Source organism: Molothrus ater, chromosome Z, assembly GCF_012460135.2.
Source record: "Molothrus ater isolate BHLD 08-10-18 breed brown headed cowbird chromosome Z, BPBGC_Mater_1.1, whole genome shotgun sequence".
Taxonomy (NCBI): Eukaryota; Metazoa; Chordata; class Aves; order Passeriformes; family Icteridae; genus Molothrus; species Molothrus ater.
Window position 1 is genome coordinate 10,758,713 of NC_050511.2, and position 243,851 is coordinate 11,002,563.

Consider the following 243,851-nt stretch of genomic DNA (forward strand, 5'->3'; position numbering starts at 1 on the left):
CAAGGGTATATTTTACACTAAATAAAGATATTTATTTCTCTCACAGTTGAAACTGGGATAGAAATCCTTTGTAGAATGAATGTGTTCAACATTTGTCCAAAAATTAAGGCAAATGCAGTAAACTGGAAAAAAATAGAGACCATTCACATGCATTATATTATTTATTAGGAGATTGATTAATTCATCAAGCAGGAGTGGGTGAGTCCTCTACTAGCACAACTTACTAAATAAGAAAATAAGCAGAATGGTTTGAGAACAAAAAGCTATAAGCAGGAGCCACGTGGATTCAGTTCAGAAGTAGGATATAGATTTTTGAAGAGCAGGAGTGGTTGATCTGTGGAACAAATTCTGAGGACACCAGCAAGGCAGTCCCTGTCCTTTCAGTATCTCCAAACAAAAAATAAATGCCTGTTCCAGCATGAGCTTTAGTCACGTGTAGACTAGAGGGCTCCATAAAGGTTAAGAAACCTGCCTGTGTCTAATATAGCAGAGGTCAAACTAGGAAATTCACGTTCTCTTCTAGCTTTAAACTCTGCAAACAGACCTGGGAAAACAGCTCTGCCCAAACACCTATCCGTCTGTCACAGTTCAGCTGAGAAACATTCTCGGACACAGAAAAAAATTATCCAGATGAATAGAACAAGTTATCAAAGAAACAATTTTTTTATAGAGAGGCATGAAGGTAGAAATTATATGGCAGACAAAAAAGTAGTAAGTAATCATGAGTAAAATGTTAATTGCATGTATATTTATGTACCTAATAAAGTAGAGGGAAATTCCACAATAAGTTAAAAGAATAAATGGAGCATTTAAAAAAAAAAGGAATTTAAACTGCAAGTGAAAGAGCAACGGAAGGAATGGTGAGAGAGGGAAATTAAATTGAGAAATGAGATAAAAAGCTACTGGGCTGAACAAACAGAAGATACACAGATTGTTCACACCAAAGTTATCCCAACTATTTTGTACTCCTACTGCCCCAGGGAGTGTCTGCAGTTTACTGGTGTTGTTTTTCTATCACTTTTACACTTTCAAAGGGGCTCGTTGAATTTTTCTCCACTGCAGTACCAACAACAATGTAACTTCAGTGGACTCAAAACCACACATTGAAATGTCCAGCTCAGATTTTGCTACTTTTTGTTTGAGCTTGTTGAAATTAGGGACACCAGCAAAGCTGAGGCTGATGCTGATTTTGCAACTAACAAATGCATCCACTGCAGGTGGACTTAGGGCTGTGCATGTATTAATAAACTCAGCCCAGACATGCTACTCTGTGTGCAGCTGCTGCTGCTTCTCACAGACTTTTTCACAGTCCACCTCTTCCAATCCTTCTACATCCAGTGGAATAACCTATCTGGAATATGTGGAGCCATCTGATAAAAATGTTTCTTAAACACTGAAAAGAAGGCACTCAGAAATGTCTGCCTGACAAACAAGGCCAGGCAAAGTCTGCACTCCTGCTTGTGGCTGACCACAGCATAAGATTCAAATACCTGTACCTGCTGTGTTAACGCATCAAGACAGCTTGTCCATCACTGTTGCTGTAAGATTAATCTTTCTTCCCAACAATAAATAAAAAGTCTTGCTCATTTTTAAACAATAATTTATCATGTTCCAAATCAGCGATGCTTAGCCAGCTTGTGAGAATTCACTCTTTAGTTAAAGGCTAGCATCATGTGAAGTTCTATTGTTAAAGAAAAGAAGGAAGTTTAAAAAACTTGTTATAACTACTTCAAGATTGCTATTTTACAGAAAGGATTTTGTCTTTAGGTTGATAAGATTAAGGCACCAAGTAAAGAGATGATATCATGTTACTTTACTGAATAACTAATTCATCAGTGGCCAATTGCAATCGTGTTTGTTTCCTTACCTCCTGTGTGCCTGCCTCCGGGTCTGTCATTCCAATCACAGAGAAATCCCCATATCTGTCTCCATTGGCATCAATGGACACCTGCCCAGCAATGCCTAAAGAATGGCATGTGAGGAATCAGAAGATTAATTAGTTAAAATACTGAGCCTTTCCAAGCAAAACATGAAAACAGTGGACAGGTTTTTACAGACCGATATGACAGGAAATCTCATCAGTCTCCCTGCATTTTTGTTGGCATTCCAGAAGAAATTGTAATTTCATCTCAGTGTCTGCATTCCTGAATTCTTAACATTTCTCCTTTTTAAATATTTAACGTGTGAAACTGGAGAATACGTGAGAAAAATCTAATCCAAAAATGAGCATGTAAGACCAAAACACAAATATTTAACATGAATTATTTACAGAGAGCCTAATCCTGAAATATCTGATGATGCCTCATTGAAGAGAGTCCAGCTCATGTGCTGCAGAGGACACAGAGGCAGAGACATAGATCCCACAGGATGAAGGGGCTGCTGCACACATATAACCAATGTTGTGTCCAATGTTGATTGCACAAAATGGGATACTGGAGATGGCATGGACAAGGGGTACCCATGTGCACTAAATATGCATTAAGCCCAGCATTCATCTGCTTAAGATTAACTATATAATACACGCAGTTTGGTTTATATTTTTAGAGCCCCGTTCCACTTTCCTGTTTTACAATTTCTAGAAAACTTTGGGGAAACTGGGACTCATTGATTCATAGGATATGTCAAGTTTGAAGGGGCTTTGGAGATCTTGAGCCCAACCTCCAGCTCAGAGCAGAGACACCCAGGAGAATGCTCAAGGTGTTATCTGCTCTCCAAAATCTCCAAGGATTTCGGAGAGCAAAAGCTCCACAGCCTCAGTGGGACAACTTGTTTGATCTGTCACGGGAAATGAACACATCCTTGGATTCAATCTAAACCTCTTTTAAAACTCCCTTGTGTACAAAAAGCTTGGCTTCAAATTCTCAAGGTATAAGTCAAAACAGATTCTTAAAATCCATCAAACAATACTAATTAATTATGGTGAAGACATCTTAAGACCGCTGACACACTTTTTCATCTCAGGTACTCTCAAACGCGATCCTCCACTGCCTGACACCAAACACAGCCAATTACAGCCATGCAAGGCAAACATGTACATCCATGTTACACCAAACACATGCCTAGACCAGGCACAAAGCCAGGGAGATTCAGGCTCTCAGTGACAGTCAGTCAGAAAAGAGAGGTCAGTTACTCAGAGTATCAACTTCCCCCAATGTGCCCAGTGACAGTGAGTGTGCAACAGACTTAACACACCTCCATTTATTCTGTATCTGTTCAGATTTAGTGATGTCAGGAACATTTCGGCTTGCTGTGGTTTTCAAAATATGTAGTGGTAATCAAAATTATTGTCAAGCACCTATTTCATTATAACAACACAGTAACCAAGCCATTGTCAAGTCAATTACTGCAGGGAAATCAAATTGGTGTAACAAGCACTTGGCTGTGAGACACTGAAAGAAGAGGCCACTCTGAAGAACTGTGATGTCCCTGTTTACACATCAATTTGGATTCTGGATCTGACTGGAGGTACTAATTGGAACAGATACTTTTGTGATCTAAGAAAACCATAACTCTGTTTTTGCTAAGAGGTACTAAAATTGAAACTTGGAGTTTTTTTCAGTCAGAAAAGATTTATTTTTCAATTTTTCATCTGAATCAGAAATACGAATTTTAAAAGTTGCCATTTCCTGCGATTTCCTTAAGAAACAGAGGTAGCAAATTTTGAAACTACCTTAATGAAGAATTGCATTTGCATGAAGGTGGAATGATTTTATCTTAACTTTCTTTCTGTTTCTAACATATTTTTTTATGTTAGACAGACAAAAAATTTTGCTACTTTTTCAGAGAAAATGCCAATGAATAGCAAATACTGTCCACCAGATGTGCCCTTATGCCCAGATGCTGCCTTTAACAGTCCAATCACTAAGAAATCTTTTGATCACCTCAGCCTTATCCTTTTCTAAGCCCTTAATGTCTGTGCAGCTGTGGCAGGCAGATGAATTCTGCAGAAAGCACCATCTACATTCTGGTGGGAGTCCTGATAAATCAGAGCAGTCAGTAAAATGAGGTGCCAAGACAATCAGATATCTACATGTCAGAAGTTAAATTAATGTCATTAGTGAAACTGGAGTTCTCATTATCAAGGCCTGCCAAAGTCAAAGGGAATTACAAAGCTTCAGTCCTGCAGCAGAACCTGATGGGTGTGCATGAACCATACTCTGTGATGCTTCACCCACTGCAAAGAGGGGCTCACAAGCAAAATAAAGGGACATCATCTTCCTTAAGGGACTGGATTGCAAGACACTGAGTTAAAGGCTTCTTTCAACATCAATTTTATGTCCAGCAAAGTACTGCTACAGGGAGGAAAAGGCATATGGCTTACAAGAATTTTGACCAACTGCACCCTCAGCTGTAGCCCAACTCGGAAACATTTTCAGAATAGGTGGAGCAGGTCAGCCACCAACAACAATCTGGTTTTCACAAGTGGGGGAAGAGAATATTGTTCCCTCCTGTCAGGTTTTACAAGCAAGGTGTGAGAACCAACCATGTAGCCCAGGTGGAGCACATGGCACTACAAAGGAGGCATGGGCACACCATTTGGTGGCTTCCTGGAGCACAGGAACAGGAGCAAACACAGGCTGTGCTGGGGCATCTGCTCATGCACAGCACAAACAGAGAGGCAAATCCTTAGACACAAGATTCCCTGCCTTTTAAAGCAGAGTGTTTTGGGGAGCCACAGATATGAAGAGATATAGTGGACACCAAGCACAACCTATAGATGGTGCAGGGCTGCTTATGGGATGATTGCAACCAGCATAATTTAAAGCAACCCCTTGCTTTAAAGTGCTTAAGTGTTCCCTTAAGTGCCCTGAGTATTCTTTTTCCTCATATTCACACCACAATTTCAGAACAGAAAATTGGTTTGGAGCTGCTGCCCTTCTTGCCTTCTTACACAATGTCCAATGTGTTCTTAGAGCTGAGAACCTGGCCACTGGGGCTTTTCTTACACATTCAGATGAATCATTCACTTTTTATCTAGGGGAAATGTTTCCTTCTCTCCAGCATTTCCACAGGAAATCTTGCCAGTCCTACATCAAATGATTGGACTATCACATGAGATGGATGGAAATATTTTAAAGAGATGACGGATGAAAACAATAATCTTCAGTTTATTTTTTACAATTCTTACCTGGCAAAAGCATCTGCATTGCTTTGCATCAGCAAGGTGACACACAAGTGCCAGTTGCAGTGCAAAACTTGAGGATTAGGCACAGAAAGGCACAGGGGTGTTCAGCTGCTGCCTCTGAGACAACACACACAGCTCCTGAAAGGAGGCTGGGGAAAATCCTTCTAGGGCCCAAAGGAATCCCATTGAGAAACACAAAATAACCCCAACCCTGGCACCTGCTTGCTTCTATCCATTCCCAGGCTTTCAAGATAAAAAAGTGAAATGGAAAAAATGAGGCAATCTGAGAGCTAATAGATGAACATGAGCAAAGCGAGCAGCTGTAATCCTTTCAAAAACAAAAAAGGAGCCTGAGAAAATTATTGGTATTTCTTTACAACATCAGTGAGGGTCATTAAATTGTAAAGAGTTTTTTAAACTGAGTCAAGACCTCAACAGTTGATGCAAAAAAAAGACAGACTGGTGAGATATGTGAGCCAGCCTTAAAGATGCACATGGTTTCCTACGTTTGCTTTCCTCTCTCTTAGGAGTGGAATAGGCACGGGTCCTTACTTTGCACCGAATAAAGAAGAGTTTTTACTCTGAAAGCTGGAATTCCATATTAACTCTTACCTTCGTATGTTCTGTTCCGTGTTTGTTGAACAATTTTTTCCCCATCTTTCTTACTGAAGCCGATTTTCAGGACTTCCTGTAAAGCTAGAGCATAAAGAAGAACAGCATCATGGAATCCTTCCACAAACATGTTCACCTAAAAAAAAAGAAGAAAAAAGAAACCAATGGCAATTGACACATTACAAAATTATTCTTTCCTAGGTAATTGATTGACTAGAGAGAATCTACAAATTAACCAAAAGTGACTAATTTGGAGAGTGACTTTCTCAGCTGCTGGAACAGAAAGGAATGTATCGCAAAAAAACCTCAGGGGAACTTCTGACCCATTTTTAAAAACAGTCAACCACTATCTGCTATTCTGGACATTCATAATGTTGTGTCTGAATAGCTCTGCAGATAGGGGTGAAATTTGCAGATCCCAGTTCCCATGCCCAGAGGCACAAATTCTGCACTTGACCATGTGAGATTCTGTTAAGTGCTGAGCACCCTCATACCACAGCAGCAAGCATAACTCCCACCCTTTGCACAGGGGACTTAGCACCTCTCAGGACTGGGAAGTATGTTCTCTCATGATTTTTTTTTGGAGAGCACAGCTGGTGGATTTGCTTGTTTAATGATACCACTTCCACTTCTGGCCCTTGTTCAGCCAAGCATCTCTCCACTCGCAAATAAGCAATGGAGAAAACTACTTACCATCTTCAGTAATGTGTTCTCTTGAGCTGCCAGGAGAACTTCTTCCTGTCCTTTATAGTTTTCTCAGTAAGTTACATGAAACAAATGAAATAACCCTAATAACCCCAACCCTGCTTTATAACCCTAACACAAAAGAAGATTGCTGCCAATGGACCTTCATAGGCAGCCTACAGTTTTTGGTCCATGAGTTACATAAACAGTTAACACCTGAGTGCTGCATAAACATGACAATTTGCTCTCAGGAGCCTGACATGCTTCAGTGGTGAAGCAGTAATTATTCAGGAGTGGAGTTCAGATGGAGACCCATCAGCAGAAGCTGATGCAGAATGACCAGAGCAGCACAGGTATACCTCTTCTGTAGGCAGCAATGAACATTTCAGCAGTGCAATGTACTCACTAAATGCAGAGTAATTCAGAATTAATTATCTTTTCAGCTGCAAGAAAGATGTTCCCATCCACTCAGAGTTTCACTACAACAAAAAAACTCCTGACACCCTAGCAAAGGTGTAACCACATTATGGGGTCTCTTACTGCCACTTCCAGTGAATCACTCACCTCTACAAATACTCCCCTGGACAGAAGTAACATTTAGCTATCTCCCACTTCAGTGTATCTAAACAACTTAAAATGCCAGTAAATGAAGTGCTACACTAGCTCTGACAGGTTTAGCTGGAGGTTAAAAAAGTTACAAGACAAAACATATGGCCAGTTAACTAAATAACTGTTCCACAGATAAGAAGTATTACATAGTTGATTGGCTAAGCAGAACTAATCAAACCCTGATAGTATAATTACATCCAAGACATTCCTTCACTCTTAAAGCAGCTGCCAACAGTAAGGAGAATTTCGGAATTATTTACTGATAATATAAAAGTTTACATCGCTCTGACATTTAAAAGTGGAGTTTCACTAACTCCAACCTATGCTGCAGTTGAATGCACCACATTCATCACAGGGAAGAGCCTGTGGTGCTACAGAAGGGGCAGAACAGCTCAGCTGACTCTGACAGTCACTGACTAAAGGGCAGCTGCAGTTATTCTGAACTAAAGAGAAAGCCTGAAAGAAGACGTGAAAGTCAGGCTTTTGGTGGAATAAAAAGAGCTGATGGACAGAGTGCATACTAGGACAGGCTTTGCCAGCAGGGGCTTTAACTTTTCAGAATTTAAAAAAACCCAACAAAACCAAGAAACCACAAAGCTCGACAACTGCTTCATGTGCCAACGTTAGAGTCCAAGTGGCCTGTGGAAGATCAAACTTCAGCTTTGTTAATGTGGCATTCTTTCTCTCAGGAGAGAAATTAGACTCTCCAGTAGCTATACCTCCCTGCTGGCTGATTTACAGTTTGTGGCTGGCATTTGTTTCAAGGAAAGCTATTTGTCACTTCTTTTGTCCATGGCAGAGACCTCTCAGTGTAACACAGCAACCTCCAAAATCCATCTTGTCAGCTAATTTGCTCAACCTGAAATCTACTCATGCCACCAGCCTGAAAACCCTTCTGTAGACACTGCAGATTTGCCAGATAAGCCCTGTCAAAACTCACTTGGCAGTTTGGAAAATTACTGCCCCAGCATCTTGCCAAAGCTCCACTTGGCCAAAACCCCTTACATTACGTGAAAAATCACATTAAAAATTGTCAGAAAGTCATTTATGCCACTGCTCAGTTGCTCACACACAAACCCCAGCGTTTTACCTCATGTTGTCAAAGAAGTTGGATAATTTTTGGATAATTTATGCCATTCAAAATCTTCTGAAAGAATTGTAATTCTTCTTTGCAGATGGGATTGCACTTACACTTCCCAGCCAAACCATATGCTGGCCACACCTGAGACTTTTCACATTAACCAAGGAACACATTTAAGCAGCAGTTCTTGAAAGGTGATACAGGATTCCATGAAGGGAATAGGGTTTTCCTGCATATCATCTTGTTCAATCATTTGTAAGTTGCCACAATTCCACACAGACCACAGGTTGCATGATGTGTAGGACAGAGGAATATTAAAATGTGAAGTAACAGCTGCAAAAATTTTTGAAGGGTTTGCTCTTTGCTTCAGGAAAAGCATTAAAAAGGGCTAGACTAAAAACTTTATATTCCAGGAATACTTTCAATAGGAATGAGAGTAACTGTGAAGATGTCTTCACAGGCTGTTTGATGGTGTCCATGGTAATTAATAATGTGTTAGTTCAACCTTAGACACCTGCAGGATAAAAATCTATTAAAGGCCCACTCATCTTATAGGTAATTAAAAATTCTTTTAGTTGAGCTCTAATACAAATCAGAGTCTTTTTATTGTAGTCTTTTCCATTTTCATTTAAGCTGCCTTTTAATTATAGGTGTGAGCAGAGCTCTAAATGCTGCGATCACAATTTGCATGTCAGAGCTACTGAAATGTTGCTGTCTGGGCCCCCCCCCTCAACGTGGCAGCAATGCCACTGGCAGCAGAGCAGCTGCAAGGTTTGCTGAACACCTTTGAGGGCTGCAGTACAAATACGTGGAAACCTCTTTCTGAGCTATCTTCTGTACTACTTTCACATCCTGTTTTAATACCATACACCTAAAAAGCAAGTATGCCAACTGTATATGTAAATAAGACATATCTCTTAACTTCCTGCCTTTCTACTCTAATTAATCATCTTCTATCAGAAAAAAGAAAGCAACCAAAACCCAACAACCCGTCAGTGGAAATCACATGCATAAATTTTACCTAGTTCGAAGTTATAGTTCCCCAAGCAGCTATATTGTGACCACACTGTTCATATATACCAAGGTGTTAACAGCATACACAGCAATGCAAAATACTACTGAAGTGGAAGACAGCCAAGATACAGCTATGCAGGGCCCATAATTTTCCATATCCTGCCTACTGACTCTAAAATAAGATTATTCTCCTCCATCTGGAGCTGCCCAGCTCTGAATCACCGCAATTCGTACCACTTCCATGCTTGGTGGGAAGCATCAGCATCATCACTTTTTTTCTATTGAAAAGGCAAACATCTCCCACACTTGGTCTCTGCATCTACTTTCCAGTACATCTGTAGTGATATTCAAGCTGTCAAACCGTGGTTTCAGCCCCAATCAGCAAGGATCCCAGGGAACTGCAGAGGGCTGCACCCAAACATCTTGCAAAAAATCTTACCAATTTGTGTAGCTGAAGTAATGCTCCTACTTCTCACACTGTTACAATGTATCTCAAGAGAAGTATTTTTCTAAGCAGTTGCAAGTTATTTGTCAGTTATCCTCTTTTAATCCTCCTTCACCAAACCAATTATAATTATGGTCCCTTCTTTATGAGCTTTTCTAAGAAGGTCTGGCATAACTAACTTCTCTCACATGCATTCTTGACACATATATTTGGTTGTCTTCTGCTGACTCACTATCCAGCACTATTCACTTAACTCTACAGCAGGGATTTCTTTCTTCAATACCATTTGTTGATGCTGCATATTCCCATTGAGGACACTGCCACAGCCCATGCTGTTTTAAGTACTTATTTACAGTCCTGAGATGGTCAGGGGCCTTCAGCAGTTCTTTGATGAGTTGCCACAACCTTGCTCTGAGCAGCACAAATCGAGAACAAGGTGCTCATGATTCCCATACAATAGACAATAAAAATATAGAAATTATTCATGTTTCATTTTTTTAAAGATAAAATATCATTATTACACACTGATTTTGTGTTAAACTTCTAGTTTAGGTAATCCCAGTGAGAAACTCTGGGTGGAACTGACATGTAGATTGAGAACATGAAGCTGTGGGAAGAATATTCTTACACCTGATCATTTCCTGAGAAAAGGTGAAGTGCATTTCAAACCATGTGTAGTTCCAGCTCATGTCTAGTTCCAGCTTTGCAGTAATGTATTAGTCCTACTGCCATAACACGACCACATATCATTCTGCATGCTACCACCCCAACAGTATTATCAAAGTTTTCACTAACCCACCATCCATCTCTTCAGATCCTCACAGGATTTCTTCATTTGGTTATGCAACAGAAACTCACAGAGCTCCTGAATAACATCTATGGATAACAGCTGGGTAATGCTAACATGCACTGGGACTGGGATTTGAAGGACTCCTAAGCACACCAAATGCAAAGCCACGGGATACACCAATAGTCAGCTGCCATAAACAGCATATCCGGGGTGCCTGTAGACAGGGATGCATCCCTGGGGAAACAAAGCAGGAACTGGAAAGGAGAATAAAGCTAAAAGAAGTTAATCAAATCTGTATGTTTAGATGCCTAAGACTAAAAATACAGACTGTTTGCTTGGGCAACCATACTGCTCCCCTACTGGACCATAGTGCTTCAAACAAACAGTAAGAAAAAGGAAAAAATTAGAAGAAGAAGAAGAAACTAGAAGAAGAAAAATTAGAAGAAACACATGCTTTCTTCTGAGAAGGCCATTTCCACAATATTTAATTTAAAACTAAAAAAGAATATATGGCATTACACCAAATTCTGAGTAAGACAGCTGTAGCCAAAGAGAGCTTCACACTCTGTTCACTGATATCCAGTCTCTATAAATACATAAATGGGCACCTACTCAAGAACATGAGGCCAGGGCTCAGGACTTGGTTTTCTAAAGATATATCCAAATTCACTTTATTATTTGGGGCTGGAACTCACATCTCTCCCTAGAAAAAGAGGAAGAGCATAACAGTAAAACCTTGTGCATATCTAAGAGAGATTTATTAAAGTACTGTTGCATCCTTTTCATGTTTCACAGGGAGACAGTGTTTATGTGGAAACCCTGAAGACATTTTTCTTATAGGGGAGCACATGACTTTATTAGTGGGATTCTACAGGCTGAGGCTTATACTCCACTCTAAATTTATAGCTTAAAAATTCAGTACCACAGTCAAAAAAGACCTCAACTTCCCTTTAAGGAGGCTTCTTCCTTAACAAGGCTGCCTGCCTGTGTTCATCTCCTTGACACATACTATTCACCTTAATAATTTAGCATTCCCTGGAGCAGCAGTGATGCTGAGAGCAGAGGAGATGGGGTGTTTGCTCCACCCAAGCACTCTGCACACTAAGCAATGTGTCCCTGGCCTGAGGAATTTGCAACTGAGGCCACGTTTAGCAAGTCTTGGGCGCAAGCATTGCTTGCAGCTCATCAGCCACCCATCTCCACCATGAAAGAGCCTGCACACACCATTTGAGAGATAAAATGCGCAGCGAGACCCCTGCTTTTTTCTGCACTTCCTGTTTGATTTGGACACAAAGATGCTGTGCTGCAATTAAACTAATTTCTTTGAGGGTGAGACCATGCCTCTGCCTGCCTGCACTGTTCAGCTGGTACATGAGCTGATGTGCACTCCAGGCATGCCAAACCACTGCTGCCTTTGTTCCACTCAGACAAGAGGATGCTTATTCCAACAGGACTGAAGTACCACTAGGAACAAACTACAATCCACTTTAAAGCCAATTGTGGGCCAGAAGCCAGCCCTTTGTTCCAAGAAAAGGTCTGCTGAAATAAAATAAATTAACAAGAAGAAAATAAAAGTAAATTAACAAATTACAGCAGTATCTGTGATTTACTTAAAAAAGGCATCCACATCCAGGGAGTTAAGGGTATTTGTCAGTGAAAGTAATTTCCTTGCTATGGAAAGAAAACTAACGACAAAGCCAGCTTCTTTGCTATTGTATCTCATCTCATTCTTCAAGCCTTCTTCCTTGTTTTTCTTAATATCTCACTCTTGAACAACTAGTAGATTTACCCACAATCATCTAGCTGGGGCAGCCACAAGGTGCTCTATTGTCTCAGTGGTGAACTGGAGCAAAAATCTATTCAGTCCCAGACTACAGGGCAGCGGTACTGTGAAATATCAGATAAAACACATCAGGCTACAGGGGCAACTGAGATACAAAGGTGTGGAGAAAACCTTCCACCCCACTGCCTGCAAAAGCTGCCCATTCTTTGTTTATTGCTTGCAACACCCTCCTATGGTTATCTGAAAAATGGCTGTAAATCCCCAGTGCTTGCTGCTAACAGGCTGGGCAGAAATTTCCAGCTACAGCCAAAATGAGCTCCTTCCATTGAACACAGAAAGAGGAACTGTCAGCTCAGCAGAGTTAGAACCTTACCCACAGCCAGTTCACACCAGGGGCTCCAAGTGCTGCACTCATCCCACAGCCTGACAGCACTGGGGGCTCAGACTCTGACCCCCGCCCTCCACTGGCATGGCCAAAGCAGGGGCAGGCTGAGCTGAGAACTGCCCTGCTCCAGGAACAGGATGCTCTTCTAGACCAGATTTTCCCCCTGAAAACCCATGTGGGGTTTATTTCTGGTCTATCCATAGTGTGCACTGATTCCTTTTGCAAACTGCTACCAGCCACTTTACCCCTCTGTGGTTTTGGCTCCTGCAATACCTTTTAATGTTGCCCTTAAAGGGTGCAGCTGATGTATCTAAGGAGCAGAACTGTTTTGTTCCTGTTTTGTTTTGAACTCAACTACCTACAGAAAAATAATTTTAGAGGAATTTCTCCTTTATGTATGATTTACACAAATACTATTCACCTTAATAATTTAGCTCCAGGTCACCTATCAAGGAAAAGGATAGAATGACAGAACACATTCCTGTGTTCCAGCAGCTAAGGTGAAATATCCCATGTTTATACTACATCTCTAACATCAGATAAACAGCTAATGCAAAGGATCTCCAGCACATAGCGCTGTACTGTGACTGCCTGAATACTGAACAGATCTTAACCATAGAAGGTGCAGCTGTCATTTATAAAATTAACCTTCCTACTTTTTTAGGATTTCCTGCCTTCTTACAAACTATGTGGCCATTCACATGATGAGTTCCAAAACTATCTCCAGAAATTATATATCTAGTCATCGTGGTGAAACACAAGAGATACTAAAGAAATTATTCTTTTCAGCTGAAAACACACAGACACACAGAAACTAAAATATGCTTGTTTTAAATAGATTTTTCTAAGAATCCCCATTGGTAGTCTGATAATCTGTTACACAGTTGTAATGAATGCTAACATTTTAAGATGGCATTTAAATTGGAACATTTTAATTGCAGATAAACACTTAGAAGCAAAAAAAATACCACCCCCATCCTTTCATTAGATATTATTAAGTTTTTGATGTCAGCAGACAAGAATGTTTTACAAGCAGGATCATCTCTGTTTTCAGGGTGACAGTCACTCATCTGAAAAAAATCAGTTCCACTTGCTAAAGTAAGTTAAATTGGTTTAAATTAATGCAGACATAGGACAAACAGGAAGGACATTTTTTTGTTAAATGTTTATCCTTATGCAATGTGCCATTGTTTTGGGTTCTGGATTACTAAAATTATCACCAAATACAAAAATAAAATATGTCTGTGATTTTTGTGGTTAAAAATTCTCAAGGTCACATCAGTTCTTATGCAAAACTCAGAGAAATCACTGTATGACTTTGGAAACAACTCACGTGTTCAAACTGAATTTACCCGTGCCATACTAGCTGGTGGGCTGGTAAAATCTTGGATGGGGTAAAAAACACATCTGATGAAAAGGACCTTTGCAGCAGATTAGCAAAGATTACCCAGCAGAGCATGTGCTTTACAGTCTTAGGGGCTGGATAAACACAAGTGATTTAGACACAGCCAAAAGTGGTACTTAGCTCAAAAGTATGCTTGGAGCTGGGATTAGTAAACTAAGATCTTTATTCAGTACCAGGCAAAAATTAGGCACACAAAACCAGGATTCATAAGAACAGCATCCCACCTCATCTTTGCCAGCAGAGGAGGTAGAGAATGAGGGATGATGTGACCCTCTTATTCTCACACAAGCAGATAACTTTCCCCTGCATGAACTTGCAGTAAGGCCTTCACAAATCCTCACAGGGCACCAGTCCTTTTAAATTCCCTGCCCCTTTCATCTAAAAGCCCTGGGCCTCCTATTACTGCGTTAGCATAAGAGAACTTCAGGTCCAATCTCTGCTTTCCGGGAATCTGAATTCCACGTTTCCCCTGCCCTGTCTGCAGGGCATCCTGAGGCAGAGGCGCTCCTGGAACTGAAATCCAGGTGCTGGGGGAAAGGTATGACCTGCCAAAACCTCAGGGACCTCTGGGCTGGGAGTAAATAATTTGCTAAGAGAGCCCACCTGAGGCTGTGGTTGCCATGACAAATGATCCTTTTATTAAATACCAGGCTATATGGGCACATGAACTTGTAAACTTTAATGGCATGGAACTAATGCAAACCCTCAGGCTGCTATTAGTCATGCTTCCATTCCAAATAATTTAAAATTTAACTATTTGGTTTTGTTATTTTCTCTCAGATAGTGACTATCTGATGAAAGGTGTTCTGCTGGCTGATTAACCACCCCTTTGCTGGCATCCCTGTGAGGATCCCATTAGCACAGGAGGGGCACACCAGCTGTCTCAGCAGATATTTGTGTGTACCTGTCAGCAGGCAGTAAGGTTCCAGCTGCACACCTGAAACACATCCTTCCACTCTTCAGCAGCAGCATGGTAGTTAATACCTCTAAATATGAGGATTTGCAGCCACTCCAAGAAACTAAAAACTCACTCTTGTAGCTCCTTGCATCCATATTGACTGTCTGATCCCTGAGATCCTCCTTGGTTTTGCTCCCTTTTGTAGTCTGCAGGCTGATGGGCCAACTGGATGCATTGCACACATGCATTTCCCATCAAATGTCAATGTCCTGCTCAGTGAATGTCACCTTGTTCCCAGCCACAGAGCAAAAGGTGTCTTCACCTACCCTCTTCCCATTGCCTCATGCCCCTTCTCATGCCCCTCTTACTCATTTGCTCTGGGACAGAGGCACTCCTTGTCTTTTCAATATGCTTTGATATATTCATTCTTTTTAGAATGGGCTAGACCTTCTCATTTTTATTCCAGACTTCTCTTCCTAATGAAAAACGTATCTACTCAAGAGGAAAGTTTTAAGCATCTTCCTGAGACTTCCTCTGCCTCCTTGCATGCACAAGAACACCATTGCCTCAATTCACACAACCCATTCTCACAGGATGACTACATTACTCCCTCTGCACTAGCAAAATTACTAAATATCCCCTGAAAAAAAAAAAAAAATCAGAGCTGGCACATTGTACACTGACCTTTTCTTACAGCCCAACAGAGTGGAGCACACCCAAGCCCTGCTGCCTGTCATGGTTCTGCCAACATTCATGCACCAGGGTGACCTGACTCACCCACGGGACTGGCCTGCCCCTCTGTTAAAAGATTCTTTTCCCTCTGGAGAATGAGCCTTTCCCAGAGCTAGGTTCACCTTAACCTCAAGCACTCAGCCATAAGAAATGAATGTGCTGACACAGCAGCAGATCTCAGACTTGAGGTGTTAATGATTGCCACTTACACTGGTTTCTTAGAAGACTTGTCACTTGTGAATATCACAAAGTTAGACCCTGCCCTGTTGTCATTCACAATCACCTACACCATACCAATACCCCAGATGAGTGCAAGAAAGCTTTCCTGGACCACCTGAATCTGGAGACAACAACTCTTCTGCCCTGGTGCTCTCAAACAAGGAGTTCACATTTCTTGCCTTGAATAATTGTTCTTCCTTTACATCTGTAAAGGAAACAAAGCATGGCTCCTTCCCCACACCTCCTCCCACCCTCATAATCAAACCTTCTCATTAAACTGCTAGGCTCAGACAGAATTCAAACACTGGACTCTTAACCCAATCTGTGTAACCACAGTGTGAAGGTACCAGCACAGGTGAGGTGAACCCTCCACAGCATCCAAGCTGCTGAAGCTGGAGCATCACATCAGCCGTCCAGCAAGAGCAAAACAGCTCCCAGCTGCCTGCCCAGGACCCTGCTGCTGGCTGCAACACCATCCTGACGTGGGACAGATTCACCCAAACCTCCTCTTCATACCTTGTTGAGCTGAATATTCTTTCAGTAGAGAAGGAAATTTCCAGCTCAGTGATATTTTTATGAGATACCCAGAGAATAAGACTCACAGAAAGAAAAGGTGACTGCTAAAAAGTCTGTTAGGCAAAGGTATTTCATTTTTCAAGTGACATTTTATACAAAATGAGATAGTCTACCTTTTCCTTCACTCAAACATCTCAGAGCCCAGCCTGAAGATCATTCTACACCAATGTCAAAAAACTTTTAGAATTACATTAAAAAATACCTTAATGGGACAAATCAGCTTTTGGTTTGCTTGCAATGCAAACAGCATAGAGAAGCACTAAAACCAGAAGCAGCCTTTGAATTTTGCAGGAGGACATATTTTTCACACTTTATTAGTGAAAAATAAGGTATATTTCTAGCAAGTATTTCAAAGAGTGCCTTACCCATAAATTTCTGAGTGCCTGTTTAGTAAAGTGGAATGTGAATATCAGTGAAATTCAAGTTAAAAACATGTGGCTATGGAAAATATACAACATAACCATGAAGATCAACTCTAAACTTTTACATTACCAAAAAGTTCAGATGTTTCTATTTCTAGATATACATACAGTTTTACACTATCTCCTCTATGGTTTAAGATGGCTTCAAAAATATGCTTAGATAGGCTAGAAAACTAAACAAATCCACTGGAAGAGAGAAGAATAATTTCTTTCTTTTACTGTCTTTTATGACATCTGTTACTGGCAAATAACTTTCTATTACACTGTAGTTTTGCCTAAGACCCTGACGTGGATGACACTGGTCTTTCATACACTGAGAAAGCATTAACTTCAGGGGGAAAAAAGTGTGAAAGTGTCTGCTGTATTCACCAAATTTAGCAGTCCACAGGTCAGCACTCCTCTTTTCCTACAGAAAATAAGGACACTCTCATTAATTCCAAGGGGTGAAGGGTTGGTCATGAAAATCCTAAATATGTTTTACTAATAGAATTCATCTTGTTAATAAGCTAGCATGTGAAACCGTTTTTTCCGGCTGCTGAAAGCAGCTTGTGGTTTGCTTTTATTCTTTCGAACACAATTAGCAAAGCACTCCAGCAGCTGAATAGAACCATTCATTTGAACAAATTATTCCCTGGCAGGGTTTGGGGGTTCTTTCCCCCCCACCCTTAAATCTCCTCTAAACTCTCTCCCATCCTTATGCAGTCAGAAGACACAAAAGACTGCCTGACATTAATCTCGCCTGCCTGTGCCTGAAAAAGACAAGTGAGAAGGACATTGCTGAATAAGTTACATTTTCAGCATCATAGCTACAAGACTGAATTGCTCACTTCTCCCAGCCTTATCTTAGCTGGTGTGCAATCCTAATTAAAAGGCTGACGTAAGGAATACACACAGGGAAGAGTCTGGCATGGATATTATGGATGAGATGATAAACTTTATGAGCACAGCTACCTCCCATGAAGCTTTTGTAGTTAACTGTTGGACCTAAAAATGTTGCTCTAGAGTGTACCTTTTCTCCTTTCAGAGGGCTGAAAATGTTAAATAAAACAGAGCTCCCCTTTCTAATAGGGAGTAGCATCTTGCTGATCTAATTAATTTACACAGCTCATTCTTTCATTGAGATAACTTTACTGGCAAATCAGTCTCCAGTTCCCTTCTCCCACTGCTCATTTTCAGGGTGAAAAAGGCTGTGGGTAGGAAAAAAACCCATGCATCCACCTTGTGAACAATGCTGTCATGTAGTTAACACAGCAGAAATATTTGTTTAATTAGTTACATTTTCAGCTTTTAAATGAGAAGAAAAAACAAGCCATGGGTGGTCTGTAACCTCAGAAGAGCAAATATTCCTGGCTGTAAACTCATCTGAGCTCAGAATACTGGGCTGGACATAAAAAAAGCATTTATTGAATCCTAGGCCTGAGTCCGGAACAGAAGGTGCATTAAGAACTTCCAAACTGCACCCTACCACCAATTCATTAAGTGTTCAGCATTATTTAATAAAAATGGCTTATGCATATACTTCAACTAAAACACTGTTTATTCATAAACATTTTTAACTACAGTATGTGTTGGGAATTATTCACACACCCCTTTAGAGACAGTTTTAAATTCTTCCTTCAAGTAATTGCATGCAATTCCCACTGCTGTCTGCCTCAACTAGGGTATAGGTCTGCAAGCAGAGCTTGCCCTGTATTTTGCAATTAAACCAAGGATGTTAGTTGGTTCATAGAGAACAGGACTCCCTGCTGTTAATGTCTTGTTAAGGCATTAACATTACAAAAGTAAGAAAACTGCCACCATTTGTTATAAAAGCATTTAAGTAATTTTACTGCATGCTTGAAACCCAAATTTGATTGGATTTTTGAAAATATTCCTCCTTTTATCAATGAAGTCAATCTTCAGGTAGGCACAGAATAAAATTGTCAGACTTTCTACAAAACTACAGGATGTTTCTTGAGAAAACATGAGACACTTGAATGCTGAAATGATGGCTGAGCAGATTTATTGCTTCAGCCCACAGTTCTTTGGGTTACATTAACATAACAGTAACTGCTTTCACACTCAGACTGGTGAACAAGCAGCAATATTTGCTAATGGATTCAGGGGCTGCTGCAGTGGGACACTGCAGACAGGGAACATCACCATTGCCCCATGCTGTGCCATCCAAATATTTCCAAGATGCTTTCTCAGAACCTCTCTGCCACTCTTGCTTTCAATGCTGCCTAATTAAAAGGTGCTTAAGGAAGCTTCTTACTTCACAAGAGAGATTCCTGGAGAAGTTGGTTTTTTCCACACTTTCCTGCTCTCTCATAAGGCATAGGTTCTCCCACCTTCCCAATTTCCAAAGCCTAACACTCATGCAGAAACACTAGAAACTTCTGAGCTGGGAAAGACATACCCAAAACACGTTTTTCTCTTTTCTGTGTGATCTCACAGCTGGAGATGAAGACAGCCAACACTCTTTGACCTTACTCCTCCAAGGGCCATCTGTGTTCTGCATCTGGCAGTGGGACAGCTGCTGCTTTAGGACTTTGCCCTTTCTGTCTCCTTTATCTTTCCTTCTGTCATCTGCTTATTTTCCATTTTTATTATATTCTTTTTTGGTAGATAATAATGCCTTTAGGATTAGTGCTGGCAAGAGGCCAGGACAAAATGGCAGCACTAATGATTTTTGTTTGAGTTAGGGTCACTGTGAGATAATTTAGACCATGGGCCTGGGGCCCCATTTTCCCATGACATTGGAAAAATCCACACAGAAAAGCAGACACAGTGAATGCTTCAAATCCAAACCTCCCTAAGCGTCTCCTCTTGGGACACAGCTTGCAGAAAAGAATGAGGACTATATTTCAACACCCGTGGATATGATTTGAGATGGGCTGTACTATTGATTATCTTTCTACATAGTTTTTGTTTTCAGGAGCAGAATCCAGCAGAGCAACATCCATCTCTGTCGCTTCCCACCCACTCAGCTCAAGGACTTTTCCTTCCCAATCTTCCCTTGGAGGACACAGCTTTGCCTAATGAATACCCAGGACACTTTTTCCCCATGTTGCCAAAGAAAGCACATTAATGTGTGCCCACTACCCAGAAATTTTTCAGAGGGGAAGGAACTGGCCTTCAGTCTAGCTTTTTATTTTTCCCCACTAGTTTTCAGAATGCTTTTTCTTTCTTAATCCTGAAGGCTGCCCCAAAATGTTTCTGCTCTGAGTAGGGCAGCAGGACAATCAGTTAAGGGAATATGATGCATGTCTTTTCCACTGTCTAAAGTGGGGAAATGTATAATTCATCAAAAATGATGCAAAGCAAACCAGAAAGTTAAAGTTCACACACTGTTAATGAGGTTTTTTGCTATACTCAACCAGAAACTAACTCTCTTGGAGACATTTTATTTTACCATTGTTAGAAGGCTGTGAAAATGCAGGTAGGGGAGGCTCTGCTGAGGTCTATTTTATTTAAGCATCCAACTAATAGCAGGATACTCTGCATTTGAAACCAAACCTCCTTCCCCATAGCCATGACCTGTATTTCCTCTACAGAGAGCTGCAGATGCCAGTGGCCTCCACCTTGAAGGCTGCCTGTGAGCCAAGAGCTGATGTTTGTTTTAGATGGCAGGATCCTGTGGCAGGTGTACACAGATCACCTACCAACATGTTCTCTGTGTCCCATCAAGAACAGATAGGGAAGCAAGAAGAAAGCCAGATGGGAAAGGAAGAGCAGGAAGAGGAGTAGGGGAAGCAGCAGCAGGAGGAGGCCTATGCAGCTTGCCCGGCCCTAGCAAAGGCTCAAGGTTTTTTGTGAAGGAATGCTTGGAACAAGGTGAAGGACCCTGGATCACAGCTGGAAATGGGACACAGGGAGAGGCAGCCCTCAGAGCCAGGCAGAAGGTGCTCAAGGATGAGGCGGTAGGGAGCCAGCCCCTGTTGCTGGTCCAGCACAGCCAGGGGCAGTGACAGCAGACACAGGATCCGTGCGGCGAGGAATGACAACAGAGGACACTGCACACAGTGGGTGTGCAGCTGAGGGAGTCTCCCCAGCAAACACATCAGCCTGCAAAATCTCCCCCATGCTGCCAGAGGGGAATTTGCTCTCCCCTAGATCCAATTCTGGTTGACAGAATGAATGCGCAGAACAGGGCTTGTAACTATGCAGCCCCATTCAACACTGCCCAGGGTTTGCAGTGGGTCCCCACCCCAAAGAAGAGAAAAGTATCCTTTTGCCTGCCTCCAAACTGCCCACAGACAGCACCCTGAGCTCTCAGCAGTATAAGGCTTTTCTTATTTGGGGAGATATCGCACTGCCCAGACTAAAAGAAAACCACAACGCTGCAGATGAATGGATGTAAAGTATTTAAAACCACATTTCTCACCAACCACAACCAAAGGCACATAGCAGGTTTTCAAAGGACATAGCTTGCTAAGTGAAATCTGCAAAAGGACATATGGAGAGAAAAGGGAGCAACAGCACAAATTAAAGTCCCACAGCCTTCTTCAGAACTCATTTAGCAGGTTCTTCAGAGCAGCACCTTGAAACTGTGAGGTGGGGTTTCTCCCACTAACCCAAAACAAAACATGCCAACAGAAGACTAAGACTAGATTTTGAAAGTATCACAGGAATAATATAAACCACTGTTGTGATTCAAATTTAACATTTTAGGTAAAATATTTAAATCAAATGCATTATAGTTCTAAGAAGCCCACATTTTCTAAACGTAGCCAAAGTTATACAATAAACTGCAGGAAAGTTTATCGTTCCTTAAGATAACATTCAAGCACAAGGTGATGAACTAAAGATGGACACAATGCTTAAAGCAAAAGGGATGAGATGGAAGGCTAAGTGAAAGCTGGAAAATGAAGGATTTGGATTGCTTTCTTGGGTTTCAGGCTCTCATTTCCTGCAGCTAAAGGCTGACCAAACTCTCTTCAAGCCTCTCTTCTTTATAAGAGTATTTGGAAAGCTGAGACTGCACCATGGAGAAGGCTGACTGTCTGGGAAGTACTTGTATCAGCATGCAGAAATCCCTGCAGGTATGTGCCATACATTTTTGCTTCCACAGATGACTTTTCTATGAAAATGCCTAATGAACTAGTTTAGCATTAGCTCAGCACTAGCTCAAAAGCAATTTTCAAAGGTGTTTTCCTCCTACATTTTGAGAGGTTAAAAAAAGGCATAGCTTCCCATGTCCACCTCTGGAAGACACTGGCGTTCCCCAAGGCTTAAAGCAACTTGCAAGGACTGTCGATATTCTAGACAGTTCAAAATAAAAACAGCAACTACTTAAATATTCTTTTTTGAGAAATAATACTTTTCTCACATCAGGAATGACTTCATTGTATGCAATACAGATAGCATAACTTTCTGAGACTGGATTCTAAAAAGAAAATTAATTATTGGGAGAAAACAAAAAAGAAGGCTGTCTTTCTTTATCTGCTAAGAAGACTTATCAGTGGTAGAGTGAGAGACACCTGCCTTTGCCCTTTCTGCTGATGAACTAAGAGATGAGCACAGGACAATTGGTCATGGATGCTGGTGCAGATATAGTGCACCTAGACCAAGCCTATCCTTGTAATTTGCATTATCCACCAAAAAAAATTATATGTGCAACAGCACACTTTTGCAACTGAGCCCAGGTGTTTCTGTCCTGATAAGGTCTCTGTGCCACTTCTGCTTTAATTAGGACCATGTTTTTCAAGATGCTATGATCTGAAGACTGTCATCAAGTACTTACATAGTCATCTTCATGAAGACCTTGCTTCTGAACAGAACTTTTCACCTCCAGGGAAAACTTCTCAAACTCAGGCTTCACAGTCCTCAGCAGAGTGACAGTTTGGAGGTATGAATATGCTTTCTTGGCTTCAAGATCATGCTTGTCTCCTCTTCTCCAAGAGCCATTTCCTAAAGAGGGAAACAAGCACATTTCCAAACTAGGTATGATTATGGGATTCCTTTTTCCACCCAAAAGTCCCCTTTTCTGATTGTTGGAGAGATGGTAAAGTACAAAGGAGAACAGACCCTTCCTCAAGGTGTGCAAGAAATAACTAAGAAGTGAATGTGCACACCAAAGGACAACTTTACTCACATGCTGTTTTTGCATATTTTAAAAGGGTGGAATAAATCCTAAGTGTGAGATGGCATCTTGGAGCCAAACACATATGCCAGATCCCAAAGGCAGAGAGATTTAAGTGAGAAGAAGTGAGGGAGGATTCATGCACAAAGTTTTTGTTACATGTCACTCGTCTTGGACAGTCAGAAAGGCACCAGTAAAGTCAAGGGCATGATCATCACCCCAAATGGGAGGCAGATGGTGCAGCTCTCCCACTGTGGTCAAGGACAAAACCATGTGTGCCATGGCTGCCAGACCAGCCCTGTTTTTAATGGGAAAGGAATACATAGAAATAAAATGGAATCCTGCGCCTACGCTGTATTTACACGTGTTTTGTGTCACGGCAAGGGAACAATTTAACTCAGACCACCAGTAAAGAAACCACATTTTTAAAAAGCAGGATAGCTGATTGGTTTTTTATTAGGAAAGAAGTCCTTCTTACAAATATACCCTGGCCTTAGCAGGCCCTGAGATCCTGATCCAAAGCCTCAGGAGGTCAGTGGAAAGATTCATGTTGTTCTGGAGCAGGTTTTATACTATTTGATGTAAATGATAACTAAAAAAGGCTAGAGGGAACAATGGTAGCCCTAAGCAGTGAGCCTTTAAATGTTTACAAGTAATTAAAAGCTAGACAGTCTTTATTTTTTGAACAACAGCAACAAACCCCATTACGGCTAAATGAGCCAAGACAAAAGTAATGCTAAATTCCCAAGGTGACCTGGAGGCACAACTGAACCTGAAATCAGAGAGGATGTGGGTATTTTGCTTGTGTTGAGGACCATATTGTCATTGGACAAGGAGAAGCAAGTTGTAGGGATGTTAAGGGAGATGGAGTACAGGTAAAAAACCCATGGTGCTCCCTGCACAGTGCTTCCCAGCTGCATCACACAGCTGCAAGAACAAACTCTTGGACATGAAGCAGGTAAACAGAGCTTGCTTTTTGTCCTCCTAGCACTACTGCTGGGACTTAACTGGAGATTTGCTCTGCTTCCTCAGAGAGCACAAGGGAAGGAGTAGAGGCCCTGCACTTCTCTGGGGGATAAACCCTTTCTCCTGCAGTTTTTGGGTCCAGGACTGCTCCTGTCAGTCCCCGCACAAGGCAGGAGACACAGGAGCAGGAGACACAGGAGACAGGAGGAGGGAGGAGACACAGGAGCACCTTTCCCACACCTCTTGTCAACCCTAGGAAAGCCTTATTTACCACAGCCCAACACCACCTAGGACTGTAATCTTTAGACACAGCAGGAACTTTGCTATTTTTTAAAAGTGATTTAATTTTTTTTTTAGGAAGGAGATCTAGATACATATGCCTTGCTTGAGGGATTTATTTCCCAATACAAGGTCAAAATCACTTACACAGAACCATATTCATCACACCCAGTGGAGACACTGGATAGCAACTCACATCCCACTGTCTGGTTTGGCCACTCTCCCCTGCAGAGCCTGCACCTGACCTCTCCACTGCTTTCAAAGAGAAGGAAACACACATCTGGCAGTTGTAAGCAAGCACATCTTGCTACCTTCCCAAAAGAGAGTACAAGCCTTGCAGATGCCTCAAAGCTGAACAGCTTCTGCTCCAGCTGGGCACCTGCATTTTGGAGGTGCTGGATTCAAGAAGTGCATCAGAGACTACAGCACAGAGGGCTTAGTGATAGCTTTGCATTTGCAAATGGACATAGCTAAAAAGCATGAGATTAGAGACATTAAAAAAAATTTAAAAAAAAAGTGGTGGTGCTAGTAGAATGTAACTTTCTGTCCTGGACACTATAGGTGTTCCTTCTTTAAATCCCAACACTGGGACTGGGGAAGGTTCACTTGCATAACAGCGTTCCTAGAATAATTTACATATTTAAATTCCTTCACGGAGTATTTTGTGGGAGGTCATCTTGTTACAATACTTGTGTACAATTATTGCAGTCTTGGCATTTAATAAGCCTGGTCTTCTGAAAAATTAGAAATATTCAGAACAGAGGGCAACAACAAACTGCAATAAAGTCATCTGAACACAGAGACAGTGCCAATTGCCCAATCACACCCACTCTTAGGTTTTATGAAACACAAAACTTAGTATCTCCAGGCACTGGGAACAAGGATTTTTGGAAGAACTTCTCTACATTTCTCTTGTGTTTGCTTCTCATATGCAGTGACCATCTGTGCAAAAGTCAACTTCTGATGCACAATCATTTCCCACTACATAGGAAACACATCCACAAGCAGAAAATTGGTTTAAAACAAATGTCAGGAAATGCCACATTCTAACTACACTACATCAGAAGCCAGGCATTTTTCATCCCTCAGAAAAGCTACAAGAAGGCTGGACTACCTGTGATGCAAAGGAGGGTGGTAATGAGGCTCCCACATTGGCTTAGATCTTGATCTACAACTTCATGTTTTAGATATCTGAGTGATTAACTTCTTATCTGGAAAAATTTGGCATTCTTTAGCTAATCTTGATATACGTAGCAGAATCTGTACTTCTGTACATATCTAGACCTCTGAATTTATACAGTTTCATACCTTCATTACACAGGGTGTCACACAGTGCTGTTTACTGTGAAATAATTTCAGGGGTAGTAGATGAGCAACAGAAAGCTTATGCAGAAGAACTTCCAGTTAACAGATTAATTTTAAAAAATCATCCTTTTTTAAATTCAGTTGTTTCTGTTGTTCAGCCTTTGCAGCTTTAAGAAAGAAAACCCCCACACTTCACCTTTTTTCTCAGCTTCCACTTGGTTTTAACTTGAAATTAATTTCTTATTGTAGTGGGTTATTTAAAGAAGTCTGCACAGAGAAAATTATTTTCTCTACATCTGCAAAAGCATCTGCTCCTTATACTTCAACAAAACCTGCCCTGGCTTCAGCCACCTGATGTTTGATCTCAGCAAACACATAGCTCCAATATTACTTTGAATTTAGGTGAGACAGCTGCGCCAGCTGAGAGCAGGTATAGTCCCTGCCATGCACTGATGTAACATGCAGTTACAATTATATTTTGGCATTCAGGTATATTAGGTATATTTCAAAAAGAAAATACATTTAATTTACATTTTGAAGTAATATTTTAGTTTGACAAAAATGACTTCTTTTACTTATGGGTGTAAACCGCCACTTTTACTCACTCTGCTCTAGAAAATTTGGACTGCCTGTGTCCCATCCACAGCTTTCCCTTTAATGCAGCATGGCTGAATATTTTTGCAGACAGAGTCTGTGATCAAAAGATCACAGTGAAAGTCACCCAGACCTGAGCACACACACTGCAGAATGGGGTACCCACACCATAACCAATGTCTCTGCCTGGTGTGACTTCCCCAAAAAGTAATCCCTGTAGCATATTTGGCATCTTGTTACCCACCCAGTAGCAACTATAGCCACAAGGTCTGTTTTATTTCTTGCAACACCATAGCCCAAGTGGAAGACAACTGCAACAACAGGGAGAGACAGTGGTGTTTTCTGGGACTCAGTGCTGCATGTTTTGAGGCTAACAAATCTAAAAATACTACCACGTTACAAAAGACTTTGCAACACACTTGGGCAAGAAAAGCATTACCATATGATGAGCTGTTGAAGAGTTCAATATTGAAGAAAGCATAGTCCCCATTGGTCATTCCTTGTCGATGAGCAGCCAGCATGATGTTCCTGATAGTGTCACCGCTGGCACACATGATTACAACTGGAAAAAAAATAAGAAATATAGATAAGAAGCAGCTCAAGAACTTCAGAGAACAGCATGTGAAGCAAGAATGCTGCCAGAGACACTGACCCCAGCTGTCCTCACAGTTTTGCAACAAACATGAAAACACAGATTGCAAAAAAATGCTGATTTCCTAAAGAGCTGACAAGACAGGTAGTGAACACAGAAAGGCTTCCTCTTCCCTTGTCTCCTCTGAAGATAATTAAATAGGTCCTCTGTGTGATCTGGGTTTTTACCCCTGCAGAATTCTGGCTCCAACTTCCTTTACCTACATGTATTTGTAGACTAGACCACAATCACAAGCTTACGTTATTATTTCTAAGCAGACATAAGACAAAGATGGAAATACCATGACTTACCATTTCCATTCCATTGAACAGTTTGATGTAGACTGAACTTGCCTACACCTCAGGTACCTAATATAGGTACCTGACCTAGATTTTGCTGCCTCTCTGCACTTAAGGGAGAGCAGCACCTGTGCAGCAGGAACAGTGGTATGAATCTTTCCAGAACATGACTTCCTCTCCAAAGACCATGCAATAAGCCTAAGCAACCACCTCTGATGGGATGCCTAATGTTAATAAATGGAAAAACCAAGCACCATTTTATAAGCATGAAGATTAAAGGTGGGTACAAACACCACAGGGCCCCATTTATCATGGGCCAATAGCTAAGCAGAGCCTCTGCTGCTACGACGAGACCTACAAGCCCACAGGTGTGCCCCTGTGTGGGCACCATGACCCCCACTGTGATGATTATGGTTGCTAGGTCTCTTCCCAGATCTGCTGGGCAGGGGGACTACTGCCCTTGCTATTCTTTGCTTCTGCAAAAGGAAAGGAGAATCCCAACAGGTGAGGTCTTCAACATCGGGGACAAAACTCCCACACAGAGCAAATTACACTACAAGCTTTTACACCGGTTTGCAAGACTACAGGTATGAAGATCCTGATATCAGAGGGAGGAGCAAAGTATTTTATCAGAGTGTGCTTCAGGAGTGTATCCTAAAGCAGAGACATAAGAGATCCTGTCAGAAGGGTGATTCAAAACCATCTGCACACACGTTTCCAAGAACGCCATCACGCATGGCAGGACTCAAAAGCTGCAATAATGTACGCAAATATTTTCAACCCAACAATAAAAATGAATCAAAACCACATTCGGCTCTTCTGGGTGGAAGTGTTTTCTATTATAAGAAATGAAAACGCCAAACAGGCCAAATCTTTTCGCACACAATGAATCTTCTCCCATCGCCTTTCTGGTTGGATGCCATCACAGGCATAAGCCTCCAGATGTGCCGCTGGGATGAGTCATATTCAGTACAACCCCTCGCTTCAGGAGAATTATACCATGCATAGCTCTGTCCTACTGATGATGGCAGAGTAATATAATAATTTCCAGAGCAACAGAGCAAGACATATTTCATGATCATTGTGAAGAATATTAGCATGAAGGAAAACGAACAAGAAAAAAAGTTTCTTGCAATAAAATTTGGACCAAATATTTTCCAGATGCACATCAGGAATGAATTTGTCTTACTGTTCTTAATTTCAGTATAGGTGAGAGATTTCCTTTTGAAATGTTTCCTTGCTGCCCTCCCAATTCTTCCTTGACTCTGCCTTTGTAATTCACTTCTATCATAAAACTGTAATCTGTAGATGGAATCAAAGGGATTCCCACAACACCAATAAAAGACGTTGAGGCAAAAGGAATAAAAGAAAGAGAGTGTGTGGTGAACTACTTTAACATACATTAAATGGTATTTTGTAAGCCTCTAAAGGAATATAAGGGAAGTAATATTAACTGTTTGGAAGGGGTTTCTAACCCAGCAGGAAAGCAAAGATTACATATTTCAAGATTCTGAAGCAAATAAGCCAAGGGTATGTTTCTCACAATCTTCCAAAAATGTAAATTATGTATTTAATCTGCACCTGTACCTTACCATTGTGTATGTACAAACATGTATGTGCAAACCCATACAAAATATTCTCCCTCCACCATAATACACACAGACCACAGTAATTCTAATACTAAAATGCTGAATTTATTGACTAGGATTATTGACTCATCCTGAAAATACTTTAGAGTTTGATTCCAGTTTAAAGGAATAAGTGTTCCCTTTGCTACACATATCCCTTGGACTACATGCTTATAGATTAATCACAAGCCTGCATTTGTGAACCTTACAGTAAACCTGAGCCTACAACACGAACTCTGCAGCAGGCTTACCCAAGTCTGTAAGAAAGCCTGAACTACTAATCAAACAAATTGTAGACAAGCACAACTTTAGTTATCATATTTTCATCATTATTTTTTGTGGCTCCAAGACTTCAGTCATTTCACATTGAACACACAGTCCCTGGTACCTGGGGTGAATGGCTGAGTGTGCCTCTTCCTCCCAGACATCTGCGAGGTCAGTGCAAACCCTCAGCCAGCAACAACCTCACCCCCACGGCCAGCCTCTGTCCTGCTTCCCACAGGACAGCTGGCGGGGCAGTTCCTGTTCCAGCTCTGGGAGAGTTTCAAGCAAGAATCCTGTATCTGCTCAAAAGCCCACTTTCAGTCAGGGAGTTCAGTGAAGGCTGACCAATCAGGTGGGACCCCAAACAGCAGCAGTCTTTGAAAGCTAGAGAAGGTGAGGACTTAGAGCCAAGGACAGTATCACAGCAGGTGTGACACAGGAGTCATGAAAAACTGGAAACCAACCAAGCAAAAATATTTCTAGAAAGTGCTCTGGACAGTGTGCTGCTGCCCACAAGTCCTGCTGTCCTGCTGGGGGAATCTCCAGTGAGTACCCAGAGTAAATAAAGACTTTGACTGATCTTCAGACCTCATCTGGTGCACCCTCCACGTGGGGTAGAACTCTTAAAATATTGTGGTAACCTGAAAGATGCCATGAGCAGCAGGGCTAAAGGAATCTGCCAGGTGAGTCCTGCAGTCAGTCTTTAAGGTCAGAAAGGCACAAGTGGAAGCTGGAGGGACCCACCTGAGTGGCAGGAGTCAGAGAACAAATAAAGAGGTGAGATGGAAGGAGGGACCCCACAGGGCACAATGGGGAGAAAGAAGAGGGCTGCTTCTGTTCAGTCATTTGCAAGTTGCAAGAATTGTGAAAGATAAAATGTCTCAGCTCAGCATAGGATTTCAGACCAGGCTGAAAGCAAGCCCTCTTTCCTGACCGTCAGCATGGTGTGAAGAATGGGGCTGGGGTGAACACTTGTCTTTTCCTGCTGTAAGCATGCTGCAATGCTCTCGGCATCAGGAAAGCCACACACACACACTTGACAAGCATTTTTCCCCACACTGTGGTTTCCTCCAGCACTGACACATTTATTTCTCTCCATTCATTATATTTTCCCAAATGATACTTAAAAGAAAAGCTCTATTTAAAGCACCTGCTTTAGTGAACAGGGAATTAAAAGCCCTATGCTGGTAGACCTCAGTTATCTCACACACTCCTGCATGTTAATGATTTCACAGCAGCGTAACATCAGCAGTACAAGGCTGCTCCATCCACAGCCTACAGCACCATAATACCAGTTCTGCCTGCCACACACAGCATGATCTTTATCTATCCAATTCTGATGCTATTTTAACACTCTACAGCAAGATATGTAAGAATTGTACAAAGGGCTTTGTACATCCATGGCTTTCTTGGAAAATACCTAAAGACTTTAACTTCACCCTCCAGTTCACTCCTGGAACACATATTTTCTTTTTGCATGACTTACTGGGGAACCCTGTGGCTGTTAAAACCCTCTAACAGGAAAAGTGTTTCTGATAAGCCCATATATCCACCAATTGCCAGGCAATATCTCACTTTAAAGCACATCTAACTACAAAACTGCACGTTCCAAAGCACTTTGCTTTGCTGCTCCATGATGCAAAGTCAGTTTATCCAGCCCAGACCTGACTGTCACAGATGTTTCACAAGCCATTTATCTCCACGGTCTCTTCCTAACTGTTGGTGACAATATCACGGCATGCACTCAGGTGTTTCGCATGCACACATCCCCTGAAACTGCCATTTCCCCTAAATGCATCTATTATTTACGAGATACTTGACGGGGCTCCCAATGGCAGAAGTCGTGAAAAGGTCTCCCGCTGCCAGGCACAGCGGGGTGAGAGGAAAACATCTTTGTTTAGTCCCTGAACTTACACAGCGTCACTGCAAAAAATCTCAGAGAGTAAGCAACAGATTTGCTGCCCCGCAGACGTGGATAATGTCGGGTAAACCCGACCGCCAGCAGAAAGCTGATTTCTCACCACGGCACAAAGCCCCCCTTAGGTGGTCCCCTAGGGCAAACCGCTCTTTACGCCGTCGGGAGGCAAAACTCTACCTCTGTGGGCAGAGCTTTCACTCCGGGCTGCTGTTCCTATCCGTCGGAGGACGCCTGGCCCCGCGGCTGCCGTCGCAGCACCGCAGCGCTTTCCCCACGGGCGGGGACGAGCCGGGACTCTTCCCCTCGCGCAGCTCCTTCCCTCCGCCCCAGCCGCCACCGAACGCCACGGAGGAGCCCTGCCGGGCACTCCGCCGCCACTCACCCCTCTCTCCCGTCTGGAGGGCGCGGACGACGTCGTCGATGTCGAGGTGCCGGCTGGTCTCGTCGAAGCTGTGCACGGCCATGTGGAAAGCCTCCTCCTGGAAGACCACATGGACGCCCTCCATGGCGAAGTAGCAGCTGCGCTCGGGGTTGCTGTCGCTGTAGAGCAGCGTGGCCCGGTTCCACTGGTGGTGGCGGAAAAGGGCCAGCAGCATCTCTCCCATCTTGGCGTAGGCGGGCGCGACGCGGGTGAGGTGCGAGTACTCGCCGCCCTTGGCGCCGAAGCCGGCGGCCAGCGCGCCCGCCGACAGCATCGGCACGTCCCAGTGCGCGGCCAGCCGCGCCACCGGCGCCGCCGCGTACTCGCACACCGGCCCCAGCAGCAGGTCGGGGCGGCGGCGCTGCAGGGCCACCATGTCCACCAGGCTGAACAGGGCGCGGTTGCCGCACGCCGAGTCCTCGTAGGTGATCTGGAAGGCGTAGCCGGGCGGCAGACCCGTGCCGCTCTCCCGCAGGCTCCGCACCGCGTACTCGATGGCTGGCCGCACCCGCCCCAGCGAGAAGAGGTAGGCGTCGTCCTGCGGCAGCAGCACCAGCACCCGGATCAGCTTCTCCTCCTTCTCGCCCGCGGGGCCGCCGCCCAGCGCCGCCCGCGCCGCCAGCACGCAGCAGAGGCTGCCGAGCAGCCAGGGCGGCATCGCGCCCGCCCCCCCGGAGACGCCCGAGCTCCGGCAAACTTTTCGCCCCCCCCTTCCCCGCCCGCCTCGAAATTGTTCGGTCGTGCTTTATTTCTCAGGTGTTTGGCGGATTCACAACCTGCCCCTCCCCACCCCGCTGGCGGGTCACGGACGGAGCATCTCGGCTCTGCTTTTCTCGTTCTCTTATAGATGGACGACTATTACTATGATCACTTTCCCCCCCACGCCGGATTCCCCCCGCGGGGCTGCCGGGCTGCGCCCTCCCCGCTTAAGTAGCGCGGGAGCGGCGGCGGCGTCTCCGCACGCCCGGCGCGGCGCGGCCGGGTTTGTGCGCAGGGAGGAGCCGGCCCGGGCGCTCCCTCCCTGCGGCCCCTCCCTGCGGCCCCCCCGCCCCGCACACCTCCGCGGCCGCGCGGGGGGTGTCCTTATCGCACGCATCCAACGCTCATGTGTGTGTTTCGCCTACCTTCCTGCTCGGCTGCTGCGCTGCCTTGCCGAGCGAGTCCCCGCGGTCGGGCCCGGGGAGTAAAGGAGCCCATTGCACTACCGTTTTTTTCTTAAATATTCTTCGGGGGCTGTTACAGACCGCTTAAGCTGTCCTTTACTGCTTGAGGAAGGCTTTTGAGGCATCCCGAGGGCTCGGGGGTTCGGTGCTCGGCAGGGTTGGGGGATTTGGGGAAGGAGGGGTTGCAGCATCAGCACCAGGGCATGCAGGCGTCAGGGCACAAGCGGGGCTGCCCCGCTCCCATCTCCTCACCCGGAAAGGTGCCCGTGCACAGCATAAGCCAACGGGGAAGTTGACAGCGGATCTGTGGCCCCTGCCTGTGTCCCTTTGGGATCTTTCTGAGCCCCCCGTGCCTAGGAAGTCTGGATGCCGGGTTTTGCCATTTCCCACTGTGTGGAGAGACACAGTTTCATGCCCCAAGCAACACAGGTTAACATCAATGAAGGAGAGGTCTGAGATTATTTTACTGGGAAAAAGAGAACTTTTGGAATTACTGCGACAACACTGCCTAGTCCTAGGAGCATCCCTGTTGAGTTCTACTCACTGGCTTAAAACTGCTATGTTTCAGTTTTTGTTAGCCTTTTCTGAAATAAAGTGATGTGAAATGTGCAAGATGTTTTGTGAAAAAGGCCTTGGAGCACCTGATGCTTTTTGACTGCAACAGCCTAAAGGATGGTGCTCGGTGGAGCTCTGTGTGCCCTGTAGCAGCATGCATCCTGAAAGCCAGAGCAGGGCTGTACATTTTGATGTTTTATGGTTGCTAGAGAGTGCCAGGTTTGTGTTTGAAAGGGGAGAGAACTGCTCCTGGCTTTACAGAAGGGGTTTGTTTAGTTCAGCACAGAGGTCGTTGTCAGGGCAGTATGTGTAAACTTAACTTTTGTTGCTGCCTTCGCTGTGCAGGCTGTGAATGGGAAACCTGCACTCCTGTGGTGACCATCTGCTCACCTTTAAGATGCCTCAATTAAATAAAGCAAGCTCAAAGCGCTTGTGCAATTACAACGGAGAAGTGGAATGAAAACAGCAGATAACATGATGTACAGAAATAATCATCAACATTTATCTAACAAGGCTCGGTAAAATAAAGAAGCTCAGAAATTCAAAGATGGGTAGTGTCTCTGAGAAATGTGCCTCTCGTAGTTTTATTTGATTACTGAATCAAACTTCAGAGTGTTCTTGAAGACTACATAAACATCCACCCTGGTGAAGCTGGTTTTGTGTGTTCCTGTGCTGTAAGTTATGCCAGGCATTTTTTGTTGTAAATGACTCCATATAACATAGAGGAGATTAAGCAGAATGTTACAATATACAACACACCAGCCATCTTTACCACAAAGCTTGCAAAAACATTTTCTTAGGACACATTTTGAAATGCTGACCTTTGTAGTCATTGCTTTATGGTGACCCAACAGATGTGTTTACAGCACCAAAATCTGGTCGGATCTCTCTTGATTTCCTTCTTCCCCCAACAGAATATCTTTTTCATTTTACATGAAAAAGACATTTTACATGTGAGCTCCATACTCTCCTAGCTGTCTTTTTTGAGCATAAGCTGTGTAAACACAACAGAAGAGATAGTAATCCCATAAATCACAGGGCTGCTGCCCCTTTACATGGGCTGCTCCTTGTGAGGTAGAGTACTGCTGGGAATGAATCAGAGTGGGAGAAGCACGGCCAGCATGAGGCAAATCAAGAAACAAAAGGCATCTAGCCAGTAGCGTGTTGCAGTAGTAGTGTCAGAGTCCAATTTCAGTGTTTTCATAAAAACATTTGGCCCACAGAATGTGGCTCTTGCTCACCTGAGTAATTGCATTCATTGTTATGGGAATCGGTGTCTCTGTGGGCCTAGAGTGCTATAAACATTTTTGTTACTCTTTGCCTGAAGTGTTTTTGTAAAAAAGAATCCCAGCCTGTGATGGCCTTTTATTTTTCTGAGCCAAGAAGTTATGCATGAGAATTTACTTGTTAATCCCAATTCAAAATGTCACTTACTAAACCATCATCAGTTCACTCACAGTATTTTTCATAGCTATAAATTCAACATTTCTCCACAGACATTATTTTTTTCTGCTACATAACTGCTTTTTAATAGGAACAAATCCTGCAGTTGCAGATTTGTAGCAGGCAGAATGCCCACAGACTGCAGTGAGAAGAGAGATTTCAGAATAGCCCATTAAGGACTAAAGTAATTTCAGACACAGGCTATTTTCTCCCCAGAAATAACTCAAACACAAGTCAAGAATCACTTGACTCGCTCCAGCTAGCATTAGCAGCATTCTGAGCTGCCTGATGCCAGTTCAGAATTTTTTTCACAGATAAGTTCGCTGAAAACACAGTCCCACCTACAGGCTGAAAAGATGAAATGCTTTACCATTGCCTATACTGCAAATATACCCAGGCACTGAGACTTGCAAACTCTTTCCCTGTTTTGCAAGGTCTATTATCTTCTTATTTTAAGGAATCTATACTCTTTTGGAATGCACCTAAATGATTTCTAAATGCATCATGATGTATCTTGTGTATCTTTTTGTGTTCTGTGACCTTACCTTCATACATGTCTGTTATGTAAAAAACCAACATGGTTTTCAGGTGAAAATACGGCCGCATGAAAGATGAGCCAATCTGATGCTAAAAAACCAGAGGGAAATGTGAATTTATTTTTTCCTTGTGACACCAACTTCTGTGGAGATATAAGAACGACAAGGTCACAAAAATGCACACAAAACATAGATGTACATACATACAGATATATATATATATATCTATACACACATAGATATACATACATGCATAGTAATAACACTTTGTTACTGTTGCCATCTGAACAGATTCCACTTCACAGCAGAAAGAAAAGGCAGGCAGGTAGATGTCATTTTTATTTTATGAATGAGATGCTAGGATGCAAAAGACTGGCTCCCACTCTGTTCTTTTCCAGAAATAATAAAGGTTAAACTTCTTGTCATGAATGTTTAAGGAGGAACAATTCTTCTTTTCTGCTGCCTGCCACTCCAGACAACATGCAACATTGGCAAAATGCAATGTGCAACATGGCCAAAATGCAACATGCAACGTGGGCAAAATGCAACTTTTTACACAGCAAAGAATAGTTGCATTATTCATTAGTGTTTATAGAACACTTGTGTTTCCACTGAAGCCTATGAAAGAACATAATGGTGAGAAGTTGACATCACAACCCTCCAGATAACTTTAATTTCTAAGAAAGATGTTTTTGCAATTATTTTCACTTTTAAAAAGTCTACCTACGTTACCTATTTTGAAAGTACTTGTAGTCAGGATTGTAATATTAAAAATGCAACTATTGCATTCTTTTTAACAGTGTAACCTTATACACTACCTTAAGTCATACTGCCTCTCTGCTAAACTCACTTTCCTCTTCTGACTGGACTATATTAGAAAATAATTACTTTGTTCAGGCAACCAGTTTCTGTATTTAGAGGCACTATCTGGATATAGATAATGTCTGGGTATAGAACAGACTTTTTTTGCCAACTAAACTAAATTAGAAGGATCTAACTAAACTAAATTGGCTTGGATCCAAGTTGTTCCTGTGATTTTCATTTTTGTTTTCATTTCCACATGTCTTAGATAGGTCAGCACTGGATGGTCACTGGAGTGCACAGGATGGTGGCCACCTTGCTCCTCATGTGCATCTGCCTCCATCAAACAGCTGTATCATAGTGTGAGATAAAGAGTGAGTGGTGAAATACAAACACCAGCTGTACCTTACCAATATAATGGCATTTCTGTCCAGAGGATTTTAAAGGTTTTGGAGAGCAAAGATCTTTTCTGCTTGAGATCTAGTAACACTACAATATGTACCCATATTGCTTGTAAAAGAATAGTTAGAAATACTATCATGGTGTCCCTCAAAAAGAGAGTTGGGATCGGACATCCCAGACCACTGACAGCCAAGGAGCTGCATTGCTGTTATGTGTAATCTCAAGACAGAAACTAATCCAAGGTCTACTTTCACATGCATTCCCATATAAGAGAAACAGAAGTCTCACAACATAAAGAAACCAGACATCTATGCTTTGTCAGGATATTCAGCTCTGCAGAATGTGTCAGTTTACACAGTAATGTCGCCCCAGGAACTGATTGATCTTTAGAAGTACTCTGAGGCAAAATGTGGATTATTTTTTTAACTAAATCAACTCATTGATATGGTTTGTGGGTGTGTTGGCACAGCAGAGCAAGAGATCTGAAACAAGAGCAGCAAAATGCCAGAGATGAGAGACAGGAACTTCTTAGTGGAAATTAGTACTGAGATCTCTGTATGTCTTTTCTCTTGCATGTTAGTTAATGATTAAATTACAGGGAATGCATAGAAAAAACATTTTTAATCCTACTGACAGGTCTTATTCCACTGAGCTGATACAAAAATATTTAAAATATTTAATTAAATCAAAATAAATTATATTAAATAAACTTGTCCTTTATGGGTTCTTAATTTCCAGTTTATTAAAGTACTAATGCGGTTTAAAAAATTAATGTATGGACTTGGTGGAATGCACAGTTGTCATTTGTCATCACATCACAGGAATGGGAACAAATAAGATTACTGAGTGAGGACAAAAGCTCCAGGAACAGATGAGTTGATGGAGGAAGACAAAGTGCAGAGCAGAGTGGGATGCCAACAGTCAATAAAGAGACACAACAAAGCAAATAAAAAAAGGAGACCTTACAATTAATGGCAAACTGGCCATTTCACACATCAGTTAATGTAATTTAATCATAGCAAGTTGGATAAGGGCTCAAAAAATAAAGCAAACAGTACTTCACAGGTTCTAGTTCCTGCTAAAAGGCACAACTCAGCAGTGATCACTTCTGACAGAAGCAGAGCAGGAGGAAATGGAGGTGTCCTCATGTTCTGTGCAGAGAGAGAAAGGCCTTTTGGAAGTGTGGCTTCTATTCGCATACTGATAACAGAGACCTCTGGAAAGTGATTCCAGAAATATAAAGAAATATTCTTTATGTGCAGTTTGTCACGTATTTCTTAAGAGCCTGCTTGTTCTTTCCATTAGTTTTATATTTTGCTCTTTCTGACAGCATAAGTCTTTTTATCATACATACACAGACAAAAAACCTGCTTGAAAATATTTAATTCATTCTCCTGTATGTACGCTTGTAGACTAAGGTCAAAAGGACATAGGCACCCCTCGTGTTTGTGAAAAAAAAATTTCCTCATGTCTTTTGTTGCCAAAGCAGACAGAAAGAGCAAACGTATGCAGTGGTGGAAATGTTAGCAGGAGTTAGACATCTTTCTGAAGAAGTAAGCAATTCTTCACTTCCTTTTTCCTCCTAAATTTTCCCAACAGTTTTCACATTAAAAAAAGGACAGAAAATATTGGGGTTTAATTCTTTTTGCCTTCAACCTTAATTCTTATACTGTTCTTCTTTTAACACCAGACAGATCTTTTTAGGCAGATGTGTTTGGTCAATTTAATTTTCTCAAAGGCAGCTGGGAGCTGGTCCAACATAGGACAGAGAAGAGCAAGACCCCAAAGTAATTTGTAGCTGAAGCAGGACTATTGAGTTATTGTGTACAACTGCCACAATCAATAGGACTGCCATGAGTAAAAAAAAAGGCAAAAAAAAAGACTTAAGGTCATGCCCATTCTGGCAATAGTTGATGTGAAAAATGGGGCTTTCTGGCTGGTTTCTGCTGCCAGACTTTACTGCCCTTCCAGATATGTCAGGACAAGTGTGTGTAATTGCTATTTACCCTCATTCTGTCAGCCTGATTTGAGTGTAAAAGGTGTTTCTGCTAAACTAGGTCACTAAAACCAGACTAGGGAGCGGATCCATATGAAGAAATGCCAAAAGGCTAGAGGGGGTGATAATCTCTGGTGGAGGAAACAGCTCCAGGTGAGCTGCAATAACAAATTTCTTATCCCAAGGCAGCTGCACCTGAGATGGCATATTAGGCTCAGGTGATACAAAACACAAATAAAGGTAGAAAATACATATCTTTTACTGTATTTCTTTCTCTTGTGGTTAACCCTTGGTGTCAATATTAAGCCATGCCATTTTTTAAAGGAGTGATTGAACCTACGATGTGAAAGGAGAGCTTTATGTAGCAACATGGGCTGTGTTCAATGAATGATGCAGTGCTTTCCTTGTAAGGGAGAATCACAAGAAGACAGAGCCAGAATCATGCTAAACTAATGGAGAGACATCAGGGAGACATGAGAGCAATGACAAGTGCAGCTAGATGAATTTATTGAAACAAAAATAATTAAAATAGGCTGCATCAATTACTGAATACTTCCATGATTAAATGAAACTGTGCTAAACTAGAGGATATTTCAAGCTGGTTCTACCCTGATTTTACCCTGTGTTTAGTTCTTGCCCAGAAAGTCATAAGTCATTAATGAGGGAGGAAAGAGTACATGTTAAAAATCTATGACCAATGAACTGGAGAGGTAGTTTGAAATCAGAGAAACAATTTGCTACTGCCCAGTGCTTTTCTGTTCAGAGAATTGTAGAGAAGAACAGGACACAGTATGGAATGGAGCTGCTTATCCTAAAAAGCCACCAACTGAAGGCAAGTGAGTGATACTGAGCTGTCATATCAAATAAAGTGCTCTATGTCAGGTCTGAGCCATAGTTCTCTCTGCTCTACAGGAATATTGTGCTTGTCTTAAGCACCATGGTTTTGAGAAAATCACAGACTGAGAAGGGAAGAACCCTCTGGAAGCATGTTTCCTGAAACAGATTAAAATATTAAGTTTGCTTAGTCTAGGAAAGAAAAGACTGAAAAGATATATTGTGGTCCTTCCATATGGAGCAGATGTTTCAAACATAGTGATGAGCTGGTTTTTCTGTTCCATGCTATTGCCAAGACATCCCATCTTATTCTTCTAGGTGCATTGTGAATAATTTAAATTTTGTATGTCCCCTTGGAATATCTTTTTCCTCTAACCAGCAAGTAAGAATGGAGTCCCTTCTGCCCTCTATCCCTGTGGTTATAAAACTTTGAAATCATTTTCCAGTTTAGTATTATTTTTAGTAATGTTCCAAATACTTCCAAGTGAAAAGGACACAAAGAAAAAAGCTTTTATATAACTTGTCACAAGAGGTCTGACAAAATTCACAGTTATGATGTACCTCTTTTCATCAGCTTTCATGTGTTCCTTTATTTGAAGCAATGTTACTGGATTGTGTCCATGAAACATCACTAGAAAGGGATGTTAATGAGAACATCACCAGAACATTTGAGTCATAGCTAAAAAGAGAAACCAAGAACAGACTTTTCAAATAAAATAAGTTTTTCTGGAAGTGTGTGAAGTTAGGTCATTACTGCAATGAAAAATATGGTCAAAGAGAAAAAAAATCCTAGAATGCAATATCTGACTTCCCTGTCTTGTCTGCAATTTCCTCCCAAAATTGTGAGATGGAGCCTTAGCAGAAGATAATGCAAGCATTTTTCACATCTCGGTATCTGGAGATAATTTCTAGTGCTATGGAGTATGACAGATATTGCCTGGAGTAAGAAACTGAGTCTGGAAAATCAAAGGTTATGGACTGTACCCAGGAAATTACTGGAAACAGCATTTCCTGCTTCTAATGGCATTATGTAGAAAATTGCTCCATGTGCCATGTCATACCATGGCATAGAGGACTTTGCCCACAAAGAACATGGAGAAACACCTCAATCTCAGTAATGTGAAAATCAGTGTTTTTTCTGGTAAGAGTATCAGAAAGGGTTTTTTTGGTGTGGGGTTTTTGGGTTGTTCGTTGGGGTTTTTTGGTGCTAATTATTTCTTAAATTTTAGAAATTATAAAATTTATCTTCTAACTGTATAGGTACTACATAAACATATCCATGATCTGCCATTACAGAAAAATAAAATGTTATTCTGAGGGGAAAATTATCAGTGATATCTGTAAGAAAAAAAAGGAATTCCATTATTACAAATAATAATGTCAAACCCCACATTCTCAGACTCTGAATTCTGAAATGCACACTAAAATGAATAATACTATATACATATAATATATAATAGATAATGGATAATAGCTAATAGATAATACGATATATATTATATATTTTATAATAATTTGGGGGGGGTTAAGAACAAAAGTTTAATAATAAAGTAGTTTGTATTCTGAAAAATTACATATACAACCAAAAAAATTTTATGTAGTGCAATAACTTGGTGAAACACTCAGTTAAAGCAAAAGCTAGTTTTAATTTAGTTGCAAAAACCAAGGATGCTTCCAAGATCCAGAAGTTTGGCAAAAAATATACCAATGTGATTTTTAACATTTAAGGACAGTCATATTTAAGGACAGTAAAGGACACATGATTTTAATTTTTTTCTTAGTTTATCATCCGTCCTACTCACTACACAAAATAGCAAACATTTTATTTTCCTTGTAAAATGACTGATGCCTCACTGTTTGATAACTTACAAACAGGAAATGGAAGGCAGGAGCTCAGGATCCACATCTCACAGCCCACTCATAAGACAGAGTGGAGACCAGAGTGGGAGTCACATCTGCAGACAGCACATCTTTTTCTGAGAGCAGTATCCAAAAGCAAAGCTTTAAATGAAAACAACAAGAATTCTAAGTGCAAATCCTACTGGAAAATAGAATCATAGAGTAGGAGGAATCTGCTGTTATACTGTGAAGCAGGGGAAGTTCATATTAAAAGTAGGAGTTTGGAAAAGTATCTTAATCCTAGATATATCAATTAAAAATGGATTAACAATGCACCCTCCAAAATGACACGTCTGAGCTCTACAAAAAGAAAACAGGAAAGAGCTGAGTTTGTTTGGGTGCATGCACACCTACTACTTTTTATGATGTGAGACAAAATATTGCTGGCTCAGCTATACATGCTAAGTGCTAAAACATTTAACCAAGTGAACTAGGCGTAAAATTGAGATGCAAGGCAAATGAGACATGAGTTACAATTGGTATGTTTGTTATGAAGAAGCAGAAAGCCAAAACTTGTTTTATTGGAGGGAGAAAAATTCAGGGAGGGAGGGAAGAGAAAATAACCCAGCATCTCGCTCCTTTAAAAGGCCTAAGGATTCCTAGTAGAAGTCTGATGCCCATCTGATGTCATGGAGTGAACCCTGGTTTGAAGTTGCGCCTGGAATGTGTAACCTCTGGTCTCAGCACCTGTAACTATGAGCAATGAAACTGGTTGTCTCCTACATTTTACCAAATACACCCTTATTGTGGTCTTCTCAAAAAACCTGCCTGGCCTTAGAGAACAAAGTAATTTGAATGATTACAGAACAAAGTAATTTGAATGACTCTGAGTAATTTGAATGTATTATCTCCACTGCTGCAAGTATGAAGTGGGTAAGAGGGGAAAGTGGAGAGGAACTGCATCCTGGGGAACGGAGGTGGGATGAGGCTGTCTCTGTGCCTCTGTGTTTTCAGTTTACAAAAGGTCTGGGATTTCTGCTGTTAGTGAGGATTTTCTCCCTAGCATGCATGAGCGTGTATCTCTCCTGGAAAAGGCAGAAATAAGCCCAGTATTTGGGCAAACCTCTTGGTGAATGAAGATTACCAGACTACAAACGATAGTGTCTGTACACAAAGCCATCATGGACATAGAACCAAACCAAAATGGTCTCCTTTTTTTGTGTGTGAAATACCAGTTATTTTTCTTGCTGTCCTAAAAACATTAGTATTTTAATAATAAGTCACTAGAAGCTGAAGTAATATCAAAAGTCATGGCTTAGATTTAATTTTCCTAGCATGTTCCTGTTTGAATCAGAGCTTCAGTTATTTTCACAATATTTAAATATCATATTTATTTTTTTGTTTACATTCACACATTTTCCAATTTCTGAATATACATTTCTAAGACTGTTATACTAGACTTCTAAAAAGTTTACTGGTTTGTTGCATTAGCCCAGGGGAAATTAATACAAGAGAGAACTGCATGAAAGTATTTCATTTCTTAAACCTGAGATTCTCATATTTGTATGTTTTCTTAATTTTGAGATAATAACTCTTTGCTTGAAGTGGGCTTATGGAAATCCACTAGGCCTGGAATTCAAATTATATATTTTTAATCCTCAACATAAATGGGTGGTATTCATACAATTCTATTTTCAAATTAATTCAGAGTTTGTGAAATTACTGGATACAGTGAATATAGTTGATTTAATGTACACAAATATGAACAAACCCAGACATTTTACAGAAAGCCGAGTGAGTGCTATATTACAAGTCAGATGGCTTCCTTCGAGCAGCTGGTGCAAGTAAACGGTGTAAAGGTGTTACATTCATTGCTCTAAATCTTTACTTGCATTTTGATTTCATTTTGATCTTTAGTTTTCCTAAATGAAATATAAGCCAAGTAACCCTGCAATTCCACTAGAAATTTCTGACCATATTTTCCCTAACAAACTTCTCATGAAACAGAAACATCTATTCATTGCTGATAATCATTAAAGCACACTGAAATCAATTTAAACTATTGGAGTATGGCTGAATTTAGTCGCACATCATTAATTACACTGTTTAAGAGCGAAGTCAGTGAAGCATTAATTTAATTTTGTGCTTTTTGCCATAAAACCTACTTCCTAAAGCCAAGAGCAGAGCGGAATTTGTGTCTCAGCAGATCAGCGTGTTTCTCTGCTGCCATCTTCTGGCACAAGAGAAAGTTCTACAGTTTCCCAATTGCTTTTGAAATACTTAATTGTTTTTTCTCTTGAGCAGCATCAGTACACGTTTTTGTTCCATTTTGGCCTTACATAATTTATCTATAAGTTTTGCAGTGTCTCTTAGCCACTTGTAATTTGTCCACCCAAAAAAGATTTTAGGAGACCTGCAAATACAAAGATTAGTATTATAAAACAAATGCCCTTTGTATTACTAAACATTGTATTTCTACAAAAGAATGTAGCTATATTATTAAATTTATCTGTTTAGTAAATGTTTTTGCCAATATTTATGCTGTTCATACTTTACTTTCAGACCACAAAAGAACTATCTAGATCTAAGCCTGATTCTGTCTTTAAGTTATTTACTACACCTTACCATTTTCATATTTTAACAAATAGATTAAAATATTTGCATTATTTTCTACATTTGTGGTGAAATGGCCCAGTGACATTCTTTCAACCATCCTTCACCGCTACATAACCACATATTTGAAAGCTATATAAAACATCCTTTTTTTCCCTGAACCTTTGGCTCATAGCACTTAAGTCCATGGAGGATAAGGTGCCCTGATATCCATCTGGGAACACTTAAGACACTCTAAACTCCTCAATCACTGCTGCAGATGAAGAGAAGGCAGCTATTTCAGGAGGCAGAATGGTAGTTTTGGGTCCTCTGCAGGCAGCAGAAGTCCAAGGCAAGACCTGACCTGTGATTTACTCTCTTCAAAGTAAGGATGTTGTGCCACGATTTCCTGAAAACATGAAATCTGGCGATGAACATCTTGCTTAAACTGGATGAGTTCACTGGTATACTAGTATGCCTAAGGTTACCAAACACACGTAAGGCCTTGGGACTGGCCACTCTGGGAGTCCACAGCCATCATGAGATTGTGCTGCAAGACAGTAACTTTCCTAAATGAAAATATCATTATTAGAGGAAAAGCAGCAGGAGAGGAGGGAAAGATGGTTGCAGAGTAAAAGTCAAGCCTGAATATCTCATCTTTTTCTCAGAGGTGTCTGTAGCTTCCAAGCCACTGAGCTGGGAAGCCACCGGCTTTCCTTGGGACAGCTGCAGGTGATCTTGCGGTTCAAGTCTGACACAGCCATCTCAGAATCTCTTCTGCATTTTTTTTCCCCCTCTCCTATGAAATCAGACAGTGGTGAACCCGATTTTTATTTTATTTTAAAAAGTACTCCCAATCACTCATCCATCCTTAATCAAACATCTGTGTCAGGGAGAATGGTAGCGAGGTATCCCTGGGTTCTGCAGTGAGTCCAGAGAAAGGTCAAGGAGCTGGGGAAGAGTCTGGAGCACAAGTGTGATGAGGAGCAGCTGAGGGAGCTGGAGGTGTTTGGAGAAAAGGAGGCTCGGGGAGACCCGATCGCTCCGTACAAAAACTACCTGACAGGGGAGTGTAGCCAGGCGGGAATCCACCTCTTCTTCCAGGCAACAACTGATAGAACAAGAGGATCATCTTCAGCTGCGCCATGGAAGGTTTAGGCGGGACATTAGGAGGAATTTCTCCACAGAAAGGGTGATTCGACACTGGAACAAGCTGCCCAGGGGGTGGTGGAGTCACCGTCCCTGGAGGTGTTCAAGCAAAGACTGGACATGGCACTTAGCGCCGTGGTCTACTTGACAACGTGGCGTTCGGTGACAGGTCGGACTCGCTGATCTCGGGGATCTATTCCAATGAATCAATTCTCTGATTCTTCCCGCGACAGCGAGCGGAGCGCGGTTGTGCGAGCGCCGGGCCGCGCTCGCCGCCCTCATGGGCGCGGACAGAGCATGGGCTGTGTCCAGCCACCGCACCCCGTGACGGGCCGCCTTCACTCGCACCACCCCAGGGCGGCCCCGGACAGCCCCGCCGCCCCGCTGGGCTCCATCGCCCCGCTCCCGCTGGGGCCGGGCCAGCGCGGCCGCCCCCGGTTGCATCAGCCGCGGGCCGAGCGGCGCCTGCGCCGGGCCGCGCCCGCCCCTTCCCGGGCGGCTCCGCGGCCATGGCGGGCGCTGACAGCCAGGTGGGCTCTGCTCCGCAGCTCGGCAGCGCGGGCAGGCGGCAGGAGGCTGGCGGGGGAGCTGGGCCTCTTCCCCAGCCTTTCCCCAGCTCCGGGGGGCGGTGGGGTGTGCCCCAAGGAAAAGGAGCAGGGAGCTGGGGGCACGCGGGCTTTGCGGGACGGGGAGGTCGGGTCTTTTCCGCGGTGTGCGGGGCAGGGGAGGCTTAGAGCGCCTTACGTGTGAGGGACTGCCGGGGCATGACCAAACGATTTTCGCCCTCCGCAGGTGGGTGCTGGGGAAGAGAAGAAGGCAGACTGCGGGAAGAAGAAGATGAAGGAAGGGGCTGGCGATGGAGGGCGGTCGGAGGTGAGCAGCCCCTGGGCCGCGGGGGTGGGAGCATGCGGAGTCTTCGTTGCTGCGCTCCTGACATTGCTACAGTTTGTCCTTCTGGGGTGTTTTATCAGGCGATACAGTTACGCCTCCGACAGTGTGCCTTGCAGTGCCGTTGTTGGCTTTTTACATTAAGTTGCATTGGTGTAATAGGAGAAGAGCTCAGATTCCCATAGCTGGGTTAGGTTATGCTTTTCCCTGTGCCTCTTTGCAGCGGGAAGCAGGCAGCACATCGCCGAGGTGGAGAAAGGCTGCTTAAGGTGCTCTTGTCTTCGAGGTGGGTAAACACAGATCGCTGTGAGCCCACGCTGCCAGTCAGCAGCGGTGTGAGCCAAGTGCATGGCTGTGCCCGGGCGGATGGTCCTGACGTCAGGACACGTGTTTAAACTGGAGTCAGTTCCTGTCTGGGTGGCTCAGGCTAGAGCGCTCCCTCAGCTTTTTCACCTAATAAGAAAGTCTTGCTTTACGTTGAACTTACTTTTTTTTTTCTGGTTGACTTTTGTCCTTGTCTAGTTTATTACATGGCGTAGTTGTTTGGTAACATATGTGGTTTATTGAACAGGTGTACAGTGGTACAGATTTCATTAAGCTGAAGCCATGTGGTATTATGACATAATTAATACTATATAATCTGAAATAATGGTGATTACTTGTTACACGTAGCACACAGCTATCACCACATAGTTGCTTATGAATAGCTATTGTGTTGCCATTGTTGACATGATGCGCTATCAGATTAATAATCAGATTAATAATTTTCCTTTGTCTTTATTATATACAGCTAAATCCCTGGCCTGCCTTTATCAATGAGCGTTTGGAGATGTACAATAAACTTAAGGCTGAACACGATGCACTCCTTGCAGAAAGAGCTGCAAATGACAGTAAACCCATTAAAGTTACGTTACCTGATGGCAAGCAGGTTGATGCTGAATCTTGGAAGACTACTCCTTATCAAATTGCATGTGGAATTAGGTATGTTTCTGTTCTGTGAAGCTACACAGTCATTTTCAGACACTGAGTTTAAGGGGATGGGTAATGTATAATTATTTTCTTTGTAATTTATCTCAAGTCTTCTCAAAGCATCTTGTATGCAATGAACTGAAGGTAACTAGCAGGGTTTTAGTTTTGGAGTGCAGTTTTCTTTTGCCTCATAAAGATGAAGTTTCTGACATTAAATAAGAATAAAACTGAGGTATTTTAGACACATTTTAATAGTGTATTTTTCCATCCAAGTACAGCTGTTGCATTAAGAACTGATTTGCTATTAAATTACCAAATGGAATGTTAGCACTGCAAACCAGTGTGCATTGATCCAAGGAAGATGACTGCTGGGTGATGTTTCAATTGATTACCGAGAAATTTAACAGTATGAGTATTCTTCATTATAATTTGCATGGCAGATATCTATTAAAAAGAGTGTTGCACATCTCCAGGTTACTCATAACTGCTGTGGAGTATTTTTGAATCATACACAGTGAACACCCTGACAGTTAACATTGCAAAGATTGGGTGATTCCTAAAGGTGAAATGCCTCTTTTTAAAATTTTTTTTTCCCCTGTCCATAATAAGGTGCCATGTCATTGGAACCTCCTTTGCTTCTGTGATTTGGGATCATGAAAAGAGTATTTTGCCTAATGGATACAAACAGTAAAACTACTATGTCAAAAATTGTATTTGATAGGTTTTAAAAGAGTATTTTGCTCTTATATTGCAATAGGATTGTGAAGTCAGGTTTGTACTTGGAGGAAGCTGCCTCTAAGCAAAATATGTATGAAGGTTAAGTATATAGCAGGGTTTTCTTCCCATATCCCTAAAATATAAGTAGGATTTTTCATGAATGTTCAAGTCTGGCTAAACTGGTTATTAATTTAAAATTTATTTATGGCATTATATCCACTCTGAGCACTATAAAGTCTCATTCACACTGGAGGGCAAATTTGGGGAACTTCTGCTTGCTGATTTCAAAGTACAATGTACTTTCTTATAATTGTGCTTCTGTGTTTGTTCTGTAGTCAGGGATTAGCTGACAACACAGTTATTGCCAAAGTGAACAAGGTGGTTTGGGATCTAGACCGTCCTTTGGAGGAGGATTGTTCCTTGGAGCTGCTGAAGTTTGAAGATGAAGAGGCTCAAGCAGTGAGTATCTTTTGCCAAAACATTTTTTTGTTTCAGGTTTACATTTAACTCAGCCTCTTGCAGTTATTTAAATAAGTGCTGTGTTCAGAAGATGAGGAAAACAGGTTTGTCGTTTAGCTCCTTACTAGCAGAGTTCTGGTACTACAGGTAATGTAAATTCTGCTGTGTACTGGTAGCCAAGTCTGCTTGCAGTTGCTGTAGTTCTTGCTAAAAATTTGTATTTTCAGCCTTCATGTTAATGTAAAGTAGGTCTTTTGAACTGATATCTTCAGCACTGATTTTGGGAACAAAACTGAGTACAGTACTTTCTGTGTAGAATCATAAAAGTATTGAGTAGACTGTTCTTTGTCTTTGTGTATGCAAAAGTATCTACTTTTTTATTTTGGCTACTCAATCAGATAAATGTGCCCAGCCAGTAAATTTGTGATTAGGTTCTTTAGAAAAAAAAAAATCAGTTGGTACAAGAAACTGTCAGTCAAACTCATCACAGAAGTCTTACATTCAAACCTAGGGTCTTCATATTGGCTTAATCACAGCTCCAAGTTTATGATTTCAATTTGTGCTAACCAAGGCAGACTAATTCTTAAAAGATTTGGTTTTGTCAAAACCTCAGGTGTTCTACAACACCTGAGGAGTGTGCAGGATTTCTTATGCATAAGATTGCTGGAGTAGAACCAGTCTTATGTTGAAAGCGCATCTTTTGGTCAGTATGGAGATCTGATTGATTAAAGTTCATAGAAAAAAAAGGTTTCTGAATTAGTATCTTGACTTCTTGACAATAATGAAATCATGTTTGCAACAGTTGAAAATAAGAATTGTTTGCTACCAGAATGTAAGTTTTCCATTTCCAGTTTTCCAGTGGAAATGCTGCTTTTTATAAACATTGATGCTGAGGATGCGAGTGGTGCTGGCAGGTCACTTCTGTTCTGCACACTGCTCTAATTTGGGATGTGCCTCAAATATCCTTGAAAGCAAGCATTTCAGAAAAGGTTTTAAATGAAACAACTGGAAATGCATCGTGTGTATTCAAGACTGATCCCTTCTTTTTTTACTTCTGTTAGGTCTACTGGCACTCAAGTGCTCACATAATGGGTGAAGCTATGGAGCGAATCTATGGTGGTTGTTTGTGCTACGGCCCACCAATAGAAAATGGATTTTATTATGACATGTTTCTTGAGGAAGGGTAGGTTTTGTATTTTTCTTTATTTAGGAGCTGGGGTGGGTGGCAGTCACAGCAAAATTTCTGCTGGGTGCTTGTTCCTAGAACAAAGTCATATGTACTGCTGCAGATGGCTTAGGATTTTTTGCAGGATATCCCAACCACAGGTTGGTGCGTTGCACCAGGATGACAAATTGCAAATGAAAGCAAAAATTACTCACTTCTCTGGGTGTGTTTATTTTAGGGGTGTATCAAGTAACGATTTCTCTGCTTTGGAAACATTATGCAAGAAGATAATGAAGGAAAAACAAGCCTTTGAAAGACTGGAAGTTAAGAAGGAAACACTGCTTGAAATGTTTAAGGTGGGCTGTTACAGAAGGTTATCTCTAGCCTTGTGCAAGTATTTTTAATTTCAGAACATGTGTTACTAGTGGTAAAAGAAAGTAGATCAAATTTTTAAAGGTGATATGTTCTTAGAAACTCATTTTTGATACTTAACAAAAAAAAAGAAAAAGTAATTTTAGGTTCTTGGAAGAAGGCGTTCTGATTTTCTAAAACTTCCCCAAGGTGATCTAACTAAATTCTGTGAAGCCACATTCTTTATTTACTTCCCAGAAATGTAAATTTGTGACACATCATGTACGCAGTTAGTTGTGTTAACTTGTCTGTAGTGATACTGTGACTGCATATGTTGCTGCTGCGTTCAGAAAGCTTTATAAAACATTTTTAGAATAAGGACTTCTAAAAGAGTGCAGGCAACTCTAAAACCTGATCCTTTCTCTCTCATATCTAGCTGGAAATAATTTTTCGGCATTCCTGAGGTAGACGTTAATGAGTTTTCACTGTTAGGACATCAGGAAAATCATAGCATCACTTAGGTTGGAAGGTAATTCCATAGATGTCCAGTCTCATGCACAGGACATGGGATCAGACATGGGGACACTGAGGCCAGGTTTCCTGGGCTTGTCCAGTTGGGCCTTCAAAACTCCAAGGAATGATTTGCACACCCTGCTTTCTGGGCACCTTGTTCCACTACTGTCTGTACTCCTGTCTGTCTCTTTTACAGGCCTGATGAAACACAGCATCAGGTTTGCAAATAATTTAAACTGTTGTCCACTTCTCTTTTTGAAACAAGGAATTAACAAGTATGTGTGCTGCTTTTCTTCTCAGTATAATAAATTCAAGTGTCGCATCCTGAACGAGAAGGTCAATACCCCAACTACTACAGTATACAGGTAATTATGCATGGATTGTAATAGTACTGGGTTTATGGCTCTAGGATTAAATATACCAAATAAATGCTTTCCTTTTCTTAGGTGTGGTCCCCTGATAGATTTATGCAGAGGGCCTCATGTCAGACATACTGGCAAGATAAAGACCATAAAAATTCATAAGGTAAGTGCTGGAACTGTCCTATACAAATATTTTCACTGCAACGCTTCAGATGCATTGCTCCCTTTAGGCTTAGCCAGGAATATACTGTGAAACTGTACATTCCTGGCTAGGGAATTCCAGGTTACTGTGTAACCTGGCCAAAAACTTGGTGTTACAGATTGTGAAAGGGTTGTATGCTAGAATGATATTCACATGGTGTGAAGCCCAATTAGGTGTCATGGGCTTGCACTTCCAGTACAGGAGGGTGAGTTTGGTTTAAAGTTTGGCTGAACTGTGTCAATTAGAATTTATAGTTTCTGCTTAGCTGATGATTATACCTATTTGTGAATAAACAGTTGGAATAGGATAGCTACAAAGCAGATGGGCTTTTAAAAAAGACAAGAGCCTGAAACCATTTTTACTTACTGTATTTACCTTTAAGGATGTTTCTGATCAGTGCTCTGAATTTCACATTAAAACTCTCCTTATTACTTAGTTGTTCCACAGTAATCATTTATTAATAATTGTATGCCTTTTCATAGCAGGCAGAAGTAGTAAAATGTGGAGGCTTCTCCCTTTCTTCAATGTTTAATTTCTTTTTTTGTTCAGAATTCTTCTACCTATTGGGAAGGCAAGGCTGATATGGAATCCCTCCAGAGGATCTACGGAATTTCATTCCCAGATACAAAAATGCTGAAGGAGTGGGAGAAATTCCAGGAGGAGGCTAAAAGCAGAGATCACAGAAAAATTGGGCGGGTGAGACAGCTTTTCTAGTAATGTATTCCAAAAGCACTGTGTGGATATATGCCCTTAATTGAAAGCATCTTAAAGATAGCCTATACTGGCTGCCACAGCCAAGGTGTGACACAATTTTATATTCAGTTGGGTTATGAAGTCACCTGCTTTTCTCAGGAGCATCAAAGTCCTAAAATAAATAACTTCTTTATTCTTTCAACACAGTGACATCCTTATTGCACACATTGATCAGAACAGAATATAAAGACTTCAGTCTGCAACCCATGAATGCTCCAGTCCACAGGCACTGCTCATTCCTACACAATTTGCTGCAGCCTGTTCATGCAGTTCTTTCCTTCTGCATGATTTCAGAATTGGCAGTATAGAGCTGCGTTTTTTGGTTAGCTGGTTCTTGGGTTTCTTTTTTGAGATGGAAACCCCTGTCAGTTAACTGATAGTTCTGAACAGGGTTAAAATGTCTGTTGCTAGTACTTTATGACAAAATTCTGAAGAGCTCCTCATATGCAGATCTCAGGTGTGTGCACAGTTTGTAACAACATTAACCAGCTGTAGTTCACACCTTCAGTTTGTGTGCAGATAATTAGAGAGCTGCAGAAGCAGAATTAAACATTGACAAGTAAACATGCAGAGGGAACTGTGAGGGCACAGTTGGGAGTTAAGTGTAAAGATTTGGCACATCAGTAATGAGTGAAACAGGAAACTGAAAAATTTCCTTCCCTTATAACTGCTGACAGACATAAGAATACTAGTGAAAATGCATCTGGTGTATTGGATATTGCTTTTTTCCCCGTGTTTTTCTTTTTGAAACTCTGTTAGTGATGACCAGTCAGAAGCAATCCATGTGTGAATGTTAAGTGAAAAAGGTAGGGTGCAAATACTAACTTCTTAAAGTATTATTTTCCTGCAGGACCAAGAACTGTTTTTCTTCCATGAGCTCAGCCCTGGTAGCTGTTTTTTCTTGCCAAAAGGAGCTTACATTTATAACACATTAATTGAATTTATACGGGTAAGTAACATCTTTTGGAAATCTTGTAGGAGAAATTGCATGATTTAAAAAAAATACATAGCAGCATGCTATGTTTAACAGTATCAATAGCCCTTTATTTCAAGTTATCTTTTAATTGTGTAAGCCATGGAACTAAAGTAACCTTGTTTCTTTGAATTGGTTGTGTCACAATCTCTGTGATGTTTTATCAGTACTTTTTACCTGCAGTTAAAGCTGTGGTAAAGGTTCTTTGTCATAGGAATTCTTTGACATCTAAAACTACTATTAGCTCTACTGAGCTAAGCTCACACTGCTGCTCTTCCATATGCATATTGATTTGTTTTAATAAACATACTTAATTTGACCTTGAAGACTTACTTGTTTTGAAAATATATGTACGAAAAGAATTCTGATCTTCCTGCTCTAAGATTTGAAGTCTGTGTTATTACTGTATATTTGGGCTGCAATTAAATATATCTAGGGTCATGGAGTAATTAGAGACTGCTGCATTGCTTGCAGGGAGGAAACTTGTTCTTCTTGCTTACTTTCTACTAGAGAAATTGTTTGGGGGAAGGGTGTTGGAAGGGATGTATCCTGGCATGTCCAGCTTCAAGTTGATTCTTTCTTCCCCCGTTCCCTTCCTAAGTAATGGGACTTTCATATGGCATCAGTTTTATATTTTTTTTGGCTGGAGATTGAAGCCTGTACTTACCTTTGTTTTCTTTATTATTTTTTTATATACTGTGCCTATTCTAGAGTGAGTATCGAAAACGTGGATTCCAGGAGGTTGTCACTCCAAATGTTTTCAACAGCAAACTGTGGATGACTTCAGGGCACTGGCAGCATTACAGTGACAATATGTTTTCCTTTGAAGTGGAGAAAGAAATCTTTGCTCTGAAGCCTATGAACTGTCCAGGACACTGGTAAGTACATAGCAAATTCAGTTTACCAGAGATTGTGCTGATTGAAAAAAAACCCAAGTGAAACCCATTGTGCTTCCTTTGCCTGTGTAATGATAAGGATGGCTACCTTCAGTTACCCATTCTGTCAGGAATGATATATGTCTTGCTGTGTACATGCTTTCTTCACTTGAGACACTGAGAAATGTCTTGTCATCTTACCATCATTAGAGTGACCCCATCATTACTGGGGCATTGTCAGTTTTGTGGCAGTTCAGGCATTCAGCTTTTAAAGCTCAGTTTTAGGAGCTGTTTTATCTCCTTTCTGTGAAGAGGGGAAGGCCTACCAGCTGTTGAAGGAGAATGTTTCCCTGACAAATCTAGATAAGACTGATGTCTCTGTCCAGATTACCCCAATGGCCTTACAGGCATGTGCTTCATCACTGGCTGCTTCTCCCTGACTGTTCTTTGCAGAATTTTGGTTCTGAATGAGCTTCAAGTAATAAACTTTTCCTTCAGCCTTATGTTTGACCATCGCCCGAGGTCGTGGCGTGAGCTGCCGTTGCGGTTGGCGGATTTTGGTGTCCTGCATCGCAACGAGCTGTCGGGAGCTCTCACAGGACTCACCCGAGTACGCCGGTTCCAGCAGGACGATGCTCACATCTTCTGTGCTATGGAGCAGGTGGGGGCTATTGCTAAGTGAAACTGGGTAGTAAAATCAGGTAAACTGAAATTTCCGTACTTGAGACACGATTTCTGTTATCATTAAGATTGAAGATGAGATAAAGAGCTGTCTGGAGTTCTTGCGTACCGTGTATGATGTCTTTGGATTTTCATTTAAACTGAATCTCTCCACCCGTCCTGAAAAGTACCTGGGAGATATTGAAGTGTGGAATCAAGCTGAAAAGGTAAAACAGTAGTCTTATTCTTTTCTGTGATGTAAAGCTACATCTTCTGTATGACCTTACAGCCTTCTGGGAGGTAGAGTGAAGCTGGGCTGGGCATGAGCAAAATAACTTTGATAATTGCCTTCAGTTCAGTCTGCCTGCTGTAAATATTTTGCTCTCATTACAGAGACAGTGTCCATGTAAGCATCAAATGAACTCTTTCTCCTTGTCTTTTTTTGATAATTAAAAAAGGAGGAAGAGAATCAGTTCTGGCAGCCCCTGTAATAAAACTTAGAGCCATCTCCCAAAAGTGAGGCTGAAAGGGATGGGGTTGACCACTGCAGCTGCAGTACTGGGGAGAAGATAGGGCAAGAATAGACATTTGGTGTACCAGGGCAGATTTCATCTCAACATTACCTACAGACTTTGAATTTAGTATAAAAAGTTCTTATATCTTAGCTAATGCTTGTTTGGCCTCTTCCAATATGAGTACATTAATTTTGTGTGTTAAAATTCAGACTTTTTTTTTAGTTTTTTTTTTTGCTGGTGCTCTTCCAAAACTTACCTTTTTCAGAAAATAAATGTGTTTTGGCAGTTACTGAGAAGTAGTGAGAATTTGGTAGGGTCAGTAGTAGCAGGCTGACCTGAAACTGTAATATGTAAAGAAACGCTGAGTGTGTGTGTCCTTTATCTCCAGCAACTTGAAAACAGCCTCAATGCCTTTGGTGAGAAATGGGAGTTAAACCCTGGTGATGGAGCTTTCTATGGACCTAAGGTTAGTGTGTTGCTAACCCCTCCCTGGATTTGGTTTTTAATTCTGTTTGGATAAGGCAAAAGGCTGGGATGAGGAAGAAGGCAGATTTTATTTATGTTAGCCCATTTTAAGATGCTGTCTGACTGAAATTCGCTGTTTTTCCAGATACATAAACTCTAACATACTTGAGAGAGAAATAATCTTCTATGATTCTGGTTTTCACATAGTTTTAACTGGTTTAACACCCATTTAGTTAATTAAACATGAATAAACTATTTATCTGGTGCTTAAACAGCTGACAGGTGGATGGCATAAACACAAGGTGGCACTGTATGACCTGTTTTAGCAGAGCAACTTCTGCATTGCAAATAATCCTTTCAGCAGTGAGTGAATCCTGAGTCAGGAGAAAATCAAAAGTAAACTTTCTGGTTAAACATTTTTATTCCTTTAACTGCACAGTTTTGAAGTTGCACTGAGTTACTGGTGGTTTTTGTTAGTTTAAAAATCCCCATGCAGTGATCATGTGAGTTTGTTGAGTTTCTTAAGAACAGTCTCCTCAGTTTAGACAGATTAAATAGGGCTTTTTAGAAACTTCGTTGTTATCCTTGCTCCTAAGGACACAGAGTATTATGAAATGACTTTTAAATCTTTCCCTAATATGCCTTCACTATATTTATATTTGTGTTCTCATCTAGTAAGCTGGTTCTGATTTCTGTATTTCTATGCCAGTTGAATCACTTTTGGTTTGTGTCATTTTTTAGGTAAAATGTGTTACAGCAGCTCATATTTATTAATTTCTGTATTTGACTGAAGGAAGACAAATACACAGGAACTTCTGTTAACATTAATAAATCTTACGCTTGCTCTTCATACAGTCTGGATTTGAAATTAAATTAGGTTGTAAGTAATGTATTTTGATTAGAAGCTCTTTGATGACTAGCTGAATTCTGATAAATTGAATTCTAGATGCGAAATTGAAGGACATTTAGATCTTGAGTTGTTAAAATACTGATCTGTTTGTTTATTACACAAATTAAAATAAGGCATACTGCCTTAATATATAGCCTGATATATACTGGTAAAATGATGAGTAAGTGAGCAATGTAATAAATAAATAATGTCAGGACACTATAAGTCTACTCTTTTCTGTAAGTCTTCTCTGTCTAAGTTGTGTCATAAGTGTACTCAGAATTTAAGTGTTAGATACAAAAGAAAGAACAGGCTTGACTCGTAGGTCAGAACAAGTGTCACTGATTGATAAGAGTCCCTGCTGGTAAGTGGACTATTTAACAGATTCTTGTCTCTTGTTCATGCCCTGAATTTGTAACACAAGCTGCAAAGTCCTCAAATACCGTATAATAAAGAAGTGCAAATTTGCCACTTTGAGGCTGAAGAAGTCTCATTTGTGGGGAGACATGTTCAGTTCTGCATTTATGTTCTGCTGTACTCACTGAATGAAAAGGCCCATGAAAGTTCCAGACTTTCAGACTCACAAAATGTCTGAGACATTAAATGTAGTTCCCACCTGATATATTATCTCTCTAGTTACTCACCCTGTTTTAGCTCTAACATTTTTTGCATCAGAACCTGCAAAAATGAATGCTGTTTAAACTGCATAGAATTTCTCTGCATTGAGTGAAACTTTCCATCTCAAAACAATGAATTTGCTTTCAGAGGGGAATGCTTGTCTCTTAACTGTAAAATTTATGTCTTTTTTTTCTTCAGATTGACATTCAGATTAAGGATGCCATTGGCCGCTACCACCAATGTGCTACAATTCAGCTTGACTTCCAGTTGCCAGTCAGATTTAACCTCACCTTTGTCAGGTAAGCACAAAGGCTGGTGGCTTTAGTTTCTGTGTAATCTAACTTCAGTGACACTTACAGGGATAAGGTTGCATCAAGACAAAAAGCCTTACAAAAGCATTTCTTTACAGCCATGATGGCAATGACAAGACAAGACCAGTTATCATTCACCGGGCTATCTTGGGATCTGTGGAGAGAATGATTGCCATTCTAACTGAGAACTATGGAGGCAAATGGTAAGGTTGCTTACCAGCTCAAACAAACTCTTCACGTAGGAGAGGAATTAGCCCCAAGTACTGGAGAGTCAAGAGGGTCTGTTTGTTGCACTTGCTTGCTAGGGCAACATGCCTAGGAATACCACAGGGCAATTTCTTCTGAACCACCTTCCTTCGATGTGAAATTATTCAATATGGTAGATTCTACCTGACACTGCCAGTGCAGGTGCAGCATAGAGCTAGTCTGCCCACAGCATATGCATTCCAGCTGCTTTTGCAGCAGGACCATCTTGTAAAGAGTCATTTATGTAGGTGATATGCTCTACCTGTGTTAATACCCAGTGGGAGTGTCCCCTCTGATTCTGACAAGACTCAAAGGTTTTCCTGTGCTTAGTAATGAGCTCAATCTGTTAGGCTTTGTTATCTGTCATAAAACACAACAGCAGTCGTCCAGTCAGCAAGTGCTCGTGCCCACGCTGCAATCCTTTTAGATACTCAGTTCTTTTGGGGAAATAATTGTAATGAATATAGGGCTCTCATCACCTCTGAACCTAATCTGTGCAGCTGGCTTTAAGAGTCTCTTGTGTAGATTTTATTCCTCTTTGTAAATAGTATTTTTTGTACTGTAAAAAACAATGAGAGCTATCTAAACTTGTTTGTTTGTTTATTGAAGGCCACTCTGGCTGTCCCCACAGCAAGTAATGGTGGTACCAGTGGGACCAGCATGTGATGAGTATGCTCAAAAGGTGATGTATATGGTTTCAGGCCTTTGATTTCAGTATATTGTATTGATCTGAAATCCTTAGTTCTTAATGATTAATAGTATTTATTTCAGAGACGTATTCCAAGTCTTTGCATATTACATTGAGTCATTTTTTATATCACAGTGACAATTAGCTGCTGAAGTTGTAGATCTCTTAAAGATAACCTGAGTTAGATTTTGGATATGTGAATAATAAATGTTGATCTTTGTGAGACTTTCATTTTTGGAAAACTTAGTTTTTCTCTTGCTCAGATCTGTCTTAGGTTCTAGTGCCTTCAGGTTCTAGTGCCCCATGGCCATGTGCCTCTTGCAGAGCAGTAAGAAAGATGATGTCTTTGCAGACTTAGCATCCAGCAACGCCTCTGCCTGTCGTTCTTTCAAGCACATTATATACAAATAAAATAGTTTGCAAAATTTTTTTTAAAAAATCTCTTCTAATCAGTAAGCTACATCATCCTGTTGCCTTTTACAGTATCAAACTCAAATCACTACTCAGCCCAAACATTAGATGTTCACATCACTGCTTACTTATTTATTGTGTGTATAGTTGCATGATAGCTGATGTGTTTTAATTTTTTGAAGTGGACTCATCTCAGAAGCCTGAACCCATGACAGTGCTTTTGTTTCATGGTTCAGATAATCTGAAATGGTTTAAATCTACAAGTCATGAATAGTTCATGGTCATGAATATCCAGCAGTGACAGTTCTGCTATTTTTTCCTTAGGTCAGGCAGCACTTCCATGATGCTGGATTTATGGCAGATGTTGATGTAGATCCTGGGTGCACACTGAACAAGAAGATCAGAAACGCTCAGCTTGCGCAGTATAACTTTATTCTGGGTAATGTATTAGTTACCTTGTACTGGCTGACCGTTTTGTTACAGGGTTTGATCATTTTGTGAACGAGGCAGAGAGTCGTAATCAGTGTTCTAGGTCAGTTTGTTCCTGAGAGTTTCCCCTGCAGAGAACCTCTCCTGCTGACATCATAGGCATTCCTTGTTTGGAGAGCTGTCCCTGAAGGGAGATCACTGTGACCCAAGGCATTATTGATACTTTTTGCTGTCTTCTGGTCAGCAGTATGGGGATAGATGGGAAGTCTCTTGTCCTTCATCAGTCAGATTTTAAGTAATTTTCCATCCTCCCAATAATTTATGCTCTTGCTTCTACTTCAGCAAAAGAAGTATTGTTTCCATTGCATTCAGCTGTGGTACACTTCTGAACTAGGCATGCATGCATAAGAGAAGCCTCTTTCAGAGAGAGTGATGCAGGAAAAATTAGAAACTCATGCTGAAGTACATGATTTGAAGCAGCATGGTAGTCCTGTTGTGTGAATTGGGGGTCTAGCATTGGCCTTAAAACCATCTGGGATCCATTAAGAGTAGAAGGAGCCTTTGACAGAGAAACTCTACCCTCCAAGTAACTGAAAGAATGGCGAAGAGTCACTTAATTGCTTTGCCTCTTGGTTGTTTGTAGTTGTTGGTGAAAAGGAGAAGGCAAGTGGAACAGTGAACATCCGCACCCGTGACAACAAGGTGCATGGGGAAAGAACCATTGCAGACACTGTGGAGAGGCTGCTGCAGCTGAAATCCTCTCGTTCCAGACAAGCTGAAGAAGAATTTTAACACCATCTGCTCTACCTGGCATATAAAGAATTTGTAGTTTTCCTAATTTAGTTAACCAGAGTTTTTGTTCTGAGCCAGATTTGAAGTATATTTCACATTTGGACCTCTTGCTCATTTTAATGGGGATCTTTCTTCAGTCAAAAATGCCTCTCTTTGTATAAAAAAAATCAAGTTTTTCAAAAACGTTGAAGTAAAGTTTCCTGGCTTTTAACCAGTGACATATGAAGCAAGATGAAATGACTTTCTGTGACTGCAAGGGAAACACTAATCAGGGGTATCTCTGGCATTCTATCTGCCCTGTTAAGAATAACATACATTTTGATAACATATTTTTCATGTCCGTTTAACAATAGATCTCAGGCTTAAGAACCCACATAGTAACCATGTGCTGCAGCAGCAGCTTCTGGAGTGTCTCCATGAGCAAAGAAGGTGATACCTTGCTATCCTGTCTCATGGTCTCTTACCAGCTGTGAATATATTGGCTCTCCAGAGCTCCCAGTCACATGAATGGAGACAGGAACAGAGGCCTCCTGCTTCCACAGTGGTTGTTACCTCTGGCAGTGTCTCAGCTCCTGAAGTCAGGCATTCCTGACTCCACAGTGGGGCCCTGTGCCACAGAGCACAGGGCTGCTAGCCAAAGGCTACTGTGCCCCTTTCCAAAGGCAGTCTCTGAAATGTGCTGGCTCTGCAGGTAAAGTCCTCAGAGCTGTAGAAAGGGGATAACACTGTCTGGAAAAAGCAGGGCACATTAGGGCCAAAGCAGCAGGTAGTACTAGGAACAAAGGGTGTTTCTGTTCATATCTCTGAGCTGTCGTTACAGTAAGGGCATCTCTCACACAGAATCAAGAATGTACTAAGGTAGTGATTATTTCTTTAAGACAAATGCTGCTTTTCACTTAATTAGGTACAGTCCCATCCAGGCTTCCTTCCCAAGCCTCTAGTCCAAGGTATCACTTAATTAGCAGCTCTTCCCATCTTACTGTTGAGGGCTCTCATCTATTGATTCTGGGTTTGGTTTGGGGTTTTCCTCTACATCTGGCTAACAAGAAGCAAATGTCTGTCACTGACAAAAAATAAAATCTTGGTCTGAGGTTTTTTTGCATTTTTTAAATTTTAATAATCTTAACTAACTTGAACAGTTTTAAAAGGTGGTTGATTAACAGTTCATTTAAAAAGAAAAAAAAGCTATTGCTACTGCCTAAGCAAAGATGAGACAAGTCTGAGGACAGGTTTGAGCTTGCTCACCATTTGAAAGCCTCCATGTCTTGCCATTTCCATTATTGTCTGGGCAGAAGCATTTCATCCTGCGTTTTCTCACCTATTTTACTCAGGGGTGATGGTCACATCTAATCAGTATTTGAACTCTTAGTGAATTCAGACCCAGCAGACTCTAACCCCTGCAATTTTCTGCAAAATCTATTTCATCCTACTCTCATTCATGGTGATTAAAGGTTCCATCTAACTGCTGTGGGGGGAAGAGGGGGAAATTGATTTTTCCCTGCCTTGCTGCTTTCAGAGTTACTTTTGTAAGGGTTGTTATTTTCTGTATTTTGCACCTGCTCTTTGCTGAGAAGTGGCTGTTGCCCATGCAGTCACTGCAGTGGAAGCAGATGTCATCTACCCCTGGGGCAGCAGGACTTCATCAACTGGTGAAGCAAACCCGGTGTAGGTGCCAGTAGCCAGAGTAAAGGAGCCACTAGCTCTGTTTCTCTCTAGAAATTGTGCTTCATATTGCCTTTCCACTGGTGTATTTGTTGATTTGCAGAGAGCTCTCCTTTCCTTTTGTGGGGATCCCTGGGCACACCAGACTGCCCAGGTTGTGTAGTGAGAAGCTGGAGCTGTAAAGCAGCTTTCTATGGCACAGCAGGTGTCAGTTTTGGAGAGGCTGTCCCTCTACCGTAACCTCATTTGCTGAGATTGTGCTCTTAAATAGCAGCAGAACAATGGCATTGTAGTGTGTGCACGTTTTTCTAGAACTACTGCCCCAAGGCAGGGTTAGGCACAGCACAGAGCCGTGCAGGGTGCTGACAGGACTGAGGTGTCTGCCTCCAGATCAGGTCAGCACAGTTGAGCTGTGGCTGTGCACAGAAATAAAGCTGGCTCTGAGGCTGTGCTCCCGCAGCCCTTTCCCTGCCCGAGCAGCAGCCTTCAGCAGTGCTCCTGATGGCTGCATCTGGCTACAGACAGCACTCCAGGAGTTAAGTCATAAATCTTCCTCAGAAGCTGAGGGCTAGTTTAGCACGTGCCAACCCAAGAAACATCTGGTATGCAAATATTACTGTGAGTCAATTGTCTTATTCCTTAGTAGTTGACAGCAGAGGCCCTGATGGGCTCTCCTTTATGGCAGTGCCAGCATGTCTCCTTGAGTAAGGACTCTGCTCAGGGTTAATCCTTGAGGCTGGGAGAATCCTTGCCACAACCAATTCTCAGCAAGTGATTAACAGCATGCTAAACTTTGAAATATTGGGTGAATTGTGCACATGTAATCCTTTAGACGGAAGCTGTTGACTGAGTCTGGGACTAAGCCTGAATCCAGCTGCACCTAGATTCCCCTCAGAAAGGAGTGTTGAATGCCTGGGACTTCTCCCTGAACCTCATGACTCAATGGCAGTAGGGTCTCCCTACAACAATTTTGCCTGATCCTGTTTTTATACAGTGAAAATCAAGTGTACCTTGACACTGAATCTTGTTAAAACACTGTTGCATTTACGATTAAGCTTCATTAGATCACTGTTTTACATTGATAAACATACTGCTATTTCTTGGTTACAAGTGCAATACTTCATCTATAGCACTGGCCTGGCACAAGCAGCGCATTCTCTCCCTTGGTTCAACCAGAATTCCTCTGAACAGTGGCTTTGGTCACTGCTTACCATCCTTGGTAGCATAAGCTCCCCCCAAAGTACTGTGCATGTCTCCTAAGGCAGGATAATGCAGCTTGGCTGTCATAGATTGATGGTGGGAACACTTGTCAAGCAGGAAAGAAGCTCTTAAATAATTCATTCCAGGAGAAGGCTGAAACCCACCTCTCCAGTTTGGCAGAGCCTGCTCTGATTGCCAGCATTAGGTAAGAGACGTTCAAGTAATTTGCAATTTGCTTTTCACTCTGTATATCCCTAGGAAAGTTTTCATGGGCATTTCCTGTGGAGTATTTGGTAAGGTATGTCTCCAACTCTGCTTTACTTCACAGCAAATTTAGTTTTACAGAATCACTGAATATGCTGAGTTGAAAGGGATCCACAAGAATCCAAGTTCAACTCCTGGCCTTCCACAGGACCATCCCCAGAAATGACACCTGAGAGCATTGCCAAATGCTTCTTGAGCTCTCTCAGGCTTGCTGCTGTGACCACTTCTCTGGGGAGCCTGTTGCAGTGCCCAGCCACCCTTTGGATGAAGACTCTTTTCCTAAAATCTGGCCTAAACCTCCCCTGCCACAACTTCAGGCCATTCCCTCAGTTCGGGTCACTGTCACCCCAGAGCTGAGTTCAGTGCCTGCCCCTCCTCTTCCCTCATGAGGGAGTTGTAGCTGCAGTGAGGTCTCCCCTCAGTCTCCTCTTGTCCAGACTGAACAAAGCAAGTGATCTTGGCCACTCCTTGCATGGTTTTCTATCCAGACCCTTCACCATCCTCACTGCCCTCCTTTGGACACTCTAATAGTTTCATGTCTTTCTTACCCTGTGGCACCCAAAGCTGCCCCCAGCACTCGAGGTGAGGCTGCCCCAGCCCAGAGCAGAGCAGGACAATCCCCTCCCTTGCCTGGCTGGTGATGCTGGGCCTGATGCCCCCAGGACAGGGTTGGCCCTCCTGGCTGCCAGGGCACTGCTGGCTCGTGTTCAGCTCACCACTGACCAGGAGCCCCAGGTCCCTTTCCATGGCTTTGCTTTCCTTGGCAGTGCTTCCCCAGCATCTCCTTCCCCAGTCTGTCTGTTCATCCAGGGCTGTCCTGGCCCAGGTGCAGAGTCCAGCACTTCCCTTTGTTGAGCTTCATGCAGTTGGTGATTGCCCAGCCCTCTCATTTGTCCAGGGCCTCTCTGCCCTCAAGGGAGTCAACAGCTCCTCCCAGTTTTGTATCTTCTGTGAACTTGCTTTGCATCCGATCCAGTCCTGTTTCCAAATAATTTATAAAGGTGTTGAAGGGTTTATAAAGGTTTATAAAGGGTTCCACAGGGCAGAGAATGGAGCCCTGTGGAACCCCACTGGTGACAGATCACCAGCCTGATGTCACCCCAGTCACTGTAACCTTTGTGGCCCACCCATGAGCCAGCTGCTCACACATCACAGGATGTGTTTATCCAGCTGTGAGCTGGACATTTTGTCCAGAAGAATCCTGAGAGCCAGTATCAAAAGCTGCTGAAACACAAAAAGTGAGAAGGCACATGGAATAACAGGGAAGGAAGTTACCTTATTGACAGATCATCCAACTATATACAAATAATGTATGGCAGTAATTTCTGTACCTGTCAGGAATCACTGTGCCAGGATTCAGTGTTCTGTGTAGCTCCTCAGTACTGCAAACTTCCTGAAAAAGTTTCCTCTGGAGCAGAGCCACCTGGATGCTGCTACTACGAAGGGTAATTCCACTAAGGTGCTCCCTGTCATATCTTGGGATGATAATACTTACTCCATTACACCACTGGGTCAGTCTGATGCAGTTGCAGTATTTAGATTCAGTCACATATCAATTCCTCTAGAAGCAGAGGAGGAGAACCCAGGTGTGAGATAAGCTGTTAGTTGCTGTAGGCACCTTTACTCAGTCAGTCTTGCCTGACTACATTTTTCCCACTGCATCCAAACCCAGATCATATAGGCTCCTTGATAAAAGGGAATTGTTTCACTAAGTGACTTTTTCATGTTAAGATTAGACCAAGTTTAAGTGGTCTTTGAAAACTCATTTGAGGCCTTCAGCTCCTGTCCTGTGTAATTTCCTTATTGCCTTCTCCATTATTTCTGAATTGCACAGTCATCTCTGGCAAAAATCTAAGCAATTGACCCTCAAATCTGACAATGATGAAGTGATGTGATGAAATTAAGAATTGCTAAAGGCTACACTTATTTTAAAAAAAGACAGAATTTAGTGATTGGTGCTTAAAGAGAATTGACAAAATCATTCAGCCTTTCTACACACTAGTATTTTATGTCTGCTTTGGACAGGAATATTCTTTCAAAGTTGTCTGGATGTGGCTGATGCCTTATTAGCCACTGTGACTGAGGATGCTCACACAGAATGAGACACTTTTGGACCTCCACCAAAAGTTTTTTGTTTAACTTTTTTCATGTAGCCTCTGGAATATGGCATGTATGAACAGCTTCTGATAAATCACTGCAGGAACATGTGCTCAGATAAACTGGAGCAGCCAGGGACATTTTGTAGTGTTCTCAGACATCAAGGACAAATCATCTGGGCTACATGTTTAGTTTCAATACATCAGGTATCTGTATCCTTCTGAAAACTACAGCCTTCAAACTGGATCACAAAGCTCTTCTGTAAACAAAAAATGCTCTGAGTTGCACAGAGGGTAGCTGTGAAAACTGGGAAAAATACCACCGACCAAACCTAAAATTATCAGCATCCCAAAAGGAAAGAAATTATAATTTAAAAAACAAAGAAACACTGTCAAAAGGACCCAAAAAATGCCAAAACAAAACCAAAAAAATCTATCATCCATCTATCTATCTATCTATCTATCTATCTATCTATCTATCTATCTATCTATCTATCTATCTATCTATCTATCTATCTATCTATCATCTATCTATATCTATCTATCTATCTATCTATCTATCTATCTATCTATCTATCTATCTATCTATCTATCTATCTATCTATCTATCTATCTATCTATCTATCTATCTTTCTTTCTATCTATTTATATCTATCTCTATATGCCAGTTAATCATGACAGAGATGCATCATGAGACAGCCTTGTCTTCCCCCAGAGCCTTAGAATTGCCTTGCTGAGATCCCCACGAGACAAGGAGAAACTGGAAAGAGATGAGACAAGAAAGCATGGAACAAAGACATGCCATGCTCTCCCTGTTGGCATCCAGGTGTGGAGTACAATTAAGCTACTTGGAGTCAGAACATCCCACCCTGTTAAAGGTTTATCTCACTAGATTAGAGGAGAGTATGTTCACTGCATGCCAGTTTGGGGCTGACAGAACAGCTTTTGCTACCCATCACAAGAGGAAGCAGGCTTTTAAACGAGACTTTGATTGATTTTATTGCATTCCTGAAGCATGACTCTTCATTTTTGAAATATTCAGAACTTACCCTTGTACACTGAGTGTGTATGGCCACATCAGCACAGGTTAACTTAATACTCTGCAGGAGCTTAGATGCAGAATGACAATCTAATCATGTTTGATGTGTGGATTTCCAATTGCATGCTTCAGGGACAGACTGTAGCCTGTCTAAAGCACATTGGCAATAAAAGGAAAATTTCTCTGTGTTTTTCCTTTACTGGGATACAGGCACATAAGGATGTGAAATCTCTTTTCCCTGAGTATCTGCAAGGATGTCAGGCTGCACACCGGAACAGCTTTGAATGAATTTGATTTTTTAGAAAGATACCTTTTGTTGGTGCACTCACTGAAATGTCAAACTGGGTTGAATTGCTAAACATACCTTTCCAAGAAGCCATTGTCAGCTGAGATTTAATAATCATACAATGACATTTCTTCATAAACACTCCATTTAGCTATGGGAAATGAGATCACACATAAGTATTCTGAGTTCTGCTCCTCACATCAGGACAGGTGTTGTCAGAAGAGGGATCAGGTGGAGTCTAAACACCTTCAGATCATAATAACAGCACAAAGAGATTAAGTGCAGAGTTTATTTAGGAGAAATATTTCTTAGGATTTTTAAATAATTTTATGTCTTTGAACAGATAATCCCTGAACTGACTGTACATACATTTTATCAAGTTTCTCCTTTCTAACTCCTCAGCATCAACAGGTGGAGCTATTTGTATCTTTTCCTGCCAGAGACTTTTCTGAGATTGTTCACAGGGTGGAAAGAAGAATTATTTCAGAATATTTGGGCTTTACTTTCTAATGAAAAGTTAGTTTTTCTTGTTTTCAGTGTCAGACTTGTTCCACACTAGAAACGACCATCAAACAAACAAATCTCCATTTCCTCACAAGATACATTAACTTGTGTCATCCTGGATTTACAGGTGGGAATTCTGCAACCAGCTACAGCCTGGCCCTGAAATACCTAAATTGTAGGGGAACTGCTGCTTGTCACACCAGTGAGTCACACCAATGGCACATCTGAGTCCCTGTCCCAGATGTGCCATTCCCTCATTCAGCTCCCTCCTCTGCCTGAAGGGGTTCAAACCCAAATCCCCAATATCCAAAAAAAAAAAAAAACATATTGAGAGTTTAGGGTATCTCCTGTATACAAAAAGACAGGAGAAAAGTGAAGACAGTAAGGAAACAGACAAAACAGAGCCTGTGCTGCCAAACAGATCTGGGACTCCTATTGGGGATTTCAAACACATTTATACTTTTTTAGGAAGGAGGTGCTCTCTTCTCACCACCAGCATATAAAGCTAGAGGTTTTCTATTTCTGTTTTAATGAATCTTGAACTCTCAGCAGCTAAATCCTGCATTTTCAAGATGCTGCATGCGGATCTGGCAAAGCACAGAGTGCAATACTTTGGTGTATGGCTTTTTGTTCCCAACAACATGCTTTGCAAAACAGGGCTCTGCTTACAGGATAGTCTCTTATCCTGTAATTAACAAACTCATCAGCACCAGTATCATAAATCACTGATAAAATAATTTCAATCATCTTTATGTATGGGAGATAATGCAGGGGGACTATATGGCAAGCTGTCACTCTGATTATCAGTGTTTCCAATTGAAGGGAAGAGAGTCGCAGCTCCAGTTTGTGACATCGTTCTGCACATGAGTTAAGATACGCCAAAAAATGCTATTTTGCTTTCTGGTCGTTGAAGAAAAGCAAGTATTGTTTTGCTAAGAAATAGTGTTACCCATAAAACTTTGAATGGAGAGAGGTATCAGTATGCATTTCATATTTCATTTTCAGCATGTCTCATCACAGTAAGTGAAGAACCTGCTGGAGGTCAGAACACTGAGAGCATTCTTGTCCAGCTTTGCTGTAACTAGGATAAAGCACTGCCATTACTGGGAAACTGAACAAGCACATTTCAGCTTTCCTGAACAGCAGACAGGAGGCAATTTGGGCTTGAGCTGAAGTGAGAGAAGGAAAAGGATGCAGGAATTGTGTGAGAGAAGGACAAGAAAAGAAGGAGACAGCTGGGTACAGCAAACAAGGGAGTGCTTTTAAACTCAGACCTGGAATGGAGAAGCAGAGTTGTTACCTGCCTGTTTACATTTCTGTGCCACTTTGCAGCCAGCACAAGGCAAGACTCCAGGCAGAGGCAAAGGCAAGCTCTCAGAAGCCATCTGTTTGCATTGTTTGCTTTCCTCTTCACTTTCCCTTTCACAAAAGGGCATTGTCAAACTGCTGCAGGAATTATACCTGAAACAACCAAGGTGCAAGTGAGGACAGCCCAGGAAGGCTGTTCCAATACCCCAACTCAGAGCTGAGTGAGCAACTTCTGAAAATCAATTTTCCTTTTCAGCTTTTACCCAGAGTCCTTGGATAATGGAGAACCTTCTCCACAACAGCACCACCTCTGCAACCCAAAAGGATATGTCAGGAATTATATCTCCAAGGCCAAAACTCTCTTTTCCCCTCCCTCTGTGCTGAAGAATATGCTGGCCTCCAGATATACTGCTGAGTTATGGAGCAGAGCCTCAGCCAGCAGGCTGAGCTTGGTGCAGCTACCACACACCCAGAGTTAATCCATCTCACTTGCTCAGACCAGTGTTCATGGGCTTGCTGTTCTGGGGGCTGCTAGGGAAGCACAGACACCTGTGCCAGGCTCACAGGGTGCTGGATGTTTGCTCTCCCCACTCTCCCAGCACAGATGGCTTTGTAGATAACAGAGGAGGTGACAGTACAAAGCTGAGCTGCATGTGTCAACCCAAAACAGGGGCAGTGACACCTCTGCTCTCATTTGTGTCACGAGCTGCCAGATGGGTCCTCTCTGCAACTCCTTCCTCTTCCCCAGCACAGCTGGACAGCCAGCTCATTCTTAGCTCCAAGCCCTTGTGACAACACCATTTGGTTATGGACTGTTATTTATATTCCCTTTGTTGTGTAGGCACCTTTTGAACATGATAATATGAACTTAATTCAATTATCTCTATCACAGAGACAAAATACATCACAACACTACCAGAGCAATCTCAAGAGCATTTCTGAAAATCCTCATTCACTGACAGCTGACCTATGTAACCCAGGGATTTATGCCAGCTGAAGGAATAAATGTCCAGCTCAAAATTATAACAGAAAACCAGGTTAAAGTTTCAATTTCCCATCCTCAGCTCTGTCCCTTCATCACAGGGTCAGCTTTCTTAAGAACTGTCCTGCTGATGTGGCAGTAAATCTTATAATATGTTTAATGAAATACTATTAATGTGGTGCCAAGGAACCCCAACAAGATCAAAACCTCATTGTTCAAAGCTGTACAGAAGCAGGCTCTGCTCTGAAGTGATGGTGATCTAATTATGTGGGGGCACCAGGAGTGCACAGCACTGCACTGACTTAATCCCTGTCACCCTGCCCAGCCCTGGAAGAACTTCAGGCTTGGCAAAGAGGGCTCTGCTCACCACACTGCACTTCTTCTGTCTGCTCTGCCAAGCCAAGCCAAGCAGCATTTTTTATGAGATGCATTTTGTTAGAAGAATGAGCAGCCATGCCTGTGTGTGTGCAGAGGTGCAGAGTCTGTCTGCAGCACTGCAAACTGCCACAGAACACTGGGATTGCTGTTTCTTGCACCACATACTCTCGCCAGCTGCCAGTATGCCCTGACTCTGTTTTTCACATCAGAGTGGCAACTGGATCCTACTATCAGCCACAGAAAGTGAAGAGAGACATGTTCAAAAGTTTTTTTCATTTTGAAAATTATGGAGCTTCTCTGCTGTTTAAATTGCAGTCATGAACAGCCCTTCTCCAAGTTACCGCATAGTTTTATTTTTGTCTTGAGACACAGACTCCCTCTTTTCAATGGCGCCACTGGCACCTCAACTTTTTGACACCTTTTTTTTCTCCATACTTCAAGTGCTGGTTTGGCCCAACAGCTGCCCACCATTTGTAGAGAGGAGCCCTGGGAGCCCAGAGAGCTGCTGCTTCTTCAGAAGTTGCAAAAGGAAAAATCAATCAATCAATCAATCTGTCCTTCTCTGGCCTACTCTCACTTATGGTATGTCAGGCTCATTATTGATTTAGTGCTCAAAATAACAGTGCCCTTAAACTGTTTTGATCAATAGAAGGTGTCCAGTTCTTCAGGAGACAGATATCTTCAGAAACTCTAATGGATAATAAAGTCTGGGGAAAACAAAATCTAACTCACTGATTACTTTTTCCCAACTGTTCACCAGCAGGGCCTTTAGCCCTGGCACACCTGCCAAGCAGGCAGTTTTCATCACACTTCTTGACCAAGCACAATTCTAGAGGGAAATAGAATGTATGCTGAGGGTTTGCAGCCTTTTTGGCATTACTACTGTTCATAACCTTCTGCACTGTTTAGGCACCAGTTTTGTTGGTTGGAAGATCTGTCTGAGCCACTCACAAGGGCTCAATCCCTCTGTAATTCTAATATCATAGAATTATAGAATGGCTTGGGCTGGAAGGGACTTTAAAGGTCACACTGCCATGGGCAGGGACACCCTTCACCAGACTAGGCTGCTCAGAGCAGCATCCAGCCTGGCACTGAACATCTCCAGGCTTGGGGAATCCACAGTTTCTCTGAGCAACCAGTTCCAGGGCCTTACCACCCTCCCAGCAAAGATTTTCTTCCTAATATCTAATCTAAATCTACCCTCTATCAAATTGAAGTCATTCTTCTTTGTCCTGTTGCTCCAGACTCTTGTAAAAGTCTCTCTCCATTGATCTTGTAGGTTTCCTTTAGCTACTGTAATGACACAACTGGGTCACCCCAGAGCCTTTTCTTTCCTAGCCCCAATTCACTCAGCCTGCTGTGCATGGTGCTTTGGATGCAGCATCACTTTCCTTTTTTCTTTTCTTTTCTTTTCTTTTCTTTTCTTTTCTTTTCTTTTCTTTTCTTTTCTTTTCTTTTCTTTTCTTTTCTTTTCTTTTCTTTTCTTTTCTTTTCTTTTCTTTTCTTTTCTTTTCTTTTCTTTTCTTTTCTTTTCTTTTCTTTTCTTTTCTTTTCTTTTCTTTTCTTTTCTTTTCTTTTCTTTTCTTTTCTTTTTTTTTCTTTCCTTTCCTTTCCTTTCCTTTCCTTTCCTTTCCTTTCCTTTCCTTTCCTTTCCTTTCCTTTCCTTTCCTTTCCTTTCCTTTCCTTTCCTTTCCTTTCCTTTCCTTTCCTTTCCTTTCCTTTCCTTTCCTTTCCTTTCCTTTCCTTTCCTTTCCTTTCCTTTCCTTTCCTTTCCTTTCCTTTCCTTTCCTTTCCTTTCCTTTCCTTTCCTTTCCTTTCCTTTCCTTTCCTTTCCTTTCCTTTCCTTTCCTTTCCTTTCCTTTCCTTTCCTTTCCTTTCCTTTCCTTTTCTCTCCTTCAGAAGGCAGGTGAGCAATGAAGATGTTTCTACACAGCTCTGGAGTGTGCAGAAAGATCCATATAATCCTCTTGAAGTGGGAAAAACCCAGCAATTTACTTTTTCCCTTCCTCCTTCAAATGGTTTTCAGTCTTCATGGTGGAGGTGGAGAGATTTTTCTCTCCAGAGCTCTTTATTATTGTTGGACTTCTGCAGCACTATAAAAAGAAGCATTTATACTTGGCAAGAATCATTGCTTCTTGAGAGAAGGGAAGAGCTGGTGGAGGGGAGGTGCTGGGCAGGGAGGGCAGCATCACCACCCTCAGCAAGGATTATGGGGTGTAATAGCAGCACACAGGGATTTAATAAAAATTAATCTCATTAAAGAACTGCAGTCCAATAGTTTTCATCCTCAGACATGACTCACTGCAAGACAGGCTGGTTTTTTCTCCATTCCAGTTGCAAAAAACATTTGGTTCTCAGTTACCCTTCAGTAAATGCAGAATGGGAAGACTGAGAACTGTATTATGACATGACATTATCATGCAGAATGAGACTGAGGACTGAATTATGACGTTATTTGTTTCACACTCTTTCTGAAAAGGGCTGAACTTGCTGGGTATGTTCCTAGTCCATTCTTGCTTTTGACAATCTTTTGCTTTTGAGTTGCAGCTGTGGGGGCTGTCAGCAATGAGATTCTTGTGAATGCATCTTTAACTGTTCTAGGCTGTCTAAGGAGCTGCCATCATTCAAGCAAATCAATGTTTTGAATTCACCCACCTGAATACCTACCTGCTGTCTGTCTCAGCTTTAGCAGGGCTTTTGCTACCGTCTTCTGTAGCACCATTATTGACAAATGGGTGAAGCATGGACTAGATATGTGGGTATGAGAGGTGTCTGAACTAACAGGGCTGAAAGGGCAAAGGGCAGTGGCTGGTGATGTGCCTGAGGCTGATGCTGGGGCCAGTTCTGTTCAGCATCTTCATCAGAGATGTGGATGATGGGACAGCACGTTCACACTGTGAGCAGTGGCTCCGCACCAGGGGGTTGTGCCACCATTCAAAGGGTCCTCAGTGGGCTCAAGTAATGGGCCGACAGGAACCCCAGGCAGCTGGGCAAAGGGAAATTCAAAGTCCTGCACTCTCTGCACCAGCACAGGCTGGAGCCCAGTTCACTGGAAAGCTGAGAAGGAGCTGGGGACAAGGTGGATATGAGCCAGCAATGGGCCCAGCAGCATCCTGGGCTGCACTGGGCAGGACACTGCCTGCAGGCCAGGGAGGGGCTCCTGCCCTCTGCTCAGCCTGGTGAGACACAGCTGGGATGCTGCACAGCGTGGGGGGCTCCCCAGCAGAAATAACACAGACGTACTGAAGGGAGCACTTCAAACGTCACAAAGATGATGAAGGAAGTCTATGAGGAAGAAATCACACATGCTGTTTCAGGTATGATGGAAATGGAATCAGCAGCAGGTGGCTAGAGGAGCTGAGCTGGAGACTGGAAAGCATAAACTTTTTCAGAAAAGACCCATGCACTGTTATCAGAAGTTTTCAACTTAAGAACTCACAGTCATGCAAATTTAATCCAAGGTATATTTAGCTCAACACCTGAAACTTCATTCAAAATTATCCAAAGCTTTGCAAAGCTGGGTTTTTCTGTGTGAACACAGATGGAATTTCAAGAAAAAAAAATGTTGCAAAGCAATTTTAAGTTCATTTCTCATTTAATAAATGGGGAAAGGGCAAGCACCTTGCTGCTGAAAATCTTATGAATTGCAGTTTTATTCAGCTTGTTCTTCAAAGGAGTATGACTTAGTACTTGAGGTAGAAATCATGTTCAGCACATCATTTTAGGACTGTCTTCAGATGTCACAAATAGCAATTTCATATGAATCATGGTTTGAATTGCATGTGTTAATAAATAACATCCAGTGCCATGTAACATAGAGAAGCTATTCAACAGCAAAGAGGAATAGTGAACAGCACAGCTCATCAGTTACCACGCAGTACCCCTCCAGTATTTATGGCAGGGAAATGTAGGCACAGAAAGGAAATTAGACAGGATATTGGAGTTAACACCATAATTTCATAAACATGTTAAGTGTTATTTCTCAGCAGTTTCTGGGGCTGCACACAGGGTCAAACAAATGGACACAGGTCAAAGTTTTAATTGCTTATCAATATTTCAGTGAGAACTTCAAGTTTGCCACATTTTTTCCCTATGGAAGGAAAATGATAGCTATGATACTATTTTTTTAATCTAATAAGATGTCACTCATTCTATAATACACGTTTTTAAAGTGAATTCTGATCTTCTCATATCTTGAGTGAAGTATCTTTTTACTCATTGAAAAACTCCTGAACAGCTACTTTTGAACTGCCTAGACATTCTGAGTTCAGCTGTTATTTTACAAGCTAGGTATCATTGACATTTGAAAAAATATATTATTTTGTATAGAAAGAGGCATTTTTAGTCATAAAATGGCTCAGAGCCTAGATCATCAAAGGTAAGTGCTCTCAAAGTGGTGAATTCGGAGGCAAATTATTCCTTATTCACAAGCTCATACAGCGGTGGCACAAGGGGAAAGTGGCAAGTCCTTCACTGAGACAGTGAAAATCCTTCTCTTATGAAAACTGCTCATGTTTTGATTCATTTTATCAGTCACCAGTGGCAACCACTGTTTTGGAGCTTTCCATGGATATTTTGCCTGACCATAGGCCTGTGGCTGGGCTTTGGGATCCACCTGGAGGGGATCACTGCTTAGCACAACACAGGCAAGCAGATCCAGAGAGCACCTGCATTCATAACAAGATCTGTCTCACCTGGAACCTCTCACTATTTCCCAGAACTCCAAGTTGCTTTCTTTTTGCACCAAAGTAGCTGCAAATAAAACAAAATACTTCCCCTTCTAAGCTGTTTCTGAGCTAGAATAGTCTCCCTGGATCAAAAGCAGTTCTGTTCCTGGCTTCAGCTACACAGGTATTTGGCATTATTTGCTCAATTACTGCAGTAATAAGGACAGACAGCTTCCTTGACAGTTTCCCTTCCTTCCTTAATTTGTTTAACTCTGAAGGAGCCATGGCCAGCTAATGGTCACTGGGGAGGAGCAGGAAGGCTCTGGATTAATATTTGCACCAAGGTAGCACAGCGGGGTTGGGATGCATCTTTTCCAACATGAGTCTGGAGCACCCCATCTTCTATTGCCGTTTCCTCTGCTGATCCAATCTTCAGGCACACAGAAGTATTGGCTCAGGAAGACCTTCAAACCCAGGACCCATCACATCACAAGCCCCTTTTTTCATAGCCAGGCCTCATCCAGCTGTAAACACTGGACCTGCAAGCTCCTGGCAGGGAATGTCAGCCTAGGGGATGCCCTAAGAACATTTGTAGGCTGAAGCTTTACAGTCAGCACATCAGCCATCACTGTGAAGAGGAGTCAGGTATTTTCTCTGCTGTAGCAAATTCCAGGAGCCTTGCTGTTCTGATCCACTCTGTCGCTGGATGGAACAGCAGCTGCTTGAGTTTTCAAAATTCCTATGATTTCAAATGCATAGCTAGAGATGCCAAAAGGCAACAGAGAAGCATGTCCTGCAATAGATCTGTAGGAATCTTTTATTTTATCCTTCCCATTTTGGATATTTAAGATGGCAACCATCCATCTGACCCAAAGATGGCTCAGTGGTTATGCTAACAGAAATCTGACATCAAAGACATTTCAAAGCTGTTGTTGAGCATATTCTGAGCGTGCCTTCAGGCTGAAATTTCAGTAAGACAAAGGTTAGGGCTGTGGCTTATGCTTGCTTGATTCTCCAACCTAGTACAAGCAGAGTCCTCATACAGCTTCCCTCCAGCAGATAAGCTGGGTTAGATAAGGGAAAAGACATCTGTGAAAAATTTTGATTTTTCCCGTGAGATATTTTGATCACAAAAACTCCCACTATGTCAAACACAAACAAATTCAGAATTCATCATAAAAATAAAGGGGAAATGTCAACCTAACCTTTTACTCCTGTAGAAAGATATTTCTGCCATTAAATATCTTTATTGGTGATCTGGAAGAAAAAAGAAAATCAATGCAGAGAATATTTTCAGATGAGACAAAAATTGGCAACACAGTAAATGAGGAAGATTGGTTAGATAGGGTGAATTGGGTCACTTGCTGAAGTCAGTGGAACTTAAAAATCTGCTTTCATAAAGAAAGGAAAAGGAAAAGGAAAAGGAAAGATGAGAGGTCATATATGGGGGGGGCTGTATGCTGAAGTTCATGACACTGCAAAATAGCATCATAGTAATCACAAACTACCATCTGACTTTGTGTTTATAATGTAATGGAAAAGGTGTAATAACTAAAATTTGAGGCTGAAAAAGTAACAGAATACCAATGTTGTGTGCAGTGACAAATTCAGATTTGCAATTTTGTGCGTCTGCACTTCGAAATTACACTTTTAAGCATTCAATGAGAGCAGAAAAATTAAAGTGCATGGAATGAGCCTAAAGAAACTCAGTGTATTTATCTCATTTAACAGAAGAGAGAGGTGACTTGGCCAAAGTTTGCAAGCACCCCTCTGTGAAATAGATTTCTAATGGAAGTTGCACCTATTCCTGACCTGAAAAGAAAGAACACAGTCCTGAGTTTGGAAGAAGAAAGTACAAAAATGGCAGCTAGCAAAAAGCAGAAAGCTTGAAAAATCATTCATGGAATAGACAGAATCAGTCACAGAATGGTTTGGGTTGGAAGAAAGTTAATCATTTTGTTTCAACTCCCTGCCATGGGCAGGGACACCTTCCACTAGACCAGGTTACTCAGAGTCCCATCCAGTCTGGCTTGGACAGGTTCTCCAGCCCTGTGACCATTTTTGTGTCTCTGCTCTGGGCTCTCTCCAGCAGGTCCCTGTCCCTCCTGTGCTGGGAGCCCAGGGCTGGATGCAGTGCTCCAGGTGGGTCTCAGCAGAGCAGAGCAGAGGGGCAGAATCCCCTCCCTGCCCTGCTGCCCACGGGGCTCTGGATGCAGCCCAGGACACGTTTGGCTCTCTGGGCTGTGAGTGCCATGGCTGGGCCATGTGCAGCCTCTCACCCACAGCACCCCCAAGCCCTTCTGGGCAGGGCTGCTCTGGGGCTGTTCATGCCCAGCCTGTGCTGGCACCAGGGCTTGTCCCAGCCCAGGGGCAGGACCTGCACTTGGCCTTGTTAAACCTCATGATGTTCCCCTGGGCCACTCCTCGAGTGTGTCTGGGTCCCTCTGGATGGCATCCTGTCCTTCAGGTGTGTCAAACCACCTCAGCTTGGTGTCATCTGCAAACTTGGTGAGGGTGGACCCTATTCCCTTTGTCTATGACATTAATGAAGATATAACACTGGTCCCAGTAAGGACCTCTGTGTATCCCACTTGTCACTGATGTCCTTTGGGGTTCAAAGGTGTTGACCTCCACCCTCTGGATGTTACTATCCAACCACTTTCATATCCATCTAACAGACCAAATCCATCTCTCAAAATCCATCTCTCTCCCTAAATGAAACATGTCACCTGAGCAGCCCAGCTCATGAGCATGCAAAATGAGCTGCTTTCACCAGGACACAACTTCCACATAGCTCAAACTAAGAGCATAGTTTTCCTTTAATCAGAACAAGTACTGTTAAGGACACAACAGTCCTCATACCAGCAACCTTAATTAAAAAAAATTAAAAAAAATTTCACTAATCTAGGGCTAAATATTTACAGTCATTCTCTGAATAAATAAAGATAATGAAAAAGAAAGAAACCTGTTGCCCTTGTAGCTCTAATTTACAGTGGGTTTGGCACTCCATGTAGTGCATATCTTCATCTCAGCAGGCAGCTCTCATTCAGGAGGGACAGGTGTCATAGGCTGTTACAGAGGACACACAATGTTCTTGCTTTGAGATTTATTTTATTGCTTTTGCTATGAAAGGTCTTCAGGCTCAAGCACCCGAGAGCCCCATGTGTGTGTGCACAAAGAGTGGGAGTCAGTCAGACTCCTTAAATCTGTCTGGGGACTCTTGGTAACTGTGAAGCCAATTCAGCATCAGCTTCTCACAGCTGTTGGCCACTAAAATACATCCAGGGAAACCAACAGCTTTCAGCTCTAAGCCCAGCAGATTTCCTGTTTGAAACCAGCACAACATATTTGGCCACCAGAAAATAAATAGCTTTTCTGAATAACACTTTCTTCCTCAGTGGATTGATTATATATTTAAACAAAAATTCCAAAGAGATCATCTATGGTCAGGACATTATGCTGTTTGTGCTGTCATAATTGTCACTCTATGCTGGAAAATTCTGTCAAGAGGAAAGGCAGGAGAGGGTCCCCTCCAGCATCCTGCACAGAACTGCAATGAAGGCATTCACTCATCCAAATGTGAACTCCAAGGATGTGGCAGCTGGTAGGCAAACTACCCAAAAGTTTCTGTCCTGTGAAGAGCACTGACCAACACTCCTCAAAAGGAATATTTAATTTCAGAAATATTGGAACTATCAGTTTTGACATTGCTCATGATTACTCACAAAACCTGAATTAATGCAAGAAAGGTTGCAAACACTACAATACTCTACTTTTCAGAAACTAAACTTTCTAGCACAGTTTGTTCCCACTGCTACTTCCCATTTACACAGACACATTCTTTACCAAGGGTAAGGGGGACTGTATTGGATGGAAAATTCCAACTCCAGTTTTGGTTACCTTTCTGCAGTTTCAGACCCAAGAAAGGTCATGGCCATGTCAATCACAGCACCAGAATAAAAGCTCCCTGAACAAAGTTTCCAATGTATTAGTGGCACTTCTTACCTCCTCACAGGATTGTTACAACAGCAGTCAGTGAACCCTGAGATATGGGTTGCTCAAAAGATTTGTTGAGCTCGGTAGAGAAGGTTTTTGTGTTCCCCATCTCACTACTCTTTGGGATACCATGAGTCCAACAAGGCATGAAACACACATTTCCCATTTGGAGGGTGACTGCAGGTCAAGCAGACTGATGCTGAGCCCGAGTGGGTGTTGGAAAGGCAGAGCAGCAGCAGATCCAAAGCCCCAGCACCCTGGCACAAGCCAGCACTGCCTGCTCCCAGCAGGGTGCTCACGTAAACGGGGTACCCTGCTCAGCCAGACCAACCCTGTGGGAGGGCAGAGGGTGCCAGCAGGAAGCTTCAGGCAAAATCTGAAGTTTGCTGATCATGTAACAACAATAATTACCACGACACGTTCTTGCTCCCATTAACTACAGCAGGATCTGGCAGCTGCAACATGCCCTCTGCCTCCTTAACTGAACACAAACTTGGAAGAGAGGCATGAACAGAAATAAGTGACCCGGGAGCAACAGGGAGCTGCCAGCTGCCAGGTGGCACACAGGGAGCGCTTGCTGACAACAGGGATGTTTGCTGAAAGCAAACTCCTGCCTCATGCTGGAGCCTGCGGGTGCTCATGGCCTCCCCTCAGCTTAGATGTAAAGCAAAACTTCAACTTTACAGGGCTGTGGAGCTGAGACCAGCCAGGCTGAACATCTCAGCAGATGGGCAGGAGGGTGAAATCATTCACTTCTACATCCACAGCTGCTCAGGGACAAAAAAATCTCACTTGTCTTGCAGTGCATGTGGCACTCCAGTGACTTGCAATGACTACCATGGAGGCTGGGACGAGTGACAGAGTCACATAGAAAAGAACTTGCAAAAGACCACCATTCATTAGCCTTCAGACAGGCACTGCAGCACAGGACAGTGATCTTATCAGCCAGCGCTGTTTGTTATGAGGCTGATTCATGTTCCCATTTGTTATAAGCTGACAATATTTTTACTTCCAGAGCCAAGCAACAAGGAAATATATTTCCAAGTGAACACAGTGGTAATTAAATGTCAAGCTTCTTTAGTTCAGCTATTGTATGAAACAGATAAAAGATATAGGAGAATAAACAGGAAACACAGTATCTCCATGACTGCCATCTGTATAAATAAGCATGTGGGGAGCTTGAAGGTTCACTGCATTTCTGTTCACAGTGAGTCCTGATGGGCTTGCAATAAAACATTCACTGTCTGATAGTTCATTGATCAGCTTCCCTCACCCTGGAGTTTTCCTTATGGCAGTTTCCCATTAATGCCACATTTGCCATCACTCAAGTATGCCAGTGTTGCAAGTGGGAGCTTTCCTTATCACCAGCACCAGAGTAAACTGCAGTGCCCTCTGCCCAGACTGGTGGGTGAGAGGCTGCACATGGCCCAGCCATGGCACTCACAGCCCAGAGAGCCAAACGTGTCCTGGGCTGCATCCAGAGCCCCGTGGGCAGCAGGGCAGGGAGGGGATTCTGCCCCTCTGCTCTGCTCTGCTGAGACCCACCTGGAGCACTGCATCCACCCTGGGCTCCCAGCACAGGAGGGACAGGGACCTGCTGGGGTGAGCCCAGAGGAGGCCACCAAGGTGATCAGAGGGATGGAGCAGCTCTGCTGTGGAGACAGGCTGAGAAAGCTGGGATTGTTCAGGCTGGAAAAGAAAATTTTGGGGTGACTTCTTTGTGGCCTTCCAGTACCTGAAGGGAGCCAAGAAGAAAAATGGAGAGAGATTACTTGTAAAAGTATGTGACAAGACAATGGGGAATGGCTCCAAACTGATAAAAGGTAGGTTTAGATTAGATATTAGAAAGAAATTCTTCCCTGTGAGGGTGGTGAGGCCCTGACACAGGTTGCCCAGAGAAGCTGTGGGTGCCCCATCTCTGGAAGTGTTCAAGGCCAGGCTGGATGGGGCTTTGAACAACCCAGTCCAGTGGAAGGTGTCCCTGGCCGTAGCTGGGTGTTGAAACTAGATGATCTTTAAGGTTTCTTCCAACCCAAACCATCCTGTGATTCTACAATTCATTCTCTGGTATCTCAGGTCCCACTCAAAGACACTGAATCACTGAATCCAGACCATCTCACCTGCTTTTAACATGGCAAAGACAGAGGTAACTCCAGAGATAAAGCGAAAGACTGCCTTGCAAAACATCCAAATGCACATGGAAAATATTTTCCTCTGCCCCAAATCTTTAACTTTTATCTAGCAAATGATAACTTGATGACTCATAAGGGTAACAGTAAATTAAAAGAAGCCTTCAAGAATCTTGATATTTTCTTATTAGTTTGTGATACCAAGTTGGCATCAAGTGATTCCCAGGTTATTTAGCAGCTCCTTGGTTTCCAGAGAATCCTTTAAAAACCCTGACAGAGCTTGCAGACTGTGGGTGGCCACCCTGAGGGTCCTGTGGTTATTTTTCATTCCCTGGGCCTTACTGCTGTAACCATTGCATCTGTAGGAGAAACTTGTACTCCTTGGTTGACACATCCCAGGCTTTGTTCCTGTGAGTGTGCCGGAGGTATCTGCATTTTCCCACCAAGACAAAAGAGGTGATTGGGATCAATCAGTGGTAGAAATTAGTGGTGGCAGAAATGAGCTCACCTCATGTGAGCTCCCCATATTCTACTCATGGAATAAGAGCTAGGGAGGCTGCTGTGCTGGGCAGCAGCAATAAACCATGTTTCTTATTAATCACCATTCTGAAACACAGTCAGATCAGCCAATCCAAGAGGTTTGGCACCAACTCCTGTTCTCCAGGGAACATGAGAATACATGAATACAAGGATAGGAATTTAGTATCCTCTGAATACAGGACATTCAGCAAGGCTGAAATTTCTCTCTCTTAAGTCTGCAACGTATCGTATTTCTATATCCACAAAATTAAACTATCAGTTCTGCTGCATCAAGTACCTCTGTCTGGAGCACCACACCTGAAATCCCCTCCTCTTATCTCATCCTGTCACCATGCTGGTTTAATTTTGAGCTGATGTGGGCAGTTTCTTTGGTGAGTGCTTGTGGCAGGATGTCTACACCCCTGTCCCCTCACCAGAGAGTTGGTGCGTAAAGAGAGATAACCTGGCCTTAAAGGCTCAGCAAGGGGGCATCTGGCACCAAAAGGGCTCAGGCCTCAGCTAAGAATCAACATGTTAGTATGGAGAGCTGATGTGGGAAAAGATAAAAGAAATATTCTTGACTAAGAGACCCTGTTTTGCAAACTATGAAAGACACACAAGTTATCACAGAGGCAGAAGCCTTCTACACACACACCCTGAAAGTGTGAGAGACCTCTCCACAGAGTTTGGACACATGGTTATTTCCCTGAGAATTGAGGGAAAGGATCTTGATGTTTGCTCTACCAACAATGGGATGGTAAGATACATTGAATCCTAAGTTATATTATTTCTTCACTAGCTGTAACATTGATAGGTTAACTTCACATTGTATTTAAGTACTAGTGATCTCTTTTTGTTCTTATTCCTGTGTAGTATTAGTTTGGTTTAAGTATTATGTCTGTTAGCTTTGTGTCTATTAAATAAATAATCCATTCTATAATAGCTGAAATCAGCCATTGTTAAAGAACTCGCAAATGAGAGTGGATTTTGGGGTGCTGGCCACCTCAATAAAGCTACTGCCCGCTGCCAAAGGCCTGGGCAAAAGGCAAGGACTTATCTAAACCCCCCATCCATTTGTGACAGTGCTGCTGGGCCGAGCCAAGGCGGGGCTGTGAGCTGTGCGGAACCACAGGATCTGCCCGTCAGGCTCTGCTGAGCCCTGGCTCTTCCAGGAACGTGTAAAGGGACTTGGCAAAGCAGAGGGAGCCTCCCCTCCCTCCTCAGATCAGCTCAACCCTCTCACTCAGACCTCCGGCGCAGGGCGCTGCCCTGTGGGCTGGACTCTCCAAAGCAAGGAGGAGCAAATTCCTGGGATCTCCACAGGGCGTTGTGAGGCTGAGCCCACGCAGGGATGCCTGGGGTGGAGCCTGGGGATGGAGTGAGAGCTGGGGGTGCTCTCTGCCCGAGCCTAACTGTGCTCCTCGGCTGCACATCAAAGATCAGGGCTGCTCTGACCAAGCTTCTGGGCACGAGCAGCAGCAGGACTGGCAAACCTTGAGTGCTGAGAGGATTCAGGGTGGGGGGCACAGGGCATGGTGACATTATATGCAACTCTTCAATAGACACAACAGATACTCTCACCTGCTGCCAAAAAATTAAGACGTATCTGCTTAACCACTAGAAGTGGTAAGATTTCCTATATTTCATAGGAAGTAATGAATCCTTTTACTGTATATTTTTACTTAGCACCATATTCTACTTTTTCCCCCTCACCCATTGTACTGATCTTTTTTATGCTGGAGTATCAAGCACCAAAACAACTCAGTGATGACGACCTCTTACATATAAAATATACTTTTAAATTTTTTGTTTTTTCCTGGAAATTCCATTGTACAAATCTTCTTGCACTGGAAACACAAAATACCAGAGACATCAAACATATGCAATGCCATTTATTGAAGCTTGAAACAAATATGCCATCATAGTTTGCTTTTTAAACATTGAAATGTTAGAACAAGCTGTGAATGTGACAAATACACATTTTTTCCTGAGCAATCTGTTGAAGCTGATGTGTCTCGGGCTAATACAATAATATAATGACAATACACCTCTGTAGTTAGTATTCAATTCAGTTTTGAGACTAATGACCATCTGGGTTCAGATCATAAATCCACCTTTACTTAAGAACAGTTGTGTCATAATAGCAGTGGCACTGCTCTGTTAAAAAGTTCATGTTGTCACAGTATTTTTCCTAAAGTTTTAAGCTGAGAAACAGTAATGACTGCATTTCCCTGGGTAGAATGATTATTCTGACTAATATCCATAATATAATTTACTCACTTTTTATTCATTTCAAATGAAATAACAGCTCCCTGAAGAAAACAATGGAGGCAGAAATGGTTTAACTCCACACTAGCCCTAAGGAGCACTGGAAAGGACAACTCCTGTAGGCATTTTCCTCCGACCTGCACCACATCCACTCAGTCAGCTCCTTTCTCATTAAGCCAAATACCTCCTTCTGCTGACCTCTGTGGGTAAAATGTTATGCAGGTACCTCTGTGCACAGAGTAATCTGACCCAGAACTCTGTCCCACCTAAATCCTACAGAATGTTTTTGGGAATGTGAGGAGCACCTGCACTGCCCACCAGTCCAGGCTGTCTGGGAACTGCTCTACACCACACAGCCTGAGCCTGAGCCCTGCCCAAATCCTTCCTGAATCAGGCACAACACCTCTGCTCCTGCATGATTCAATACTTCTGTGTCCAGAGGAGTAAGAACTGCCCAGGTTTCTATTGCTCAAAGGGTCCCCAGGAGGAGAGAAGCAACCTGTGAAACTTAAAAAGCATCATGTCTGGCATTGACCAGCAACAGCACAGACATATATTACTGTAAGAGTGTGTGCATGCACACACATGCACCATTGCAAGTCATCCCCATGTCTGTTACCCTAGCACCACACTTTTAACAGTGGATTTTGTTTTATCAGCACCTAAAACTGGGGTTATATTGCCATCACAGAGGTTAATAAATCTAACCTTACCATGCTGCATATTTTGAACTCCCAGAGACTTCAAATGAAGAAGTAAGTCCTTAGCCAAAGGACACAAACCTTTGAAAAATGACAATTTGACTCATGGCCATCTCTAGGTTAATACATTATAGCCAGGCTGAAATACTTCTATTAACTTTCATAAAGGTCTGTCTAGAAATAAAGCTACTGCTAGTCACAGTTCTGTAACCACAGTGACTCTTGGATTAATGACTATGTGTCTCACCATATACTGCATAAAATGTGCATTTCCCCGTACTACAATCTGAAATTGCATAGTAAATAGGATGCAAATCTGACATTTTCAAAAAAGCCAGAAGAACCAAGGTGTCTAAATCCTAATGAATTCCAAAGGAATCTAAATGTCTGCTCTTGTCCAGCTCTTTTCAAAATGCCCAGCTTTGTTCAAAAAGTCTGGTCTTGGCTCTCTGAAGTTTGTTTTGGCATTTTCTTCACTAGCAAAACAGATATGCTACTTGACTAGAGGTGCCCTCATGCCTGAGGCCCGAGGTATGCAGATAGTTCTCTGGGCCTCGGGCTGCTGTCCCAGGAGCCCTCAGCTCCACCATGATTATGGAATTACACTGTGGGAAAAGTCTGCTGTGAGTGAGGTGGTAGAGTGCTCTTGTGAACGTGGGCTTCTGCTCTACCAGGAGATACTGTATGGCATGATAGCTCTGTCACTGAACATCCCTGTGAATTACAGAGCTTCCAGTTGCTAGTTGGCCTTTATGCTGATGGTGTAAAATTGATTTCAAAACGTAGTACAGGTAATTTCCTGCTGAAATGCCTGCATGCCACATTTGAAGCTGCAGGAAAGGTTTAAGTCTATAAAGCTGAATTCCATCACATAAGTTAACATGAAATTAGCAAGACTGTTTAGCTGGGCCAGCTCACTGCTCTTTCCTTTAATTTCTCAAAGAAGAGAAAGATTTCACTTTTTAAATGCAAAAGACTCAACTTCCAATTGTCCTTACCTACATCAGCTTAGAAGTCTTTTGCTTTCTCACTGTGTGACTCCTTTACTCTTCATGCTGTAAAGAGTGGACACCATTACAGTGAAGGTTCCTGGCTCCTCTGTTCAGCACCTTTAACACTCTTGAACTAAACGGAGCTGGCCACTCACATAAAACTGGTGGAAGTGAGAAGCCAAGAGAGAGAGAACACCACCTCTTCCAAAGGGTAAGTTCTGAGCTTAAATTTTTGCTGCAGAACAAGCTGGTACAACCTTTATGCTCCATCAGTTTCCTGACAGCTTTTTATGTGCTGCTGACACGTATCATTTGTGTCCGAATACCTGCAGCTATAGAGACTGGCAATAGCCTTAAGCTGGTTGCCTTATCTAATTTCAAATGGCCTTGGATAGTTAATTTTACATGGAGAGGAACTACAGATGATACATAAGAATGTTATTGCCTGTCTAGCAAAAGATCTGCAAAACCAAATTTTTCTTTATACTGAAATTATTCTATCAGATGGAATGTATAAAACTGTCTAAAAGACATTGCTGGATTTTCCCCTAAATGTGTAAAAAACCATATAGATATGGCACTTAGGGGTGTGGTTTAGTGGTGGACTTGGCAGCACTGGAATTGTTGATCTTAAAGATCTTTTCCAACCCAAATTATTCTATGACTGTTAAGCTGGTAGATGCAGATGTCTTAACTTTTGTGGTACCAAGAAATGCTGCTTAAAACATACTTGGGAATTTAACATCCCACATTTTATAGGCTTCTCAGGTTACAGCAAGACATTCGTAGCAGAAAAAAACTGTCAAGAACAGATTATGGCTGAGGTATCCTTTAGAGGTTCAGTCAAGTACTAAGCAAAGACTTTTTTTTCTCCTGAAAAAACAAGTTTGAATTCATCCTGCCTATCATAATCAGATATTACAAAACTCTGCTTTTAAGTTTATTAAGTGAGCAATGAATTTAGAGAAACATTGCCACTTCACCTTGATTCCTAAAAAAGAAAGGCAAGAGAGCATAAAGAGAACTGGCCCATGGCACAGGTGTATGTCTGCTGCCCCAAGGGCCACCTTCACTAAGCACTCTTGAGTAAGCAGTGCTGGTGTTTCAAGTGAGTTTTGAAAAAGAGATGGAAGAACAAGTTAAACATTCATTACAAAAAACCAGAAAATTCTTGCAAGCCTGTTTCTAGTGTCTATGCATGCCTAAGTAGTACTAGCTGCTGGTACACTGAAAATTACATTATAAACTTTGGACTATTACAGAGAAAAAATGGAAGCAGTAAATTATGACTGATAACCCTAGGTGATGTGCTTTCCCAGTTTTGATCACAGATTTCCATTTATGCTGGATGGTTCAGAAAAAAATAAGGAAGGTAAAACTTGTAAACAGAAGCTCTATTCAAGGAAACAAGAATAAAACAGCTAGTGCCAAGCTGCTTGGTTGTTGTTTTCTTAGTTTTGAGGTGGTTTTCTTCTAGATTTAGTGTAATTTTGTTGTTTGAAGCCTCGCTGATCCCCATATCTTGCTTTGCTCCGAATTCGGGATTGTCTACAGGTGAAGCAGCACTGAGTCTGTATGGATGGCAGCAAGCACTTTCCAATGCCTTTCAGCCTCTGGCAGAAGTGAACTGACAGCTGGTCTTTGCTGCAGGGCAGCCCTGTGGTGAAGAAGATGACAAGAATTAGCTGTATTTTGCTGACACACTCCCCGTATTTCTAGAATTTTGAACTGCTTTATGCCAGATGGTCATGTCTGTTAAGGGTCTCATTCATGGGGGCTTTCTCTTCCCTTGTATTATGGGAATCATATGTATCAGCTTGACCTCCCACTGAAATTCTAGGATCTTTTAGTGAACACATGACTTTCTGTTTTGGAAAACACAACATTCATGACTGTTCAGTGAGATTTTTACTTTCATGACAGACACAGCTGATCTGTGTTTTCCACTTCAACTTTTCTGCTGATAAGGACTGCCAGAGAAAGCCTGGCAACAATGATTTGAATTTGGTACTGTTGCATTCTTGTAACTGCCCCTAAGATGAGCATTATGGGCTGGCAGAGTGCTGCACAACCAGCCAGGGCAGGCAGGACAGTGCAGACAATGCACAATGCAACTGCATGTTCAGCTTGGCTATGCTTTGATTCCTGCAGCATCAGAACATGGGAGGGACTGCTGCTGTCTGTACCACCGTGGTGATAGGTCTGTGGTAGCTCTGAGGGACTGAGATGGGCCAGATTTAGCCAGATATTGGAAACTGGAGGTCCTCAGCTGTGAGAAGGCAAGGTGTGCAAAAGAAGGAAGATGGTATATTAGCAAGGCTGCTCTCGAGCAAATCCCTCAACACTGCAATGAGGGAAACTCAAAGAAAACTTGTATAAAGGTAATTTAAAACAGATGAAAGCAGACTTTTTCACACCAGGCTGTGAACATTTAGAATGGCTATCTTCGGGATATCCAGCCTCCAGAGCTGGAAGTTAGGGATGGGAAGCAGAAAGAAGCTTCCATAATCCAGGACTGTCGATGGTTAGGGACATGCTTTGCCAAGTCTATGGGCCCAGATGGGACCTACCCCAGAGTAATGAGGAAACTGAGAGAACTTGCCAAACCACTCTCAATCTCCTACCAGCAGTCCTGGCTAACTGGAGAAGTTCCACCTGACTGGAAGTCAGCAAACGTAATTCCCATCTCTGGGAGGGTCAGAAGGATGATCCAGGGGACTACAGGCCTGTACAGCTACCTGAAAGGAGGCTGCAGTGAGGTGGGGGTCAGCCTATCCTGCCACACCCACAGTGAGAGAACAAGAGGAAATGGCCTCAAGCTGAGAGAGGGGAGGCTCAGATTAGCTTTAGAAAACATTTTTTCACTGTTAGGGTGGTCAGGCATTGAACAGGCTGCTCAGGAAGGTGGTGGAGTCACCATTCCTGGAGGTGTTCAAGAGGCATCTGATCTGACACTGGGTGATGTGTTTGAGTGGTTCAGGGGTTACAGCGGCACAGCTGGGTGGATGGTTGGACTGGATAGTCTTGAGGGTCTCTTCCAGCCTTAACAATTCCATGATTTTTTGAACTTGCTGCCACAGGAGAGGGTGGAAGCAGACCACAGCACCAAAAAGAGTTGCCACATATTAATGAAAGTTTAAATAAAAAGGCACGACATGGAGAACTTTTAATAGTCCTAATATACATCAACTGAAAATGCTGGAGGACTATCATGGAAATGAATCTCAAGAAAGCTCCAACCTCCTGCATTCCTGCTAAGCAGCATTTTCTAATGCCATTGTTGGAGACATAAGGGTGGGCTGCATGGACCAGTGCTTACCCAGTAAGGCATTTATTATGTTTTACAGGCCGCTTGAACTTCTATTCACAGAAGTTACTCTTACTAATGTGTTTAGGCAGTATTTATCTGAGTTTTTCTCTCTGAACACAGGAGGGATAGGAAATAAGCATACCAATCCACCCCAGGGCAAAACATGTGCTAAAATTCTGTGAACAGCAGCAGGAGCGATGCATCACTCTCAAGAGCATGTCAGACCCGCACTGCCCTCCAGATTCAAACCATTGTCTCACTGTCAAATTAGACCCTTAGCACTAACAGGGAAGATCATCCTCCAAAAAGCTTTTGAAAGTTTTTCTAGAAGAGCTGGGAGATGTTGCTGTTATTATCTGAGGGTACCTCCTGAATGCAGCAGTACGCACACTGCTCATAAAGATGTTACTCCTTCTGTAAGCTTCCCCCTTCCCCTGATGCCTCTTTTTTTTGGGCTATTAACCATGTACCACAGCTGGGCTCCTGGGCCTTTGAAGGACAGAGGTACAGGACACCCTGACTCAAAAGAACACTTCTCTTCACCTCTTGATTTTGGACAGTCTCACCCTATGGGACACTGACTTTTTTACAAGTGTTTTTTTACAGTGTAGGTAAGAATTTGCTTGCTTGCACTCCCAGTCCAGAATTTACAGCTTCCATGGAGTGATCTATCTTAAGAAATGGCAACTGTTTTTTAATGTGTGTCCTTCCACAGTCCTCACTGCACCCTGAGTTAGCTAAAACAGGCCAACACAATCAGTCCTACTAATTTAGTTGTGCCATCATAAATTAGGAATGCATCATGGCAACACAAGGCCAGAAGGGCTGGAAGACACAAGAGTGTGTTTCTGCCAACAGAGCAACTGAGCAGTAGCAGGCCAGGGTGACCTGTAATTACCGAGCCCATGCTACTCAAAAGAAGTTGATAGATGGAGTCAGCTCCCAGTTTTTGCAGAATCTCAGCAGACATGGAGAAAACTGTCTCATGCATGCGTATTACTCTACCTGTATTTTTTCTGCACTCTTGCAGATTGCACTTCTGGTATTTTGTGGGCTTGATTTTATCCAGGCACATACTGTCATCTTCAGTTTCATTAGTTTCTGTATTCATGCATTTCACAATTCTTTGCTGAATGCCCCCTCCACAAGAAACAGCACACTGAAAGAATAATTTTAACATACATAGTTTTTTCTTACATGGAAATTTTGCAATATGGCAATATTTGAGCTGTGATGTGACAGGAAGCTAAAACTGCCTTGTCATCCAGAAGCAATGACATTACAGTAATCTGTGTACTCTATGCTACATCCAGACACCTCCATGGTGCATTTTGGCCAGATTTGGCAGGATACAGTAGAGGGTAAATGGTATAAATACAGCATCTTGGAATGTGTAAACAGAGGGAGAGCACTGTTTTCTACAGAGGAAAAGGGTGACTTGCAATGCCAGTCCTACAACAGAAGAGACTTATAAACCAAATTCACAAAAATTAGGACAGTTTTTGCTTCCTGTGTTTTCTGACTATCTAAGTTAAACATGAATAACCAATTGCAATATTAGGTCAATAAATGACCAAGCTAAGATTTAAAAAAAAAGCCCAACAAGGTTTTGTTTCTTTCCTGGTTTTTAAACAGAGGTTACCCTTTATTTATGACCACAAAAGAACTGCCAGCTGCTTGTTCTGAGTGCACACAGAAGGCCATAAAACCCAAACACTTTTAAAATATCTTCCTCTACCATTCTGTAAACGTACTTAATTCTTGTGACTTCCCAGAGCATCTGAGAATGCCAATTAGTTTTTTTTTTCTCTACAGATAAATAGTGGCAGCAAATAAATGAGATAAAGAACTCAGCAGATAGAGAATGTCAGCTAACAAAGCACAAGAGATGAAGACAGGAGAGGAACCTCTGTAATTTTTCTGCAAATTATCCCCTTTCTAATGTGTATCTCTGTACATGAAGCAAAATAGTACTGGCGTGAGATAGACTGAAAGATCTTAGGTATTCTTGCAACAACTTTATATTGATGTTTAAAATATTTTTATAAAGTAAAATTATTAATGAATACATCAATATAGGATTAATAAATAAGTAAAATAGTTGCTATAACATTTGGTATTCTGTTACTTATTTTATGTGCTTCACTTCCATATTTTAGTCTTACACTGACTCTACAGTACATTATAGTCATGTTCCATCTAATGGCTTTGTGTCAAAACCAACTCATTGAATTTTCTGTGTTAAATGAGACTCCAATGTTTCCTGATCTCTGGCTCCTTCTTTTAGCATTCCTTCAATATTCCATTATGCTGTGAGGAGTACTTGTAATGTATGCAATGTTTATTACGGAAACTGGAGGGAAAGGTTTATTAGATATACTAGTTTCTTTATAGATAAATATGTATAGCGATAGATAAATATGTATAGCAGATAGTGGAAGGCTCCCCAAAGGTACACCTTATATTTGTCAATAAGATTTCCAGGTACTATGTAGGAGGCTGTTGGTCAAAATTCAGAATTTCTCTTTGTATGGGCAAGTACAATATTCCCCAAAGTTGTTTTGAGGATCACCTGATCCCCTCCAATAGCCTCTATCAGTGAAAAATTTCAGACATGCAGTGGAAGAATGTTAATGGTAAAACTCCTTCATTCTCAGACAAGATAAAAGATCCCAGACTTCCAATGACATCTAATACAGCAACAAAAAATAGAAGCTACATTATCTGTGACCTGACGGAATAGGCACAGGCTGGGTATGAAATGTTCAGTAATGTTTTCAGAAGTTCTCCTCTTGCAGCTTCAGCTGTGCATAAGGAACTGTACTTGCCACAGGTGCTGAGGTTCAGAGACAAGTGGATAACATGACCAAATATGGCCAGCTTATGACAAAACATAAACCAGAAATAAAATGAATCCTACCGGGCTCCAGGCCTGGTGTACCCACTGAGTGCAAGGCTGCCTGTTACACGGTGCCATGGGATCTGGTCTCCTGTTCCAGTCACAGTGCCCTTCCCGCGGGCAGGAGACGCGCCGCTGCTGCTGGCCACCGCCACACGTCCTCGAACACTGCCAGGAGAGGGGCACAGCCAGGGTGGGAAAGGATGAGAAACCACAAACAGACCACAAAGATGTTTGGACATGTTCATTTAGAACATGTGGGGCCACAGATAACAAGGACTCAGGGTCATAGGCCCATGGGTTTAGGAAGATGTACAGGCTTGCCTGCACATCAAATCCGGAAGCGCAGACATGAAGAAAAGCTCTGCAATTTTCTTTCTGAAGAAAAGCTCTGCACTGAGACACTTATTCTATGTGCTTGGAAGGAGAAGAAGCTGCTTCATGGGGAAAAGCAGCTCCTGGCACTTACTACTGGAAGGACTAAAGGGCTGAGTAGAAGTGGCTACACAGAACAGGCAACACAGAACTGCTCATCAACATCACCAACACCAGTAGCATCTCTAACAAGACATTAGAGTAGAAGTCATGTGTCAGCAGGATTAATCTGTAACACTGACTGAAGACACAACACATTCATAAGATGCGGCATCTCATTTCTTATGAGGTGGCTGGGAACATTAAAATTCAATCCATACAACAACTGAACTCTTTGGCAGTAAAAGTGTCATGCAAAGATAGAGACCCAGGTTATTTTTAAACATTTTTCTGTCCACATTCTAGAATTCCTTATTCACCAATTTTTTCTCCATTTTTTCACTAAGTCTGCTTGAAATACACAAAGTATTTTACACTCTGATATGAAATAAAGTATCAAGTATAATTTGAATAAAGCATTGTTACTGTCCTACAAGGAATTGCACCCCTATGGACAGAATAATATATCTGATATCTGATAAATGAACCTTTTCAATCTATTTCTATCCAGTGTCTTTAACATGAGGGCAACTTCCAAGGTTGGACTAGTGTTTTTATAAAGTATTTTAAGTGGCAAATAAATGCAATAATTCAGTTATTTTTATTTTTCCTCCCCCTGCTGATTGCTCTAACAGCACACCCTGGTCTCCTCCAGGTGTGATTTGTTAGTGCTCTGTAAAATGTGATCACCTCCCTTAAAATCCCAAAGCATTAGCCCACAGGGCTGCAAACATCATGACACGTTCTCCAGAGCTGCTTTCAGTAGGGTTAAATTTTAAAATATAATCAGGCCACATGCTTTAGCTGACATAAATATGTGCCTGGCTGCCTCTGAGTTGGTTGAGTTACAAAGAGTAACAGATCTGAGTTACAAAGAGACCCAAAAGTCAGATTTATTTTATGTCTGGTTTTAGCCTTTTGCTCCATAAAATTTCAGCCCGAAAGTGTAAAGGACATTCTAAATTTGCCCTAATGAGAAGGCAAGATTAAAACAGCAGCAAATAGGATTCATCTAAATGAACCACATTTACTGATCCAATACGATAGCTACAACAGATTTTCTTCCAGGCCATCTGCTTCTCCCCTTCATACATGGTAATTTAAAGCTCCAGCTGTAAGAATAATTTTGTGAAGCATAATGAACACCTGTGCTAATTTTTGCTGTAGCCATGCACAAGAACTCACCAGCTGCATGTCTTCCTTGGAGCACAATTTTACCTGACAGCACGGGATCCAACAGCTGCTGTAACCTGAAAGCAGATTGCTGACTCACAAAGCTTCTCTTAAGGAACAGTACCTCACTCCAGGGCTCCACATGCCATTGCAAGCAAGGTTCTGTGTTACAACTAGTGTTGAGCTGTGGTTTATAGCCAAGTAACTGGCAGTGGAAAGGCCTGAGCAGCCGCTTTTCCCCAACATCAATGCAGTGAACGTCTCGCGTCTTGAAGCCTCCGCTGCAGTTCACAGAGCACTGTACACAAAACAGAGAGGGGCACATCTCCACATGATGAGCCCAGCTGAGGGACTGTACCTTCCCCAGTCACAGGGCAGGACAGTCTGAGCTTTGAGCATCCTGAACAGAAGGAATTTCCAGGCTACTGGAACACCAACCTGTCCCTGAGGCTTAAATGCTGTGGCTTTCCTCAGAGCAGCCCGGAACATGCCATGTAAGTACCTCCCATACTACACTGCTATGGCCATTAATAATATGGATACATATTTAATTGGGAAATCTTGCCAGCTGTTTCTAAAAATGTCATAGTGAAAGAGTCATAATGCAATAAATACAAAAAATGGATTCTGTATGCAGGGATACTGTCAGTTCCTTAGCTGCTTCAAAGAGAGGAAGGGAGTGAGTAGCAGTTCCCATGCTCATCTTCCTTGCACCTCCATGGCACCAGGACACTTCATACCTGAAGAGTAGCCTCAGTTTGATAAGGTGGGAGGGAGGAGAGAGGCACCCTGAGCCTCACTCACAGCCTGTGAAATCACTGCCCAGCTTAGAGCTCTGCTGAGGAGCTACGTGAACTCTTCCAGTCTCCCTTTTCTAGCCAGAGCTTTTTCCAAACCTCATGCAGCATCACCAGGTCCTGTCTCCAGGCACCAAAATTCAGGACCTTTCCTGCTCTTGATGAAGAACTGAACTTGCTACCCCAGGGATAAGGAAAAATACATGTTTTGTCTCCAAGCAGAATTAAAGCCAATTCCAACTGCACCACTGAAACCTTCTCAGATCACCTTTCACCTTTACCACTATGATGCAATAGCAACTGATGCTGTTTTCCTTTGCATAAATAAGCATCCTTTAGTTGAGCAAGGAACCTGAATGTAATACTTCCCCCAGGAGATGGAGAATGGATGGAAAGGGAATCCTTACTCTTGTCCACAGGACAGGTTTCTGTCTCTCTGGATAGAAATAGAAGTGGGTCTATAAGAAACTGAGTACAACAGTCTCAATATATATGCAAATTATATCTGGCATTAAACACAAACTCTAAGATTTAGTCTCAAGCACCTTTCTTTTAGGGGAGGGGAAAAATTAAATGAGAGTAGAAAACAGAAAAAGCTCTACTGCACTAGCAGGGAACCCAGAGATCTTGCTGTGACAACATGTCTTCAAAATATTTGAAATGAGTAATAAAAAACAATTGCCACTTGTAAAGCAAGCAAAATTTAACCTTTTTTAATATATGAAACTTTAATTAGGTTTGTATAGTTCACTTGATGGAAAAAATGGAGGGTAATACAAATCTGATAGGAGAAGCCCCTTGCCTCAAACTTGTTTCATAACTGGTCTGACATTTTAAAAAAATTGCTTCCTGTTGTATTTTATCATTAAACCTGATTGCTAGCTATTTTTTGAGACATGGCCATCATTCACTAGTTGTAAGAGCAATGACATTTATGAAGAAAAAGTGACGGTGAAATTGCCCTGCTGCAGCTGGGAGGGCAGGATGTCTATGTATCTCTTAAAATTAATTTCAAAGGTTTAAATGTAGTTATGTAAAGCCTTGGCCTTTCCTGAACTTTCTAAAGAGGCATGTAATTCCTGTACAAATCAATTTTACGTCTAAGAGCTCAATAATAACACAGGCTTTGTAGCTATAACCTTCTATTTGTATCAATCTGCCCTCTAGCCCAGTGGCAACAACATTGCCCACGGAAATGATCTATACTGCCTAAGTTTGAGACACCTATCTTTTTCCTTATTAAATCAACAATATTTAAAACAAAATTTTGTAGTTTGTCTCTTTTCAGTCTTGAAAAATAATCTGTGGTTTGAAACTCAATTTTCAGACTGCATGAAGACAAAATGTAATAAGCTTCAAGAAGTCACCTAAGTCCTTCCAGGTGCTCTTCACACAGCTTAAAATATCAAAATGGGGCTCAAGCACAATTCTTTGGGTTCCACTTAGCACCCTGGACACTCTTCTGTCTCTTGAACAGGCCATGGATACAAAACTAGGACCAAACAGAATCCTGCACAGAACAGACTTAGAAGTTACATGAATGGGGAACAGACCATGTCAAGAGACAGCACATGGTGACAACGGTGAGTAGGATCACGACAATTCCCTTTCCCAAATTCCCACTGCTTCTTAAAATTAGAATATATCCTTGGAGGCAGAGATTAAAAAGATGCCACAAGCAACTGTGTACAGCTTTGCTCTGTCAGCTCCAAGGAACAGGAGCAGCGAGTCCTGCTTCGGCTTTAGGTGCCAGAGTTAATGAGCACAACCCACCACAGGAAGAACAAAATTCACAGCAGATGTGTTTCCAGATATAACTTCGTCAGGAAATTAGCGAATTAGTGCTGAATGGTCAACTGGGAATCATGTATGCATTCACTGAGTAAATAATTGTTTTAAAAATGAAATATTTAGAGTTTCATACCCACTGAAATCTGCAAGCATACTGTTCATACACAGCCCTGAATGAAGTTACCTTGCTCCAATTTCCTGTTTTCCAGCTAGCACATGGGCGGAGATAACACCTCCTTGCAGGATCAGGCTTTTTCATGTCCTGACAGTGAGATGTGTTCCTGCTGCTGCACTCCACATGTCTCCAGAAAGCCCCCATTCCACAGGTCGTAGAGCACTGCACAAGGGCAAGAGGAAAGCCCAGGGGCAAACTCAACATTAGTACATCATTCTGGAAACAATCCTGGAACCTAAATATAAATATCTAGAGCCGTTTTAGATGACATATGTTATCAGAGATACCCAAAAAAATATTTGAAATTCACCAAAATTTTACTTAATATTCTGAAGGAGGGCTTTTTTTGGTTTCTTAGGACAATATCAGTCCTGATTTATACTATGCACTTCTTTTCTTTGGCAAACTCCTGCTTACCGAGACATTCTAAATCTGTACCAGCTGTTCCACTGTTTTCTTCTGTTATCTTTAGGGATCCAAAGTAAAATGCAATTGCATCCAATTTTCAGCATGTTCCCTCTCTACCCCTAATACTGCTGATGAGAGAGTCAGCTAATTGAATTCTTGGTGCTGAAAATCTTAAATAAATATTAGGAATCTTAGGAAAACTGTACAGGAAAATGTTTCTCTAAACCATTATTTCAGAAAGTGGCTGAGTGTTTTCAACATCTGGGAGGATTTTTGTGTCTCAGGAAAGAGAATATTGACTATTCCAGTCCATATCCCAAGAGTGCACACTCCTCACAAAAAATCCCAAACGCTGTCATTGTATTCTGAAGCGGGAGGGGTTGAAAAGTGGTTGGAGACACCCATTTACCTTCTTCTGCCTTAGAAAGGGTGGGTCAGTGAGCTATACATGTAGTGCCAAATTCAACACACACTAAGCAGCCTGTAGCTGGCATGAGAAACAGCATAAATAATCTTGGATTAAGTCAGCAAAATGATGAAGAAAGCAAATGCTATTGTGTGGTTTGAACTCCCTGTGTGGCAGTGGGAAAGTTAAATATAGAACACTGAATAAGTGTCCTTGGAAAAATAAGGAAACTTTAGCTGAAGCTAAGGCAGGGAAAAAAAATCAACACTGGAGATGTTTTATCTCCTGGTGATTCCTGGGATGTGTGTCCAAGTGGCCGCAAAGGTCCTGTTAAAGGAAACTGCATACCACTGCTCTGTTCTGCCTAGTGACACACCTACCCAAGGCAATTTTTCTGACTGAGAGGACAGACTGCCCCTGCCTTGCTTTCTGATGGCCTGATGCCTTCCCCAGCTTTGCCACACCAGCCTGACAACACCAAGACTTCACTGAAGGGATGTTGAAGTCTTTGACTAAAGCCCTTTCTGAGCACACATGAGAAGAGCAAAGGTGGCCCCACAGATGATGTTGGGCAGATCACATTGAGGAAGACTCATGGTCTTGTGTGAGGAAGGTGAAACAGCAGGATTCTTTCAAACCCTGTTGTGTGCAGGCACAAGGTCAAGAGAGAAAGGCATGATACTTCAAATGCTTTCAGAATAAAGCCTGAGCTTTCCTGGCTGTTGTTTGATGCTAAATATATTTCTCAAGACATACTGTTTTTTCCTTTGTCATTTGGGAACCAAAATTTCCCCTTGGAACAGCAGATGTCAGTCACAGAGGGAGAAAGTACAGGTGACTTTACATGACCAACAGAAGAATGAGATGACCAGTGTTAGAATAAGATCATCTGCCGGTAATAGAGTATCTTTGCTACCCAGAAAGCTCTTAGAAAGGGGAAAGTGACAGCCCAGAATGGCCCAGGAAAGTAGTAGGAAAGAAGTAAAATTAACAGACAAGCACTGGTGGAAATGGGCACTGTTCTGCCCTACTCAAATTAGTGCTCTCCCTTGAGGGGACAAGTGCCAGCCCTCTTATGGGACATGTCACACCTTTCCACCTCAGTGACTATCACTGCTCTTGGCACCATTTATTTACTAGTATGGACATCTCCTACAGAGCAAAGCAATGTCAAAATATTGACAGCTACTAAAAGAGAAAGAGCATAGCAAGGTATTTGTCAGGCTAGGTGCAGTGGTCTTGAAATACCAATGCCTTGGAGAGATGTCATCTAGAAACAGATTCAAAGTTTCACTAAGGATGGGCAAACAGAAAGAGCAAAAATAAAGTCAGAAAACTTTAGACTGAAAATTAATTAAAAGTAATGAACAAAAAGAAAAGGTTCTGTAAATGTCAGACTCAAGGTGTGTATGTGAAATAACTTTTATTTAATGTGAAAGAGAATAGCTGACTTTATTAACAGAACCATGGAATGGCTGAAATTGGAAAGGAGCTTTGCTCAGGTAGGGCCACCTAGAGGCAATTTCCCAGAACCATGTCCAGATGGTTTCAGAATATCTCCAAAGATGGATTCTCCATAAATTCACTTTTTCATCACTTCTTCAAATTTGAAAAACTGAAGTTCAATGTGCCACACTTCCCATAACATTTGTTATAACAAAAAATAGCAGCTTGAATGAGAGTAGCAAAAGACTACTAAATTATTAAAGAATAACAAAGTTAGATGCATTAAGTATCTTCAAATTGATTTTATCAGTTCTGTGAAAGCAAATGTATTAACCTTATCTCTACATTCATTCAAGTGTTTATTCAATAATCTTTGAACTGTTGAGAATCAATTCTTATAATAGATTGGAAATGTCCCAGAGGATTAGATAAGAGTATCTTCCAATTTATCTCTAGGAAAATAAAAAGTCCTATCTGTGGTCTAATGGAATGCTTCACCCAAGCATACTTCACAAGAAGATAAAAACCAAATTATTAAACGATCAAGATCAAACTGGCAAATACTAATGAAGATGATAAAGCAAAAGAAAAGCCCACATGGACCCATCCAGAAGAAATAATTCAAGTGAGTCTAATAACCTTTTCTGATAGGGGAACATGGCTTAATGAAATAAGGAGCTGGCTGCTGTAATGCATTTTTACATGATCCTGCAAAGAGTTCTTTTAGCAAAGATAAATACAGTTTAGGTGAAATAATTACAAGGTTAGTGTTCAACTAACTGAAAAACTGTAATAAAGTGGTTCTTAGTGGTTCAATGTCAAAATGAACAGACTTTCCAAATATGGTTCTACAGGGCTCCAAAGCCAGGCTCCCTTCAGCATTTTCATTAACTAAATGAAATGAGGAAAGACAACATGCATTTAAGGCATTTGAAAATGATGACAAGCTGGGAGAGTAGGCTGGAATGTTGAAATCTGAATTCAGTGATACCTCGCCACAATAAAAACTGTAAGAAAGCAGTAGCCTGAAATAAAAAAAAATAGATACAAAATACTACATTTAGGGAAAACTTTTTATGCATACATGCAGACACATACACACACACACACACATATATATATTTACTCACACCCACACACCCACACACACACATATATATATTTATTCACACACACACACACACAGAGCTCCCAAATGTAATTGAGAACTTCTGCTGATCTAGAAATACTGTAGTAGGGATCCAGCATTTACAGTGGACCACAAATTGAATACATCAAAGCAAGATGGTTACAAAACAAGACAAATCTCATTTCTGCATTCACTAAGAGGGTAATACATAAAATGTTAATAATTAGTTGATTTTATATGCCATGTGTCCACCAGGACCACAATGTACATCACTGATAAAAAATATGTGGTGAAACCGAAGCAAGATCAGAAAAGAAAAAGTCCCTAGATATTTAAAAAACACAAGGAAAATCTTGAAAGAATTTAGACATCAGACCCCAAAAGAGTTATTAAGACAATTTTCCTCCATAGTCTGCATATAAAAGAAGAGAATGCATATAAAAGAAGAGAATCCTCATTTTCAGTATGGAAGATGTTTGCTATCTATAAAGAAAATATTTCAAGGTGGATGATGAATGAGTGGGACAGCAGCATCTCTGCATGACAGGCCTTTGCTGAGGCTGTGGGGGCTTGGGGCCACAACCATTCCCTTGATCTTCTCTTGTAGGGTCTTGCACTCAAGCAGATCTAAAAGCAGGTCTTCTCTTACAGGGATATGGGTGGGAGGGAATGCTTCACCTGTCCCACTAGAACAAGGGAAGCTAAGGCCATTCTCACCTGGCCACAGGAAGGCACAAGATGAAAGCTAAAACTGCCATCAGGAGTGCATGTCCTGAACAAGTGCTGATGCTCTGAGGACAGATCAGCGGTCTCACCCACTGTCTGCATCCAACTGCATCTTGGGGGTCTAGATATGTCTCCACTGAATTTAGTAACCTCATGCTGTCCTTTCTGGCCCTGAATTTCTGCATTTCTATGACTGTAAATCATTCCCAGCAGACCCAAGAGCAAACAGGTACACAGAAACAGACCTTGGATAGCATTCTCCATCAGCACTGAGACAGAGAGGCAGATCAGCACTAGGAGGTTTCCAGATCTGACCCTCTTTAGCTTGGTAAAAAAGGCCATCAAAAAATGAGATGATTAGTTCAGACACCAACATCTCTCACTTTAGGTATCAAAAATATAAAATCCTTTAGCATAAAAGGAACTCTGTTTACATAAAAACAAAACTTTATAGTGGGAAGGGTATTAAATAAAAGTTGGTAAATTATGGCCAGGCCCTGTGATGACTATATTCATTCTCTGTAAGCAACCTAATCTTGGATATCCCAAGTTACCACCTTTTTTTGTGGTATTTTACATATATGATACTGATTTCAGAAAATTGTGACAAATGAAGAAACTCCATTTCCTCAGCAGAGTTTCAGACACCTGTACACTCTCCACTTCTTACGAGCAAAAAATAACTTACCTCACTCCAGTTGCCTACTATCCAGTAGGCATCACTGGGCAAACTGTTGGATGTTATTACGTGGCTGTGGTCTGTGACATTCATTAAAACACCCTCAGATGCTGCACTTTGGTTGTTCAGAGCATGCTTGGGAGCTGAGGATTGTGTGCTATTAGTTACGGTGTCAGGCAGCTTTATTTCTTCTCTGTTGTCAGTCTGATCTCTGGGTGCATGACCAAGCTCTGTGGGCATTTCTGTAACCAGTGCTTGTGGGGTTGTTACCTCCACAACAGGAACATCAACTTGAAGACTGACATAGTTTGCTGCTGTTGGAAATGGCAGCCCTTGTGCAGCGCTGCTAACTGAGTGGAGCACAGAAAGGTCTTGGTGAGGAGATGCTGGTGGGGTCTCAGAAGTCACACTCTCATTCTGAGTGACAGGAAAGGCAGTGTCCAAGGTTGTGCTTCTGGTCCTGATTTCAGGCTTGAGTTCTGTGCTGTAAAAGAGATCAACTGCTTTCTTGCTGACTCCAAGTGGCCCATCAGTGTTGTCAGATTCCTCAGTTAAGTAATCATAGCTGGAAGTTATTTCTGGATTACTGGTAAAAGAGGAAACAGGAGTGTCCTCACTTCTTTGCATCTCACTCTCTGCAGTAGAAACTGGCTCACTTTTAGAGGTGTTTTCAGCATGCCTTATAATTTCAGTACTTAAGCTGTTATGAAAAGGCCATGAAGTACTATTTTGATATGAGCTATTTTCAGTAGAAACAACTGGGTAATTGTAAACATCACCCGATTCAGCAAAATTACTTTGTAATGTCCTGTTGGGTGCTCCCTCTTTTCCTGAGACATTGACCAAACCAGAGGATGTAGGCAAAAAGGGAGTTACACTTTCATGCTTGGGTATTTTTGTTGTTGTATGGAACTTGGGGTTTGGTCTGGGTATTCTGCGAGGAAGACTCCGTTCAGGATCAGCAGTTGTTTTTCTGATTATGATCTTGCCTCTTCTGGGTGCCTGTGGGGGAATCAGAAATCTTCCAGCAGAAGGGCATTGCTGAAGACCACACAGGGCCTTAGAGTTTGGTCTCTTGGAAATATCACATGGCTCATCATTATTTTTGGCACAAGTGACATTACGAGTCCTTATTCCACCACCACAAGTGACTGTGCACTGCAAATGAAACAGAATTAATGTATCTCCCCTGCACAGAAGTATCAGATGGCATTTGTTTATAATAAAGAAGCATAATGACAAATAATAGATTACAAAGCTTTTCCTGGAGAACAAGCCTTTCATTCTAGTGATGTTCTGCTACCATGGAGTTCTTTCCAAATTTTTCAACAGTTAATGTCACCTTGGGGAAATAGTAGTGAAAAAAGACTACAAGATAAAGACAAAATATTAAATTAATATGATGGAATTTGATTTCTTCATTGACTTACAAAGTCATTTAGTCAATACCTTTTTCACCAGATTTATAAAAATAGAGACTAAAAACCTGGAACTGAACCCACACCTGACTGGCTCAGTGCTGCTCACAGGGCCACAAACCTGCTGTGGTGATCCATGCAGCTCACAGACCCTTGCTGACTTTATGAAATGGATGTTTTATTCAGTCTTAGTACAACCATGAACTGCTGCCAGAGCTACTAGCATGTCTGTCCTCAATTAGAGACTACAGAAGGTAATTAGCCAACCTGGCTTCTCTTTAAATGAGAGCACTGCTATGTATAAAGAGTGCTGGGAGCTAAGGAGATGCAGATAAGGAGTGGTTTTTCTTTTCTGTGATGTTTTTCATCCTCAGGCCCACAGGCACAGCCATGCCTTCAGCAGCTGTGCCTCAACTAAGGATTTTATAAAATCACACTTCTCCGGTTGGAGTTGCTAAGGCTGGATGACTGGTTGAGTAGGAGTGGAGATGTTACAAAAAAACCTACTGGAAGAATTCTTCCTAAGAAGCAAGGAAGCCTAACCAGGTGCTCAATATGAAGGGATGAACTCTCCTTTTCCCAGGACTTTACTGCCTCTGACACATTTAACTCATTTTAGAGCTAGTCTGGGTCACAGGGCAGTAGAAACACCAGGAACCTTGTGTTGCTGGAGCACTCTGTTGTTCACAGCCGAAAAACAACATCAGCTCTGCAGCAACAGGAGCAGGAAAGCAACCAGTGTAGCCTCACAGTAGACAGGTTAATCAGCTCCTGTCTTTTGTGCAGGTGAAATACCTGCACTCTCTGTCCAGTTTCTGCAGATGTAAAAATGCATTTTTATCAGTAAGTTGTAAATATAATCCAACTGCACCTGAGCACATGCCGTGTGCCATTTCTATATAATTGTACTGCTAGTCATGTAAGCTCAATCTATTTTTTCACAGGTATTTAAAACATGGGGGTTACTCAATTAACAAAAAAAATCAATATTTTTGATGATAGGTTGTGAGCAGCCTAAACCAATCCAATACAGTCACAAGATTTTTTTTAGTTCAGTATGTGACTCTGTTCTCATAGCAGTGAGTCTAATTAAAAAAAAAAGATGAAGGAGAAAGATGAGAGTGGAGTTTTCAAAGAAGAAGGGAAGACAGTATTTACAGCTGGAAGGGACCCTCAACAACTCAACCCTCAACCCCTACTCCAACTGCCTGAGCACTTCATGGCCGACCAAAAGTCAAAGCATGCTGCTAAGGGCACTATACAAATGCTCTCTTAAGCACTGACAGGCTGGGGACATTGAACACCTCCCTAGGCAGCCTGTTCCAGGGTTTGACCACCCTCCCACAAGAGAAAGGCTTCCCAATGTCCAACCTGAACGTCTCTTGGTGCAGCTTTGAACAATTCCCATGTGTTTCCAAAGCTACGGGAAAAAAGGGAGAGTCTTGGATGCAAGAGATATGAATGTAAAGAATTTAAAAATGCTTTGCTGATCTACAGAGATGACAGTAGTCATCCCCCTAGTCTGGCCCACAGCAGCCACTGCTCTCACACAGACTCTTTAGCACTAAGCACACCACATTCTACAGTCCCAAAAGCTCAGCAAGTTAACATGCAACACTTCCCAAAGTCTTCAGGAAGCAGGAGTGGGGTTTTTTTCTGCACAAAGGATTTGTGAACACATTAAACTATAGAAAAGTATTTTAGAAAAAAATTTAAAAGGCAAAACAGCAGGTCGTTGGTCCTTTTTGCTGACTATAATAGGTCATTTTGAGAAAAAGTTCATTGTTTCAGCTAACACGAATTTACCTCAGTCCAGTTGCTCACTGTCCAGTCAGATGGGCACAAGATATCTCTGTTGCATGACAGATGGGTCTTTGGTTTAAGCAGGTGCTGGCACTCTGTGACATCCAGTGCTTGCTCATCAGATCCCACGGTCTGGATGCAAAGTACAGTTCTCTTCTTCTGGCCTGTTGGGCCACACGTGGTTGAACACTTCTGCCACTCCCCTGCCCACCACCTGAAAACCAGCAGGGTGAGAAACATCAGAAAACAACCCACCACAAGCACACCAAGGAAAAGGTCAGAGACTGCAAGAAAAAGAGACAGTAATTTAAAATCTGGGCTCAGATATAAGCTCTTCACATAAGGTTCAGATCACTCAAGCTCTCCCATCCACCCTGTGCTCTAGTACCAGCCAGTCAGTGAAAGAGAGAAGACAGAAGTAGGCAGGATTTCCAGACATGGATTTTCCAGACAGGATTTCCAGAAGTGAGGAATAAGCATTATGCTTCAATAAAGTGCAAAAATCTACTGAGTAGGTAGTCCTTCAAATCCAAATCTCAGGAACTGCTAGGAAATCTTTATAAGCAAGTAATCTATTTACTCTATCCCATTGTTTGTCTGTTTATTGCTATGTCAGTACAGAAGAGTTAACAAATGAGAATCACTGGGGAGTCTGTAATGACAGCACAGAGGTGGAAAACATCCCTTTACCCACATCTAAGCAGCCAGTACTGCATAAATACTCAAACTGCTTCTCCACAAGGGTTACCTCCCTCCACAAGGCCTCTTCCCATTAGGGGAAGCAGTGAGGCACACAGCCCCAGAACCAGATTAGTCAGAGCTGTGCTGCATGGGATCAGTGCCCTGCAACACTGTCCCTCTGGGCATTAGGCTGGACTTTCCTGTACTTAACTCCTCAACAAAGTAGAAACGAGCCCCTTATGTGTCTCTGTCATGATTAAAGTCAGTCTTTCATACTATGGTATGTAATTTTCCACCAAACTGAGGATAACTTTCCTCTATAACAGTATTTTCCAGTGCAAAACACCTTACCTACAAGAGCTGTCCCCCTTACATTTGGTTCACCTTAGCATTTCTCCAGCACCATCCAACTATTTTTTCTCATGCTGATCCAGAGCAGATTGTGCATCAGCATATCTGCTATCTGCCTTCTGTGTTAAGAAAGGGGAGCAAAAATTTCTGGGTTTCTATAGTTTGAGAAGCCCTGGCATCAACTGTGACATTTACCTGAAGATTTAACTTTATACTTGAAAAAAAGAAGGAAAAAACATCAAACCAAGAAAAGCTTTTTTCTTTCAGTTAAGCATGCCCTAAGCAAGAATACAACTTCAAGCTGCTGCTTGAAAAATCTGGCCCAGCTCTAAACTCTAAGCCACAAAAGCTCCTAAACAATATTGCTTGTTCCAGAGTTTTCAAGGAGGTCACAACAAAGGCTTACAGTGAAAACAAAGTAGGAATATATTTTGAATACACCTTTCTATTAAAAAAGGCAGAAAAAATTGCTTTTGGCTTACAACCAACAATATTCTATTGGTTTTGGTTTCGTTTTTTTTTTCTTTTTAGGTCCATGAACTTAGAGACAAAATAATCCCATTTTGATAAATACATCAAAGTTCAGAATTCAGATTTATAACAGTTTTTATGCTTTGTCTCTGCTGATAATCCCTCTCCCCTCCCTACTGTAGTTTCCATGTTCCTTAATTAATTTTCACTCCCACTGCATGTGAGCTGCCACTGATGTGGAAGGCACTGGTATCTCTTCCTAATAATTAAAGAAAAAACAACCCAAACAACCAAGACTCAGAGCCAACAAGCTACAATACAGCTTATTTGTGCAGCCATCTGGTCCTCTCTGTGGTACCTACACCCATCTTCTTCCTGTTTAGTAATCTATACATACAGCATTTCCTTTTAAGTTACCCCAAAGTGCACTGACTGCTTTGCTCCAGAATGCAGTCCACCGCCACCACAACCCAGTGGTGAAGTCTCTGGACCAGATTAAACTAAAAACCAGCCCAAAATATCTTTCCAAATAAACGAATATTTCCAAATTAAACTAAAAAATATCCCAAATTATCTACCCAAAATATCTTTCTCCTCCTCTTGCCTTCCATCAGATTGTTTCTTGCTCTTCCAGGTCTGCAAACAGCAAAGGAACTCTAACAAGTAAATAAAACGCAAGTACACCTCAGCCGAACACAGCAATAAAAAAAAAAAGGAGTAAATTATCACCACCTGAATCAAGCCATTTCAGGGTTGTTATCATCTCTTGCATCTTCTTTACAATTTTATCTCTTCTATAATCTTGTAAATTGCTGACATTTCCGCACAAATGGAACATAAATATGTGAATTGCTCTATTAATTTTAATGGGACCAGATTACATATTTCGAGGTACAGATACGCTAAACTGACACCTCTTCCCCCTCAGCATTTTCAAATGGCTCTGACTGAGGGTTTAACAATTGGTACATTGAAATACCAATCTCTAAGCAATAAATTATCAGAGCTTACCCCAGAACCTACCTTGAACAGCAGTAATGGTGTGTGATCAACTGTCACACACAAAACACTTTTGAAAGCTGTGGAAGTAGTCAAAAAAGTCAGGTGCTCCATAGTTAGAAAACCCCAGAATTAAGATTTTATTCTATTCCAGCTTCATGATCAAAATAAAACTACAGTCAGCCAGGCAATTTTTTTCTGTAGTCTTCTTCCTCACTCAGTGCAGGTAATTTCAAAAAAACTTGCTCTAACTGGAAGTTTACTCTTAACACTAACTGAAATTTTTGATGTTGTGTTTTCCTGTTTTCATCCTTTCATACCCTTTTTCATGCATATGCCTAATTATCCAAGAGTCAGAAACCTGACATGGAATCATCTGTGCTCCTGTCTCTTCATGGTTTCTGTTTCAGGATCTGAACTGATCTCAGCCTAAGGGGAACAAAAGCAAAGCAAGGATGGCAAAACAGCCAACATCCTTTTTACTGTTCTGGTACAGGATGCCCCAGAGCAGACTCTGGACCACAGAGAAGAGAGTAACACTTGAGTGACTGCTTTGCCAAGCTCTGCTTATCTTGGAGCTTTTGCTGTTTCCTCACAGTGCAGAGGCATAACCAAAACTGGACATGACTGCCAAACACACATCCAGAATTAACACAGCAATCCAAGCTCTAAACATGGAATTTCTGAGAGGAAATGGCCAAGATGTTGGATCTCCCAGCCAAGCTATAGACTGTAATGAGAGACTGGGATAAGCTGGTGGACACTAAACCAGTCTCATGGGAGTCAGCACCCAATACTTCTTCCTACCTCTGGTTTCTGATTCTACCTCTGGCATTTACTGCTACAGTAACTGAGTGGTTCTTAAGTATTAATGCATCAACAGATCCCTGCAAATTGAAATGACTGTCTTATCTCCACAGGCAGGCATGGCACAGAAAGATTGTGGTAGCAAACGAACAAACAAGCAAAATGCACGATTTAGGTAATTAATTTGCATGAGCACTGTTCTTCCTCAGACTGTCAGAACAGAGAGCAGCCTGCCTGGTGAAAACATAACTTGAGGTAGTTTTGAGCTGCCGGTGTGAGTGTTCAGCTCTTCTGCAGTCAAGCCTGGGACAGAGATAGGAAGAAAATCTCATTCTTTCAGGTGGCATTCAGGTGCCTAAAATGAGACTTATCTTCTCCTCACAAACTGGGTTTCTAAGGCTTGTAACAAATTAGGCAGAGCTCAAAAGCCTGTGACATAGTCCTCAGCTATACATAGAAGATGTGTGGTGAATGATGTGTGAATCCTATTGGAAAAAGCAATAGCATGGAATTTTGGGGCCATGGGGCCAAAACTTCCCTCCTTCCCATCACGGCATGTCACACCTAAAGAGAGACTGCTGGCTTTCTTTATGTATTTGTCCAGCATCAGGCACAGAAAATACCAATGGTGCATGGATTCTCTCTCTGTGGATTGGAATAGAAACTAGATTTCTCATTCTTATTATGCTATTGGAAGTGTACTAAGCAGTCTGGAAGCAGGACAATGAAATAACAACAGATAAAAAGTAGCAGATTCCAAATACTTTTAAAATAATCTTTTTATGGTTACTCTGTTCAAGTGGATAGTCAAGTTAAAAAGGCTCCAGACAATTTTCTTTACAGAGGAAAGTAAAACTTTATTCACAATGCTATAAGTAGTTAAAATCTCACTCTTTTTCAAGTAGTATCCATTGATTTTAACATTAACACCTATGGGACTAAATACCTGCCCACCAAAGAAACATTCAACTGGAAATCATACTCCATAGCATGACCTGGAAAAAAAGCAAGAATTTGTGCTACAGTCTCAATGCACTCACCTAAGCAATATCACTGAAGCAGTACATGAGTAGCCACTCATGCATGACATTTTAACTCTCAGCTGTCCAGCCACCTTTATTTTGCTCCGAATCAAAGCATGGCGTACATGCATTGTGATATTTTAAATTATTTTTTCATTTTCCTCTGAATTATTTTAGGAGAAAGTGAAATAATAAATATAAAATAAATACAGAGAAAATCAGCTGGCAAGCATGTTAAGGCTTAGACTTCTCAGAAGTAATTTAAATTTGTAATTTTAAATCTGTAATTTGAACAGTTGACAACTGACTTCCTGAAATGGATTAATGGGGTAAGATCTAGTTTGTGAGAGCCACAACCATTTTATTCTTTTTCTGTAGCTTCTATTTGATAAGTTATCTATTTTTTATTTAGTGTTCTAGTAGCATGTTGTTCATCAGTATGCTTTAGTAGGGAACAGCCATCATTTTTTTGATAGAACCTACTCTAAAGCACCTGGTTCACTGCTGAGAAGTGCAAGGTCATCCAACAATTTTAGTTCTGTGGCTGCAGCACTAAACAAAGGTCTCCTGCAGGGTTGTGTTGAACAGCACTGTCCTCACCTCTGGCACAGAATTTAGCCACCTCTCTAGGGAACATTTTGTCCTCAGTAGCTCCATGCGGACTCTCAGTTATCCCACATAAAGCCATGTGGGACAGTCACACCTGCCTCCAGCATTCAGGAGGACATTGTATATAATAGAGGAAGTTGTATATAAGAGAAGATTTTCAAGGCTGCAGAAGGAGGCTGGATGAGTGAGGTTCATTGCAGGTTACTGATTAGACAAGCTGTAAAAACCTCTGGAAATGCCTTGAATTAAAACCAGTTGGAAGCTGGAAGAGCATTACAAAGAAATCTGATTTGACTTATTCCTCCTTAGGCATGTAGGCCCTGCTGAGAGCCAGCACAGGGACTCAGTCCCTTGGTCAAGTTCCTACAGTCACTTTTGTGTTACTAAGAGAAAAATAAATATGCAACATGACTCTAGAATTAAATACATATGGTTTTCCTGCACTGCACTTTGTTGTGATTTTGCTGTCCTCAGAAGGATGACTTCTGGTTTCCCCTGCAGCACAGAATGCTGTGAGGAAGCATCACAGGCTGTCAGCACACAAGAGCTTTTCTGCCTGGTCTGCAGAAGAGTTTGGTTTATGTATGACATTGTGTAGTCTGCTTAACAATAAACAAATTCCCCTCTCTCACTTTCAAGAGCAGGTCTGAATAATGTTGTCACTTAGAGCAAATGGCATAAATTGAGTTAACTGGGAATTTTTTAATTGATAGTACAGTTTATGTGTGCCATGAAAAAACACCTCAGTGTGTATGGGTAGCCCCAGCTCTTAACTAGTCAAATAATAAAAAGTTTGGTCTATTTCAATTGATTTCCTGGCAATCTACAAAGAATTATGAAATGCAGCTGGTACACCATGATGCAAGCACAAAGACCTAAATCCCACAGAAGCATCACATACTGCTATGAAGATACTTGGAAACAACTAATAAAACAAACAAATACACAGAACTTTTAACATCAAAGTTTCATGAAATTCACTGGTGGCAAATGCAACACCATGAACCCCAAGGATTCATTGCTTCAATTTGATTCTGATTTAACTAGAATTACTAGACTGGTGTACCTTTGTGAACAGCATGATAAACAACTTTCAAAGACAACAGAAGACAAACCAAAGCACCTAAAGCACAAAACAAAAATCAGTATTGATCTCTTTCAGCAAATCTGTGCCTGTTATACAAGCCCACAGTTCTGCAGGCACCTGGAATGTTTAGTCTTCCTTACCCTACTAAATGCTAAAATGGCAGCACAGAATGGTAGCACAGAAAGACCAGAGATGAATATAAAGACAATGTTATGAGAAAGGAAAGAATTATTCCCATGTGATCAAGGAATTAAGAGAACTGCACTTCACTCAAAGTTATAAATAAGAAGGAACATAATAAAAAATGCCAAGTACTGTATTACAAAGAAAGTATAAAAATTAGTTTTAGAAGTAAGCATTTCCACTCATCACCTCTCATAAAAAGGAGGTATACAAAGGTGTATTAAAGGAGGTGTACATAAAGGTGTATTAAAAAATACCGAGAAACAACATCTAAAGGCTCTGCTAGTTGTTTTTGGAACACACAGTAATTCTTCTTACCTCACTTGCACTAAGGCAAGGATACAGTTTCAAAATAAAAACCTATACGGTCTTCAGGCACACCCATACCCAAATTGAATAAAAATAATATCTAAATACATGAGAGAACAATCTCTGCCAGCACAGACTGCTCAGTAACTTGACTTAGAAACCTCTTAGGATGGCTCACTTCTGATTTGTTTACTAGACAATTTCTGGCACCTTGCTCTGCAAGGCATGGCAGCCCTCACCACGGCACCATGGAAGGCCGCGGATGCCACGCCAGCCTGGTATCAGGAGGAGCTCCCTTTGAGTAAGGATGCTGTTCACCACCCCCAGAGCCCCCAGAAGCTGTTACCTGGGCGGGCAGTCCTGCTCGTGGCACTTCTTGTGCCGCCCCTTGGGCTGCGTGGCTGGGTCACAGAAGGAGTTTTTGACGGCTCCGCTCGCCCTCCGCACGCAGCGCGCAATCTGCCGCCGCAGCCCTGCCAGAGAGAGAGAGACATACAGAGAGAGAGAGAGAGAAAGGAGCAGTCATCCCTGGGCTGGATGGACTGCAGGAATCCCCAGCTACGCGCATCCTTCAGTCAAGCTGGAAAGGTTAAGCAGAGCTCTCTTGGATCGGATCAGAGCTCAAGTGACAGATTAGAAAGCACTTTCCTTAATGGCTTTGCTAGCCTCAGGAAAGGGCTCCTGCAGGCCCTCGAGTGGGTTTAAATGGCTATGAAGGGTTCTCCAGTTACCCACACAGACAAGAGGAAACACAGCAGCATCAGGCTATTCACAGCAAGCTTGGGTTTGCTGACCTTTTCTCTGTTCATTGGGAAGGCTGTTTAAGCAGAACACAAACCAGAGCCACAGAATAATCCTGTGACTCTTAACATGAATTCAACTTTTAAGAAGTTTTGGTGCACATTTTGACATCAATGATGAAAAATGTCTTCTATTTTCTAAGTAAACAATACGCAACATTCAGCACAAGAGGCAAAGAACAATTATGAAGAGACACACAAGAACAATTCACACAAACCATTTGGGTTATTTCCTAACATTTCCATTTATACAAAACTCCATTCATTTAACAGAAAGAAACATGAACCCAAATATTACACTAACCTAGTGTGAATCTAAAGAAATCCAGTTTCCAGGAGCCTGCTTTCCCCATAGCTCTGCAATAATTTGAAGCAGATCTCTGGCTGCAACCCAATGTAAACAAAAGTATTGCAATATTACAGTTTGAAAGATTGCAGTGAGACTGATATAGAGGCATTAAAATAGTCCACACAGATCTTAAGAACTAAAAAGACTGAAAAGTCATTCATTAACTCTCATTAACTGTGCTGTTCATTTCATATCAGTTAATACACACTGGTAGATCACTGCATCTCTAGAACTTTTATCTTCCTCCTGGGATGCACAGGGCCTAACAGCACTGTTATCATGGCATCAAGGATAAGTGCTAGGCTATTTAGCAGTATGTTTAGGAAAGAAGCTTTTCCTTTCCTCAGGCCTCCTAATAACTAGTATGGGAAACTACATGAAAGATAAGAACAGCAATCCACAGAAAATAATTGAGAAATATTAATATATTCCTCTGTATACTCATAGCATCATAAAAATGTTAAAGTTGGAAAAGCCCTGTAGGATCAACAAATCCAATCATTAATCCTGCATTGGCTCAAGAATACAGAAGAGAGTTTTGCATGCCTATTTGGGTCATTTCAGAGAAACCAATGACATCCCTACAATCCCTACATCCCTATTTTTTAACACCTGAGAACATCAGGTATGTGAGGAAATGCTTTCACTTTTTGATTACTTTCAGGCTTCTGACTCAGACATATAAAATAATTACTGACTACAGCACAAGATTTGATGACTGACTCTGCTCCAGTCAGGTATGAAGGCTGATCTTCTAGAACAGTGATTAGTATCACCTGTAAGGGAAGATTAAGGGACTGAGGCATTCAAGGGTCCGTGGTGCAGCTGCAAGACTGCAGTAAACCTGGACATGGTGATCTCTTATTCATAGGTGACTTCAAACAGGAGAAAGCCTTTTGTCTCAGCACAGAACTCCCAGGGAGCAGTGCTCTCTTTTATGCTCTGGTATAAATGTGACTAGAAAATTCAACAATCTTTCTGCTAGCTGTAAACAAATCAGTTGGCAGAAATGTTTCTGTTACTTTCAAAATCATGATATGTTGCTGTTCCAAGTACAAACAACAAGAAATCTTTTGCTTTGATAAATTTTTAGTGTAATTTCATCTGCTGCAATTCATTTTAAAGTCCCTATAAACCTTTGCAAAAGTTTTGCTTTGAAGCTGTACATTCTCATAAAAGGACCAGCTGACACCAATGAACTAGTTTATTCTAATAAACAACGTCTTTATGAAAGTTATGTGAACTCCCACTGTAGTTTCAAAATCTCTGGAAGTTCAGCTCCAAAGCTGGAAGGAATCCTATATGCATATAGCAACACACACACAGAGATGTAGGTTTACCTGCTATGACATAGTGAAATGGTTTTATCAGTTTGAGCAAATTGAACTAGAAAACACTGCAGAAGACAACTAGTCACTACTGACCCTGCCCCAGCAAGTATTTACAGTTATACAAGTTAGGAGGGTAATATCCTATCTAAGCCACAGATTAAAAATTCTAAATATACTGAAACCTCAGTAAAATTTGAAACCTAACATTTTTTCTAAAGGGCTTTAAGAGGTAGCTGTTTTCCTCCCCTCACCACTTTTATTTCTTTCTGAACTCAATGCTGATTAGTTCACCTGATATGTATTATCTCAGCTCGGTGAAAAAAAAACTTACCAGTATTTCTGGGAAAGATAGGAGAAACCAAGAAACATAATCATCAGATCAGAGAATAATCTTCATTTAATCTGTTCAGAGATTCCTTCTTTTTCCCTGTGACACTTCATCCCTAATGCAGGACTCTTTAGATGTGAGGCTGACCCACAGATACCTTGATTTCTCACTTGGTTTGCAAAGAAAGGTACTGGTTCAAAGTCATCGGGGCGTGAAAGGTTTTTGAAAGAGAGATTAGAAATCTTTTTCCACAAAGCCCTCCATTTGGGCTGTAAACAACAGAAATGAAGGACCATAAGCAAGTATATAAAAAGTGTATGAGAAAACATGCATATTTGATTTTAGAGCTCATTTGAACATGTAATCATCTGAGCTGTGCACTTAGTCTGCAAGGAGTTCACTTTGTATTTGAATGAGAAAATTATATTCTGTGCATGCACAAGTTATGCACAGAATACAAGTGCCAATCTTTACATTTCCAGTGCTATAAAATCAAGACACACAACAGTCAATGGAAACAGTGACCTTTGTATTCTAAAAACAACACTGCAAGCTTAGGAACACTTGGAAATAATTTTGCAGAGTGGCCTTAATAAAAGTTGTAAAGGATTTAGAGGGCACGTAACAATTAACCCCAAAAAGAATTTTGGAGTCAAGTCCTTTAGCAGAGCTTTGAAAATCTGCCAATTACCGATACTATCTGTGGAGAAACAAAGGTTTGATATTGGCTAATATTCTCCCTTAGTTGCAGCTGTGCTGTGCTATGCTTTTTGTTACATTTAATGCCACTCAAAACTGGTTCTAAGTAACAAGACCGAAGTCTTTAGACATGGAGGAACTATTTACCCTTGTAATTCCAATATAACCCATTCCGTGATTATTTAAAGAAGGAATAATAGGTAGCTGGTCTAGAAAAGAACCTCAGTGACACATTTAAATTAATCTGCATGTAAAAAAGCTTACAGGCTCTACCTGCTGTCTTGAGAGCAGGCTATGGTGGGACAGCTCTTGTCCAGAGGGTGCAGCAGTTTGCAGGACACCAGTGTGCACACATTCTGACTGCAAAGCAATTCCTCTCAGCATAAAGCAAATGGCAGGAAGAGATTCAACCTGTCCTGCACTGAGGACAGAGAAAGGGTTATGGCTTTTACTACAAATTATCCCCTTTGGTGCTTGTTTGCCATGAACTGGATTGCAATGTAACTACTTATCTATTTTCTACATTGCAAATGAATATCAGGTATTGCAGTGTGTTCTCCTTTTCCCTGCAGGAAGGATTAGGTATACTTGCCACAGAAAACCTTGATTTTTCTGAGTACTTTTTTCCATTTAGTGGTGTTACAGTAGACTGGCCAGAGCCACCCACTACAATAGGTGGGCACATACAAAGGAAATGAAAGAAGCCATGAGAACATTTGAGAACATATTCTGTTTTTCCACTGCAGTGGAAAAGGATAGGATCAGGAGAAGGATATGCATCAGGGCACGGCATGGTGCAACCTTGAGGCCAAGAATCTGGGGGAAAATATGTCCAGGGCGCTGCCCTCGGTTCATTCTGGGAAGAAATAGCTTCACTCTATGGAGTTCTTATTCATCACTGGGACTTTTTCCAGGTACATTTCCCATGAATAAGGAGTTGCACCGTAGGGCTAAAATCACTTTTTTTTCTCTTAGGACTGATGAAGATTTCCTGCACCAGTCCATTGCAGCCCAACTTCTTATTCCCTAATGCAAATTTTCTTTCTTGGCTCCAGAAAGCATTTGATTGTATTATCCAGATTTCTGTAGCTACCAAAGGCTGAAGTAGCCTTGGATTTATTGCTGTTTTTGGCCAGTGGTGATGAAAGGACCTGTGCTGGATCTTTGACAGGTCCAGGTTTGCCAAGAGAACAGAAGTCTAGGTAAGGATCAATTTCTCCCATTGGCTGTGGCTGATAAAGTTAGTTCAGCAGTTCATCTTTCTTGGTCCTCCTTTTTATCCTAAAAATATTGGTTTATTGTTTACAAAATGGTAATTGTAATAATCCTTAAATGCTATTTACTAAAATGATATTCACTACTTGTGTTAGGCTAAATAAATACAGTTTTTCTTGTTTATCTCTCTGTAGGCTTATCTTCAATAAGACTTGTCCTGCAGCACACCCATAGCAGAAGATGATGTGCACTTCAGTGCACTTTTATCTTATAAACTCCTCAGAACAGTTCAAATGTCAGTGATTTGGTATGAGTGTGTTAGTGCCAACAGCAATAAGTTCTGAATCTAAACAGAGTGAACATTCACATGAAATCGATCACATTGTTCACAGCCAGAAGGAAGTTTTGTGGAAGTCAGAAGGAAATTTTATGGAAGTCAGTTGGACATCAGGGAGAATTTCTTCACTGAAAAGGTAGTCAAACCCTATTAGAACAGGGTGCCCAGGAAATGGTAGAGTCATCATCCCTGGGAGTATTCCAGAAACAACTGGATATGGCACCTGGGACCATGGTTTAGTTGATGAGGTGGTGTTTGATCAAGGCTTGGGACTCCCTGATCTTGCAGGTGTTTTCCAGCCTTAGTGGTGCTATGAACAGTGATGCTGGTCCACATCCCCAAGGCCCAGAGCACAACCAAATACAATGTGCACCTGCAGAGAGCTGCAGGCAGATTGGCATATCAGATTTCCCCACTCCAAGTGATGCATTGGAGCTGTGTGCCAAGATTTCTCTGTTTTAATGAGCAGGGAGTGAGAGACAATACCCTGACTGCATCACTGCATCAGCAAACTACATCCTTCTTTAAACCTGTCCAGTTACTTCTCTAGACATCTGTATCTCAGAGGAAAGAAGACTACAGGTTTATTCATTTCTTTTCTTCTGTCCATTAAGGAATGCAGAGAACTGGTGAGGTGTCTGTGCCCTTCATGAACTGGGATGCACCTCCTGGTTCCCCCTCCAAATGATGTCACCAAGGCCATAATCTTGTCTGAAACACATGATTTCTACTTATACAAAGGCAGTAAGCTCAAAAAAACATTTACTAAGAGCAAAAATGCAGCAAACAGAGGAAGTCAATTAGTAGATAAAAACTGAAAGACTTTACATACCACAGTTATCTATCTAAGTAACCCATGTGGCAGAAATCAAAGCCACATCACAGTCAATTAGCCAGAAGAGAGTACATGGGGCTACAATTTACCTAGAAACAGTTCTGGGAAAACTGCAGCTAATGTAAAAAGAACCTCAAAACAGCGTAACAGTCTACTAACACATTCCCCTCCTCTCCCCTTTTTATCACAACAATTTTTACATTAAATATGACTCAGAACTACGCAGGTATCAGAAATAACACTTACAGAACACAATTAAGCAAAACCACTTGTTTCATGCACCTATTTAAAGAAAATGGTGGGTGTCTCTCCACCAGAAAGCACATCAAGTTTTGTGCTGAGAAACTCTTCTCAAAAAAAACCCCAGAAAACAAATCACAGCATCTGTCTAATCAAGCATACATATATATGAATGAACACACATCTCCATAATATGTTGATTATATATATATATAAATATTTTTAAAATAATATGTGGATGTTATTGGGATGGGATATTTTACACTAGGCTTCTAAAAATTCTTCTTTTAATCTTATAAAATTAGGTCATAAAATGCCTTTTGTCCAAACCACTAAAAATACATTGTTTTAGTGTCTTCCCTCATGGAAGAGATTTAAAAACATTACTCCTGCAATCATCACTACTTTTAGAATCACAACTGGGTTTGTTACAACACTTGTTTGTCCTTTTTCTTTTCTTCCACAAAGCAGTTAAAAAAGCAGTAATTACCAAAAACCATTAACAATACTCTAGCATTAGAAAAGGCCTTTCTCATATTATTGGTCTGGTTGTAACACTGATCTTCTACTCTTTTCATACTGTACAGAATGGTCAAAGAACAATGTTATGGTTGTATCTCCAGAATTCTTTTACCGTCCTGTGAAAATCAAGAGTAAATTCAGACAGAAGGCTACAATTCCTAACCCCCAAGTTCAGACTTCCCTTCATATACAACATTTTCGTCACATTTTCAAAATTATTCACAAAATAGATGGATTAAAAAAATTACTAATGTAAAGACTTGGTCTCTTTATCCTTATTGTTGGTTTACTATAAATATTAACTTCATCTCATTGATGTTAGCTACTTCAGAGGAAGTTCTCCTGGTAGCATTTTGTGTGAGTTACCAGAAGCCACAACTTTCAGACCTGTTAAATTCTACTTCACAGTCATCATTCTGCTTTTCTGGTTTAATGTGCTGCACAGAACTACAGTATAACTGCAGTGGTACCCAAGCTATTGCCAAACGGGCAAAGACATGGAAGTTCTCAAGACTAATTGCAATTAAGTAACTATTGAACAATGGACAAAAAAGAGTTATTACTTGTCAACGCAGGACAGAAAGGAAGAATATTTTTTGTAGTTATTATATAGAAAACTCTTAATAGGGAAACAATAGGAGGTCATAAATTTGTATTGCTGGAAAGAAAGGCTATGGTGAACAGTATTGACCAAAAATTATGATGGAAAGAAAACTGTACCTTCTTATTTTGGTTCACAGAAGCTGAGAATTTCAGGGCAGGTGTTTTAGAAACATAATGACCTATGCAATTTTAATTTTTTTTATTTAGAAGTCAAAATACATTATTCACAGAATCACAGAATGGCTGGGGCTGGAAGGGACCTCTGGAGATCACGTAGTCCGACCCCCCCACTAAAGCAGGGTCTCCTGGAGCAAGCTGCACAGGATCACAACCAGGTAGATTTTTAATATCTCCGGAAAAGGAGACTCCACAGCCTCTCTGGGCAGCCTGTTCCAGTGCTCTGCCTCATTTAAAGTAAACAAGTTATTCCTCACATTATTTTTGTAACCATGTGATCTTATTTCCCACTAAATGCAGATTTAAAGAACATTACCTCTTTGAGGATTACATCTGTAATGAAGGAAAACAGTAAGAGAAAAGGGAAGTGAGGAATTACCTCTTCCACAGGTAACACTGCAGGCTGTCCACTCTCCATACTGCCAAAAATACTCTGGCTCTCCAATCTCATTCTCATTAATTTCTTCTTTGCGTACAGTGTATTCATACTCGATTCCAGGGTTAGTTTCTTGAAAAAGCAGCTGGAGAGAGTGGTGTTTATTAGTGGTTTAATTAATAATCTACTGTCAAAAGCTTTCAAAGTGTGAAACTGGAATAATTAAAGCTGCCCATAAGATCTGCTACCAGTTCAGAGAAGCAGACTTGCAAAATTTCCACTTCTTTGTTGACAGTGGCATACATGAATTTTTCAAAGATACAGCTGTTTACCATGCATTTCTGCAAATACAGGTGAGAATAAATGGGTCACCATAATTGGTATTCTACTGACTATAAGAAAAGATAATGCAAAGTCCATCCAAAGCATCCCTATGCTGCTGATTAAGAGCTATTGCCTACCCCCATTATTAGTTATAATTTTACTACCTGCTGAAATAGCTGTTACAAAACAACCTCTGGGTCAGAAAATTACAGATGCTATTCAGACACTGCTTTAATATTATTTTTCATTGTTTCTGAATTAAGAAAAAAAATTTCCAGCTGAGAAGGGGTACTCAAGAAATTTACCTGAGAGGGAGAAAGTAAACGTCATTAAGGGGAAAAAAAAGACTTCAGCCACAAACTTTTACTCTTCTTCCCAATTGTTCTAAAAGTGAAGTCTGAGCACTCATTAGTTTTGTTTTCTCACCAGACATTCAAAGTGTGAAAGTGGTCTCCCATCACACCTCTAATACTTCTTTTGTGCATGGTGGACACACATGCAAACAAGCCATGAGAGACACTTCCAAAGATCAAAAGGCCAATTCCAAACTATTTTCTCAGAACTGACAGAAACTGGTTATGTGTAAGTCAGAATCCATAAAGCAACATGAAAGAAACAAATCAGCCTCTGTGGATGTTAAATGGGTCAGTTTCACTTACCACAAGCTATTAACCCACCTATATAATGCTGTATGTTTTCTTGCTCTGTGTAAGCTGTCACTGTTGTCAGCTGTCCCTAGCTCTCACTGTTCACAGCTTCATATCAGCTCCCTAGCTCCCTTTTTGTGACAACTTATTTTTCATCTGGATATGGTTCACATCACAGCCATGGGTTGGTCCAAGTAGTTTGGGCAAAGGACTGACCAACTAGTGGCAGCACAGGATTATATCAGCCTTTAACAAATATTGGAGTACTATGCAGGATTTGAGTTCTTAGGCAGGATGAACAACCCTCAAAAGCAAAGTGCTTATTTCTCTCCAAAACAGCTCAACTGTTTTTTTTTTTCAAGACAGCACATTAATAGTGTTTTATATACCAATATACGTATTTTCCCACCCCCAGCTCCAGAGCCCCAGCACATTCTGCTGCCATGCAAGTTAGCAGGTTCTGCTCCTGATTTCCTCTTACCTGAATCCATATTGATTCATTGGTGGGTCCTGGAGCAGTCAGATTTTCTAGATCCCCTGTTCTGTCATACTGAAATATTGTGCCTGCCACTTTGTATTCACCATTCCACTGGATGATAAAGCCTCCATTCAGGTAGTATTTTTCTGGGTCTTTGCTTCGCATAGCAAGGAAATTTCCTGATTCTGTAACTTCCATAACTTTGATTCCCCTTGCACCTTTTGGAATTAGCCCAATATCAACATATCCTAAAGACAAGAAAAATTAAGGTGGTGAACAACAGAAATGTCACTGCATTTTACTTATTTGTAAGATGATTAAAACAACAGCTTTGCTTGAAAAAATACACAAATGTGCTGTCACAGAGCTTGTATTTCAGTTTGTTAACAGCGTGACTTTCCAAGCCAGGGTTTCTAGTATCAGTTGGGGAATAGTGTTTAGGCAATGCCAGTGGCATTTATAAGGGATGTGGAGGTGAATGACTTTCAAGGCTGTGCCAGGGGAAATCTACTCCACACATGAGCATCAACATTTCCATAAGCATGCCCAAGGGCTCTGGCATACTGTAATCTGGAGAAATGCCAGGGAGTTCCTGCAAGTAAACAGCCTGTTGTGAGAAAGGTTTTTTTCAATTTGCAAAGAACATTTTCATCTGTACACAATGTACAGGTGTGCACAGAATTCCATGTATCTTCTCTTAAGCCATTTAAATTCTCTGTGACTGTTTGCCCTACAACAACAAAATAATGTTATTCAAATGCCTAAAATTACTACTATAAATTCAGCACTTTTTTTGTAAACTACCAATCTTCATAACAAAGCTCAAGGGCTCTTCATGGATAGTTATTTGTTTAGGGATTTTTGGTTTGTGTGTTAAGAATGACCCAAAGCATCTATTACAGAATTTTGTTCACATCACAGGCAACATGTGACACCAGACACTGTGCTTCTTTACAGGAAGCTGCTATTGTTGTTGCTACTAAATTGTAAAAATAGGAAGTTCAAATAGATACTTGAACACGAACACAGGTAGCTTTCTTGTTCCTGCCCCTAGCTGAGCTCTAGAAATTAGACCAATAACATTGTTACAAGCTGGTCCACTGGGAGTGTGAGCTGCATTTTGTGCTGGTTTACTTCAAGACTGGAACATGACTTCCCCAGTTCTCATCACACCTTTCTGAGGTCATGAATTAAATTCTTAGAGTCACATCCTGTTCACCTTTCTTGTGAAATGAGCTTTTCACCTTTGATTACTCACTCACATGAGTGAGATAAACCACACTGGGCATGCTAAGCAATCTTCAGTATCAATGTTCTCCCACCAGAACTATTTATGTGCTGTACAACAACCTGCTGCTGTAAATAAGTGCCCAAGAGTCTTTAACATCTGATTTTCTTTGCAGCTCTTTTGGTATAATAAATATTGGTTAAAATATCCTATGCTGATTGTGGTGCAAAATAGAATCTGTCCATTTCCGGTCTTTCCTAATTAGATGGATAATATATAACAATGTATATGGATTTCCAGTGATTGATGTTTAAGAAGGAGCATTTTCTGAATGTTACCTTCTGCAAGTCTCTTTGACTGACTGTGGAAACTGAAACAGTTTTTTTCTAAATTAATCAATTTTTTCTAAGTGAACGAAGTAAGAAAATCTGGAAGCTCACTTCTATTATTCAGGAAATCAGTGGTCTAGGTCTACTGTAAGTAACCAAGTCTAATGATTCTCCCAAATGTTCTATTCATTCAGTGAAGAGAAGACATGTTACAAATACAGTGTGTGATTATGTAACTAAAGGCTTGATTAGAAGGCATACTTACAACCAGGACAAATTAACACAGCATGGAAAATCTTAATTATGTCACATCCTGGCAGCTTGGCTTTGAAATGTTGGTGTCCTTTTACAGTAGGGTGGGTTGGTTGGTTTTTTTTTCTATTTAATTAGAATAACATTTGTTCAAAACGCAAAGGATAAAAACTATAAGACAATTAGTATTCTATTGCAACACAAAAACCTGTATATCCTTTCAAGATTTTGCATAGTTATTTTTGTCTGAATCACCTGCTGCTGCTCATAAACCTTATTTTAAATTGCAAATGTCTGGTAAGGTAAGTCGTTCAGTTACATTCATTCATATCATCTTCTGCCTTCTCCCTGGCCCTCCCCACCAGCTAAATCACTTCCTGATTTCCCAGAGCCTCTTGCTGATTCCCAATAAACATTATCTGATTTTGAAAGGAAAGCTAATCAGCAGCAATCTTTTGAGCTTGTCACTCAACATAGTAAATTTTTGTTTTAAAATTCTGTGGATGGATATTATGGAATTGTTCCTGGTTATGTGGTTTCATTTGATAAGGATCTAGAGATCCAAGATTCAGTAACAGTCAAATTGTCAGCTGTCTTACCTACACTGGGCTCATTAAATCCTGGAGCAACCTTATTGTGGGTGCTTCTGCACACCTGTGAATTGGCAACCCTCAGATGCTATTAATCCTTCCCTTTTTAATTAAAATTAAATCTATATGCTCCCAAACCAGACATGAACAAATTAATGAAACCTTTGCTGTATGCAGAGCTCTACAAGGACTGAAGAACTTGTTTCTCCTTTCCAACTTCAGTGAGCAAAGAATAGTTTTACTCAGGCCATTAGCACAGCACTGCAAATCAAATGATGACCAGATCTGACTAGGCACAGAGCATGCACTTTTTCTGGCAGAAGCGTGATTCACTCATAACATGATAACACTGATTCACTGATTCACATGATAACACCCATTTACAATTTCCCCTGCAGATAATCACTCAGTTTTCAACAAGAAGCACTTTCAATCATTTTTACGTAGAGAAATGATTTCAGCAATGGAAGAATTTAAAGAAGGAATCCAAATTACCAAATCCTTCGCTTTGATTAAACATCATCTTCACTGTACGACAAGCAGAGCCATCTCCCAGGCAAACTCCACACTGGTCTTCTGTTGCGTTGGAATTTATCTCATAATCACAGCCAACAGCCTAGAAGGAAAAAACAGTGTCAGAATAAATGCAGCCTCCACAATGAATTGCTCAGAGCTCATCTATCACTGCTCTTCAGAGCAGGGGAGTATATACCCTGTATAGTGTATTACACCAAGGTGAAAAACAAACCAACGAACAATAGCAATCACCATGTCACAAAACATACAGTAGTGACTGGTCACTTGAGACACAAATGTGCCACCCAAATGGCCTCATTATCTGGGACTGGCCACTATATCTAAGACTTGTGTCTGCTTTCTTATGTCATAGAGCCATCCACAGGTTCCTGGGAATGCAATGCAGTAACAGAACTGAAATCTCTGCCAGCTTTTTGCGGCCATCTCACAGCAAAGGACCTCTACTACAGTCAACTCCTCTGGCAAAGAGAAACTATTCAGTAAGCATGAAGTTTTACATTAATGACTCTCCAGCTTGCCAGCACAGGGGCATAGGTCCAGACACAGTGGGTCAAGTTCTAGCAAAAACTAATTTTCCAGTTTATGCTTGCTACAGGAAGAAAGTCAGGCTAAAATGTACTCATCCTGAGTCAGGAAAATACTTCTTTGCCCAACCCAAAAATTCTGTACTCTAATGTCTTTAAATTTCAACAGAATTTGCATTTCGTTTTGGGATTTTTTTTCTGCCTCTCTTCAAAAACAGACAGGATTGCAGAACACAGCATGAAGTCCAACACTTAGTGTTTGTTATTAGCATCTAAGATACCTGGAGGCCTGTGATGAATAGCCAGAAGCCTGGTAGTATGTCAAGGTTTTGTCTTGGTTTGAGATAGGGGATACAATATCATAAAATCACCCCAAAACCCATTTTCTCAGCTGATTTTTCTCAAAATAAGCTTTCAGGTGCTATACTTGCCAACCTGTCTAGCACCCTCTTGATGTATGAAAATCTGATATATGAACCTCTTTCGACGTTGATCTTATTTCACCTTCAGTACATCAGCTACTGTGTATTTCTGGAGGATTCTGACAGGAAAATCCATCTATTAGACTAACCCAGGTATACAGGCTCCTGCATTCCCTAGTGTTTTTCTATCATTTTCAGCTTAAGAAATACCTGAACATTTGTCTAAGTGCCAATGATTTAATGAACAATTAGAGAAACTGTGAGAAATGGAAGAAAGGCCTCAAGCTACAGATGGTGCCAAACTGCATCACTTAAAAGATTCTGAAAAGAGATACATCTATCACTTTCTGCCAATTCATATCCAGCACCTTTCACACCAGCTCTGAAAAGTCAGAGCCATGTTAAAGGTTCTGCAGCAGCCTTAGCTTCTCCCTCCTTTCAGCAAAAGCCACTTTCAAAAAATGAAATGTTTTGTAATGTCTTGCACACACTTATGAGCAGTACAGAAGGTTACAGAGATAACGATATGTTAGCAAGGTGACTAACTTTTTGCATCCAAGTATGCAGCTATTTGACCAAGGATGGATTTAATCAACTATTCAGAATACACAGATGCCACTGCTACACAAACAGGATGTTTCTTTATGTTTCCAGGAGTTCAGATCTGTCTCTTCACCAGTTTATCTTTAACACTTCCTAATAATTTAGAGAGGCTGAAGTGTTGCTGTTTTCTCAGTGATGCATTCCACAGTACATCTACTGTACTATTAGTACATCTGTTAATCATCTGCAAACAGGGAAGTCATAGTTATCTGGCTCATTATTAGACCGAAGAAATAATAAGACACTCTGGAGAGTCATCGAATTTGAAGTTTATTTTCTACACTATGCACATATATCCTTGAACAGAAAGGTGGGGAAAGTCTGAGGATGAAACTCTTGCGCTTTGTGCTTTCCTATTAGAAAATATGATTAATGACTGCTGGGAGCTTGTATTTTTAACTTCTCTAAAAATTACTTGTCTTCAAATTGTACATTTTTGCCAAATTATCATTTTCTGGTAGAAAATTCATGTTTTGGAAAAGGTTTCTGTCCTTCTTTATTTACTGTGCATTCTTGTTTGAGAGGCTGCACACAGAATTAATTTATCTATTTCACACTGTCAATCAGATACTTTCAAATTAATATCACTGAGCATATTTCCCTTCCAAGTACTGTGGGGTGTAAAAACCCCCAAGGTTTAACTAATTAGTTCTGATTAGAACAGCTGCAGCCCTGGCTCTAACTGAGGTGGCAGCAACACAGTATCATCCCTTCCCTGCCTTTGGGATTGGCAAATCTGTGCTTCTGCATGGGCTGTACTCCACCAGCTCAGACCTTTCCCATTTGATCATTTCCTTTACCAACAGGTCTGTGGCATCAAAATATGGCATCACTGTGATGTGAAGGGAATCCCTTTGTCCCTTCCAATAACAGCAGCAGAAGTTTGTATTTCACTGTTCTTCTGATATATGAAACAGTTTGTATCTGATCAGACATGAGCTGTACCTACACATGCAACATTCCTACACATTCCTGGGGTTTTGGAATACTCAAGAATGAGGTAGGGCAGACAGTTTACTCTGCTATAATAAATAAAGCCTTTGCTTTATTCCTCAGCCCTGGGGTGCTGCTGGTGCTGCCATGACCTTCACATATAACAGCAGGGCTTCATCTTACAAAGCCATTAAAAACCATCACAAAGCAATATTCTCATGTCTCAGAATAAACAGCATTCATTTACTCCAGATACTTTAATTTCCATGAACTTTAATTTCCAGACCATGTTTTCCTTTATTACTCCAGTGAATACCACATTATTTTTGCCATCCATTAGAATAATTTCAAGATGCGTCATTCTTCTTTTTACTTGCCTTCCTCATTATTCTTACTCTTGTGGATGCATTTTCTAAACATACCTCAAACTTTCCAGAAGATTAATATGACCCATTAATGGGCACTTGCAGTCCAGAACTAGATGACATTTGAGGTCCATTCCAACCTGAACCATGCTGTGACTCCATGATGAATTTCTGACAAACAGTTGCTAAAGGGGTTCTGGAGACTAAGGCAGGTTATAAAGCAGGAAAGAATATCAGCAGCAATTAGGCTCTGATTTTTTTTTTACACATATATGTCCTTGTGCACTCTTTGCCTGTGAACCGTGCTGTGTTACAGGAACCACTGTCTGCCATGGCATGGGCATCACAACTTAGCATCCCTCCCTGCAGCACTTTGCCATTGTCCCACTCACCAAGAGCCCTTTCTAATGCATCTGAGATCAGCTTTGTTTCTGGTCACAGCACACAGTGCAGAGGCAGATGCAATGACCTGAACTGCCCAGCTGAATGACAGAATCAGAAACAATTTATTTCCTGCTGCTCAGTGACTAAAGGGAAAACAGCCAGAGATATTGGCCTTTTTCCATTTCCAGAGGGAGAGGCTTTTGTGTCAGATTGGCAGTGGGAGGCAGATAAAAAAAGTCCTTGCTGTCACTGAAGGGTATACCCTTGAAGGGCACTGCTTGAATATCCATTATGTGAATGCTATAGTGAACTTTAAGGTCTTCCCTCCCCTTGTCTCCCCCGCTAAGTCTTCAAATAAAGAAATCATGTTTACTTCATGTTGGCCATGACATTGCCTTGAAGGGAGAGAAATGTGTCCTGATGTCAGTAATTTATCTTGTAATTTTTCTATATGGGTCTGAATCAAATGTCCTGTTGGACTAGCAGTGGGAGGAGAAAGCTGAACCATAGTGCGAAGCAGTGAAGTTGCTGCATAAAAATCCAAGTTGTATAATCTGCTTTTCAGTAAGAGAAAAAAATGGTTCCTTCCCTACTACACAGCTGTGTAATTCTCCAGTACAATGTCAGTCTCTCACAATCACAACTGTGAATTACCACAGATTTGCATGACTGAAGGTCACTTAGGCCTATCAAAATTCTGTGCAGGAGATGAATGGCTGTTAGAAACATCAGAGATGTTTCCAGATCCTCCACCCTCAGCATCTGCACACTCCAGTGCAAAGAACATGTAAGCCTTCAATTTTAGATGATGTGATGGGCTTGTACCTAATCAAAAATCCCCATTATCAGTGCCAAACAACCATACTCTGGTGGCAGTATCTTCACTCATTAACACTGGGGGAACAACTGACTCACCTAATAAGAATTAACAGTGCAGTTGTGACGTATAATTTAAGCACAGAAATATAGGCTATGTGCTTTAAAGATCTCCCAAATAAAAGGGGGAAAACGACAATTGAAAAATGAGAGCTAAGGCACACAGTAAAATATAAACTAGTCATAGTATAGCTTGATGATTTGAGATTAAGTTATTGACAGATCTTATGAGATCTCCTGACAGAACTTTTCTTCTAAGGATCCAGCTACTTTATAGGCCAGGCCTTCAAATGAGTTAACAATTTTAACTTGTCTTTGATTCAACAAGTTCTAAAGGAATACCATGCAAACAACACCTCACTGTAAGCCTTCCTTCAGCACTGATGCACAGGCAGCACTTCCAAAAAACTAGGAGACACTGGATAAATTAAAAAGACCAAGTGAATCAGTGGTCTGTCTGTACTTACTTCTCACTTGAGGATGCACATTGTGGCTTTGTCAGGCCAGCTAGGAAAGCATCCAGTATACCTCTCATGGCTAAAATGAAGCATCTCAATCCACATTTAACCATTAAAGAAAGACCAGTTTCTCTGACAGCTCTGAAAAAATTCATGACAAACTGCAAAATCAGACTAAAATCAGATGAATTTAGAAGATGAAATTCTTTTTTGGATCTATCTATCTTGTTTTGACATACCCAGTAGGAAAACTCTGAACTCACTTGATAAAAAATACCTACTCTACATGCCAATCACATGTGAGCAATTTAGACAGTGGATCTAATATCTTATTAATTTAATATTTTTCTCAATTTCAGACCAAAGTGAAGTGTTAGTTTAGTACTCAGGACAAATGTGAAGTGCTCTTGTGAGATACAATTCTGAAAACCAGAATAGCGCTTTAATGCTTGTGAATGTCTTTTCCGTATAATTAGCAACATGTTGCAATCAAACTACAACAATGATGTGCCAGACTAATTATACTAAACCCATTTCCAGATTTATTCTCCAGGACCTGTAATGTATCTATTGTGTTTAGCTAGCTGGAATCAAACACCAGCAAATTAGCTGAAGATACACGAAAAAGCTTCTCCTCAGTTGTTGTGCTGGGTACCTATTTCAGATGAAAGCATGCTAACCTTCAATACTGTGAGCTATCTGGGTTATCTATTCAACATTTGGTCTCATGTTGCATGGCTATATTGTCCATTCTGTGATCCTGACTCCAAATGAATGTTTGCCACGAGATGTGAAGCAGCAGTCACCATGTGCAACACTGACAGCATCTTGCAGGGAATTCCTCAGAAACACTTTGGGTCCACAGAACTGTTAATGCTGAAGAGTATCTGGGCTCTACAAACTGCAGCTAGATTAGCTTCTCTTTCACCTCTGATCTCCCAGTTTGGATTAATTGAGTCTTGCTATCTCTAAAACAGGTATAAATCTGAACTGCCACAGGCAAGGTATCAATACAGAAAGCATATGGAAACTAAAATTAATCACAGTGACCCCAGTCCAGCTGGGCTGGAAATCAGAAAATGAATGTTTCACAAGGACAGCCTTTCTGAGTATGGTAACTGGTCTCTTCCAGGTGAAGGTCAAAAGCACTGCTATGGCATGCAATACCTACTATATGTTTCAATATCCTAAAGATTTTATTCATTCTGGCTTGAACCATTCAAAGCCATCATAGTTCAAAGGCCCACCCCGGCTCTCAGCAAAGTTAAGCAGCATCTCTTCACTATGAACTTGATTGAGGTCTTGGTAACCTTTCATAAATGCAAGTATTGCAAGGAAAGATTAAAACACATCTTTTATTACTGGTCTCTGATGCACTGTCATTCTAATAAAATAAGTTTAAGAAGAGGGTGTACCAATCATCTATTAAAAATGTGAATTTTCCATCACTGGAAGTCTTTAAGAAAAGAATGTGAAAAATATCAAAAAAGGAATATAATTTTTAAAGGGATGAAACAGACAACTTCTTGAAGTCCCTTCCAGTTGCATTTTTATACCATTAAGTGGCTTGGGGCATACAACTCCCATACTGGATAAGCTAATATAGTTTCCACAAGTCACATTCTTGTTTCCAAATATGCTAAAAGCAAAAAAGCTATTAGGCTTCAAGGAGATACAGGACAAACCCTCAATCTGAAGAAATAAACCACAGATGTAAATATATCCTCCATAAGAAAAGCACTCATTTTATTTATAAGAAAGTAACTAAAAGCAATGCTAAGATTGTGGAGGTTTCAGAATTTATAGAACACTCCTTCAAATGCCATATAGACACACACATCATCCTGAAATCTGCTACCAACACACAGAATAGGCAGAGACCATTATACTTATTCTTCAATGCACAACATCATTGAGCCATATACACTGTGTTTGCCCATTCTCTCACTGTATAACATTATTCAATTCAACGTTGTAAACTAAAATAATTTTTACTGCCCTCAACTGCAAAGCCCTATTAAAAGACAGCTCAGAACAGCTAAACGTGTATAATTAAACCACATTTTCATAAAAAACCCCACGGACAGTGGTGACACCAATTACAACCCTAAAGCTACAATACTTTGTGAAAACTTCTAATCAAAACCAGCTTTTCTTGAACCGATGTTTTAAAATAGTGGGAAAAAACCAGAGGATTTAAAAGGCACCAAAAGTAATCAGCAGTCAGTCAAACAGACTCATTAAAAAGGTGGAAATTACACTTATGTCTACTTTGAAAGCTTTTGCTATAAACTCACTATAAAAATGTGATAAAATGGAGTACTTGGCCTTGATCCTATCAAAAAAATGGTTAAGCATTTTCCCATAAAATTAAATTGAAGAGAAAGAAACATGCAAACATACCCAATACCTTACACATGCCATTAATACAGATATCTCGGCTGTGCCTTCCTTCAAAGCAAGGAGTGCCATCAGTGACTGCATCAAGCATCTTCTCTGAAAAATGGCCATCTACTGGGCGGCAGTGGAGCTCACAGGGGTTTGCTGAAAGGAAAACAAGAACACTCTCTCAGAAAACACGCCAGCAGGACACTGAAGTGCACTGCACAGGGTCTTTGCTGAGCCATTTGCTCACTTTCCCTGCCATCTGCCAGAACTGGCAGAACTAGAAGAACTGAGCAGAGCCAGGGTGACAGAGGCCTGATAAATAGCACTTGTGGATTTGTGGAAAGCTGCTGGAGGTCCCCTCACACCTGCGTGCTCTCTGTCACTGGTGAGTGAGGCTGCAATGAGGCCACCAGCTGTGGTGGAAAAAGGGATGGGAAACCAGCAAATCCAGCTGTCACTAGAGAAGGGGTGGGATCACCAAGGAGACTGACAAGAAATTTTCCATCAGCTGGTTACTGAGTAATTTCAGAGGTATTTTAAACTTTCCATCACTGCTGTCAGCCTCTCTCAGAGAGCAGTCAGCTGTCTGCTTCTGATCTTATGGGTCATTCATCATTTTCATCTACCTGTTGGCACTTAATAAATAATTTCAAACTTTTTTTTTCCTGCATGACAACTTATGAAATAGGGATAATATTGCAAGTCTGACAGAATCAGGCTGTTTTCAGACAGATGTCCCACAGAAGCAACAGGGAAGAGAAAAGCTGTAGCCAGAGCAACAAGTGGCCTCTGAAACAAGATTTTCAGGGCCTTAATCTATTACATCTATGGAGTAAGAAGAGCCAAACACCAACCTCCCTGCCTCACAGACAATGGCCTTTGTGAATAGGAAATCTTAAAACTGAGACATCAGAGAGACAAAGGACACAAGCCTGATAAATAAATTGTGTGCATGGAAAATGAGTTAGAGCTGAAATTAGGGTAAAAGCAAGGACTGACATAATCCCTGGCTTTGTAACACTCTCTGAAAACTCTGCAGCAGAAGCAGAACTATCTGCCTGAATTAAAAATCATCCACTACCATATTAATGAAGGACACCAACACAAGACTTGTCTTCAGGTTTTGGTCTATTCAAAGACCCCAGTCTCACCCAGCATTAAAGCAATTTGTTCATGCTCAGCAACCTGAAATGCTTTGCTGAGAAAAGCAGTGGGCCTTAAACCCACCAGTCAGCAGTGACTTCAAGGCACCATTATTTAATAATTTTAAAACTTTGTGCTGCAGAGGTGCTAATGCTGAGTGAGTTTTATCCTGTGCCTGACAGAGTTGACAGAAGCTGCTCCCTTGGTCTCAGAGGGATGCAGGATAACTATAAGTCTTCCACATCCTGGTTGATGGATTTATTTTAATCTTTTCCTCCTTTGCTGCCTTTGTTTGTGCCATAGAAAGGACTCTGTTTGAGGAAATTTTTGGTATGAGAGAAATGCAATCTTCTGATAATGCAAATAAACTAATTAATTTCCAACAAAAGGATTTATCCTTTTGAAGGAGGAAAATTTGCTCTCATTACCAACATACACAACACAACACAGTGCACAAAGGTGACTGCAAGTCTTCCCCTCAAAGTTCTTGCAGATTAAGAACTGAATCCTGCAAAGCTTGAGCTTTGGTACTGTGAATCTCATTTGTGTAAACAGAAACTCTGCAGAACTGGTAACAAAAACAAATTTAAAAAAAAAACAAAAACAAAAACAGAACAGTAAAGGAAATTTAAAACCTTAATGAAGGTTTTTTCCCCTCCTCTTGTCAGTAGAGCTAAAATGGCATCTCAGGTCTGTCACCAATGTGAGCTTCTGGCTTCTCAAACAAAAATACCTTCACAAAGTGCCACAGTGATGAGACCCAGAGCACACACATGGACCATGGTTACACAACTGGTGGAGTTCCAGCCGATGTGAATTGTGCTCAAGAATATCAGTGGAGGTGGAGCTAAAAAAGTTCTTCAGGCAAGAACATAAAGTTTGTAATCCTCACCAACCCTCAGCCCCTCTGTGAAAGCTGCCAGCCATAACTCCCACCAGTTGTTTTGATAAGAGCTGTCATGGTAAGCAATACAAGTGATTTTAATTCTGTCTGCAGAATTCTTTTTATGGCAGTGTGATTAAAGTGATTACTTTAGTGCTCTAAATTTTGCTTCACCTTGCCTACTTTCTCAATGTGGCATTTTTCTATGCAAAGCACAATATATTTATGACAAGGAGAATCCTACAATTCCAGGTACTCTGTTACCTGCTCAGATAGATTTTACAGAAAGCCATTTCAGCTTTTGCATTGTTTCTAATGAAATATGTCAAACAGAAGTTTGGTATCTGTACCTCTTCGTAGCTGTGCGTTGACAAAACAAGCAATTTCATTGCAGAAATCACCAAACAAGAAGAAGCAGACAGTGCTGGCATACTTGTGCCATAACTATGATGCAGTAAATCTGTAACTCAGAATCTGTTTTTAAAGAAAAATAACTCCCTTACTAAGTCAAAATAAAATGTTAAAAAAAAAAAACCCACACAAACTTTCATACTTGCAAATGCTTTCTATGTATGAAAGCTATCCTGTTTTTCCTGATTGTGTTAACTGATCTAAAATTAGACAAAATCCACACATTTTTACTGTTTTTCATTCTATATGTATTTTATGAAGACCCTCTGGAAATTATAGGGTACTTACTTCTTCACCCAAAACTCAATTATATCTGATATTTATTTCATTTTTTGTCTGAAGAAAGGCTGGTTAGCCTGCCACTGAGGAAATTATACTAGCACTGTATTTGGCATTCACTATCTAGAATTATTTATTTATCTACCTATCATTATTATTTATTATGGTTGAGCACAGGGATCTTGGCTCTGTTTTTATAGGGTTGTAAATAACTGCATCAGAATCAGCCAATGACCTCCAAAACAATGTTTTAATACTTTTTTCATAGAAGAGTTACTTAATATTTTAAACAAAGAACAGATACCAAACTCACACACAAGGGAAAAAATATGTTTCCTGAAATGGTAGAATTGCATTAAGTTCAGCCTTTTTTCTTATTTCAGACCCAAAAATCTAAAAAGAGTTAACTCAGATGAATAGGAGCACTTACTGTTCAGAAGGAGCTCCTTAAAGCAGCTGGTTCAGTTTCAGTTACTTCAGCAAATTCAATTAAATCATTATGACATTTTAACAAAAAGTCTGTAATCCTTGTAACTTTTAGGCCAAAATATACATAAATTCCTGCAACCCAGCATATGCATGAAATACTAGATCCAATCTGTGAGCACTCAGTAATGACCACGTACCTCCACCAGCACAGGGGTGCACAGGCTAAACGCTCCTTGAATGTTCCACTGAGTAGCTGGCATTTAACTCACTCCTCGTTTTCCTTTCTAGAGCAAAACTTGCTTTGCTCAACCTGTGTTTTTCAAATCACAGAATCATAGAATGTTTTGGACTGGAAGAAGTCTTAAGGACCATCCAACCCCCCTGCCATGGGCAGTGACATCTTCCATTAGACCACAGTGCTCAAAGTCCTGTCCAATCTGGTGTTGAAAACTTCCAGGGATGGGGCACCCAGAGCTTCTCTGGGCAACCTGTGCCAGTGCCTCACCACCCTCACTGTAAAGATTTTTCTTCTTATATCTAATCTAAACCTGCCCTCTGTCAGTTTAAAGCCATTCTCCTATGTCCTATCCCTACTAAACCTTGTAAAAAGTCCCTCTCAGTGACTTCCTGACTTCGATGTTGCTCTCCTGTCAACCTTCTTTAGTCTGGCTGCATCCCTCTGCCAGTGCCTTGCTCCTAGCTGGACATAAGATCTTAGCAGAAGTGCCATCAACAACAAGCAGGCCAGAAAAATTACAACCTTTTTTTTTATGTGGTGTCCACATCTTACACCTGCTGCTGACTTGACCAGAGAAATTATCAATTCCCCAATATATAGAAGATGAAATGGAATCCCAAGCCACAGAACTCACTTAAGGGCCCAGTGACTTATCTGTAATCAGAAAGAAGAAGCAAATCAGCAAAGTTGAGTAAAAATCCTGAAATTTGGGCATGTGATATTTTTCCCCTCTGTACATTATTAAAAAGTTCAGATTCACCAAGTGTAAACAGAACAACATGAAGATAAGTAGAAAGGAACATATTTCCTTCCCAATTTAAATTTGTTTACCTTACAGTTGATTCCCATGAGCTCACATCCAGCTTAACCTGACTAAGAAGGATGTGATTAACGTGCCTGTCAGAAGAAGATAAGGCTTCAGTATCTTTCCCAACTTCTCAAGGAAGAAAAGAGGTGAGCCTCTTCTCTTCAACCCCTCATCTCTGTGAGAACTCAGAATTGACTGAGGAAATCCCGAAGAAAGAAAATTAGAAAAGACAATTACCAAACAGACAAAATGGGAAAAAAAGCTGAGGTGAAGCTACTTATCACTTTAACCAAGCCTGGAACTCCAAAACAAGTTTAATTTTGAAACAGGGACACTTCATCCTGTTAGCTCAGCCCTTGTGACTGTATCAGAACATATCTTATTTGATAAACAGAAATATTTTGGTAGAAATATGAAATTTAAAACATTTTTAACACAACCCCTATCTGAAATAATGACTGACTAAATGATCCTGGCACTGATACAGAAAATAAAGGTAATTATATAATTTAATTTAGGACTTATAGATGGAAGCTAAACCCTGAGAAGCTATCAGACTCATATCAGTGGAATTTGTCAAATGGTATGAAATAAATAAACATGGGGTCAGTCCGATGAAAAGAGAAGTGGATACGTACAGAAGTCTGCCCAAAGTGTCAAAATAGGGGCCTGGGTCATGAGAAAAATTCAGAAAATATCCTGCTCAGGCTGCTGGATAGTTTATCACCCTTGAACTTGGAGGTTTCCATCATTTTAAGATTCCCAGGGGTACTCTGATGCTCCAGCTTGAGCACATGGGTTTCTGAGGTCCAGAGCAATTCCATAACAGGACTAAGAAAGTTCCCCAACAGGCATAAAGTCATTTGAACCAGAAAATTCTCAACTGAAACCTCAAACAACAGGCTAGGAAACAGCAAGATGTGACTTGCTGCTTTTCTGTGAGACTGCTTGTTAAAGCTGGTAGTTTTATTAAATCACAAGCTATTCAAAAATGTCTTTGTTATCTTGTTAAGTTGCAATTTACACAACAAGTTACAATTTACACACAAGAAAAGACTCTTTAAGTACATGACATTTGCTATAACTGCCTCATGCAAGCTATGAAATTAATGCCAGGAGAGAGAACTGTGACCATCCAGAAAATCTACTGTTATTTTACCAGTGGGATGAAGGAGCAGAAAATGTCTAAAATGTCACAGAATGTCTGGCTCAGGAATCTATTTCCTCAGCTAGATATTTCCACATAAAAACTGTATGTACACTCAGGGCTTGGGAAAGCTTAATTATGCTTTCTTTCCCCTTTATATCCCAAGTGTGGCATGAGAGGATCCAAAATGCCTGATACTAAAACAAGAGCTGTACTGGGTTTGCATGGCCAGGCTTTGGTAGCAGGGGGGCTACAGGGGTAGTGGAAGCTGTTGTGTCACATCAGAGGTCACCACATTTGGTCACATTTTTGGAGACAGGCACACAGCTGAACACACTGAAGGTCATGCAACAACAGACAAAGATGGACGCCCCCTTTTACTGGGGGTTCAAAATTCCCGTGCTTGAACAACCAACTGGTTGAGGTTCCAACACTGCCCAGCTCACTGGCCAAAGATATGTCTGCATTCAGGATTGGGACTGGCAGGGGTCCCCTGTTTGAGTTCAAATCCTACTTATCATTGTCTTATCTAGGGACTTGGTAATGGACAAATCCATTTCCCACACTTCTACTTTTTAATGAACTAAGCTAGCCAAATTAATTTCTGTTATGGCCAATTTTATCTGTGCAGCTTCAAACCAGCTGTAGCTGTTAGAGTAGCTCTGTGAGAAGCTGCTAGAAGCTTCCCCCATGACTGACAGAGCCCACATCAGACAGATCCAAGAAGGACCTGCTGCCAGTAAAGACCAAACCACCAGTGACAGTGCCAGCACCTCTAGCGTAATGTATTTAAAAAGGTGAAAAAAAATCTGCACAACTGCAGCTGGAAGAGAGGATGCAAATGTGTGAGAGGAACAGCTCTGCAGACACAGGGTCAGTGAAGGAGGAGGGGCAGGAGCTGCTCCAGGAGCCAGAGCAGAGATTCCCCTGCAGCCCCTGGTGCAGCCCTGGGTGAGGCAGCTGTGCCCCTGCAGGCCCAGGGGGGAGCAGAGATCCACCTGCAGCCCCTGGAGGAGCCACAGCAGAGCAGGTGGATGTGCCTGAAGGAGGCTGTGACCCCATGGGAAGCCCGTGCTGGAGCAGGCTCCTGGCAGGACCCATAGACCAGGGATCCATGTTGGAACAGCCCACTCCTGAAGGACTGCAGCCTGTGGAAAGGATCCATGCTGGAGCAGCTCAAGAAGAACTGCAGAGAAGGACTTATGTTGGAGAGGTTCAAGGAATACTGTCTCCCAATACTGTCTCTCTTCTACTCTGATTTAGTTTCTAATAAATTAAACGCATTTCCCCAAGTCCTGTCTGCCCACAATGGTAATCAGTGAGTGATCTCTCCCTGCCCTTATCTCGACTCACAAGCCTTTTGTTACATTCTCTCTCCCAATCCAGCTGAGAAAGGGAGCAACAGGGTGGCTTTGGTGGACACCTGGTGTTCAGGCAGGATTAACCCACTATAAAAGTCAAAGCCTTTTTGGCAGCAAGACAACGTAGTAACAGAACGCTGTGAAAAATCCTTGAAATTGGATTGCACAAGTTAAGAAGTAAGTAAGGGAACTGATAAAGGTTGGTGTACATATTAGGACATTGTGATTAAGTCTCCATCAGCTCATTTGGGGTTTAAAAAGCCTGTTGGTTTGCTGTTGTTTAAAGTCTTGGTTTGTTTGGACACACACATGCAAGGAAGGCCCAAACTCCTGTGTCTCTCAGAAACAGCACTGTTTCATGACCTTATTTGCAGGTATTTTGCCCAGGACATCTTTAGCCACTGATAGAAGGTGAAAGAATATTTGAAAGTGAGATGGGAGGAAAACTCTCAGATGTATTTCAGGTAATTCTGGCTGGACAAAACTGGAAGCAGTGTGCCCACAAGAACCACCTACCCTCAGCCATACAATGATGTCAGATGAAGGATCAGCACAGAGTTGGCAGCTCCCTACTTATTTGAGTGTTACCAGGAGAGCCTTTTTATCTGAGGAAGCCAGTTTTACTTTAAGTCAAGAGTTTAGCAGCAAAAAAACACTTTAAATGTTGCTGGTGGAATGTGAAAACATTAAGGGCCTCCAAGGTAATGGAAAAGACATGGAAATCTATGCTGAAATTCTGGCTGCTGAGAAAATGGGTGAAAACAGTCAAGAAGTTTTCAAGCCACAGGAAAAAAATATCTCCTTGATATTTGAAGGATTTTGCAAATGATTTTCTAGATGAAATGTATCAGGCTCAGTAGCACAGCGTTTTAAATAGAGCTGGTTTGTCTGTACAGTTCTGAACTGTTCTATTTGAAATACAGCACGGACAGAGCACAGCCCTGCCTTCCAGTGTGCAGTAAGCATTTGACTCATGATTCTCAATGTCCTTTAGAAACAGACCTTCTGTAAGAAATGCACATGCAGAACTACCTGTTCTGTTGCAGTGTCACAGAAAGGACATGAACAGAATGAACGCTGTACCCTGCACTAGCACACCCTGAGTAACAGAGGTCTGGAATCTTAATTTCAATGACAGGCGACTGCAGAAAATGTTTTTTGAGCTTGGTTTTAGCCTAAGCATTAGGCTGTTAGCATTTGTCATGGATTTACTGGGATTTCTTCCAAAAAATCTCTATCAATTATATTTTCTTTCATCAGAAATTTTACTGGAAGTCTGCCTGCTCTAGGTTCATCTTCAATGGTGTATTTATTACATGAAATGGAAACAGTAGCTGAAATTTAGGAAATCAATTCAGAACTTCCAGTAACTGAAAAAACAATTAACATGATGAAAAATACTACTGGCAAATGAAACTGGAAGTTTAATCCTGATCTTCCCCATCCTGTCTTATTTTTTCATTAAAAAACACATTACTACCAAGTTTGCTGCTGCTGTGGAGCTGTGGGGAGTGGCTGATCCACCTGAAGGCTGTGCTGCCATTCAGCGGGACCTTGATAGGGGGGAGAGTTGGGCAGGGAGAAACTCAATGGGGTTCAAAAAGGGCAAGTGTAGGGTCCTGCTGGGGATGAATAACCCCAAGCACAGTCTGGGGTCCGACCTGCTGGAGAGCAGCTCTGCTGAGAGTTTTGGTGGGTGACAGGTTGCCCATAAGCCAGCAGTGCTCCTTGGCAGCCAGGGAGGGCCCGTGGGCTCCTGGGGTCCATTGGAAAGAGTTTGGCAGTTCTGGGTTCCTCAGTACAAGAAAAGCAAGGAGCTACTGGAGACCATCCAGCAGAGGTCACAAAGATGATTAAAGGACTGGAGCATCTCTGTTGTGAGGACAGACTCTGGGGGCTGGGCCTGTTCAGTCTGGAGAAGAGAAGACTGAGAATGGGTCTCACCAATGCATATAAATATCTCAAAGCCAGTACCAAGAGGATGGTGCCAGACTCCTTTCAGTGGTGCCCAGTGACAGGACAAGGAGCAATGGCCATAAACTAGAACACAGGAAATGCTACCTCAACACATGGAAGAACCTGCCCAAGGAATTGGTGGAGGTTCCCTCTCTGGAGACATTCAAACCCACCTGGATGTGGTCCTGTGCCACCTGCTCCAGGTGACCCTGCGTTGGCCAGGGGGGTTGGACTGGATGATCTCCAGGTATTATTTTCAACCCTAAAAATTTTGTGATTCTATTAGATTATCTACACCTTACATTTATGCACAACCCAAGAATCAAACTACATACTAATAATGATAATGCCCTTGTATTTTGTAACTAGCTGTTCCAAAGCAAGTTATAAAGCAAAGCCATTGACTCTGCCTCTACAATACAGGGCAGGATGATACTAAACCAGTTCAGGTATTACTTCTTCACTGTAATGTCAAGTACAGCTACCATACAGATCTGAGTTTGGAAGTAGTAAAATCATATGTGCAGTGGAAGAGCTCTGATTACTGGGTGCAGTGATGCCTGCAGGCCCAAAGATGCAGCTCTACACCACACTACTCTGCTTCTTGTTCTGTGGTTGACACTGGAAAAGATGGATTAGATCTATTCTAAACAAACAGCACAGACATAACTTCAACAGCTTTTCTCAGTGCAGTATCTTTTCAGGAACTGAAGTAGTTACAATCACAGCCATTATCACCAGAGCTCTGAAAAAACACCTAAGTGTAGAGAAGAACCACTGCCTTTTTGTTCACACGAAAGGCACACCAGCATACGGGAGCACACCAGATTTTTCTCTCTAATTCACTAGAAAACTTAGAATTCAGTGACTTCTCACCGTCATAGACATTTCTCATAGGCGCGTAACTTTGACTTTTTATACAAGACACTTAAAAATTGTGTAGCTTCATACCTGTGTTATAAACAGGAACCCAGTGGTAGAATTCGTTCTGGTAGGGAACTGTATCAAACTCACTGCACTGCATCTGACGGAAGGTTGGCAAGTCCTTGTGACAGGGGCTGATGTTACACATGCGATAGCGCTTCCTCTCTCCAGTGCAGTAGTCTCCTCCAAACTGGGGTCTAGAAAAGGAACATTGAGACTGGGACATGAGACCATGGGTAAAAAAAAAAGTTTTAAACCAATAATGTATTTCAGGCCCCACTAGCACAACAAGGTGAGTCTGAATCCTTGACAGGGTAGAGATACTCTTCAAATCACATGTTTGAGTACTCAAACATGTCAGTATGAAGCACAGAGATTTAGGCAACTCCTGTATCCCAAGAAAGTGCCTGGCTGAGCTCACAGCAAATTAACCTATCAAATGGACTGCTATGAATCCCACATTTTGCAGTGCACTTGACAGCTCTCGCTCTGAAAAGACAAATGATTTCTGGCATTAGTGACTTGTGAAAATGAGATGTGGAGTCTTCATGAACTCAGGTATGTAGTGGGGAATTCTGCCTTTCATGTTCCATACCTTGACAACTCATGTATGAAGCTCAAACAAAGCTGATGACTAGAAGGAAACACGAAAGGTGAGTCCTCAGGATCAGATTGCTAGAAACTGTTCTCACCTGATGTTTGACATTTATTTACTCATTGCAGTATCAATAAAGCAATATTTACACTATTTCTGCAAAGCCTGAATGTTAAGTATGCTTTTTTAAATTCATTTTGCATTGAAATAAGCTCTGTGGAGGGTAAGAAATAAAGAACAAGATGACTGTAAAAGATAAGCCAGCTGAATTTCACACAGGTATGCCTAACTGGGAAGAGAGGTGTCAGTATCTGTGACGTCTTGATGTGGCACCTGCTGATAACAGTCTCAAGAGAGTTTCAAGTTTCCAATGTCATAAGAACCTCAAAAATCTTAAACAAAAAATAGGGAAAGATAGTGCACTCAGCTTACTCTGGATTATCACACAGCCTCTCTGCACTTTGAACTCCTGCCCCACATGTCCTTGTGCAATGGGACCAGGACGACCAAACACCCCACTCGCCATGGACTGCTTCGGGAGTCTTCCCCACTGTAATGCACTCACCAGAGAAGCACCACTGAGGGGAGAAGAGAAAGCACAAAGAGCTTCAGATCATTATCACAGGGAAATTATGAATTTTTTTCGTTTCTGTGAATTATTTTTTATTTCAGCTCATAAGAGTTGAACACTTAAGTGGAAATGTAAATGGAGATGTCACAGGATGACCCTCCTTCACACTCAACAATAACAGAGATACTCATGGCTCGTCTCTGCACTTTGGCAGGCAGCACAGCTTGCAAACAGTGTGGCTCAGAGTCACCTTGTTTTCTCCACACCGAGTGCCATCCGCAGCTGCATCCAGTTTGGAGCGGCAGGAGCCTTTCACTGAGCACCAGAGGGTCTGGCAAAGGTTCTGAAAAAGGAAGAAAACTGCAGCAGTGAGGCAGGGCATAACTCCTATGGCCAAGATTTTCAAAAGCCTCCCAGAGTTTTTTACAGCCACTTAAAAAGTCTTGTAAGCATTGTATTTCCAGAGGGGTACGAGTTTTTCATAAGATAGGAACTACCAAGGGTCCAAATTTAGCTACTCGTCATTACTGTGCAAAAGGGACTATTTGAAAAATTAAAAAATATTGTAAATACTATCAAGTGAATTCCCTGCACTATGTGACTTCAAATATTCTCCTAATTGGCTGCTCAGCTCCTAGAAAAACACAATGGCTTAACAAACTTTAGTCACTGCTGTTTGCAGATAAAGTTAACAGAAAATTGAACAATTTTCATTTGACGAGTACTAACCAATACCATCTTCAATTCTGCATTGCTGTCTGCCTGGAAACATACAGTGAAATCAAAGGTTACAGAAGCCAGGCAGGCAAATACAAACAAAATTATGTCTCCAACAATATTAACGGAGGTCCCAAAAGTAGATGAGGAAAAAGTGATCAGGCTTCTTAAAACATCAGCTTGGCAGATGGCAAGGAAATGATCAGGAAAAAAAAGCAGTCAGCTAGTTGGCAGAGAAAAAAGCATAGTGGGCTGGGAAGAGTAAAGGCTCTGGTTAGTGAATGTTTGCATTTTAAGTAACTCAGAAACTGGTGCCAGTTTAATGGAGTAGGTTGCCAATAAAGCACAGCATTCCAGATGCTGCTCCATGTGCAGTGGCTCCACAGAACAGACAGAAACTCCTGAGAGGCAACAAAGAAAGCAGGGCAAGAAACATTCCAGCTACCTTTTACCAAACCCACTTTGCTCAGCCAGAACTATTTTCCAGAAAAGGAGCACAGAGCTGGAGGACCATTTCTCCCTCTTCAGTTCACATGCACACCAGCTTTTTTTTGTTTGGCACGCAGGAGCCCTGCATGCTTGGAACTCCTGACTGATCAGGGCTTTGCATGAAACACCACTTCCAAAGCAGAGAAAGCAGGGCTCTCAGAGGGAATGCACACTGCCAACAGGAACAGAAGCAAAAGCCCAGGTCCTGACTCAGGCTGTTTGGATGCCATAGTCCAGTTCTGGAAAAGGGTACAGAGCTGGCAGCATCAACCTGTGAAGAAGAGACGGCTCCAAGTGCCATCAGAGAAAAGAGTTGATAAGAAGGATCCCACTAGCAGCTCCCACTGGGGTAGGCAAGCAACATACCAGATTTGGAAGTTAACATATAAACTGCACACTTCCAAAAATGCAGCCCCAATGAGCTAGCAGCAATGTTCATCCAAGTGGGGAATGCAGAGTTTGGCTGCCCATTTCTGATCTGCTTCTGTTTAAAATGGCTAAGCTTGGGCACAAGCTTTCAGAGAGTTTCGCTTTCATTTACTTCCTCCATTGTGTGTTTACCTTGATTTGTCAACAAGAACACCAGAAAAAAAGCTGATGGCATGGAACATCTCAAAGCACTCCAGCCCTCCAGCTGGGATACAATGCCGGGACCACTTGGGCATCATGGTTCACTGTTTCTGGGCAATGTACACAGGACAAACTTTGTTTTGCAATTCTCTGTTTATAGCTCAAGGGTAGCATTCCTTATGAAGGCCTTATGAAGCCATCATTGCCAGGTTTTTAAGGCAGAGCTACCCAAGTGTTCTGGCTGATGAATTTTCTCTCATTATCAAAGTCATCCTTTATTGAAACTTTGTACACAGAATTTATTTTGTGGTTTTAGTGTATAAAGTGTATTTTGTGGTTTTAGTGTATAACGTGTACTCTTGCACCATGCCTCAGACAAGATCAGAGAAACTGGCACAAAGAAACACAGCTTTTCATTGGCAGTCACTTTTATTATTAGGTGCATCCATAGATTTCAAAGCCAAGAATTCACAAAGGAAATTCTTTAGCTTTGCAAGGATTTTTCCATATTTATCTCCATATCCTGTAAATGTTTTTCATCTCTAAGAATACTGAAACAACAGCAGAGGAGAAGCACTACAACATGAAAAAGAACAATATCACAGGATGCACTATGTACTGCATGCCTTTGGAGGTAACACACAGAAATTCATGACTCTGCTATGGACTCACTGCAAAGCAAGTAGGTTTTCTTTTCATCTGCAGTATGATATACACTTTCCACCCAATCTATGAGAATAGGGTCTGTGCCTTGAAGAAAGCTGAATCCAAAAAAAACCTCTGTTTCATGGAAGCCAATGGCATTTTTGGAGAAAAGGGCATTAAGATGAGTGTTCTGATATCCTACAGGCTGTTCTATAGAAAGCTATGGGTCTAGCTATGACTGGGAAAACTCCAGCATCTAATACATATTTTACGTTTCTTTGCCTTATTAGAGGAACAATATTCATATACTTCACAGGACAGTTTGCTGCCTAAGTGTTTCATGAAAACCACTATCTGAATTATAAATACTAGTTTTTGCCTAGTGAACTCCAGGCCATCTTCAGCTAAATGCATATTGTTCTCTCAAAAAGGATCTGTGGATCAAATTCAGTCAGACATTAAAATGTACAAAAGCAGCTTGTCAGTGAGCAAGGCTAAGTAAATAGAGGAAAGGCAAAAAAGAGTCAGACCTCCTAGACGAAATGACAAAATGACTGATGATTCAACATTCCAGGTTGACCCTACTGTTCCCAATTCCATCTCCTGCCAGTGCAACTACCAGCAAAATACAAGCCTTTCAGTAAAATGCAAAACGAGAGGATACCAATTAATTTTCTGACATATGTCCAGCTGTAAAATTGGTTAATCAGGAGATGCGAATGTAAAGGCCTAAGGTTCAAATTCAAGGAGAGACTGACTGAGCCAGTACTGCAAAATTACATCCTAATTTTCTATCTGTACCAACAGACAAATCACAGTAACTAAGGAAACTGTAACAGCAGGTAATGAAAGCAATCTTTCAGTACCTTCTTCAGATTCAGCAGTTGTAGTTCAACACTGGTAATCATGTTATCTATTAAGATTGAAAAGACTAATCAGAAATAATTTCTCTAAGAGAAGGGTAGATGGAGATGCACACAATTATCTGAATGGAATAAACAGTCAACATCAGCAGTGCCCAGTCCAGAGCTGTGTTCATACCAGCACTGCCAATAGCCAAAACACATCTGTGTTTGACAGGGCCAGTAGGCTGGGTGATGTCTCCAGCATTTACTGAACATTGCTGCTCAAAACACAGGAAAATTAGCGATCATTTAGCTAGGCTAGCACTTGGAAATATTGCTGCTGAGCTGTTCTATGTATAAATATGCTGTGTTGGAGTGCATGAAATAGAAGCCTCTCTGAGTCCCTCAGAGAAAAAAAGAAATGCAGGGTTTGAATTAGAACCTCTAGAGAAGCTGAAATATATTAAGCCACACACATGAAGCAGAAGCTTAAGTTTTAATTTTAAGTAAGTAGAAATATATTTCAAGTGCCTTGAGAGACTGTGTTAGCTAGTAAAAGGCCCTAGAGCCTTGTTTAACTTAGGTCCAGGCATAACAAAAACATAGCAGAACATTGCTTGCTTTTCTAGATAGAATAGATAGAACTACTCATGTAAACAGGTAAAATTATATACGTAGTTTTTGGGTAAGAAAACAGATAGTACCTTTTGCATAAATAGATAAAATCATGTACATAGATTTTGGGTAAGAACTCACACCACTTTCGCACATTAAAATTAAGCTCAGACTGGTGTACGAAAAATGTTTTAGAATCTTGCTTTTAGCTGATTGGATGATTTATGAACAAAATCCCTTGAATTGGGGTGAGAAAGAAGAAGGAAGAAGAAAAAAGTTGTGGGAGGTGCTGCTGTTGCTGCTGCTGTTTTTGCTCAAAACATTTTTGGCCAGAAAGCTTTTAGCATGGACTTTAACACTCTGAACTCCTTGCCTTCCAGACTGATGTACTCATGCAAAAAACAACGTCACTACAACCAGCAACTGCTCTTGTCTCTTTGAAGACCCAACACCCATGATAACCTCAACAATGCTGTAAAGACCCAAAGACCTCTGAACATTATTCTAGTACCATTATTCTAGTAAAATACCATACCACTTTATTTTAGCTAATACAACCTGTTACACTCTGCAGGGCTCCACAATCTTGTGAGGGTTGCTGTGACTACACTTCTCCCTTGTATCTCCTCACAATAGTGCTTTGCTGTGCTGTGAGACAGACCTCAGGGCACTCTATGAATAATACCCTTCTGCATAAATATCTAATGTTCCATGCAAAAATATTGGTTTTTCAAAATAAATATTTTCCACAGGGACTGAAATATTCTTTTGTTTGTTAGATCATAAAGAGTATGAAAAATCAGGATGTATGGGAAGAGAACAGAACCCTAATTTCTTCAGAAAACTCTTCCTGGAACTGAAGATTTGTTCCCAGAATGATTTGATCAATTGAAAGCCACAAGATTGAAGAGTATTTTAAAATTGGACTTAAGTTGCATTAACAATTTACCTTAGAATCAGTATTACGAGTCTAAAACCAAAACGACTCCACTGCAGAAGGACAGGCACTTAACCATAGATATGGTTGAGATACAGAAAAGATTTTGTGAAATACAATGCAAACAGCATAACAACTCACTTCCAGAATATGCATAATTAAGTGTGTTAGGCAATGCCTGCATTGAACTAGCCTGTGAGACTCTACACACACTGCTTTTGTAAATGAGGTGCACTGAATTCACTTCCATGCTGCTCAAGAATTTTGAATTCTTACTAGAAAAATGAAGAAAAACATTGAGCACTTACATCCACATCTTCACAGAATGTAGCATTGGAACCATACTGAAGCTGGCATTGGTGGTGCACATCATAAATCACTCCAGGAGCAATAACTGGGGACTTTAGAACTTCTTTTTGTGGGATGTCATCCAGACAGAATCCCCAACCACGACTAAAAGACAAAAATTCCATATTAAAAAACTCCCTACCACCACAGTTTTTTGATGCTTCTATACAGAATTTTAGTATCTATTTCTTAGGGGTAATTCTGATTGGCCCACGTAAATAATACTTCCAGATTCCAGCCAAGTTAGGCTGAAATGCTGCAAACAAAGTAGTTACTCTGTCTAGCAAGAGATGGTTTTAAAATGGCAAAATACAGCTTGTCAAAGAGAAAACACCATGTGCTCAGTATGGTATGCAGCGTGGCTTCAGAGAATCCCGTAGTCTGTGGTTAAAGTTGCACCACATTGCTGGTCTTAAAAAGAATGGATTTGAACAAGTCACTGAAGCCAAACACGTGGCACTGTGGCCAAAGGCAAAGTCTATGGAGCTCTGTCAGGGCCCTTGATGGAAAGGCTTCTTTCTCCTGGTAACTGCAAAAAGCTGCAGATTGCACCAAACCCGAGCCAATATGACAGGACTTGAGCTCACTTCCAGACTACAAGACAAACTGAGCTTTTCCCAAATAAGTGAGCAACAGGACAGTGGTATGTCCCCCATGGAAAATAACTCAAGCACTCTAAGACCTCCTACAATAATCAATGCAATAATGCAAAATATACTTTGAACTCCAGCACAGTTGTGCTCAATTTAGGTAAATGCTGCAACCTGACCACTCACTCTAGGAACCGTGTGATGTACTCCTTGCTGCACTGGGACCAGGTGAGGGGAGTGGGATCATACTGCAGCTGTCGGGACATGATATACGGGCGCTTTCCAGCAGGCTCACAATCGTTCTCCTTTCCATCGTGCTGAATTCCAAAACTGGAGGTAAAAAACAACATCTAATAATTCCAGCTGACTGGCTGTACCACAACACCTACCTAGAGGTTCCATTCCATGCTTAAAAAGACACGTTGCTTCCTCCCCTGCAGAGCTGTAGTTATCTGTTTGCTAAAAGAAAACGTACACACAGAACGAACGAACCAAAATCTATGAAAAATCTACACCTCCACAGGCTTTCAAACATGTCTGTTATGCACAACAATATTACTCTGCACAAAATAAAGAACACAGTCACAGACTAGACTTCTGTACTTTTAAGGGAGTCCAAATACTAGTGCACCGTTGGGGCAGATATCAAAGTTTAAACCTAAAAGTTAGGTTACAGCTGTTAGAGCTGAGACTGCTCCCTAACTCTTGAACCCAAACTTGCACCACTTCAACTAAGATGAGGCTTTGTTACATTCTGTCTTAGACTCTCTCATAATAACGTCTCAAATGCTTTTTCCATTTCTAAAACTTTTGATAAATTGCACCAGAGATACTGTCTACAAAATTATTGAATGTTCAGTGAATTTTCTTCCAACCTCTCTTCCTTCATCCCATTTAATTTTCTCAATCCATGCAAACAGATCTCCACAGCAGGTTCTCCCCAGCATCTCTGACTTGCTGAGAAATTCTTTTATTCAAGAGCTTGCAGAAGTCATAAACACAAAACTTTGGATAGTATTCAACTGAGTAAACACACATGCCCCTTCATCACCTCAGAGTGAGGATTATCTCATAATATAAGTGATAACATACATATATATTGATATATGAAGATGTTGACACCTACATTGCTAACATTTGGAGTGTGTAAGTCCTGAAAGCAGTGAGAGCTTACTCAGGTCATGATTCAGCCACGAAAAAGATAAAGTGTGTTCAAAATACTTAAGACTACGTTTCTCAAAAATGTAATCATATCATGACTCAAAAGTTCAGAAAGCAGAGCTAATTTCAGTCAAAACCAATTCCAGTAATGAGTCAGAAGCACAAATGCACGGATCTCCCCTTTCTGACGGGCTCTTTTCCACAAACAGGGTCTGTTGAATCCTAAAGCTACAAACATCTAGACAGACAGTGTGGGGAAGAGCGGACTTTTGGCATGCATCTAAGGTATGGGAGCATGTCTGTCTTCTTGTTTTTTGTTCATCTGTTCTTACAAACTTGTCCATACCTGAACTTCTCAACGTGTGCACACTAGCCTGGCTTGAGGTCAACAGGATGACAACAAACCCTGCAGTATTCAACATTCCTTATGGAGACAGTCCTTAAGGAAAGGCCCTGCACCACTCCTGCAAGGGTAAGCACAGCAGTACTGAGCCCCACAGCCTCCAAAGGACACAGAGTCACCAGCCAGCCAGGACAGACAAGGAGAAGGACACAGATGGATCAGTCTGTGGGGAAGGAGTCTCCTCAGATCATTAGTGTGAATGAAAACAGCTCCCTGCCAGCAACAGGCTATGAGGACCAATGACTTAAACCCACAGCACCCAGACCCAATTGGAGTGATTTCATCATTATTTATTTATACAATTTCCTTTCTGGCAGTGGAGAGGTTGAATAAATAGTGGCCAATTAATGGTCGACAGGGTCATTACCATCATCATCATCATCATTATATCCTATGAGGAAATAGAGACTCCATCCTGATTAGTGGCGGGCACACAGTGAAATGAATGTCATTGTAGATAAAGCAACGAACACATGACTTAGCCAAGCAAGAGAGTCCGGCTGAAAAGTGCAGGCATTACAGTCAAACCAGAGTATCCATCAGAAAATGCTCTGCCCTGAGGAAAACAGCTAAGTCAAAACAGTTTCAAAAATCGTGGTTTTTTTCAAGTGAGCTAATAAACCATCTAACCAACCAAAACACCTCCAAAAATCTAAAATTCTGAGAAATTTAGTTCAAACAGAAATACCCAATCATTAAAAAAAATAACCTCATCTAAAACAAAATATGCAGGAACTTTATTTATCTTAGTCTAAGTGTATCCACAATAGCATTATTATACAGAAAATACCACTCACTAAGAAATGCCCTAGAAAGACTTTACAGGTTCATAAAAAAAAAGGAAAAATATTAAATATAAGATTAATATATGTTTTTCTATATGAGTTTCACTATATGAGTAAAAATGTTTTCTAGCTAATCTGTGCTACTGAAACACCATGACATAGTGAGACAGGTATGTTTTCTGTAAATGTTTTGGATTGCCCTGGAGATTATCTAATGTAATTGCATAGAAATCTAGCACGTTTGGAAAAATTAGCACAACTGAGTGATGCTACTTTGTACCTTAATTATTTCATTCTGATGTACTGAACAGTTGTATATGTGAAACATACATCAAAGGCTTAAGAATATTTTTTTTTGCCTTGAAACAAGTTTTGATTTTAATAATAAAAGGCATTAACTCACTTTTTGTTTTGTTTCTGCCTCACAATTTGAGTATTAACCTGCAAATAACAAATTCGACTCAGACAGGCTCCCCCTTCCCTGTCAACTGTACCTGTGTCCAAGTTCATGAGCGATAGTGAAAGCCAAGGGGAGGCCAGAGTCCTCATTGATGTTGCAGCTCCTGTGAGGCTGACACATGCCAGACAGGTGAGACAAGCCTAAGGTTTCACAGGGACGGTTCATGCCAGCACAAATGTCCTTTCTAGAATCACAGAAGAGATGCGCCATTTAAAGAGCTTAAAACCAACTGTGGAGCGTCACTGACACTGGGTAGAGCAAGCTTCCATCTTATATTGCGCTAATTTTCATCTTGGGTAAATCATAGTGCTAAGTCTTTTTACAAACATGTATGGAACAACCTGCACTTTTTCTACTACTATATTATACTGCTATAATTTGTAGCCAGTATTTATGTGGCTGTAGTGCCTAGATACATACACTCATTACCAACTCCCATAAACCAAAGTTTTAGAACCTCCATGTCTGGCAGTATTCTAAAGCACAGTTTACTACAGTCACCATAGCTCAGCTTCATTCAAGTGAACTGTCTGAGTCCTTTATATTTGGACAGTGAAATCTCACATCATTGTGAAACTTTATCTCACATTCTTATTTTAAGATTTTTGACCGAGAAAAGGTTGAGAAGGTGGGGAATGGTCAAAGGGTGCACCTGATGATCTGGAGTTCTCTTCCAACCTAAGATTCTGTGACTCTTTTTTACTGAGCCACTTGAGGGGTGTTTTAGGTTGGGTTTTTTGCCTGACAGACTTTAGCCAAGGCCTGGTTTTTTTAGACCATAGACTCAATCTTTTCTCTTTCAATTTTTACAGACCTGCAGAAGTCCCATTTCATGCAATGACTTAGCTCCCTGCATAACCTCAGACAACCTCACTTTCAAGTTTTCTGTTTCTCCCTTGCTTGGACATGAAAAATTATTTTGTGTCTCCTTAAATATGGAGATATTTAAAAATCATATGTTTTAAAGCTTAAAAATGAATGGCACCCTCTTTGCATAATACTTGTCCTTTCAGAGCTGCATCTGCACATTTCTTCAGGAGTTGTTCATCTGCATGCTACCTTGTTATATATTGTCTCAAAGGAGAATAGAGCAGTCACTGAGCACAAAATGAGATAGGATCAAGGGAGGAAAATGACCCGAGGTGTGGAAATTGCTCACCTCTTGGGACCCACAAATCTCTATTGTGTGACTAAGATGCATCTCTAACCTGTATGCACATGCAGCGTCATCAATATTTTGACCACGTTTCTGAGCTCTCTGCAGGATGAACTAAGTGATGGCTTGAGCCTATAAAGGAAATATCATCACCAAAGAAATGCAACTGAACAGCAGCCAGTCACTGCTGTCATACCTGGTAAGAAGGACAGCCACATCATGGTGTGTGGGGTTGACATCACTCTTGGGATTGACACTCTTCTGCCACTTGCAGAAGCTGGCTAATGTCTTATCAGCATGGTGCACTATCTTCAAGCCTTGCTAATGGGAAATGACGGAATATATTACTGTAAAGACCACACTGCACTGCAGTAACACTTCAGTGAAGTCAGCTGTGATGATAGGTAATCTAAATGTAATCGATTATGCTTTTGCCTAAAGTTGGAGCCATCATTAGGAGCAATGACACCTATTTATCTAACATTGAATATTAAGTTAAAATGCCGACATTCCTGTAATTGATGCAGCTAAAGGAAAAATTACAGAATGCAGAACTCTACATAAATTTTGATAAATGAGCTACAAAAGATCCAACACTAAACTGAAACTTTCAAACATTTTATATTCCCTTGAAATCAAATTTTCCTCTGAAGAGAAGATGAAGATTACTTATTGTGGGACTTTGTGATCAAATTTGTCAATGTTATGTGAACACTGTAATATTCAGACAATAATTATGCTTCTAACAGACTATTCATTTCACAATATTTTTCAATTCCAAAGAGAAACAATGCAGTCATAAATGTTTCTTCCTCAACTTATCATTATACAGTTTACATGCAAATTACTGAAAACCTTAAATAAAAAGTATGGAAAATTAATTAATCCAAAATTGAATTTTCTAATTTCTGGTATTGGACATTCACTTTATTTTGCCTCAGTTTGCTTTGTTTTTAACAAGCATCAAAGTATGGGATTAAGTGTTACCAGACAGTAATTTCTGGGGAACCTAAAACCAAATTTTGAAGTGTATTTAACACTGTTACTTCCAACATTGACATTCCTCAACAGGAATCCACATTTTTTATCCAAACAGACAAAGAAGTTTAGCAAATGCAGTTAATTGGAGGTCATCATGGGTCTCGGGTCCTGACTGTCCTGTTTAGGTGGAGGCTCAAGTTTTTGTCCGACTTATGCTGAGAGCTATAAGGACAGACTCTATCCCAACAAATATTTTTGAAGAAACATCCATGAGGTTTGGTTTACTGCCTTTAATAGCACTGGGACCATCTGGCTTGTGGTTATAAATTCTAACCAACTGAGAAAATCCCCTTAAGCTGTACCTCTGGTCAGAGCTAGCTCTATCGTGCATTGCATTTAAAAAATAACCATAAAATCATGACAATCAGCATGTATTCAAGCATATAGTAACATATTTGTGAGACAGACACATTGGAAACTATCAATATAAAGCTAGTTACAGCAATTAACATCTACTTTGTCCTAATTTTTCTTTGTTTCAAGAGATTTAAAAAAGAAAAATAAGTGTTTGAGCACAATAAGAGTTTTACCTCTTCAGAGATCTGCAAATACCATAGCGTTACACTTCATAATACATTTTAGGCAATGCTAGGTAATTAAATCCTGAATGTTGATGTGTAGTTTCTGTTTCTTATCTGGTCTTCTTTGGCATCCCATGTTCTTCTGACACTTGGGAGATTTCATTTCCCCATTCTTAACCTGATTGTTATAATTACAGTTTCCTATGCAATTTTATGCAGAAATACCTGAAGTAATCAGTTAAAATACTTTGCTATCCAGGGCACCATTTCTCCTAAAACCAGACATGTTGTAGGTTTTAACAGAGTAAATTTAAAACATTATTTTAAGCAAATATAATTACAGCTCAATGCATTGAACACAGAAGTTTTTTAAGAGATATTTTGAGGTAAATAAAAACCTTACCTCCACCTCCTCAAAGAGGATGAGCCTCACCAGCACAATGTGAATTGCATTGCCAATGCTTGGATCGTGGAACAACCCTGTGACCTGTACCAGAGCCAGGAGACATGAGATTAACTGATTCCTCTACAGTAGAACACAACTTCAGAGAGAAAATTCATTTACTTCTAACATACTGTTGATCTGGGGATTGGTTTGCTTTTTAAATTCTCAAATCATTGAAAGTTTACTGAAATCCAAAAATGTGACAACTACTGCAAAGGCTAACTCTGCCTAATGAATGATGATACAGCCTTTGGCTAAAGCTACTAAGCTAAAGAGCAAAGGCCCAAACAAGATTAAAAAGATTCAAAAATATCTGAGTTCATAAAAAATACTAGCAGAAAGGAACACAACATCTACAGTCACACAACACTGGCGGAAAGGTACATTCAGGGTGCAAATAAACCAGCATATCAAATTTTCCTGTTTTAAATAAACAGGATCCTCTCACAAAAAAGCAAATTTAGTCAGTACTAGGCAAAGAGAAATTATTTGAATAATGGCTATTCTTGTATTCCCAGAGTACAGGAGAGGATGATAAGTATAAAAGCAAAGATAACAACTCCATTCAAAAAAGACTCCACATAAAAAGGAACAAGAACTGAACTCTGCAAAAATGTGACCCAATTGTTATAAACATCAGCAAAATGTTGAATTAGGCAGGAGGAAAAGGAATCAGAGCAGAAGATAATCACAATGTATCTATACATATCTATGTGTGACCTATGCCATCTATCACAGGAAATACGGATGAACAAAATGGATTGCCTTTGGGTCAAAACTCTTATGGAGAAGATCACTAAAGGAGAAATACCAAAATGAAGTAGAAATTGTGTTTACAGAGGTCTGATTTGGATATGGATCTTTTTCAAGGTACTCTACTGAAAATTGAAACATTTTAAATAACCCTAATATCTAAGGTCAGACTGTCGAGTCTTGTTTGTTCCTGAACCTGATAATGACTGGGTTTTATTCCAGGGACTTTTCCCTGTGTGGACAAAACCTCACGTGCTCGAACAACCTTTGCACCTGTTTATTCAGGCTCATTGCCTCAGCAGCAAGTTGGGGCACAGCTGGGAACATACAGTATAAACTCACAGGACAGATCAGTCACCATGGCTAGAATTACACTCTCATTACCTCCACAAATATTGCACATTTCCATGATAACCAGACAGAACACATCCTCAATGAACTCTCAAGCTCAATATCTACTATGATACACATAATATTGATAACAGGTATTAATAACAGAAGGCATATCTATGGGCAGATGCTATGGCTTTTCCCAGGACCAGTTCTATTTTGATACTTGCCACAAAGGAAAGCATTTGCAGTTCAACTTTTCTTTATTCCAATGTGAGCTTTGTACTCCAAGAAGGACACTTCTCTGGAAAAAAAGCTGTATTGGCTTCAACTGGGACAGTTAACTTGCTTCATAATAGCTCATATATTGCTGTTTGGATTTGTGACCAAAACAGTTAATAAGCTGGTTAAAAAAAGCTAAGTTTGCAAAGTTACTACAATTTCCAGCAGGTTCCCTGTGTACCTTTCTCATCCACAAATATATGAAAGAATTTATATACTTAAAACCTGTAGAATTTCTCTCTGCCACAGTGAAAAATCTGAAATCACCACTGAGCAACAGGTTCCAAGGGAGACACAGAAATTCAGTGGAAAGAAAGCTAGTGTAGAATTTACAGCTATGAGACTTATCTCGCATAAATCCAGAGAAAAATTGTGCCTACACAAAATACAAAGTAAAAAACTACTTAAAAATACAGAGTTTCAATTCATATATATTAATGATACTACACTTTTTTCCATGAGCAACACTGCAGACCTGTTAGAAGATCAGCAGCTTTATCAAATTCAGGTTTGCTTCATTCGCCTACCCACAAACCCCAAAACATTGTACATACCATATTCATTATGGTGAGGATATATGACTCCACATGGTCACTCCCATGATATTCAACCATTTTGCTGTCTGCCACCACAAGTGTCTCCACCCATCGCTCCTTGCTGACAGAGCGCCGGGAAACCCTCCTGGCAGCTGCGTGGTTTTGTTCCCATCTCTCCCTCCGATGCTGCTGCTGTTTGAAAAAGCTGTGGGTATCTGGAAGAGTAAAAAGCAATGCTGTCTTGAAAATATTTTCAAGCTTGAACTGTATGGTTGTAAAACTTGCAGGATGATATTAGCTGGAAGTTACTTTTCTGGCTGCCACCCACCTGACCCACTGCAGAGGAAACTCCAAAGGCACACCAGACTACCAAGGGGGCTGTCCAGTGAAGTTCTGAATTTCCTGAGACAGATTAAACATGCAGCAAAAAGTCACTCCACTCAAACACAAGGGATTAACACTGTGAGACAGAGCCAAGCTAAAAAAAAATTGAATTGGGGATGCCCTTTTCAAGGAGTTTCTCTCCTGTGGTTTGATCTATCCTCTCCAAAGACACCAGCTGATAGTTTAAGATAAGGGATATGCTTTCTTCACAGGAGCTCATTTTCCCATTAGAATGGCACATTAAGTCCAATACATTCTTGGCACATCCAAGAATGCCTTGTTCTGTGCATGGAAAATATCCGAGACAAGTGGGGACATTAGACCAGCAGGTGTCATCTAAATACCAGCAGGGCAGCCACGGCATCCCTGCCTGCTGCCATCCTGCCCGATGACAGGACAGACACTGCTTCCACTGTAATTTTGGGATCTGTGCATCTAATGCTTTTCAGGAAGAAGTCTCTGCTCTGTGGTTGCTAGCAACCTTGCACTGTGTTCAGTGGGGCCAATGCCTCTCCACTCACTCTAGCTTTGAACGCCAGCTGTCCATGTTACCAGGGAAATACTAGCAATTTAAATAATGCAGGGTCTAAAAACCAAATGAGATGCCAGTTTTACAGCAACTGCTGGCATTTTTCCAACCCATGCCCCTGAGAAATGCTTCTACAGTGGTGGGATTTCCTGAGTCTTACAAAGGATCAGGAGCACTTGTTTCTGTTACATGTATTGCAGTAGTCCCTTGTCATCTCACTCATGAAAGATGTCCTAATTCCAGATGGGGCACATCCACAGGCCAGAAAGGCAGCTCCAAGTGCTTACAGCCTTTCCAGCATCACCTCCATTGTCTGGTTTGGCTGTCTGTCTCTGTCCGGACACGGGTAGGGTGGTTCTGGGGCGGCCCATGCTTCAAAGGATGAGTCTGGACTCTTCAGTGTCTTGGTCTTCAGATTGTTTATTATTTTTTTCCTACAGAATTTTCTTTCTGCCTAACAGAGGTCTGACCTGCAAGGCAGCCAAGGGTACTCTGACCACCCACGGGGCGGTCGTGTCTTTTTGTACTAAAAACTACGTATATCATATTTACCTTTATTTCTTAATACTTTTCACTCATATTAGCAAGTGCACTTTCAGCATGAACCAATCTCTTAAGTGCCAACATCACTACAGAAAATGGATGACAAGAAGAAGAAAGAAGGATGAGACACGCCCTGATCCCTCCATCTTGTCTCCATAACCCCCCTGTACCAAAAACTCTAAAATTTATATTTCACCCTGTAATTATATCTTTTTTGCACCCTTCACTCTCAAGTGACTTTCACGTCCTCAAACAGGTGTCACCTCTTTAGAAGGATCAAAATCAAGCTCCCAGACGCTCCTGGCAACATTCTAGGATTTCCAAGTCCCCCAAGGGTTCTCCCGGTAACTCTGGACATCCAGAGTTATGTGCTGAGCTCCCACACTCCATGACTGTGGGGCAGGGGACAGTTATCCAACATCACCTCCGTGTCCTGTTCCCAGTGCTGAGGAGCAGCTACCCAGACACTCTGCCCTTGAAGAACGGATGACCTGGCAGCTGGGTCCCTTCACGCCAGCTACACCTTCTTCATGAATGAGCTGTTTGCCTTTTAGATCCAAGTGCAGACAGAACAATCATGGCATTTTGTGTACCTAACAAAATGCAGCACCACCGGATGTGTGTATCTCTTGGTGTAAAAGATGATTTATATACTCGGGTTTTCAGAAAAGTGTTCTCTGATGTAAGCCTGAAAGATGCCTCAATCCTGATAAACACATAATGTGCACAACTGAAATACGCCACCTTAATAAACAAAATAACACCAACCACATTTAGAACTGAGCCACTGTGCACAAGTGTCCTGTACACGACAGCAGTGAGCTATCACTGCTATAACCTGCACCCTAACCCCACTAACCCCCACTGCAGCACCACTCCAGCTGTCTCCCTCAATCTCTGTTCAGTTACAGCAATCATCTCCCCAATGAGGGGCTATTTATGAGCTGGTATTCATTAACCTCCCTTGCACATTTGCCCAGTTTTCAGCATTCTTATTTCTATGAAGCACAGTTCTCATTATCTACATTTTTAAGGGTTTTGTGCTGAGAAAAACCTTCCCCACAGCTATCTGAACAAAAAACTCCATTCAAACTGCTGGTTAAGTGCTTTGTTTATGGCCAAATAAAACCTCAGGCCAGCTATTAGGTTTTCTGTTTACAGCTAGCAAAAAGTATTGCTAATTGTCTGGGCAGCTGATAGCAATGAAGGTAAAAATGTTTAAAGTCATAGAGACTGCAGTGGTGAACGACCCTCAGAGTTTGGAGTCCTGGTTAAGCATGAGGCTCTGTATTGTATGAAAATCTGAGAAGAGGTGAAAATGGATGCCAGATAGTCAGAGGATTCTGCAGAAAGAACTCTCCTCAGTGATGGACAACCTCCTGTGCAGGGTATGTCACCTGGGTAGGTGACATCTAAGGACTGGATCCCCACTGCGTGACATCTCCTGGCAGCTTTTTTAGTTAGACAAAGCAGAGGATAACCTCTTGAGCCACACTAAAATACAGGCAGCTACAAAGTACAGTTGTACTTCTGCCTTTATGTCTCTCCAAATTTTGACTGTCTCTTTTAACCATCCAGCTGTGAATTTAAATAACCTTACCTTCAATGAGTAAAGTGTTACAAGTGATTTCAGATTTACTGAGAAATCACAGGCACTCTGTTGTCCAGGCATGGAAGTCTTGACTGGGAGCCCACCAGTTCAGGATTATCCAAGAAGCGAGGAATGGCCTGAGACTAGGAACAGTGCTGCCTGGGGAAAACCTCTTTTCCATCGTAACAGCTGAGCACAGCTCATTCCACAAGAAACAGAAGAGAGAAAGGGGGTACTCCTACCCTGAGAGTTTCCATGGATTTCTGAAGAAGAGGTATAACACAGATAGGAATAGTGCTGGAGTCCTTAGGAACAAAAAAGGAATGTAGTGCTGAGAGTGTAGCCAGGACAGTCTAAGATTAAACAAAAACAAGGCTGGTAAGAGATTCAGGTAACAAACTACATGAAATTCAAGCAGCAACACTCAGAAGTTTCTAGCTGTTGTGGGAGATAAGCTTTCATTAGAAAAACTGATTCAGCCCAACAAGTAACATACCATGTCCCAACATGGATATGTGATATCCAGATATTTGACTGCATAATCAGAAGCAATGGCGTAGATTACAACATTTCATCAGCTTCTAGATAGAAATGGCTGATAAACTTCAGCAAAATGGTTGCGTTTTAAGATCAAATTCCAAATTATTTTTAGTGAAAATAATAACATCTCTTGAAGCCACCCTACAAATCCTACTTGACTAACAACAACATAAAAGGCCCTTAACTTTCAGCTACTAGGAAAGATTTTGAGTTATCTGTAAGATTCACCCATATAAGAAAAAAAGCAGTATTGCACAAGCTTCTTCAGGACAGTTTAAAGCTGCATGGTTTGTGTATATGAAAAAAAGCTCTACCCTCTAACAAATCAATTTAATTTTTCATCAGGTGACAACATTCTTTGCCAGTCCTTTGTAAGAAAGGACCTTTCTAATTGTTAACTATAGATGATCTCCCTTTAAAAACCTCCACGTAAGTTCTTCTTCACTTAGAATAACTCATCCATTCAAAATGAGCTTGATTGTTAAGCAGTTAATTTCTGCTTGCCTTCCACCACTCCAAACTCCCTAAAAGAGCAAACATGATTCACCTCACTTAAAAGCTTTCTCTGAGATTTCCACAAAACAAGCTTTTTCCTACTTTTGTTTCCTGCTGGTGCTGCTCAAGGAGAAATGCAGCATACAGTGCAACACAAGGGGACCTCCAGGTGCTAACTACACATTGCCAGCAAGGGGAAAATGTCTGGAAGTTCCCAGAAGAGGAGAATTACTGAGTTGTAGAGAAGAACTCTCCAAGTGAAGACTGTCAAACAAAATGTAGTAGCTTTGATTTGTGTCTTCACTTTCTACTCTCAGTTCCCTTCCCTTTGCACAAGAGCTCTGTCATTTTTGCCACTCTTATACTGTTCACAGTCAAAATACTACAACCCCGGAGAGGAGGTGTGAATGATGCTAGATGAATAAATTCCACACTGTACATAACTTGCTACATTATGACTCTTCCAAAACCCTTCACTTTCTTCTAAGACATGACTTTAGTTTTTCAGTATTAACAAAATGATACTGTTTTAGGGGTGAGTTTTTCAAGAGGTCAATAAAGTGTGTTGAAGCACAGTCACTGCACAAGCGATACTCTCTCTCACTAAGAAAGTGAGCAACTTTCACAGCTGATCTACTTACTAGCTACTACTTTTTACTACTAGCGAGAACTTACTAATTGCTTACAAATCAAATGCAGCGAGCAATCCTCTTCCCTGTTCCCCTCCTGAAATAAACAAGGTAGTTTTCTACACATAGGATCTGCTTATAAACTGACAAAACTAAGTCTGGATGATGACAATGTGAGAGTAAGGACTCACATGCCATAATGGGAAAACTGTTGTAAAAATGGAAGCGAGCATGTGAATTTAAAACTGAACAGATAACCAAACCAGGTGTTTTTACAAGCATTTCTAAAACAGGCCAAGCTAAGACACAAATGCTTTCTGAGTGTGAAGAAGTGTTCACACAGGAAACTATTACAACTGCTTAATCATGTACAAGCCCATGCTGACAACCCCCAGGTCCCAGCAAAAACAAGCACAGAGAAAGCAAGCTTACAACTCAGCAAGGTTTGTTTAACTTTGACATTCCTGCTGTCAAAAACATGGCATATCAAACAGTGAAGTCACAGCACTCTGAAGTAGAATGAAGCTAAAATTGGACCTGTCTTGACTGATGCACTTAATCAGATACTGCTGCTGAGTGCCTGCTGCTCATTACCATTCAGGCTGTAAAGATGGAATGATAGATGCACTGGGCATCAGGAGGTACACAGAGAACAATATCGTGGGAGACATATGCCTGAAGCTGCCAATGTTCTGCATCAATGATTGTCCTTCTGACTATATGTTCTTATTTTTTTACTTAGGAACTAAACCCAAGACAATAAGGGACAATTAAAAATTATAGCTGTGTCAGATGTTTTCCTAGGAGTACATTACTCCATGTAACTTGAACTTTCCATGTTCATTCATTTGGCAACTTTGCCTCTTATTAACTGGTGCCTCTTATTTTGGTGAAAACATTAATGAAATGGATTAGAAGTGACATTTCTATGAATTAAACTAGCTCTTGGTAAAATGGCATCTCAATACAATTTAACTTGCAGCACAATTCTATTAAATTTTAAAGAAAAACAAGTATCATCTAAAACAAAATACACTCACTGTGAAACAAATTTGCAGATTACAAATTCCCAATTAATTATGTCTATGTAATAATGTCTCTTGCCAAATAACTTAAAAACTGCTAACCTAAAAATAATAGAGAAATGCAGTTTTGGGGTACCATTATGATGAAAATCAGAATTAAAACATATGGGCTTTGTAAATAATCTTTCTCTTTTTATGTCTCTCTAAAAATTCATTCACAGAAAATTTATGCAGAAAACCTTGGAGTGACATCTTAAAGTAGCTGTCTGCATTGTCAATGTTTATCTGATTTTCAGTTTGGTTTTCCAAATCGTATCCAGGAGCTCTTGAATCAGACTCCAAGAATTTCTGTTCCATATTTTGTTCCAAAAATTTATGTTCCATAAATTTAATTAATATAATAATGAAAAAAACCCCAAACTGGTTACATGCTGGCAATCAGAGGTCACCAACCAGCTGCAGTCAGGACCAAGAACAAGGGTAAAAGGCTAAAATGTCTTATTCATTACAACAAAGACACGGACATGCTAGAGAGTTTCCAGAGAAGGGTAATGGGGCTGGGGAAGGGCTTGGAACACAATTCTGATAAGGAGCAGCTGAGGAAGCTGAGGGTGTTTATCCTGGAGAAAAGAAGGCTCAGGGGGGACCCCTCACTCATTACAACCCCCTGACAGGAGTGTGTAGCCAGCTGGGAGGTGGTCTCTTCTCCCAGGTAACTAGGGACAGGATGAGAAGAAATGGCCTCAAGTTGAGCCAGCAGAAGTTCAGGTTGTGTATTAGGGACAAGTTCTCCAAAAGGCATGCCAAGCACAGGAAGAAGCCCAGGGCAGCGGTGGAGTCAGAATTCCCAGAGGTATTTAAAAACACGTAGATGCGGCACGTAGGGACATGGTTTACTGTTGGACTTGGCACTGTTGGAATAACAGTTGGACTCAATGATCTTACAGGTCTCTCCCAACCTAAAAGATTCTGTGACTCTATTCCCTTAGCCTGTATGCCGCAAGTAAGTTTGTGCTGGCACTATGGAACTCAGCAGTGAAAGAAAGTGCTGAAACATTGAAAGGGTATATATTTTATGGGGCTTCGTGGATAGGAAGAGAGTTATGAACCAGTGGGATTCAGAAATTGGCAGCACAGGTCTCTGGAGTGCCCATTAATTCTTTAAGGTCACTTAAGGGATTTTCACAAAGGCACTCATTGCAGGCTGCCCTAATGCCAAGCTCCAACAGCTGGCAAGGCCATAGGAATGGAGGACAGAGCACCAAGGCAAGGAAAGGCGTCAGGAAAAAACTCCAATAATTATGCTGGAAGAAGGAAAGAACAAGAAGGGACTACTAAAGATTGTAATTCCAAGGATTTGAGCACTGTGAATGCTTTACATGGAAGGTTTGCTCTTTAAAAGTGGCTCGGACAACAGAGAATGTGGTTTTCAAGCTATGAAGATTGCAACCAGCCTCTAAAGGGACTAGAGGCAGCTCAAAGGGGCCTCCACCTACTTGCTTTAATAAGTTTGTGAATATAGCAGTAGGCTGGGTGCTGTGCCACAGGGACTGGGGAGAGTCATTCCTCTTGCACAAAAGCAACTTGAACCACTTATAGCATTCATAGGGAACTTCACCAGAGCAATTGAATCTAAGCCAAATAAGCATTAGCAGTTATCTCCTCATGAAAGAGTAACAGAATCATCACATTTGATTCATGGATTCTAAGTAAACTTGTGCATTTCCTTTTACTTCAGAAATCGGCAGCTCCATTTTTATCAGACAACAAAGTCCCTACAGCACTGATACCTATCAAATCCTAATATGAAGAACCATTTTGTGCTGTTCCCAACAGAACCAGAAGCTGAAGAGTAACAAAGGAGACAGCTATGACAGCATAATTCACTCCTCTGGACTGTAATGTGCTTTCTTCCCCACTGGTCCATCCTCAGCCAGGCTTTCCTGAGATTTTACCAGGGATAAACTGATGCAGAACTGAAAGGGAGCACTTGGGTTTCCCCATGCAGAAAAACAAGAGGCTTCTGCTCACACGTGCTTTCTTGTTTAGCTCACAGAATCTAAGAACAGCCCTCTGCAAAGACCTCAGTATGCCACTGCCCTTCCTTGGAGAGGACAGAATGCTGCTCCATACACCCAAGGGGCCCGTATTGGCTTTCAGCAACAACCGAGGAAGGTCTTCCATCACACAGACACCCTTTGCAAAATGCTCCCTGTAATATCCTCATCATGCCAAAACCAGTACATTTAAAGGCTTAAGGAGTACAGGTGCCTGTTTCTAACACTGTCAAGGCCACAGATGGAACTTAAGATAAATCACCACAGTGAGAACTTGAGTTAAGCACAGAAGAGAGGAATTTGGAAGGTGCTATTCCAGGCCTGGTGGCAGGATCTGGTTAGCACATTGTAGTTAACACATCCGGACAAAAATTCCTCCTGTGGCAAACGGTGGAACAGGAAACACCTGCTCATCCATGTATCACCCCAAGTTGTGGGAACACCATCTGTGACCATCCTGTGGTTCCCTGGAACTTGGGCTGTATGAAAGTGGTACTCCAGGATGCCAGGTGAAGAAGGACCAAGGGGATGGTGCTCGATCCACAGGTGGGACTCTTCTCTGCTTGATCTCACCCTCCTTCATCCCTTCTACTTCCCTCTATTTCTCTACCTCACATTAATTGTTAAATAAGATCCAGACTGTTAGCTTCAGCATATAGTCCTGTTTGCACCTTCATTCAGGCAGAAGCATCTCTCACAAATCAGATTTTAACATACGCCCAGCACTGTTTTGCCTGCTTATGCTACCCCATGCAGAATCCCAAATTTAAATGGGTTTAAGGGCCTCCTCTACGTCCCCAAGACCCAACCCGTGCACCAGAGGAACTCCTCACTGTCTCATCATTTCTCTTCAAGTTAATAAAACAGAATCAGCCACTTGCATCTCTCTGTGCTTGCAAATGATGAGTACAGAGCCAGCTGAGACCAGCTGCTCCTGCCTCCTCTCCAGGACGGATAGGAAGGAAGTCAGAGGCAAACACACAGAGACAGCACAGCACAGCTGGGAGATGCTACCACTCCTGTGATTACCAGGCTGCTGAGTGGTCCCAGAAGAGGATGCAGCTTCCCTGCACTCTGAGACACTGCTCCAGCTCACAGCTTCACCCTCACAAAAGCTGAATCTCAGCAGTTTGGTTAGAAACTATGTGTGAAAGGCATGGCTGATGAACTACAGCTATTTCACATCAACCCACTACTGAACTGCTCCTTGTCCTGATCTTACAGCATTCTTCTGCACCTCCTTCCCTAAGTGCACCTCTTCCTTTCCCAAAACACCAAACAACACCCCTCACTGAATACTCAGCAAGGTTCCAGCTCAGCTGTGACCCCCAGGAGTCCAGGCATCTGAGCCCCTCACACAATTTTCAGGCCAACTCTCATATGTCAGCACTCTGCCCTGATGCCTCCACTGTGCTCAGACTCATTCTGGGTCAAAGACAGCTTGAAAAGTGCTGTTCAGCTCATCCCCCAGGAATCTCCAAACAGCTCTAAGAGTCAAAACCAGCAAACAGAGAGCTGTGCCTGTCAGACCTGCTGAGACAGTGTGAATGTTCATGGCAGAGGCACAGCCCAGCCATTCCTCTCAGCAGTCAGGATCCGGCCACTCTGAGCAAGAGACGGAGAAAATTTAATGTACTTACAAAGAGTGTTGTATGCTACTTGGCTGCCATGCCAAAGAACACTGGAGTATTTCAGTGATTAACAGAAACATGATCTCATTGCGTGGGAACAGTGGTGAACATGAACATCCACAGTGTTCCACAATGAGAACAAATGTCAGATCAGCACTTACCTTACATATAAAAAGCTACATGGTGAACCAGAATACACATTGTAGAGTATACCACAGGCATCTTTTAAATACAATTTCTCAGGCAATGTTATTAAAGATGATGTCTTTATGTTTCACCATATAAACTGCCTGATTTGCAGCTATTTTATATGTTTACAATGTCAGGTTTCTGCACATTCTGGCACTAGATTAGTATTGGATTGTGTATTTTATCATTCAGTTACTGAAATACATTCACATTTATAAAAAATAAAAGTTTCTAGTTTAGCCTTCAAAAAGTACTGCTTTGACTGTGACATATTTCAAACAATCCCTTTCAAGATGTTAACAGAGAGGTTACTGAATATGCACATACAAAGGAATTGGGGAGCCTAGTTGAAACTATCCCCACTATGAACCCATTACTTTTTGGAACTGCCACCACAAAAACATGGGCAGATTTCAAGACAGATTTATCTACTGTAACTCCCTCAGATGTAAAAATAAGTCAATAATAATTCAGAATAAAACACATGGATTTAAGAGAGTTCTCCAGTTGTAACATGGCAGTCCAGTTATGAAGCCCTAGATAGAAACATATATATATATCATTTCAAGTCTAAGCATAAAGCAGATAAAATTATTTTTTTCTTTAAAAAATGGTTCCAGATAGAAGTTTGTCTTTGTACTTGCAGATTTGACTGACTAAGAAATAATCTGACCTCACTGACTAAATATTTATGTATGTATGAGGATGCATTTTCTTACATAAATTAATAAATCATCCAGTAAAATAAACATGTGATTATTTCACTGAGCACTTGCAATGAGAATTTCCTGGGCTTATAATCAACAGGTTAAAAATTGTCAGTTAGCTGCCCTGAAATTCTGACTTATAACACAAAAGGGCAGAAGAATGTTAAAAAAATAATCACAAAAGGGCAGAAGAATGTTAAAAAAATAATCTAGATTAAACTTCCCGCCTTTTTCCAGCATCTTATCTAAAGTCTATTAAGTAGGAAGACAGATCCCTGCTTTTCTCAGAACTAACCAGAAGGTATTCTCTATGTCAGCTGTAGAAGCACCTTTGGTACAGCAAAGAAAATATATCATACAATTTGTTAGCAAAACACACAGAGGGACAAGAAGGTGGAAGAAATGTACTCTAAAACCAAATATAAAGCATTTGCAGCACTATCCATAACTTTTAAACAAAACTATTTCAGTCATCCAAGTACAGAAGGTCCATTACAGTCCCTTTACAAATTGCCAGATTTTATTTTAGTGCTGCATTTCAACATTTTATTTAGCTTATTGGTAGAAACACATTCCTTTTCACATTTGTTTTCTCAAAAATATTTTTTCACAGTTAATAGGTAGTCTAAAAGGACTTGAGAGTGATTCTAAAAGTTAGAAAGCAAGACAGTAATAAGTGTTCTACAAATGCTCTGAAACTCATGGGAAAAACAGGTGTCCTTGGCTTTTAGTGAAGCGAAGATGAGATTTGGTACTTACATCAACTATTTTATGTGTTATTGACATTCTCAGGATTTCTCCAATGATCCCATTCTACAAACTGCACCTGCTCATTAATTCACTAAGGCTAAGTTTATGGAACCTGTTGCAGCACACCGAATATGGCCCAGCAGACAAGCTGAAACACAACAGAATTCAGGTCATGGTGCCAGTTCCATGTGAGAATCAAAGAAAAATAGCCTTTTCTGAGATTCCCATATTGCCAGAGCCATCTTAGCTGTGCTCCCTGCAGCCTTCACCCCCAGCAGCTTTTCACCCCCACTGTAACCCTCTGTACACACAGGATGCTCAGCTCTCCCCTTTGTTCTCTTCATGCAAAGCAGCAAGCTCGTAGCTAACTGCAAGCTCAGAAAGTTCAGCACATCCAGAAGAAACAGCACCTCCATGCTGAGGAAGGCATGTAAACCACATATTGGACCACAAAGTGTGATTAGAGAGCAAATAAAGCAGAGCTGCGCTTCCAATGCAAAGGGTAATCCAACAGTGTCTGGCAAACACATTTTATCTGACAGCTATGTCTGCTTCACCCCATCCAGTCTGTCTCTGTCACCATCCTGCTCTCAGGATCTTAGAAACAGGGCAGTACCAAAGCAATTTCTGTAGCAAGACCCAAGCCTGAAAGAGAAGCATCTCTAACCACTTCATCTGCTACCACTGAGTTTTACTACCTAAAAACCTTAAAAATTACAAATCAGTCTAAAGATGCTAATTGATAGTAATATTCAGAAATCATTTACCTGAACTAACAGAGCAAGCAAATAGGTAATGCCATTTGTTTTATAATAGAACTAATTAGCTGTTCTATGGACTGCACATGCCCTTAGGCTTGACTCGTAATGTCACATTTACAAGACTTAAATTTCAACTGCTTTTTCCCCCTTGCTTTTTCCGAAATTATGAAGAAAACAGCACATTTTCCAGACATCACTCAAAGCTATCATGATTTATTTTCATTATGAAAGGGTGGTGAGGAGCAAGATGAGCATGAGCCAGTATGTATAAACAAGGGTGAAGGCTGGAGAGAATGCCTGGATCCTATTCCTTGCCTCATCAGCCATCCTTAGAAACATCCAAAATAAATACACATTTCCATAAAATACTGTAGGCCGTTCAGTCCTCTTGGCACCCTCACACGAGACTAAATTTGAAAGGAAGATGGGAAAGGGTAGAGCACTGACTAACAGGTATCAACTTAGTGAAATTCTGAGCTCCATTTTCTCCATCTCCCAGTCTTTTTGCACCTATCTGAAGACCTTCATGCTTGAGGTATGCTGCAGACACAGAGGCCACATTCTCAAGAAAGCACCTCATCTAATAAACATTCCCTGCACCAAAGTTCATTTTTCATCAACAATAGCTACTATAGTTCACCCATAATTCCTGAAACTTGACATCTCAGTTTTAAATGTTCAAACCACAGTTCAAGAAGTGTAAAGTACACCATCTAAATTAAAGCATAATGTCTGTGATGTGGAGAGAAACAGTTACAGAAAGACAAACAGAATAGTCTTCGAAGTGGTAGTTAAACAATGACCTTTAATTAGTTTGATTTTGGATTAGATTACTAAGAAAAATAAGAGAAAGGTAATCTGGAATTAATCGTGAAACAAAATTATATTCTTTCAAGGTTTGATATGATATCACTAATACTGCTTATGCTATAACCTTCTTATCCCTGGGCTTACACAACAGAGTTCATTTGGCCTTTCTCTGGACCAGCTGTTGTTTTTTCCATTCCATTTCTCCACTGGCTTTAAAATACCAATCACACCAGTGTGCTCAAAGAAAAAAGCACTTTGAGGGGCCTCCTTGTCCCTGGCTGAGGCCGAATGCCTTAAATATCAGATGATGTTACTAAGCAATACAGCCTTCAAAGGCTCAGGCTCAGCCCCAACCCTGCTGTGCCTCTGCTACAAACATCAGCACTTAAAGAACAGCTCTTGCAGATGAGAACATGCCCCCTGAAGAAGGGAAGGGGCTGGTCAGTCACCAAAATGAATTATGCTAATATCTTGAAAATCTTGGGCACACACCACTGTTAGCATTTTCTATCCTTAGAAGTAAGTCCTGATAACAACATTTTCCAGCTTCACAACATTTTGAGAGATGACTGTTGAGGTTCTCCTGTTCCAAGCTGGCAAAAGATTTCATTTGTCTGACTGAGCCACTGAAGAGGCACCTGTACACACACAACACACATTGAGCAGGGACAGACTGGATCCTGCAGCGGGGGAGAGCTGACAGAGGCATCAGTAAACTCCTAGAAGGAGCAAGGGGAGGAACAGCATAAACCTCATCATCTCAGAGGAGGCAGCCAACAGCATCTCTGAGGTGAGAGGTTAATAACTCCTGCCACCAGCTTGCATGAGCTACCCTGCTGGGGTAACACATCAGCTTCAGGTGAGCAGTGTCCCACTCAGCTCTTTGTGAATACCACTTAAGGACTAAAGGATGTTTCCAATTTTAGCCAGAGTTCTAAGGGTGACTTTTTATTCCAGTTTCCTATTAGAGATTGATTTTCAGAGGCACTATAACCTGTTGGATGTCATAAGCCCATTAATTCATTTGCATTTCTGTCATGCATGGACTGGAGGTTCACCAGTAACACCAGCTTTAATTAACTGAACTCCCTGTGTTCATTACTTACAGAAAACTATGCCAGAATCCTTCACAGACATGAGCATTGGGGGCTTCCACACTTAAATGCCAAGGAGTTTGAAAGTGTTTGCTGAGAACTGGGTTTGAACTTTGAAAGTTTTACTCCTGTGGAAAGAGAATTAAACAAAGCCCTGCCAACACACTGAGCCTCTGGGGTTTTTTTTAATGACAATTTCAGTTTTTATTTGCAAAAATTCCCTGACTACTATTCTCACCAAGAAGCCTTAAGATGATAAAGGTATGTAAATGCATTGGACCAGAAAGAGGGAAAAATGTAGGCTAGCCTGAAAGAAACATCCAGTTCATATTCACCATAAAACAGTATGAATAATTATAGCTTAAGGAGACAAAAATATACAAAAATAGATAATTATGAACAAAACCAAGTTACAACCCTAAGCTGAGGAAGAGGTTGTTTAGTAATTAATTCCCCAATATAAAGGTTATCTCTGCTTGGACAACTTTCAGCTGCCTATCAATGTTACCAGTCCAGGCTTTGCAGGAAACTCCCTTCTTTTACTGCCCTTCTTTGCTGTGACCCCCCTGACAGATGAAATTTCAAGTCTCCGCTCATCTTCCAGTTATTCTGAGGAAGACCTGACTGACAGAAGCATCTCACCATGGGCAATGGATGCAGCTGGGATGCTGAAAAGAAAATACCACAAAGCAGAGAGTGGTTCAGTGAGTGTTTTAGCTGGAGAACATCAGGAAAATAATGTCAAGCAAATTATACAGAAAATGACAGGAATGATCCCTTGTTGAAACCACAATACTTGAAAGAAGAGTTTGATTCAAATCCAAAACCTCCAGAGAGCTGAAGGGAACCCAGACTGGGGGCTCAACCAACAACAGTGTAGATCAGAGAGGAATTCAGCTTGTTTTAAAGTTTGGGCAGAAAAGAAACTTGCTGCTGATTTCAACTTTGGCAGAATGGGAGACAGGCTGACATTGTGTTTTAATTGTGTTTTAAAAGTATTTAAAATATAAAAATATCTCTCTCTGTAGCTTCAACTCAAAAGCTGTTCTGCAAAAGAGCAAAGTATTAGACCAAGACATTTTTTACAAGAAAGAATAATAAAGGACATAAAAACTTTGGACTTTTTTATTTTGTACAAAGATTATTTTTGGGACAGTGTTTCTGGACATTGATTAGAACAGTTTAGAAGAGACTTTCTGTAGGAGTCTAATTTATGTGTACAAAGACCTCATCTCACTGCTGTTTAAAGAACACAGGAACACCTATCTTTTTTCAGCTAAGACACATTACATGCCATTTGCTGAAGTAAGTTTAGGTTGAGTATTTGCAAGGGAAGTGGTAAGTCTAAATGAGACTGTGAGAGGAAAAAAGTCACTATTTTCTCCTATGGTCTTTCATAGAGAAATCTGGACATGCAAGAAAATAGTTCCACAAAATCTTCAAACAAGTGCAGTATTTAAGGGCAGCAACTAAAAACATTTTCTAGATCTTTTAGCACAGCAATCTTCTGTCCACCTTTTTTTGCATAAAGATGAATTCTTTGAGATAATTCCATTTATTTGGAAAAAAAAAAAAAGTGTGTAATCTATATGTCCTTTCAGTGAACAGCATCTCTCCAGCTTGTTATTTACATACAGTTTAATTCAGGACAGTACATAAATACCACAGGGGTGCAGGATATTTGTGCAGCCCAAGCAATTGTGCGTGGTGTGGGATAAATGCAAATGGGACCCCACTTATCCCTAAAAAGGATGGAGCTTACAGGTTAACTGAAGTAGTAGTGGATAGAAAAAATAACCTCCCAAGTTATACAGTTCCTCTCATTCCCAACTAACCATAAAGCTAAAACCTATGCTTAGAGAAACATTATGAATGTCTTTGAAGTGCAATTGCTCCAAAGGTGTCTCCCCAAGCACACAAAATGGATCCAAGTTCAGGGACACAAAGAGTAGAGAACACAGCCACAAGCAAGCAAATAGTGTTTCATGCAGAAAAACTGAAGTCAGACACCTGCTTAAAGTAGGTCATCTACAACAGGAGGCTCATCAAGGATATTCGACTCCAGAGAAACTAATTCTGGACGCTGAGCCAATATCAGTTCATCAGCCCCTCAGAATGAGTCCAGCACTTCTAAGAAGAACTGGAAATCTGTCATCTGCCCAGAAATAATAAGGTAATTGTAGTTTCTTATTAGAAGGTTCACAGGGAGCTTAGCATCACTGAGAAATCTGGCCCTAATCAGACTGAAGGCTGAACATCTCTGCAAATACTACTCTGTTAATGGATCAAGTGTTCTGACCAAATTTTCAAACTCCTGCATCAGAAACGTTTAACTAAATGCAGCTTAGCTTTCTGAGTTTTCTATTTCACCTCTGAAAATGTGGTTTACAATTATTCAAGGTCATTGTCATTCTACAAAAGGGAAAGGGATGGATGTGATATGTAACAGTTTAAAGTGTACTATTGCTCTCCAAATCAATACCGCAGCAATTCAACATTTATATTCCCAAGGCATTTGTTTACCAAATCAATTGCTAAACTAAAGAAGTGCAATAGCATCACACACAGTTTGATAAGGAAAGCTACAGGTACAGAGGAAGAGCACAATATATTCCTCTAAGACAGTACTCTGTTAGACATGCTGAATTAAGTTAGTCTGGATACAGACTGAGACTCCTCAATCTGATGAGCAGTTAAGCAAACTTTCAATGAAGACATGGAAGAGATCACAGACTACCCTTAAAACTACAGGAAAGCAAATACAGTAAGCAAGCATGGTGTAGCAAACACTTTCTTTCCAGTGACACAGTGACTGAACAGAAAGACTGGTGAATCACAACGAAGAAAAACTTCTCCCTCCTCACAGGTTCGATTCATATTATTTGGAAAATGGCTTGTCATGGAACTTTAAAATTTATTCAGTCTTTGAGTGAGGTAGCATGTATGGTGGTGACAAGTAACAATTATGACCTTATAACAACAATCCTGCATTACCAGATTTTTGTTCCCCACCTCCTGCATAACACAAGCACTTAGGGAATTCACTTTGCTTCAGTTAACAGGAGCAAGTGAAATACTGAAAGTAAAATTCCATCAGAAAAGAGAAGAAAATGAGAAAACGATCAGGGACAGGGGAAGCAGATGCCAGTACTCTGCCAGCATTGAGCCATCTCAGGCCCTTGCTCAGCAAAAACTTTGATCCACTTGGGTAAACCTTAGTTTTGACTCCTCACTTATTTAACTGGAGAGGAAGAATGGCAGAAAATACAGTATTTTATTCCTTTTTCCTCTACCTGTACTGAGAGCAACTAAAAAAAAATCTCCCATGTATTCCTGAAAACCAAAAGAAATTTAGAATCTTTTGACTTCATTTCATGAGGTTGTATGGGGGGGGGGGGGGGAGTGTTTTTATACAGGTTAGCAGCAATTGTCACATTGATTGCTGTCATAAGCCAATTTCACATCTTTATTTCCCAGGTCCCCATCTCTGAAATGCTAAATATTGCTGTCCACACAAGGAGACACTCACTTTTTTCAGTTCAGTGCAAACTGTTTCAGAGATGAAGGTATACTCTGTGCTCTCCTGCAAGCTGTTTGCTAGGTTGTACCTACTTTAAAATAGAGGTCATTCTGACTGAATGTCCCTATTTGCTCTTTTTTTCATGATAAGCATCTCATAAACAGCTTAGAAGAGCCAGTTGTAGGAAGAGCCATGCAGGGAGAAGGGTGCTCTTCCCTAAATTGAGGCTGCATTAACCTCAGTTATCAAATTTCTATATGCCAACTTACCATCCTATGAGTAATTGTCTCTGTGTCCTGGAGAAACTGAGCTAATTAAGCTGAATTATAACTGATGTGATTAAATACAGGATAAACAAATACTGGGAAAATATCAGCAACTTTCTTTAGAAGCAGAGAGAAGCTACAGAACCTCTACCAGGAGTTCTGAGCTTACAACCAGGAGTTCAAGCAAAGCTGCTTATATTGGCCATAATGTCCTTCTAAAACAAGAGAAGATAGGTTATCGCTTGAGAGTAAAATATTGCCCTGGGTTTTTTCCCCCTCCTTCTTTCAAGTGATTAAACAAAGGATTTCAGGGTCAAAAGCCAGTATTACTAGTTCATACGGTACACTTTGCAAGCATAAAAACTGAAGAGAAGCCTTTGACAGTATCAAGTTAATCATCAAAAAGCAACACCATAATTGAATAAAGTTCTTCAGTCAGAGGAAGTAGAACAGGTAGTAATTGTCTGAAAGAGCTTAATGGCATTTAGATTTCTGTTAAATGAATTATGCCATTATCACTCAAAATACTTAAATTTTGAGTGATGATGGGAAAACTGTTAAAAAACAGTTTTGCACAATGTTGCTCTGCTCCTTTAACTCCCCCTCCCCTCCTCATCATTGCACACAGCAGCCAGCCTCTTCTCTCCTTTCTTTCACTCCAGCTTTATCACATCACAATTACAATTTTGGAGCAAAATTGCTCCAAACGCAAAAAAATAAGTTTCAAGATTTTTAATTTCTCTGCAGACAAGGGGTTGGAGGCCCATGTCAAACCCAAACTAATCCTAGCTTCAGATTGATCAAATACTTCAATGCCAAAATGATGGTAAAATATATAACCAATTTTTCTAGACCTAAAGCTCCAATTAAACATTCTCAGAGATCTTTATCAATACCCTAAACCTTTCACACCTTGTTACATGTCACAGCCTTCTGCAGCAATCACTGGGTTGCAATCTGAATAAACTTAACTGCCCTCACCCTCTGAACAACAGCAACCTGTCCTTCTCTCCAGCCCAAGGAAAAGAATTCCCTCTGTTTGTACCAGTCCCCTCCTAGTAGCAAAGAAAACAAGCAGAAGAAATAGGAGGCCATTCTTTTTCTACAGAAGGTAGGAAAATTCCTCTTTCCTTAAATTATATCTCAGAGCACTGTCAAGCTTTTAAAATCACCTATTTAGAAGAATAAAACAAACTCCCAGATCCTCAGTTTCCTCTCCTGTGGGCACAAATGATTAGAGAGGTTTTTTATAAGGCACAGGGACATTTTCATTTATCTTTTCTGCTACTTCTCACATATATTTCAAATGGTACAGTGAGACAAGTGCTAGCAGAGTCCAGTATGGTTATGCTACTTTCAGTATTAGTAACTCAGTTCTGCATGCAGCTAATGACTGAGTCAGCTGGCATTTGCCTGAGCAGCAATGGAAGTGTACAAAACAAACATAAGTTTTAATTTATGTAATTTACTGTGTTGATTTTTCTCCAAGTCTCTGAAACTGTTAAAGATAATACCGATTATAACATAATTAATGTAATCATTGCAAGACTACAGGAAAGTCACTGATTCTAAAACATTATTGCATGTGTAGGCAAGACAAGTTGGACCCTGGATATTCATGCATGTAGGCAAGCAGGTTGGACCCTGGATATTCATGCAGTTGTTGCCACAGTAAAACTTGTAAAAGTTCTGTTGCATAAGGCTTCTTCCAAGAGACACAGATCTTGCATTAAAGAAAAAAAACCAAACCTGGAAAAAGACTGCACAGAGGATTAGCATCCTCTACCTATTCCCCCCATAGTAATTCCTTTACTTTGATTTTGTCTGTACAACTAGTCTTTATATTCCTTGCCTGACAGGCAGATTAATTTCTGACTGAAAGATTTCTATTATCACCACTCAACTCTGTGCACTGACTCGTAAGCATTGAGGTGATACAACTTCTTCAAGTAAAAATCACCACTACACTTTAACCTGAACACACACCAAGTGTAAGTCACAGAAATAACTCAAGCATCTTAGTTTAATTTAAAAAAGCCTAACAAACTCAGAGCTCAAATAAACAAATGCAGACACTTTCATGATGAATCTCAGCCCACAAGGTTAAAATATTTGAACACCAGTTCCTGTAAGACATACATTAGGGAACTCTTCATCAGCTAAGCCCCAGCTCAACAGTTGCTGAGGGCTGAAAACACAAAATTGAATTTAACCTATAAAACAGAGTTAGTTTTTATAATTAACTGTGAACTGCAAATTGAAAATGCTCTGCCTTGAAGGGATCACAAAAGTCATTACTCTAAGCTATCTGTGATGTCACATAGGTGTACAAGATTTCTGGCACTAACCTCAAAAGGATGAAGTACATGAAATCCTGAAAAGGTGGCAGAGTCAACTTACTACCTTTAAAATGTATTTATGCACAAGGTATTCACTAAAGCCTAAGTAGCGAATACATTTGGCACAGGAAGCAAGAATTGTAACACTTTCCCTTTTTCTTCTGTATTTCACTTCTAACAAGAGCAACTGCTCTGACAATGTGCAGTATCAATAGACACGGAATTCTTTCTTTCTTCTATCCCTGCTGAAAGCTGGCTACTCAGAAATGAGATAACAAAACACAGAATGGCTTGGTTTGGAAGGAACCTGAAAGATCATCTAGTTTTAACTCCCTGCCATGGGCAGGGACATCTTCCACTAGACCAGAGATCCATCCAGCCTGGCCTTGAAGACTACCAGGGATGGTGCATTCACAACTTCTCTGGGCAACTTGTTCCAGAGCTTCACCACCCTCAAGATAGAGAATTTTTTGCTAATATCTTATCTAAATCTACTCTCTTTCAGTTTAAAGCCATTTCCCCCTTTCCTTTCACTCCAAGCCCTTGTAAAAAGTCACTCTCCATCCTTGCAGGCTCTTTTCTGGTACTGGAAGGCCACAATTAGTTCACCCCAAAGCCTTTTTTTCTCCAGGGTGAAAAATGCTCCAGTCCTCTGACCATCTTGGTGTCTGCCCTCTGGGCTGGCTCCAGCAGGTCCCTGTCCCTCCTGTGCTGGGAGCCCAGCTCTGGATGCAGTGCTCCAGGTGGGTCTCAGCAGAGCAGAGCAGAGGGGCAGAATCCCCTCCCTGCCCTGCTGCCCACGGGGCTCTGGATGCAGCCCAGGACACATAACACACAGCTTAAATGTTAAGGTCTTTTGAGGATTCTATGATTGTTATATCCTGTCAAACAAAGGGGAAAATGTAATGATGGAAATGGTTTTACCCCCATACATTTCTTCACACTGATTCTTTAACTTTTATGACAGCCAAGATTATGGTTTGGTTAAAAGCAGATATTACCTCCAAGGGCTGACTTGAAAAAAAGAAACATAAATTACAGCTGACTACTTTGTTAGTTCATAAGGCACCATCTCTGTTTGCGTGCAATATAACAAACATACTATATCAGAAATAATTCTGTCACTTTGGAAAGAGTAACATCAGACAGGGAGTTTAAATTGACAAGTCTATTAGAGCAGACTTAGCTAATCTAAGTAATGTAGAGAAGTTATGTTCTTTTTTACAGTGTCCAGGTACAGCCAGTCTTTTTCTGTCTCATTCTGCATGACTTTGAAGAAAGATACAAGAGGCAAAAAGTGAGAGGTAGAAAGAAAATAAGCAGACCACACAAAGCAAGCAAACAACATGCTCCCAAGGATCTCCTATGTCCTCTCCACATTTTAAATTACTGCATGCAGATGTTATTTCATCCATATGTTATTTCATCCATAAAAGAAACCTCGAAGACAGTAGGCAAGAACAACTTCCCTATTCTTCACAGGCAAATCTAAACTAATTTCTCTTGTGTAGCCCAGCAGTCAGCAGAAGGAATGAAAATTCAGGGAGCTACTTGTAATTGATACCAATATAAACATTACCTTTAGACACTCCTGTTTGTTTTGTTTTTTTTAATATAGGGTTATTTTCTATTAAGTAGACATGTATTTTCACTTGATGAATAATAAAATGGATCAGCATTCATAATTATTTTTATGGCTTCCCCTTCACCTTCTCAGTATCACAAAAGACTGAGTAACTCCCTCATCAGCTTTTTCACTTTCTCCCCGTTACCATTTTGCACTACCTTGGGCCAGCAAGCAAGAGGTGCACTTCAGGTCTATGACCAGAAATACAGGGGAGTCAAGCTGTTCTTTGCTTCTTTAATTTACCAATCCATATTACACAGCAGTAAAACTTCACCAGTCATGATTGGGGATTAAAAATTCCTACATTCCTCCTTTCATTTTCCATTTCTGGAAAGGAACCAACTTCTCTTGAACCACTGACCTGTGAAAGACAGAAACACATTCCTGTGTATTCTGCAGCTCTATTGGTACACAACTTGGGCCTTAGGTCATGTAAGTAATTACTGACTCATCCATACCAATACTATGCCTTTTTAAAGTTTGGTGCAGACTCAGATCCAAGGCCTCAAACATCAGAAAACTAACACAAAATGTGTACATTCTTGGTGTGAAATAAATCAAGGAAATTATTTAACTAAATAAAGAAACTAATTCTGTAATTATGAGATGCCAACAACCCTCTAGACATAGTCTTCCCTTCCAGCATAGTGTACTAGTTTGTTTTCACAAAAGACATGATCCTGAGTATTACTGCACCAATATTCAAGCTATTTTTACTTCTACTAAAAAAATATTGCTCTTGATGCCCTGTACTTCACTTTCAGAATAACTAAATAAAACTCTTTAAATAATCTGCTAACAATCACAGAAAATCTAGAAATCCTAAATTTAAACCATGGACTAGACGGGACTTATTTTATGTTGAAGACAGAACTTGGCATGGAGTGAGAACATTTTATTAAAAATAATGCTGACTGCAAATCTTTTTATCCCAAAGATCCTCAAGAATTCAGATTTCAAACTCACTGAACAGTTCTGGTTGGAGAAAAATTAAGAGGTAGAAAGGATCAATGGCATGAAAAATATATCCCAGGAGTCATAAGGAGGATTTAACTTTTCAGAAAGGAACACAGATGGGTGGCTCCTGTGGTGTTTTGATTGAGATGCTCTCATTTTGCATAATCTTTTCTAACAGAATTTTTAAAAGCCTGGCAGAAGGAAAGGCACACACCACTGGAAAATAGCTGCTTAAAAAGACTCAGAAAGCAAATAGGCTGAAATCCAGCAAAATTAGTACCATTCAGTCCACATGCTTGTTCCTTTTCCATCAGGATGGCCCGTCTTCTCCTTAAAGCATTTGGAAGGTTATTTGCACCATAGATAATATGGGGATGGGGTGTTCCCTCCTTCTGTGGATGCTTTTTAATGGGCTCAATGAAGTAATCCCCATGGGGCAGATGGAAATATCCAGTCTGAAAATAAGCACAAAAGAGTTAATCTCTTCTGTTCAGTACTAGAAGACAAAAATAAATATACTATTCATACCACCAACCCCAAGCTTTCCTCACAAGCCAGTCATTTACGCTGGAGAAATATGAGCACAACAGGTTTTTAGTATTTATTCTGCTGCATACATCTAGGTTGTTTCATACCTCACAGTCATTACAGTCCAAAGTGAAACAGAAAAAATATCTCCTTCCTAATAACCTGAAACTGAGTCAAAGACTCTCATATTTTTACAAAGCCAGTAAAAGGTCAAAAGCTGATTTAACAAACATGATGCACGAGGAAGAGCTGCATCTTGTTCTTCTGGTGTTTTGCATCCATTCCCCGGAGATCAAGACTGGAATAGAAGCTGTTTCATAAGTGCAGATTGAAATGCTGCTCCCAGCTGCAGTCCCACAATCAATTACCCAACCCATCAGATGGGCTGGACTGCATGGTCCAACTCTGTGTCAGACCATAAACCCTCACTGGCCCCCAGGCCAACACTACAATGGAAGCAATAAGAGGTTTTTCATGAATTAGCAAGCCATTAAGAACATCCAGTAGATCAGCTAAAAAGACTGCAACATTTCACATGCTGAAACTTCTCTATCAGCCTCCCTGCTTCACCTAAGCTACAAGGCCCTTGATACCCATCTGGACTGCACAGGATCCTTTTACACCTCACTCTGCCTTGATCCAGGACACACTTCCAACCAGGCATGGCCTTGATCCATTGTGTCCCAGCATTTTGGCAGGGACTGCAAACATTGCAAAACAACTGTATTGTCCTTCCATGTCAAGATATACAGAACAATATTGAATCTAAAAGCAAAGGATCTACTGACAACCCAGACCACACTGGGGATGGGACAGGAGGCTGGGGTATTCCAGTCTTGGCTGTGTTTCCTCTTCGCTTTCTTGCTGTGGTCAGTGCACCCCTCTTAGCCTATTCTGGAAGAGGGGGAAAAAACTCAGTAACAGTCTGTTCCTGCAGCTGCTGTATTCAAACATAGAATGGCAGGCAAATTTTCAAATCTTTTTGAAAATTCCAAAGCCTTAAGAGTTTCTCTGGATGGTTGGGAAAGCCAGTATGAGATTAGGGATATAAAAGAAATCATATGAATGGAAGAAAAGCACTCTTATAAAACTATAAAATAACCATGGGCTCTGCATACAAGGAGACAAGGGACAGCTCAGTGAGACACCTTCTGCCTCCACACAAATTGCCACAGGGCCAATACGTCCCACATCAAACTTGTGCAAATAAATAACTGTGACTGTCATTTCACAGTTTACCTGATAGCTCTGAAGATCAGAAACTCTTTCTTTCCAATGGAAGTCAAAGTTTTAAAGCCAGAGGTTGGTGTTGGTTTGAAGCTGTGTTTATAGCCCTAAAGCATCAAAGGTTCAGGACTCATAGTCACATGTGTTTGTTCATCTGGGATTTCAGCTACTGCCTGTATGGGTTTTGTGTCATTTTTAAGAAAAAAGAGATTGAGACTTCTGATTATTAAACAACATACAAAAAATGCTTATGTTTCTTTTTAAATCATAAATCAAGGCACAGGACCAGACCATACACAGAAGCATCCACGTTCACATTGGACAAAACTTTCAGGCAAGAGTGAATCCATACAGCAAGAATGCATCTACAGTGGTCACACCAGAAGATCTGTGATGTGGCTTTCCTCATGCTGCTCAGGGAATCAATGCACCTTCACAAATCCTTGCCCATTCTTTTTCATTCCACAGGGTTCAATCTTTCCTGGATATTTGTAATTTTTGACTGAATTATTTGATTATTTTGTGGGGTTTTAAGCCAGTTGGGATGAAGAAGAACTAGCCATCTTCATTTGCAGACCCAGATTTTTGAAAGCAAGTGGCAATAGTTGCCGGATTATTGTGTCAACGTCTATCTGCAACAAGAAAGGCCAGACAATCCTACAAAAGGTGGAGTAAGCTTATCAGTGGTAAGCTCAAGCTCCTCCATCAATGCTTGCATGTTAAAATTCAGTTGTCTATCCAAGCTGTATGGAGCAGGGAAAAAAGCAAAACTTCATTATATGAATAGGACTGTAAAAGCCCATTTCCAGCACACAGAGGTGTTCCAAAAGCTTCCAGAGACTTCCAGCACTTACTGAACTCTTGCTCTGCATTTGCACTTTCACCCTGCACAGGCTATCCACCAATAAATTGAATGCTGAGACTAACTGAGACCAACAAAAAAAAGACCAATCTTCACATTAAACTTACTTCAAAGCACTGAGGACTGGCAAAATTCCCTTTGCTGATTAAATACGTCTTTAGTTTTGCTCTTCATAGCTGTTCTTTTCTGACTCACAAATATAACAGCAAGAATTTTTCATTTATAGTCCATCAGATTTCAAGCTATGTAAATACAATATAAGCTTTTTCTGAGCTTCACCTGCTTTTGAGTGCATTCACACAGCCTCAGAATACACAAAGGAGGCCAGTTAAGAAAGCCTCATTAGAAACCAGCCATTCATATTTACATTATTGAAAGGGTTTAGTTATCACCACAGGAAAAAAAATTACTGCAGAGAAGCTTTCCTCATTTGAACTTTCTTATGTAAAGCTACCAAGTAATACAGCAACAGACATGGTCAGAAAATAGGGGTGGGGGTGTGTGTGTGTGTGTGTGTGTGTTTGCTTGTTTGGGGGGTGTGTGTTTCCCTCAAAGCCTACAGGTGAAAAATCTACAAATCTACCACAGCATTTTTAATAGACTGTTGTTCTCCCCTCTTTCAAATCTCACTCTTTGCCCTCAGATTCTGACATGCTGTGGCTGCAAATATTTACCATACTGTATTTGGGGGTGCTGCTACATCACTTCATGGGATTTTTAATTCATGTGCCTCATTATTTTGACACAAACAGCTCCATGAACATATCACATCTCCTACATTGCATGTCACTTGCCAAAACGACACTGATGATCCTGGAACACCTCTGACTTAAAAGTTTTCAACCATCTTTCAAAATGTTTTGATTTTCAGTATAATCTGCATTTTCCAGTGGAAAGCACATCGTTTTCACATATTTCTTTCACTCAAAAGCTCAGAAGTTTGTCAAAACACATTTTCCAGCATATTTTTTTCAATCAGTTCCACGTGGGAAGCTGAAGCTGAGTCCTGTGGGAAGGGAAAGAGCAGCTTTACTCTTGGCTATGGTTTTGAAATTGCAATACTACACCAGACAGGAGGGCCTAGAATTAGTGGGTGTTTGTTAGGAGAAAAAGGGAAGGGAAAAAACAACGATCTGTAGCCTAAAGTTACAGTAACAGTATGTTGACAATAATGCTCAAAAAAATTACATCTGTAGTGAGAAAAGTGAGTAACTCCATGAAATTAAACAATATTTCTGACAACAAGTCAAACAAGAATTTTGACAACAAGACAGTGACAGAATCTGAAAATACAGTACCTTTTAGAAGCAACATGAAAGAAGATGACAAGATTTGAGTTTTACCTTTAGGTACTTTGCTCCAGGTGCTTATTATAACTGTAATACATGGTAAGAGAAACTAGGTTTGAATAAAATGAGTAAAGAAAAAATTGTGGCATATGAAACATGCATTATCAGAGAACTACAGCTGCAAATAATCTAAACAGAACTGGTAAAGTAAATGATCTGTTAACATTACACACGCTAAATTTATTTTAGCTAATCACTTAGTTCCTTTCTGAATGTCCCTTTTTTTTCCCCAGGGATCTTTCTTTTTGAATTTCTCATCTGTTCCTATTTCAGCCAAAAGAAAAACCTAGCATCCAGATGAGATTTTTCACTACATCCCCAGACAGAGCTAGAAAAAAAAAAAAAAAAAACACTTGCCATGATGTTGCTCAGAACAGAAAGAGATTGGGGGTTTTAGGTACTGAGTAATTTGATGAAAGATTTTTATGAACACCACCCACTCTAACTCTTACACACTTCTACAGAAAAAAATCTATGCTTTTAGCACAATTTAGTGAAGAAAGTGTGATATTGAAACATAGCCTTGTGGTTCAACATAGCTTTGGTTTGAAACAAAAATAGCTTATTTTTTGTGACAAAGTAAGTGAAAGAACAGAATATTATTAATTCCATGAGATTTCACATACTATTGTCACACTTGCTATAATATTTTAGGAACTGGCTAGTAGAAAACTTGCTATAATATTTTAGAAAACTGGCCAGAGATGCAGAGTTGTGCCCTGGACAATGTGAGCTCAGAAAGTTCAGACATAGAGGATAAGGGGGAAAAATAGCCAAATTTACAGTAAGATGGGCTTTTGTGGAAGGAAATAAGGTATCTGGAGAGGAAGGATTGTCTGACATCCTCCAGTTCCCAGGTTCCTGAGGGATCTATCAGTTCTGGATGCTTCAGAGAGAAGGGTCTTTCTGGCTGGGAGGACATCCTCAGCCAAGGAGAGAAGACAGGTCTCTAAGGCCATGTCTATAAGCTACCATAAAACTACTTAAGATGCACAATCACTCAGAGAGACTTGGCAGAGAATCAATCCTCTGGCTTATAGCACCAGCCTGATGGTGACTACACTCAACTTCATTTTTTCTATTCACTCTTTCTGGATGAAGGTTATCTAGAATAAGTCTTAAGAAGCTAAGACATTAAAACCCCCCACTGTTATAAAAACATGTAAGAGAAGCAAACAATCCAAAATATGCATTCATTTGCCCCTCTGCTATGACACAGATACAGCTCATTAAACAATTCTGAATCAGATGTCACTTCTATGGACCATGAACTCACTCTAGGCTTTGCATCTCACACAGAATCTGAAACGGCCTAGGTACATTCATTTCTACTGAAGGAAATTCTCTGTGACATTATCTTCTGTAGACACTGCAGCACGCTCACTTGAAAATGTACAACTTGGAGCATGTAATTTTAAAAGACATCTTTGTTCATGCTTCATTCAGGTCATGGCATCCTCCACCACCATCTTTTACTGTCTATCCTAAACATTTATTACTTCTTCTATTTTGTGATCTCCCTTAGGTACAAACAGTCCAGGTATCTTATTCCTACATTTACTTGTGCATACCCTGGTGCTGCAGCCATATTTGCATCGTAGAAATATCCCATCTTCTTTTCTCATTACAGAAGATCCACAAATGATGATAATTGCCTGGCCATTAAATTTCTTTGAGCCTCATTAGGTAGCTTCTCTGCAGTTCTGAAATCCAGAGTTCATGAAGAACATGAAGCTCCTACACCTCTAACTGTGCCCAGCAGCAGTCACTTCATATTGTCTAGCTCCTTTCCACATTCTCACTTTATACTTTTTGAAATACATCCCACTGGATCCACACAAGCCAAAACTGTCCTTCTCTGCTGCACTTAAAGCTCAGACACACCATTAAATTCCAACAGGGTAAAACATTTTTTCCCACTAGAGTACTAGCAACTGGACATTTTTATGGTCTTGAAATAGAGCAAAGATAGTATTTAATAAATTTTACACAGCACTCAGCGCTGGTTCTAGTAGGCTGAAACAAGGTGTGTTTGCCACACACTGAGCATGCAGCAGGTAGATGGCATGGCACAGTTGATAAAAATTCATTAACTCAATCACAGTATCAACCCTTCTTCTATTTACCTGTGTGATTTTCACACTGCAGTTGAGACAGACCACCAAGGACTGCCTGAAGTCCAGAGCACTCTGAAGATCTGAGGCTCCTTCTGTCAGTATTTCCTTGTTGCTCAACTGCTGCAGAGTCCCCTGGGTCTTGGAGGAAGACAAGTCACAGTTCTTTGGGCTGCCTGTTCTGTCCAAAGGGTCTGAGGTGACATCCCACCAGCACAGCCTGGGTGCATGGTGCCTCGCCTGAGCTCTGAGCCACACAGCAAGCTACGTCAGCTGAAGATGTTACCTTGAGAATTAAATACGCCCAGATGAGTGTCCTCCTGCCAAAGTCAGCTAGGTCACAATTGCTCTGCATCAAGCAAGGACTATGAAAAAGTAATAAAGTCTCAAGCTCTGTCTCAGGGTGAATATAATAGCAAGCTAAATATAAATTTTAAAATCAATCAGCTATGCTATCCAGATTGAAGGACGCTCTTTGGTGAACAATAGCATACCTTTTATGAGTTTTTTACTATTTCCTATATTTATGCTTTGCCCTTTCCCCTCCTCCCCTGTTTTTATATTGGAAGCTTTATGGTAACTAGTGGGGAACAAAGTAATAAAAACCCCTGCTGCTTTTTCAAGAGCAAGAGGCTTCCTTTGACTTTAGTCCCAAGAGGGTGAGATTATCAAGTTTTTACTTCATTTGGGATCAAAAAACAACTGAAGCAAGTGTTACTGTTCTAAGACAAAACAAAGAGTTTGCCCAATCCCTCCAAAGACAATTTGGGAGAGTAAGAAAGACCAACAGCTATTTTCTTCATGGAAAATACTCTTGGAATATCTCATTCTAATTTTTCTAATCAAATTTGTTCAGAAAGCACTGTATCCAGGGGGCTTACATGGTACTAACTGGGGATTTTTATCTTGTTAATATTAAAACTGCTGTTCATGAAAATGCAAATTAACTATGTAAAAATAGTTTGTACTTCTCAGCATTTGAAATCTCCTCTGACACTTTGAATGAGAAGTTTCGAAGCTTTGATTTGGAATCCAGTATATTTTCACAGTTTGCAAAACAGGTTACGTTTGATGATTTAAAGCCTACCTAATGTCGAAGAGTGAAGATTTAATACCAGATTGTTAAGCAGTTCTGTGCCTAAACAGTGGTTTCTATTAAGAATGAAAAGACAGGCGAGAGGATTCACAAAGCAGACATGATCTCTAATCACAGAGACAGAAAGCACCACAGTTGTTTTGGCTTCCTGCTCACTTATATTCTAAAACTAATTTCAAGCCAGTGAGCATGACAATGTTAATATTGCAGAGTTCAAACTTTATTAGAGAAAAACTAAATGCAAACATTTGATCAAATGACAAGTGGCTTTGTTTCTATTGACAAGTATTGTTTGTATTACTCTGACCTACAGGACCCCCAGTCAACAGCCAGAAAGCAGAGATACAAATGATGACAGCTGCCACAACGTGTGCAGATGGATGGAAGAAAGCACAATTATCCCATTTTCCAGTGGATGAAAGTCTGTCAGGAACCTTACTCCTCTCAAGAGCAGAGCAAGGGAAGGTTACAGCCAAACTTCTTCCTTGCAACAGAAATTATTTTGCTTGATGAAATGAAGTCTGTGAGGCAACATCAGACTGAGCCACCCGTTGATGCTCTTCTCTCTTCACTCTGTTCAGCCCAAAACCAAGAAGTGGTATCAGAAGCAGACAGGATATTTTAGGTCTGCATTTGTCATCATAGGTGTGTTGCAAGAAAAGGATTCTGCCTCTTTTTTTTCCAAACTCATGAAGCTTCAAAGCACAGACAGGAACTAAGAATGAATTTCACCATGCCATGGAAGGGTCATTCCATCACTTAACATCAGTGTCATTTTAAGGTGACCTTAAAGGCAGCCTGTACTGATGCCCTCAGCCTCTTCCTTACTTACCACCCATGTTTCCAGTGCCATTCCAGAAGGTGACTTCCCAGTACCAAAGGAGCAGCACAGTGACATGGAAGAATATTCTAATGAATCCATGAGGAGTCATGGATTCTGCTCAACAACTGCAGCTTGAAGCACACTGCCCTTGTATCCAGGGTGGTGTGTGCAAGCAGCTGCTCCATTTGCTCTGCACAGCCTTGTGACAGCCTGCAAGCCATGCTCAAGCTGCAGCTTGTTGTGCTATCCCTGGGGAGGAATGAAGGGGGAGGGAGCTTATCAAAACCAAATACCTTACAAAACAGGAAAATTCAGTCCCAGCTGAGGGCAGCTGTGATGAGTGACACGTTACACCAAAAAGGTTACTCTGCACCACAAACTAGTCTCTGTTTAGAAAGGGATGAAAGCAGGAACTGGGATGCAGAAGGAGAGGGGAGAAGAAATTAAATGAGACAATAAAAACAAGATTCAAACTGAGATTCAGTACTTGCAGGACAAAGTGCAATCTCTAGTACACAGCTCATGCTCAGCACGTGCCACTCTGGGAAGAAGCATGATGGTAACTGGCAATCACCACAGATGTGCTGAACTCCTTCTGGCCTGGGGCAAAGCACATGCCAATCACTTGACTTTCCTGGTTATTTTTGGCAGCCTGAGAAGGGAGAGTGATGTGCTTTTATGACTGCATCCGGCACACACCACCACGAATTTTTTTAGAAATCTATGAATCGCAGTTCCCTCTCATACATAACAAAGGTGGAGGCTGTTCTGATTCAGCACTGGATTCAGGTCCATTTAAAAGCACAAAGCTTTTAAAAGAGTTAGCTCCGAATGTGATGTAAAGCCCTCCTTGAAGTCTGAAATCCATTCCCACTAATATGAGAGGTACAGTGTGCACACTGATATATCATCAAATTTACCTGTGCACATGAGACACTAAAGCTCACAGGCAGGAAATTAACTTCTATCTCGGAGCTGCAGAGAGATGACCTATACTGTGAAATACAAGCTGTGCAAAAAACCCACTCCAGTAAAAGCAAAAGCCTGCAAGATAAACAAATACTCCTTGGCAGGACACACTCAATAAAAAACAAATCATATTTGATACAAAACCAGTAACTAGTAAACTACTTAAACAAAGACTAGAGTAAAAGCTCAGGTAATTTCCAGGACTCCTGCTGGGAGAGTGATCTGATAAAATGTCAAAGGTGTCTGAGGTGATGGATACTTTAAAGTGCTTCTGAAGCTGGTAGCAAATCAACAAGTTCAACACTTTCCAGAGAAAGGCTGTGTGTAATAAGCACCTAAAAAAGCTGGAAAACAGACAACATGGGGAAGCAGCAAGTGGCACAGATGGTCTAGAGAGTTCCTACCTCTTTGCCCTAGCAAAAAAAGTAGGGAGCTTCACAACAAGCTGGAAGGAAACAAAACATTTTTTCACCCAAGTCAGAGGAGGTTCACATCCCTCTTATGCTGGGAGCCCAGGGCTGGATGCAGTGCTCCAGGTGGGTCTCAGCAGAGCAGAGCAGAGGGGCAGAATCCCTCCCTGCCCTGCTACACATGGGGCTCTGGATGCAGCCCTGGAAACAGCTGGGTTCTGGACCAAGCATGTCTCTCCAGTTTAGAAACAAGGATGTCATGTGGCACAGTATCAAATGCTTTGCTCAAGTCCTCCTAGATACCACAAAAAACTGGAAATCAGAAATGTTTTAGAGAAGTACCAGAAATGGCTGGATAAATTTATGTAGGGAAGATTAGTCCCTCATTTTTGAATACAAAAATACCAACTGCAGCTCAGAAACAGACTGCATGTCAAGGAGATATTCCTACTTTCCAGCCTTCTCTTACTCCTCTTGCCAGGAATCTGCTATTGATCATGATTTCCTTCTGAAAGTCAGTCACATACTCAACAAAGCCAAGGGTCTGGAAAATTAAAACCCTCCACCAAGAAGGAAATCTCCATCTGCTGCTCAGATGCTGTCTTTGCAGGAGCTTTTTTCAATAGGAAAAGAGGCTTTCTTGGTTGAGTGCTTCTGCATTCTTTCTGCAGTCCAAAGGGCTTGTCCCTATTGTACCTTTCATGCTCCAGGTTTCTATTTCCTTGAAGCTGTAACATCAGCCTCAGATACCCCTCAGGGATGTCAGTGCAGAACATGTGCACACCTCTCTCACGTCAGACTAATCCTTCTTGTCCCAGACTAACTTTGGGCCAGGCTGGGCTCTTGGGCTGACCTTGTACTGCCATAGGTCTTAGATCCTCAGGCAAGCATCAACCACTTCTAAAAGAAGTTTCCATTGTACAAACCATTCCTGGGAAATACACTTTTGTCTGCCTGCAAAAAGAAAATGTCTTAGTTGTACAACACACCCATGACTTCAAAGGAGATGGTTTCAGTCTAAAAATTATTAATTTAAGATTTTAATTTCACACTGTTTTGATATGTGTGGATATGTGTGGGTTTTTTCTTTGTAAACTATTTCTGTAAAAAAAACAGGTTTTGACCGTTGAAAAAATTACTGGTTTTATTTCAAACTGACAAGAATTAGACCTTACATCAAAATCATTCTTTATCTGCAAAGAGATTAGTTTTGCTGTTTTGGAAATACAACACTTCTTGCAATAAAAGCATTTCATTTTGTCTTAAAAGCAGCAGTCAGCCTTTTAGGTTTGAATGCAGTATGCCATAGCACTAAAAAAAAGGCCAAAATAGATAAGAATTGAGCTATTTATCTGGAGAAAAAATTGCAGTAAAACATTCTTTGGAACCAAGCAGGTGAGGAAAAGTATTTTGCTATAATAATAAAAGGACTCATTTTCTTTTTGTTAAAGTTCCACTGTCTTCTTTTGTTCACAGGGTATTAAAGTTTTCTCTCTAAAACTGGCATGTTTTGAAATCCTCACAATGTACCTCCCAAGAATTCAGAACCCGTGAACCCTTTAAAAAACTTTAAGATTAAAAAAAGGGCACAGATGTTCAGCTTTTCTAAGAATTCAGCGGTTTTTTCCCTTAGGACTTTCAATACTTTTTACATGACACTGATACAGTGATACGCAGGGAAACATGCAAAAGAATAAGAAAATACTTTTTGTACAGATAAGGGAGATGTTCTCTGCAAATGATACACATTCCTCAAGACATGCTCATGGTCCTGCAAAATCAAATGTTTTACTAAAGAAGTTTACATAAACACAAAATATACTAAGCATCTTCAGCTACTATTCAGCATGACTCTTACTAATCTAGGAATACTAAAAATTAAAAAACTTGGTAACAATTGGAAGAAATAGAAGATACTAAATATTTGTACATAAATAGTCCTGACAGAACTCCAATGGACTTAAGAGTTCTTTAAAAGAGAGGTGTAATTGACTCATAAACCTCTAACAGACCTTTGTGTAACCAGAGAACTGTTTACAAACAAATTTATGAAGGAATTCTGGACTGAATCTTCAATATTTCACAATCTTCCTCTCTCAAACTTAGACAAGCAGTACATACAATAAGCAATTCATTCTGCTCTCACTATCAGCTGGAGCTGCACAGGTAAATACCAGAATTTTACTGCAGAAATCTTTTCAACTGAGACATGAGACTGTGACCTTTTGAAAGACACATTCACAAATGAGGTTTTTTCTACAGGATTATGCCAGATCCTGACAATTCTAGTGAATCATCAGTAATGGAAATGCTATAATTGAAAAACAATGGTTTTGCACAAGGGAAGGGAAAGGTGCTTTTTTTTGCTTTTATTTTGCCTTTTTTTTCCCCCCTGCATGGGGGGGGGGGGGGTGGGTGTGGGTGTGGGTGTGGGTGTGGGGGGTGTGTGTGTTCCTCTCCAAAACAATTCAGGCAAGATTTTCTCAAGTTTCTCTGTCAGCTTTTTATTCCTCCTCTATGACAATGAAAACCAGAAAATAAACAAATACATCTCTGGCTCTCCACCTCATTGATTTATTTGCAGCAGGAATGGACCTGACAGCCTACATCACACAACAAACTACATGTGGATTCCAAAGCAATGAATAATCCCCTGAAGGCTCAGATGAAAACACATGCACTGTTCCTGTCCCTTCTACTGCCACTTCAAAGTATGCTTGACCATACTCTATGCTTAGTACTCAAAACACAGCAGCACTTACAGGTCCCAAACCCAAATTTGATATGAGAAGACTTCAGGACAGATTCTGCCAGAGCAAACCAGAATTACAGGGCTGGTTTAGTGCAACTGGCAGTTAAATATCCCCTTTTGGGAGGTTTCTTTCCCCAGTGCTGCTGGCTGTTTTCCAATAGCTACATGACCTAATCCTAGACCAGGTCACACTTTCTTTTGTCCTTCCACAGCCAAAACCAGTTGTTGGGACGGAGATCTCTGGATTCTGCCTATTTTTCTTCAAAACATCAAGACTCACACAAATCTTTTTAGTTTCAACAGCTCTGCCCAGTGCTGCTGAGAGGACAGCAGCCACTCTCCTGCTATGCCTGCCCAGACACTGCTCAGATCCCTCCTCCTTAGGCTCCAGATTTCCCTGCGCACTTACTGCCCTAACTGTCCAAAACTCCATGTTTGGCTTCCTCACATAATGTGATCCCATTAATTTAGCATAGTCTTAGATTACCTTTCACTGAGAAGCATTAGAAAAATTATATATGAAGATAAGATGCTTTTATTTTCAGTCTCCTTAGTTTTCAGTCTTTTCTCATGGTTTTTTCCATAGTTCAAGTCTCAGCCTTTATCTTCTGTGGCTCCAGGGAAGCTGTTGGGATTTGATTGTCTGACGTCCTTAAACAATAATCCTGCTAATTCAGGAAGACTGTAACCCAGCTGCAAAAGTGGAAAGATTAGCTCTAGCTCCAGCACTTGAAACCATGTTCAGCTCTCAGCCACAGCAATGTGTGGTGGAGAAAGCAACCAAACGAGGAATAAGCAAAAGATACAGTTACACATACACACAGAGATTAAAATCAAGAACACACAAAACACGAGAAGTACATCTAGAACAGGCATCTCAGTAGAATCCCTACAGAAGATTTGAGAAACTTTGCTCTACAGCTACACTAGAACTGAGAAAAGAACTCAGCACAATCAATCCTCAACTTGCAACAAACCCTCTGACCTTTGTCTCATTCTACTGGTAATGCCTAAACACAAATAAGTCAGTTGAACCAAATTTGCAGTCCTTCAGATGGAACGTTTGTTGAAAAAATACATATATGTATTTTTTCAAAATGTAGAGAAATTATTTTCTTCTACTGCCATAGATCTTTTAGAAATGCCATACTCCTGCTTGCCCATGAGCCTGTATATGAAAAAGAGACAGACAGAGAGTATCAGCCAGTATTACTGATCCACTAGTACAGGTTCTTCCACATAAGGAATCCACATGGATTTTTGGACAATAGAGTGAAACCCACAACTCCAAATTACCTGTAGGACTAACAGCCAACAAACAAAAAATTCTAACACTAATATTAGTGACATAAATATCCAGTAGCAAACACTGCTTCCTAGGTGACACATACCATCTGCACATTTTAGGGCCACTCACAGAATTGCCAGCATTTGCAAGCTGAGTTTCTGAACTGAAAGGCTCAACAAACTGTCAGAATCAAACCGAAAACTTCATTCCTTTTGCTGAGAGGAAAAGTTAGAACATCAAAATGTATGTCTAACATAACATCTTTCAAAGAAAAACATCCCTTTCCAGCCTGCACTCATCCTGCTGCCTTTTAATCCACACTCACAGTCTCATAGCAGGTTTTGGTGATATTTATGCCGGAACTTACCACAAGGCCTGTGACTCAGACACACAGCACTAATAATAATTCACAGCACTACTGCCATGTGAATTATTACTCTTTATAACAATAACAGTAAAAATGAGTAATACCCCACATGAGGAAGATTTATTTTATTGTTCAGGCTCCCTACAGAGATATGTCTTGAAAAACAATCCAATAAACAATACCATGTACACTCATTTGCCACAATGTGATGCATATGTGGGTTTACAGACCTCCCTGTGAGTCTCAAAAACAAAAAAATCCACGTTACAGCCAAAGCTACAAGATGTTATGGGCCACGATTTACCTCTTGAGGAACCCATCAAACTCTCTGTGTGCTAGCCAAGGCACAGTTCATTATAAAAACATGCATCCTGTTGATCTCTAAGACTGGCCACCAATTAAGCCTTTTCTTTTTTTCTTTTTTTTTTTTAATGCTTGCCAGAGTCCAGGATCTGTTAAACATATACAGCTACACAATCTACAGAGGAATCAGAAGCACATCAGAAAGCCTGTCTATAAATGAGACAATAGTCTGTGTATTAAAGTTTGTCTGCCTGTACTTCCACAGATTCCCTGATCCAGGCCACTTCAAGCCCTCCAGAACAGCAATCTATTCATTTCCTCCCAAACTGTAAGGAAGTCTGGGGTAAACCTTCTCATTCTTATTTTGCAACATTTACTACTTTTCAAACATAGTATAATATTCCCAGAAATGTTTCACAATCCCTATGCTGCAAATGAAACACACTCTTTTCTCGGATAATTAACACAAGACATCTCTGCAAGGAGTGAAAGAATAAGCGTTTCATCACAAGAGGGCTTCCAAGGGGACTTCTAATAGGAAAGCCTGTGGACTGATTTCAAATAGAAAAGCCCAGACAGAAAAATAATCTGCAAGGGGAATAGTGAAATGCACATGAGAAGTACTTTTGGATTAATTCCTAATAGATTTCTATCCAAGTTCAGACCTATGTACTTAGACCACAGCATCCTTCTGCCAACATCTGGGATTTCAAAAATCTATCCATTTAATAAATGGCACTTTTTGTAATTTACCATCAAAGAAGAACATCGTTTTACAATATTTGGAGGAGCACACAGAAAACTTTATTATGTTCAAAGATCCTGTTGAAAAATACCCCACAGTATTTTCATTCCGTGTCCAGGTAAGTACTCTTGTGACTGCCCCATGGTGTAGTTATCCTTCTGACAGCCCTTTCACCTGCACTGGATGTCTCAGTAGTCCATTTGGACACAACTAACCAAGTTAAAATGCTGGAGAAATCAGTGGTATCACCATCGTATTTTGTTTTCATGGGCTATAAAGGAACCAAGTAACAAAGTTTGTGCTTCTGCTCAACTCACTTGGAAGATTGCTGCACCAGAATTCTACCCCTCTGAGCCTGCCATCCAAGAACTACCTAAAACCACCTGCTGAGCTAAACCTCAATAATATTTTGGAAGGACAAGGACTGATTCTGAGGGCTCATAGCCTGATGTGATGAAATTCTGAAAGCCTTCACAGAAGAAGAGTTGAACACATCAGGGTGGTTAAAGGTACTGTTCAGTCATGTCATTGACAAGTGTCAATGGTGGAGATCTGGAGTCTGGTGGGAGGGACTTCATGATGGAGGCTCTGTTTTTCTGTTCAAGCAGATATTCCGGGCATCCTGATATCTCTGGTGTATTTCCCAAATGCTTCTGAGGTCAGTGCTCTATGCAGGATTCCAGACTGAATTGCTGTGGGGTGGTAAATGGTGAGTCAAGCTGGAGATAAGCCAGAAACTTTCCAACTTTCTGAAAAGGCAATGTTTGGGTCATGTTGGTGCAAGAAATAACCTTAAAGTCTTCTTTCCTTCCTTCATTCACACTTACTTTGCTCCTTCTAACACTGAATGTTGCTAAATGATATGGCAGGCTTAGCAGAACTCAGCCCTTTCCCCACTGAGACACCAAAGCATCTTTGAAAATTCAGAGCCTGGGAGGGTTATGAATGGTGAAGCCCACAGAGAGGGCTGGGGAGCAAAAAAAGAGCTACTACACAAAGGCCTTGAGCTCAAGTGAAGTTCTGCTGGTGGTTCCCAGAAGAAAACCCAGTGAGGGTCTGGCAACCTGCAGTGAACAGACAAGCCCATGGTTTCCATGTAACTGTGTGGCACTGGAGGACAGCAGAATGTTTTGTCAGGAAGGTCTTTTGAAAAAAGGTCTTTTTCTGATCTTTTGAGAAACTACTGAGCCTCACAAGTGGAATGTCCTCAAACTTTCAAAGTTTGAGAGTGTGATTTAAGACTAAGACCCAGTAATTACTCCAGACAGAATTTAACTTGATAGAGAAAGTTCCCACAAGATTAATGGTTTTTGTTGTTTTTAATAATGGATTCAGTCAATAGTCAGGAGAATAAAAAGTTTCAAAACCTTTCCAGGTAGTTCAATGCACCAAAACCCACTTGCTTAAAACTATGGGGAGTACTAAGTCATGAAGGTTCAAGAAATGGACTGTGTTTTCTTCTTGAACTAGAAATAAACAGCTTTCCTCCCCAGACAATGACTGCCTATGGGCAGTTCAATTAAAGATCTCTAATCTTGTGGCATTGACTAGTCATGTTTGCCCATCCCTATTCTTCACTGATAAAAACTTTGTCACCATCAGAATGGTGATGATCAGAAGCACCTGCTCTCTGTCTGAGGTAAAGACACTAATTTCTTTTAATCTGCAACACACAGAATATAATACTGGAAGTCCCTTTTTTATTCTGATTTATGCAAGTCTGATTTCTGTTTTGCAATTCTGATGCAATACATGTGATAATGACTAACAGACAGAGTTAAAATACATCAATTGCTCTTATGCCATATTACCAAGCTTCCAGCAGTGACATAAAACAAAAAGGAGCTCAAGAACACCATGAAGAATCACTATGTGTAGCACTACAGCAGGAGAAGGAAATATACTCCCTGGCTACAGCTGGCCACCAGTTCAAATCCTGACCCAACACTTAAGGAGTCATTGTGCAATAATGACCCTGTTTATGCTTGGATTTTTTTCTAAACTACGCTATACAGTAAATTGAGGGAGCTCACTGTAAATCTTGTTGAGTAAATTCCCATCAGTGGGAACTGGACTCTAGAGAATGGATTCAAGGCTACACTCTGAGGGTCAGTGATCCCAAGCTGAGACACAAGTCAGAAGTGTAAGTCTGAAATGGAAGAGAGATTACTGGTTGTGAAAGGAAAGGAACTCATGCCAACATTATGCAGCAAGGTGACTGCAGAGTCCTCAGCAGCCGTTCTTAAGTAACTCAGAAAATACTCTACAGCAGAACCAAGAAACATCTACCAATTTTGTGGTTACTTGCCAGATGATTACAGCACTATCAAGGACACTATTACTTTAATCATGTAAACCGATGTCCTGCATTAGAAAAGAGGCCACATATTGACTACTTTTAGGAAGGCTTTTCATTGTCAATTTCATCCCTTTGGATTCCCTCCCCATCCCTGCAGTATCCTGTCTCTGGCAAAGCTGGTAAAAATGAATCCCAGATGCTAAATTTAGTATTACAGGTACATATTTACAAGTTGAAACACACAAAAAAATAATTACCCTCCTAGCACTGGGCGGATTTGGGCCATTCAGCTCTACACGTAATTTAGTATTTTTCAAAATCAATATCAAACTCCAGACATGGCACTCATCAGACCAGATGTAAATATATACCCTTAAGCTTGTGCCCTCAGAATCTCTTTCTCCATCACTGAAGAACAGGCAAGTCATCTGGTCTGAACCATCAGTTTTGGGATGAATTAAACTGCACACAAAGAAGTGCCCTGCAAGTGTCCTCTTCACTGATCCTGTAGGTCTGGACAAGCTGAGAAGAGGACAGAGTTATATTCCATCCAATACATCTCACTTATAGGGACCTGGGATACCATTGCAGTAGTTTGTGTTCCACTGCAGCCTTCTTTCTGCCACAGTGGTGAACACCACCTCTACTCAGCTGTACAACCTGAGTGCTGCCAAGTCTGTATTGGTGTGAAATTCACACACCTGGGGCACAACATCTTCATTTAACTTACGTAAAATTTGGCATGTGTACATAACATTGTAGCCCTACAAGCAATACTGAGAATATTCTGTACTGTATGGAGATATCCTAATCATCACACGAGGAATGGATGGAGATTCTGGAATATGTTTAATTTCTAAATTATGATCATTTGCACTAACTCCACATTCATCAAACTAATGAAACATTAGTTTGATGAATGAGGAGTTACTGCAAATGAAAGGCATTGGAAGCAAAATATAAGAAGTATTTAACTGAGAAACACATATCTAAATATTCTCATTAATTTATGTAAATTAATGTCTTTGTGGAATTTTTTTCCACACAACTTTCTGATCTTTTTTGCTTTTAATGTAGGTTTTATGAATTTATTATTTCCATTTATTTCCTTTCGATGACCATTTCATAATATTGAAGTAACACCGGCAATACTAGTGAATAAAATACTGGATCAGACAGATCACCCTCTACGTGGTTCTTATGCCTCTGTGTAAATTTTTGCTGTTGTGAATAACACTAGCCAAAGAATACTACCTCCCTGTACTGTGTTTATTCCTACACCTCACAAAGCAGTCCTGTAAGACATTCTTCCATCCCATTCCAATACAGCTGAATTACAATGCTCATTTTCATCAGCAAATTGTAGCTATAATGAAATAAAAACATGACAAAGCAGTCTGTAAAAATGATGCTGCATAAACACTAAAAGATCTTAACCTTGAAAAGATGTCATTTAATCTGTATTATTTTTACTAATTCATATAGATGATGCTTCTTATATGTGTCCTCTTGGTAGAGTTTAGAGCACATAGTGCTACATATAGTATGTCAATTCTCAAAACATAAGGTTTGGGACCCCATAAAGCAGATAAAATTGGGAAACACTACCCCTTCAGACCATTCAGCTTCTTAAAGCTAGATTCTCAACATAAGAGATGTGCAAGTCTGTGAAAGCACAGCCAGAGTCTGTACGAATCTTTCATTTGCCTGAGATTGCTAGAAAACTGAAACATGAAATCTGAGATTGTCTGCTTTTGTTTCCCAAGAGTGTTATCTCAGATACCAAGAAGAATATGAAACCTTTATGAAAACTGACCTTCTTCAAAGTGTGGATGGATGAAGGGGAATTCCGTCACAGAGAACTCTGCCAGTGCTTTCCAGTGCAAGGATAGCCTGTGCTTGGAGCAAGGTTTAAAGAGGTCTTGTCAACTGGGTGCAGGACAATTGCATTAAAAAGGGGAGGCAATCCTTAGTTTCATGCGAGTGGAAAACACAAACACCTTCTTCCTCCAAAATATGATACCAATAAAGCTGTTATGTACTATGTGGTGTGGCAGATTAAAATCATTCCTCTCTCATGTACTGGCTTCTGCAGCGCTACAAAAATACTTCTGAGCTAAACACCAATTCCTCAAAGCCTTCTTTGCAGGTCCTTATTGTCCTGCAGAGTCCTTTCCTAGACAGTTGCAAAAGCAGCCAGAACATAATGTTTATTTATGCCTTTCTAAGCCTCTTCCCTCTCTCCTTGCTAAGGCTCCCTACCAGCCTTCCAGTAACTGCAAACTGGAGTCAGCAAACAGCAGCTAAACTGGAATTAATGCAGTGTCCCACACAGCCCATGTTTGCCTGGAATTTCTGTCTGCTCCTGAAGCAGAAGTGCTGATTAGACAAATGGGACATTTCCTGGCTATTTAGAAATTCTAACTGGTTTTAAAACAGCAATATGGGTAAAACTGCACACAGGCTTAGTGACAAGGTCTTCACTATCAGTTGCATACAACAGAGTTCTCAGGGTATTTCTTAAATTCTTCTCCATTATTCCACTGATTCCATTAGTCAAAATTATAAGTTTTCAGCTGAGAAAAGCATTAATTTTTTAGTCCAAATTATGTCTGTTTTGCTTCGCCAGTGCAACAACTTCAAAGGCTGGTGATGCAAGACACTAGGGGAGTGTTAGAAACTCCATTAATGTGAAGTGCAGTTTGTCCAAACAATTAAGCACTAAATAACACCAGAATGGCATTTTTGTGCTAATAACTCTGTTCACTTTCCAAATTCCAGTCTCCCTGTGTAATCATTCCAACAAAGTTGCAGCTTATTGCAGCTATACCTAATATGGCATTGAGTTTCAGATTTTGGACCACTGCACTGTGCTTATAGGCTATTTCTGAATAAAATCCTCCTAATCAGCCAAGTTATAAAATGAACAGAAAAAAAACGGAGGCACATTCCACTTTAGTTTTTTGCAGTAACTCCATTTTTCCCCAATACAATCAACAGTTTCTCAAGCCCTGTGCAAGTATTTGACTAACATTTCTTTATACATCAATATACAATTCATGGGCACATCACTAACATAAAACCTCGTAAGCAAGCCCTGATAACATATCAGTTTTTTGTTTGTTTTTATATCAAAACTGCAATGGAAGCTGACAGGAATTGAACATCCAAAAACTTGTGATTTTATGTTGTCAGAGAAAAAATAAATGAACTCTCTGATACTTTATAGCAAAATGTTTTAAAGCAGTGAGCACATCTGATTTTCATCTCTCTGCATTCAGTTGGTATATAAAACGGGATAGTACTACCACATTAGCCAATTTAACTTTGTAAAAAATTCATGAATTTTTGTGTGTAACACTGATGATTACAGAAAAACTCAAAAGAACTACCCAAGTCTGTTCCCAAAAGAAGAAAAAAAAACCCCAAAATTGAAAACCCAAACATGTTCTCTCAAACAAAACACAGTAAGCAATGAGAAGCTGTTGAATTAGCAACAATTGAGTATCACTGTGAACACTTGAAAGAAATCAATACAGAAAGCATTTATGAACACGTGTTTGAAAGATCTCATACCACATGCACCCTTGATTCAGTACTACTTGCAGTAACAACACTGCAGCAGGCATTTCTCAACCTTAAAGCTGTTAAGGCAGATTTCTTCAATAAAACCTTTTTTTTTTTTAATTTGCTGTGCATTCTTCCCACACATTGCCATCTTTTGCAGGTCTGATAGATTTGAAAAGTACACTATGCTTATTGCTCCAAAGCATCTTCCATCAATAATAAAGGGGAGAATTGAAATTACCACGTGACATGGAGTGGCATCTATTAAAAAAAATAGAACCAAAACCAGAAAGAACACAAAGGAAAACAAATAAAACCCACCAAGAACAGTGTTTTAACCAACCCATACATATGGTTTCCAGTACCTGCTACTCATAAACACATGAAATCAGCAAAATCTTATTTCTGAAAACACAAAAGGATGAAGAACACTGAGTCTGCTTCCTAGAGACTGAGCTATTTTTACTCTGAATGAACATCCAGACATAACTAGGCATTCATCATCTCAAACAAACTTCTGGATACAATAATCCTTTTTTGTTGCCATTTTGGATCTGATTTCCTTTTAATTTACTTCGCATGCAATCAGCATCCTATTCCTGGAACCTGAGGAGAACTTTTGTAGCTTTCAATAGAATTTCTCCTATAGAAGAAAATGCAGCAGTTCTCACCAGATTCACCTAAAGTTCTTTAACTCAGTTTACTTTGACACAATCAGAACCAGGGGACTCCAGCAAGAGCTTCCAGCAAGCGAAAGCTGATCAAAAAGAAACAGTTCACACACTTCAGAACACAATTCACCCACTATTGTATTGCTCATGTCATATCCCACATTTTTTCTTTGTGCACACTTTTTCAGTGCGCAGACTGTACTATCCAACCACACCCAGCACCTACACCTTGGTCCTAGAAACCTTTCTCCCAGGAAACTTCTCTCTCAGGAACTCAAATAACTGCCTGTGAGGGACACTTTCGTAAAAATTTACCAACTGTGAGAAGGACAGCACTTCTCAACCTCACCAAAGAAGATTTTTAAAGAACAAACAGCCATGATGGATGAGGTGTCCTTAGTGACAGAAAGAGAACATCCGAATATCTTCAGGCCTCAGATGCAGAATTCTAAACTCAAACCAGTTCTCCCTAGCTGCTGACATTTGGGATGAGTCAGATGCAAATGCATTCCAGCTAAAAGATTGGAAAAAACACTTGTGGTAATATCCTTCAGAAACAGCCTAATTAAATTTTTAGCTGCACATGGTTGTGGAAAAATCCTAGAGAAACTGCCTTCTATGAAAATTTGCCTTTGGCAAAGAAACATACAAGCTTAGAAGGATAAAACACATCTAGTTCACTCATTTACATACAGTGGAAACAGCAGGAACACAGTTCTGCACAGAATTGCCACCTTGCACCTACAGCAACAATGAAGCTGCAAAGGCCACTGAAAAGAAGAGATATTACTCGTTTCTAGTGGTCCTTCTAAAGAAGAAATGGATACATTTTGCATCAGTGGAGATTTCTTCTCAATCTTAACCAGAGAAAAGGAAAAGATAAGTTTCAGTCCGGTACAGCCTGGACATATTTTCAGTAAAAGCCACACGAGCTAGAATCATAAGGTGCTTGTTTTCCAAATGGCATTTTGACCAATCTCTGCCATTTATGAACATCACAAATCTTTCTCAGGTCTAGCATGCTGGGTAATTAAAGCATTAATAAAAAATACAAGAAGCTGGAATCATCCATTTTGGTTTTATTACTGTACTGTCTCACACTGCTTCTCCTCAGCATGCACAGCACCAGCTACTTTTGGTCAGGGATTTTTTTTACTGTGGGTTTTGGTTTGGTTTTCTTAGTAGGGGTTGGGGTTGGGTTTTTTAAATGGCTATGCATCCCTCTTCATTTCCATAGAGAGAATGGGTATCTTTCCCTAAAAAGAACACAAACTGAGCTATGTATATGCAGATAAAAGAAAGAGCAAAACCTTCCTGATCATTCCCCTGTTCTGGTTCCCTAAAAACTGCACATTTAAGGGTTGGGCACCACACAGTCTAAAGAAAACTACAGTCAAAACCAGAAAAACAGTTTCATTTCCCAATCTGATTACATCTGTACAGCTGCTGATGTTGGAAATTCAGATAAAAGCTGGAGTTGAAGGCTCAGTTCTCTATCTCTGGGATGTTTACATTCTGAAAGCTTGGAGATCTTCCTTTGAAAAGCAAATGAATAAAGAAAACATTAAGATCCATGTGGTCTATGTCAGAAAAGAGCTACATAATGAAGTCCTCCTCTCAGCTCAGTGGGTTTGAATACTTCAGATGGAATCAATTTAGTCACCTGTTTAGGCAGACACACCACAGATTTAAGCATTTAATTACAGATAGTAGAGATCCAAGGCTAAAGTGAGTCCTGCATTTTCTGGATGTGCCAGGGAAAAATGAAAACCTCCTGAGAAGAGCCTTAATGTGGCTCACCTATTTACTGAATACAGTATTCTCCCAGGTAGGCTGCAACACAAAAGATAAATGTTATTTCCCAAAACCATCACCATGACTACAATTAACCCTGCCTTGCCTTCACTAGAATCTATGTCTGCAACCAAGCTGCAGGAGCTGCCAGGGTAAGACAGATCCATAAAACCTGAATCCTTTTGTGGGACTGTGGCAGGATTTTACATAGCTGCCTTAATAGCTGAATAGGATTCAGGATCTTCATCCATCTGGTCTCCCTCTTTTCCCTTCAGGAGGATTGAATGAAAATACATATTGTAGTAACTTTTGCCAGAAGGCAACAGGTTCTGGCAAAACCTGTTTGCAAAACCACTTTGAAAAGTAGGTAATGTCTTGAACCTACCAAACTACTAATATCCATTTCACTGAGCATTACAGACACCTTTGAAATAAAATTCCTTACCTCTGTCACTAATGCAGCACTATCAATGCACAGAAGTGACTCCTGTCCAAAATTCTTTATTAGTCACTTGTCACAAGTTCATCATAGAACAGAATTATAAATGAAACAGAATTATAAATAAATATGAACAGAATTATAAATAAATTATACAGAATAACGGTGTATCAAACACAGGGTGACCATGTACCACCCACCATATGCATTTTTCAGATACTGCTTTCACAGAAGAAAGGAGGAGTGACTGAGATTGGAGCTGCCACACCAAAGGAAGGGAAATGCAATCACTGACAACTCCAGGAACAGCCCATGCTCCTGCAACTCTGCAAGGAGAATATATTTGGAAACTTAGATCTAACAGGCTTTTAAAAAAAGGAAAAAAAAAAAGAAGGCTGTAATGAATTTCAAGCATGCTTCAGCTGGAAAATCCACTCTTCTCATACATACCCTCTCCATGCAAGCTAAAGAGCCTTCACCTGTTTTCCAAAGTTCAGCATATACAATAAGAGGACTGTGACCAGGGGGAAAAACCCAAACCAACAACTATGAGTCTGTAAAAATGCTTGGGAGACTAGGATTTCTCTAGATTAAGTTTTACCTCTTATTTGACCACAAGAAAAATAATAAAGAAGAGCTTCTTTGAAGATGATACGAAGGAAGGCCATCTCTGTCAGTCACGCATATCCCTCCACTTTCTCTAAAAATATGAGTTATTATTTCAAAGACATTCCTATATACCACTAGGTCTGAAAAGTCTTATAGCCCAGAGCCACACGGAAAAAGCCATTTCAATTTCATTTATTACTTTCACACACCAGAGCTGCAAAGCAGGCAAAAACAAAGAGAGAAAACTCTGGACTTTATTAAGTTTTTAAACAGAAATGTTTATTCAAGTCAGAACTAAAGTTCCAAACCATGTTTAAAGTTCAGCTGAGTGATAGGGACTCAAGCAACCAGTGCCATCAGATGGTAACTTAGCAGCTGTTGATAAGAATAAACCTGGATACTTGGCTATTTAATATATTTTTAGATTTCAATAAACTGCCTCTCATTTAAGACTCATAGCAAGGCCTGTATTTACAGCACAGCACAATGCAGCCATGGGGTAAAACATAACAGCCGGTGTTGAATTCACCTTGTCCAGGACAGGAGAGCTGTGTCTGGGCGGCTGTCAGGAGGTGGAGTTTGCTGGAACTGGCCCTCCTGGAATACCTGAGGTCATCCAACCCCTGCTCATGCACCTTGATATTCACAAAGTGCAGACGAGGTGAGCTGCTACACAATCTCTGTGATATTCTCCTTCAATTACCCCACACTTCACAGAAGGCCACTAAGCCCTCTTGTCCATCTGAGTAGCAGATAAACAGCCCTACTGTCTCTCACCCCTGTCCAGCTCTTCACTCTTGGAATATCATTACAGAGTCTGCTCCCTTCACTACAGCTACCTCAGAAGTAATAAATAATTCTTGAACACAGAAGACTTACATCTGTTGTATCAAGAGTAACAACTGACCCTCAACTATGGAAATCAGTGTTTTCTACTACACGTTCAGAGACAGTTCACTCTCCATTTTAAAAAATCACACCATAAAAGCAGTTTCTAAAATATAAAACCATTTATAAACAGAGCAGGAAGTCACACTTTTATTTATTTGACATCCTTCTATTCTCACATCTGTGGATATCTCCAAACCATACATATTAAACACCTGTAGGAGACATTGATGGAAAGATCAACCCCCCCCCCCCCCCCCCCAAAATCCAACTAAAAACCACAGTGTCTGTTTCTAATAAGTTAACTTAAGATAAGGAATAATATGTTCATTTCGAATTTTACTGGATAACAGAGGGGAGTGAGAGAAAAGAGTATTCTAAAATTAACTCTCCTTTTTGTTGTTAGCTATTGATGACTTCGATTGCCACACATTATTAACTAGTTTCTCAACCAAATCAAAAGCTGCATGAAATAAAATGAGAAAAAAACAACCCTGGGGCTATACTTGAAATGAGAAAAATGCATGTATTTTTAACCAGATGGTTCTCCCTCTGAGTTACAAGTTTATAATATGAAATCATTACTCCTCCATATTAAATATTCTCCTGTCTTGCTGGCACATGTTTTTAAATTCTAAGAAATCCTAACTGCTGCATCACCTGCAGCAGGGACTTTCAAGGAATGTTAAGAGCCAGAACATTAATCTCTCCGGTGTCAATCTGTTTATTGCACCCCAGAGTCAAAAACCCCATCAGCTCTGCTATGGTCTCAAGCATACTCAGTGAGGTCAAATATTTGTCAAGATAGTTTGTTTTGGCTGGAATGGAGAAAGTAAAGGGAAACAGACAGAAAAGGTCAAAGCTACACCATTTTTTCAAGAGACAATGTTAAATTATGGAGCCTTGACTAGACAAATATCTCATTAAATTAGTCAAAGGTTTAGATTTCAGAGTATACTTTTAGGACCCTCTAGGTGTGGCATAGACCAGGAGTAAAACCAGATTGGCCAATGCAAAAATCCTAGCTGTAGTAACTTCATTCTTTTCCGAATGTGCAAACTTAACCCCTGCTTAAGTCAGAGATAAGATCATAGATTCCCTCCACATAATTTTATGTGCTTGAAATACCTATGGAAATTATTAATGAAAAATAAACATGACCTGTGCTAGAAAAGGCCTTTTCAAGGCTGTGAAGCACCAATAACCTCATTTCAGAGCTCAGCTGCTGAAGGACACTTTCAGAGGCCTTCATAAGGATGACTCTGGCCCTTAGCAGGTTGGACCCCCATCCCATGCAAACATGCTCCCACCTCACCATCCTCTGGGTAAAGCATCTAAAATAAACCCACAAAAGTGTCTGAAATAAACCCTTATGAATCCTCTTCTAAGAGCACTGGTTTAAAGCATCAAAACCCCCTAAAACTGGCCCATACATCTCTCTGAATGTATATGGTTTTGTTCAGCCTCTCTTTCAAATGCTGCAAGCAAACCAGCAGCATGGAAACAACCAGAGTTACCCATCCTGCTCAGGAAAGCACAGTTAACATCTGTGACTCGATTTCTTTCAAAATAGAGACAGGACATCAGGCCTCATTAAAATGCCATATCATGGTGTCAACCTATGTCTCATGCCCTTCTGAGAACCAGTTTCTCAGAAACAGGGGAGCACAAATGTTTGGCCTTCTAATTCACAGCAAAGAATTATTTTACAAGACATTTCAGTAAATGAGTAGCATATCAAATACCATCTGTAAAAAGAGCAGGAGCAAGTTGCTATGTATTTTTCAGCAATAATTAACTGACCATCAACCCTGCAAATGCCACTTACTTCCCTTCCTATGACAACTGTTTTACCTCTCGTTTCAATACGCAGCAGCATGACAGACACAAAGGCAAACAGCTTTCCAGATCATTGTCCCTGGACTCAAATACGAGCTGTATTAATGTTCTTTTCCCCAGTGTTAAATGTTTTTGATAGCTAAGAGAAAGGCTCCATAGTCTAAGAGTTAGTTGCTGGATGAGGGCATCCCGCTGGGGGCTGTATTTGGCACTTCTTTCCTATAATGTGAAAGCATGACACCCATTAGTATAATTGAGATTTACAAGCCTGCACAATGAAGCAAAACTTATAAAAGACCCAAGAGAGTGAACATAAGCTACATCAACAGGGGAGAATTTGACGCAGAAGCCATAATGCCATTACTAGAGCATTTCTGCCTTTCCTGAAAAACAAAAATTTTGGTAATGTTTGGTATTCATATGGTTTATCTATTTTGTACTTTAATCTCACACTGGTTTTTGAAACTAAAAGTGAAAAGCCAAAAACAAAGTCATCCTAAAACATGATACAGTCACACAGCAACAAAACAAAATATCCTTGAAAAGAAGAAACTGATGCAATAAAACCTTCAGGGAGACAGATGTGCAGGTCTTCATTTCTTCAGCTTTTTTATTAGGTATTTTAAATGATCAAGCTTATGCAGATGGCACAATGTGCTCTGAACTACACTTGTGAAAGCACTATTTTAAAAAGAGTCTAATTCTTTCAGTGCTGCTCAAATTGCAATCAAAACTTGGTAAATCTAAGCCATAGTTCTGCATTTGTCCACTAAAGCTTTTTTCAAGTCCAGACTGAGTTTAAACAAAATTAGCTGAAAAGCTGCCCATATGCTGCTGTGTTATTTTAACTGCAATCTCACCTTAACAAACAGAACCTACCTACATCCACTGACACCATGAACAAGCCATGCTGCCTGGCTCAGAAACAAAGAACTGGAATTTACAAATTTTCCCAGAAGTGTCCCCAGGTTAAATGAACAGATACCTAAGTCAGCAGAGAGGAAGAATTAAAAAAGCTCAACTGTTGTAGGCATCTACCTTGTCTACACCCTTTCTACCCCTCAGACACTGATTACAGAGGAAGTGAAATACAAATATAAACCACCTGTTGGGAATAACAAATGACAAATACAACCTCTGGTTTTAAATTTAAATCACTGAACTGTTGACACATAGAAGAAAACAAAACAAAACAAAACAAACCAGAATTGTTAACCCAAGTGTTATTGTTTTGTAGATGGGAAGACAGTCCTGCAATGTAGTCATACTATACCTACTTTTAAAATAACTAAAGAAAGTGTTAAAGAACAAAGCTTGGTCCCTAAATCTTTACATTTATAGGGCCAGAACATTTTTATAACTTGTATACAAGAGCTGTAAAGGGAAAGGTCAAGAACACCTGGGAACTTAAGGTGTTGTCCAATGAATTTTGGAAGAAGAGAATTTTTTTCCAAGAGCTCAGAAGAGTCAGTGCTTGTATCGTATGTACTGCAGACACACAGCACATCACAGAACATCACAGTCATGTCAGCTTGACATGATTCAGGGTGGGCAGGAAGGGAAAGAACGAAGGACAACTGATATTAACCAGATGGGTAAAGAATTAACAGCAGGAAGTATGGCCAAAGCCAACAGATTCTATCTAATGAGATTACATTTTTTATATTTTCTAATCACATTTCCTAATTAGATTGCAAGTTTGACCAGAAAACATATGCTTATGGCACATTTAGGTTTTCTAAGGCATTTGTCTTGGCACATTTTTATGAAGAATGTTTTTTTTAAAAAAAAAAAATCAATGCTATGCTCATTCCTCTGACTCAAAACTGGTAACTGAGAGAGCTGAAGTTATAATTAGAAATGAGGAGCCATTACCAAGCAAAACTCTCTGGTGCTATCAATTTTGTCCCTTCTGGCACTGAGCATTCGGACAAAGGTCTGAAAGACAACGTAAAAATGCTCCTGGTCCCATCTGTAGACAGTACAAACACTGCAGAAGCACATCTTTCTCAGGAAGACAGGTGATAAGACACACAACCACCACTGCCATTCGTAAACTGACCTCCAGGAAACAGTCCAATTTCTACAAAAATTCACACAAAAGAGAAATGTGCTTCTGGAAACAAGGCTCTTGTCTGCAAAGCAGAAACTCCGAGAGTCTTGGTTTGACCTTAGGATAGCTGAAAACTGTGCTTCATGTACACCTGCAGCCAAAAGGGTTAACAGAACCCTGGGAGATCTGGGAATCTCTCCTGGCACCACCATCTCCTGTTGCAAGTGCTACTTTACATCTCTTGTGATGGCAAAGCCACCTCTGCTTTGCCTAAGCAATACATTTACTCTGTTTTCACCAACATCCAGGCTTTTCCCAGCACAGAAAATAGGTGAGAAGAGCATTACTAGAAAGCAGGTACCAAATAGAATTGCTTTCTTTCAACAGAGATGCCACAACAAATTACAAGAGGTGTTCACTTCAAAACTGTACATTGTTATCTATCTACCACACAGTATTTTGTATTTTTCTCCATGGTCTTCTTGTCTGTACAGTTAGAGCTTAATTTACTCAAAATATACTTATTGCCACCCTGTTATTCTTTCATCTGTCAGTGTTGATTTGATCACATGAGCAGACTCATGTTTTCTCAGAAAAACATTTTTCCCTGTGGCACAATTACTGCCACTGCTTGCTTCTCTGGCAAATCCAATGCAGCAGTTAACTTTCTTTGAAATGCACACACAGCTCCTGAAAATCAATGATCTGAACTATCTAAACCTGTCCCCATTATCAGCCCTTCAATTACGACTCTGATGTGTGTTTCCACAGTGAGACACACAAGGTGTGTTTAGGACAGAGTAAAAGGAGAAGGAAGAGATGTGTGGCAGCAAAGAATACCCTATGAGTTTTAAACCAGGCTCAAGTCTGTCTTGTCCTAAGGACATGAACTTTCTATTTTTCCCAGTGAGTTTGAAAGCATTACCATGCAAGCAGGAACAACACAAAAAAATACAACTGCTTGAAAATCAACTGTGATTATATTCCCAGGAGATTCTTCCCCACTGCCTCCTCTCTTTCTTATGAGCTTGTTATTTCAAACATATTATCTGCAGTCTGCTGTAGTTTTCTGTATACAATGAGATTGTTTTCTACTTTAAAATTAAAATATTAGATTAATAAAAAACAAAACAAACAAAAAAACCAAACCAAAACAAAACAAAGCAAAAAAAAAAAACAAATCAAAAAAAGCCCACCAAAAACCACAAAACCCCCAAGCAAACAAACAAACAAACAAACAAAAAAAGCCCAAACCAGTGTCAATTGTGTGCAAGCTGTTCCAATAACAGAAGTACAGAAATGGGAATGTGCTGGTCTTGCATTCTCATGTCAGACTTCCAATTTCCACAGCTGTTTACACCTCATGAGACACAGCAATACAAGACAGTCTGAACTGCAGCAAGCGGACTTCCAGCTCTCACAGGCATCCCCTTCACTGGTAACCTGCACCCCTCATTACTGCCCACAGACAAAGATGCTACTCCCAAACTGTCTGTTCCTTTCCATCCTTTGCCTCTCATGCCTGTCTCTTCTAGTTCCTTTCAAAGTTTATCAGACACGATTCCAGCATTTGTCTCACAGATTTGAAAACTTTCCTGTACCCTTACTTCTACCACTAGTAGTTACAGAGACAAGTAGTTCACTTCAAATCATCTACTAAGCAACAGCTCCATTTTCAAATGATACTGAACTATATTTAATAAAGCCCTCTAGATAGCAGCAGTACTTCTACACACAGTTCTCGACAAAACCACACAAGTAACTTGAGCTGCACTGAAGATGGCTGACATTATATTCTTCAGTAAAACAGATTATATATGCCACTCTTGTGTTACCGTCATGTTGCCTAATAATCCTGCAAAAATGGCAGCACTATTTAAAAGCACTACATTCTTGCTTCATTATATGCAAGGAAATCTGCATCAACATACTCAGAGATCTAAAATTCTCAGAGTATACGAAAACATTCAATATCACACTGGTGTTTGCCCTTTTCTTGGCTATGCAACAGAGCAGAACTTGGCCCTTAGCTGTGACCGACTTCTGCAAATCATCTTATCGTTTTTATGGCTCAACAAATGTTTTGCTTATAACAAAATCCCCACTCTTCTCATACTCCAAAAGCCCCACGAGATACTATGCCAAACTGCTGCTATATTATTAGACCTTTTACAGTAAATTCATGTTCAAAACCAAATCCTCTGCATTTCAATACTGCCTTTAATTTGTATTTCACAAGCGGGTTGGGCAAGAAGCCACTCAGCTGGCTGGGCAGAGGAGCCAGCTGGCTAGTTCTTGGAAGGAACCCGTCAGACTGCCCACAGAGGCACCCAAGAAAACACAGCAGGTTCTCCAGCAGCACTCATGGGTCCCTCGTGGGCACCCACCACACTGACTCACCCTGCTGCCCAGCTCTAACTATCACTCCTCCCACCCCAGCCCTGTCCCCACACCTCTTCTCATCTCTAGTGGGACAGTTCTAGCCATTTACCAGATTTAAAAGATCTGGCACAACTGATGAGTAAAAACCAGCACACGTTATAACCTGGAACTACTTTCTTTTTTCCAACTGCACAGAATGAAAATGTCCCTCTGGGTAACCTTTGCTCTGGTAACACATAACACAACACACAGAACTGTGTCACAAGTCAGGCATTAAGTTTACACTGCTGCAGAAGACAGGCAGCACATTTCATTCTTCAGCATTAGCGTAAAACAGAAGAGCTGGTCTGTGCCTCAGCCTCCATACTAGACAGATTTGGAAGTGCTAAGGTGTATTTTCTGTGATGTTATCCAATGCCTATGCAGACAATAGAACTTCAAACAATTACAATTTCTTATTGTTCACATCAAGTTCACCTCTCTGTTTTTAATACAGTTACAGAGCACAAATTAGCCTTTCAGAAATTTAAAAAAGAGCAGAGACTACAGAGTAAGCACCATGTCTGCTGTCTGACTAAAACCAGTGCAAGTCTATGCAGAAAAGAATCCAAGCCAGAAAGTAAATAGTCTGCTGCCTCACATACTTGCTCACTTCTTAAAGTGAAAGATGTCCCCCAAAAGCCTTTCCAGCCCTGGCAAACTGCTCAGAAAATAATTCTCTAAAGAGTTAATCTGGCTCTTACATTGCAGAATTCAGCATGCAAGTACAGAATTGTACAGTACTGAGAGAAGCCCAGGCTTCTCTCTCTGCAACTCCAGTGCACTGCGATCATGTAACAAACCAATGTAGGATACATTATCTTACTTCAGCAAGAGAAAGCAATGAATTTGAATCCGTAATGAAACCCACACCAAAAAGATACATGATAGTCTTAGAAACTGTAGTACTATTAAGCCTTTTGGACAAAGAGCTAGTGAGCTCCAGGGCACTCTGGGCAGCACCTCCAGTCACTCCCAGGTTTCCCCAACTCCTGCTGACAAGCGAGGATACGACCCCAGGAGACACCAACAAAAGACAGAAAGCAGTAATGGGAGCCTATCTAATTGCAAGAGTCAGAAGCTGTATTTAGACTGACTTGTACCCCATCATCGCCACACTCCCTCAGTGTATGGGGCCTCTGCTCTCTAACAGTCTTCTCCTGCCATCAAATATTTCTGGCACTGCCCAAAGGCACCACAGCACTTTGCTGAAGAGAATAAAAGGATGCCACAAGAGGGGGAAAGGGGTGCCCAGACTACCTCCAAATCCAATGCTGTCCTTGTCTTTGGACTAGAGAGGTCATGCAAGTAGGGGTCAGAGGGAGCAACAAAAGCCGGAGCAAGGGAAGAACAGAAGAGAGAGGGCTGAGCCACACCACACAGGACAGAGTGAGAAGTGACACCTGGAAGCTGCCATTACACTAAAGAGCTGCACTCACAACACAACACAGCATCAGTGTGTAAGCCATGGAGGGACAAAAGGGGTCAGAAGACAAGGTTATATGAAAACAGAAATGTTAACTTGCTTCGGACATCATACACTCTAATGGATACAAAATACCACAGCTACTACAGTAGGACCAAAGCAAAAGGAAAGATTTAAGAGATATTCTTTTCTTGTTTCATATTGGTAAAAAGAATTATGATGAACTCATGTTCTTTAGTGCATCCTGCCTGAATGATGCAGCAACCCTCACTGGTCTGCTAACAGATTCTTCTTAAATGAAGACTGGCCAAGAAGATGCGATACAATCACAGCTCCCCAGGGTTCCCTGTTTACAGTGGACAGGTGTGAAACGTATTTGCATCTGTAGGTTAGTCTCAGAATGGGACAAAGAAAGATTAGTTATAAAAACAACCTAAGCCCTGCTTGCACCTCATACTTGTCTCCTTCCTTTCACTGGATCAAATGCCAAAGCACTTGCTGTTGTGGGCACCACACATTTCTCACATCAATGTACTGAGATGCGCTCCCCTGCCTTTCTGAGCTAAACCATCCAGTAACCTTTCCTTGGCTGTCCCAAAGGAAAGAGGCTAGGCAAAAATCTGAGGATAAAAGGATGATATTGGATAACATACAGAGTACAATCCTCATGCAAACCCTGTTTTCAGGATCCACTTCATTCTTCTCTTGCTGTATACCTGTGGTGATTAGTAGATAAACAGAAATGCCTCAGATAGGAAAGCAGATGGGACACCCTGAAACAAACTCATTACAAACGTGCTTTTTGCCCAGAACAACTTTTTCTGCCACAAACAGCATGTGCCAGATTCCCTGGCTGCAAAGCTGAGTTACACCACAGTAAAACACCCCTTGTTGCAAGCCCTGCAGGAATATTGCCATGCTCACTCTCCTCTGGGTGTACTCACTCTGCGCTGCCTCAGCTTCCGTGCATAACAGTTCCCAGACAACGGAACTTTATGGCTGCCAAGATCTTTACTCTGCAATCAATTGCATGAACAACACCCTTTTTTTTTGGTTTGGTTTTTTTTTTTCCCCCTTGTCTTTAAGTTCTGTCTCTCCTTTACTTCCTGTCTCCCCTGCCTTCCTGTGTTACCCAGAAGCATCTCACTTGGTTCAGAAACCTTTGGGTAATCAGAGGGCTATATTTGGGAAAAGTGTTGGTTTTATTATTTACATCAATCACATTATGTAGACCTATACAAATACAGATACATTGCATCCTGGAGCATTATCTTCATTTTAGTCTTTATATCCTTAAAAGAAAGGTAAGGTTGAAGTGAACAAAGACCACTCATGAAGGACACAAGATGTTTATCAACCAGATTTCAGAGCAGTGCTGAAAGAGGATGTCTTGTCTTCCTGAAATCTCACCTTCATATAGTGCCAGGTATGCCTAAATCATCTCCCACTGTTACCTTATCTCTTTTGCTACAATTTAAAACTTTCTTTATGTTTTCTTGGTTTTCCAGGTCCTCACATGGATATCAGCCTGCTTGTTTCAAGAAAAAACTGTGAATCCTCACATATCACTGTGGTCCCAGTTTTCAAAACAGAACTCAGGCAGCTACAAACAAGACAAGAAGGGAAACCATAAATCGACAAATCCAGCTGCCAGTTCTACCTTATAAAAACTAAATCTCACATAAGAAGAAAAGGATGGTCTCAGACCAACATCTCTTACCCCCATCCCATTTCTCAAAACTGCTGAAAGCAAACACCTGGGGAATAGTAAAATAAGGTGTGGTACTTCCCACAGATTCTTACCCTTTTTCAAACGGAGATGAGAAATGCCTGGTGTATCCTGAGTGAACTTTTAGTCACATCTTCCTGTATTTTTTTAATCTCTGCTCAAATTCTAGGATCTTTTTTCCTTTTTTTTTTCCCTCCAAGGTTACTCCTACTAACAACTTACCCCCCCAAACATCCACAAAGTATAAAGCAGATTTATTCAAGTCTTACCCTCACACTTATACCAGATGAGCTTTCAAGCTAGAAATGTCTATTATTTGCTAAGTCTGTGGCTCTTGACTCCACACTATGACACTTGAATTTTCCCTTCTTCAACTTCACATCTACCATCTTCTGGTAAATGACACAATATCCTGGTCATTCTCCATACTGATGACACTTTCTAGATCTGCATCCTGAGCAAAGTTGATTCTAGTCTCATGAGTATCAATGAAAATATTAAATAAAAGCAGCCCCAGAACAGAGACTTAAAGGACCACATGAACAGTCTCTTTTCTCCACGAAATAATAATAATACCATGAAACTGCTATGTATCACCCCAAGTGACATAGTGCTCCAAAAGGCAGAGCTATCGGCACCCTTGACTTGTCCCAAATACACAAGAGTAAATGCTACACACAAATGAACACATACTCAGTGTGCCAGATGTCATTAGCCCAGTTACTGAGATGCAGCCAGGTGGGTGGGGAAGATGATGGGCAGTTCCCAAATGCCCCACAGGACTCCAGTTAGCAATGTCACAGTGGCACTTTGCCAGTGGTAGATGTACCATGCAAGTATAAATTAGTGACCTGATTTAATTCTACAGTGAAGAATACTGCTCCATTCTCTGTGGCATTGCTGCAGATCCTATACAGATAAACAGGTCAATCCACTGCCATGTTCAGGGTAAACTCCTGAAGAGACCTTGTCTTGTAATCAGGTTAAAAAATTAAAAAGAAAGTCCTAAGAAACCTGGTTGAAGCTTAAGGGTTTAGGGAGAGGGGTTGAGTTGTGGAGGCTTTCTGCTTTGAATTTTTGGTTTTGTTTTATTTTTGATTTAGATAATCCTGATCTCCTGACTTGTACACAAAAATAGCCTGTGTGAGGGCTAAGAATGCCAGTGGTAGATGGACAATTCACGAATTCCTACACTTCACAGAAATCCATCCACTGTGAGAATCTGAGCTATTATGCCTAATGTTTTCTTCTCATCTGAGCTTCTAATTTGCACACCATTTATCCACTTACAGACTTTGGACATCACTTCATCTCTATGTTCTGCATCTTGACTCTTCACACTGGACTGTCTGGATGAATAATGGCTTTCAATTCATTTTTTACATAGGACTTTAGAGTTCAAAGAACAGAAATTCTTAGTAATGGGGAAACACAAAACATTTGTAAAAGATGAAAAAATGCAACTCAGTTCAGCTAGCTCAGTCTCCATAAAGAAGCTTCACATAAACAAACTTGGCTTGTTTATATTTTAAAATATCTAATTGTCATTCAGTCCTTTACAGAACACATTTCTTGAGAAGTGTTATGATAATCAACTTAACTAGAAATAGTACCATATAAAGCAACATTAACAGCCATAACATGAAGAGGCTATGCCAAAAGCTGCTCTGCTGCCTTGCCAGAACATGATGTGTCCTAATGATGAGAAAATGGCCAAAAAGACAACACAACTGGGCTGGAGATAACATTCCTTTCTAAAGCAATTCAGAATACTGGTGCAAAATAAATTTAATATCCTAAAACCTCACCTGGGTAAATAACTGTAGCTGATGATCTGGCGTGACATTTAATGAATTTAATGCATTATTCATTTATTTCTATTTTTATCTTAAAAAATACTAATATTAAAATCTATATTCTTTGAATAGACAGCTACCAATTTCCTGGAAGGCAGTGATTGCTACTGCAGGCAGGGGCTTTGTGGTTAGTTGTAGCTAATTTACACTCTCCTGTTTCATTCCCTCCTTAGAGCTGGACTGCTTTCACAGGTGCAGTAATGGTCATCTAGCTTCATAAAACTCCTTGGCATTTCTCTCCTGAACTGCTACTACTCTCAGACGTTTGATCTCTTTTCCAAAGCCAAGTGAAATCCATTTCCTGATTTGAAAGAGAACACTTAATTCAATAAACAAGTGGCATGCCGTCTCTGCAGCTTAGCTAGCAATAAAATAAGAAATATGCAGTTCTCTGTGTAAGGAGAAAACCTGTACTTTTCTAATTTATCCCCTTTTTTCTGACAGCTGGGACTGGGGTCCTGCTTCCAAGAAGCAGCAGTAGCTTGTGCTGTGCATTTTGATGAAAAAAGGATTATAACACACCTGTTGTTTTCTGACAAGCATCTGCCACCAGCTGTGACTTAACAACATTACATAAAGATACATTAAAAATCTCAGCAAGTACTCAGCCACTCTGAACTGACGTGATGTAATAAGAAATACAGTTTCTCTTTTTGATTATAAGTTATTCGGAAAAAGACAACAGCTGTTGTAAAATATGCGGGCAATACAGTTGAAACATTTTGGTGTTGTCTATAGCCATGGCAAAAACAGTCTAATAAACATTAAAATCTACTGAGGAAGATCCAAAAAAAGGACATCCAGACTCCATATAGAATGTAAAGCCAGAAAGAACCTGTATTTTAAATAATTTCTTATGCCTCATGGCAGCAACAACAACCAATTCTTGCTTTCCCCTCCACACACAACTTTCAAGAGAAGGCACCTGTGTTAAAATACAGATATGGCAAAAATGCTCCAGCTTGGTGAACACCTGCTGTAAATCCTGTGCCATAAGAACACAGCAACGGCCAGAACGGATTTAAACAAAGATCCTTCCAACTTAGGAGCTTTTATCAGTAGACACAAGCAGATTTTTATGGAAAGGCTGCAAGAACAGAGCAAAGATAAAAGGACAGAATCACTGACCTCCAGATGTTCTGGAAAACTTCCAGTTTGGGATGTCTTGGGTAAAAGGCTACTTTCTCATCACTTGGCTGTAGTTCTTCTCCACTACTTGGTCATTTTACCCATTTACTCCCCTGCCATTCAAGATACTCCACTGTCTACCTTCTACACAGTCAATTGAAATGATAGATTAGATATCACAGTTAGCAATTCAGTAATTTTATATTAATTCATGTGGAAAAGCAACTTAATGATTTTTTTGGGTTTTTTATTAATAATGAAGCTTCTCAGCTATGGCTTTTCTCCTTCAACCAATTTCCTTGTTTTAACATCTGGATTAAAAATTAGTTTACAATCTGTTATACAGGATATTAGAAAACTCTAAGAAGTTATTAAAGTAAGGACAAAGGACAACCAATGAATGTCAGAAAACTCCTGAGAGTGAGCAGCTGGACAAGAAAGAAAAAGAATGTAATTAATAGATGAATGAAAACTGATACAGCACTGTACAGTGAAGGGGGAAAAGCAGCATATGGACTCTGATCTACCTGCTACTGTACAGAAAGAACCTGAGCTGGTGTTTTCATGAGGAAAAAAACTAGAACTATATAACAAACTAATCTTAACAGCTGTCCAACAAAGCTGTCAAGTGTCTGGAATTACCAAGAAACAAAAAAAAATTAGGAATACACTATGTCACTGAGTAAATAATCTCAAACACTAAGCTCAGTGTTTCACTGTTCACTGTGTCCTCCATGACAACAACTCCAAGAAGCATCAAATGAAACCGATAGAAAAAGCTAGTGAAAAACAAATGAAGATACATCTAAATCATTTTAAGTATATAATTCATATGTAAAGATTAATATTTCTGAGTAAAGGAGTGACCTGATAATATGTGAAATACTAATATATCAATAGGTATTCCTCCAAAAATTTGATCTGAGTTGAAAACAGAAGCAAGGATGACCAAATGAGAGATGGCCAACTGCCAAGTTCTTACTCATATCCGGATATTTAGTTAGTCATTGCTGGACAGAGGATGCTGGATAAATCAGACACTGACCCTATCCACAGTCTCCATTTTTATGGTTTTGACCAGATTTGGTCAATGACTGTTCTAGATAAGGAAATAGACAGAATTAACACTGCATAAAAATTGGCAGATATTCAAGTTTGGACTGATCATTTAAAATTGCCTTTGTTTCACATATATACATTTCAAAAGGGGGTGGGAGGGAAGAGGGAAATTTGCAAAAAGGAATCTTGAAACCCAAAGCTGTGTCTGCGTTAACCTTTATTGTGAGTTCTAACCAGAATTAATTTAGATCTACTCTTGGGCTTTCCATGCATCCACAAACAGCTTATTAGGGATCTACTGTTTGCCATGAGAACTGGAACACACCATGAACGAGTTTAAACACAGCCACTGTTTAACCAAGACCGCAAGCTTTTTCATGACTACTTACTCATTTTTAATGCTTGTCCTTCTCCAGAGCAACTACCTGGAGCCAGTGTGAATATAAAGCAACCAAATACCCTAGACTAAATCACTAAATACTTAAATTCTGTTGCAATTAAGAAATGAGTTGGGCAAGTCCATTGTTAAGCACCAGAATCTTGGGGAAAAAAAAAACAAACACAACAACTTTTTTGGCCACAGTTTGGTAACAAGAAATACATACAGCAGGACAGAAGCCTTCTCAGCACACCAAATAGATCTGAACCCAATAGCTTTAGCTGCAGTGCAGCTGCTCGGCAGTGACAGGGCTACATGTATGAATACAGGTTTGCATGTGTGTGTGTGCGCCTGATGTTTGTGCAAATATAACCAAGTTCTGATGCTGACACTGTGCAGAGACTGCAGCTGCTCCTCTCTGACAGACAAAGAGAATTGAAGAGGCCATCGTGAAAATGGAGAAAAGAAGAAAAAGTTATATGAACAGCAGAACTATCAAAGCCTTGGTAACCCCCAGGTTTGCTTCTCACGTGTGCTCCATTTTTCCAGTCCAAGCAATTTCCTCCAATCTCTCCTGAACTCTCAGTGCTCCTCACCATCAGTAGGGACATGGGCAGCACTGCACCTCACTCAGTAATAACTTAGAGCTGTGCTGAGCCACTGGCCAAGCTGAGTGTGCACATCCATCATTTCACTGATCAAAAGTTCCCACCTTTACCTGCAAAATGCCTCCACTTTTCTTTCAGAGAATGAGACAAAAAATTCCAAAGGGAATAGAAGATACTAAAAGAAATAAAGAACAGACCATTTTACAAACCTTACATTATTAAGAATCAAAGCAAAATAGATGTTATTCATATTTTTCACTTCTGCATCCTGAACCTGAAGTCAGAATCTCACACGTTTCCCTCAGTAAACATAAACATTTTATAAAAAGACACCAAAGTAATGAAATCATGACATAGTAGATTGGTTACAAAGACTCATGGAAACTGGAAAGATGATTGACAGCTCTGCACATGAACATTATTCCTATAAAATTAGCAAACATATAGATATATATTTAAACAAGAGATTAAGATTTGTTAAAACTACCTTATAAGAGTCATCCTTTCATATTCTCAAAAAATCATTATCTTGAAGGAGCATTCTAAATCTGAGTACTCAATCCAAACCAGCTCACAAAGACTAATCCTTTTTTTAACCTACCCCATCAATGACTCTTCCACTGAAATGTAACACAATGTCATAAAAGCTCCAGTCAGACCCAGCTTCCGGTCTAACAACTTCATATTGGTTAAAGGTGACAAGGCCAAAAGCAGGAGCCACAGACACAGCCAGATTCTCATGTATTGAGATCACTGATGAGATTCGTTGGACCTGTCAATTAAGAGTATTTTTGCAGACAAAAGACTGGGGGAAGGGAGCTGGCAGACAAATAGTTGAAGTTTAAACACAAAGAAAGGGATGGATGTTAAAGTACTGCAGCAAATACTAATGAAAGTTTGAAGGATTAATCTATTGGGGGATGGAGGTAGACCCCCACAGACCACCACACACCCTGCCTTTGGATCATCTTCAAAAAGAAAAACAAAACTATGCAACACAACCGTAACACTTGTCAGTCAAGGAGAATACCCAGATATTTATTACTATAATGGAGAAACAAGGCAAACCAAGCACGACAAAGAACAGATGCACAGCAAAAACTGCATTTACTTTCAGTGCATATTTTTCTACTTGCAGTATTTTCCATATGACTGCATGTGAGAAGGGATGTACAGCAGCTACACAACCAGGTTAGTTGGCAGCTCTTTCATTCTTTAGGATTGCCAGAACAAGTCAAATTGCAGTAATCAGACTGTGGAAGCTCCATGGTATCCAGCCATGGAGCAATTCCCATCCCTGAGGAAAACACTGGCAGCTTGACTTCATTCTTGCCTCTCTCCAAACACCATATTCCTACATTTTGGTTCCACCAGATCATCCTTTGCCAGACAAACCAAAAGAGGATGCAGTGGAGATGCCACTGACACCAAAGTAAGGAGATACCACTGGCAGAGAGGCAGATATGGCCATACTTCCAAACACAAGCATGGCCATCCCTCAGGGGAAAGACAAGAGACTGTCTCAGAGGAAGGAAAAAGAGATGAGAGAAGAGCAGGAGACCCCTGAAGAACTTCTAGTTTTGTCTCCCAGAAGCCACGTTCACAGAATGGAATTAATGTACCTCAGGAAGCACTACAGGACTACATTCCAATTCAATTCATAAAATTAAAACAGCCACCTAAACAGCACACGTGCCCAAATGTGTTCTGGGGGTGCCCAGTGACAGGTCAGGGATCAGCACTGAATCAAATTTCAGGTGGTCAAAAGTTTAAGTGAGGAAAATGTTACATGCCCCCTTTCCATAACAGTCTTCTCACTGCCACATATTTTGCCACTTTTAATAATCAAAATACACTTCCATTGGAAGAGGAACAATTCTACTAGCTGCATGTGTACAACAAGTGAATAAAAAGACACGGATATTTTTCTGGGCTGTAGGAGTGAATTGTGTAGTACTTTAGCTTTGCTAAACCCTGGTAACTACCTTTAACAACAGATTAGCAAACAAATGGTCGGTAATCAAACAAGCTCAAATGCTGGGAGATACAGAAGCAGATTAAAGTATGTATTATAAGTTTAGCAAGACCTTTTATTCTTCCATTACTTTAGAACAAATATTATAAAACTCTTTTAAAGATTATTTTATTCTCAAACCTCCTCTAAGGAAAACACCAAGTCCAACATGTTAAAGACTGTTTTCTGTATCTACAGGAGAGGACAGTCTGAACAGCAGTATTAGACCACTATCTGTCACAGAGCCCATTATCACTAAAATACTTTTACGATACCTGCACAGAACTGTTCAAATTGGTACAGATCATAATACAGCAACATGTGGGACAACATAAAACAGCATCTCACATTAACTAGAAAAGCTTATTGGCATGTAGCAGGAGAACTGAGATCATGCTGAATTCCCCCAGACTGATACAAGTCTGCAAAAGATAAAAGCTACACTGAGAAGACAGGTGGAACTGGATGATATTCTGCACCAGAGAACGGTTACATTCAAGCAGAATTCAGTCACCACTCCACTTCAGTGACAAGCTTGTCACTGGTGTCAGGATAGACAAAGAGGTGCCCAGAGAGGTCCCACTTGGAGCATCTCCTACCAGCTGCTACACAAACAGTCATCCAGCCACCAATTAAAGGTCCACAAAGGTCTGCCCTGACTGTGTCCCAGCACAGAGAGAATGGAGGTGGGGGAAATATTTCAAAAATCTTTTCAAAGGCACCCAGCACTTCTTAAAAACAGTGATGTCCACCAGGACAGAGGCAACCCTCAGACTAGCTGGAGACAGCCAAAGCAGGATCTGCCCACAGGCCCTGTATGGCCAGGAGCTTACCAGATACACGTGCACAGATTTCCATACTAATGTCCTTCCACTCTCCTCCCTTTTCCATGCTAATGCCTTTGAAGATAAATGCATCCCCCGAAGCAACTGCTGATTGACAGCTCTGCTCTGTAAACAAGTGTCAAGGAAACAAAGCCTTAATGATGCTCTGTCATCTAAAAATACTATAAACAATGTCTGTGTTACTGATGGATAAAAGGGGGCCTTGTTCCTAATGAAGAGGATGGACCAGCAGAGGAAAACTCACTTCCCAGCTCTGTAGGACTCGGTGCATGTAAACCCAGGGCATTCATTCAACTTCACTGGGCTTTGCTCACTCCCAGCCCTACTGAGAGGACAAGCTGACACCACTGCTCCAACACAAGGGATTCTCAGCACTAGCACACAACTGACAATTAAGAAATTAGTACTGGGAAAGTTCATTGTAGCCTTCTGTGGAAAGGCAGTAAGAAAACTCAAAACATTATTAGAAGAGTGCCCTAAATAGACTGCCAAGACACCCAATCCAAACATCATTTTCACTCAAAGACATAAAAATAAATAAATTCCTCCCTTTACTTCATCTCGGAAATTTTCCTGTATCTAAGTGATGTCTGCTCCCCTCCCAAGTGCCACAGGTTTGATGTTTCTTGTGTTCAGTAGTGACTCCCCCACTGGGATCCCCTCATCCAAGTGTGACCCAAAATAAACACCGAGGTCTGTCTCACTCTGCCCATGTTAACACATGCATTATTCAGAATGGCTCAGAAGTGCAAAAGACTTTACTAAGCAACTGACCCATAGAGGAAGAGAGAGAGTACAACATCACATTCTTCAACCTGCTAAGAAGGTCATGATCTATTTAGCATGGAAGGGAAACTAAGATTTCACAAGGTGTAAGAAAAAAATGGATTTGGAAATTATGTCCAGATCTCTTGATAATTATCCTCTGTATCTCCTTGCCCAAATCTGATCAAATTCCTTTATGAATCTTTTTTTTCCATATATACTTCTGAAAACAGAGACACAGTTACTTTTTTTTAAAAAGAACAATGTCACACAATGACTGTGTCACCTGTTCTCATATCTCACATCTATCACTCTGTTATTTCCTTTGCAGGCCATTTTGTGAACATTAAAAAATACATCAGCAATGCCTGTGTAATGCCAAGGGAAGTAGGAATCCATTTCAAAGTGAAAATGAAAGGGAGATGAAAATACATTTCTAGATTTTCTGTTTTCAGTGCACTTTGTGAGTGATTTTTATGACAAACACAAAGCTACAGCACACACCTTTTTGGTTCTTACACACCAGTATTGTCCTGGAAATCAAGAAACTGTCAAATACAAACCAAACAGACTCAAAATGAGAAGAACTTATTCCACAAAGAGGACTAGAACTACAAACACTCTAGAATACTCTCCTACAGGCATCTTTAGGGTTTTATTTTGCTCCACTTCAGGCCACCATTTGTAAAATTGGGGTGGACATATTTTAAGAAATTCACTAGGGCAGAATTACAAAATAATAATGCAACATTTGACACCAAAAATGACAACCAAGATGATATTCCATAAAACATATTTATTTAATCAAATCAGTATATTCCAGTTGTATTTTTTTTAACCAGCTCCAACGACTACGAAAGCAAAGAAATTGAAGTTTAGGGATCACAGAGTTTCCTGTCATTCATTACCATGGTAAATTGGTGCTTCACTGAGCTTATTAAAAAATGCCTCAGCAACAAAAGCACAGTAGGCTTTAATTTGATGATGAACCTGAAGTGTCAAGACCAAACAGCATCAGAGAGGGAGCATCACTAACATTCCTGCTCCCAGTATTTGAAAGCTAAGATACCGGTTTTCACCAGCTCTTGGGTTAGGAGGCTTGAGCATATCAGCACAGTTTTACAACAGCAAACAAGCTATTCATTTCTCCTCATGCCATCATCTGTTCATCTCCTCAGATACTTTAGTATCTGAAGCAAGTTTCTCTAATTTCATGGTGTTAACTTATTCTCAGTTCTCCTTCATTCTCCTCCCCTCCTTCACAGGAGTAAATGGAAAAATATATTTTCAATAGACAAACACAACTCATCCAAGAAAGAAAAAAAAAAGACAGAAATAGACCTGATGCTGAAGAGCAAAAAATTGAGGATCACCAGGATGAAAACAGATCAACACTAGAGCTCTGAAATGTGGAGACAACCACAAACAAAAAAAAGTTTCAGAAATGTCAGGTTTTTATTATGAAAATCTGATTTCATTTCACATAGCTGACAAAATTATTCATCAATAGATGTTTTCATATGACACTAGATCTTTTGGAAAGCTTTCAGGGGAAAGGCAAGCTAAATCACCTTTCCCCAGCTTGTGGCACACAGGAGAATCAAGATACAGACCCAACTCTTACTGCAACTTCTTCAGAGCAGCAACTTCTGGACAACAAAAATCATCACATCAAAACCATCATGTTTTTATCCAGAGACAAAATTAATTTATTCAACCTGAATTAATTTGTGATTATGTATTTTCAAAGTTTCATTTTGGGGCAGGATGGGAACAGAAAACATCAACAGTGATTTTTCTAATATAAGTGTTTTTTCAAAAGCTCCAAGTGAAAATAAAAATCAAAAATTTTATAACACAAATGAAAGGATAACTTTAAAAGATATTACCAAGCTGAATTTAAAATGCCAATTGCATTTTTTTTAGTTCTTGTTGCAGACTAAATACTTCGAAAGATATAATGAAGATCTAGCAACACATTTTCAAGCTCTCATCCTACTGAAAAATAACAAAGATATTCTGTTAAAGCACAAAACAAAACAACCAAAGGAACTACTTGTATCATCATATCTCCTTTTATTTACTGACTCTGTATGACCAAAATATGTTTTGGAGAAATTTTGATAAGTTGGTTCCCACTGGAAATGTAACTGAGAAAATAAAATCCATGAATCTTCATACCTGTGGGACTGAAACTTCTGCCCACAAGCAATGGTTTGTTTCTCCAGGAAACATGCCAAATGTGTTATCAGCACTTCCGAAAACTCCAGAATTTCTTATTTCATATATACCAGAACTGTCTTCATGTTGTTTCTTACACACTGCCAGAAAGTCTTTTCCATAGCTTCTGAAAGCTTCACACAGCTCAACAGCAAGGAACACACTTTGATACTGACAGGTCAGCAGGGAAAGGTTACACTTCACACTTCACCCACCCTGGTGATCAGGCTCAGAAATGAAGCATCAATCTCCAGCCTGCTGCAGATTTGAGATGTGTTGGCCAGAAGGCCTCAGTCCCTTCCTCCAGGGGCTCTCAAACACTGTCATTTGCCACTCCAGGCACATGGAGTCAAGGCAGGAGAGCACGTGCACACTGCACACCTTTCACCATCACCTCTGCCTGTACACTCCACAAACCCTTTGGGTTCTGCCTCTCACACATCACACATGCCACTTTACACACCTCGCTACATCCCCTTCACACTCAGGCAGTTTGTTCCTTCTTCCCCTCCAGAAAGGCATTCTCAGCCTCGTGCTCTAGCACAAACAGAAATTGAAGCTATGACTGTGATTAAAAAACACAAAGTATGGAAAAGAAAAGCTTTCCATCTCCTTGTCTCAGTGTGAACCACAGGATACTGAAATATTCAACTTCAAGCTCCAGCCTTAGAAGTGCTCTCTGAAACGAGGTGCCTAGCAGTGGTTAACACTTGAATTCAGAGCTCTGGCTAAGGTTGTATCTAACCTATCATTTATATCTGAAGCTGCAGTGCAGTTCACAAGGAAACAACTGCATTTTCCCAACCTACCATCCATGGGTGTGATTCACAGAGTTTCAGTGTACTTGAGCGACATTCCTTTCAGAGGATTACAGAACAGAAGCTCATATTCAGATGCATTGGTAAGGCAAACCAACTACTAATGGAATCAAAGCAATGACTTGATATTTGCATGGCTTCAAGCCATATGACTGACAGAAACCTTCAGTCCAGATCACCAATTTAAAAAAAAAAATTAGCTAAAAGTAAATGCCAAGGGGCCTCAGCATCACCTTTTGACTTTCTGATTCTTCAAAAAACCCAAACAACATCCATAGAATTAAACATTCTTTCTGAGTGAGCAAGGCATCAGACTCGCTCATCCAGTTTCTCAGCAGACATATTCATACCAGCTCAGCTCTAATGACACCAGATATAGCCCAAAACCCCAGTAAAGACCACACCACTTACCAGGCCACTGCACGTGCTGATCGCTGCTGTCCCACTGCCAGCGCTGGGCTGCCACACTGTGCCAAGGAAGTGGCAAGGAACTCCTGAGTGAGCTGAAATCTTTGATCTGGTGTGGTTGCCACGTCTCCTTTCTACTACATAGTTATGGGAAAGAAATCCCATGTGGATAGTCAAGTTAAAAAACAGATCTTTCTCCTTGTGATTAATTTTGTAATATACCACATTTTCACTTTTTCCGAGATGTCTCTTCTTCCTCAGACTTGAGATGGAATGGTGTAGATTAAAAGAAAGAAAATGCCCACTTGCATCTACTCTTGCCGGATGAACCACGTGGTATTCTGGCACTGTCTTCACAAATTGCTCTGAGATAAAGGGGGAAAAAAAAGAAACAAAACTACAGTGAGTGCTAGCCCGTTCAGATCTCATGTAATTTAAAGGAAAAATCAGAAGTGAGAGCAATTCACCACAACATCCTGCTGACAGGCAGTGCACAGACTACTATGGAATACATTCCTCATCTAGGCTTTCTATTCTCCCATTGTAACACTCAGTTTAGAAGCTAAACATTCTTCTTTTCAAACATTTTGTCCTCATTCATATAAAAGACTAACTGTCATGCACACCTCCCTCTCCCAGTCCCGAAAGGGCTGGGAACCCTGCATGACCTAGGTCTCCAGCACACGATACTCTGATCAAGGAGTGTGATCTTCACACATCCAAAAAACTAACCACCTGAAATTGGACAGAGAGCCTTGCAAAGACATAAAGGTGAAGAGAACACAAATTGATAATCTGTAGTAACAGCATCTCAGTAGTACCAGCTTTAGCAGCTGCTGCAGCTGCAGCTTCAGATTTCAAAGAAGGGTTTCAAGAGAATGAAGTAATCATGCTCTGTTGTATAAGGTGCTCCAAGCAGGGTAAGATTGGAAATCTTATCACTTCTCAGAATCTAACAGGGAAGGAGAGCATTATTGCCATTGTTGTCCCCTGCTACAACAGGGGAAGCATACACAAGAAGATACAGAAGAAACACCAGCTGTACCCAGTTTTATTTTTTTAAATTAATGTGAAACACAAAAGCTCCATGCAAATAACACAAATCCACCTAAAACACAATCCATAAGAATTCATACCCTAAGGGCCAAATCTGCTGGGACACTTAAATTCTGCCCAAGAAATTTAATTAAAAAGAAGTTATGATGATACACATTAATCCAGTTCCTCTTTACCCAGAGTTGCTCTTCATTCCCAAAGTCCCAGCCACTCACACATAAAGTGACTACACCCCATTCATTAACTAAGCTGCTTAACAAAGCAATTAGCCTGTTACAGCTGCTTCCAGGCTAGGTGTAGTTAGACAATCCTTTTAGAAGCACTTCTCCCTCCACTTCTCCCTCCCTGCCTGTACCTTCAAAGTCACAAGAAAAATCCTGCCTAAGCAGGCAGCTGTCTGGATTCATCCCCTTCTGGAAGGAGCACATCTCAGCTGCCCTCATTAGCTGCAGTTTAAGATGTGGCTGCTTGAGTTTCCTTAGGCCAAGGACCCCTGAGACAAATGCACTGAAACACTTCCAATTGAAAGGAAAGCAAAACAAAACACACCAAGTCCCCAGCCTCCCAGCACATACAGAACTACATCAGAAATCTGGCCTAGTTTCAGCAGCACCTCTACTTCAGAAGCAAGCTTACTCTCTTGCACAACAGATTTCTTTGTATACAAGCCTGTAGTGACTTGGAGCCTTTGCAGGACAAGCCACAGCAGTGGGGTTTTGGGCCTTCACAGAGCCAGGTCTTGTCCACAACGTGGACAATAATGCCTACCACAGGTTCCGAGAGACATCTGCCCTTGTCCACTGAGGGGACTGAGACACTGGAAACTCAGCGCACACCTTCATGCCTGCAGTTTGCACAGCCTGTGGACAACACAAAAGGTGCTGGATGCCTGATAATTCAACAGCTGAAGCTAACCCAAGCCTCTTCACACTCTGCAGGGAAGCAGAAAAGAAAAAAAAAAGGCAGGTAGAAGAGATAAGAAACACCCAAAAATACAGCTTATCTGCAGATGTTAAATTGTGAGACTTCTGGGAAGTTCCGTATCCCAATATGGGTCTTCCCAGACATGGGACTGCCATATGGCTAGCAAAGTCAGAATAACAGAGAATGCTGCAAGACCAGGCCCCCATTTCTGTGGTTTTCCGCACAACTCATTAAATAATCAAATCCAGTGCCTGAAGGAAAACTCACTCATTTGCTGTCACTGTGCCATTTGCCTCTGCCTGATGTCTTGAACCTAATTTGTTGTGGCTTAACTGCTGAACTCTACGCAAGACCAAAGACTTCTGGTTTTGGATTTAAAACTATGCAAGGAAGTTATTTACTTCATCACTATAGCATCACTTAGTGTACAGAGGTTAAAGAAAAGTAGGCTATCAGCATCAGTAAAATGCAAAATAAGGCGGAAGCATTGGATTATCAAAGCAGAGAAACTGAACTTCTCCCATACACACATTAAATACTTGTTTAGTTACTGGAGAGGAGAATTATGCTGCAATAATAATGTACTGTAATACAACTGCAGAAATTAATTACTAAAAAGCCTTCAAAAGACCAGAGGGATTAAGATTACAACACAAAAGTCTAACATGATGAGGGTAACGATATTTCTGCAAGTAATCACTATCACTACAGTTTTGCCTAGACTGGGTAAAAGGCTGTCCTAACTACAACAGAAAAATTTACTGAGCTCCACACTAAGCCTAAGACAACATACTTTCTGCCTGGAGAAGAGTGTAAAACAGACAAGAGGTATAATTTTGGTTGATCCCTTTCTACCCTTATTGAAAGAACAAAATTCACGCAATGCAGACTGCTTGAAATTAAGGCCTGCATCCCTCAACACTAAATACCTCTAGTTTCATATAGTAACAGGATTTCCTATTAAAACACCATAAGTTTCCATAAAATTTTGCAGCAGCAAGCATAAATGGAGAGAACAAATGCCACAGACAAGCCATGGCACTGGCATGTCACAGCATCCCCCTTGGACATCCAGCATACTCTCCACTCCAGGGGAGTCCCACCTGTCATGTGGACACTGCTCAGGATTTACAGGCCAGGAAAGGTGGCTGTGTAGCTCCAGAGAATGTTTTGTCTTTCCAGAACTACAGCCTGGGCATGCTGGCTTGTGTTGATGCTGTGAATGAGATCGAAACGTGGCAATGAGCAGCACACACTTGAGTCACAACTTTGCTCTGCAATCACAGTGTCTGCTCAGGCCCTTGGGCACACAGGGCAGGCAATGTTCAGACCCTTCACACTCATTTTGAAGAGCCCAAGTACTGTGTAAGTTGTTAGAGAAGTCTTCCCTGCAGACCTTTCTAATTCCACATCAGTGAAAACATCTGATAATATTCAAAACCACTCCTGTGTGTTCTGTTCCTCTGTGGATTCAAATTCGCCACACATGGCAGAGAATTGCCTTATTAAGAATGGCTGTACACAAAGCGAATAAACTAGGATAAAAACATACATGATCTGTCACACATGACAGGAAAACCACAATTTACTTTAAATACATAACACGTTCCCTGACAAAATTCCTTTAAAATGTGACACACCATCATTTGCCATTGTTTCATCTCCATCTTTGTAGTTTGTGTACATGTGCCCCTCAGACCCCCTGGCTTCTTTTCAAACCATTCCCTGGGATAGGAAATAGTGTGGCTCATCTTGTGAGGAAGCATCACACCCAGGAAACACAGCAAGCTCCAAAGCCCCATGGCAGAGAGCAGGCCTTCAGCACTCAGCAAGGGCATCCCCAATGTCCCTTCCACCACACTTAGGGATGTAGAGAGGGCAGAACACTTCAGGTCTATCACATACAAATTTCAGTCCACACCTCACACTGCAAGAAACCTTCCCATGTAAAAATTAGCCACATTTTTAGCTGCCCCTTTACTCAATGCTATTAGCAAATTCTTGGAAAAAACTGTTTTTCATGCCTAGAAAGTGAAATTACTTCTACATTAATTTCCACATGGCCAACAATTAAACAGCCACTATGTGCTAACACAACCATCCCCGTTCTGTCCCACGTACAGTCACAGGGATGTAATTATTGCTAGCATCCACTTTCAATTAATCCATCAGGAACCACCTTCAGGATACTTGAAAATTCACTTTTCAGGCACCTTATTGAAATACTTTTCAGGCACTTTATTTAAACACCTTTCCACACTCTCTGAGGGACACAGAAGATTTTCTCTTTTGTGTTCAAGCTCTCTTGAAAGCACCACAGCTGTTGATTGCATCAGGAAGCAAAATTTCCTCATATACTTTTGGGTCTTCTACTGACAGGCAGAGTCTTCCAACTACTCAAAATTTTTCTCCCTTGGGAGCCACGATTTTCCTTAAGCAGGCAAAAACTAAAATAAAAATTAAAATTCCTTGCACTCCCCACTCCAAAAGAGGACAGATTAACCCAACTGTGAGGGCAGCCTCAAAAAAACCCCTCCCGCGGGTGAAGTCTGATTTGTAATTTACCATCCTCACTAAATGTGAGAAACTCACAGCGGGTGCTGAACCCTGATAAGACCAATCCTTCTACAGCGCCTGCTACTTTGGTACAGAAGCGATCGCTTGCTCAAAAATAAATAAATCAGGACAGTAAACTTCTTCGGTTTAGTAGCACAGAACGACCCCGGCATTTAGAGAGCTGCCTGTGAACGGGGAAGATCTGCAACAGGCCGGGTTTAACAAATACCTTCATCTCTACACAGCCAAACTCTGCCCAGGAGCCGCAGAAGGCGCAGCCAGAGCGCTGTGCCCCGGTGCGGAGCCGCGCGTCCCGGCGGCGCTGCGAGGGCGCCCGGGCAGCGCCGGGGGCCGACACGGCCCGGCTGCCGCCCCTCCCGCCCGAGCAGCGCCCCGGAGCCACGGTGCTGCTCCGGCTGGCACCGCACCCTCAGCGGGACCCGCTCCCCGTCCCGTCCCGTCCCGTCCCGTCCCGTCCCGTCCCGTCCCGCCCGCCGCCACTGACCTTGCCCACCGTCGGGGAACGGGGAGCTGCCGGCCGGCGGGACCCTGCCCAGGCAGGGCGCTTGGGCGTGGAGGACGAGGAGCCAGAGGGAGAGCACGCGTGCGGCCCGGCTCCGCGGCACACATGGCATGGTGCGGGCGGGCAGCTGCGAGCGGGGCGCCTATCGGGGCCGCGGCATGGCCGGGCCGCTCCCGGCGCCGCCGGACACAGGCGCCGCTCCGCACAAGGGCTGCGCGGGGCCGTCCCGGTGTCTGGTTTCTGCCGGCGAAGGAAGGAGGGCTGTGGGGAGGGAGCAGCTCCCGGGAGCCCCCGCCTCGGAGCCGCCGGGGTTAACGCGGCGGGACGAACCGGGCCGGGCCGGGCCGGCAGGGAGGGAGGAGAGGCGAGGCCGCCAACAGGGACCGCCGCCCCTCTCCGTCCTCACCGCGGCCGGAGTGGGGCGTTCGGCCCGGCAGCTCTCGGGGAAGGCCGCCCGCACAAGGCAGCATCCCCTCACTGGGTCACTCCGGTGGTCTCCGCCGAGGGGCCGGGGCAGGGCGCCTGGCAGAGGTTCCCCCGCCGCGGGAGGAGGTGGTCGAGGCACGCGGGAGTTTGTCCCGTTGTCCACCGCTTTCTGATGCGGCGGGACGGGATGCGGGAGTTTCCCCGGCTGAAGCATCCCGTAGCCCGTGGCCCCTCGGGGCCCAGCAGCCAGAGCCTGGTTTCCAGGCTGCCTGACAGAATCACAAAGTCAGCCAGGTTGGAAAAGACCTCTGCGATCATTGAGTCCAGTCTGTGGTCTGAATATCAAAATGTCAACCAGACCATGGTAGCAAAAGCCACATCCAGTGCTTTCTTAAACGCCTCCACGGATGCCGACTTCACCGCCTCCCTGGGCAGTTTATGTCAAAGTCTAATCATCCTTCCTTGTGAAAAAATTCTTCTTAATGTCCAGCCTAAACCTCCCCTGATGCAGGTTAAGACTCCTCAGGGTGCTGACACCGTTCTGTGTTTAGCAGTGTGCTGGCACATTGGGGTTACTTCTGAATGTCTTCCCTATGAACAGAAAATTCCTAAATAACCTTGGCATCTACATTTTTAAGTGCATGCCATGTGCTCTCTGGCAAGTCTCATCGAACATCTGCTATGGTCACTGCCAGGCCAAGGATCAACAGGTGGGTGGACACTTCAGTGCTGTCCCGTGCTTGAGACCTGGACTGGGTTCCTCATCTGCTTTGATAACCTCCTGCTTATACCTGGCTCCACCATGGACTTCTTATATACTTTCATAGCAATCTGTGCTTAATTATGCTTGTTTCTCTGCTCATTTTCCCAAGATGAATGGCTGCCACAGTTCAACTGCCTTAGCTGTAAGAACTGTGAACTCCAGACTCCAGAGCACAGAAATGCAAAAAAAGAGTTAAAGTTCCAAGGTTTTCTAAATCAGCAAAAAAATGTGGCTTCCCCCAGGACTCAGACAGGTAACTCTGGAAATGAACATATTTATAAGAGTGATGATTGATTTAGGAATCATCATGTGCTCTCTTCTAGATAGTGGAAGGACGCAGACCATGCAAAAGGAATATTTGATATTCGACATTAATTATTTGATATCCAACAGAACTTACCAAGAGAGGATTTGTTAATTGTTAAGGTATTTATTTCAATATGTCTGTCCATATATTCTGCATATGAATAATCTCATCTGTTACAGTGACAAGTTTTCTGGTGTTCTTGCCATTAAGAGTCTTAGTCTAGTCACACAGTGGGCATGAGGCTATTTTGTGAGACTGGGTATTATAGTCTGCTTAGCTCTTTATCAGTACTTCCCTGAAATTAGTTTAAAGCTAAGTGTGGCCTGAAATCGATATTATATATATAATATTTAACATCTAAAAAGACTTGACAATTGTTGCATAGAAAAAGCCACACAATTTGACATTAATATTTTAAAATAATTCAGTTGGCAAATAAGGAAGTATTTCCGCCAAATGAAATAAAAAAGGAAAAATACTGCAAAATGAGGAGAACAGGCTAGGAGCAGTGGAAAGAAGGTATGACAGTTCAAGAGATGGGCATATGTTTACAAAGTACTGGTTTAACATACTTCTTGAAAGCCATCACAAAAATTACCCTTCTGTGAGAGACATTTAACTATTTGCTTCCATTTTCAGTCATCTCTTAGCTAGGTGTTCCCTGCTAGGTGAATCTGATGGGAATTTCCTGCAGGATTCAATTTTGGTTTATTCCTCAGCAGGAAAACTTAATTCCTGTTGCCTGTAATTCTCCCCAACCCTGGAAGAGGTGGAGAACTAAAAGCTTTAGGAACTCAAGAGAGTTTGTGGGAATGAGTTTTGTTTTGATTTGATTTTTTTTTTTTTAATGACAAAAATTTGTAGATCAAAAAGTTGTAGAGAGTGGAGAAAGAGAGCTGTGGGAATCTGGTCTGAGACATCCATAACTCCCTGGGCTTTATGCCAGCATGCACATACACAGGAAAAATGATTCACTGGGTGTAGTGTCAGAGAATACCCTGGGGGACAGTAGGGTTCCTGCTTCAGGGATGCTGTGGCTGTAGCTGATGCAGTGTCCAAAACACAGCACTGTACCAGCTATTTAGGAGAAAACTACATCTATCCCAGCTAAAAACAGTCAAGATGTGAAGCAATGGCACGAGTAGAAAGCACTCTCCTGATGTGAGTACATACTGAGGCCATTTTAAGGGAACAGAAGCAATGGCACTGTGTCTTCCCAGTGGTTTCCTGTTCCAAAGAGGAATAACCTGAGGTTTTGGAAGTTTTTTTGAAAGAAAGTTGGTTGCTGACTCAACCTCAGTTATAAAAAGAATAGATCACCACATCAGCTGTGTTCTTGTGGCAACAAAGTTGTTGCAGTTCAGTAGGTGCAGCTCCGCTCAGAAGAGCCTGTACATTTATTGAAAGGTCACAATCAAGAGACACAGTCAATCCTGGACTGACAAACCAGAAACAATACTGGACTCTTTTTAATTTAAGTAGACTTCCAGGACAGCCATAAAATAAATTTATGCATTGCAATTTATATGTATGTAGAAATGTTTACAGAGAGCCAGAAAAGCAGAGGTTCTGAGCAGTGAGGAGCTAAAACACAAATTATATGATTTGGCATAGGACAGTTGCTGCTAAATTAAGTCCATGTGAAGACAGACACAGAAGGATATTTTGCTTTACTAGGAATGAGAGTCTCCTGCTCAAAATTTAAAGATACAAAATTATATAATACACACTTGCTCTGCTCCTGCAATCAACAGGGAGAGGAGATGATACTTCTGGAGTATAGCACATCCTTGCCTGTCACATCCGAGGTGAAACACTGTCCAGACCTGACTGTTAGCTGTCCTGGCTTAAAAACTTGCTTGGACTAGAAATGGTAAGAACATGGATCACACATGATGTGGTGGGCTTAGATTTTTCTGTGATACTGTGACTATTGGCAGGGAGATGAACTGAAAGATAATTACTTTGAATACCAACGACCCTGTGGAGTTTGCTGGATAATTGCCACTGTTGATGTATTCTTTTTCTGCCAGATTTATAAAGAAGTTTGTGAGTACATTTTTTTACTCTTTAGTCTTATTCCCTGTTTCTCATTAGAGGTGGAGCCTCTTAAAACAGCTAATTATTGGTAATTGAGCCAGAGACACTATCGAATCTCTCAGCTTCCATTTCATTACAACCTTTACAGATTTTTGGAACTTCATAAGTTACTCTTGCAAAAAAAAATGTATTTGCTGACATTCCACTTCTGGTATGTCTGTGGGCAGATTTAAGTAAGAGAATGAAGAAAACTCTAAGTAGTCAGTGATTCTTTAACATGAAATTTTTTTCTATGCTCACACTGAGATTTCAGTCTTCAAACATGGATTGGTTTTTATGACTAGTGAGCTAATTCACAAAATTATAATTTCATGCTTGCACCATGTGAATTTATAAGCTCATTTGTCATACTATCCATATTAACCAAATAAAAGCATGTTTCTGGAGCAACAGGTCACTTTGACTTATCTTTTTAAGTTAGTGCCCAAAAAATATATTCTCAGTAGTCTGTCTAGAAAGTAAATTATGAGGATGATGAACATAATCAAGGGTTTGGGGAGGTTTTTTGTTTGGGTTTGGGGTATTTTTAAGGGTTTTGTTTTGTTCTGTTTTTATTAAAAGCTATTTCTCTGTCCAAATTATACTTTCTGGAGGATATGTCTGTGGCTCATGAATTGTGGTATGATCATTATGTTATATGAGATTTTGTCATGAAAGCCTGTATCCATTTCTTACTAGACTTTTAAGAGAAGAATTGCCATGAAAATCTTCCCATGGTGGACACACATCAAGTCATACCAAGTTCACTCTCAGGATGGAGAAGGTAAAGTTGTAAAACCCACTTGAAACTGGGACTGAAACTGTTAACAGTTACTGTCTGAATTTGGTCAGAAGGATGAGATTGTAGCCCTGAGCTCATAAAAAATCAAGAGGAGACCATATTGGTTCCAGAAATTAGAACTGAAAAACTAAACGAACATGAAATATCCCTTTCCTGTTTTCTAGTTTCCTTCTCCTGATCCAGAATTTTGTTTGAGAGAGGATGCCATAAAAAGAATTATTCATAAAACAGAATTCAATTGCAAGAATGCAATATTTAAATAATGTAAAGCCACACATACACACTAGTAAATCTTTTCAATAAAATCTGTTCTAGACCTTTACTATTACTAATTTTTGCTTCAGTGTGTCAAATTCAAAAAAAGAAATTTCAAATCTATTACTGCTACAAAAATATCTTGAGAAATAGTCCCATGTTTCTGTATTTAGTGATACATTCAATATTTTAAAAATCTGCTCTAAGCTACAAAAATGCCTTTCATATTGAAAACAGAACACCATCTCCCTTGCCAAAATATTTCAGAGGAGCATACAGCTGGTTCAGTCACTGTTGTAATTATAATAAATCTTTTGTTTGTGCATGAGGCCTGTAAAGGGAGTGAAAAATTATAGAAATTCTTTGGGGTAAATTGTAGGAAAATTACCATTTCAGCAAATGTTTATTTGGCATATTTAACTAAAACATATTTTAATGCTATTTGAGAAACACCTGCAGGACACTGACACAATACAGTCAAAACCAGTGGGCAGTTTTGGTGGTCTGAACAAGTGAAAGCCTTTTTAAGTCTACTGTACTGATTGATGCCACCTGAAGGCAAACTAGCAATCTCAGCCCTGTGGATTATATTGGCATAGTACTATATATATGAAAAAAAAGCCTCTGCCTGATTTGTTTGAGAGGGACAAAATACACAAATCAGCCATTTTTACACCATTATTGCCAGAGTGCATCATGGAAACCTCTGCCTTCCTAGACTTTTCAGAAAGTTTGAGTAAGTAATACCAATTACACTGACACTTGGATAAAAAGAAGGCTCTGGAAAGTTGCATGTTAGCAGCACAGCTTTGGCAGCATGGGTGGAATGAATAGGGAGCAAGCAGACAGCAATATCTTCCAGAACCATAATGCTTGTGATTGTATCTGATGAGTTTTGCAATACTTTTTGAAAGTAGCTGATGGCTTTCTTTAACATTTTTTCAGCCATGGCAGCGTTGTGGCAGTGTGTTAAATTAATAATTCAGCAAATATTTCTTTTATTATTCATCTAGTGTTGCAAGTTCCCTTACCTGCCTCTAAAACATCTCTGAAATGAAGAATGACAAAAAAAAAACCCACCCAAGACTAAAAAGGAATTTTTCTGAGGGTCTAAACGTGAGCAGAAACCTTGGACACTCATTTCACACTTGCAGACCTGAGTTCAAAATCCACTACCAGTGTTCCCAGGAGATACCTAACTTCACACTCTGTTGCTTTCTCTGGGTGACTAACAGAAAAAGCAATATAAGGCTGGACATTATTTTCCTCCTCTTCCCCTTTCTGGATCATTATGACTGTTCAGTCTCAGCAATAGATCAGCAAGATGTGTCAAACAGAAGAAATGGTAGAAGAAATTATTCTATGCAAGGCATGTTTGCTGCAATTTTTCTGGTGACATTTAAAATTGGGTGTGAAGATAGCAATGTGATGAGAGTAGGTTAGAATTCAATCTAGAAAAAGTCCACTTCTGCACTATCAACCTCACTAATAATTTATTAGGTCTCTGCATGGCTCGATTACTGACTGTTTTTTCCTTGGGGCCTATAATAGTAGCAGGGCTAAGTGGAGAGGGAAAATTGAACAAGAATTTGCTTATTTCAAATGTTTTACTAATCTTGGTTTTGGGTAAGTGCTGACTCTAGTGCTAAGGCAGTCATTGCTGCTGTGGGCTGGGAGGCACCTCACTCTGCACTGTTTACAGAACCTCTGCAGGTCTGCCTGAAACTCAGCATTTTTACATTGCTTGTTTATATGATGGTTCTTATGCTAGTTTTAAGGGATCAGTGGTTTTGTCTTCTGCATGTGCTGTTTTACAGTCGACTGTGCAACGCTGATGGGACTAATGGGGTTGTTGAATTTCACTGCAAGGATGATTTCCTCTGGTTGAAAGAATTAGGAAAACTGCTGCCATTCAGCAGGCTGAGAGATGCAACTTAATGCTTATTGAAACTTAATGTGTTTTGAAAATGCCACCTAGATGCAACCCTAATCAGTGATTAAGAGGTATGAAAACCTAGGGGAAAAATCCATTATTTGGAAAAATTGAGAAGATTTGCTGGATTTGGTTGGGTTGAAGTTAATTTTCCTTGAAGTGGCTGGTGTGGAGCTATGTTTTGGCTTTGTGCTGAGCACAGTGATGATAACACAGAGATGTTTTAGTTACTGCTGAGCAGAGCTTACATAGAGCCAAAGCCTCTTCTGCTTCTCCCCCGCCACGCTGGTGGGGAAGCTGGGGCTGCTTGGGAGAGTAGGAGGAGACACAGGCAGGAAAGGTGACCCCAACTGACCAAAGGCATATTCCAGACCTTGTCACATCACCTTCAGGATATAAAGGGGAGGGAAGAAGAGGGAAGGAGGCATGCTGAGCATGATGACCTTTGTCTTCCCAAGTGACATCAAGATGTGGCGGGCACTGCTCTCCTGGAGATGGCTGAACTCCTGCCTGCCCATGGGAAATGATGAATTAACTCCTTGTTTTGTTTGCATGTGTGGCTTCTACTTTCTCTATTAAACTGTCTTCATCCCAACCCTCGAGTTTTCCAGCTTTTACCCTGCCAATTCTCTGCCCAGTTTTGCTGGTGGGGAAGTGAATGAGTGGCTGCAAGGGGCTTGACTGCTGGCTGGGGTTAAACCATGACAGGAAACCATTGTTTAAACCGTTAAACCAGGAAACCATGTCAGGGGTCCATTTTTTGAGGCCTGATGTGGTCAGTCAATTCTTTTTCTTTCTTTTTTTTTTTTTTTTTTGGTCATTCTGGTACCAAGCTATTTATTATACCAAGTAATCTGCAGACTAAACCTTCCCAGAGTCTTGCATTGCTAATTCCAGTAAATTGCACCCTCACTCTAAGTAATATGAATGGTGTCTAAAACTTTTAATTACTCTTGTTCCCCTTTAACACTCCTATACCATCATCTGGCTGATACTTTTACAGGGTCCCTGCAGATACAAATCAAAGTGACGAGTGGACTGCTGATAACAAATAGTACACACGACTATGTCTTTGCAGGAAGTTCAGTGAGATAAATCAATGCAAAAATAATATACTTGTTCCGTAAATCTCCCCCGGATGGCTGATTCACAGTGCTTCACTTAGGTACATTCAGAATCTATTTGGTTTTAAAAATGCGCCGTTATCTTGATTTATTTAGAAGCGGAACAGAAGAAGGAAAACCTCTGTTCCTATTCCCATCGCTTGCTGTCTGTTTCTGCGGCAGACTTGGTGGGGAAGCGATTTTCGAGCCCCGCGCAAGACAGAGGGGCCCCCTGCGGGCGGGATCGCTCTGCCTCGGGGAGCGGCGGCTGCTGCTCTCGCCTTCCCCCGAGCGCTGCAGCCATAGACAGCCGGCATTTACAGCTCCCTTGTCCGCGCCCTTCCATTTAAAATGAGGGAGAGACGCCGTCTCCCCAAGTCCCAAAAGCAGGAGGGGCGTTCGTGGGTCCCTGTCCGGAGTGCGGTCGTTCAGGGGAGGCGCGGTCCGGCTCGGTGCCGAGGTTTCTCAAGCGCGAAGGCGCGGGTGGTTTCCGGGTCATCCTGCGGCTCGGCGAAGGTGCGACATCCCCAAAACTTGTCCCCACGCAGGAGGGGAAGGGTTCTGTGAGCGCTGATCGGAGGGGAGTACATCGGGGACGGGAACCGTATCGGGATTGGGAGGATCACGTCGGGGAGAGATCACGTAGGGGAAGCGGGGATCACATCAGGAGATGGGGGATCATATAGGGGAAGGGAGCATGACACCGGCGGGGGAGGGAGGGCATCGCCTCTGGCCGGGCAATTGCCGCGCTAAGCCCGAAGGAGCGCCCGGTTGATTCACACGCGCCGTTCCCGGTCAAGTGTGCGGGACGGGACGGGAAGGGACGGAACAGGTCGGGACGGGGAGGGACGAGAAGGAAAGGGACGGGATGAAACGGAACAGAACAGGACGGGGCGATCCGCGTGAGCAGCCGCGGGGGCAGCGGGGGCGCGGGGGCCGCGCTCAGCACCGGGGAGAGCTCCGCGCCCACCGCGCATGCCCCGCCCCGCCGGCGCGGATAAAAGCGCGGCGCGGAGCCCAGCGGCGCCAGCCGTGCCACCGCGCCAGCCCTGTCACCGTGCCAGCCGTGCCACCTCGCCAGCCGTGCCACCGCGCCAGCCGTGTCACCGTGCCAGCCGTGCCACCTCGCCAGCCGTGCCACCGCGCCAGCCCTGTCACCGTGCCAGCCGTGCCACCTCGCCAGCCGTGCCACCGCGCCAGCCGTGCCACTGCACAGCCGGCACCGCACCGCCGGCACCGCGCCGTGCCTGGACCCTGCCGCCGCCCCAGCAGCCCGCCCGCCGCCGCTGGTCAGCCTCTGGGGAAAAAGCTCCCGCGGACCCGTCTCCCACCCTAGTATGGGATGGGCGAGCCCTGCGAGCGCGGTGCCTGCTCGCCAGCCTCTGGCATAAAGGAAGGAGCAGACAGGGAGTCCTGGGACACGCCGCTGGCTTTCCTGGAGAGCCCTCAGATGGACAACGGCAGCAACGTGTCCTTCCTGCAGTTCTTGAAGACCATCAACCTGGAGCGAGCCGACGGGATGCAGGGGGACAGTTCTGACGTGGTGAGGATTGTCATTTCACTGGTGTACTCCGTGGTGTGTGCCCTGGGACTGGTGGGCAACCTGCTAGTGCTCTACCTGATGAAAAGCAAGCAAGGCTGGAGGAAATCCTCCATCAATCTCTTTGTCACCAGCCTGGCAGTGACTGACTTCCAGTTTGTGCTGACCTTGCCATTCTGGGCAGTGGAGAATGCACTGGACTTCAACTGGCTCTTTGGCAAGGCAATGTGTAAGATCGTCTCCTACGTGACAGCAATGAACATGTATGCCAGTGTGTTCTTTCTCACTGCCATGAGTGTGGCTCGATACCGCTCTGTGGCTTCAGCCTTGAAGAATCAGCGTCGAAGAGACCCGTTGGGTGGCTGCTGCTCTGCCAAGTGGCTTTGTGCACTCATCTGGCTGTCTGCTGTCCTGGCTTCCCTGCCCCATGCCATTTTTTCCACCACTGCCACTGTCTTTGATGATGTTCTCTGTCTTGTCAAGTTCCCAGAGGGCCGAGGCAACAATGCCCAATTGTGGCTGGGTCTGTACCACATCCAGAAGGTGCTGCTAGGCTTCCTGGTACCGCTGGTCGTCATTAGCCTCTGCTACTTGCTCCTGGTGCGCTTCATCAGTGACAAGCACGTGGGCAGCACCTGCAGCGGCCCCAGCATCAAGCGCCGCTCCAAAGTGACTAGGTCAGTGTCCATCGTGGTGCTGTCCTTCTTCTTGTGCTGGCTGCCTAACCAAGCACTTACAACCTGGGGGATACTCATCAAACTCAACGTGGTGCACTTCAGCAACGAGTACTTTCTCTCCCAAGTGTACCTCTTCCCCATCAGCGTGTGCCTGGCACACTCCAACAGCTGCCTCAATCCCATCCTCTACTGCCTCATGCGCAGGGAGTTCCGCAAGGCCCTGAAGAACCTCCTCTGGAGGATCACCTCCCCTTCCCTCACCACCATGCGCCCTTTCACTGACACCAGCAAGCCTGAGAAGGAGGAGCAGGCCCTGCATGCTATGATGCCTGTCCAGCCTGTCCCTGCTGCTCCCCGTGCTGCAGCCGTGCAGGCAGAGGTGGCCTATTACCCGCCTGGGGTGGTGATGTACAGCAGCCGCTACGACCTGCTGCCTGCCGGCTCCATGGAGCAGCACTGCTGAGAGGGCAGGGGGCTCTGGGGGCTGGCACAGTGCCAGATGTGGCCTGGGGATATTGAATACCTGGTCAGGAAAAGGGGAGGAGGGATGAGTAAAGGAGGACTTCTGTGTGAGAGATGCTCTTTTGCGGTTTTGTCTGCCCTTGGAGACACTTGATGGACGTTGTTTGGAAGATGCACCCTGAGCTGGAGAACAGGACTAGGAGGAGGTAGTGGTGGGATGTCTCTATGAGATGCTTTTTATTGCTTCTGCCTATGCTGGGGAACAAGGACTAATGAGGGTGATGGGACCCCAACCAGGGAGGATGCAGGATGTGTAAAGCAGCACAGGGAGGTGAGGGGCTGGCTGGGGTGGACTGAGGCTGGAAGGCCTTAACCACATCCCCTCAAGCTGGAGCTGCAAGCAGCTCTCCCACCTTGTGTGGTTTTTTGTGGCAGGGAGAGGGAGCTGAGCTGCTTTCTCCCTGCTGCAGGACCCTGTAAACATCACTGCTTCCTGGGCTCCACTGAGGGCTGGGGATCAGACAGCCTCTCTTCTATTTCAAACCTACCCTGAGGGGAACAGCCAGCACAAATAGGTACAAAGCTCCTGCTTGTTCAGGCTTGGCGCCTTTCCCCTCTTTTAGGGACTTGGGAAAGAGCAGGGACAAGGAACACTGTGCTCCCCTCCAGATCAGTGCAGGATCTGCTTTTCTAGCTACCCCCCATCCCCCCAGCTGCTGTCAGGGCATAAAGTAACCCAGACAGACAAGGAGAAACCCAAGGATGGAATTTGCAGCTTCATGGGGTGTTCCTTTGCCTGGGTTTGGAGGGAGGGTGTGAGCCCCCTAATACTGTTCCCTACCTCTCTCCAGGCCACTGAGGGGAAAGGAAACCTCTGAGCACCAGACCATGGAGATGCAAGACAGCATCTCTCCCAGGGCACTGAGGTTGCAGGCTTAATTTTTGCTGCACTTCAGACTGTTCATATTTCACTTCAGGAAATCAGCAAAACTGTAAATAAAATATTTTTAAAAAGGGAAAAAGAAACACCCCTAGCCACTTCAAATCACTTGCTCTGGGATACTTCTGGGTTCACTTAAAACCAAGCACAAAGGCTTTAGTTCTGCTGAGGGTTTGCACTGACTCTTGCCAGTTTTTCAAGTGAAGTTCAGTTCAGGTCCTCTAGTCTGAGCAGCCCTAGGGCCTGCAGTGCTTATGTAGCCTAGAGAATGTCAGGGATTGGCCTTTACCAGCCTCTATTCCACAGAAATGCCTGAGAAATAATTTGAGGCTTATCTGAATCAAACTTTTAGGGGGATGAAAAAAGTGTAATTTTAAGCTGTGAAAATTTTTATGATGAGGCTATATATCTACTTAAAATATTTTTTTATTATGAGGAAAAAAATTTGAAACCAAAAGTTCAAAGCATTTGTTTTAAATGATAGGAAGGTGCAACATTTCTGGTTTTGATTTCAGAACACAAGTTCATTAATCCCTAGTACTGCATATAAGATAATTATATAAATACAATTTTCAAAACTGTTTTCTATTTCCAAACCCTTTCCTTGCAGTCTAACTCCAACATCTGCCTGATTCTGCTATAAAGGCATTTATGCAGAGGGTTGTTTGTCACCTCTAAGTACTGACATGGAGAACACTTGCTGTTTCTGTCCAGAGAAAGCTGCTACACCATAGTGGCAATTACACTTTTCAGACTCTGTTAGGTGTACTGAACGTGTTGGTAACTCCTGTTGTAAAATTTGTTTGGTCTGAAAGCAGCTGGTTCTGCTACCTGCAAGGAGAAGTTATCTTTTTTTCCAAGGCAGAAAAGACTTCTCCAGCCTTGGGCATTTGCTAATGGGGAAGATACTGATTTACAAGTTGTCTGAAGAAGAGCAGCAGAAGTGAGCTGGTGGCTGATGGGCACACTTACACAGATGCAAAGACTCCGAAGAAATCAGACATATCCGCAGAAGAACTTGAGCATCTAAGTACTGTATAACTGCCTCTCTAACCTCCTAAATCCTGACTTGGTTGACCGGTGAAGTCTGTAGGTACTTAAGTTTTTTCTAGTAAAATTTTTGTGCCTAGAAACCTGTTCCTGAGCATGCCTAAATCTGCTTAATTCTGTAGCACTTATTTCTGTGCTTAATGGGGATATTTCTCTTGGGACTGGCCACAGTGTGTATCCTGTGAGGGAGGCAACTCCGCATCCCAACACAGAAGACCCTGTGCCAGGCCACGCAGTTAGTCAGAAGCGGCTGTGAACTCAACTCATTTCCCCCATCCTTTAGAATCTGTGCCTGGATGTGCTGCTTCTGTTCCAGCTTCAATGTATGTGCAGATTATGCTCGTTCCCCCTCCCTTGTGAAATGCTAAATTAGTGGTGACAGCTATCCCCCACAGCCTGAGAGATTCAGTTCCCTTTTCCACATCCCAGGGGAGTGGCTCAATCTCTGGGCCACTTTGTGAATGTGCTCATATTCTCTGGCCTGAAACAGTTCCCTGTTGCCTGAATTGCTCAGTGTTGCTGGATCTTAATGGCAACAAAAGCCCTCGAATCAGCTTGGCAGCACAGTGGTTAGGGTGTAATCTCCAAAGAGGAATTGTGGAGAGATTTTTTTCAGCAAATACAGAATAGAAATTGGATCCAGATCTGAGTTCTAGGTCTCCCTTTCCCAAGGACAGTGGTAAACTTCCTCCCACGTCCTATTTCAATTAAAGTTCTAGTATGCTATCCGGAACCTGAGGTCTTTCTAGATCTGCTGGTAAAGCAGCTTAATCTGCTAAAGGATTTGCAAAAAACTGCATTTCTGATGTGGGAGAAAGCCCTAATTTCTGTGTTGCAGGTGAAGAAAGTTGCACAGTTGTATGAGAAAAGGATACCATGAGCTCTTAATTCCAGAGTTCAGAGAGAGAGATAATCATGTTTCTGTAGGCCAGGAGAAAGTATCTAAATTAAGGACATGGGAGGAATCTCACAGCCAGATGCTGTTCTTACTGTTTGCTTTTGAATAGAGTAATTTCTTGCTTAACTTGCTGGAAAATTTTTCCCTATCTGATGTTTAACTGTTCTTGTGCATTAAATAAACAGCTTTCCAAGCATCTGAAGTGTAACTATGAATTTCAGTAGATAGAAAACTGCCTGAAAGACAGCCTCTGTGGTGCTCAGCATGGCAAAACCCATGTGCTTTTGTGAGTGTCAGTGTAGACATAATTTTGTGCCAGGAAAATAGTAAATACACAGGTGATCAGAACAGCACATAGTTAGCCCAGAGTGCCAATGTACCATTGTCAGAGGAAACCCCAGGTGTCTGATCACTAGAGACATAAAACCCTCCCATTTGGCAAATCACCCAAACATGAAAATACCTTGTGAGTGTATAGGGACTGGACAATGAAATTAGTGGGCAGCTCTCTCACAAGCCACTGATCACCCAGTGTAAGTCATGGATCTGCTGTTTCAAAGAGGCACAATGCATCCACACTTGGCCAAATGCTGATTTAGGGCAGATCAGGAGCCCAGGCTGTGCAGGTCAGTGCATGTCCAGCACACAGAGAGCACTGCTCTAGCAACACAGGAGCAGAGAGAAATCCTGCTTCACCTCAGCTGTGAGTCCCAGCTAACAGCACAAAATCTGTCTGTGTGCTGCATGGGCAGGGGCACCAGCCTAGGTCTTGGCAGAAGGTGCAGTTGCTCTGTTTGCATAGGGTGTGTGGCCTCAGCAGAGGATCATTCCAGCTCAACAACAACAAATCCTACTGAATATCCCGGGGTTTCATAAGTAATGACTACAACACCTTTCAAAAACTGTTTCCTACAAATGTTCGTGTCTTTGTTTGTAACAATCATCTTTTCATGTACTAAAATAAACATTGCTGAAGGATACAAAACAATACTTACAGAATTCTTGACAAGATTTTCCTGCTTGGTCTCCTTCTGTTACAGAGTCCCGGTGGGGTGCTGGTAGAGAGGTGCACTTGGTTATAGAAGGGTAGGGACCTGAAGGTGCAGGCTGACATCTAGTGACAAACTGAGGGAACCTTTAAAGGCCGGATATTTTCATTAGGCAAAGACTTTGATTCTTTAGGGACGTTTAAGTATCTCAGCCCCTTAAACAACTAACCAAGGTCTTAATGTAATAACAACCTCCAATTGCATTTCCAGGTTTCCCTTTGAAATACCTCTTCGGTGGAAATGCTGTTTCACTTTCTCAGTGAGTTATTCTGGCACTCACTTTAACAGTAAAAAAAAATCCAGTCCCCTTCATTCCCATTCACGACTGTCTGCTCTAAAATTGATTATTCAATTGAGCGTGTGCTCAGAAGCTCTGATCTAATTTGTATCCCTGAGCTGGAGCAGGAGCAGATATGAGTGTGGTGCAATTCAAGGACATTAGATTGAGAGCTTGGAACTTCTTTTTTTAGTGAGGGTTTTTTCCTCAAAAGATAATTCCTAATTTTCCATTTAAAGAGGGTTACTGAAAATATCTTTTTATCATTATGAGAGCGGTTAAAAGAATATCTTCTAGGTAAAATCCCAGTAGCAGTCAGTGCCATGAGTAGCCAGTTAACTCATTCCCGTGCTAAAGTGTAGCTGATAATACTCATTAGCAGGTTTCTCTGTCTATGTCTGTGCATAGACTCAGAGTCCTTCCCAAAATCTTAACAGTAAAATATAGATTCACAAGATGGCTGAGAAAATCGGGCCAAAAGATCAGCTGCAGACTGAAGCAGTTTCTTTAGTTAACATTTTTTTGGAAACCTTGACTTCCTGATTGGAAAGGACTGATTACTCTTCAGTGTGAAAAATCACAAAATAAAGTATCTTACTCAGATACCAGCTCTCTCCCTTACTTGTCCATTTCTTGGGATAACAAGGTACTGTTTCTCCAAGGACTTGTGTTTTTCCTTCAGATCAGCTGAATGAGTATGGTCAGTTGTACAATGGCCAAATTCCCTGTTCAACACTGACTTCTAAAATCATTGTTCAATGAACCCTCCCACTTTTGCTCAGCTGAACCTCACACTGGATGAAACTGGAATCTTGTGGAAAATTACTTGTGTCTGTATTTGTGAAGAAGACTGATCAGCACGCTGACATCAGGTGGGTGACTCCCACACCAGGGGGTTGTGCCACCATTCAAAGGGTCCTTAATGGGCTGAGAAATGGTGTGACAGGAACCTCAGGCATCTGCACCAAGGGGATAACAAAGTCCTGCACTCTCTGCACCAGCACAGGCTGGAGCCCAGTTCACTGGAAAGCTGAGAAGGAGCTGGGGACAAGGTAGATATGAGCCAGCAATGGGCCTGTGCAGCACAGCCTAGCAGCATCCTGGGCTGCACTGGGCAGGACACTGCCTGCAGGCCAGGGAGGGGCTCCTGCCCTCTGCTCAGCCTGGTGAGACACATCTGGGATGCTGTGCCCAGTCCTGGGCAGGTTACCCAGTTCTGGAGTATTTACCAGGGAGGCTGCAGTATGATGGAGGGCTTGCAGCATTTGCCATGTGAGGGGAGGCTGACAGAGCGGGAGGTGTTCAGCCTGGACCTCAGAAGGCTTTATCAGCGTGTGTAAATCTGATGTGGGTGGGGATTAAAGAAGATGAAATCAGACTCTTCTCAGTATTGTCCAGGGAATGGACAAGAGGCAATAGGCACAAACTAAAATTCCATCATTGAAATGTAAGAACAAAAAAAAAAACACAAAAAACCTTTCAAATGGTGTGGTCAAGCACTGGAACAGGTTGCCTGGAGAGTTTCCAACTTTGGAGATGCTCAGAATCTGACTTAATGCTTATTGTACTTCTTTAGCAACCCTGTGCTGAGCAGGGGGCTTGTATTGGGTCATCTCCAGAGGCCACCCCAACTATTCTGTGCTTTTATGTGATATTCTGATAGCAAATGGATTGCTCTGGATGTGTCTTTGTTCCAATACAGTGGAATTAGCATTAGTGTCTGTCTTGCTTGATGTTTATTCTGAAAAACCTCTACAAATTTTATGCCCTCAAATAATCTATTACTATGTATTTCAAATCACCTATTCAATGAGTTTTAAAAATGTTTTAATTACTTTTAATTTCTGCTGAAATGGTGGAGGTGGCTTAGAGTAAATATAGTCTTCCTCTTGGCCCATCAAAAGTCACTTCCTGCTGAAATCTAGTCCCTTGTTCATAGGCCAATCCAGTGATGGATATAGAGGTATAGAGAGCAAACCATGAGGTCCTGAAGGTAAAAGAGATCCTTCTCTTAGGAGAAGTAAATAACTGCTCAGTTTGTAGAGTGGATCATAACAGGGAAAAGAAGAATCTGGTTTAAATTTCAGGTCTCATTTTCAGAGATGTAAACTGAAATATTGAATTTTGAGCACACTTGATATAAACTAATTCCAAGGAAAATATTCCAAAATGCAAAATCCCTGTCCAGAAAAGAATATCACCCTTTGATAAGGTGCCATCTTTTTCACAGAGAGAATCATAGTTCCAAAAGCTGTTTTATTGCCATGTTTTGCAGTGTTATGGTAATCTAACAATCTAACAATATTTGGGATATATTTCTTAAAGGCCTACTTGTTGAGATTTGGTGTTTTGTTGGAACTGCAGCAGTTATTAAAGAAACACGTGGCCTCTGTGGAAACTGAATAACTTGCAAGTTGCATTGCAAGCTAACATAATTTATTTTTTCAAAAAATCAGATCTGAATGTTGGAGAAACCCCAAATAATCTGAGATACATATGCACTTATACAGTGGTCTGCCAGCCATGCAGATCCCCAGTGTAAAGCTCCCAGGCTTCAGCAAATGCCATCTCTGTCAGAAACGTTTCCCTTCCTTCTTGTCACTCCTTAGACTCCACATTTGTCACATTTCCTTCTCAGCATCTAAAGAGCAGAGGAGCCTTGAAATCAGAGGTGTCCAAGACTCTGGCGCTGCCTCCCTCTGTGCTGCCCCCCTGTCCCCCCACCTCCTGATGCACTTCAG

The 243,851-nt window shown here is 41.3% G+C and overlaps 3 protein-coding genes across 4 annotated transcripts; 2 read left to right on the forward strand and 1 right to left on the reverse strand.

Annotated features, from left to right (window-relative positions):
* Nucleotides 1-31,204: 31,204 nt before the first annotated feature.
* Nucleotides 31,205-59,800, forward strand: TARS1 (threonyl-tRNA synthetase 1). 2 transcript variants are annotated; one of them, XM_054517892.1, is made up of 19 exons: nucleotides 31,205-31,675; nucleotides 45,252-45,332; nucleotides 46,138-46,328; nucleotides 47,369-47,492; nucleotides 48,554-48,675; nucleotides 48,896-49,013; nucleotides 49,822-49,886; nucleotides 49,968-50,046; nucleotides 50,635-50,781; nucleotides 51,689-51,787; nucleotides 52,523-52,689; nucleotides 53,185-53,347; nucleotides 53,436-53,573; nucleotides 54,250-54,327; nucleotides 56,032-56,132; nucleotides 56,243-56,347; nucleotides 57,000-57,072; nucleotides 57,814-57,928; nucleotides 58,562-59,800. In XM_054517892.1, the coding sequence occupies exons 1-19, from the start codon at nucleotides 31,220-31,222 to the stop codon at nucleotides 58,708-58,710; spliced, it is 2,571 nt and encodes an 856-aa protein (XP_054373867.1). In that variant the 5' UTR covers nucleotides 31,205-31,219; the 3' UTR covers nucleotides 58,711-59,800. The 2 variants fall into 2 exon arrangements, with proteins under 2 accessions (XP_054373867.1, XP_036259178.1); XM_036403285.2 differs by lacking the exon at nucleotides 31,205-31,675 and adding an exon at nucleotides 44,917-44,989.
* Nucleotides 59,801-85,152: 25,352 nt separating this feature from the next.
* Nucleotides 85,153-226,661, reverse strand: ADAMTS12 (ADAM metallopeptidase with thrombospondin type 1 motif 12). The gene is made up of 24 exons (XM_054517931.1): nucleotides 226,532-226,661; nucleotides 221,494-221,855; nucleotides 175,103-175,277; nucleotides 152,397-152,593; nucleotides 150,436-150,519; nucleotides 148,667-148,791; nucleotides 147,349-147,498; nucleotides 144,692-144,835; nucleotides 143,876-144,020; nucleotides 139,000-139,092; nucleotides 138,611-138,756; nucleotides 137,611-137,780; nucleotides 128,027-128,160; nucleotides 121,010-121,130; nucleotides 118,119-118,363; nucleotides 116,670-116,811; nucleotides 109,201-109,327; nucleotides 102,339-102,549; nucleotides 99,124-100,272; nucleotides 94,330-94,482; nucleotides 91,682-91,855; nucleotides 89,932-90,078; nucleotides 88,017-88,170; nucleotides 85,153-85,358 (listed from the first exon to the last, which is right to left on the reverse strand). The coding sequence occupies exons 1-24, from the start codon at nucleotides 226,659-226,661 to the stop codon at nucleotides 85,153-85,155; spliced, it is 4,884 nt and encodes a 1,627-aa protein (XP_054373906.1).
* Nucleotides 226,662-235,382: 8,721 nt separating this feature from the next.
* Nucleotides 235,383-240,774, forward strand: RXFP3 (relaxin family peptide receptor 3). The gene has a single exon (XM_036403965.2). It carries the CDS (start codon nucleotides 235,560-235,562, stop codon nucleotides 236,895-236,897), a length of 1,338 nt encoding a protein of 445 aa, XP_036259858.1. The 5' UTR covers nucleotides 235,383-235,559; the 3' UTR covers nucleotides 236,898-240,774.
* Nucleotides 240,775-243,851: the final 3,077 nt, after the last annotated feature.

Coding starts and splice junctions, on each gene's coding strand:
- TARS1 (XM_054517892.1), top strand. CDS start 31,220: ATGGACGCCCTCCATGGCGAAGTAGCAGCTGCGCTCGGGGTTGCTGTC. Junction 45,333..46,137: donor GCGATGGAGGGCGGTCGGAG/GTGAGCAGCCCC, acceptor TATTATATACAG/CTAAATCCCTGGCCTGCCTT. Junction 48,676..48,895: donor GACATGTTTCTTGAGGAAGG/GTAGGTTTTGTA, acceptor TGTTTATTTTAG/GGGTGTATCAAGTAACGATT.
- RXFP3 (XM_036403965.2), top strand. CDS start 235,560: ATGGGCGAGCCCTGCGAGCGCGGTGCCTGCTCGCCAGCCTCTGGCATA.
- ADAMTS12 (XM_054517931.1), bottom strand. CDS start 226,661: ATGCCATGTGTGCCGCGGAGCCGGGCCGCACGCGTGCTCTCCCTCTGG. Junction 221,856..226,531: donor GTTCCCCGACGGTGGGCAAG/GTCAGTGGCGGC, acceptor CCTTTATCTCAG/AGCAATTTGTGAAGACAGTG. Junction 144,836..147,348: donor GCTCATGAACTTGGACACAG/GTACAGTTGACA, acceptor TTTTACCTCCAG/TTTTGGAATTCAGCACGATG.